We start from the raw sequence: 283,262 nt of genomic DNA on the forward strand, positions 1-283,262 counted from the left end.
AAAATCACGTTTTAGTGGTCCGCATCGCTTTAGCGCACTTCAAATCACCCGCCTGAAAGCGGTATTTCGCACGTCACTGTTGCCGTGCCCAACGTTGTCCGCCTTTACTGCGCGGCGGCGTGCATTGGCGGCGTGCACCATTCGGGCATCCGGCAATATCACATGCATGCGGTATTTTGTCGAACTGTCTGTCAGAGCAACTTTCACGAGCGCGCAAAACAGACGCGGCAGTACGCGATACCGAAACTACCACTGAGACGCGACCGCATGAGCGAAGCAGGGCGCCGGGCGAAGCACAGTTCGGCGAAAACGGAACTTTTGAACCACGCGCGCCGTTCCCCATGGCAACACCAAAGAGATTCTTTTTTCCATGAATCAAACAGAAACGAACAAGCAGCATTTTATTACGTTTCTTGATGCACGGAAGGTTCCTTTTTTTATTGCAGCTAGTTTGATTACTAGCGATTAATTGTGTTCAGTCTCTCACACGTCATCGAGGTCACTTCCAAAATGTCCCACTCGTGGCGCTCATCGTGTGATACATTTAGCTTAATTTCTCGGTAAGTAGGGCACTGCTGTTGATAATATTGCCGTTTTAGACGTTGTCATGCATTAAGCTTTTACTCTGATATAAAGTGTTATTCGCCTTTAGTGTCCCTTTAACAACGGCGGGCAGGTGCAGTGCGGTTACGTAGCATAATTATGTGTCATATTTTAGCAGCCATAGACACGTGTTCAGTATATAGGGACCAAACATGTACAAGATGAAACACGACGAACAATAATAACTGTTGGGATTTTACGTTTCAAAACCACGATGTGATTAGAAGGGACGTCGTAGTGGAGAGCTCCGAAAATTTCGACCAGCTGGGGTTCTTTAACGTGCACCTAGATCTAAGTACACGGACCTCTAGCATTTCGCCTCCATCGAAATGCGACCACCGCGGTGGTCGCATTTAAACCCCCTAAACTTCGGGTCAGCAGTCGATCACCATAACCACCAGACCACCGCGCGGGTACACGAGGGATAAGTACAGGACACACACACAAGAGGAAATGAAAAAACTGTATGTGCATGGGTCGAGCGTGTGATACGGAATAGGTGGATAGCAAAATGACGTCTTCCGGTTCGATGTCTAGCTCTTCGCTGTTTCAAGGTGTGTGCCGTTCAGTGTAATCGGGGATAAAACGCTTGCTTTCTGCGACGCGGTTGTTACCAGTTATCTTGCCTCCTCCCCGACTACACTGAACCGCAAACAACTTGAAGCAGCGAAGAGCTGAGCCTTGAAGGTTCCTTGAACCGGAAGTGCTGTAGCAGACGATGCGCCGTTTTGCTATCCACCTATACAAGACTACGTGAGTGTACGTATGTATATAAGTTGTATTTACCATACGCATACGCAAACATCCCTCTTACTGCAACACGTGAACAAAAGAGCCGAAACAGCAGCAGAAGCAAGGCAATGGAATGTCGTTCATGTCTTAGATAACTCCTGTTTAGACACGTTGCCGAGCGCATGTGCCTAGATAGGCAAGACCCAGCAGACTCGCGAAGCGAAACCCGGTAGTTTCCGCCCAAAAATCCGAACGCAAGCACCAACGCCGTCAAGACACTAAACGGCGATACCTTTTGCCATGGCGTTCAGCAGCTTCTCTGGCCAATCGTGTCAGCAGGGATGAGTGTCAGTAAAGTATTTTTCTTATTGACATGTATGTTCGTTTTCATAAAATGTCAAATATGCTTTTTAATATGAATAATAACATGCCTTCTAGAAAGTGTATAGTGCGGTTTAGATTATCTGTCCTACACTCTAAGAAAAAAAAGAGTATGCGTGACTCTTTTCGGAGAGTTCTGACTTGCCACGTATAGGACTCTCTTTAAATAGTCACGGTGACTCCCTTGGTGGGTCAGGGTCGGCTCGCTCTAGGAGAGTCCCCTGACCCTCTAGGAAGAGTGCTAAGACTCTCATCGGGAGGATCACGTTACCACTTATAGGGAGTCAGACGACTCTTGCCGATAGCACTCCTACGGGGGCCAAGTGACCCACACCTAAGCGTCAAGCGACTCCACGAGTATTTTAAGCTACTCATTTGACCCTTGCTCTACTTTTGCGCGACTATTGTTGAAAATAATGGAGTATTCATTTTAAGCATGTCCAATAATACTTGCCGTTCTGCCCAGCGACTGCAAAAAGGGAATAGTTCAGTTTTAGCATTATTTTAATAAAAATCGCCAAAACAACACATATTTTCCAGCAAAGTTATATAAAAAGCGCGAAAAGATGGTATTTCATTTCCAATTAAGAAGTTTGGGTATTTCTCGTTTACATGCTTCTATGAGTATAGCCAACTAAAATGTGTGACTGATGTGCATAGTGTCACATAGTGCAAAATAATCTGCAGAAATGGGCATCATGTTTCAATCTTTATTCCTTATGATTAAGAATAAATCAAAAAGTGGTGACGGCTGGAGGTCTCAGACTTGTGGCTTGCTAGGTTGTCGCTCCTGTTCAGCGTGAGCACCATGAACAACGGTATCTGAAAAGCAGAACGTGATATTATGGTGAGAAAATGAAATTGCAGTAATGGTTTGCAAAACCTACAAAATAAGTGGTTCACATAGACACAATGAAGGAACGAAAACAAATTTTCACGTAAAAGGCAGCGGGAACCTCGTCTCGCAATAGGGACTGGCTATATACGAATGAAAGCACTTTTTTTCTGAGAAATCGCTTCAAAATTTGGTTTCAGAATAAACACGGTTTTGCGCCGGCTTACCCCGACACACAAACACCTCATCCGGCAGTCAGGGGCACGCCATGAGCGGTTACTGACCGCATGTTTTACAAACGTAACCCATACTCAGATAAACACATGCGAGTACGAGGGCCCGAACGACACCCAGCACGTGCGGACGCCGTCTACGTCGAGATCAGGCATGTCATATGCTAGAATTAGCACACATAACTCCCACAATCACGTACACTCACTTGATTCCGTTATAGCGTCATCGCAGCTGTTGGCAAACCATGAAAACAGCAAACAGAAACGAAGGAAAAAAGTGCACGGCGACGGCCGCAACAACGGGCGCCGTCTAAAGTCTAGCATTTTCGCCTTATTTTACGGCGAGACGTGTCCAACTTGAATGACTATCGCATACGTTCTGGAAGCCACCGTACCATATCTGCACCTCAAGCTACCGTCTTTAAGCCAACAAAAACCATTAATATAGCGCGTCTGAGCGTTCTGTACACAGACTTTTTTTTTTTTTTTTCACGTTCCCACGCGCGGAAGCACGCAGCACCCTCAAGGTCGATGGAAATGTTATTATGAAGTGTAAGTGAACTAATGTGCATCTCAAAACGACATCTTGCACCTTGAGTAGTGCAGACACGACGTGCGATCAGCAAGAAATGACCCTCGATTATTGTTTCCATCGCTCACTTTATGGGAGCTTGTACAGCAACGCGCATAACGGTGGCAACTCGTTAACCGACAGCTTTAGTTGGGCATCCGCAACAGCCCCGCGGACACGGGCTGCTGTTGGAAATGGCTGGCAGATAACTTCCGCAGAGCTGCTGCAGACGGCCAGCTAAAGCTGTATAATTAGTGCCTACGAAAGCAGTACACTCACCGTTAACTGGCGCCCGTTGTCCGTATCCGCAGCTCCATGAATATTCCGCCCTGCAAGCGTCACTTCGTGCGCGGAGCCGGCGTCAACACCCACCATCGAAAACGCGCATGAACATGAACTGATGAAACCTGATGAAACCAGAGAACATTTAATGAAACCAATGAAACTTCAAGACACGCAACCCGCGCCGCCCGCGCAACCAACGCAACGCATTCCAATAGCATAGACGAGGAGACGGGAGACTGAGACGACTGAGAGAGAAGGCAGAAGCGGCGCGTCACCCCGGCGCCAACCCCGTCTCCGTTGGCGAGCAACGCGCCACAACGGCGCCAAAGGGCAAGCGCGCGATATGTATGGCGTATACGGCGGCTCTTTCATGACGGAAGCCAATCGAAACGCGCTTCAGGGGCGTCCAGTGACTCCTTCCGAACTGCTAACTCTTTTTCTCTGCCTGTACCTTCCAAAAGGGGTCACATGGACGCCCGAAGAGAGTCACGGTTCCATGACCCTCTTTTGACTCTCTTTTTTCTTAGAGTGTAATCGGTTATCACCGTCTCCCTCGTATGCGATCAAGCAGTGCTTATACGAAATAAAAAAGAATTTTAGCAGGCTTATCGATATATTGTTGCCGATACCACTTGTCACCATCGGCACCTCTACTGGTTTCAGCGTGAATGCGCAGAAGGAAGCAAGCGTGGACGCTTGCAATAAAATCGCAACGATGTACTACTAAAACGTTGCATCGGAAACCTATACCGATAATATTGTGTAGGACGGCTAAGGTTAACACGAAAGTGTTTTATGCCATGGTCAACCAAGAATTTGGTGACGTATTTCCGTCATGGATATGACGTTAATAAATGAACACTAACGAATGAGAAAACTTTAAGAAGTACTCTCGCTGGTAATCGAACCTACGACCTCTTGGTCCGCGACGATAAGCGGCAGCCGCTCTACCTACTAAGCTACCGAGGCATATGCGCGACACTCCAAAAATGCGCCTTATATCTCTCACACATCCTTTCTCGCACGGTGCTCTCTGTTGGCGGGGCTAGGCAGGGCAGGGCGGGGCGGCACCGCCGTCTGTGAGCTCTGAAAGGAAGTAATGCGGCATGACACTTACTAGCGCCGATAGAGAACGATTCGGCGACGACGCAGTTAAAGCATGACCGCCGAGACTGCGTGCTGGCGCGCAATCTCGGAGGCCATGGTTAAAGCACTGGCCGCGCTAGCACTGTGGAGTCGCCATAGACGCAGTTACGTTCTTTGCCTCTCGTTTCGTGTTAGTGTGTGACGGCTCGTTGTCGGAGTAGTGCAGCTTCCACATGCACCAACGGTGTTTCGCCGCCGACTGCTTGGAGTGCGATAGCACCGACTAATAAAACTGCTGCTGTTAGCGCTGCAGAAAGGCAACGATGTCGACGCGTGAATATCGTGTCTTGGTGGAGCGAGACAGAGGCCAGCGGGACGTGGAACGCCTGTGGGCGTTCGCGGCTCAAGCTACGAACCTCTGCTTCCCGTCTGCATGAGCACAGGCGTAGGTAATCCTATTACTCGGGAGCGCACAACGTGCTGCGTCTCTCTTAATAGCGGAGAGAAACTTCTCTGCTGAACGCTTTGATAAAGTGTATATCGAGTACCAGTGTTTAATACGTGCTTGTACGTCATCTTTGCGCGGGATTCACAATGCGCTGTGTCCAGGCATATGCTAAAAACTTCAGCTACCACAACGGTTAAACCATGATCATGGGCATTAGTCGTCGCGATGGAGATGTGCCACGAGGCGTCAGCGTGGGTGAATCCACGTCAAACAGTGCTATAGCTGCCAAACCAATAGAGCTCTCATATATCACTGCACAATAAGGACTACTTCTGTGAAGACACGTTTCACTTTCTTGTTATACCGATTCCTATGACGGAGGGATCAGCCATGTTTTTTTATATGTTCATTTGTATTGTCACGGCGTTCGCATTTGCCGGTATTGTTGAAGGTAAATGCGAACAATAGCGCATTGAGTTTTTCTTGGTGAAACCACGATATACGGCATGCACGCTTTGATGTGAGACTGCAGATTTATTCTCACCACCTGGGGTTGTTTAACGTGTACCTAACTCTAATCACACGGTTGTTCTTGCATTTATGACCGCCGTGGCAACTCGAGGACGCGGATTTCATTTCCGGTCACCTTTAGACGTGAGCGAAATGCAACGAACACCAGTGTGCTTAGATTTAGGTGCACGTTAAGGAATCCCAGGTGGCCGAAATTATTCCGGAGTCCCCCACTATGTTGTGCCTCATCATCATGTCGTGGTTCTGGCATGTAAAACACGAGCAGTTATTATTACTATTGTGTTCTTGGATTTATGCCACATAGAAATGCGGCCGCCGTGGCCGGCAATGCAACCAGCGTCCTCAAGCTTACTAGCGCGAGGTAAATGCAAATCTAGAGCCAAAACACAGTGGGACTTGATGTAGCCTCATTCCTCGTGGTGCTGCTTTCTCTCTTCTGCGGCGCTGTCTGTTCTTGTAGGTCGTCCATGTTTGTTAACAGCTGGTCATCGGAATTTCATGAGAGCCCTGGTGGTTAACTTGTTGGGACATGTAACTTGTGACCCGGATGTTTCCATTTGGAAGAGATACCACACAGGCCGATAAATAAAGTCATGCGTTAAATAGCACATTTGTCGTCGCATATGAGAACTCGTGCGCGCCAAGGAACGATGCATCGAAAGCGGTAAACTTAGTTGATACCTACACTTTCACAATGGCAATATATTCTGCTCTTCATATGCACAACTTGCCGGATCAAGTTTCGAGCAGGTTTTCGCTCAATCGAGCAAGTTTCCGCTGTTACCTTACGTGACAGACCTGAGCAACTAAAATAATTAATACACCAGGGAAATCCCCGCGTGCCTGAAATGCGGCGCCTCGAGCAGGCTGACTGCCGTCCGTCCGCATTCTGTATAGATTACGTGATGTGGGTCTCGTAATCAGCGCCAGGAGATATGTTCCTGGTGTACTCTGCAATCTGCATTGAGCTCACGTTGAACACAGCGCGTGAGCTGCCGGGCATACCTTCAACAACGGGATTTTTTTCAAAATTTTGTTTCAGGACATGGTTCTGTATGACTGTATACTTGTGTGCCCTCTGTGTGTGTTGTTGTGCATGAGACTTCCATTTAGCGCGTGATTCCTATAATTAAGAGCCGTAAGGATTGTCGGACTTATCTATTAAACGTTAAAGCGTATTGAACGGGTTGTCGGACTTATGTATTAAATGGTTTTTTATGGGCTTGAAATGGGGCTTCCAGGCATCTAGAACAAGCACGTAAAACTTCATTTTAGGCAAGATGTGGTCTGAAGTAGGCACGGTAAACTGTTCTGAAATCACAGCCTGTTTCTTGTGTTATGTATACTAGAGCTGTGCACGGGCCGTATTTCCGAGCCCGAGCCCGGCCCGGGCCCGCTGACTTTGCCCAAGGCCCGCCCGAGCCCGACGGCAAAGGGCTGCGAGCCCGCCCGGCCCGGCCCGACGTACGAAAACACAATGCCGGGCCCGGCACGGCCCGGCCCGGCTTTCTGAAGGTTCGCTGCGAAAACAAAACATCATTTTTCGGTAATTTGGCATATTTTATTGAGCATATCGAATATGATCAAACGACACACGACGAACAGTCTCTACTACACAGATTACAAACTGTCGTGTAAAAACAGCAAGCAGTCCAATGATTCCGGCTTCAACGAAGTGCGGCGCTTTTGCATTATGTAGCCCGCCGAACTGAAGTTGCGTTCGCTGCTTGCACTCGTCGCTGAAATTGCTAATATCTTTTTTGCCAGCCTGGCAAGCTTGGGATATCTCTGCTGCTTGTTTTTCCAGAAGACTAAAACTTCAGATGGACAGGCGGACGATTCCATAGAGAGATAATCGGAGAGCTCCCCTTTTGTTTAAAGCAGCGAATTGAAAGGAAAAGCGGTAAAGGGCGGTCGCGGAAAAGGCGCTGTATGCGTGCTGGAAAACAATTCCCGCTCATTCTCTATATTTCGGGCTTGAGTCAGGCTTTGCGCCGGGCCCGAGCCCGGCCCGATAAAACTCCAAGTAACCCGAGCCCGGCCCGGGCCCGAGGTGAAAATGCGTCGGCCCGCCCGAGCCCGGCCCGCGGGCCGGGTCGGGCTCGGGCTTTCGGGCTACCCGGAGCCCGTGCACACCTCTAATGTATACCTAAAGATGGCGGTAAGATTTCCAGCGCACTACATTATATCTGGCTTGGCTTATCCCGGTGTTTCGTAATTAGAAACGCATTGAATTAGCATCTCCTAGGACAATAACTTGGATATCCTAGTAGATATGAAAAGGAAAAATACAGCAGATTCCCGCAGTGTGGCAATCAAGTTCATGCGAAGCAGCCTATGCCTATTTATTTATTTATTTATTTATTTATTTATTTATTTATTTATTTATTTATTTATTTATTTATTTATTTATTCATTTATTTATTCATTCATTTACTTATTTCACAATACTGCAGCCCCTTCTCGGGCCCATGCAGGAGTGGGTTGAACTTAAATACAGTTCACAAAAAATGAAAAACAAATGAAACCATATATACAGAGCAAAGAGTATTTCTGGCTTCAAACTAAGCATAACGAAGTGGAAATACGTCTTTGTGTAAATTCAGTCGTTGTGCCCATATCGTGGGCTTGCCAGGCACGTCGACTATACTGGCGCATAAAGGGTAGCCCGTGGTCTGACGTAATATCGGCACTCACGTTAGAGCGGAGACGTCCGCTTTATCGCTATGACGTGCATGCTATGGTGCGATGACGCGCATATATGTAGCGGTCGTCGGCGCATTCGAGAAACGCTTGACTATAGCTGGCTGAGTCATAGGTGTACTACATACATATGTAATGTTTATTACATTGTTATAAAAGTGGATAGCCAAGACAGCAACCCAAATTGGCGTTGTCCCGATATGACGCCTGTATAGGGTCTTTTTCTGAAGCAGCTTGAAGGACTGGCGTTGCTCTGTGGTAGAATACTTGACTGCCGTGCAGAATGCCTGGGTTCGATTTCGTTTCTAGCCGTGCTTTTAACAGCGAAGCTGTTTAGCAAGTCGTTCCTTGTGAGTCGATCGCAGAAAACTATCATCATCTTAACGGGTATGTGCCACTGTGCTGGGGAAATGAAAGCTGCTCGGCGTTGCTATCAAAAAGGAGCAAAATCGGCACCTCGTTTTCCCTCTGCGCAACGTACAGGTAGTGGCGTCCTAGTTTTGCACCGACGCCTCGATAAGAGAACTGCACAAACCACTCGCCGTGTACCACAGTGACCACAAGGCCTTGGTGGTGAAGATGTCCGTGCATCCAGCTTGGGTACCCCCACCTGCTCCGAGATACGACAACAGAGATTTGTATGCGGCAATGAGCAACTGGCGACTCGGCTACGAGCCGGCCGAACCCCATTCTCCCTTGGTCGTGGAACTGCTCGCCAAAAGATCGCCGCAAGCGCAACAAGAGCAGCGAGAAGAACAACAACAAGAGGAATTGGTCGAGGTCTTTGCTGGCGATGACATGCCCGAGGAGTTGTCGACGTGTACCGTCAGGGAAGACTTTAAAGAAGAAGAAGAAGGATACGATGATTTCTACGATGAATACTAGTGTGAATAAGTATACAGTAACTCCTTTGGTCTGTCTCTGATTCAAGTAAAACAGCGACTCGGCTTGGCCGTGGCGGCATGCACGTGGCGGTTACCAACGTAAAATGAGTACGTGGCACTCGCTCTTCAGTTTCACTGCGACTGCTACGATTGCGTATATGGCGATGAAAGCTGGATTCGATTATGCGCGATTCGCCTTCTCCGATATGAAAAGCGTTCGGGTTGTTGAAACAAACGAACAGCCATTTGGCAATATTGAAGCGGTGGTCTCTGATGACGTTTACCTCTTGCTCGACATGAAACCGCCTCCCGAAGTCGTAGAAGCGTGTTCCAATGCGTATGGTAAGCTTGTGCCCGTTATTGTAGGCGATCCGTCTATACCAAATGAAATCTTGTCGTGCTCCTGCAGATCGGCGTACCCGACGCTAGTTGATCACGAACAAGTCGTGTGCTGTCGCGGAGGTCCATTCGTACACGCCAAGACGGGAGAGCCGTACATACGCGGCTAGCACAACCCGGCTGAATGCGAATTTAAGGACTGTTCTCTCTGGTTCGTACCGGGCAGTAGTATGAATGTACACTGCGTAAGAGGTCCGTGCTATCCCGGAAAGTCGTTTGAAGCCAAGTTAAACCTCGTTACAGCAATAAATAAGCATGGCACCGATCAGCTTCGCTGTGTATGAGCTTTGCGCGGATTAGTGCAAGCTTACGATCAACTTTTTTTTATTCCTTGCTTCCCTCATGATTTTTCACCCATCGACAACGCCGCCGACGCCAGCACCACGTATTCCGCGACACGGGTTCCTTCACGCCACCGCGTTAAGATTTCCAAAGTCTCGGTTGATATGAATAATCTGTGGCATATACCCACCTATACCACGGGCAGCGGTATGCGGGTATGTGTCGCACGTCACTGATGGAAAAAATTTCATGATGTACGCGACAGGGAAGACACATTATGCATGTCATGACCTGCGAAGCATGTTCGTCGTGCACTCATTTCCGCCTGTGCCAATTTTGGTGAATACGAGGTTCAGGAGACGACCATGGTTACGAGAACGGATAACTGGGCTAGTTTGTGGGAACTCTTATTGTTCGCTTGTGTCCGTGTCTCTTTGCGCTACCTGCCTTAACATGAGACGACCATGAGAGCGCCCAGACGTAGGCGGCTAGATAGATAGATAGATAGATAGATAGATAGATAGATAGATAGATAGATAGATAGATAGATAGATAGATAGATAGATAGATAGATAGATAGATAGATAGATAGATAGATTGTTTCTCACTCTTTATCTAGCTCACTTTCTTGCTATTTCTAACTTTCTTATTTCTTTTTGTTTCACTCTCTTTCTCTATTTCTCGCTTGCTTCCTCTTTCTTTTTATATTTTTTTCTATCTCTCTTCCTTTGTTTTTCTCTCTTTGATTCACCCTCTTTCATTATTGCTACATTTTTTCTCTCTGTTTCTCTCTTTCTCATTCTGCCTATGCTATGCTTTACTCTCGCCCATCCTCCTTTTCCTCCTCCACACCCTCACTTCCCTTTCTCACTCTCGTCTTTGTTTGTCACCGTCAGTTTCACTCTCTCTCTCTTTCTTGCTCTTTCTGTCTTTCTATCTCTTTCTCTCTCTTTCTTTTCCCGACTTCATTTCTCTCTATTTCTGTCTTTCTCATTCTTTCTATGCTCTCCATTACCCTCTTCTCTGCTCCTTTCCCTCCTCTTCACCCTTACATCTCTTCTCCTCACCCCCCCTTTCCTTTCCCACCCCCTTGCTGTACTATACTATACAAGGTTCTGCTCTGCTCTGATAGCGTGCCTGCACAACCGAGTGGTTATGATGCTCGACTTCGGATCGTAAGAACGCGAGTTCAAATACCACCATGCCAAAAATGTTTCTTTCTCTCTCTCTCTCTCTCTTTACTCGCTATCTCGTCCATCAGGTTGTTGTATCCCGCGCCGGAGAAATCGCCGCACGTCTTCTGGGAGCGAAGCAGAAGATGGAGACGATGGAGAAGAGGACGAAGAGAATGCGTGCCGGTTCATGATGATGGCCATTTCTGTTTGCGATAGACAAATTACGGCGAGCTTCAACAACTCCGCGGTTAAAAATCGGAGGCATGAAATGGAATCAGCTCCAGCAGGACAGGGTGGGTTGGTGATCAGTGGGAGAGTCCTTCGTCCTGCAATGGCCACAAGGCAGGCTTATGATGATGAATCAGCATAACCCTATTGTTGCACATGTTCTCCGTAATGATAACACAATGGAATTGGTTTATATCTAGTCGGATCTATTTTCGTGCGACTAGGTGCGCCAGTGCTATATCTTCGGCAGGTGGCGGAATAAAGGAAGCATTCGAATAGCATATAATTGTAATATTAAGACTTTCAAAAAGCTCCAACAAAAAAAAAATGGGTTTATTTCTCGACGTTTAGCCAATTAACCCAACCAGTCGGGGAACTCTGCAGAAATGTTCAGCTTCAAATGGTAATGTTGCACGTGTTGTACATAATGACGAATTTTCGACAGGAGGCTGGCCTTCCGAATGCTTTCATACACTCTCGATAAAAGTTGTTGCAGCCAGTAAACGCCTGAGAATATAGCCCTCTTCGCGTGCAATGCGAGCGTCCGCAGATGACCGACCTTGGGCGAAAAGCCAGGGATGACAGGGGTGTGTTGAGTAGACGTGGTGGGCTTGGACGGGGCCACTCACGATGGGAACTGTCATTTTCTCACTTGTTTACTGTATGATAGCATAGGAAACAGCATCAGAACTCTGCTACTTCTGTGGCAGAATGGTGTGATACTTTCCACTTTCACGCTACTTCCTGTGACGTCATCAGTGTTTACCCCTTGCTCGCCGCTTACTAAATACTACGTTGGTCGTCACAGCCATGCATTTAGTTTTTTTTAATAATCATCGCTTTTTGGATGGAATCTTCCCAAAGTATCAGACATTATTTCTTATCGGTGGCTCCTGATGATGCATTATAGTGATATAAATAGAACGATGTCCGTGTGTTCATGCATGCGTGCGTGGGTGGGTGCTTCTATACGTGTGTTTTGTGCATACGTGCTGTTTCAACAGTGTTCTGCAAAATTCAGAACCAGTTCCAAGGCCCGGCCTGCTGCCATTCGAAGTCTTGATCCCATAGCTAAACGCGCGGGCACCGATATTATCGTGACATGCGATTCATGTGAATCCGCAAACGCAGCTTGAAGGGTGCCAACCTGAAGTTAAAATCATGATCGAATTCGATATGTAACGTATTTTCAATAACCCACTACGAATTTAATTTTGTGGCGCGTATTCACCTTGATGCTTTGGCGTCCCGAATTGAGAAACACCGCGTCCCCGCAAATGTGACTCCCTCCCTGCTTTTGCGCCGGGAGATTCCAGATACGAACTAAGATGAATAGGTGGTTTTAACTGTCTCTGTGTTTCAAAACAAGGAACAAAAGGCAGTCATTTTCGTCGTTCCCATAGCAATACACTAAGCAACATACTATGTTATCGCATGTTTGTACGGCTCGGTGTAACTGTTGACAGCACCTGAGAAATTCCGCCGCGTGTGAGACTTCGGACACGGGGAATTTTTTTCGGCCTCACTGTCGATTATAGGCCGTTCCGTAGATTCCCCGTCAGGAACAGCGACACTTCGATAAACAACGGCACATGCGTCTCATAAGCGTGAGAAGTGCGCTCCACTCTTCGCCTGTCCTTCATGCGGCAACGCAGACAACGCTGCATCACATGCCAGAACCTGTAACATGTTATATCAGGCCGAAGATACGCTAACATCCAGTTTCCTTGACAAACAGTCCCGTTCGTAGCACGCTTAGTACATGAAGAATATGTGAGGAATGATTATTGATTTAAAAAAAGCCAACAGCGGCGAGTGATTGCAGGCAGATGACGAGACGCGGTCACCTTTTAATGAATTCCACGTGCCTGTAGCCTGTCACGTCTCAATGCGGCGGTCGTAATACGCGCGCCCGAGGCGATGTTGGCCTATCAAGGAACGGGAGAGGCGAGCGGAGACACGGAGAGGTTCCCATGGCGTGTGGCCCGCAAGAGCGGCACACGAATGCCGATGAAGGCTGCGGGCCGCTAGCCCGTGATGAGGGAGCGCGGGAAAGTAGCGATTCATATATTGCCTACGTGCCCGCGGTCTCGCAATGTCGGACGTCCCCCCTCCCAGTCACCGGGGAGGACAATCCAAAAAGAGGTGATGTAACCCCGCTGTGCTCCTTTGACACCTCCGGGAAGTCGCGCAAGCAGTATGTCTCCCATTTCATGAGAACGAAACGCGAAAGTTTTCTGCTCATTCTTGCGGAGTCTCTCCGAACGGGCTACCCGAAGGTGGCGTGCGCGATACGTCGCGCACACCCTTCACGGCGTCCTGAACGGAGAAGCCCCGTGAGAGATAACGGAATCGAGGTCAAACGGACACGCACGCTGCGCTGACAGAGAGAAATGGGTGGATTTCAAAGTAACGGAGCAGCGAGTGGGGGAGTTGGCTGATTTCGCGGTGGCCCAGAGCGCGTGACTGAGCATAACGTCTCGTGTACGATGCACGGCTTCGGCAGCCACAATTAAAATGTAGCTTCTCCGCCTCCTTCTTTTCCCGTGCCGCGTCCTAATGGAACGACCTTTCTCACAGCACTGCCGCTGTCATCCGCCCGACATTATTTCTTCGAAGTGTAACACATTACCTGTCGCACAATTAACATGTGGTATAGCATCACTATCATGTACGGAGATCCACCCGTATGTAAGAACCTCTAGAGGGGTCCTTATGGAAATAAAGTGAAGGATGTGCTCTAAACATGGGAACTGTGTACGATTACGTTTGATACCAAATCTAATACGACTCTTCCAGTTGCTGTTCGGGTCAGATACAGAATATATTTGGAATACCTTGTGAATAATCTACAATTAAGCCTATCAGTGATTAAAAACTCACGGGGTCCCGTATGCATTCGCATAAGACGACTCGAAGGAGAAACCACCTTTTTTTATTTTTTCTTCTGAGTCGACGTATACTGATTGTGTAGACGATGCTTTACTGTAGCGTGTTACTGTTAAACGTATTAATGCTAATTACGTTAGAAATATTAAATATTTATTATAATGAAAGGACACATGCTTCGCATCTGTAAATGGTACCAACAAATATGTACTGCCCAATGGCGTATTTAAAGGACATTTTATAACCAGCGATCTTGTTTAGTCCGGGAAGTCTGGTGAACTATACGCAACGCCCGGTCAACTGTTTTGACTGCTATGCATAAAATGAAAGTTATCGCATTTTTTGTTATCTTTTATGTCTCATTGTCTAGAGCCCACGACACAATGTTTTCAAAATATTGTTCGAGAAATGTTGAAATTTTCGAAAATCGACAGTTCGACTGGAAGACGTGTCAGAGACGACAATATCGGGTTCGTTATTGAAAAGTTTCGAATATTCACATGCCCTTAAATATGCTCGTGCGCCAAAGTTTAAAGAAATGCAGCTTAGATATATCCGATTCATACGTTTATGCGCCTGTCAGTCTCGTCAGTGTAGAACTTTTCAGATTTGAATAGAACTTCATGAACCATTTCTTACCCCACACAGGAACTCGAGACTTTACGTTCTTTTTGCCTTATGGCTGCTGCTTGCCTCGTTCCAACATTTGCGAGAACAATCCCCGTAGCAGTCGTGATGCTGAGAAAGCGGCATTTTAAAACTGCGTGTGGTGGCCACTTTGTTAGAGTTGTGCACAAGTTTATGCCAAACTGTGTTCACGGTTGCCTTTCACATTGCGCTCACACCTTCTGCTGCGCAGTATAATGTTCGTATTTGAAAAAAAAATATCGCTTCATCCTCTTTCGAAACTTCAAGAGGATGGTGATATAAGTACACTTTTTGAAATGTGGGGATGGCACATGTCGCCGAAGTTTGCTTTTAAAAAAGCGTTTTGAGATTATTAAAATAATTTTATGCGTGAAATTCTACAATAAAAAGTAGAAAATTTCGCTTTTCACTTCACTTCTTGTTTTTCACTCCCGTGACGTTACCAGTACGCCATGTGTATCGTATACTCTCCGTCGCGCATTCATATGCGTTCCCCTACTGCCTTTCAAACTGCGTACGTCGGATGGGCTGACTACCTTCACATTTATGGCTGGGTGGACGCTGTCACAACCTACCAGACCATGGTTAATATCCTGCGACATTTCAGCACAAACTGCGCATAAATTTTCCTCGTCGGAAAGTTTTCTACTAGACCTCGGCTTTCTCGCACATCCTGGTCGTGCTTGAAGCAGTGACATAGTGTCTTTAGAAACATTGGATTGGATTGGAAAAACTTTATTTTTTGGATTGGAAAAACTTTATTTTAGAAACATCATAGTTTGTTTTCTTTATTATTTTAATCTTGCCTATTTGATGTAGTTGGTTAGCTGGCTTTCTCTAAATATTGTTTACCTGGTATAATGGTACCAGATCTCTGTGCCTAGACGGGTAACTGCTGCACCTAATAGCTGCGACACTTAATAACAGCTCAGGAAATATAGTAGGCATACACAAAGAGCAGCGCGTGTAGGTAGCAAAGCACTTAACCCTCCATACGAGGTGCCTGCCGGCACTATCCACGGTCTCGTTTCAGTATAAATGAAGGCTTGACGAGGTGAATGTTCTTGAACACAGAGTGTCGCTGAAGCCAACGTATCGACATGTGGTCTTGTCTTCTTAAAGAAATGGTCTTGTCTTCTTGAGTTACTAGCCTCGAAGAAGACCAATAGTCGAAACTGTTGGCTCCAGCGAAGCCCTGTGTTCAAGAGCATTCATCTCTACCGTGTCTTCTGTATCTCGAAAGTTTGCACTGTTGATACCACGCTGCCAAGCCTCTTGCTTTGTAGCCCGCTTTATTTGCATACAGTTCGGTCTGAACGCTACTGCCGACAATAAGTTTTTACTGTCATTTTTTTTAGTGTTACAGCGTCTTTCACTTCTTCTGACTAGTAGTACGAATGTAAGACTCGGACACCAAGAAAAGAAAATGAACAAACACGGCGTTCACTTCGTCGTTTATTCTTTACAAAGCGGGTTCTTTTGTGAAATTCGCAGAATGCTGCAACAAAAACAAAATTGTAACTATTGAAAAGAAACGTAATCATGAAGTTGAAAGAAAGCGACAATTAAATTGAAATCTGCACTCAGCGTGTCATAACTCATGATACCAATGCTACGTTAGAGAAATCAAACGATCTTCACATCTTTCTCATGGAGAGCAATATAGAGAAACTGACGCATTTAGTTCCGCAACGTCAACTCTGATGCTTTGATGGTTCCCCTCGTTCCATATTCTATTCTTGTCTATAGTCGCGAATCCCTCAAATCTTATACACGCCCTTGATCTGTGTGGTGTGGGTACCCAAATGCCATTCCAGGCCATGTTTCACACTATTAACATGCTCACGCAGCCGATCATACAAACATCCACCGCTCTGGGAAATCGAGTATGGCTTTTACAGGAGAGCAGAATGCTGCATACAATGTCAACAACGCATGTGACGCATTGCTTGCGATGTCTAGTTTTTTAAGTAAAGTACCACGCGTATCATGTTCATTTTTAGCGCCTTCAGCCAAAACCTATAGCACAGACTTGGTCATATGATCTTGTAGGGTTCTTGTCTTTATTTTTTTATGTACCTACCTTATGAGTCACATAAACACCTGCACTGAGAGAAGCGTAAATCGGTTGAAAATTTCGTGACATAAATGATTTCTGCCTGTTCTGCCTGTGTAAGATAGTTCTTTTTATCCTGCAGATACATGTTTTTGTCGCTAGTTTTAGGACGAAATTTTAGACGTCCAGGTAAAATGTATCAGAGACTCGGATATCATTGCTCATCCATGATTCAAACATAATATTTTAGACAGAAACGAAGAACCTTTATTTTCCAATATGCCTGGTGTTTACATTAGCAGAGACAAAATGCGCTTGGAACAAAAACGAGCTGGCATAGCCCTCTCACGGAGCTGAATAGTAGGCGTATCGTAGTCCTGTAGGTGGAGCTTATGTTTTTTTCTTAGGCTGTAACCGACAGTAGTGCGCTTGGCTTGTGCACTACACGCTTTTGAACGAAGTAACCAATCACACCTTTGAGCAAGTAACCATTTACTTTTATTTTCCTTTTCCGTAATGCATCCAAGGCTCTCTCGTAGCACCTTTTTTGGTGTTTCTCAAAGTCAGTGAAGCGTTTGCTTCGTTCGCTTTGTCTAGACGAAGGGAAAGAGTTAACAGTCTGTACGTCTATGGGCAGCCACATTCTTGGGGCTGCTTCAGCTTTCTCCTGTGCCTGCAACCTACAGGTCTCCGGCCTTGTGTAGCAAAATGACGTCTTCCGGTTCGATGCCTAGCTCTTCGCTGTTTCAAGGTGTGTGCCATTCAGTGTAATCGGGGAGAAAACGTGTACTTTCTGCGACGCGGTTGTTACCAGTTATCTTGCCTCCTCCCCGATTACACTGAACCGCACACAACTTGGAGCAGCGACGAGCTGAGCCTTGACGGTTCCTAGAACCGGAAGTACTGTAGCAGACGACGCGCCGTTTTGCTATCCACCCATTCTACACGGGCGCTCGATTTTCTCTCAGAAGCGTCTGTTATTTTCCTTGTCACCAGCAACTTCTCAACTTTTTTCCTGAAGCTGACAATGACTTCAGGATCTAGAGACTCTATCGGTTCGTATAGTTCGTAGTCCTATACCATGACCACTTGCAGCTGGCTATCCTTTAACGATGCCGGTGTCCACAGTCACAATGTGGACATGATGGCGGCTTTCTTGATCTGACGGGTGAAGCCGTGTCAATTTCGCGGATGTCGTGGAATGCGGAGACAGCGCCATTCCTGTTTGGCTTAGTCCGTGCCTTCACTGTGTTCTCGCTAGGCTTAACAGTCCGGAACTGAGGAGCACGGTTCGGTCCGCATGCCGTGCACTGGACGCCCCGCGGATAAGTTGAAACAGCGCTTTCTATAGCAATAGGGCTATGCCCAGGAATTTTTCAACTCTTGGTCGCTGTGAAGGCATGCAAATATTTGACTATCACCCGAAAAGTTAAAGAACGAAAAAATATCGGGGGTTGGCAGAACCCACTCAACCCCCCCCCCTCCTAAGTTACGTCCCTGTATAAGCAATGCGTCGTTACTCCGGTTTTCTGCAAAAGGGTGGAAACTCGATTCTGTAGAATAGGGGGAGCTGGGGCTCTCAGTATATCGTGATGGGAACCGCCCGTGTGGTAGAACATTTGCATCTTCTGTTTCCTGCAGGTGCTGCTTTGTTTCTGGCGTGATGCAGCTGCTGTGCCGTGCTTACAGGAGTAGTGTGTCGTGGAAGTCAACCATGGGGTGTTTCAAGCAGTAGTAAGGGTGCTCATTCGTAATGTACGTAGACGGTAGCGTCACGCAGCGATTAGAGAGTGAAACACCACGAGGAGGATTAGCAGACGACAAGGTGGTATGGCCGCGCTTTCACGTAGCCAGTGCGGGTCCTGCTTACACCTGCACTGCAGGCGGAGTGGCTTTTTTTCTTTCTTTTTTTTTTGCGTGTCAATGTCCAACATGCGTGCTCCGTGCCGCACAGCGCGATGTGTCAGCAAAAAAGATGTCGCCTTGTTTTGAGCGAAATATGACGGCGAAAAATGCGGGGTTATCGGATGCGCGGTTAACTAAAGGCAATCCTCAGACCACGTCAATACGCGGGATTGTGTGCCATTCTAAGTGGAAGTGGGGCATTCTTTTTCGGGAGAATAAGAAAGCACGGAAATTGACTCACAGAAAGCACAATCACGCAAATACGCGCGCGCTGAGGTTAAACTAAGTGTACTTTTTTGTTCTTGGCACACAATTCCATTGTGTAGTCTTCAGAAGTCACATAGGGCGAATAATGTTTCGTAGTATTCTTAGCAGTAGTATTCTTAGTGGCGTTCTCGAACGTTTTTTGCGTGTTTTAGACCGACCTGCGGATTTTCTTTCGTTTTATTGCGATGTCAGCCAGCGAAAGGTCAACGTGAAACCACTGTGTCATTTTTGGTTGGTCTAACAAATACAGAAAAAGGAAACTGCTCTCTGAATAAGTATGTGACGTGCATCACCAAACGCGGAGCGTTTGCGGTCGCGAACTCTTCAAGGTACACCGTTTGTGTTACGCTGCAGGTTCTAATTCGGCAAGTGCCGCAATACATCCACAATTTCCAATGTACCACGCAGTCAAATGACAATCGGATATGGCCAGATTGGCCAACAAACATAAGCAGTGAAGTACGGCCCTGTCCGGAAGAGTGCGAAACATCTAAGCCCCACTCGTGAACTAACATTCCTGAGTAGCCACCTGTGTTGTTTTCGTTTCTGTTTATTATTATATTTTATTGTGATGTGTTTCATCTAACAATTAGCCTCGTAGCTCGGCTCAACACGGTGATTGCTGCAGGTGATATAGTGGTAATAATGCGGATGAGAAATCCCTCGCTTCGCAGCAGGGTAACCGACATGATACACTTAATTTGTGTTCCGCACCAGCCTTGTAAAACCCGAACATTCAATTAACGCTACATGAAAAGGACGTGGCGAGATCTTTGTCGTGAGGTTACAACTTCCGTAAGAAGGTGTATTGTAGACGATATGCGATAAGAAAGCTGAACATAAAAAAAAAGAGTTCGGTCGCTTTGTGTGTCGAACAACTTTTGCTTACTATCTCAGGAAAACAATTTTTTACGTGGTCAATAACCGTGTCCGACAATTAAGTCGCGCAATGATATACAACATAGCTTATTCTCTTCTAAACGCGAAACAAAAACCATGTTGTTACGCTTCTCTAGTGTTTCTTGGACTGTTAATTTCGCTGCTTAGGTTTGCCAACGACAGCAAGAACTTCGCAAAAACGGTAAATCTGATAGACGAAGTTATAAAAAAAAATATGAATCACCTCCGATGACGCTCATAGGTTCCATCTCGGGCGTGCTTCGTGCCTCACCGGCAGAAGAAACTCTCATAACCATCTTCACCTTATCGCCGCCGAAAGCCACTCAAATATCGCGACTCACAGACAAGAAAAAGAAGCGCGCCTGCATGTCAACATCAGCATCGTTTTTATGTACCAGCACCTGCCTGTAAACAGCTATAATTTCGTGCACACCTGTGGGCCATAAACAGCAATAAAACGGTCACTTGAAAGTTGTGAAACAATACAGACAACAGTTTGTGAGGAACAAACAGATACCGGCCACGCCACGAAATCGAGACTGTGCGCTCAAGCACGACCGCATGTACGAGCGGTAGTGTGACAGCATAAGCAAACCGTGAACGACAAGACAAACTAAAAGATTACAGGCCAAGAAAAAAATCATTGTATCCCCGAAGGGTGCCAGCACTTGCTTGACCTGCTAGAACGAGTCGAAATATTTGCGCGTTTTTCCAACAGAAATACAGTGCCAAAAATAGAAAATACATGACATCGACCACATGCGACTCGTTCGCGCCGTCGTATATGAACATCATTGATCCTCAACGGGTTGCCTTCACGGAGGCATACACAACATTAATCGGAGTGACCGACAGTGCGGCATGCGAGGTCTGCAGTACTGAGGAGGACATCGATCATCTGCTATGCCGCTGCCCTCGATTTGCCTTTGAAAGACGAACGCTTTCTGATGCGATGCGACGATTGGACGATCGGCCGCTCTCCGTGCAGATGCTGCTGGAGCACCGTCGCCAGCGCTCCTCGGCCCACAATGCAGTTATACCACCTTTGTGCTTTTTAAGGACTACGGGCCTTCGTGAACGCTTGTGACTGTTGTACAGCGCCACCGCCACATACGTGTCAGTGCATTTATTAATCATTTCCTTTTTTTTTTTTCGCTCCCCCCTCTCTCTGTCTCTCCCATCTTTCCACTCCCTTTCCCCCGGCGTAGAATAGCCAACCGGACTGCTGTCTGGTTAACCTCCCTGCCTTCTCCCTTTTGTATTCCTTCCCTCGGATACATTGATCTCAGTTTGTTCAGCATCATGTGTAGGGGGTTGTACCAGTTGCTGTACTTCCACATCTGGTACTCTGGTACTGTGATAACATGACCGACGCGAAGAAAAAGATGCCTATAATCGTATGCGCTCTTACATAATGGTCATGTGACTTTAGTACCTTGAACAATGTAAAGTGTAAGGTGGGCTACTCGAGCTTTGCAATCTTTACAACCTGTATGCAGCTGTCCACAGTGCAGACAAAGTCACAAGGCTGCACTGATGGCAACACAACTTTCGTGTTCACCATGTCTAGCCCATTTGTGTTCACGACAGAAGTGATTGTAGAGTGAGCCAACTTCGCGGAATTTCTTGTAGCAGTCTTGAAAGGGGCTGTTGACATTTTTGGGCAAAGCCACTTGCCTGAGAAATGCAGAATGTGTAGGGCTAACACATGCACATCTGAAAAGACCACAACAACAATGAACAGCATTACTCAAACGAAACATTATTAGGTAGCGACCACATTGCATGACGTGCAAGATCTGCTTTTTTTAATTCTCTCTCCTTGTCCTCGACGCGTCAAGCCTCTATTTCCTTTATTTATCTTTATGGTACACATTGCGTTGATCCCACATTCCCTTCACACTTTGGAACAGGTGAAGGAAATGTGAAGCTTTTAAAATACAGCATTGTAGTGATATAATGGTGTTAAAATTCCTTACCATTGATTCATTACCAGTTGGGACTTCCACGAAACAAGTGAAGCACATTTATGACTGTGCCTGTCTGATCCTTTATCTATATTCGGAGGAAGCGGAACGAGCGGCTACATAAGCTGTTTGTACAGTACTTAAACAACACAACAATAGAGTGCTGTCATCATTGGTGTATTCTGTGGGAAGACCGTGCTCACGCAGTAAATGCATGGGCTTACAGTTATCTCGAAGGCAACCATTAGCGAGTACCCGAGCTATTTGTTATAGAAGCAGCAGAAGAGCGCAAGCAGTGGCAACGTTTGCAGTAGATAACGAAGTCACCAGCCACAGTTCCGAAGCAGACGTGCGGCGCAACTGAGCGGGACGGGCCGAAGCGAAGGCATTGGTCGATGCGGACTGCACGGGCGTCGGCAGGTGGGTGCGAAAGGGGCAGTTGCTCTTTGTACATCCAAAGACAAAATCCTGCCGACGCCCATGCCGGGCTGTGCTCGCGTTTCTAAGCGGCTTCAAAATCTCGAATGCCGAGTCAATGCCATTGAAAAACGTCATGTGGCAGCACAACTTTAGCAGCGGAGTCGAATAGCATTCGGTTGGACAGCATTTGAAACGACCGAGGAGCAAGGGTGTGATTAGTTCCTTTTCTCAAGCGAACGCAATAAACGGGTAATGCCGCCGACTTTTCGCTATGCGTTGACTCGTGCAACGCTATTTCGACCGAAAAGTAAAACGCGCAATGTTAAATCTCGCGAATTCGACATAACGCGAGATTTCACTTGTGTCTGCATCAATAGAAAATCAATACCAACAAAAGTGTACAACATATTTTGAGCTTTACTTGGACGAGAAACGAGTTTGAAAACCCCGCGCTTATTGACGTACTTCACAGCCAACCAATCGCGTACTCCCTCCGCCTAAAAGGTTCCCGCGTTTATTCGCTCGGGGTTTGTGGTGCGGACAAAGCCAAATTTCTCCAACTTTCATTTTTCTGCAAACAATTCTGCTCTTCCGTGCTCCTCACTGGCATCCTCTCTCTTCGGCACGTTGTGTACTCTTTACCACACACAGTGAAAAAGAAGTCGCAAATCGGGAAGTGGCAGTCGTTCGCAGAATATTTCGAAAGAGTACCATGCGCTTAGTACTAACGCAAACGCAGACATGCCTTCGGTTCTTAGAAAGCGCATCACAACACTCAAAACTAGTCGAGGGGGGGGGGGGGGGGGAGGCTTTCAGTTTTAAGGGCACTCGTGGAAACTAAAGCGATACGTCCACTCAGGATTTCGCATAGTCTCTCAACGATTAATTTTCGCTGCCCTTCCAATATTAGTACAAGCCCGCAACAAGACTTCCAAAAGATAACATCGAGTGTATCATTCCTGTCAGTAAAAATGTTCACTACCAAACTCGAGCGCGAATAGCCTGAGCGTTGAGAATCACAGACCCAGCACGCCGATATTGCCGCTGATTGCGTTCAGGCAATCCCTCCTTTGTTTAATGCCGCCAATGCACGACTGCAGGACCGCATAAAATAGAGACTTCGGAATGGGGCCTAATTTTGCGCACAATAACATTTTTGGCGCTTGTGACTCATCAAGGGTGGCAAGTGACTGATCAAGGGTGAAGTGACTGAAGTGACTGATCAAGGGTGGCAACTGTTTTTCAAATCAGTGTTTTTTTTTAACAAAGATACCAAACATGATCGAAAATTCGGTGTTTGGGAACTCGCGGCTGAAATAACATAAACGTGAACGTGAAATTTTTCCTGAACGTGTTTTTGTTAAGGGCGTAAAACAGACATTTTCTGTATGAGAACAGAAAATTTCCGTAACAATACCTGTGATTTTACACGCATTTCTTACAGTGTAATCTTCGCAAGAGCTGTTCATTGTTTCTGCGCGTAAGGTCATCTGGATGCTCTGCTGTATACTGCCGGCTGGACTAATACACATACACCAAACAACCACTTCTAAAAACCTAAGCCACGCATCACGCACAAATTCCTAGTCGCTCGTGTCTAGGGCTCCGTGTTTTCGGAGTTTATTTTTCTTGAAATTCGCAGTAGAGGTGTGCACGGGCTCCCGGTAGCCCGAAAGCCCGAGCCCGACCCGGCCCGCGGGCCGGGCTCGGGCGGGCCGACGTATTTTCACCTCGGACCCGGGCCGGGCTCGGGCTACTTGGAGTTTTATCGGGCCGGGCTCGGGCCCGGCGCAAAGCCCGACTCAAGCCCGAAATATAGAGAATGAGCGGGAATTGTTTTCCAGCACGCATACAGCGCCTTTTCCGCTTTTCCTTTCCATTGCAGTTGTTCAGCGAGTGGAGCGACAGTGGTGAGAAAAGGTCGCGGGTTCGATCCCGGCCGCGGCGGTCGCATTTCGATGGAGGCGAAATGGTAGAGGCCCGTGTACTTAGATTTAGGTGCACGTTAAAGAACACCAGATGGTCGAAATTTCCGGAGCCCTCCACTACGGCGTCTCTCATAATCATATCGTGGTTTTGGGACGTAAAACCCCAAATATTATTATTATTATTAAGACAGTGGTGAGAATTCTAAAAAGAGACAGGGCGTGCAAACACGGACACAAGAAAGAATACATGTATTAACGAACAAGGGCACCAGACGGTTTTCACCGATAAATGTGGTGTTTCTACCGGGGCATTTCTAGAAATCCTTTCCATGTATTTAAAGTCGACGCTGGTAGGTTCGAAGGAAGGCGTTTATTGGCAGAAATCAGGGATATGTATTGGTTCTAAGGTTGCTCCGGTTCTTAGTGATTTATACCTTAGCAAGATTGACAATCTTTTGGAAGGCGCCTTAGGTAATTCGGTTATTAAGGTTTTTCGTTATGTGGACGACTACTTGATTTTTTGTAGTGATGAGGACTTTGAAAAGGTGGTAACTTCCGTGAGCGAAAAATTTGAATTAAATGGAGGAGGGCTGAGCTTTACTAAAGAGGTGCCTCAAAATAATGGAATACAATTTCTAGACATTTCCTTAACGTTCCAGAAGAACCACGTGTGCTGGCAGTATTCTCCTAGATCTTCCAAACCGCTGTTAAATTTTTCGTCGAAGCACTCGAAGGTTGTAAAAAACGGCATCGCCATGTCTTGCCTTAAGTCAACCCTCACCAAGTCGTGTGAGCACGAAATGAGTGATAGCTTTAGCGCACAGGTTACGCGTCTTTTAGATGTAGGGTATCCTCGTGATGCACTGGCCACGGTCGCTGAGCGTTTAAAGAAGTCTATTGTGTTAAGTCCGAGCATTGTTGCAGAAAGCGATCGGAAGAAACGCGTCGTAGGTATTCCGTACATTCATTGCATATCTCACAGGCTAAAGAAAGTAGGAAGTAGATACGGCGTTAATGTTGTTTTCACGGCTGCCAATAAGCTAGGTAAGATTTGTGTCACTGTGCAGAGGAAGAATGAGGGAGTAAAGGCAGGAAGCGGACCGATAATTGTTTCGTAAAACACACCAGCAAATTCACTGATTGCCGTACGAGTGTGGCGTATAAGGTCCCTTTCAGCTGCGGCCGCTTCTACGTAGGACAGACGGGCCGATGCATTAACCAGAGATTGTTGGAACATAAGAGATCGCTAACAGGAGGCTCACCTTCTAATCTATCTTTACACTGTCGAGACTGTAAGTGCACTCCAAAATTCGATGAATGCGCAGTGTTGTACCGGCATAGAAATGAAGAAACGCGCCTGATGATTGAAGCATGGCATATCGAGAATAGTGATAGCGCATGCGTGAGCCAACCGTCGATTAACTTGCATAAAGATGAAATCAAATGCCTTAACAGTTACCTTCCACGTAGACCTCCACGCGTGCCGGATTGATAGATAGGTTCGCCGGTTGCATGGGCATGCTCAGATAAGTTTTCGTGCCTTCTTTCTTTTCAGCCGTTGTGCGTCTCTTCGGTTGTTAGTCGGCGTTTGTGGTGTCCTGATGTCTTTCTTGTGTCCGTGTTTGCACGCCCTGTCTCTTTTTAGAATGAATACGTACCAACTAGCTCAGCTCTCTGTTATTCTAAGTGGTGAGAATGTAGCAGTTACAAAAGATGAGCTCTCCGATTATCTCTTTATGGAATCGCCGTCCTGTCCATCTGAAGTTTTAGTCTTGTGGAAAAAACAAGCAGCAGAGATATGCGAAGCTTGCCAGGCTGGCAAAAAATATTAGCAATTCCGGCGACGAGTGCAAGACGCGCACTTAACTTCAGTTCGGCGAGCTACATAATGCAAAAGCGCCGCACATCGTTGAAACCGGAATCGGTGGACTGCTTGCTGTTTTTGCACGACAATTTGTAATCTGTGGAATAGAGACTGTTCATCGTGTGTCGTTTGATCATATTTTATATGCTCAATAAAATGCCAAACTACCGGAAAACGATGTTTTGTTTTCACAGCGAACCTTCAAAAAGCCGGGCCGGGCCGGGCCGGGCCGGGCCGGCTTTTTTGAAGGTTCGCTGTGAAAACAAAACATCGTTGTGAAAACAAAACATCGGGCCGGGCCGGGCTCGGGATTGTGTTTTCGTACGTCGGGCCGGGCCGGGCGGGCTCGCAGCCCTTTGCCATCGGGCTCGGGCGGGCCTTCGACAAAGTCAGCGGGCCCGGGCCGGGCTCGGGCTCGGAAATACGGCCCGTGCACAGCTCTAATTCGCAGGGTGTTTTTCGGAGTCCTTTTTTTTAGGAAATTCGGCATTTATCGGAGTTTATTCCTCGTAAATCTCCAATTCTCCGATATTCGGTGTTTACTTTTGCATTAGAAGTTGTTGCAATGTCTTCTTATTAATTTTATTTCCAATAAAAATGCATTGCATTGTTGCTGGTAATCCTGTTTTTCCATCCTTTCATTCTTTCTCACTTCCTGTTCATTTACCCTGTTAATAAGGCTGTTGATGCGCACTGCTGTAGGCTCGCCAAAGTGTACCTTTGAGGTACACTCTGGGGGGGAGCAGGAGCTAGTCAAGCCTCTTCTCAGTTTTTTTGTCCCACCCTCCTTTATCTTCTTGATGGAAAATAAAGGACCTATTATTATTATTATTCTCAATACTCCGAAATCTCAGATCAAATGATATCTGAACATGAAAACATGTGACCACACTAAGTGTATTTGAGGTGCCTGGAATGTTTCAACGTGCCAACACATATACTACATACAAGCACAAATACTTGAAAACAAAACACATACGTTTGTTCATATTACAACATTAAAACGCAAGCATACTTTACGAGGTTGCTGCCGCTGATGGAGGTGCGCTCCTTTCGATAACCGATTGATGGTTCTCAGCTTTGAAAATGCCCTTTGAACGTTGAAAATGCCCTCTTAAAATCGGAGCTTATCGGGTAAATCCGAATTGTCAAAAATTTTACCGGCGAGTATTTGTCGGATTTTTTCGGATTTATCTGAAAACACGGAGCCGTACTCATGTCGTACTGCTGCGCAGTGGTTAGCATGTGCGGCTCCCAACAGACCTTGTCTCAGGGTCAAGACCTCGATTCCCAATCGCGGAGGTGGCGGGTCAGGGATAGGTGGAGGATGTAATGTTGAAGATGAAGTGGTCTTTTGTCGAGAACAAGTCGACGGTGGTATAGCGCAAAGTCAGAGAATAAATGGATGAGACATCATGAAACGCAGTTTGAAGCTTTTGGAACGGATATTGCAATAATGTCACAGCCAGGCAGTTACTTGTGCACTGCACCGCCTTTTTTTTTCTTGCCCGATTCCGACGTAATTACGTAAATATGTACCAACAGACTTCATTCTCGGCTCCTGCAGAATCATGCTAATAGTGCCACGCCCACTTCTTGTTTTGTTTTGATGTGTTCGGGTTTGACCGGCAGGGACGGTTATCAACGCTCGACGCTGTCCGCGAAGTAGTGTTCTAGAAGCGTCGCGATTGTAGTAGATCGGTTTGTTAAGATTGCGCCCCGCACGCGAATGTTCCAGCTTTGTCTAGAGATTACGCCGCCACCAGCGATATTGCTGGAAAGTTCGACAGCGCCTGTATAAAAGCCGACGCGCGTGACCGCTTGTCAATTGATCGACGGTCGACGCTCTGCTCGCCGCTATCAGTGCATAACGTGTGTATTGCTGTAAATCAACTTTCCGTTTCCCGGCCACAAGTTCGGCCAAATAAACAGTTTCCTCTTGGAAACGCCGACTGCTGCCTTCGTCGACGTCACGACCACGTGACATCTGGTGGAGGTGCTGTTCCTTCATGATCCGGACGCCCCCGTCAAGCCGTGAGCCGAGCCCACACCGCCAAGAAGACACCGACCAGCGGGCCAGCCGTAGGCAGCAAGGTCTCCCACCGGAGTACGGGCCCCTACCCGACAAGACCAGGAAGACCCCGACCATGCCCACCACATCAGCGACGGCGACAGCACCCATGGTGCCTGCACCTGTGCTGCTACATCAGCCGAGGGAGCCACCTACCTTCCGTGAGTCAGCGCTCGAAGACCCGGAAAGTTGGCTTGAAAGGTACGACCGCGTCGCCCTTTACAACAACTGGACTGATAACGACAAGCTACGGAACGTGTACTTCGCCTTGGAAGACACCGCTCGTACCTGGTAAGAGAACCAAGAGCGAACCCTGACAACGTGGGACATATTTCGCGCCAGGTTCCTCGCCACGTTCACGAGCGTCGTTCGCAAAGAGAGGGCTGAGGCTCTGCTCGAGACCCGCGTGCAGATGCCGAGCGAAAACGTGGCGCTCTTCGCGGAAGAAATGACCCGGCTGTTCCGCCACGCTGACCCCAATATGCCTGAAGAGAAGAAGGTTCGTTTCCTCATGCGAGGAGTAAAGGAACAGCTCTTCGTTGGACTTATGAGGAATCCACCGAATACCGTCCAGGAATTCGTCTCAGAAGCCGCGACCATTGAGAAGACGCTAGAAATGCGCACCCGCCAATATAATCGCCGATCAATCCAAGACAGCCCCGCTGTTCATGCGCTAGGCTCCGACGACCTGCGCGAAACAATCCGAGCGATCGTGCGAGAGGAACTGCGCAAGCTGTTGCCCTCACCCCAGCCTCAAGTGGACTCCATCGCAGACGTCGTTCGAGAAGAAATCCAGCAATCGCTGGGCACCCTTGAACCGCCACAGCCTCAGCCGCAAGCCTTGAGCTACGCTGCTGCAGCCCGACGCTACGCTCCCCCGCCGCGCCCGCGTCAAGACACCGCATCGACGCAGTTCCGTCGCCAGACACCGCCGCAATCATCGACGCCCTACCGCCCACCTGGCGGCCAGCACTACACCCCGAGGAATACCGACGTTTGGCGCGCCCCTGACAATCGCCCGCTCTGCTACCACTGCGGGGAGGCCAGCCACACGTACCGCCGCTGCCAGTACCGACAGATGGGACTACGAGGATTCGCCATCAACGCGCCGCGACCGCAGCCAGGCGAACGGCCTCGCGACATCGACGACTACCTAACCGGAACGCAGTGGCAAGAACGACGTCCTTCACGCTAGCCGTCGCCCGGCCGCTACATGTCACCGCACCGCCGGCCGTACACTGGCCCAAACCGGGGCCGGTCGCCTAGCCCGTATCCGGAAAACTAAGGGCAGCAACCGATGGAGGTGCGGTTGCTGTACGACGAACTACCGAAGATCCTCCGCCGACGACGACGACGTCGCGACGAAACCTTCAGAACACGACGCGAACCAGACAGACCCCTGACGACGAGATCTTGCGGACCGAAGAAGACCCGACGACGCAACATGGAAGCAGCGGAACAAACCGACGCAGCCGTGACCCGACGCCGAGACCCAACCGCAACGCAAGACAACGAACTAGCGACCTCGACGTTCTCATCGACGGCCACAACGTCACCGCTCTCGTCGATACTGGAGACGACTATTGCGTCATCACTGGGCCCTTCGCCACGAAGTTGAAGAAAGTTAGGACCGCTTGGGAAGGCCCCGAAATCCACACCGCTGGAGGCCATCTGATAACGCCGATTGGTGTCTGCACGGCGAGAGTCACCATCAATGACCGGACTTGTCCTGCGAGCTTTGTAATCCTACAAAACTGCTCCAGGTATGCAATACTTGGAATGGACTTCCTAAGTGAACACGGCGCCGTCATCGACCTGAGGTCCGAGTCGATAACACTAACCTCAGATAAAGCGCTCCCGCCCCGCGCGACGCCAGGGAACCATGCATTGAATGTGATAGAAGAGCAGCTGACCATTCCGCCGCGTTCCAGCGTCATTATTTCCGTCGGCACCGAAAAAGCTGAAGACATCGAAGGTGTCATCGAGAGCGATCAGCGTTTGCTGCTAGACCGTGACAATTGCGTCGCAAGGGGCATTGCTCGGTTGCATGAAGGAAAAGGAAGCGTGATGCTAACGAACTTCAGCCAGGAATACAGACACCTGAGCCGGGGCACGACGATTACATACATCGAAGAAATCTTGGCCGTCAGCGATGCGTTTGCCTTTTCAGATTCTGACGAAGCTACGACGACGATCCCTGAGCCACCCTTCGACGTAAACCCAAGTCTTCCCGCTCGCCAACAGCAACAGCTTCGACGCCTTCTGCAGGAATACAGGTGCTGTTTCTCGTCGTCATCGCGGCTCCGACAAACGCCCCTTGCTAAGCACCGCATCATAACAGAAGAAAATGCTCGACCACTCCGTCAGAGTCCCTACCGGGTTTCGACGCGGGAACGGGAGGCCGTTAAGAAACAAGTCGATGAAATGCTACGCGACGACATCATCCAGCCGTCCAACAGCCCGTGGGCGTCTCCCGTGGTGTTAGTGAAGAAGAAGGATGGGACCCTACGTTTCTGCGTCGATTATCGTCGCCTGAACAAAATCACAAAGAAGGGCGTGTACCCTCTCCCACGGATAGACGACACCCTGGATCGACTCCACAACGCGAATTACTTTTCGTCGATGGACCTCAAGACCGGCTACTGGCAAATTGAAGTCGACGAGAGAGACCGAGAAAAGACCGCCTTTATAACACCGGACGGCCTGTTCGAGTTCAAGGTCATGCCTTTCGGTCTTTGCTCGGCACCTGCGACTTTCCAACGAGTCATGGATACTGTATTAGCTGGCTTGAAGTGGCAGACTTGCCTTGTTTACTTGGACGACGTCGTTGTGTATTCCTCGAACTTCGACGAACACCTCCAGCGACTTCAATCCGTACTTCAAGCAATCACGAACTCCGGGCTCACCCTGAAGCCAGAAAAGTGCCGCTTCGCGTACGAGGAGCTCTTGTTTTTGGGTCACGTGATCAGCAAGACTGGAGTGCTCCCAGACCTGCAGAAAACAGCTGCCATCGCCGCTTTCCCGCCACCCACCGACAAGAAGGCCGTGCGCCGATTTCTCGGCTTGTGCGCCTATTACAGACGCTTTGTCAAAGACTTTTCACGGATCGCCGAGCCACTAACGCAGCTCACGAAGACCGACGTCGAATTCAGGTGGCAAACAGCGCAAGTCGAAGCATTTCATGAACTGAAACGACGCCTGCAGACACCTCCGATACTTGCGCATTTCGACGAATACGCCGATACGGAGATTCACACCGATGCAAGCAGCATAGGACTCGGTGCCGTCCTTGTGCAGCGGACGGGCGGACTGGAAAGGGTTATCAGTTATGCTAGCCGGTCGCTGTCTAAAGCAGAGGTCAACTATTCCACAACAGAAAAGGAGTGCCTCGCCATCATCTGGGCCTCGTCAAAGTTTCGCCCCTACCTCTACGGCAGGCCCTTCAAAGTTGTGAGCGACCATCACGCCTTGTGTTGGCTAGCTAACTTGAAGGACCCTTCAGGTAGTCTCGCACGGTGTAGCCTAAGACTTCAAGAATTTGACATTACTGTCGTGTACAAGTCCGGAAGGAAACACTCCGACGCCGACTCCTTGTCTCGTGCCCCCGTCGACCCACCAACGCCCGACGACCAGGATGATGACAGCTTCTTGAGAGCCATAAGTACCGAAGACTTCGCCGAACGACAGCGAGCCGACCCGGAACTGAAGGGTCTAGTGGAATACCTGGAGGGCAAGACCATCGTTGTCCCAAAAGTATTCAGGCGAGGATTGGCATCGTTTTCCTTGAGAAACACCGTCCTCGTAAAGAAGAACTTCACTCCGGCCCGAGCCAGCTACGTTATCGTTGTACCTTCGGGACTGCGACCAGAAATTTTGCATGCCCTGCACGACGACCCAACGGCTGGACACCTCGGACTTTCCCGAACGCTCGCACGAGTACAAGAAAAGTACTACTGGCCGCGCCTTGCCGCCGACGTCACTCGCTACGTAAGGACGTGCCGAGACTGTCAGCGACGGAAGACACCGCCCACAAGACCAGCAGGCTTCCTTCAGCCGATCGAGCCTCCTCGGCGGCCATTCCAGCAGATCGGGATGGACCTCCTGGGGCCGTTCCCAACGTCGACTTGCGGAAATAAATGGATCGTCGTGGCTACCGACTACCTCACCCGCTACGCCGAAACAAAAGCCCTGCCCAAAGGCAGTGCCGCTGAGGTAGCCAAGTTCTTCGTTGAGAACATCGTCCTTCGACACGGCGCCCCAGAGGTTCTCATCACCGACACAGGTACGGCGTTCACGGCTGACCTGACTCAGGCGATCTTGGAATACAGCCACACAAGCCACCGCCGCACCACCGCGTACCACCCACAGACCAACGGCCTCACCGAGCGTCTAAATAAGACCATCGCAGACATGCTGGCCATGTACGTCGACGTCGAACACAAGACGTGGGACGCCATCCTTCCGTACGTGACCTTCGCGTACAACACGGCCGTACAGGAAACGACGCAGATGACGCCATACAAGTTGGTCTACGGACGGAGCCCGGCAACGACGCTCGACGCCATGCTACCAAACGTGACCGACGAGGAAAACATCGACGTGACCACCTACCTACAGCGCGCCGAAGAAGCACGACAGCTCGCCCGCCTACGGATCAAGAACCAGCAGACGACTGACAGCCGCCGCTACAACCTTCGACGACGCCACATGGACTACCAACCCGGTGACCGTGTATGGGTATGGACGCCAATACGCCGACGAGGACTTAGTGAGAAGCTTCTTCGACGATACTTCGGACCGTACAGGGTACTTCGACGCCTCGGCGCACTCGACTATGAGGTTGTCCCTGACGGCATTACGAACTCTCAGCGGCGCCGGGCGCGACCTGAAGTCGTCCATGTCGTGCGCCTTAAGCCGTTTTTTGCGCGTTAGCGAGCCTGGGGACTCTATTTTTTTTCCTTTGTTATTGTAATTTATTTGTGTATGCACTTGTTTTTTTTTCTTCTTCTATGTTCTTTCACAAGAATCGGGACGATGCTTTTTCAGAGGGGGGCAATGCCACGCCCACTTCTTGTTTTGTTTTGATGTATTCGGGTTTGACCGGCAGGGACGGTTATCAACGCTCGACGCTGTCCGCGAAGTAGTGTTCTAGAAGCGTCGCGATTGTAGTAGATCGGTTTGTTAAGATTGCGCCCCGCACGCGAATGTTCCAGCTTTGTCTAGAGATTACGCCGCCACCAGCGATATTGCTGGAAAGTTCGACAGCGCCTGTATAAAAGCCGACGCGCGTGACCGCTTGTCAATTGATCGACGGTCGACGCTCTGCTCGCCGCTATCAGCGCATACCGTGTGTATTGCTGTAAATCAATTTTCCGTTTCCCGGCCACAAGTTCGGCCAAATAAACAGTTTCCTCTTGAAAACGCCGACTGCTGCCTTCGTCGACGTCACGACCACGTGACAATAGAGTTGAAGTGCATCCGGAACAGTTAAAGGGACACTAAAGGCAAATAACAATTTATGTCAGAGTGAAAGTTCAATGTATGACAACTTCTAAAACGGCAATATTATCAACAGCAGTGCCCTACTTACCGAGAAATTAAGCTAAATATATCACATGATGAGCGCCACGAGTGGGACATTTTCGAAGTGATCCCGATGACGTATGAGAGCCTGCCTACAATAAATCACTAGTAACCAAACTAGCAGCTATAAAAGAAGAACCTTCTGTGCATCAAAAGACGTAATAAAATGCAGTTTGTTCCTTTCCGTTTGATTCATGGAAAAAAGAACCTCTGTGGCGTTGCCATGGGGAACGGCGCGCGTGGTTCAAAGGTTCCGTTTTCGCCGAACTGCGCTTCGCCCGGCGCCCTGCTTCGCTCACGCGGTCGCGTCTGAGTGGTAGTTTCGGGATCGCGTACTGCCGCGTGTGTTTTGCGCGCTCGTGAAAGTCGCTCTGACAGAAAGTTCGACAAAATGCCGCATGCAACGACGCCGGCACTACGAGCCCTCAGCAGCATACCGTGTTCATCGGGGCTCAAGTCGCTGAATTGGAGCCCAGCGTCGCGAGCCAATGTCTCGTTGTCAAGTTCTCCGTCCACATCCATTGCGGCGACTGTGGCAAGCTTCGATGGCTTCGATGGCCAAGTTGCTGCTGTGGGTCCCGCTACTTTCACTCTGCTGCTACTAGTGTCGGCGGCCGCGCAGTAAAGGCGGGCAACGTTGGGCACGGCAGCAGTGACGTATGAAAGTCGGATTTCAGGCAAGTGATTTGAAGTGTGCTAACGCGATGCGGACCACTAAAACGTGATTTTATTTCAAAATAAGCACTTCCTGAGCATAAAAGTAGCACTACGAGGATTCTGGACCGCTATTTCAACAATCAACGTCGACTTAATATTTGCCTTTAGTGTCCCTTTAACTTATGTTTATATCATCACGGAAATGTTCTTGTATGTGCAGAGTCCAAAACCAATCGACCACCATGCGCTGGTAGCTACGTTATATATTTGCCAGAGGAAACATTTCTGTATCGACAGTTTCACTATACAAATTTTCTTAGTGCGATGTGGAAGCTTTGAACCAAAAAAATGTTGTCTGCAAATCAGAGAGGAGCTTTAGAATCGCAATCTTCGAAATCAAACAGGATTCGATCGCTAATGTATATGCTATCTTTTCTCAAATTCTTTGACAGAGTACCTTGTCGATTGTTTCGTTGTTTTCGTAAAATCTTGATGAATTGCGCACTTTCATTTTTAAAGCTTTTCAGGTGTTTGCACACAAAACTGCTGCATAGGTGACGCGTGGATATATAGCTGAGTAGAACCCTTTTTGCCTGCCTCGGCATCAGTTCGTTGTCTGTGCAAGTGCTTAAGTATAAGCGAAAGTCCGCGTATCAGAGTGCATATATATTGCGCCTTGTAGCCATTGGAAGGCTGATTTTTTACCCCGCACAGAATCTGTCCCCCTGATTTGTCGGAAATGTTCTCAGACTCCTGTATTTACATGAGGTGTACATCACAGTCACTCACACCCATATTTACACTGATGGTTCAGTTATGACTGCAAGCTCAACCGCCGCCGTAATAATTCCTGCAAGAGCTACCACAATACAGCTCAAAATGTATCACGCAACCTCAACTACAGCTGCTGAACTAGTAGCGCTCCGTGCTGCTCTTCAATTTGTCATGGAGCAGTCACCTACTTCGTGGTCTATCTTCTGCGATAGCAAAGCAGCCCTCCAAAGTCTACCCTCTGCTTTGCGTCATGGCTCACATGAGCAGCTCGTCGGGGAAATTAGGCAAATCCACCATGCAGCAATAGAAAAAGGGCACCAAGTAATATTCCAGTGGCTGCCTAGTCACTGTGGAATTACGGGAAATGACCAAGCGGACGCAGCTGCCCGATCCGCTCACGACGGTGTCAGCAGTATCACCATTCCCCTCTCAAGATCGGACGCCGCAAAAGAGCTTCGTGTGCTAGCTCGTCGTATAACGTTGAACTTGTGGAAATCATCGACATTTACAAGTGCACGGCTGCATACCTTGGACCCTGATCTTCAATTACGCATCCCGTCCAGCTTATCACGACGTGACTCCACCTTGCTGGTCCGTCTATGGCTGGGAGTGGCCTTCTCAAATGCATATTCCTTTATTATTGGAATGGCGGAGAGCCCGTCATGTGAAGTCTGCGGGTGCAGCGAAACAGTCGCGCACCTTCTTTGTGAGTGCACTCGCTTCAATTCCGAAAGAGCGGCCCTCTCAGCCGCACTAGGCCAGCTGGACAACCGCCCTCTCACGGAGAAGAAAATCCTAGGGCCCTGGCCTACCCGGTCTTCAGCACGAGCCGCTCTGAAGGCGTTGTTGCGGTTTCTCCAAGCAACCAGACTAAATGTCAAACTGTGACTGATGGAAGAAAATGACTGATGGAAGAAAAATGACTGATGTTGCTGTGTAGTACTTGGACTGCTGTTATGACTTCGTTTTGTTTGTTTGTTTTTTATTGTTGTTGTAGTATTTTGTCGCGTGCTGTCGTCACAAACTCTTCTTCTTCTTCTCTTTCATTCTTTTACATCCCCTTTCCCCTCCCCACGTGCAGGGTAGCAAACCGGAGACTGCTTCTGGTTAACCTCCCTGTCTTTCCTTTCTCCCTCTTCTCTCTCTTTTTCTCAGACTCCGGTGTCACCAAAGTCAACACATATAGCTGTAAGGCGGCTCTCAAATCACCTGTGTTGAGAAACTGTAATGGCGTCAAGACGGCTAGGCTTCTACAAACCTTCACACCCATGAAGTTTAGCAGCGTCCGCAAGCGCAGCGCCGACACACGGCGTTTAGTTGTGACCTGCTACGAGCAATTTGCTGGGGACACCTTTGATACCATGAGAACGTTTTGAACATCGATCAATATTATATACGGAATTTCTCACACACCAACATCGTCGGGTTTGGAGCTTAAGAGCTTATTCCTGAGAGGTACCATTGAATGCATTAATCAACAACCGGCTAGTCAGGGGGGCAACACTGTGTGACTCAAGGTCAAAAACTATACAGCGTCTTTTGTCAGTAAATTCACCACCATTTGATTGTGAAAGCACGTAACGCCGCGTTTCAATGCCTGCCGGGTACGTGACTGGCCGTATAAGCGGTAGCAAGCTCGCAGACGAAGCTGCCTGGACAGCACATAAAGGAGCACTTCGTGTTTCTATGTATCTTTACCAGAAACTCGTTGGTGATTCGGCATATATATATATTGACAATTGAAACAATGCTGTTTGCGAGGGAGCCGAAGAACACTTCTATGCTATACTGCCGTTCATTAGAAGATGAAAGGCTTCCCCTCCGCATCGTTGACAGAAATGACAGGAAACCTCTCTGTGTGATAAAGATCCGGGACTGTGGTCCACAGGCATATCGTTGTTGGAGAAGGTGACTAGGATGTTATTGCGATTTTTGAATGAAACATGGCGATTAAAGATTATTTGTTCAAGACACCCTGAATGTCCATGTTGGCAATACAGAAGTGAGACGAGAATCATTACCCAGGCAGAGTTGGAGCTCGTGCACGTAAAAATAAAAATAGAGAAACCAACAAATACAGCAAATACACAACACACATTTTACCGTTATCAGATTTTTTTAAACCTCACGCGTAGTATGTAGCCCAATGATTCCTCTTGATTAAGAGTACTTCAAATGCTACTAATAATGCGCAAAATACGAGAATACTCTCAGATGTGGACATCATCTATATGAATATGAAAGCGAATATTTCAATAACTAATGAAGTTTTTGCAACTAACTTTTAAACGAATAACCTTATGATATATATTGCACATGACAAGCTGTGTGTGGCTGATGGCTACCTTCGGAACAAATTCTAAGCATGACATCAGTTCCGAAATACACGTTCCCAAAGCTGGCGACAAAGTGGATTGCTTTTCCTGCAATTTCCGAGCTTAAGTCAACACAAAGGCATTTCGTTAAGGAAGTAAGTGGAATAGCAGGGCATTAGTTGCTGAAAGTATGTCATTGATTAACTAAAAGCTAGTGCTGCCTTCGAAATTTTTCTGAGCGAATGTTCCTCATTATATAGCTGCCTTAAATCATATATCGGAATATGCTACCACCCCGTAGGGGAGTATTGTGGTTTGACTTAGGCTTTCGGTTTTTTTTTCTTTTTTTAGAGCATTTAAGTATCTAAGCACAAATATCGTATATATTTAAATGAAAAGGAAAGTTTTCATTTTAAGTGAAAATATGAAAAGACGTAAAGGAATCCCATTTGTATTTATCGGAGAGCTCCTCAGTTTTCCAATCCCTATTTCCCAGCACCATTCCAGTGCAGCAAACCGCAACTTTGCACCTTGGTAATCTCTCTGCCTTTGTCTCTTTCCTTCTCTATTTTTCGCATTTGAAGAACACATTATCCGTTTCTTATGATCAAATCCAGGAACAACACGCTGCTGGGGTAGTCACTCTATCATCATTTCATGCATCTTTTTTATTTCTTTTTAATTGAGTGTTTGATCGATTCCTTCGTTTCCAGCTTCGCGCTTCTCTGAAACGCATAATATATATTTTTCTTTACATAAAACATCTTGCACTTTGCAGGTTTCTGCAAAATGATTTTGTCAGGAGCGGCATATAGGTGTAAGCATTTTGACAGTGTGCCTGTATACTCCAGAGGACTCCTCATGAAACTGCTGTGCCATATAAGTATTAATATTTACACGTGCTCGGAAGTGTGTATGGACATCAATATGTATGTGGAATTTTTCAGCAAGAGCCCACCGAAGATTTCACGAAATATATACTCATCGTGCTACATTTCATCTCGTCATCCAGGGGCTTCGCGGATGGTGAGTGTTCAGCGAATTGAACCATTGCGGTATTTGCTGTCAGGCGAGTGGCCCGAATCACATGAACTACGTGTTTTCGAGATTAAAGAGCTTACACATATCTTGACTGAGAAGGAGCACCCCGGCTGAGTTCAGTGGTTTGCAAGTCAGTGCGACGTCAGAGGTAAATACCATGACAATAACGCTTGGTCAGCTTTTCGAGACAGCGTAGAGAAGTGAGTGTCGTTATCAAGGCCAGATGACGCTAGAAAACTTTGAGGGCTTGCCCGAGACATCTCGTTATGCGTGTGGGATACGCCAAGTGTTCAATACATTCGGCTGCACTCTTCGATACGCCTTCGAGTCGCAACGTGCCACTGCCGACACGAGGCCACCATGCTTTGTCGGATACGGCGGAAGACTGGCCCTTACGAAGTATTTTGTTTTCCGCATTAGGATGACCATCAGCGCTGCGTGCTAAGTTTGTGGTCGCAAGGAGACAGCATATAACACATTCTGCAGACTACGGAATGCACAGACGATAGTTCCTATAAGAGAGCATTGGGAAATAGACAACCAACACGGGCACTCAACCCACAACTGATGCACACACAGGGATATATATATATATATATATATATATATATATATATATATATATATATATATATATATATATATATATATATTATATATATATATATATATATATATATATATATATATATATATATATATATATATATATATAATCGTCTTGTAGCTCCGACTTCACACATAATCACATCAGAGGGCAATTAAGGCACTTCTATAGTTCCTGAGGCAAAAAGACTTGCACAAACAGCCGTAATGATAGCGCTCCTTTTGCTGCACCTGATCTTATGCCGTGATAATTTGCGGTGATCGCGACCAGTCACCAACGTGTGTCGAGGCACTCGGTTCTGTTTTCTTAACTTTCATCTATCCATCCCCAGTGCCCAGAGCAAGGCGGCAAATTGGATTGTTTGTCCTGATTAACAGAAGGGAGTATTTTGCTTCAGAACTGTAGATTTCAAAAAGGTTGTGCCAACTTTTGACCGTCAATTTCGAACTTCTTGAGGTGGTAGGAATTTGCGGCTGGCTTTTTCTTCAACGACTGCTGTTAAGCAGGAACTCCGAATGTCGTTCCTTAAAAGGCAGTAATTGCTGCCACGAGTAAGCTGTTAATTAAAGTCTTAATATTCTGTACGTAATGTCCAAGAACGTCCACATAAAACGTTATTGTAAATAACTTCAGGGATGTCGTCATCTAGCCCTCGTAACCGTCAAGTCGATCAAATGACTTTACCCCATATTCGCGAGGCGACATGCGTCAGTTCATTTCACTTGTGTTTTCCTGCTTCTGTAAGCTTGCGACTAAGGGTGACAGAAACTATCACGGAGTTTTGCAGTATTTTCCTATTGTCACTATTTTATACGTTGCTGTAAGTCCTGTCATATGCAGAAAGAGATGACGAAGATGACGCGGAAAAGCGTCGGAGAGTGTTCGCAATAACAAAATGATATGGTCGTTAAATACAGGAAACAAAAACTAACAAACATTTGGATCCTCTGTGCGCCCATCCAACATGCGCGCGGGTGTAGAACATGTACATTAAAAGAAATACTAGCAACAATAGGTTGTCAGAGAGTTCGATTGCTTAAATTAGTGACATTTGGTCACGACCTTGATTTGTGTGCTCATGAAATCAGATTCATAACCAACTTGGATAGTCCACCATCAGATGAGATGAGACAGCAATGCACCTCTGATTTCATTTGTTCTTTTAGATTCATTTAAGTTTCAGACTTTCTTGTACGTGCAACTGTCACTCGGAAACTCAAATTACGTCCAGTCATTCTTTCCACCCCGGTCGCAAACCACAAGGGACCCCTTGTGGTTTGCCCTCTTGTGGTTAGTAGCGATGTAGGTTCTATTGAAAGCGTTCGTACATACTCATCTACATGATATCTGTGCATATATTCACGAAGTTCTTGTATACGTATATGTAGGCCTTGACTGTACGATGCCGGGTTATTCTCTTCTACTATCACGATTTTTTTTCATCTCCACTGGCCAAAGAAACCTTATTTACGCGTGTGAGATTTTAAGAGCGTGCAATCGCCTCAATTTAGTGCTTGAAAAACAACGCTGTGTTTTTAATTGATTGTTGTTTTAAAGCACTGCTAACGTACAAAAGTAATATACTAAAAATATGAAAAGAGAAGCAAGCAATCAATGACAGAGAGGCTAACCAGACGTGCGTCCGGTTTGCTATCCTAGATTGGGTGAAGGAGATGAGGAGAATATAGACAGAAAGAAGATAAAGGAGAGATCACTAGTCGCGTGCATATCTGAAGGCGCGAAACAAGTCTGCAAATGGTAGCAGAGACCTGTCGACTTCAACTATTCTGTAGCAGTACCTTCGTTGCTTTCTGCACCAGCGACGCGCACCGCCACGGTCTAATAATCTTGGCTTATGAAAAGGGAGTTGAGTCAAGCCTGGTTATTGCTGTTCGGCGGCGCTGGACGTCATGACAAGAACGAAAATCACATGATATGGCCACTACTTTGTTCGGTTCCACTGAAATCGCACGTACCGGTGCGCCGGCAATTGAAATGCGGAACAAATACGTTTTAATAATTTTCGAGGTTTTACGTTCCAAAACCACGATATGATTATGAAGGACGCCGTAGGGGAAAGCTCCGGAAATTTCGACCACCTTGGATTCTTTAACGTGCACCTAAATCCAAGTAAACGGGCCTCTAGCATTTTCGCCTCGATCGAAAATGTGGCCGCCGCGGCCGGTATTCGATCCCGCGACATTCGGGCGAGCAGTCGAGCACCATAACCACTAGACCACCGTGGCGGGTAACAAACGCGTTTTGCTACATGAAACCTCGATACAAACAATGTTGCATTGCAGCTAGAAATTCGTAATGGTATGCAGGTGTAGCGGATCAACTTTGTGCTCGTAACACGGCAGGGAATACGCCTACAGTTAAGCATTGGCGTTGCAGTGCTTAGCAGAGCTCGCGACTGCCGATTCCATTCCGGCCATGACGGTTGCATTTCGAAGGCGGCGAAGCACAATATCCCCCGGGTAAACAAATTTCGGTGCCACTGAAAAGGCCTGCGTTTGTGAGGATAGATTTCCTTTATCTCTTACATTTATCATCATTCATTCTTATCGTCGTTACACTGCTTGACTGCTGACCCGAAAGTCTCGGGTTCGATCCCTGTCGTGGCGGTAGCATTTCGGTGGAGACGAAATGCTAGAGGCCCGTGTACTGTGCGATATCAGTGCACGTTAAAAACACCAGATGTCCGAAATTCCCGGAGCTCTCCAATACGGCGTGTTTTGTAATCATATCGCGGTTGCGGCTGGTAAAACTTCGGATATTATTACCCTGTTCCCGTATCCTAGTTCGGGGTAACCAACTGAATAGGTGCTTTCTAGGTGTTTGAATACATTTTAAATATATTTCTCTCTCTGTCTCTCCTCACTTTACGTAAAAACATGGACCTTTACTCGGCGCGTACTCTGTAGGTATAATGGGAGCTCATATCAGTGTGAGGGGTGTGCTTCCCACAAAGACGTGGTACAAGGTTTCTGTCGTCATAGAATAACTCTTACGTTCACAGCTCTGCCAAGGCAGTGAATGCACAAAAGGTAAGTCGATGAGCTATCGTAGCCTCACTCGTAATGCGCGCATGAGGCGTTTTTGCTTTCATTCAGGCCGCTGTAACGGGACAGCCTGCGGTGGTCCTTGAGCGTACGCGGTGTAGACGCGACAACAGATAGGGATCAGACGCGACGCGTCTGGATGTTTAGAGTAGCGGCGCGTGCTCAGCTACTGCTAGTCCTTCACGGCGATACTGCGAGAATACGATATGCACAGCTGCATACCCGCGGCCTCCGCCTTCCAAAGCTCAGCTCAAGTATACCTGCACACGTCTGTATGTTCCTAGAAGATTTGCACCTCCATGTGCAGCCTCTTTTTACATTTTGCGTATTTTTCTCCCTCCCATAGTAACCTCGATCAAGCGGTCCGCAGTGCACTAACTTGTCACTTAAGCAATGCGAGCTTCTTACAGTTATTGTTGTTTATATTGCTATTCAAGAAAGTAAGAAAGTAAAAAAGGCACGAGGCACGGATGTTTACCAGACTGCGCCTGGTTGGTTCTCCATGCCATAGGCGGAGAGTTTTCATTTTACCGGAGGGGGCGGGGGCCCGACTGCTCTTCTTCCACATTTCTCTCTCACTCTCCCTATATATATGTATATATATATATATATATATAGAGAGAGAGAGAGAGAGAGGAGTCCAACTTCCAAATTAAAGAATTTAATGTAACTTTAGTCTCTTAGGTGCCCGCAATACCACAATGAAGATCTGGAAGTGGAAGACCCCAGATTTATTTTTCAGTTTACACAAAGACATCGATCCACCTCATAACTCTTGGCTCGAAGCGAAAAAGGTCGCCTTCGTTGACTGCGTCGCGTAAAATCGATTCACGCAATGCGTGGGGTTACTTTACTTTGTTAAAACATGCGCCACACAGGAGACAGTAGGCTAATGCTATCATGGGAAGCTTTAATTATATGCCAGTGAGTTCAATTCAAGATGGCCGAAAGTAATTCTGAGATGGTAGTAAATACCATTTGCTACCACTACACCTTGTGCGAAGCTGCGGTTATGAATCTGGAGTTGCTCATTGGTGGCCGAACTATTAGTAAAACCCTTTACTGATAAATCAAAACTGCGTACAATCTTTTCTCGGCACTTTTATAAGCAGGCATGTCGAAGGGTACCAATAAGTAGGCAACCAAGAAATTACCCGTTTTTTTTTTTATTGGCGAGTAAGCTTGTGCGAAAGCGTTCCCTGACTGACTGTGTCGGGATTGCTTTGTATTCTCAGTATCATTTTTGTGTTCTCAAAACCATTCACTACGGGGTTCAAGACAATTAGAGCGCAGCTCTTAGGCGTCCGTTCTTGCATTGAGCGGCATCGCCGTTGGCGTCGGCGGCGTAACCGATAGCGCGAACGACGACGAAAGAGAGCGAACGCGGAGTTTGGCGATATCACGGGATAGTGGCCTCTAACCTCGCTTTCCACCTCTGTCGCGCGCGCTGGCCCCTCCGTCGGAGCTCGTGCGCATGCAGGGCTGGCACGTACCATTGCGGCTGGCTTCGCTTGTCGTAACGGGGCTGTGGGCGTTTCAGTTGGTTCGCGACAGCTGCGATGCACTGCGTAGCACTCGAGCGCTGGCAGTTTCTGTGGCAATATGTAACGAATGTTACATTGCTACAACTGCGGATAGTCAAAACTTCAAACACCGCTGGCGTTGCCCGAACACAAGGCTGCGCTCAGCGAATTAGGCAGTATCGTAATCGCCGGTGAATTTTTTAATTTGTAGTAGCTTAAGTCGTCGCTTCAGTTGTTCATCAGCAGAACCTATTCTGCACGTAAAAATCCGTTTGAGGGGCATTTTAGGGACGAAGCTCCTTATGCCGTGGGTCTGTGCATCCTCCGTTTGTTTGTAGCGTTGTAGTAGCCACCTATAGCTCGTGAGAAGCGCGCGTTCTGGTATGTAGTAGAAGAAGAAGACGACGTTGACGAGTGAGACTCTCGTTTGCGTGTTCGCCTGTGTGGCGTTCTTTCTTCTTTACTACGTCTCGTGTTTTCAACGACACCCGTAGACAACATTTCAGAAGTAACGCGCGCCATGAGGCTCCCTCTTGGCACGCTTTCTCTTTAGCTCGGAGTCGCCAGATGGAAGACAAGGCTGCGGAACGGAGGGCACGGAAGGCGGCGGCAGCGCGCGCTCGCAGACAGAATCCTGAGGTGAGAGCCCGCGAGGCCGAAGCTGCACGTCGACGCCTCGAAGCAGATTCCGCCGTTCGAGCCCGCGAATCCGAAGCTGCTCGACAAGCTGAACGGCTGCGGCGAGAAGACCCCGCCGTTCGAGCCCGCGAGGCCGAAGCTGCTCGACAAGCTGCACGGCTGCGGCGCGAAGACCCCGCCGTTCGAGCCCGCGAGGCCGAAGCTGCTCGACAAGCTGCACGGCTGCGGCGCGAAGACCCCGCTGTTAGAGCCCGCGAGGCCGAAGCTGCACGGCTGCGGCGCGAATCGGATCTTCAAAATGTGAAGGACCGTGAAGCGGCGAGAAAGCGCGCGTACCGGCAGGCAGAGCCCGAGGCTGTGCGAGCACGTCAAGTGGCTGCAAAACGCATCACGCAGGCTCTGCCCGAAGGCGCCGACGCGCGCTTCCAGCGGGACTTCCTTGATAACAGTTTCGGCCATAGTTGCGGTGTGTGCAACAGATTGTGGTTCTCAAACAATCTAGTCACAATATCTTCCATCAAGAAGACCACGCTCGCGCCAATGCCATCGCCGTGCTGCAGCGCGAGTTCGCTTCGCCCCAGTCATCATCATTCACCACGTGGATATGCTGTGATTTTTTTCCATTGAATGTTTGACTTGTCACTGGCCCATGCGCCGAACTTTAAATGGCTGAAATGAAAAAGATGTGGGCATAAAGGGCCTCCTATGAAATAGCTACCAGACAGGACGACCCGGGGACCTAAGCCAAGCTCTTAAAAAAAATACCCTGGGCCGGCGCCAGGGGGGGCTCAGCCCCCCCATGAGGCAGTCCGGGGGGGGCCCAAGCCCCCCCAGCCCCCCCGTACTCTCCGCCTATGCTCCATGCACTGGGGGAAACAGGATATGGGAAAAGAAAGATGAAAGAAAAGGCGGGGGATCAAATACGCGTTGAATTGGCGCACGCGCGCGGACGGCACAACGCAGTGACCTCAGCGGTGTGAAGTATAGGACAGCACCCGCCTCCAATGCGGGAAGTACTGGGTTCGGTCGCTAACTCCGACGGGCACCCACTAGTTTCTCTAATGGAGAAAAATGTGACGCGACCTGGCGCCCGGTAGTGGACGGGGGCTCATTTCGATAAGTCGTGAGAGAAGGTGAGGCATGCAGACGCGGGCGCAAGAGAAGAGAACCACACATGTTGTCTGGTTGCACATAGACTATGCATATGAACATAACAGAAACAGGAACCAAGTAATACAAACCAAATAAGGACAAACGTGCAATATTCGCTCGTTCTATCTTTCTCTCTCTATCCCTCACTCCATTTCTTTCTCTTTCTGCATTCCTTTCTCTCTATTTATCTCTTTCTCATTCTTTCCGTGCTATGTTTTACTCTCTCCCCTCCTCCTACTCACCATCACACTCTCCTCCTCACGCTCATTTTTCCTTTCCCATCCCCTGCTGCACTATATTATACAAGGCTACGCTATGCTCTGCTAGCGTGCCTGGATATCCGAGTATGCACACATACTCGGCTATCCAGGTACGCTAGCAGAGCATAGCGTAGCCTTGTATATTTGACGTTAAGAAACCGAAAATACAAAAAAAAAGCCAGGATAGAAGAGTGGTTAGGACGCTCGCCTTCGAATCGAGGGTACGCGGGTTCGAATACCTCATCGCGTTCGCCCCCTCTTTCTCCGTCTTCATATCGCTTTCTCTCTCTCTTTCTTTCTGCCTCTCTGTACTCGTTCTCTCACCCATCGTGGTTTTTACAGGCTACGCCGGAGAAATCGGCGCGCGTGTTCTGGGAGCGAAGCAGAAGAGGACGATGATGAATAAGAGGATGTAGAGAGCTCGTGCCGCTTCATCGTGATGATCATTTCTGTTTCCGACCGACAAATTACGGTGAGCTTCAACAGCTCGGCTGTTTAAAATTTCGTAGAGCTGTCAATGACCATCTCTGTTTATCTGAACGTGACAAGGGATGAAGTGCCATGGCAGTATAAAATTCACGTTTGTTCAAAACATTTAACTTAGCTTGAAGATGAATGTGTTTTCGTCATATTGTGAACTGGTGCTCTACAGAAGCGTCCAGCGTACCCCATTAGGGGGAGTCAGCAGTTGCCTTCTTCCACATGACGGAGAAAGCGTGGCAGGCCACCATCGTATCATAAACGGCTCAGAAGATTATTCATTGTATGGCCAATACAAACGTTCATAGAAAACCGCAAATTAGAGTCAACTCAATACAGAAATAACGTCTCGGTTAACTCGTTGAACCAGATATATTAAAATAGTGTCCTATAGGCAGCTTACGCGGAATGCATTTCGCGTCAATTGTGACGAATTACAGAACAGAACAGTCGTGAGATGCTTGGTGTGAGCATCAGCCGCCACTAGATCGACTGCCTTGCTTCCAGCTATACCGATACGATAATAATAATAATAATAATAATAATAATAATAATAATAATAATAATAATAATAATAATAATAATAATAATAATAATAATACTAATAATAATAATAATAATAATTATTATTATTATTATTATTATTATTATTATTATTATTATTATTATTATTATTATTATTATTATTATTATTATTGTTTCATGTACCCGCCTGCTTCTTCCAGCACTCTACCGTTCACAGAATACTAAGTCTCTATAATGTTAATTTTCTTGATCCTGACGTTTTTCATAGTCCACAATCATTGTTTTTATCCGAGCTTTGCATTGTTTTGACATAGTGTGGCACAATGTACAAAGTCTTCCCTTCTCAGTCTTTCCGCATAGTTGTATATATGCAATCTAATTTTTTATTCCCCGTCAATATTTCTCGTGTTGTCTATTTTACTCCTCCCCTTTTGTGTTCATTTCTCTTTGTCTACGTGTTTTTGCTCTTTTTATTTCTGAAAACTGTCTGTATTGTATTGTTTATTTTTATTGTTTTTTTGATCGATTGATGATCGATTGATTGATTATTATTATTATTATTATTATTATTATTATTATTATTATTATTATTATTATTATTATTATTATTATTATTATTATTATTATTATTATTATTATTATAGTTAGGTTCTTCTCGTTTGTTCCACTCGCCTCGCTGGTTCCGCGACATTTGCTGCTGCCGCCAAGGAAGCCGAAGGCGAGAACTTTTCATCTGCTGGCACCTTGAGGAAACGACCGCTCCGACATCATCTGGATAGAGACGTTTATTCGTTTCTCTTCCCCCCCTGCTGTCGCTGCACCCCTGGTTTTATTCCCTGTCTCCCCATTGAAACACTCTTACAGTCCAATCGGAAAGCAGGAATAACTCTCTCCTTGTCTCCCGGTCGGCTGCCGCTGAAGGCACCAGGCCCGGATTCCTCCTCGCCACCTCCTCGCAGGAATACCGCCTCTCGCCCGCTCGTCGGTTCGCCGCCGCCGCTCAAGCTCCATTTCACCCCGGTTTCCAGAATGTTCGGCCTCAGGCGTTGACGGGTCGTCAATACAATAGGCCCGTGCATCATTGCCGCTGCTTTTGGCTGTCACAGCGAAGGCGCAAGTGTACCTTCCGTCCCTGTAGCCCGGCTCGGCCACGGTCTCCCGTAAGGCACCATAATTGAACCCCTCGGGAGACGTGAGTCCTTGCATCCTTTGTGACCAGCAGACAGTATTCGTTCCACCAACCGGAACTACCGCTTCCGTGTTGGCGCGGGCACGCCGGCCGCGGGGCGGGTAACAATATGACGGTATTCGGCGAACGTGCGAAGTTCGACCCCAACACCTCCCCTCCAACTGTGTTGCACTGTATCTGACATGCGACACACACACAACCGTATATTCACACATGTTCACTGACTCGACACGTGAGGCACCACTGTCACTCGTACCCCGTTGACTCTTGTCGCGCGCACGCGCTGACAAAGCATGCACTCCCCCTTAACTCGCTGTCCCTTTTATGCGTCATCGTTAGGAGTCACCAACCGCGACATTGCGTCGGCATTAGCGTTTAGACACCCCTTTTTGTGTTCAATTTCCAGGTTGTACTTCTGTAACGCCAACGCCCAGCGTGTCAGCCTCGCGCTCTGCGGAGTGGTTAGAGTCAGAAATTTGAGTGGGTTGTGATCGGTAATCACCTTTATTTTAGCGCCAAACAGCCAAGCGTCCAACTTCCCCAGTGCCCAAATGATTGCATAAGCTTCCTTTTCTATGGTGGCCCATCGGGTCTGAGTCGGGCTAAGCTTCTTGCTCAGAAAAGCGATAGGGCGCTCCTTACCCTCCAGATCCTGCTGTGCCAGGCACGCACCAACCGCGTAATCGGATGCATCTGTAGCGAGGATAAATTCTTTCCTCGGATCTGGGGCTTGCAACGCCGACGCCTGCACTAAGCAGTTTTTCACCTTGTCAAAAGCTTCCTGCGCCTCTGTATTCCAAAGTAATTTCTGCGGAATGCGTCGGCCAGTTAGGTTGGTCAGAGGCATAACGACTATGGAGTACTCGGGCACGTAGTCCCTATAATAGTTGGCTAGTCCTAAGAAACTCCGAAGTTGTCCCTTCGTTTCGGGTGCCGGGATCTCCTTTATCGCCCGGACCTTCTGACTGACTTCACTCTGTCGGGCGGCTCCTTCGCTAGCTTCTTCCAAACTACTTCGAAGCTTCGCAAGATATTCCGCTGCTGGCATGCCCAGTGATTCCGGAATTTCCCAGCCTCCTGACCAAGTCCTTTTTGGAATGGATAGGGGCCCGTTCGGCATTCGCCCGTACATGAGCTCGAACGGTGACCGCCCTGTAGTCGCGTGTGGAACCTCACGATATGCCCATAACAAAAACGGAATCATCCTATCCCACTCGCGTCCTAAGTACTCCTTCACGCCTCGCGACATCTGCGGCCAGTAAAATGAGCTTTTCACCCGTTGTAGTGTTTTCCGCTCTCCTAAATGACCTGCCCATGGTGAATCGTGAGCCATTTTCAGCACTTCTTTGTGCCTGTGCGATGGTAGCACTAGCTGTTTGCACATGCGACCCGCGAGGTGTTCCTGATGATATAATAGCTCGTCCTGAACAAGCATACCATGCGTTCCGGCCTTTGCCTGCGCCCAAGCGTCTCGCAAAGCCGGGTCTGCTTCCTGAGCCTCACGAAACTCCTGTCGTTTGCTTTTGACCGGCTCGGAACCTTCGCTGTTGCTCTCCGCAGTTATGACGCCCACAATCGCCCGTTGCTCCTCGCATGCCTCCTCTGACAGCTCTACCATGGCTTCGGTCTCCTCGACTGCTGAACACTCGTCTGACACTATGTCACGTTTAACCCTTTCCTCGAGAAGTTGTGCGTAATCGTTGGGCGTGATCAGCGCGTCCGTGCCGTCTAGCAGCTTATCTGTGATTGCACAAAGCACGGCAGACTGCACCGCCTCGGACATCACGTAACGATTTCCTTCAGTAGCTATGAGCGGCACGTAAGCCAACTCAGCGGTCACCTGTTGCCCGAACGCTCCCGTCAACTTTATCTGCGAACCCGTACCGTTGTATTGAGGTACCACTGCCTTTCTAATGACGCTCACTTCTGCTCCTGAGTCTACCACGGCGTTTAATGAACGACCTGAGCTCTTAAGCGTTACGGTTTCCAGTGAGGGTTGTTTCTGCTCTTTACACTGCCACAACCTGTCTGTCGTTGTTATTCCTGATCCGAATGCAGAAGCCGTCACTCTCGCGACCACTGGACCGTTTTGTTGTCGTTCTGCTGGCCCAGTGCCTTGCCTTGCACCTAAGCCCTTATTGGGGCAATTCCTGGCAATGTGGTCACTTCCCCTGCACTCAAAACATCGCCTTTTCCCCTTTCCGTCCGGGGATGTATCTACAGGTGTTTTAGCTGTCTTTTGCCACTCCTCGATATTCGCCTTCTTTTGTGCTGTCTTGCACTTTTCACTCTCCTCGAATCTCTCCGCGAGCCTAGCCACACCACTGGGTAGCAAAAAGGCCTCCTGTTGATTACAAACGACGTGCGCTCTCGCTTCCAGGCTCAAACATTCTTTCAAGCGATCCGCGACCACTAGCTGCTTGAGTTCCTCGAACGTGCCTACCTTTGAACTTTGGACATAATAGTCGAAATAATTCTCAAGGCGCACGGCAAACAGATCCCAGGATTCCTTTTCTCCCTTTTTCGATCTCTCAAATAGTCTCTTGCTCCGCCGCCGAAAGCCTGAGACCCTCCAAAATGCTTGACTTAAGCTTAACGTAAGCTTTTCGCTCCTCTGCTGTCAGCCTGCACAGCAGCCCACGCGCCCTTTCGCTCTACTGTGGCAAAACTAGCCCGGCCCACCATTCGCTCGGAACTTCATACGACTCGAGCGTTGCCTCAACATCCTCGAACCACATTGGCGCAAGTGCCTCTTGGTTCGGCATTGGTGCCAGTACACCCTTTAACAAGCTTGCGAATTTTAGTCGCCTGTCTTCCTCTAACCTTCCGCCGAGCGCTACGCTGTCATCGCCCTCGTTGGACTCCGCCCGATCACGGGCTCGTAGCCGCTGGCTTTCAAGCATCAAGCGCTGCTTCTCCGTTTCCGCCTCAGCAATTTTCAGTTGAAGCTGTAGCAGCGCTAGCTGCTGTTCCGACGCCGTATCTGACGTGCCACTACCATGACCCCCCGTGCCGCTGTCGGTGACTCCCAACGCCTGCAAGTTTCCTGCCCCGTCCCCGTTCATTTCCGAGTTGTCCCTTTCTCTGTCTCGCAAGTTGTAATGCTTTGTCATCGTCTGCGCCCAACAGAAAATCAAGAGGTACCCGCCTGCAGTAGCCTTGCGGTGCGCTCTTCCTCCTCGGAATCCGGTGGACTAGCCTTGCTTCGTTGATCCCGCAGCGCGGTAGTCAGTTCAAGGTGGTTGACGTCAGTCTCGGCCGATGTCGCTCCCCGCTGTCCTCCTCAGTTCAGCCATGCAGATCCTGCTCGACTGCGCCAGTTAGGTTCTTCTCGTTTGTTCCACTCGCCTCGCTGGTTGCGCGACATTTGCTGCTGCCGCCAAGGAAGCCGAAGGCGAGAACTTTTCATCTGCTGGCACCTTGAGGAAACGACCGCTCCGACATCATCTGGATAGAGACGTTTATTCGTTTCTCTTCCCCCCCTGCTGTCGCTGCACCCCTGGTTTTATTCCCTGTCATCCCCATTGAAACACTCTTACAGTCCAATCGGAAAGCAGGAATAACTCTCTCCTTGGCTCCCGGTCGGCTGCCGCTGAAGGCACCAGGCCCGGATTCCTCCTCGCCACCTCCTCGCAGGAATACCGCCTCTCGCCCGCTCGTCGGTTCGCCGCCGCCGCTCAAGCTCCATTTCACCCCGGTTTCCAGAATGTTCGGCCTCAGGCGTTGACGGGTCGTCAATACAATAGGCCCGTGCATCATTGCCGCTGCTTTTGGCTGTCACAGCGAAGGCGCAAGTGTACCTTCCGTCCCTGTAGCCCGGCTCGGCCACGGTCTCAACCCCTCGGGAGACGTGAGTCCTTGCATCCTTTGTGACCAGCAGACAGTATTCGTTCCACCAACCGGAACTACATATTCCGTGTTGGCGCGGGCACGCCGGCCGCGGGGCGGGTAACAATATGAAGGTATTCGGCGAACGTGCGAAGTTCGACCCCAACAATTATCATCATCATCATCATTATTATAAAAATCCGGCAGATACCACGCACTGTGGGAATCAATGTAATGCGAAGCAGCTAGCAAAGAGCTGCGTACATCGCCTTGTTTGTCTTTGTTGGCAAATGAAGTCATTCATGCCATGGCCTCTAGTTAACCATATATCGCGTGTTTGCCTTGCACGCATGCATGCACAGTCTGGTATATACCGTGCTAATGAAACGTATATTCTGCTATATACAATGCATGACCTGTCTTTTATGTTCATCACGCACTCGTGTTATGCCATACCATTTTGGTATATATCCAGTTAACAAAACGGCCGGAAGCGCACCATGCCAGTGTCATGTAAATCATACCGTACATGACATGCACAACATGATTCGCATGTTAGGACCTGTCATTTAAGTTCGTCATACAGTCACATCGCACAATACCAGTTTTGGTGTATACGAAACGAGCGAAATGGCCGCGAGTGCTCCATGAGTATGGCATGTATATCACGCCATACATGACATGCATGTCCTGGTTTTCATGTTACCACCTGTCACTTATATTCGTCATAGTCACATCTCGCAATACCAATATTGGTGTACACCAAGCGAGCAAAACGGCCGCGAGTGCACTATGAGCGTGGCATGTAAATCATGCCATACATGACATGCATGTCAAGTTTTCATGTTACCACCTGTCACTTATGTTGGTCATACAGTCACATCTCGCAATACCAATATTGGTGGGCACCAAGCGAGCGAAACGGCCGCGAGTGCACTATGAGCGTGGCATGTAAATCATGCCATACATGACATGCATGTCAAGTTTTCATGTTACCACCTGTCACTTATGTTCGTCATACAGTCACATCTCGCAAATGGCCTGGTGTGCGACCGATGGCGGCGCTGCGAACGGCGCCTGTATGACGTCAGAGCGGGGATTCGCGCGCTTTCGTCTGCTACGCAGGCTCAGCGCCGTGTTGAAACCACCGTTGTGGTAAATCTCAACAAAAAAGCAGTTCAATTGGTTATCTTGCGTATGTTGGCTACTGACGCTGTTCGAACAACCGTGGGACTGCTTTCAACGCTCATTTAGAACTACAGCTCTTTGTTTCTTAGAACTGCGGCCGCTTGTCTCCGCGGCGAGTGCTGCGCAATGGTGAAGAATAAAGTCCCTAGATTTTTCGCTTTTACTTAAGTACCGACAACTGCCTCCTTTCACGGCCCTCTCTCACGCGCAGCTGGCGTCCGACGCCATTTTCTTCCTAACTTGGAAGATTTACAAAGCCATGTGCGTCTATGTACATTAGCCACGCACCTTTCAGCGGACAATATGCTACCGCGACGCGCCTTTCTCCTCCCGTCAACCCCCTGTCATTAGTGAATGGGGGACGCGTTTCACCAGGTGCTGGAAAAGAGTTAGGAAGAACATGGCTGCCGAAAACGAGCGTTAGCCAATAAGATTCGTCGCCGGCGCTTCAATGGTTGTCGGTACTTAAGAAAGAACAGGGAAAAATCTAGGGACTTTAGTGAAGAACTGCTCTGTGCCTCAGTGTACTTCGTCCGCTCGTGAAAAAAGGCGTTAGCTTTCATGAATACCCTAAGGAGAGAGAGAGAGAGAGAGAGACATAACTTTATTTTTGTCCTTGCTGGTGTCAAGGGAGGCGGGGGCCGGGAGACTAGCCCTACCGGAGCCCCCCTTCCTCAGAAGGACCCGAAGCTGAAGAAGGAGTTGATCGTCAAGCTCAGAATGGGAATGCGCCCCACGTTTTGATCGACCGTGTGCAGCAAGCACTTCGCGGACAGTGACTTCTGCTACCCACCGTACGCGCCACTCTTAGGTAAGCTTGCGACCGTGTTTAAGCGCCTCGCCAATACTTAAGCCGTTTATTGCACGCAGGCTATAAGCATAGGCGATTTACAGCAGGTGCGGTGCCGTCCCACAACCTGCCGCGAAGGCCCCTAGGCCGACGACGCGGCCTCCGAATCGCCTCGCACGTAAGCGCGCCTCGTGAGCTGAGCTGAGCGGCGCAGGATATCTGAGAATACGGCTGCATTTGGATGGTGTACATACGCATTTTACTTATAAAGGCAAGCGCGCGCCTAGCGGACTGCTTATCATAAAGTCATAAGCGAAACCTGTTGCCGCTGTTTAATGCGCGTTCCCTAAAAGTTTTCACCTGAGGCAGTGCAGACACTTTTTTAAAAGCTGCGTGGCGTGAAACTGGACCCAGCTTGCCTTTGTCACGTTAATCTCTGTGGCCCTGTGCGTGGTAATCAGCGATTAACTATTTGTTATATTCTAATACCCATGCGACGGCCCTGTGCGGCATTAATATGAACTACGACGTAATATCGTTCGCACCAACATTACGGGACAAACTGCGATCATGGGCATCAGCAGGGGGGTGTGCAACAAGTCGGCACTGCGCACTTGTTTGCAGGACGAGAGCTGCGACAGTGATGTGATCTCATTTGACGGCCTCGACCGCGCATTCAACAACGTGGCCTGCCTCGTACACCGCGTCGCCCTCGATGAGGCACCGCGACCTTTCACAAGCTTTATCTACATACTTGTAGATGCTGGAGAACGGCACGATTACTGAAATATAGAAAGAAACACCCAAACTAATGAGTATCGTACGGCGGAAACAAGATAACGAGCGAGAACACTCATACATAGTTTCACTTTCTTACCAGCAATGTGGTCGGTGGTATCGGCGAACTCGTCGGCCATCCGGGGGATGTCTTGGCCCCCTCGATTTGGCCGCAACTAAACAAGTTCAAGATTACACTAGAAAACATTTGTTGCATGCGTTAGTTCACCGTCGCGAGGCTGTTCGTTCGACAAAGTTCCCGCCTGAAGCAGACGATCCGCATACAGGAGCAGCGGCTGCTGCAGCGCGGTTGAGAGCGGAGTCCCCGCTCTAACGTCACACGCGAGAGGGCGCCACTCCAAGATCTCGAGGCCAATACCAATATTGGTGTACACCAAGCGAGCGAAACGGCCGCAAGTGCACCATGGGCGTGGCATGTAAATCATGCCATACATGACATGCATGTGAAATTTTCATGTTACCACCTGTCACTTATGTTCGTCATACAGTCACATCTCGCAATACCAATATTGGTGTGCACCAAGCGAGCGAAACGGCCGCGAGTGCACTATGAGCATGGCATGTAAATCATGTCGTAAATGATACGCATATCATGATTTTCAAGGTACCACCTGCCATTTATCTTTGTCATACAGTCACGTCGCGCAATACCAATTTTGGTGTATATCAAACTAGCGAAACGGTTGTGAATGCACCATGAGCGTGGCATGTAAATCACGGCATACATGACATGCATGTCATAGTTTTCATGTTACTACCTGCTATTCATGAGAACTAACAGACAATAATGCCAAGGAAAGTATAGGGGGTAATATTTGTAGTAATTGGATATAAATGTGAAGAAAGTAAAGTGGACGAAAAGATAACTTGCCGCCGGCAGGAAACGAACCTGCTACCTTCGAGTAACGCGTCCGATGCTCTACCACTGAGCTACAGCGGCGGTCATCCTCTCGTCTACATTGTGGCGTATATATGTGCATTTCAACCTAGGAGTGTTAGTCAGCGACGATCGCAGCCATGGTGGCGAGTGTGGAACACTTTTTCTGCCTGTTGGCGTCACGTAGCACGTGTTCAGGTTCTTCATAGAATCACGTCACGCTATATCAATTTTGGTATATGTCAAGCTAGCGAAACGGCCGCGAGCGCACCATGAGCGTGGCATGTAAATCATGTCGTGCATGACTTGCGTGTCATGATTTTCATGTTACCACCTCTCATTTACGTTCGTCATACAGTCGCGTCGCGCAATACCAATTTTGGTGCATATCAAGCTAGCGAAACGGCCGCGAATGCACCATGAGTATGGCATTTAAATCGTGACATACATGACATGCATGCCATGGTTTTCATGTTACCACGTGTCAGTTATGTTCGTCATACAGAAATGTCTCGTTATACCAGTTTCCGTATGTACCCATTAATTTGAACGGCCGTGAGCGCCCCCAGACCATGTCATGTAAATTATGCTGCACATGAGATGCGTGTCAGCTGTCGTATGCTGTCGTCGCTTCGCGTAACGCAGGCAAAACCACGTATGAAAATAGAAAAAAAAAAGATGAAGCAAGCGAGAAATAGAAAGAGAGAGGAAGAAAACAAAAGATAGGAAGAAAAATAGCCATAGATATAAATAAAGAGAAAGAAAGAGACAGGAAAAAAAAACTGGAAAAGAGAAAAAGAAAGAAATAGAGGAGGAAAGAAATAGAAAACCGAAGAGAAACAAAGAAGGCTTCCCAGCTCCGCACTTCCTTCAGTCTTGGCACCAATAGTGCGACGCTGCCTTAATTTTTTACTACGCTATCAGCAATTTATAGATGATGTTGCTCTCGGCATTTCTTCCGTAGCATATGAAAAGTCTTGTGCGATAAACAATAAAGCCTATTTTCATTGTTCCTTGAGACGTAAAAGGGAGACGTGGAGCTACCCACTGCTGCAGACTGATCGGTAAATGCAAGCGTGTTACCATCCTGCCATCCACTCACGTACACTAACTTCACAATTGTAGCTTCTAGAGGATCTCTTCTTGGTTCTTTCGTTGAATTCCTGGTATTGAGAAATTTAAGCCAGGGCGAGACAATATTCTTGACTGAAGTTTTGACGATGCATTCCCTTCCAATTGTTTATCCTCAACGTGCGCGGGCGTGATCGGCAATAGAATTGCTGTATATTGATCCCAGATGGAGCCGGAGTCGCGCCTCTGTTTGCTACGTGCCGTTCCGTTGCCATTCGCCGAGCACAGTCACGTGTAAATTTATATTGCTGCAGTGAAGCTGGCCCACGTGCTGTGTGCGCGACGCCGTTCCCCCTTTTGGTATCGCGAATTCCAGAGCTATCACATTTGCGTTTCGAACGTGCGAGAGCCTTTGTGCGGATGCGTTTGATATTTCCTTCGATGCTGACTGCAATGGCTTTTGCGAATGGGACGGGACAAGGCAGCTCCGAGAAATGCGAGGTGAGTAACGGCTGAAGAACGGCATGTTGATTCCTGCTCGCTGGAATCTGCCACTTTGTTGTAATTGTTTTTCACGCTTCTCTTGAAGGGATAAAATATCACGAGAGCCCATCTGCAACCGGCTTGCTTTTCTTTCGTGCTTACCGCAGTCTCGTTTTCGTTTAGATTCACGTTGTATTTCATTGCTATTTTCCAATTCTTGGGATACCTGCAACGCCTCTGGCACGTTCTTCACGAAAGCATCTTCTCAAACGCGTTCAGAGCGGCGCTAGACCTTCTTATCACTTTCAGCTTCGCTTTCGGAAGTATAAGAAAAAAAAAACAAAAGTTTCCTTTCGTCTAGCTTCAGCAATGATGTAATAAGTCACAGTTTCGATGTAAGGGCGAAGCAGTAAATGCGATAGCAACATGCTTGAATGTTATACAAAATAAGGGTAGCAGCTAACTCCGTTAGGGTGCGATCGTGATCTTTAGGATCCAAGCTGATGACAACTTTGAACCCTATGGGTACCTGCCGGGAAATGGAAATTTCTTTGTTAGATCAGAAAATTCGTAAAATTTGGTTTCGTTAGATCGAGTGTAGCTGTATCTCTGGGATTGGCTTACATTGTGTGCTGACGGATGACGACGACGACGCGAAAAATTCCTACCAAAACATTAACTGTAAAAAAAAGCACAGAGATTACTACTGATACTTGTGGCTGCATAGCCTGTCATTTTGCAGCGGCGCACGTCGGTACCTTTTGAATAACAAAGAGAGGGCGAGTGCATCCTGAAGTGAACGGCGCAGAAAACGGCATTCGAACGGGAAATGACACTGCGCGTAACTGCCACCTATCTCGAAGTCATAAGGTGCGATGCCGTGCGGTCGACGTTCGGGCGTTTCAGTTACTGAATTTTAAGGGTGCATGAGAATAGACAGCACGTTTTGTTCATTCCCCTTTAAAATGACGTACGACAGCTCGAACGGCGGCCATCGAACGCACGACGCGCGCTTGGCCATTGCGTCCAACGATCACGTGTTCGGTTGGTTGAGCACACAGGAACGATGGGCGTTACCACTGCTATAATGCGTGCACAGTGGCGTCCGCTCGCGTGTTGTTTGCGTTGCTTACTGCCTGTTGCAATTGTTCGGTCGGCAGTCGAGGCCATGCAGGGCAGGTGATCAGGGACGGCAGGCCTAATGGCTTAACGCTCCAAACAGGTGCGATGAGGCATCATACTGTCGTAATGTGCACAGACGCCGAAGGACGTGCATGCTTGATGGCAAACGGTTAAGGCGCGCGAGTTTTGTGGCCACTTGCTTCTATCGCGCACAAATAGCACGAACGAAAGAAACGACGTCTTCTTTTTTTTTTCTCTCTCTCTCTCTCTTCCCTTTTTTTGCGTTGCAGTGCCCTTCTGGTTTCCAAGCAAAGGACATCAAAAGGAGGAAAATAGAAATAGAGAGGACATGACCCGAGCTCGCTTGAAAATAAAGCTCCCTCGTGGTTAAGTCATGCCTGCGCGAAGAGGGAAGAGCAAGCGTTGCGCCTTCATTTCTGCGCCTGTGGGCGAAGGTGGGATGGCGAGCGACCCACTCCGTGCGACCGCGCAATACGATGATACTACGTTTGGCGGCTTCACATGGTGCATTGATGGGAAAGTTGGTTCAGTATTCGTAAAGATACAACAGAGCGCAAATTATCACGCGGGAGGAACAGGACGGGAGGACCACTCACTAACAACTGATTATTTGCAATAAAAAATTGGGGGGGGGGGGGCGGCGAAGCATGTAGGGAAGGGTGTTTCAGCTTCACTGACGCGAAACCTGTGGAGGGGCGAAGCATGCAGTGTGCGCCGGTGTTTCCCGCAGCAAAATCACTGCTAATGGGCAATGAGAGACAGTAGAGAGATTAGACACAGAGACCCGCAGTCCGTTTTTAGTTAACGTGCACGCTGCGAATCTTTATTTTTCAACTACGCACAAGAGAAATATCCGACCGGCACTACATTGCAGGTCAAGATGTAGTGCCTATATATACGCGGTGGCCGGTGAACGGTTGTGCAGCGCGAGCAGTCGGTTTTTTCAATCAAGAAACTCGCTTGCAGACGCTGCCTGCGTCGGCGTTGTCTCTCGCGGGCGAGGGCACGTTCTCGTTCCTTGCGAGCTGCTAGTTCAGCGTTCATCGCAGAAGCAGCGTTTCCATAGGCAACGCGCGCCGTTCGCTCTCCCTCGCCACACGGCGAGCGCTGAGGCGGTGGCGCCCTCTCTTGCACTCGAGGAAATGGACCCTCCCGACAACAGACGACGATGCACGACGACACGCCGAGACCCTAAGGTGCTTAGCCCTTAAAAAAACAGTCAAATGTGAGTTTATAAAGGGAATATACGAAAACAGTCCTTTGAGTGGTAATAAAAATAAAAAAAAAAACAAGATCAATTTTTATGACAACTAACGCGTTTGTCATGCGCACTTTGCAATGCAATGCGCACTTTGCAAGTCACGTACCGACGTTTTTCTTTTTCTTTGTTTTATGTTCAGTTCTTTATGAGCGCTTGTCCTATCATGCATTTACTTATCCATGTGGCTCCCAACCTTGTCGCTTCTTTCAAGCTTTATCTTATACCTTTAAGAACTTTGTCCACCGCGCGCGCCACTTTGGGCATCAGCTGCGATGTTCCCCTATAATGCTGCAGTGAGGTCATCGATGTGTCTATTGTGATCGCACTTGCTCGCCATTTGCAGCGCTGCACGGTGGAGACGATGATTTTTGGAAGTGCCAGAGTTTTCCAAAAAGGGGTACTCTCGAGCAATCGTACAGCCTACTGCCTTTTGCTGTAAAAGACTACCAACAGTCAATACATGTACCCGCGAGGCGGCTCCGACCTGGAAGTTATGAATCTATATCTCCAGCCAATATGACCTACTCACGCGCGATAAATTCTCTGCTGTAGTAGACACTCTCGCTTGCTTCTATAGGTGTTGTAGGGCAAACACTAGCTTCCAACGCAGACAAAAAAAAAAAAGGCAGAGAATTGCGTTCAATTTCTTTCCTTCCTCGTTGACGTTATGCGACCGCACTGCTGCGCACATGTACCCCCGGTGCAGTCCTTTCAGAGCACACAAACGCAAGTCGGCCACCGGGCGTGTCACTTTATGGAGGATAGCATAAAGGATCGACGGTGTAGATCCTAAGGACGCGCGAGAGCGAGGCGACAGGCTGCGTCATCGGACCATTCGCGACGTGGCTGTCTTTGCTTGTGTTGTGTTCACCTAAGGAGAAAGGTAATGACGCTTGGCGGCCTTCCGACGCTCACAAATGACACTAACCGGGCGTGTACGCACCTCGAGCACAGAATAGTTTCACACGCTGCCGTGCACGCTCGAGGTGCGAGTCGACCCTCACCGGCGCACGGCGATGCCACTCTGGTCGGGTACGCGTTACACCACAGCTATCGGTTGCCATAGGTGCCATGAACTTGTTGAAAACACGGCCAAGCACCCACCGCTGATTATCGCGAGAAATATGCGCGGAAGCGAAGGTTATCTCATGGTTTGTATACTCAATGTCAGAATGGTACTCGTCGAGATTATCACTTCAAACAGGGCAGAAGAAAGAAAGAAAGAAAGAAAGAAAGAAAGAAAGGAAGAAAGAAAGAAAGAAAGAAAGAAAGAAAGAAAGAAAGAAAGAAAGAAAGAAAGAAAGAAAGAAAGAAAGAAAGAAAGAAAGAAAGAAAGACTCCGAATCTCGTCGAGGCCGGCTCAAAGGCACATGGTTTCCTGTAGGTTATGCTTCGCCACGTGCGTCCTGAGCGTTAAACTCAATGATAAGAGAGTAATATTGAGTTAAGCTAGATCAAGTTCGAGCACATCTGTAAGTGCAAGTACGTCATCACTGAAAGGAGGGGTTGCCTGGGATGCTGTAAAAAACACCTGGGGCACCAAAATCAAAAGACGATAGGTGGGGTCATGTTGTGATATATAGAGACGCATGACGTATAGGTTAAGGTTCCCCAACCTGCGGGTAGCGCATGTGCCGAGCCTAATGGTGCCCAGCATTTCGCCCAGCATTTTATATATATATGTGTGTGTGTGTGTGTGTGTGTGTGTGTGTGTTCTACGTCAACTCCAATAACCCTAGAATACAGCATTTATTTTTTGCTGATATCTGCCTGGTTGTTTTTTTCCAAGAAAAAAAGAACGTGTGAAACAAGGCAAATATGAAATAGACGCGTGCTCGCGCGCCGCTACTCAAGCGCTTCCAAGCGTTCTTTGATTGATATACAGCTGGTTTGTTCATTGAACAGGGTTTCGCGCTCGATGATGGACGTGTCAGGAGCGTGTTTTGATGCACGTCCCTCAGAGTGAAGACCTGTACAATGAACGAACGCAGCCGCGTATTAATCGATATATATATATATATATATATATATATATATATATATATATATATATATATATATATATATGTGTTATCGCCTCCGCGACGAAAGAAAATGTCCTGCTGATGCACTCGGCAAAGCTCTCCAAGGTGGGGTCACCGGCTGCCCGGCTCATGACGCCATCCTGGAGTGCGCGCCCATTGGTGCAGGCTCTTGTGCATCCACCTTTGAGGAGGAAATGCTGTAGACTTCTAAAGTTGTATCCGAATATAGTTTATTTTGGTTCTTGGCATGGCGCACGAACACGGATGCTATTTCTACAGGTACGCTAAGCAGGTTGCGTCCCCCCCGCCTTTTTTTTTAAGTGCGTAAAAAAATATCTGTTACGACGCACTGTGAAAACTGCCCGTTCGTCCATCCCCCTGTCACGTAAGACGTTCATGGCTATAAAGAAATAGAATGTATAACACAGAACTACTTTTCCTGGCCATGGCGGGTTTGAACCCCGACCTCCACGCCCCAAATGCCAGTTTGTCAACAACTGGGCAACACGCTTGCAGAATGCGAATATGCCTGAACGCTATGAATGCGTCGTATCTGCTGTGCAAAACAAACGTAAAAGGAGTACACTTTCTACGAAGTCTTGGTTGAATTTCGTGATGACGGAATAAAAGCCCACTGCAGGACAAGGTGTACACATAGAGTTAACATGTAGGATTGTGAGCATCGGGAAAACTCTGACTGCGAAAATTTGCTGCTTAGCACGCGAAGTTTCGATGGTCCCACGATGCGCCTTCACTGGGGCCGTTAAAGAGGCTGACGAACGCTGGAAAGATGAAAGACGTCATGCCGATGCCGCCCGAAATCAACGTTCTAGGGAAAGCAGCAACCCACAATGAAACTCTACGCTTACGCATCCCTAAGATAAGTCCCAAAGGAGATTCTGAGTGGATTCTTTTTTTCTAAGAACCTCGAACATCTATATCTTCTATGAAATCTACACAATTAATTTATCTAATCCTGTCTATCGAATGTGGACCTCGCCACATTGAGGAAATGCTAAGATTGCAGCAAAACGCAGTAAAATGAGAGCAGACATGTAGGGTGCTCTGTTCTCATTGAAGGAAGTATGGGCGCTTCTTATGATGGTATGAGAAGACACTTCCAGGAATGTAAGGATGCATTCGCATGAAACGTAGATATTGCTTTAATATGTTTACGTATATATACTCACTTTACGGGGATCGGAAGCATTACCCACTATCGGTCGCCCTTTGATGTTATTCTTTCCACATTTGCTCCGTATTTTCAGGCAGTAAAGTTAATAAAAACACTAATATATTTTCATTAAAATAGATTGGTGTCATTGAGTCTGGAAGTCGAAAGAGTAAACTGAAAAAGTGCAGCGGGTATCAGCATTTCCCGTCGCCAACATAACATTATGCTGACATTTCACTTGGATGAAAACTTCATAAAACTTGAGTAAATCAGCGTGGCGAGATTTAGTTACAGTTGAAAACGCGAGTAATGGTTGAAAAAAAAAACGAAACGGGTACACAGATATGTATCCCACATCCGCTATACGCAGAAGCAATGTGATTTTATATACTTGGAAGTCTCCTGTGTCCAACGTAGTCCACAAAAGCAAAAACCTGTGTAGAAGGAGGAAGTTCGCTGCGAAAGTGGTTGCTCGCAGGCGGAAGCCATCCATCAGTTCAAAGTGGGCTTCTCGATGCCCACGGACATTCTAAACCTTTCGTGGTCTTATTTTTTTTTCTAGAGCCTCTACAGACGACGCATAGCTTTCACGTCATTTGCTGGCGTTGACGCGCGGCAAAACAGTGTCGGACGATTGCGAAAAAGCAGAGAAGGAGGCGCTGAAATCATTCTGCTTCTGTATATTTTCTGACCTGTATTTTCTGACTGTACCCCTTGTGGGGTGATTCCACGTAAGATCGAACAAACTATGGCTGGTCGACCTCTTAAATTTATTTCAAAATTTTATATATTATTGCCTGATGAGTGGAAAGAAGAGATCCGGACTTTGTTTTGCCGCCAAAAATTTTTTCGAAGCACAGGAAATCAATAAAGACGAAGAGGTGGAGTGGAGCGCTCATCCGCTCTGCTGTTTTGGCCAACTTTCGTTATGAATTGCACAAAATATATTAAAGTTAGGTAGCTGAAATTTATTTACCTAAATATATGCATGTTTTTGCTTCTGCTCAGGTATTTTTAGTTTTTATGTGTTGCGTAGATGTTTTTATAAAAAACCTCAAAAATGGCCCAACTGGCAAAATTTTCTTTACTTTGAAGGTCTTTATCTCCAAAAACCCTTGTAGCAAAGCGACAAAAATTTCGCATTACGTTCTTCGCATGCTTATCTACCAAACTGCAAAATCTTGCATTTATATAACTTTTCAGTAAAGAGATATGATCGGGCTAAGTTCAAGAAAACACCGAACAATGGAAACTTCTGACGACAATTAAAAAAAAGAACCCATTTTTTAAATTTCTTAGACTTTGTCCACTTATTCTCCTCCACATCAGCTTTCACAATCATTAAAAACATGTTGCATAATGCCGTTGCACTAATAGTTACGGCCCCTCCAATGAGACCCTTAGGCAAGGATGGGCAATTCCGACTTCTTGCCCAGTAAGTGTATAAAATGCAGGCAGGATTGAATTTCTTTTTATTAAAAGGCCAGCAGGTACCTAAAAAGGTGTCGCCGGCACTGAAGACGTTAATTTTGAAAATATTTGGTCACTGCAGCGGCCACGAGCGCGGTGTTACCGATCAGGCGCGCGCGCACCCGAGATGCTCGTTGTAAGAGACGGCGCAGTGAGAGCTCGTTTTCGCGTCCTCAGACCGATTGATTTCGAAACAGCAACACCTCTCGGGTGAGTTGAACGCACATGCACCGGTAGTCGCAGTGATCTGGTTAATTGCGTCGATTTCTTTTTCAGGGGGCATAAGAATGTCATCGTTAAACTGTGCGTTCCGCGAAGATCTTTCATTGCAGTGGTAGTAAAAGCACGCGTAGCACAAGTAGTCCGTCTCACTGACAGTCACTGATCTTTCGGGCGTTAAACGTTCCTTCAAAGCATTTATGCTAGGTCGGTAACTCTGCGAAATTTTGGCTTCTTTGCAATAATTAAAGGAGTACTGACACGATTTTGAGACATCGCAAATGGGACATTTTTTGCTTTGTTGGTATGCAGTGTCCACGCTGTCCACACACTGGAGTTGGAGAACACGTATAAAATATTTTAATTTGACTTTGAAGTTTTCGTCGCTGAGCATTTGCAAGCCAGCCACACTGCAAGGACATTATCCCGACGAGTCAAGACAGTTCCTCCGAGTTCACGAGTTCTGCGTCCTGCGTGCAGCCTAAATCGTAGAAATCACTGTCAGGGTCACTGGACGACAATTCACTCATCGTTGTCTATTGCACCACGAGCAGATGACGGATTTCCCGCTAGTACGTCGCGAGTTTCTGTATCTCCGTGACGTCACACTGCTACGAAACGACACTGAGAAGCCACCCCCTAGATATCGAAACCGAAAGTGTCTTTTTAAGGTGGCGCTAATTAAAATATATAGGATGCATTCCCAGGCACCACAATAGTCGTTTTACGTTTCTCGACACCACTATTTTTATTTAGAGCAACAATCCGAAATTTTTTAAAATTCGTGTCAGTACTCCTTTAAGCTTCTTGTGCTTCGAAAGGTAGTCTCCACAATAGACTCATTCAGAGCTATACTTTCTCGTCATGAGACGCACAGGAGGAGTAGAGTAAGGCATTACGAAGAACAAAACGTGAATTATGTTTATCCACCTGGTTCTCAGACAGCACAAAGGAATCGATCTTGTACGCTGTTGACCCTAACCTTGAGTGCCAGTTAGACCCCCAGCTCCCATCGACACACTCATTCATCGCCTAAGACTCGGAACCGCTTACACAAAGCACTTCTTATTCCGGATTCAGCGTCCATCATCGTCAACATGTTCGTGCGGCCACGACAACGAGGATGTGCATCATCTGTTGCTCGACTTTCCCAAGCATGACACACATAGACAGCGACTCGAACAGGAACTTCATACGCTGGACTCGGAGCGAGCGTTTTCGTTAGCGAAAATACTAGGCCCATGGCCGACTAGGATAAACCGCAAAGCGATGAAAGTGCTCCAGCGTTTTTTTGAGGACACTAATATTTGCGATGGCTACTGAGTTCTTGAACTTGTAGGACTGTATATATGTATATATATAATTTTCGTTTCTCATTTTTGATCCTAACAACTATGTGGAAAGGGGTAGCCGTCATCAAGCAATGGTGACAACAACTCTTTCATTTATTTTCTATTTCAATAAAAAAAAAAAGAGTAAGAGCAAAGCACAAGAACTATCCGCGCCGAATGAAGTGTGAACAGCGCACCGAACGCGCGGCCAGTTCAGGCCGTCTGCTGTCAACATCTAATATAGGCAAGCGCATCCGGTTACCGATAGTTTTGCTTTTCTTTCCTTTGACAATCCATATTTTGCTTTGCCACTGGAGCGCCACGTTCATGCTTTCCACTGACCGCAACTGGCGCAGCGCAGTTTCTGTGGCAGCAGCGTGCGTGAAGCGAGCGCTCATAGCTCCGGCCCTTATAGAGTTTTCATCTTGCTTCCATCTCCGCCGTGTTATCAGCGCCTAGCTGAGATGCGAACAGAGGGCGGATAGCATAGCGAAGCACCAGTGCACGTGCGTTCAAGTCACCCGAGAGGTGTTGCTGTTTCGAACTCAGTCGGTCTGAGGACGCGAGAACGAGCTCTCACTGCGCCGTCTCTTACAACGAGCATCTCGGGTGCGCGCGCGCCTGCTCGGTAGCTCCGCGCTCGTGGCCACTGCAGTGACCAAATAATTTCAAAATTAACGTCTTCAGTGCCGGCGACACCTTTTTCGGTACTGTTGGCCTTTTAATAAAAAGAAATTCAGTCCTGCCTGTATTTTATACACTTGCTGGGCAAGAAGTCGGAATTGCCCCTCCTTGCCTAAGGGTCTCATTGGAGGGGCCGCAACTATTAGTGCCACGACATTATGCAACATGTTTTTAATGATTGTGAAAGCTGATGCGGAGGAGAATAAGTGGACAAAGTTTAAGGAATTTTAAAAATGGTTTTTTTTTATTTGTCGTCAGAAGTTTCCATTGTTCGGTGTTTTCTTGAACTTAGCCCGATCATATCTCTTTACTGAAAAGTTATATAAATACAAGATTTGGCAGTTTGGTAGATAAGCATGCGAAGAACGTAATGCGGAATTTTTGTCGCTCTGCTACAAGGGGTTTTTTAGATAAAGACCTTCAAAGTAAAGAAAATTTTGCCAGTTGGGCCATTTTTGAGGTTTTTTATAAAAACATCTACGCAACACATAAAAACTAAAAATACCTGAGCAGAAGCAAAAACATGCATATATTTAGGTAAATAAATTTCAGCTACCTAACTTTAATATATTTTGTGCAATTCATAACGAAAGTTGGCCAAAACAGCAGAGCGGATGAGCGCTCCACTCCACCTCTTCGTCATTATTGATTTCCTGTGCTTCGAAAAAATTTTTGGCAGCAAAACAAATTCCTGAACTTTTCTTTCCACTCATCAGGCAATAATATATAAAATTTTGAAATAAATTTTAGAGGTCGACCAGCCATCGATTGTTCGATCTTACGTGGAATCACCCTATGGCCTTTAGCGAACGCCTCCTCCTCCTCCTCCTCCTCCTACTACTACTACTACTTCTTCTTCTTCTTCTTCTTCATCTTATATTATTATTATTATTATTATTATTATTATTATTATTATTATTATTATTATTATTATTACACAAATGATACCAGCGTCATGCAACTTACGCGATTAAAGATTCGTGCTATATTTTGCCTCAATCTAGAGGACCCACTGCAAGTTATCGCATACGCTGGGGCATTTGTGTTGACGATGGCTGTATGCATAACGACAATAATTATAATTTCGTGCTTCCTATTTCGGCGCGTTCTTTATGAAGGCGAAAGCCTTAGATGCCTCATCAAACGCGGAAACTGAACGTCGGCGGCGTCGGCGTCACCACGAGTGATGCAAAAAATTACACCATCTCCCGCTAAAGGGAACCATGTGTGGATGCGAAAGCAGCGGGGAGATGGTTCGCTTGAGCGGGAGATGGCGTAATTTTTTTTCTTGCGTTCTTGAGCCTGTGCCTTCCGCTGGCGTAGAATCAACACTGTCTTCCAGTCTCTATTCAGCTCCCGCTGCGTGGAACTGCCGGTGTCCGAGGTATTCGACTCCCGCAAAGTCGCAAGGTCATGTGCGCCTGCCTCTCTGCAGACCATGCCATTGGTGTCGTCGTCGGATTCTTCAGCGAGGGAAGGAGAGCACGAGCGCCCCGCGTCTAGAGCCACAGAAGCAGAGGCGGCCATCGGCCACTCGTGCCACGTCAAGACGTAGGAGGCGTCGCTGCTGCCTATTCGTCGCAGGAAAGAATGAGGCGCGCGAGCGGGGGGGGGGGGGGGGCGTAGGAGAGGAGAGAGAGGGCGAGGGGACGCGCATGCGCTGGCGCTCATCGCGGCGTTGCGCAGGAAAGAATGAGGCGCGTGAGAGGGGGGGGGGGCGTAGGAGAGGAGAGAGAGGGCGAGGGGATGTGCATGCGCAGTGGGGGTGTGGACGCCAAGGGAAGGATGGACAAAGCCCCCGCCTTAAGCTGCTTCGCATCTAAAAACATCATCACGTGATGACCTCGCCATATGACGGCATCATATCGTCACAGATTGCCAAAGTTTGTGGCGTCTGCGATCATGACGTCACTACGGCGTCACATAACGCGTCGCCACATGATGACGTCATCACATGACATCGTCGCTTGGTCGCAGGTGGGCTGATTCCGGAAGCACTGTAGATACCAGTGAAGTGGTGAAAGCTTGCAGTGCCTGCGATCCCGGAGGCAGTGCAAAACCACGTAAGGTGCAGAAAGCTTTAGGGGGCAGGCGGATGGGACAATGCGATCGACTGAGAAGATAAAGAAGATGTATTTCATCTTCCAGTCGTCTTAGGCGTATGCATAAGGGACCGTGTGAATTTTAATAGTAATTGTTGAAGTTTAACGTCCCGAAACCACGATATGATTATGAGGGACGCAGTAGTATAGGACTCCGGAAATTGCGACCACCTGTTGTTCTTTAACGTGCACCTAAACCTAAGTACACGAGCCCCAAGCATTTCTCCTCGATCGAAATGTGGTCGCCTCGGCCGGGATTCGATCCCGCGGCCTTCGGGTCAGCCGTCGAGCATAGCCACTAGAGCTCCCCGGGCGGGGTGCCGTGTGAATATTGAAGAAGGACCTCTAAGAAAAAGAAATTATCGCCTTTCAGTCATTTCTCTGTAGATAGACCAGTAAGTTGATCATGTCGTACCTGGCAAAAACTCTGGATCGAATATACCGCGTGACTATCTAGATCGCAGCTTGTAACAGTTTCATTTGGTATACAGAGCGATCGATTGCGCCCCAATTCATGTTGATTACCTGTAGATACGGACACCTTGCTTGAGTGATAGGCCGCAATTTCCCATCAGCTGAATACAAATACTTCCCAGTTGGCGTTCGAATTATTCTCTTCACGACAGATGTTGAAATTACAGTAAAATTCAATCCGATAAGTAGTGAAGTCGTGCTTGCTTAGCCATGAATGTCAAGAGTGGCACCACTTTCGATAAATTCGTCCTTAATACATGGATCCGAAAACATAGTGTTGCAGTTCAGTTTCTCCAAAGCTTCCCTATAACACCTTGAATATTGAACTGGAGGGCCGATTTCAGCACATTTTTTAAATGAATACCACGGGATGGAGTGCTAGTCAGTTTCGTAATTGCAAAGCGTCCGGTTGTTAGCGGAATAAAAAAATATTAATTGAATATTTTAATTACTTACCTGAATGTTACAATTCTTCATAGGGGTAATATTTCTACCAAAAACAGATTTTGTTACATATTAAGAGGGACCAGGGCTACCCTTCACGGGCGATGACAAAAGACAAATGGGTTAAAGCATCACAACTAATTAATTAACAAATAAAGAAATAGCGTTCTTATATTTAATGTGGTTCCTGCGGTGTAGTACACAGAGGTGTCAAATATTCATTTAGTTTCCGTGTGGTTCGAGATGTCCATTATACCCCCCTCGCGATGCCTAGCTCTATCCTCCTGCTTTATCCAATTTTTAGAGCGTCCTCCCGGAAAGGCATTGGTCCCGTGTTCGAACACAGGCCCAAGACGAATTTGTCGTGAACTAAGAAGTGCTTCTGTGTGAGAAATCCTTGTGGAATTCCTTGTAGCTTTGTGGTACAAAAGGGTGGATGGCAATTTCCCCATTCACAGCCCTTCAATCCACCGTCGCCCCGCCACGGTGGTCTAGTGGTTATGACGCTCGACTGCTGACCCGAAGGTCGCGGGATCGAATCCCGGCCGCGGCGGCTGCATTTTCGGTGGAGGCGAAAATGTTTGAGGCCCGTGTACTTAGATTTAGGTGCACGTTAAAGAACCCCAGGTGGTCGAAATTTGCGGAGCCCTCCACTACGGCGTCTCTCATAATATCTTGGTTTTGGGACGTTAAACCCCAGATATTATTATCAATCCACCGTCGGAATGGCGCAGAACTGATTTTCTCTAGCGTAGTGCTCACGGACTGAAACGCGCAATCGCTGAAAGCTTTCGATATAACGACTTGGTACCGAAATAACCGCGTCATATCACTACGAATGTGGCCGCTATAAGTACTGTTGGCTGTGAAGCAACTGTTCGAGTTGAAATGGCGGCGATATGACCCGAAATGAAGACGGCGAATGGTTCGTGCGTTACTTGACCCTAAATTGTCGCGTTTCAATCCGCGAGTGCTGTACACGCGTTCGAACACGGCACGTAGCGCGCAGTTACGTGCATGCAGCGTGAAATAGTCAGAGGTGAAAGTGAAACAGCAGCGTTCCAGGCACGAGGATAATAAATTACGTTCGCAGTTGCGTGTTCCGCCGCGACAAGATTCGACGTCCATGGCAGGAGGATAACACGCTTATCTCAGAACGGGAGCAAACCGAGGGAGCTGTGCGTATCCTTCTTTTTCTCAATCCTTTCACTTTTCACTCGAGGTCGGTTACGCTGCAAACGGAAAACGAGACGATATCGATTAACGCCGTATCAATCTCCCCGGCCTCGCCAGGGAAGGCCGCAGCAACACTTTTCTTTTTTTATTTTCGGCGGAAGTACACTGCAAATACTGTGGAAATAACGGAGGCAAAGAAAAGATACAGAAAAAAAAATACATGACGCACGAGCCGTGCAACAATCGGTTATTACCGTCGTTTTGCAACTTCTCCAGCGTGTTTGGCTTCCTGTCCGTCGCTGAATTACGACGCCGTTCGAAAATGGCGTATTGAACGCACTTAGGTGCCTGTGCTCGCTCTTTGATATTATAAATAATGGCGTGGGACGTCCTGGAGCTGCACATTATTTTATGAGGAATGCCGCGATGGAGGGCTCCTGTATGATATTGATTCGAGTTGCTGTATATATCATAAAAATCCAGACAAGAAAGAAGTTCAGGGGAAGATGGAGGTCTGAAGTGATGAGAAATCGTTACAACTGCCCTGATGAAGACAAGTCCACTCGTCGAAACGTTGCTCCAGCGACATTCCGTGTTCAGCGATTTTTAATCGCTGCATACTATAGATAGTCCTACAATATTTAGGAATTCTGGCGCTGCGATTGTTCTGCTACAATGAAAATGATGGTAGTACATGGATTTTTGTAGTGTTCGTGATCGCGGCTTCAAGCTTTTCGCTCGCTTTCCTTATTGCTGTTCTCCAGCTTCAGTGACGCAAATCTCCTTTTTACGTACCTTAGAACACTCAGAATGCATCACCAGCAGCGTTCGCAGTAACGCGTTACAAGTAACGGCACTGAATAAAAATTCTGATCATGGAGTAACGGCAGAAATAACGTCCGTTACTTTCTTTTTTTCGGTAATGCGTCATTCTCTTTTATGGGTAACGTAGGGCGGTAACGGGTTCCTTTTTCTTTAGCGTAACGAGTAACGTATTTAGTTACTTTTTTTTTGGTAACGCTTACAACACTGCCTACTAGTGAAAGAACTTGAGTTTTATATTAAAGCACCCTTCACATCTCACACTTATATATTGATAAATGCTGCAAAATCTAGGCAGCAGTGGCTGAGGCAACAATGCCACTACCGCATTATATTCTTAAATTTTCGAGCGACCGTATCCTCGTGCGCGCGCGCGCACGCACGCACGCACGCACGCACGCACGCACGCACGCACGCACGCACGCACGCACGCACGCACACACACACACACACACACACACACACACACACACACACACACACACACACACACACACCACACCACACACACACACACACACACACACACACAGTGTGCGTGGCGTGAACAATCATTCCAAATTGTTCTGATTTTTGTGGTTTTTATACTGTACTGTGAATATGTATGAAGCAAGCAGTGCCTTCTCAATTATTACCTTTTTTATGTTGCGCGCGTAATTCTTGATTGTATTGTATTTATTGATTGCATATCCATTCCTGTAATGACTCTCTGGCGTTAACAGTATTAATAAACAAACAAGCAAACAAACAAGCCCTTCTATGCTGCATATCGCTTCCAAAGGGAGTCATGGTTGAACCGCTCTTACCGCGTTCCGCTCCGTCACCATCGCATGACGCCGTCACGTGAAACTCTAATTTGCTGTTGAGACGCAGACCTCACGTGATGTGTGCGTTCACTACTCCGTTCCTACTCTTGGTCTCGCCATTACCAGCGCTATCGCATTTGGGTTCCGTGGTTTCACACGAGCGATAGCCGTGGCGCGGGCGTGCTTGGTGTTTTGGCGAGTCGCCTTGTATGCTATGATGTGCCTATATACTTAGGGTTCAGTGTACCCTACTGCTGCAATCGCTGTGAGAGCGCGTGAAGGCATTTTATTACATGACATGACCACGGAAATCCGTCTGACGCCGACTTCAATGGCTTTTGCGAATGGTATACGTGAAAAGTCGGCTTCGAGAAATGCAAGAATATGCGATATATATGGCGATTACACAGTTCTAATGATGATGATGATGATGATGATGGAAAACATTTATTATAAAAAGAAAAAGAAAGAGAGTTTGGGGGTCAAAGCATGACCCCGCTACATGGTCGGCGTCCCTAGTCCGGGACACCGCATGACGAGGCCCCGTCTCGCGTCCGTCGCACCAGAGCCCGTTGCGACTCCAGTGAGGAGCAGTTGAAGAGGGCAGTCTCCCATGCCTCTCGTGAAGGGGTAGTGGAAGGGGCGGGTGGGGATTTTTAGTACATGCCCACACCGTGTGGAAGATATCACAGGCCTCCCCACAGTGTGGGCACCGCCCATCCGTGTTCGGATCGTAGTGTTTTAATATTGCAGGACAGAGTAGAGTACCTGTCTGCAGGCGCCTTAGAGTTCGCTCATCCGCCTTACTCAGCCCCTTTGCAGGAGCCGGGAAAAGGCGGTGAGTGTCGCCATAATACGCGAGAATTTCTTTGAACCGCAGCAGCGACGTGTTGGCCTCCGAGTCATAATTAAGAGCCAGGGTCAGGAGCCCGGTGGGTAAGCGCTCGGGCGGCCGCGTGAGCGGCCTCATTACCTCGTAAGCCCTGATGGCCAGAAGCCCATATAATTCGTTTTGTGGTCGGATAAATGGCAGCCCGTTTATAGCCGGCCAAATTCTAAATACGCAGTTCTGAAGGCACGCGATGGAAACGGAACTACTGCTTGTCGCAGCTTTGACTCCAGTCGCTATCGACGCGATCATAGATGTAGCGCCCACGCAGTTCGCGTGCGCCGAGTAAAACATAAAACGAAACTTTGCCGTAGCCGCTGAAGCCTTAGTCGCCAGCAACGCGATTGTGGTAGATTCTGGATAACGACCACGCCTTTGTGAAGGCCGCCGGCCGTTTCGGTTGTTCGCGAACGCCATTTTCGCTCCTTTGTGTCGCCATTTGTGGCGCTTCGTGCTTGGCGCGCTCCGAGGATCATCCGAATTAACCAGATTGTGGCCACATATGACCGAATTAACGCGAGTTTGGTGCCATTAAACAATACATATGATTTCCGGGACCGGTGAACACGTCCGAATTATTCTATTTTCCGAATTAACGGGGACAGAATTATTGAGCTTTTACTACAGTAGCACAAGAGCCCATTTGTGGCCGGCTTCTGTTTATTTTGCGCGTACGGCTGCCTCATTTTCTTTCAGAGCATTGCTTCATTTTAGTGCGATTGAGGTGGTAGTTGCGATGTCGGCAACATCGCTGGCACGATCGTTATCACGGAAGCGCCTTAGACGGAGCGGCGTTCAGAGCGGCGTTCTCGATATTTTTTTTCTTTTTCCCCCAGGATTCGCCTTCGGACGCAAGAAGAAAGATTATCCGTCCACCTAGTTGTACGTGCGGAAATGCATACCTTTGTTTAGCGAAAGTATTGCAAATAGGCGAACGCAACAAAAGTGGCGGTGAGTACGGTTGACTGGAGGGATGCCTCTGGGCGAACTAGAGGTGGCTTTACCGTGCAGCTCCAGATCACAAGGTGGAGGGCCTATCCGTTTGGGAGCCATATAGACGTTTTCACTTAAGGCAGATGGGCGCCGCCACCTTGGGCTGTTAAAGGCACACTAAAGGCAAATAACAATTTATGTCAGAGTGAAAGCTCAATGTATGACAACGTCTAAAACAGCAGTATTATCAACAGCAGTGCCATGCTTACCGAGAAATTAAGCTAAATGTATCACACGATGAGCGCCACGAGTAGGACATTTTGGAAGTGATCCCGATGAGAGGGAGAGTCTGAATACAATTAATCCCTAGTAATCAAACTAGCTGCAATAAAAAAAGAACCTTCTGTGCATCAAGAGACGTAATAAAATGCTGCTTGTTCGTGTCTGTTTTATTCATGGAAAAAAGAAACTCTTTGGCAGTGCCATGGGGAACGGCGCGCGTGGTTCAAAAGTTCCGTTTTCGCCGAACTGCGCTTCGTCCGGCGCCCTGCTTCGCTCACGCGGTCGCGTCTCAGTGGTAGTTTCGGTATCGCGTACTGCCGCGTGTGTTTTGCACGCTCGTGAAAGTCGCTCTGACAGAAAGTTCGACAAAATACCGCATGCATGTGATGTTGCCGGATGCCCGAATAGTGCACGTTGCCGCGCAGTAAAGGCGGGCAACGTTGGGCACGGCAACAGTGACGTACGAAGTACCGCTTTCAGGCGGGTGATTTTAAGTGCGCTAACGCGATGCGGACCACTAGAACGGGATTTTATTTTTAAGTAAGCACTTCCTTGGCATAAAAGTAGCACTACGAGGTTTCTGTACCGCTATTTCAACAATCAACGCCGACTTAATATTTGCCTTTAGTGTTCCTTTAAACGAATGTTTTCTTATTTTTGTACATCGCGTCATGCATTAATAAGGTCATGAAATATCGAATGCAACAACCCAGCAGTTTTCATGCGCATGCGTCGGCCATAGCACTATTCGTTTAGTTAGACAAAACGGCGAGGTTACCAGGCTATTATAGCGGCACCGAAAGCCCTGCGTAATACGGTCTGTTGTAGTGCAAGACGGGTGCACCAGCGTTTTTGCATCTCTTCCTTACCAGAATATGGCCCGTCGCGACGGAGAATCGAACGTGCTACCTCGTGCTCGTCAGGCATCCAATGAACTACCGCGGCGGAGACTCGTTGCTCTTAACTGTGCTCACGAGTGCTGCTTATATGTATACCGATCGATGCGGGTTTGACCTCTGAATGCAGTCTTTCTTTTTTTTTTAAAGAAATTTTAAGACCACAGGGCCTCTTTGAGTGGACCGCCGTGTCCAAGTCTTTCGCTGCATTGCAGGGAGTGCGGCTGAGCGCCTAAGCTGACAGAAGCAACTGTGCTCGCAAGATTAAAAAAAAAAAGACGGAGTGGGAGATTGAAGAGGCGTTTTTTATCAGAAAACTTGGTGAAGCATGTGTCGCGAGGCCGTCAATATTGTTGCATAATATCGAATTAGCTTTCCTCATTGCCAATTACTAAATCTCCTCTTTTTTTTTCGTTTCGGATCACGAATCTGTTTTTCATGAGTATATATGAGTGTGTGTTCTTCAATAAAGCTGCTTGTGTGTAATTCTAATCTTGGAATAAAAGATGAAGTTGCACATCTGTAACCTTTATTCGCTTACACCATACGCGGCTGCATCAGAAAAGACAAGGAGAACGAAGGTCGAAGTACTTGTCAACTCAAAGCGCATTCTGAGCAGGAAGGGGAGACAGTTGCAAGACGATACGAAGTTTTCCCGCTTATCGGGCGGCGCCTTATCGGCGGCCAGATTGTATCTAGCGTCTATTTGAGTGATGGCGGTGGGCGTTTGGCTTGTCTTGTGCCAGCGTTTCACAATCGGAGAGGTGGGACCATCACGTTACGTCACATCCTCGCCGCGGCTTCACCATGTGCATATAAAGTACCGTTACTTGTGCGTTTCGCCGAACTCGCGAAACATGCCATTCGACAGATTAGGCTATTATGCCATTACGCAGCTTCGAATATACTTCTCACGGCGTTTTCTATAGTGAATAATCCTTTTAAAATGCAAAATATATGTTTCCCGCAGCCGTCACTATGTTCTTGCGGCTGATCTATTCGTAATCACTGCTGAAAAGTTATTCACTTAGTTGCGAAGCCGATCTGAGTGGGTCCCCCCCCCCCCTTTTTTTTTTGGTGCGGCAACAAAACACTCTAATAAAACGCTTTTGAATTCGACAAACTATGATCATACCAGGAAAATTATGTTTTTCTATGCAGTACTGATGCAAAAGTAAAAACTACGCAGCCTAACAGTACAAATTAAATTGGGGGCTGTCAAGCTAATTCGCTGGCTAGCTGAGTTAGTGCCACTTCACTCTGATTCAAAATTGAGATTCTGGAGCTCCTGTTATAAACACGCAGGTACCTTGTGTAGTGTCTGTACAACTAGCTTCGTCATACATTCATTTCGTAAATATTATACGCACAATTATTTACGAAAGTTAGTTGGCCATCATGACTTGCCGTGTCAAGCAAGTTTCTTCACTGACTCAAACAACATCGAGTGCTTTTTTCCTAAGTGGCTATAAGAATGAACTTAGACATTAAGGGAGTGACCTCCATATTGAAATGACACAAGAAATGCTATAGGAGCCAGAAGGTAATTAGACAGAGCGAAAAAAAACTGCGATGTTTTAAAGCGTCGAATCAAAGATAAAAAGCCTGATAACACTTAAGCTTCAGAGAGGTACTCCGATATAACTCAAGCGTGATTGCCTGATAGCGTGATAAGCGTTATAAGTTAAGAGGCTCATTCGTAATAAGCGTGTTAAAGTGTGTGGTATTAGGAGCGTTGATAGCGTATGGGTCTCTTATATAGCGCATGTAGATTGCCCGTACGTATAGGTCCCGCCTTTGGCTTGCTTTGTCGTTATTGCACAGATAAGGAGCTCTGCGTTCAGATGTTTCGATTTCCATATCAGAGTAACAGATTACAAGATTAAGAATTCACTATACTGGCGCCCTTATATGACGGAACCCAGACACTAGATGTTTCCATAAGCAAGGCTGGGAAACTATCCCACGCCGCTGCCTAAGGTCGCGCAGTCAAGAGGGCAACGTATCCTTCCGGAACATTATGGGAGGCCTTTTTCTTGTTACTGTTCTCTCGAAATCCTTGCCCTATTTTCTGACGCCGTGGAGTGTACGCGTTATTTCAGTGCCAGACGCGTCATGTCATAGAGTTCGGATCGCGCAAGGAGCTGGCAAGCAGTTCGTATGTGGATAAGCAAATAAAAAAATTAAGGACGTCTGGCTTGTTTACGATAGAGCAAAAACGCGGAGCTGGGATTCTGAGCGCCGACAGGCGTGGGAGGAACTAAAGGAAATGATATATCGCATAAAACGCGCGTAATTTTAAGCGCATCTCTCCCGACGTAGAGTCGTCCGTTTTCCAGCCGGGCAAATTCTCACTCTCGCGCGAGTGCGGGCGTCCAGTTCCACGCATGTTTCCTGGCAACGAGTCTCGGTCTGACCCTAGAACGTGTCCAGCGGACGCGTGACAACACAGTTTTCTCTCCGACTCGGCACCGCAGAACACCTTTTGCGCCAATAGAGATCCCAGCAAAAGTGCGACTGCGCGGAGTCTCGTATAAACTTGAAGGCATGATTTTCATATCTCTGGGCCGTTAAGTTTGGCCACTGTACGTCCCCTTGAGGTAGCCTGAATGTTCGCGCGAGTACAGCCAGGGGCTAGCCGTAGAGCGACCGTGCCAAATAAGCGTTCGCTATCTTTCCTTCTCAATGTCGTGAGGCCGGTTGCTTCTCTTTTTGGGCGTACGGTCGTACGTTCAGTTTATTTCTTTCCTGTCGGTGAATATACCTGGCCCCTGATGGGGAGAATATAGAAAGATGGTATCAGCTTTCCCAGACTTTAGAGCTGCGCTAACAGATTTCAGTTAGTTCTTTTTTTCTATTTCCTTTACTGGAAACAGCGCGAAAATAACAAAGACCCAAGAAGAAGAGACAGGGCTTTTCACACTGTTTCCAGTGGCAAAACCGTGCCAACGGGCTCAATAGCAGACACTTATTTATTTTTAAAAATTATTAATGAACATTGTGGGCGAGTCGGGGGACTTCTAACTGGGCAGCCACGACTAAATGACAGCTAAGAATGTTTGGACTTTCGCGTAGAAATTATGGCGTTAAAAGAGCAAAGCTTGCTCTTTATAACCAAAGTTGTAGCTTTTAGTGAAAAATCTAAATGGTCATCTTCGGCATTCCTTGATAGCTCGATGTAAAATAGGTGTCTGAAGAGAAATACGCGTCATTGTTTATACTTTTTGGTCACTGTGTGTGTGTGTGTGTGTGTGTGTGTGTGTGTGTGTGTGTGTGTGTGTGTGTGTGTGTGTGTGTGTGTGTGTGTGTGTGTGTGTGTGTGTGTGTGTGTGTGTGTGTGTGTGTGTGTGTGTGTGTGTGTGTGTGTGTGTGTGTGTGTGTGTGTGTGTTATCACCCTGCTTTTTAGGAGTATAGGCTTAATAAAGCATCATCCGTTTCCTTTCTTGTTCTACGTGTGTTGTCCGTTCACGCCGTCCTATTATATGCTATTTTATCAACTCGCCTAAATTTACACTTTATGGTCGAATATACGTACTAATATTACAGCTAACGCAGGTAATGTTGTTATCCAAGAGTCGTATACACATATGGCTGCTGACCTATATATCCTGTACTATGTAATGGAACAACGCAAGAGCAACGTTGCCGCAGAACGCTCTGTCCAGTGAACATCCAGTGGTCAGTATTGATGTAACTTTCATCGCTTCTTTCTAAAAGAGACGTCGCCAACTCTCGTATTTAATGTTCTGTCTCCCCCGTGGCGTTCGCATCGCTTTATTTGGTGTGACGTGATTCTTCAATGAGGCCACCTTCGTAAAACAAAAGCAGAGCGCAAAAAAGACCGGACACAGAAACACAAGAAAGATGGGACGTCCCTTATTTGTTGCTCTCTACTTTCATTTTATGACCGTGAACCAACTCGCCCAGCTAAGAATTCTATTCGGTCATCTTCATAAGTTCAAGAAGCCTAGTTAGTAATACTTATTGCTGAGTGAGTTGGTACATCCTTACTGGAATACAAAAAGATACGCAACGATCCTTCTACGATAGTTAGGGGTCTTCTTGTACTCCAGTAAGTCTAGTTAAATTTCGCATACTACACTGCCACATGAGGAAATGTTCAGCGTGCCTTCGCAGTACCGTACTTACAGAAATCTCTTGGGCAATGTACATCGGACAGACTCGTTGTTTTGCCCCCTACACGTAGCGGTACAACATACAACATAATATGGGCCTTTGAAGCCATTAGCTATCTCGGAGGTACTTCACTCTCTAACGGTTACGTTGTATCTGCACAGAGGACCTTGACTCTATAGCTGTGGAACATTTTTGCCAGTAAAGCACCATCTGCACAGTGTGTGAAACGCTATACCTCTGATCCTCCTGAAAACTATGTCTGACTTCACGTACTCAGTAAATGCGGCTGTTGTGTTGTTAGTGTCGTTTATGCTCGCTAAGCGTGATTGCGTAATCTCGGATCTGGTGATACGACTACGCTGCCATGACCAGGCTACCATCTGGGCCTACATCTGCAGTTTCTCCCTAAAGCCAGCATCCCTTTCTCAAATAATAATGTATAGGTGCAACGAAGGTTAAAAAACGAGATGAAAAAAAAAACAAAATAACAAAACGGCGTGCACGTTCAATAAAAGCTTTCCTGTGTTGCACCTTCCGAGCAGTTTACCGTAGACTCAAGGCTCCGTTCCATTCATTAGAGGATACAACTTCGTCTGATTTCATTGAGATATTACAAAACGGGCTCTGCCTGTCTGCCGTGATTCAACGGCTTCTAGCTTACGCATATACTGATCACCTTCGATGTTGAAAGTATCGTGGTAGCTTTATCATTAGGATTTTCATTCCCCCACAATCTAAGGTCTGTGGATTTCTTTGCTCTCGTTACTTTCAGAACGTCCTTGTCAAAAAATAAAAAAAAGCAGGAAGCAGAGCTTTTCAGCTCGTGTTTTCCCCTCTTCGGCCACAAACAAACTAGAGGAGAAGGATGCCAGCTCGCATCTCGATCTGATCGCTAGAGCCTAATGAAGGTAGCCCGCGCGGGCCGCCAGGCGTCAAGCCCCACTGACCTCTAAAACTTTCACGCTTGTCGTCTGCGTGCTACCGTGCGGAGAAAAGCGGCAACGTCGGCGGCGACGTTCCCTGCACGACTGGAGTGCACTGCAGATCGGCCGACAGATAAGGGGGTCTGTGCACAAGTGTGGATCGCGATAGAGACTCTGCTACAGAGACTGCGGCAGATAAGAGGGAGGGTTGACGCGAAAGGAAAAACAAGGGTATTGCGCCACCCTGACGTTGTCACTGCTGAACCGAGCTTTCTTTCTTTCCTTTCTTCTTCTTCTTTTTTTTTTTTGTTGCGCGACGCACTTCCCGCTTGAGAGGAAGTCCAGTGTGTAATGCGAACGTGCCTGCTGTGCGATATGCACGGAAATATAGCGGTCCTCCGGTGTTGTCGACATTCCGTATATGCACGCGCAAGGTTGGACAGATTGCGGGCCCCGCGCGAGTTCCGAGACAAGAGATGTGTTTCGTTATGTGACGTACTGCAGGCAATCTCGAACGCCGAGCCAATGCTACAAGGCGATCACGGGTCGGTGGCGTAAGGTTTCGAGGATGTTGCGGTATTACGAAGTGTATAACGCACTAGACGCGCGCTATCGTGTATGCATACCCTGTAACCGATTACGTTTTAGACGCAACGTAAAAAAACTGCATGTATGTTTTATCGGCTTCAGTGACGCCAGCATAACCTCACCTCGTGCTGCCTCCCAGAACAAACCAGTCACCTTTAACCAGTCGCGCTTTCACAGTTGCTGTTATTTGACTTTACACGCACGGGCGGAGTTTTGGAAGCGCTATTTTAAGAAAACCTTTACCTATGGCTGAAACTGCTGATTGACTGTTCAGGTCTATTACACTCAGTCTACTTTCGTTGCACACGAGCGGCGAGCGAACAGGCGTAAGAGATAAACCTTTTTTTTTTCTTCAATCTGGTGAAAAGCTTCAGTGGCACAGTAACATACGCCGCATAAGTTTGCCTTACAGGAGAGGTTTCTTGGACATATGCGACGCTTTGATTGCCTACTAGGAAGGTTACCCCTGTTACTTGTTGTGCAGGCAACGTTCACCAGCATTCTCAAGAACAGGGCTGTGACTCTTTTGTTCCTTTGTTATGGTTGTTTAATGTGAGAGAAGTCGATGAAATAAAAGGAAGAAGAGGGAGGCCAACGTGACGCGCCTTCGGTTTGCTACCCTACGCAGGTGGAACGAGCTTAGGGATAAAAAAAAAGAAGAAAAGAAAGGAGAAAGTAGGAAGAGTGCCTCTTCATCCGACAGTGCATATTGACACAGTTGGTCACTGAAGCTTCAGGTGCTGTGTACTCGACATGGGGCAGGCTATTGCATACGTATATCGCTTGCCACTTCTATCAGCCATTTATTTTGCTTTATTTACGGAATTCTCTCGTATAGCATGCCCTTTTACGCTTTCTTTTGGGAAACCTTTTCCGCATGAAAGATGAAACACAGTAGTCATATAGATTGACACAAAAGCAATTAGTTCTTTGTTTTTCTTCTAAAAGAGCATCCACATTAAACTGAATTGTATTTTTTAAAAGTAATTGCTTGCTGCTGGCAATATGGTGACGCCCGCTCCAACAATATTTGTCAGTGTGTTCATGTCATCAAAGCACTTCGAACCTGCCCCGCAGTTAAAATGTGAGTAACCTACTATATGTAGCTTATATTGCGAAGTAAATGTTAGATTTGCTATTTACGGATACGTAACATTAGTATTTGGCACACTACCCGCCACTGTAGTCTAGCGGTTATGGCGTTCGACTGCTGACCCGCAGGTCGCGGGATCGAATCCCGGCCGCGGAGGCCGCATTTCCGATGGAGGCGAAAACGCTTGAGGCCCGTGTGCTTAGATTTAGGCGCACGTTAAAGAACCCCAGGTGGTAGAAATTTCCGGAGTCCTCCACTACGGTGTCTCTCATAATCGTATCATGGTTTTGGGACGTTAGACTCCCCCCCCCCCCCCAAAAAAAAGAAAATGTTTTGGCTCATTCTGATCTGAATATCTTATTTCGGGCTTGTCTTGGCTGCAGCCGAAGGTCGCGGGATCGAATCCCGGCCGCGGCGGCTGCATTTTCGATGGAGGCGAAAGTGTTTGAGGCCCGTGTACTTAGATTTAGGTGCACGTTAAAGAACCCCAGGTCGTCGAAATTTCCGGAGCCCTCCACTACGGCGTCTCTCATAATCATATCGTGGTTTTGGGATCGTTAAACCCCAGATATTATTATTATTATTATTATTATTATTATTATTATATGTCTTGGCTGCAGAAAAAAAAAATATCTAAATTGCAGTGCGTGAATGATTTAGCTATGTTTTGCGACTACATTAACCAGACAAATGTTGTTTTTCTTCACGGCACCTTCCTTTCTAGGAAAATAAGAGTCGCTGATAGTCCGCGGCGGCAGTATAAGTTTTCTGTAGAACTTCATCGCTACGCAGGGTCCGGCGTACAAAGCATCGAAATGAAAATAACGTGTCATTTTTCTGTCTCTGACGCTGTTTCTGGATTTTTCCTTTTTTTTTTTTGTCGGTAACAAAGGCACATTATTATTTTTTCTCGGGCGCGCACAGTGGCTCGAGAACTCACACACCGAGCCAGTGAGCAGCCTCAGCCAGAGATGAGAGAGGAGCGCGTGGTCAGTTACAATGAGATCACTAAGTACTATAGATTGGCGAGGGCTCGGTATCCCCCTGCCCACCCGAGACTCAATAAGACACAGACGGTGGTCTGGCGCCTTCTCCAAACCAACACTTACCCGAATCCGGTGGCCTACAGCCGTTATTACCCCGACCAATACGATGGCAAATGCCAGCTATGCAGGGAACGGGCGAATCTGCGACACATTCTGTGGGCTTGCCCTCAGGCGTCCCTACAGGGTCGCAATATAAATAATGATGAGCAGTGGGAGGCCTTACTGCTAAGCTCGGATCCGGAACAGCAACTCTGGGCCGTCCAGCTGGCCGAAAACGCCGCCAGGACGCAAGGGCTACTGGCCGCCGTTTAGGCGGGGACCTGTTCCCCAAACCGCTGGACCCAATAAAGTTATTTCTCTCTCTCTTGATCTTGGAAGGCACTTCAACCTCTTCACATACGCCGTAGTTCATTTTAAATGCAGCGCTTTGTAACAAAGGCACGATAACAAGGTAAATGCCTAACCTGAACCAATGCTTTGTAATGTAACGTAGTAGAGGCAGCTATGTCGGTTGTTTTGGTCGCGACATGTTTACGACGCACGTTGACTGGTTAAAAGGGGATCTGACTGACTTCGATTAAAAGAGGTCTAAGACAGGACACTGGTAAGCTATCCCAAGAGACGCAAAACCTCATTAAGAAACGTCAAGCTATGAATGCCTCAAATGCAACAGACAAAATAGAGCTGGCGGAGCTTTCGAAGTTAATCAATAGGCGTAAAGTAGCCGACATAAGAAAGTATAATATGGAGAGAATTGAGCATGCTCTAAAGAACGGAAGAAGCCTCAAAGCTATGAAGACAAACTTGTGCATAGGCAAAAATCAGATGTATGCATTAAGGGACAAGGAAGGCAAGGTCACAACCAATATGGATAGAATAGTTGAGGTAGCGGAAGAGTTCTACAGAGATCTGTACAGCAGCCGAGACAGTCAGGATGATAACGTAAGAAGCAGTAATAGCGCAGAGGAATCTGACATCCCACCAGTATTGACAGGAGAAGTAAATAAAGCCCTAAAGGGAACGCAAAGAGGCAAAGCCGCTGGTGAGGATCAGGTAACATCAGACCTGTTGAAAGACGGTGGAGAGATTATGTTAGAAAAACTGGCCACCCTGTATACGAAGTGTCTCTCGACGGGGAGGATACCAGAATCTTGGAAGAATGCCAACATCATCTTGATCCATAAGAAAGGGGACGTCAAGGACCTGAAAAATTACAGGCCCATAAGCTTACTGTCCGTTGTCTACAAGCTATTTACAAAAGTAATTGCTAACAGAATTATTACGACATTAGAGTTCAATCAACCAAGGGACCAGGCAGGATTTCGTACAGGCTTCTCAACAATACACCATATTCATACGATCAATCAGGTGATAGAGAAATGCGCGGAATACAACCAACCCCTATACATAGCCTTCATAGATTACGAGAAGGCATTTGATTCGGTGGAGACATCAGCACTCATGCAGGCACTGCAGAATCAGGGCATCGACGAAGCCTATATGAACATAATGGAAGAAATCTACAGCGGATCCACAGCCACTATAGTCCTCCATAAAGAAAGCGACAGAATCCCAATAAAGAAGGGCGTACGGCAGGGAGACACGATCTCTGCAATGTTATTCACCACGTGTTTACAGGAGGTTTTCAGGGCCCCAGATTGGGAAGAATTGGGGATAAGGGTTAATGGAGAGTATCTCAGCAACCTGCGATTCGCTGATGACATTGCATTGATGAGTAACGCGGGAGACGAATTACAGCTCATGATTACTGAACTGGATACGGAAAGTAGAAGAGTAGGTCTGAAAATTAATATGCATAAAACTAAAGTAATGTGGAAGAATCTTGGCAGAGAACAGCGCTTTGCGATAGGTGGCGAGACACTGGAAGTTGTAAAGGAGTACGTCTACTTAGGACAGGTAGTAACCGCGGAGCCGAACCATGAGAGTGAAATAACTAGAAGAATAAGGATGGGATGGGGCTCATTCAGCAAGCATTGTCAAATCATGAATGGTAGTCTACCACTATCCCTCACGAGGAAGGTATATAACAGCTGCATCTTACCGGTACTTACCTACGGAGCAGAAACATGGAGACTTACAAAGAGGGTTCAACTTAAATTGAGGGTTACGCAGCGAGCGATGGAAAGGAAAATGATAGGTGTAACCTTAAGAGACAGGAAGAGAGCAGAGTGGGTCAGGGAACAAACGGGGGTTAAGGACATCATAGTTGAAATCAAGAAGAAGAAATGGATATGGGCCGGGCACGTAGCACGTCGGCAGGATAAGCGGTGGTCATTAAGGGTAACTAACTGGATTCCAAGAGATGGCAAACGCGTGAGGGGAAGACAGAAAATTAGGTGGGTAGATGAGATAAAGAAGTTTGTAGGTATAACGTGGCAGCAGAAAGCACAGGACCGGGTTGATTGGCGGAACATGGGAGAGGCCTTTGCCCTGCAGTGGGCGTAGACAGGCTGATGATGAAGACATGATTTTTTTAAACTAATTTTTCCAGCGGGCGTTTCAATCAGTAACTGACTCATTTTGATTAGAAGTGTTGTTAACATGCAAGAAACCTAGATGCGCTTCACATCGCCGTCAAGTTAAGCCTAGTTTTAGCTTCTGGATGTTGCTAATTTGTTTAAAAAGAGAAAAATATAACTGCTCGACTCTATGGGGCAATATTTTATCTATGTATTTACCGTCTGGTATTCATTAGGCGGAGAGACAAAGTAGTGGCGCAAAACCACGTTTAAAAAAGAACTGAGTTGGGAAGGTTTGCACATAGCGGGGAGTTTATTCATCGTACGTCTAATTGTAAATAGTGAAAGAGTAACATAATAACGACGACGTACACTTTCATGTCGTCGTAACCCCAGATGTTGGTCTGAGTGCCGACAGCTCAATCACGGCGGATTTGGGGCATGCCATTGTCTGCGCCAGGGTGTCGGAGCGAAATGTTTTTCGTTTCGGTTTTAGTTTCGTTCCACCGCAAAAAGTTCCGTTCCGTTTCTGTTCCGAAACGAAAAAAAAAAAAAAAAAACGTTCCGTAACGGTTCGTAACGTTTTTTTTTTTTTTGTATGCAATAATTCGAAGTTAAGGTAATTACAAAAAAACATTGGACTTTGTTACTTGCTCGCCTCTTAAGGGAGTGGGACAGAGGTAAAACACATTCTTCCCACGTTCTTCACAGGTGCGGAAGTAAGTGTACCACGAATGTCTACCAACTAGCACAAACCAGTATACCCTTCAAAGTCAAGAGTATTTATTTTCTCAAAAGTCAATTACGATTTCTTTTTTTGCGGGCTCAATGCTTTGCGTCAAGGGAGTGAGCACGATCTCAGAAGCAGCACGTCATTGAGTGTACTCTCTGACGTGCGAGACTGCTGTTCTGATGATAAAAAATTGCCAGGCTGGCACGGAACACGCAGCACAGTCACAGCGAAAGCTGGGTGAGTGGCCTTTCTAGAGCCCGTTGTACAGGGGCGTAACCAGAAACTTTTTTTCAGGGGGGAGGGCACCTTCTTGATCTGAAGTGGGGGTCGGGCAGGCAGATGTGATCGCCTGTCATTTTGAGCTCTGTTTGCATCGCGAAAAAAAAATACGGGGGGGGGGGTGTGCCTCCCTGGCTAAGCCCCTGCCGTTGTAGACTCTCTTAGGGCAACTAATACAAGTACATATGCAAGGTACCCACTACGCCATAAATCATCGTAATTTTTCTTAAGTAGCGAAGCACCCACAATGCCATTTTTCGTCATTCTTTGGCGAATCGTGGTACTCGTTGCACATCTGTAAGGCATTATGACCACTTTGTGTTGTGACTGATGACGATGAAGAATTATGGCTGAGACCTTTGTAACGGGTTGGAAGCATACAACGACCGACACGTTGCGCAAATCACATTGTGTGATGCCAAGTTGTTAGTTTACTCTTCTTCCACGCTATATAATACATAAGTTAACATGATTCCTTGCTCGACATATGACGCCTGTACAGAGTATTTTTGCGAAGGAGTTACAAGCACCAGCGTGGCACTGTGGTGGAATACTCGACTGCCGGGCAGAGGGCGCGGGTTAATCCGATCCTAGAAATTTGTTTCTCATTTCAATTTTTCTTGTTTCGCGCGAAAGCGGTTACGGACACCGGCGGCGGCGGACAACTATGACGCCAAAATCACCTGTTGCGATCTCATAACAGCTTTCGCTGTAACAAACTTCAGCGCCGACAATTCCCTCTCTACGCTGGCCGGCGTGACAGGTGCGCAAAAGTCCACTTGCGTTAATATAAACATCTCTGGTTGCCATTGTTCTCGTTTTTCGCACAATTTGAACATTGCCTTGGAATTCCTACCTGAGGTACGCGCGAATACTGTACCCGGAGATATGCATAATTGCTCCTCAGTTGTTCCGGATTGCCAAGTCTTGTCGTGAACCGAAAAACGATTGAAAAAATTTCGGTTTCACTCCGGAACGAAATAATAGATAACGTTTCGGTTACGTTTTCGTTCCGGTCAAAAATATCGTTTTTTTCGTTTTTCGTTTTCGGTTTCCGTTCCGTTCCGACACCCTGGTCGGCGCCCTTAGATTTCGATTTTGTTCGCTCGCAATCATTACAAGCCAACGAAAGGTAGAGGCCAGGGAGGTTCCAATAAACAGTGAAAACAAGCGAAGATATGGGGCAAGAACAAGCAACTTACCTTATGATGCTCTCCTCGCTTTTCATTGTCTGCTGGCTTCACATGAATGCACTGATAGAAACTGAACCTTTTGGTTCCCCTTTTGTCCATTACAAAGCGATGGTCTCGATTCCGGCAGCTTTGATGCCTTCACACAATCTACGAGGGTTCATTACCCAGTTGTATTCACTCAGAAAGCTCACGTACTATACGGAACGCCTGTGGTAGACAAGATGTTCCGCATCCTTCGCCATGGCCGTGAGTGGTGGCACTGGCAAACGCTCCCAAGATTCAGTGTATTAGAGTTAACTACCCAAGAGATTGGATAGGAAAACGGCAGCATGGTAGCTCTATCTTCTAGTGGAGCCATAGCAGGTGCAGTTCGAAGGCTTTGTTTGTAATCCCACCAGCTACGAGTTCTTCGTTTTTCGTCCATTTTCATTTCGCTTTAATTAATAGTTTCTACATTATCGATAAGAGAAGCTTATATTTTACCATGTGCTCTCCTTTGTTTTGAATCTCTGTTGGCTTTGTACACACTTGGATCTGAGGAATATATGAAACAGATACACGTCTCTGTATATTCATTGAACAAAAAGGAGAAAAGTTTAGACAATAAAATGTCTATAGATTTTTTTGTAGACTGCTTTGTCTTTCTGTGGGCTTTTCTTCCGTGCTTATACAAAACTTAGACTGTCTGTGTGCAAATGTCGATAAGATCTGTTTCTTTTTGTCTATTTTCGTAGTTTTTATGATTCTCTGTATACAAAAGACGGCATGGTGTTTATTTCTGTTTATGTATTTTAAATCTCGATCGTCTATTGACCAATGCCCGTTCACCAATTGGATGACACTGACACCGTTTCAGTAATCTGCTGTTGTGCTTGCATCGCCGATAGTACTTTTGGTGCGAGAGCCATATCTTTTTTCTTCCTCGCCGCACGGCGCCCTAGATTTTACGCAGCTAAACAAAAGATAGCAATGTCATTCGATTACAAGTGCGTCACCAGCCGCAAAGTTCGACGCGAGGGGGGGTACTGAGACCTCTTCTGATATATTCCTCAATTCCAGAGGTGCAAGCTGCGTTTAGAGCTGATTCCACTCAGTTCACTAAAGCTTGAGTTCTACATTCAAACGCGAAGCGCACAGTTCCCCACCAAAGTGAACAAATGTAGTGCACTGTCGCTCGCACTTATCGTCATGTTCGCCAATGCTCAGTTACCCTTGGTTACAACGACCGACAGTGACGAATGCGATGCCTGCTGTAGTGAAGAACCTTACGGCTCCTGCCTGCCATTAGTTTATGAAAGTCTTGCTTTTTGCATAGCCCTGAGCTGGAATAGATGGAGGGGCCTATTAGGGGTCAAGCCCTTTGGAACATGCCCAGGTTTGCAGGTGAGACATCCACGGCGTATTCGACTGGTTATTTTAGAGCACCCCGGAGCGCTTCATTGTCCCTTTACCCTAGCGAGTATGTTTTACTCCAATCACACGCGCGCCGAAGAATGGACAATGAAGCCATATTAATGCTATCACGTCCGCTTGTTCACTTAATACGCCTTAAACCTGTCTTTCGTGACTTTGGTGCAGCACTGACGCAACGTTGCTTTGATATCACAGATGAACCTGTTATGCCTTTATAATTCCTATCTGCGTTTCCTTTTACTCTTTTCTTTTTTCCCCGCAGTGCAATGCAGCGTTGCCAACATGGTTGCGGTCTTGTTAATGACGATTGTCTTTCCCTTGTTCTCTCTCTGCACACCTATGGTCGCTGAGGGGAATCGCTTTTGTTTTTCATTGCGATATATAGGCAAGGGCACCAAACCGCAGGAACCCCAATTCCGGTATTAAATACCTCGGATTACTTGCACACTGTCTGGATAACATTAAAATTCGCTCCCAGTTGCGTTACCATGCACGTGGACGCTTCAATGGTTTGTAATTGTCGTTGACGAACTTAATGCATTCGTTTCTATTTCTTCGTCACTTGAGTCAGACATGACCAGCAGACTAGCAGAATAGTGAAGTAAGTTATAAATAAGGTAGAAGCTTACGTGGAACAACATTTCTTTTTATTTCTTGCAACAACACATGACTATATACAAAGGTTTAATGAGCAAGAGAAATATCACGACTACAACTTGCACACTTAGTGGTAAATTGTAATGGAATGATAGCATGCGGATAAGCACTATTGAGTCCATCATAGTACATGTGCACAACTTGTTGCTTCTGCACTTGAAAACTGTATCAATCGAACCACAGAAGCGAAGCACGGGATGACTGTGTTCATCTACGTGAGCTTGTTAGAACTTGAGTTCTTACGAGTATGTACTGACTTGTTGAGTTCTTGTGCCAGCGCTTGTCGCAGTATTTCCTGCTGATACACGTTAGCGATGTGCACAAGCATGTTTCTTTACAGAAGCGAAACGTTTTGCTCAATAAACTGCCGATCAGTTATTGTGTTTGCCCGCCAGCTCAACGAATGTGTTTTTCTTGCACTACGCCAACGCATGTTGTGACGGGACATCTTTGCTGCGCCGAAAGACCGTCAACGTGCGCCGCGCGTCTTTGTCAACAAGGATTCAAAGCTTTCAGATGGTACATGCTGTAAGACGAGCCCTTCAAAGAAGCATCAGGGCAACCCGCAATAACCTCCTTATGTATATACACGGCACACACGTTCGAATGTTGCGGTTGCCCTACGTCATCGCTGCGTCGTCAGCTCACTGGCGCAGACATATTATACGCGCCATTGGCTCTGGCGATCGTGGGCCGCCGCCCTTCTACCAGTACCTTTTGAAAGGTTCTCTTCGTTCAAACATAGTTACTCTCAGCCCTGGCTTGTTCCCGTTATGGCCGCTGTTGCCGCTGCGGCGGCGCTTTCCCTTTCCTGCGCGGCCATCTTACGGAACCTCCTGGGCAGCCGTGTCCCGTCTCCGGTCTTCAGTTTCCGGGCTAGAACGGCTTCCCTGGAGACGACCTTGAGGTCGTACGCCTGCCCGAGCTTGGCCATGATGTCGATGAACATGGTGCTCATGTTTAGCTTCCATCCCAGCTCGCTGGTCGAGTAGTCCCAGGGAAAGGTGTGGTGGAAATTGTGGAAGCCCTCTCCGACGGCGACGAACGACACCCAGGGAGCCTCGGTTGGAGAGATGCTCTTGTCGAAAGGCTTGTTGCCCCACAGGTGGGCGAAGCTGTTCACCGACCAGGTGAAGTTAAGCGACAGTATGAGGCGCAGCATGGTGGCCGTGCAGAAGGCGTTCCAGTACGACTCGCCCCACAGCAAACCAGGGATGACGGTGGGCAGTATGAAGGAGAAGAGAAGCACCAGCCTCATGTAGTACCTGCGCACGCAAGGTGAACGCGAGCGAATGCGCAAGGGAATACCACCAAAATGATGGGAATTTTATGCTCGCCTTAGCACACGGAGTACGTATATCTTGCCATCTAATTTGGATTTAACACGCTATAAAGTTGTAGCAGCGGAAATGGGAGAATCTTGCACAGAAAAGAAGCAGTCTGTATGCCGTGGACTCAAATTGCTGGGAATGCTAACATTAGTTTACGCCTTCTGCTTTATTTGTTTTGACATGCCGCGTTTCTAAAAGGCCTTATGTCAATTCCTGAATTGCAATGTTTCCAAGAAATCGTCCATCATCTAGTGAAAATGTTGTCTTGTTTTTTTTTTCTCTTTTTTTTTTGTTTTTTCCCTGTCTCTATCGTATATGAAAGGGCATGTAGGCATGCGTACAAATACGGCGCTGGTCACTTTTTTGTCGATTCCTGAATTAGGCCCACAGCTTCGTTGGACGCGATAATTCACGTCAATGTTTGCATCGAGCTTTAGTTTTGAGGAATTATCGCGAAATAGTGAATATGGTGAAAGTCGAGGTGTGTCTCGCCGTCGGAGTACGCGTTGTCAACGTTGCCAGTCTGCTCTGACAACGTAGAACTATAGTTCAACGCTGACATTTGCTTACATCTAAATGTCTAGAATTTCTAGCTATTAAGTTTAGGGCTCTGGCTATTCAATTCACGATTGCTAATAATTCAATTACGTGTCAATCAAAATTGAACGGCATCTAGTTGTATGAAATGCTCCTGCATACGTAATGTCTTACCAATGTGGTTTCGGCTGAGCGGTGAGGACGAAGTGCATGAACTAAAACTTCAATTACGATACTGCAGAAACTGCTGGCGCTGCTGAGCCTACGTATATACGCTATGTATGTGTATAAACCATCCGTCTTCCATAAGTTACAGTGATGTTGATCACTTTAGTTTTGCGTTAGTAAGATCCTCCAAAGCACTTGTGTATTGGCGCTGTATACGCTGTTTTTGTTCCTATTTCAAGCTATTTATGCGAAGAAGTGAAATTACCGCAGATTCCTCTTTCCTGTGTATGAGTGTGTTCCAAACGAAAAAGTATTCATCACTTCTTGACCGCTAACACATGCGTCAGTTTCTAAAAAAAAAAATTAAGTGCATTTAAACTTTTTATAGCCGGGCTATTTTCATCGCCTATTTTCTATTTCCCTTCCTTAATCTCTTCTTTTGAAGCTGTTAGATGTCATCTCCACTGCGGCAGACAATCGCTGCCTTTCATTTCTCTCTTTGTGTGCGGGCGTTTAGATGTATCCTTTAAATAATAATAGCACACCTGAGTTTTTCTAATCATGGCTCCAAAAAAATGTGATGCAGACCTAGTAATCATGTCCCGGCAACCAATTCTTTTAGAAGTTCCACCATTCCGTTCTTTGTTTCCTTTGATATCTTTTCTTTTCATTTTTTTTACCTTTCTTAGATGAAATAGCTTTTCATTTTATGAAGCGCTCATGTTTACAGAGCAACTCCCCTACACGGCACACGTCAGCAAACTGCCCTCCGAAGTGCCATTTTCACGTGAGAGGTGACGTCGGCGAATATGAAGAATGACAAATAAATGAAATACGATAAAAAATGGAAAGAAAAGAAACGGCGGGGAAGCATAAGAATCGCAAGCGAAGCACTAAAGGGTGGCTTCCTTATGTACAGAAAACAACGGTGGCCCGCTCTTTCTCGGTGGCACACTTTTTCGCCATGGTGGCTCTAGCGACCTTGGCCCAGAGGAAGACGCCGTATCACCAGCTTGCTTACGCGTTTTCTTTTTTTATATACACACGCTCGGTCTCTTTTTTTCCCTGCTCTTTTCATCGCCCGGCATTTATCGCCTCATCCGCCGACGAGTCGTATCGTAATAGTTGTAAAACTCCGTGCCGCCGTTGCCAACGTTCCTCCGTCTTTACAAGTCAGCAGCCGCTTTCTTTTTTGGAGCTCTGCGCGCATATACTATACGCGCGAGCGCTTCGTACGCGTCTCCTTGAAGCGGAGTGAGAAAGGCCACAGTCAGGTGGGCGCACGTCGTCTTTCATCGCGCCCTGGTGGAAATTCAGTTCAAATGACGGCTGTGTTACACGGGAGGAGCACATTTACGCATGTGGTGGCGTGGTCTGTGCACCCTTGCTCATTACGTTTATAGAATACCGGGAAGAGCTACCTTGCAACTTTACTGCGCCCAACCTCTACTGTCAGTGGAACTTGAAACGCGAACGAGTCCAAGACGACCATACAATGCGTTACTGCTTATCGAGAAGGCTCACCTACATTTGTAACCGGCGTCTACTTCAGGCTTTAAAATGTACATTTGAAGAAACGAGCCATAAAACAATCGCTTGCCTCACACCCAGGCGACTGTACAAATGTCAGGAGTTTTAATGAGTTGTTTTCCTTCTCCTCGTGTTTCTATTGATGCGGATAGCAACATGACTCCATTGCTCCCGCCAAGTGACCCCGAAACCCCACTAATTACTCTATAGATGTGGTTAAGTTCGGTTGCCGTTTGATCTTCCAGATGAATGGAATTAGACTTTCCGGTTGCCTGTCTTCTCGCAAACGGTTGCCGCACTTCTTTTGTTTAATGCGTGTACCCCAAGGAGAAAGCAAGGGAAAGTGCGTTTTTGAGTTCATTTCCTTGTGCTTGTGCAACGCTGCAACTGACTTGTAGTTGAGTTGTAGCTCTGGTGAAACGTACGAAGCTGTCCTCTGTGATTCGTTCTTTTTGCCCCAGCTTCGCGTTAGCGTCCTAGAATTTGGTCAGCACGAAACACAGCCATCGTGACAGTCACTAATGACATACAGCAATAAACATTAACAGTCTTGCCGATAACGAGTAACCAATAAATTCATTATCACGCTGAATTGCTGATCAACGAAAGCGTAACAGGACAAACTCCAATGCAAAAGTGATAGCAGTACTTCACTGTCACGGGCTCACGGTATCGACCTTAGTTTTCTCTGAAAGCAAACGAATCTTTTTTATTTGGATTCGGCTATCACATCATCATGATATGTTTGCTGTTTTTGAACAGCAAAGGTTTCGATAGGTAGCAAGTAAACATCCGGACCTAAGAATGACATAATTATCGCGCGTTACAATCAAGGCACACGCAAAAAGAAAAAGATAAACGTGTGCTTCCTGGCAACAATGTTAGTGATCAGTATTTCCCAATACTTTGAACTTATATGCCTGTGCCCTCGTAACGCTGACGCGTGCGGTTTCGCTAGGAGGTTATTAGCGCGATACGTATCGAAAGCATACGGCCAGATTTTGCGGATTGTACACCGGCGTCAGTGGCAGTGGAAAGCGCAAAAAAGATAGCGTAATCTTCGTGCTGGCCGCTTTCCCTACCGTCTTCTCAGAAGCTAAGAAATTGATTATAATCCAGTTTCGAGACAGGAGAAAGCTCAGGCCAGCCTCCTTACGAGCTTAAATACCCGCAACTGCACTTTGCAAAGAATATTGTCGAAATATTATAGCAGGGTTTTGTTTCCATAGCAACAAGTTTCGGAAGGAATAGGTGGAATCGCTATTTTTCTTTATTGTGAGGAGGCCATACAATTAATCATTGCTATTTTACTATCGCTGCAGCTAAACCTGATCACAAGGCAAAAGGACATCTAATAAACGCGCCCTGTCAGCGCTATCATTGTTGAACCTACAAGCTGCTATCGGTTGTTGATGTCACCAAAATATTCATGATATGTTTCCTCCTCTCGGGCTTATGGTTTCTTTAAAGTTCAGCTGAACCAGGCAGAAACATCGACAGTGATCGTCGCTTGATTTCATGCAAAACACGATCGCTCATTGTCCGCCATTTCGGCAAACTTCCCACGCATATATCCAGATAATAAGTAACTGCTCGTTCAAAACACTATTTTGCTTCGGGTTGTCGGCAACGAATACACGAAAACGAACGTCACCAGTATATTTATAAACAATCGCTAGAGACGCGTTTCGAACAATATCTATGGGACTACCCTGTGTGTATTAAACCCTGCCCTTATATTCTGCCCATTCGTTATACGCCCCATATCGTATGTGCACATAGTGCTCCTGATCTTTTTTTCTTTTCTTATTCTTTTATTCTTTCTAGTTTTTCTTGTTTTTGTGTGTTCCTTCAATACTACTATCATGTTGATGAGACAGCCAGCTCTAACGTAGCCTACCTTCCCATGTTTTTTTTTTTTTTTAAATATATAAAATTAAAAAGAAAAGCAAGAAATATGCGGGCTCGTGATGCAATTCCGTATATCAAATGTTCCAGCTCAACTCCATTGAATGAGCGTATACTCAGAAGCTGTTTCTGCGCCTCGCGTGGTCCATTACAAACAGTGTGGCATGTGCGCTATGCTGGGAGATTAACAACAACAGCAGCATCATCAACAACAACAACACAACAACGACAAACAAGATGTAGCTCCGTATAACCGGGCCTCACTGCTTCTGGAATCTTGCCACTGGGTCCTGCAGGATGTCGCTGCAGTCGATGTGCTTGCCCTTCTCGGTCACCTCTGGGTGTTTCCGGCACAAGAGCCAGCCGACGTGTGCGAAGAAGAAGCCGCGGTTCACGTTGTGCGGGTCGGCATCGGTCTCTGAGTATTTGTGATGGACGCGGTGGTCGCGCACCCACTCGTACAGGTCGTTCTGCGAGACAACAGTGAATTCACAACTCCTTTCACGCGGCAATTTAATTTGAAAGAAATGTTAGGCCAAACATGTGCTGTACAGCGCAATGCAGCCAGCAAACACAGAACGTCAATAATTTTGTTTCAAATATAATTAAGGAATATAGTGCAGCCCCTGCTCCATATTTCTCGGTTGAAGTTGCGCTAATCATAGAGAAAAAGATGTGTGTCATTCAGACATAAATAACTAGCAAAAGCGTCTTCATTGCGCGTTTCATTAATACCACCTCGATGCAGCTTTCGATACCACATTGTCAGAAGTAATCACTGTCCATCATGAACCCGCTTGCATTTATGTGCATTTATGTGGATGTTTTCGAAGAAGCAGGTTACAAAAGGAAACAGCTGAACATTCTTTATAGAGTTGTAAAAAACCGTAAAGCCAAGCCAATTTCCTCCTCAATTCACTAACGAATGGCCAAACACAAGGTCCTTTTTGTTTACATAAATAGGCGCCATGTGAACTAACTGGAAAGAAGCAAACAGTTGACAATTATTTCACGATCATATAATTAGTTGACATTTTTGTGAATATCAGCTTTCTTTAGTAGCATTTGCATATATTCTTGAGTGGCTATATAAAAAGTGCTTGGAAATGAAAACAGAACACTGAACTGTTCTTCCGTGAAAGATGATATATTAGAGTCTTTTAGCAAGTTACGGAAATACGGTACGCAAATACGGTAAGGCAGTACGGCAGCGTTTCTCCTTTCCCGCTGGTTGTGCTGTGGCCGCTCAACGACCGGGAAAGGAGGAGCGGTACCGTACTGCCTTACCGTATTTGCGTACCGTATTTCCGTAACTTGCTAGAAGACTCTATTATGACAAAGTGTACTGTTGGTCAGCGCACTCATCTGTTCAACAGGCAAAGAAATAAATTATCCAGCTATCGTTACACAATCTGCACGGGGTGTTGATGAGACGCTCATGGTTCTTCGCGCGAAGTTACGTTGTGCATGCGACGTTTTGTTTGTCGTTTTTGTTTTTTGCGTGCCCGAGAGTCCATCAGAGATTTAGCGGCTTTTTCGAAGTAAAGAGCGGGTGCGGTTCGTTCTTTTTTTTTCTGCAGCCATGTGTTACCTATATTTCCCTTCGACTTCAGGTCTACAGAAACTCCATCAGTAAGAAAGTGTCGAAAAACGCGCCGACTGCGTGGAAGAAAACAAGTTCGAGTGAAGCGGGAAATTTCAGCGTGTCACTGTAGGCGGGTGTGGTTCGGTAATTCCACTCCTGCTTTGTGAAGCTTAATATCGTGGTTCAGCTTACGTCAGCGACGCGTCTGCAAAGCGCCAAAAAACAAATAATAATATCAACATTGTTCGTACCGCGAAAAGCTGAAGAACTGCACCGCTCATTACGTTGGCTATCAGCAAGGTACATAGTATGAGCTTTTCTTTCACTTGCGTTATTAGCGCGAACGTTCACGTCAAGAGTTAATATGAATAAACAGACAAAGAGAGATCCGTGGTGAATGTTTGTTTGTCATCATGGTTGCCGACTGTCGTGCTGCATGGCTAGGTCATTTATATACAGATATTCGCTTTTGGTTTGTTCCGACTCACTATGCGGCTTTACACGCGCATCTTTTTATTTTCTTCTTTGCCCGCTTGCTACAGTTGTGTGCAATGTATACAGCTGACAGTGTAGTCATTGCGTCGTGATAACTGCGACTATTTTTGAGCATCAACTCTAGAGCCGCACGGATAACTTCAAGCTCCTCAGCCGTCGATAGCGTCAAGTGATATGTCATTAATTTAATGATGATCGATTTCCCGGAAAATGCCACTGTGTCTGGTGAGCTTGCAGAGGAAACGTAATCATTCATATGGAAGTGGCATTCGCTGTGCTTTCATGCAGGAAAAGAAAGGGCTCAGATCAGGTTGTAGGCACCACTGCCTTTGAGACAGCGTTGCTACGTGCGTGTGCAGCTCTATGGTAAAGTTGCGCAGAGGACAGTGATTACACCAAGTGTTAAACGGAGTCTTGCTATAAAAAGGGTGCTGGGCTGGTGCAGTAGAAGCCGGACTAAGTGTCCGATGTCTGATGTCATTGATAGTTTGACTACGAGTGACGGCTATATTGCTGCTGCCGCAAATGCGCAGTTCGGAAGGGAAACTTATATTCGTAAAGCTTGGACTTGATGCAAGTCAGAACACGGACGTGGTCCTTGCAGGCCACACGAAAGCCCACTGACGCGTTCTGTAGCTTGAAAAACCCAGGAATAGGGCACTTTCGTGGATGGCGTATAGGCACCTTGCAGTGGCGAGAGGGCGCTACGTGGCTCCCACTGTATTCGATACCGTGGATAAACATTTAAGGGTTGTGGTACGAAGGAAGTGAGAGGCGGGCGTGCGTCCGGACCGCAGCTGCTCTGTAGCGCGCGTCTTAAACGGACCACACCGAGGCACGCCCTTCAATGCTGCCGCGTCCGGCACCGCGAACCGCCCAATCATGGACGAACTAGAGGGGAAAGAGCCGCGCGTCGCGTTCGCCTCTAGTCTGGCGATGGCCCTATTTTGCTTCTTCCGCTCGCTAGGCTATGCGTTCTGGCGCTGCTGTTGCATGTGGGAAACCTTGCAGGGCAGCTATAGTGGCGCATAACTTTCGCTATCGCAAGATAGGAGAAAGAAACGTAGGAATGGTAATTAGCGTTAATTAGGATTAAGCCCGGCTAATTATTCTGTACATTCTGGCATGGGTGCCACGGATGTGCGGAGAAAACAGACTCAGTGCAAAGAGTCATTTTGAAAGCGCACGCGCACCAGATCTTGCAATTAAGTTTTTAATTCATTTCTTGAGAAACTGACGCACGTAGTGTCGAGGAAGTTCCAACTCGTTACGTAAAACCAAGTCTACGACTCAAAACCTGCCTATATAAGCTCATGCATCTCGGTAACAAACAGAACGCGAGCAATTCTCCTCGCGTAATTGTACTGTTTTGCGTCTTTGGGCTAAGTAAATAAACGCCGTGATGACGAAGCTCCGGGTACGTAAAACTGCAAGCACTCGCTGCCCACGGCACCCAGTTTCCTTTGTTCAGCCGCTAACGTTGCTATTATTCACGAAATAGAATTCACGAACGGTTATGAGTTGAAGTTTATATCAATCGAATGTTAGTCGGTTGTCCTACTAAGCTTTAAAAAAAAAAGCGAGGTCTGTCATTTGCGACTACTGCAGAAATTCCTAAGACTAGTTGAGCATTTGTACTCAAGAGGGGGGGGGGGCGGAAATAGGGACAGAATGAAACTTGCAGTCCCGATAAGCAATTTACAGTAGGCCTTCCGACTTGGTCATTGTAAAAAAAACACGAAAATCATAATTTTCTACAAATTAGAAGCAACGCTTACGTTATGTACATTTTTCGCTCTCTGTCTTTCTAAGAAATAAATTTGTCCGTACACTTTTACTGAGGCGATTGTCCGTGACATCGTCCAGTACATCGTAAAATTTTTTGCCGCCTCCTATCCGTTTATTTCAAAGAGCTGAAAATCGAGCGATGTGGAAGTTACCACAAGTTAAGTAGTGCGCCAGATGTTCCAAAATGTTTCTTTCCTGCAACGATCTCGCCATTGGCAACTGAGCTTGTCCACAAAGATGTATATACGGTATATATATAGTCGAAACCAGCGCCAAGTCTAGCGCGCGAGCGTATACGTACGTACGAGAATGTGTTTTCACAGTGATCCCGAGCCTACGAGACATCACAATTAAGCGTTTTTTCCCGTTGTCATTAAATCAGGCACGAAACGTGGCTACTGGCCCCTGCACGCTCGACGCACACAGTGAAGGCTACGTAGAGAAAGAAAGGATGGCGGACGATTCTATTGAATTCCTCCTTCCACTCGTGACTGGGCGCTTGGTGACAGACGGGCCATGCGGCGGACGCCCCTAAGCGTGGTTCATGGCGTGATCTGTCGCAATATTAGTGTTGTCTAACGTTGGCTTTGTGTGCACGCCGCAGTGACGAGGACCGCTGCCCGTGACGCGCGAGTGACTGGCGCAGGTAATTTGAAAGTCAAACCTGTCAGCCGTCCTTGGAGGTTCGCGGCTAAGCGGACTAGAACGACCAAGAAGCATCGGAGAGTGTGGCCCGTTTTGAGGAAGAATGCGCGGGCCATGTTCAGGGGCCGCTGCACGAACACACTGCGGCAGAGGTAGGTACGAGGCAGAAAGGTAGAAAAGAAACTAGACATTTGCCCGTGGCACATCTTTCTAATTCGAAATACGACAACCACAAATGACGTATGCGCAGTAGTTTCAGGGCTCGCCAAGAATCGCACTTGGGCGGGCCGGGAGGAGGTCAGTAAGCTTGATAGCTATTTCTTCGAATCGAACATAATATATTGACTGTCGGGGTCTTACGTCCCAAAACCACGATATGGTTATGAGAGATGCCGTAGCGTAGGGCTCCGGAAATTGAAGCTAACATGTATGTGCAACCTTGTTATGTCGGCGTGCTGTCAATAAATATATCTGAAATGTACGTCGCATTTGTTATACCAGCAATGCAAAGTGAACTTCTTTAGGGTGTTTTCTTATGCATGCTTAGATTTGGGTGTCATAGTTCTAGGAGGAAATTGTTCTATATAGTGCCTTCCTTGTAGGACGAGATCATTTTGTGTCGTCGGTGGCGACAGTAGAACTGAAAAGAAATAACGCGTCTAATATACATTATCATGAAATGAAAGCAGACGCTGAGGAGAAAATATGGCTTGTTAATTTGTCACATTCTTCGACCATGTTCTATCACGCAACTATAGCAAAATGCGAGTGATTGTCCGTGCCGTATAGCGTGGAAATAAGCCTGCGTCCGTCAACTCAGACAGAATGTACACAAAGGGGCAGACCGTGAACCCTTGGATGGCGACTCATAGGAAGCCGTGTTCCTGTAAACGTGAGCATCAGTGCTCTACGTGTCCCTACGCTAGCCTTCTTTTCGCCTCATCTTTTCAGCCCTTATCCCATCCTCCAGCGCAGAGCGACCAACAAGAGTGCCAATCTGGTTAACCTCTATCCCTTTCTTATTTTGTCTTCTCTCTTTCTCAGTGCGTTTCCCGACATAACTGCATAAAAAAATACGTATCACATCTTGCATACACAAAGACACACATTGAACTATTCGCGCATACAGTAAATGTAACGCTGTAGCGTTTTATTATCAAGTGATTTCAATGCGTGCAATAACTACTCAGGCGACTGGAAACACAATGTGCATCTAAGATATTTATTTTTCCTTTTCTCAATTCTCAATGTATTTTTTTTTTTCCTTTTCTGCTGCTTAAGAAATATAGACTGATTGGATCTATGTGTGCGGCACTTCACGATTAATAATAACATAATTGTTGAGGCTTAACGTCCCGAAACCACGATATGATTACGAGAGACGCAGTAGTGGAGGGCTCGGGAAATTTCGACCGCCTGGGGACGTGCACCTAAATCTAAGTACACGGGCCTCTAGCATTTTCGCCTCCAGCACTTGACGATCACTTCTTTCCGAGAAGGTGCGCTGCTAGACATTACCAGGCCCATCGAGCTCCGCTGACATTCATGAACCAAACGAATGTGGCCACCCGTTTAGAGACGCTCTTTTTTCCGTTTTTTACTTATTTTTGTCCAATTATTCGTCATTATTTTCTTTACTTTCCTATCTTCTTTCCTCTTTCTCTCCCCCTATATTCTTTTCCTCTATCTCTTCCTTCCTTCCGAAAGAGTAGGCAGGCGTTGTGCCCCTTTAGGTGGCAGTTGTCAGCCTGTTCTCTCCCTGTTTCCTCTGTGTCCTTGTGTATTTGTGTACGCATATCAGATAATAAAAAAATAATGCGCATATCTTTACAGTAAATTTTGTTCCTTTTCTCGGTGTATTGGAGATGGAAAGGAAATGAGTAAGAGAGCGAGACCGACGTGGACAAGCGAACTTGCCACGGCCTCCCCGATAAGAAGGTGTGTGCGTTCAGGATAACTTCGAGAGACAAGAGATGCGTTATACAGCCCCTGTGGGCTGGATTTTGAAAGCTCAAAGACCGAAGTACCGACCCTCGCCCCCCCCCCCCCCCCCATTTCTTTCGTTTTTTTTTTTTTCAATTTCAAAATTTGATTTATTGTTTTCTTGTACAAGAAACAAAAGGATGTTGGGGCTAAAGGCATATAGCCTGACAGAGGACCCAACACCCTTGTACACAGTTTGTACAGCAAAACAAATCAAAAACAGCTTTCGCGGCATCCAGACCATCATGAACTATTTGATTCCCCACAGAGGTCGTCGACTGTTGCGAGTGGCAGAACGCCGAACGATAGAGGCTGCGACTAGAAAAAGAAGTCACAATTTTCCCGCATGGGCGAAGAAATGAAAGCGATATCAACATATTGGAATGTTATACGAAGTGAGGCCGGCAGCTAACTCCTTTTACCATCCGATCTGGCGTATCTCAACACAACGCTGGTGTAAGACAACACGGCCGCCGCAGCGAGCGAATTGACCTTCGTGCCGTGTATCGCTTCACCACAAACTCAGCGGTGAGAACGCAGCACGTACAAAGGCATGAGCCGTCTGCTGATCCCTGTCAAGACAGAGTGCGCGCGACCGCGACTGGCCGATCAAAGTGCGCAGTTCCTGTTGGAGCGACTCCTGTTGACACCCCAATGGGCCTTTCGCGCGACGAAAGACGACCGGCACGTTTCCTGTCCTCTTTAATTGCGATCATCGCCTGTCTTCGCACGCTTTCACATAGAACATACGACGCTCGGGACGATGTTATCGATTTAGACTTTATACGGAACCTCACGGCGGTGGCGACGGCAAGAAAAGTGCCTGGAGTGTCCATATAATTGCTATCACAATAACAATACGAAGCAAATATTCGCTGAAAAAGCTTTGCGGACGTTCCTTATCTGTCTTCTCCGTCTATCCCACACGAACTCATCACCCCTTTATCGGTGACAGCGTGTCCGCAGAAAAATACCGCGTCACCTGCATCACAGGGTGCAGGCGTTTTATCGCATGCAGGATTAACACGTACGCTGCTGATTACATATTTTGTAACTGCATAACTTTTCTTTATTTCACTCGCGCTGCTGTGGAAGAGAATCACTGTGCATCGGCTGGGCGGCATTGTCGTCGGCTTTACGGAAGACTCCGAGGTCCCCTCGCTCGATGTGCCGTGAAGCTCGCTGCCTTTCGCAAGTTACTGCGGGCCTTGGATTGTCCTCCTGCGTTCAGTTAACCCTCGGAGGCACATTACTGCCAATCCAAGGCTCCCTAATTCCGTGTGACGTGCTTAACAACGTACAATCATATGGAATGCACTGCGCAATCTGTCCGCAGCTGTAAAGCAGCGTATGCCGCTATCATGTAAAAATGGAAACTATCGAGCATAAACAAGTTAGAGGCTTGCTGTGGGTTCTTGTACGCATTGAGGAGCAACCCAAGCTCTCACCAACCCATTTCATATCGAAAATGTTTCTTTTTCTTTTTTTTGTGTGTTTGTGTGTGTGCATTGGTCCTCAAGCTTGAGCAAGAGTACGTGGTCTCAAGGACACTTACTCTGCTGCCGCTACGATCACGAAGACCCGCAGCGTATTATTATTATTATTATTATTATTATTATTATTATTATTATTATTATTATTATAATTATTATTATTATTATTATTATTATTATTATTATTATTATTACTAGTTGTTCCTGCTGTTGTTGTGTTGTCACACTGGCCATTGTAGTAATATATACAGCTTCTTCTGGCGCCTTTAATCACCTTAGTCCTACGGAACGTCATGTCGGCAAATATACGCGGGCTAACTAATCGGCTTTTCGATAAATCTCTCTCTCTCTCTCTTTGTATCTCTGCGGGGCAATATATGCAACAATCAATTAAAGGACGTATAAAATATTCGTTGCAGTTAACGCGCCTCAGGTGGCCCAAATTATAATCCGGAGTCCCCCGCTACGGCGTGCATTATAATCTATCGTAGTTTTGGCACGCAGAAACTCAGGGCCCGTATCCACAAAAACGTCTTACGCTAAAGATTTTTCTACGAGAATATTTCAGCCGATCGCGATGTGGGACATATCATTAGCGAAGCCGGCTGACCAATGGGAAAACGCACCTAAAGGCGTACTGACACAAAATTTTGAAGGTTAGATAACTTGTCGGGTAGATTTGTGCGGACACAGACGCATCATCTACAAAATATCAACGGATGATATAGCCTAGAACATACTTAAAATCAATTTTAGAGTGCGTGTCCCGCCACTCCAGGCGAAACGCGCCTTTGGTTTTCGTGTAAATAACCAACCGCCCCCTGCGTCACGAGTTTGTGTTGGTTGCCACGATCCTTGCTAGCGCTCTCCGCTAACAGACCTTGCCAACGGAAAGAGGGGACAGACTTGCACGGGAATACAAAAGCCGATGTCCTTGCCTCGGCAGTGCATTTTTGGGGGTCACGCATATTGACAACGCCGGCCTTCGTTGAAATTAATTGTCACGTGGTGCTCATGTGCACAAGGTTTCGTGTGCTCACTTATAGCCAGCTTTGTTTACACGATAACCATCCTGGGTCCCACCTCACTCGGCGCTCTCTGAAACCGAAACTGCGACTGAGCGCTGTAAAACCGTCTCCAAATAATTAAAACGTCGCGCGCTCGAGCAAACGAGCTCCCCAGCCGTGATAAGTGGGTCGTTAGCTACCTATTGCAATAGAAAAAACAAGATGAGTGCTTCTTAAAGACAGAGAAGTTTTCTAAATTTGGCCCCAGATTTAACTTACGGGCGTTATTTGTTCTACTTCTTTAACCTCCCCGCTCGAGTCTTTTTGTTAACAACTTTGTCTTCACTTCTGCATCGCTCACTTTTTCATTTCGTCAATTTGGTGGTAGCGGGAAGCGGCGACTAAAGCTTCGCCCTCGTATTGGGTTGCCATCTACAGGGCCCTAATGCTGCAGAAAGCCGAGACTAGTGGGCAGTTGAGTAGTGTTATAGCGTGGTCGTTTCTATGCTATTTGTGCTATTCGTTTTCTGGCAAGCCACCCGAAGTGCATGGATACGTGCCACTGCCACGTGACTGTCTACTTTATTCTACCATAGCTTACCCTGCTCCACCATTACGTCGTTATTTGCTGTTTTAGCGCTGCTTTACGAGGTATAGACAGCACTCGAAGTTCACCGCTCGCATTGCTCTAGCGTACCAGCTTCTGTGTTTTGGCCCTGCGCTCTCCGGTACTTGACTCGATGGTAAGTTTACGAAAGGCCAGAGCAAGAAACACGCAATTACGAAGCCAGCTTCATCAGGTAAAAGGGAGAGGTTTTGTAAAAGGGAGAGGTAAAAGGGAGAGGTTTTGTTTGAAGATGGGGAGCACAGCCTCTGCAGCTTCATTTTCTGTATATAGTGCAATTATTTTTAAGGCGAAAGCCTTAGATGTCTCATCAAACGCCAAAACTGCCTGTCGGCGGCGTCGGCTTCAATACGAGTGATGCAAAAAAATGATGTAATGAGTCGCCACAGGATGTCATCATGACGTCGCAGATAGCCAGAATTTCTGACGTCGTCATGGCATCACTATGACTTCACAGAACTTGACGTCACGTGATCACGTCACCGCATGACGTCGTCTTTTGGTCAAAGGTGGGCCGACGCCGGAAGCACTGCAAAACCCCGTGAGGTGCAGAAAACTTTCGGGCGGGGGGTGGGGGGCGATCAGTATAATCGACTGAGAAGAAAAAGAAGATGGCTTACGCCTTCGAGTCATCGTAGGCGAAAGCATAAGGGAGCGTGTGAATTTCTCGACGACAGATTCCTGCCGGAGAGGTCGAAATCCAGCCAATCCTGGGGACACTATATCAAAAACGGAAAATATACCCGGCCTTGTAGGAAATTGGCTTCGTTATGCGGCGTCAGAAGACTGAACGTCGCAGTGAAAATTGTCTTAGCCGAAGAGCCAGGCTGCAGCAGCGGTGCATGTCTCTTCGCGTATTTTTCTTGCAGGACACCCAGAAACTTACTGAACTATGTTTCGGTGATTAGCGATTAGTTCATTGGTTGGTTTCGGTGTTTTATACAAATAAGGTTAGCCTGACAATTTGGGCCGGCAACTGCTGCAACTGTACCTATCTTTATATATATATATATATATATATATATATATATATATATATATATATATATATATATATATATATATATAGTTCAGAAATGCTACCAAATATCTAAGTTCAGTGTTCGCGTGGACATGCGAGGCACAGCCCGAACACTATAGGCTCTTTCACACAGCCCGTTCAAGCTACAGCATACGTAAGCGCAGGTACGTGACTTTTTTTTTTTATTTCTAACTTAGCTTTCGGGCTGTAGGAAGGAACACAAGCTCGATCGCGTGACTTGGCGAGCAGTTCCACCAGCTGGTATATAAAATAAAACAAGGAATGGCGACGGCGGCGGCAGTCGTGATGGGCGGCTGTTGTCACGACTAGACACGATTTCATTGGGCAATTGTTTATGGGAACAAAAGAACTGGCCATCTTTTTCTTGATAGCAAACCAGTTGCGATTTAATGATTCTCTCATTCGGCTTGGTCGTTTTGCCGTAGTCTAATGCGCAACGGCGACGAATGAACAGCACAGAGTTTGCCGTTCCCTCCCGAAAGTCATTTTTCCTGCATGGGTTGCCGTTGCATGGCCGGGTAACGACTCCACGTGCCAGAGCGTATGCGTCACGCAATGTATATATTGGAAAGATTTTGCCATGTCGATAAACATAAGCTTATTTACTTGTAACCACGTTCTGGCGGCCTATTTCCTTTTGCGTGTAGTGGGGAAGGGTTTCAGTTCTTAACGTAAACACAGTGGGGTGAATATTTCTCTGAGTGGAGTATAAGCGCGAACTTGTAACATGAAGACGGGGAACCTACATGGACAAGTTCTGGTGTTACAGCTTCACACACATGGAAATTCAGCTAGCCCGCTCCTAAGCCTCCCTTAATAAATGCGTTTCGTTTCTAAATTCCGCTTATAGAGTGCTGAAGGTTTTGCACTATAAATTGAGCTAGTCCTGTGGTAATTATTGAGAGAAACGGGGACTCAAAGCTGACCGGGTGATTGCACGCTGGGATGGAATGGATTATTTTTTTGTGGAAATGCATACGAAGCGATAAGTGCTGCATTTTCCCCCCCACGACTTTGCAAGTGACGCATATCGAAGCGAGGACATAGGAGGGGCCGACGTATCATCACTCGCTCGTGGATTGCGCGCCTACTGTGCGCACGAGAAAGCTCAAAGTTCATTTATTTATTAGAATGTTTGTTTCCAAAGAATGATACGCCGAATGAAACGTTGCAGAAAGGCGGCATGAGGGCCTTCCTAACTTTTTTTTTTTTTTTTTTTTGCTTGGCCTGCTTATAAATTGCGGAGGCAGAGGTCTATGGTAACTGCAGATGTTTGTATAGATTGTCAGGGTGGCGGGACTTAAAGTTTGCGCACAATAGTTCTTCTATGCGTTCCTCTCGCGATGCCTGCGCTTCGCTAGCTGTCCCGTATCAGTCGAAGAAGCTTCGCCATGTCGCCACAATCGCAGTCTTGCTATTGTTGTCACGTTACTGTTTTCTTCATCGTCGTACAATGCCGCTGTCGTCATGTCTGCCACAGGCGTAGTTGTTGTTGCAATCATGCAGCTGGCAGAACTCGCGGGATTGCAGCAATTTCGCACAGATTTGTGGTCGTTGTGTGAAAGAACTTCTGTCGCAATAAATTATTTGAGAACGGCAGGCATCGCTAAAGGCTGTTCATTGCGTCATTCCATTCGAGTCAAGTTTTGCATTACAATTGCGTCACCGTTATTATTAGCATGCGTCGTACCGAACACCTCAACTCTTAAATTGCGCAAATGGCCGTCGCTTTTCCTCCGTCATTGAGTGGCCACCATCGCAATGTATCCTCCACCCCTGTTTAGATCCCTCCTTTCCCTTCAATGTTGTGCAAACTCAGTCTCATTATTAGTGTTACATAGGCGCTACATAAGTAATTATACTCCTCCGTACACTGTGTTACGTGCATGGCTTTGTCTTTGGCGCCGCCCCCGCGAGAGAGAGAGAGAGAAAAAAAAAGGGGGGGGGGGGTATTAAGCGAGCTTCGTGAACCGCCTGCACAGAGGTTTCGTCACGGCACCCATCTTTTTTTTTTTTTGTTACTCCTTTAAGTTGACGAAACGCGCATGGAATTCAGAAACCCTTGAAACACCAATGCTCGCTTCGCGATGCAGCAGCACTCTCTTCAACGAAAAAAGTGCCCAGCTTTTATTCTTCGTGACGATACGTTATCATTCGCCACTTAACACGACATTGTTCGTGTGGTTTTGTATACAATGCGCGACATATAAAAGAGGTGCGGTGATATACGTGACAATAGGTATCGCCAGAGCTGCACGAGAGGAGAAAGCAGCTGCATTGTGAACTCAAGAAAGGAGGAGGAGGAGAGAAAGGAAAGGCAGGGATGTTAACCAGTCTAGAAGGACCGGTATGCTACCCTACACTGGGGGAAGGGATGGGGGAGGTATAAAGATAGAGAGAGAGAGAGAAGGAGAGCACGCACGCACAAAAAGTCACACACATCTCACGGTCATCATAACGACGTAAAGAGTGCCCAAGACTGTCTTGGGGGTGGGCGCCCTCACCTGGCACGACATGACACGAAGCTATTGAGGCAGTAAGCTGGCACCTTACCTGAGCCGCCACGCAGTTGAACAGCATGAGGAAAATTCTGAGCGGCATCTTCGCCTTGTACGCTCGGTGGCACCAAAGCCTGTGTGCTCCGGCCGTGACACTGATGCCGGAGAAGATGAGGATGATGTTACCTACGATATTAAAAACAAAGCGAATGAAAAAGCTGGCAAAGGGCAAATTGCGAAATGAACTACGGTCGTTGTTTATTTGTTTGTAGCCACGCGTATGCGACACAGGTAGCTTAGGGATATCAATATGAATGAAACTTCCTTTCTCCACACACTAATGCGCGCTTTGTACACCGCCTGTCGAAGCATCTCTGCGCCTTGCACGCGATCAGAATATCCACAAAGATCTGACAATCCGCCACCGTGTTGGTGGCTCATTGTAAATCTAGCCCACCTTAATGTGAAGCTGTCCTTTACATTAAGGTGGACTAGAATTGCCGGGGTCTATGTTATATATTGAGCTGAAGGTCTCAAATGAAGAAATAACTGCATTTAGGATAGTAAGCGACAGAACTAGTCAGCTTTTTTTTGTAATGCCAAAAAAAGTAGACGAATCCTTAACCAAACCCTATGACTAGTGAGGAACGTGTAGCATTCAACTTATTTTCTCTATAGAAAGAGCAAACATTTAAAAAATAGGGGTTTAGGGGAAACGCGACCTGTCATTTTCCTTGCTGCGTCCAGTTAAGTGCCACATTTTCCGTGGAATCTTGTTTTCTGCCAAAAGCGTTTTCCGGAAAGGAGGGATGCTCACCAAATACATGGGTCTGCCACTTGCTGTAATACATCTCGTATATTCCGTAAATACCAATGATGTGGATGAGCGAGATTTTAAACACGTTCCACCAGACCATCTCGATTTTGTACTTCTTCGGGGTCGCCACTTGGTTCGTTTTGGCCATCACGGATGTTGTTTCAGTTGTAGCGCTCGGATGCCTCTCCATGATCGTTTCCGTCAAGGGAGCCATGGTGTGAACTTGATGCACTGGAAGAAACAGGAAAAACGAAAAAGAAACAGAATATTATGGTAACGCTTCACATATGTGGAATTGTTACATAGGCGTGTATTAGCTCTTAGAAGGGAAGCTACCACTCATAAACAAGATATTTAGCGTGCTTGGAGCTTTAGAATAAATCCATGAGGCCAGACTTACGGCAGAAATCTGGGCTACTCCGATTCGCGACAGTTGATGCGCTGACAGACAGAGTGCTCGAGGAAAAAGAAGAATCAGAAACAGAAGACAGGACCGGGAGGACGCTCACGTTCAACTGATTTTACTCACGGAAAAGGGCATCCACTAGTCACGCCGAAGCAAGAGAAACAGTATCGGAGAGCGCATGCGTGAAACTACGTGTACACACGTGTATCACATATGTGTTCTAGGCAGATACTCGTACTCTATCATTGTCAATAAGATAGAACCAGTGCACTTATCAGGCACCAGAGAACATTTATCAGGTACTTTTTTTTTTCTTGTTGTAGCTGGCTTCAGGAATGAATGAACATTTTTCTCCTTTGAAGTGAACTATCCCACGGCACGTGCGTTGTGAAATGAGGGCGGGTGCTATAGCATCACTCACAGCGGCCTGCACTGCCTCTATCCTTGTTGACAATGAAGGCGTGCGAGTGTTTGCGTAAAAAGCTCGCGTGATACAAATCTGCCTGACTGGCTTTGCGCACGTCTCCCTAGGACTAAAATCAGTTCAAGACAAGAATCCCCCCTGTCCTGTTGTCAAATTTCTGTTTCTCCATCTTCCACTAAAGCGCTGAAACTGCGTCAAGTGGCTACATTTGATGCATTTCAGCGCAAAGAGAAGTGAAGTAACGAATTAAATGAACAAAACTATTTACAAACAGACTCACAATTTCCTTTTCTTTTTAACGGAACACGTTAACAGGGTTTTACCTGAGAAATCGCGAATAATGGGCCTGATCACTACGCATCCATGATACAATTAGTATATTTCAATTTGGACATCGGCAGGGCACTGTGGTGGTGTTATGTCAACTGGCGTGCATTCGTGCACTCGTAAATATTAGGTTGGTTGCAGTGAGCTGCTTCATTGTACTGATGTTATTTGATGCATTTGGGTGTTGTTTTGTTCTTTATTTTAAACTGTGATACACGTTGCTGCATGCACCGGACATCGCTCAACACAACTGGGTAGGTGACGCCAAACTGGTTCCACATTTAACATATACGATTATGAATGCGATATACGATAATGAATAGAACTGGGATATTACGCATCCACCATTCGAAGCCGCGGGTCATCACTGACACTGAGAGATGTTGTACACGAACTAGCAAGCACCTAATTAGACGGATAACTTCGCGGTCTTGCAACTGCTATTGATGTGTGGCTTTTAACTCTTTTAAACATGATACCAGCTTTGTCTAGCGTCTTCGCAAAACGAGAGTTTTCTGACGAAGTATTGCGGCCTCCACAATGCTACGTTTCATTTTCTGCCGATGTATAAATTATTCACAATCAAGGACCCATCCTTCCCAGGATGGGTCATGATACTTGTATTTAGAATAAAAGAGAAATGACTGCGGAAATGGTAATTGTCTCGCGTGTGCGCGGGCACCTGAAATGCACCACGGTCATGGAAGGAAGAGGCAAGGATACGAGAACCGTCCCAAAACTCTGCGTTCGAGAAAACCTACACAAGTAGCCGAATGCGACGCCAAAGGACATCTCTACTCATTAGAAAGACCGTCGGGTTCCCGGCGGCACCAGGATTCGTTGCAAGTACCTGCCACTTACAAGGCGCCCGCTTTACCTCTATGCTGCCGCTGCGGTTTATTGCGTGCACTCTAAGAAAAAAAAGAGTCAAAAGAGGGTCATGGAACCGTGACCCTCTTCGGGCGTCCATGTGACCCCTTTTGGAAGGTACAGGCAGAGAAAAAGAGTTAACATTTTGCAAGGAGTCACTGGACGCTCCTGAAGCGCGTTTCGAATGGCTTCCGTCATGAAAGAGCCGCCGATACGCCATACATATCGCGCGCTTGCCCTTTGGCGCCGTTGTGGCGCGTTGCTCGCCGACGGAGACGGGGTTGGCGCCGGGGTGGCGCGCCGCTTCTGGCTTCTCTCTCAGTCGTCTCACTCAGTCTCAGTGTCTTCGTCTATTGGAATGCGTTGCGTGGTTGCGTTGACAGCCCGGGTTGCGTGTCTTGAAGTTTCATCAGTTTCATGTTCATGCGCGTCTTCGGTGGTGTTGACGCCGGCTCCGTGCACGAAGTGACGCTTGGAGGGCGGAGTATTCATGGAGGTGCGGATACGGACAAAGGGCGCCAGTTAACGGTGAGTGTACTGCTTTCGTAGGCACTAATTATACAGCTTTAGCTGGGCGTCTGCAGCAGCTCTGCGCAAGTTATCTGCCAGCCATTTCCAACAGCAGCCTGTGTCCGCTGGGCTGTTGCGGATGCCCAACTAAAGCTGTCAGTTAACGAGTTGCCACCGTTATGCGCGTTGCTGTTCAAGCTCCCATAAAGTGAGCGATGCAAACAATTATCGAGGATCATTTCTTGCTGATCGCACGTTGTGTCAGCACTACTGAAGTTGCAAGATGTCGTTTTGAGATGCACTTTAGTCTACTTCATAATAACATTTCCATCGACCTTGTGTGTACAGCGTGCTTCTTCGCGTGGGAACGTGAAAAAAAAGAAAGCCTGTGTACAGAACGCTCACACGCGCTATATATAATGGTTTTTGTTGGCTTAAAGACGGTAGTTTGAGGTGCAGATATAGTACGGTGGCTTGCAGAACGTACTCGGTAGTCATTCAAGTTGAACACGCCTCGCCGGTAAGGCTTTTGAAAATGCTAGAGACTTTCGACGGCGCCCGTTGCGCCCGCCGCCGTGCACTTTTTTCCTTCGTTACTGTTCGCTGTTTTCATCGTTTGCCAACATCTGCGATGACGCTATAACAGAATCAAGTGAGTGTACGTGATTGTGGGAGTTATGTGTGCTAATTCTAGCATGTGACATGTCTGATCTCGACGTAGACGGCGTCCGCACGCGCTGGGTGTCGTTCGGGCCCTCGTACTCGCATGTGTTTATCTGAGTATGGGTTACGTTTGTAAAACATGCGGTCAGTAACCGCTCACGGCGTGCCCCTGACTGCCGGAGGATGTGCTTGGGTGTCGGGATAAGCCGGCGCAAAACCGTGTTTATTCTGAAACCAAATTTTGAAGCGATTTCTCAGAAAATAAGTGCTTTCATTCGTGTATAGCCAGTGCGTATTGCGACACGAGGTTCCCGCTGCCTTTTACGTGAAAATTTGTTTTCGTTGCGAAATTTGAACTAAACACTCGTGGCAGATGTGTGTACAATAACGGTGTGTTGAACAAAGGGTGATTTTAAATACAAATAATGTGTGTGTTTTGGTTATTCCCAGAATCCCGGATCACTTCTGCCGCCTCTTCACTCCAGTTGACAGCCACACTCGGGGAAACGAAGGTGCCCCGTTGGTCTGGCGCCTCACCGCTCGTGATGGGAAAATCAACAGCGGCGTTCGCCGTGTCAACAAGGCAGTCGGTCCTACATTTCTTTTGGTTGGACAAGACGACGTCGAAAAAGAGGTGAGTGGCACCCACGCAAAGGAGCCTAAACCAATTTCGTTTGTTGTTTAAAAGAGGCTCACATCATCTTGTGCTACAAGTTTGTCGGAAAGTGACGTGTTACAAAAGGTACTATTTGCAAGTTGTGTTTTACACGATAACGGCAAAAAACTTGGCTCCTTACCATGCGTGTTTGCATTTGTTGTTTTGTTGTGAGCTTTCATTGTGTCTATGTGAACCACTGATTTTGTAGGTTTTGCTAACCTTTACTGCAACTTCATTTTCTCATCATAATATCACGTTCTGCTTTTCAGATACCGTTTTTCACGGTGCTCACGCTGAACAGGAGCGACAACCTAGCAAGCCACAAGTCTGATGCCTCCAGCCGTCACCATTTTTTTTATTTATTCTTAATCATAAGGAATAAAGATTGAAACACGATGCCTATTTCTGCAGTTAATTTTGCACTATATGGCACTATGCACACCAGTCACACATTTTAGTTGGCTCTACTCATAGAAGCATGTAAATGAGGAATACCCAAACTTCTTAATTGGAAATCAAAGACCATCTTTACGCGCTTTCTATATAACTTTGCTGGAAAATATGTGTTGTTTTGACGAGTTCTATTAAAATGATGCTAAAACTGAACTATTCTTTTATTGCAGTCGCTGGGCAGAACGGCAAGTATTATTGGACTTGCTTAAAATAAATACTCCACTATTTTCAATAGTAGTCGCGCAAAAGTAGAGCAAGGGTCCAATGAGTAGCTTAAAATACTTGTGGAGTCGCTTGACGCTTCGGTGTGGGTCTCTTGACCCCCGTAGGAGTGTTACCGGCAAGAGTCGTCCGACTCCCTATAAGTGGTAACGTGAGCCTTCGGATGAGAGTCTTTCCACTCTTCCTAGAGGGTCAGGGGACTCTCCTAGAGCGAGCCGACCCTGACCCACCAAGAGAGTCACCGTGACTATTTAAAGAGAGTCGTATACGTGGCAAGTCAGAACTCTCCGAAAAGAGTCACGCATACTCTTTTTTTTCTTAGAGTGTGGAAGACAGTATGGTTAGTATAAGCCTTGAGAAAGATGTTCCTGTTTCCGATGGTTGTAGAAATGGAAACTACGCCGAAAGAAGTAACGGAGGAAAGAAGTTCGCCAGCAGAGAATTCACCGTTTATTTGAGAACTAGCGAGAATTGAAATGAGATAGAGGTCTTCTCTCTCCACTCTCACACTCTAAGAAAAAAAAGAGTATGCGTGACTCTTTTCGGAGAGTTCTGACTTGCCACGTATAGGACTCTCTTTAAATAGTCACGGTGACTCTCTTGGTGGGTCAGGGTCGGCTCGCTCTAGGAGAGTCCCCTGACCCTCTAGGAAGAGTGGAAAGACTCTCATCCGAAGGATAACGTTACCACTTATAGGGAGTCAGACGACTCTTGCTGGTAACGCTCCTAGGGGGGTCAAGGGACCCACACCGAAGCATCAAGCGACTCCACAAGTATTTTAAGCTACTCATTTGATCCTTGCTCTACTTTTGCGCGACTACTGTTGAAAATAGTGGAGTATTCATTTTAAGCAAGTCCAATAATACTTGCCGTTCTGCCCAGCGACTGTAAAAAAAGAATAGTTCAGTTTTAGCATTATTTTAATAAAACTCGTCAAAACAACACATATTTTCCAGCAAAGTTATATAGAAAGCGCGAAAAGATGGTCTGTGATTTCCAATTAAGAAGTTTGGGTATTCCTCATTTACATGCTTCTATGAGTATAGCCAACTAAAATGTGTGACTGTGATGTGCACAGTGTCATATGGTGCTAAATGAACAGCAGAAATCGCCATCATGTTTCCATATTTATTCCTTGTGATTAAGAATAAATCAAAAAGTGATGACGGCTTGAGGCATCAGACTTGTGGCTTGCTAGGTTGTCGCTCCTGTCCAGCGTGAACACCATGAAAAATGGTATCTGAAAAGCAGAACGTGATATTATGATGAGAAAATGAAATTGCAGTAAAGGTTTGCAAAACCTACACAATAAGTGGTTCACACACACATAATAAAGGCTAACAACAAAACAACGAAGCACATCCTCCGGCAGCCAGGGCATGCCGTGAGCGGTTATTGACCGCATGTTTTACAAACGTAACCCATCCTTAAATACTCAGATAAACAGATGCGAGTACTAGGGCCCGAACGACACCCAGCGCGTGCGTACGCCGTCTACGTCGTGATCAGACATGTCATATGCTAGAATTAGCGCACATAACTCCCACAATCACGTACACTCACTCGATTCTGTTATAGCGCCCAACGTCATCGCAGTGTATGCAAACCACGAAAACAGCAAACAGAAACGAGGGAAAAGAGTGCACGCCGGCGGCCGCAACAACGCGCGCCGCCGAAAGTCTAGAGCTTTTTCACTTTACCGGCGAGGCGTGTCCAACTTGAATGACTACCGCGTACATTGTGGAAGCCACCGTACTATATCTGCACCTCAAACTACCGTCTTTAAGCCAACAAAAACCATTACATACAGTGCGTCTGCGGGTTCTGTACACAGGCTTTTTTTTTTTTTTTTCACGTTCCCACGCGTGGAAGCACGCTGCACACTCAAGGTCGATGGAAATGTTATTATGAAGTAGACTAAAGTGCATCTCAAAACGGCATCTTGCACCTTCAGTAGTGCAGACACGATGTGCGATCAGCAAGAAATGACCCTCGATTATTGTTTGCATCGCTCACTTTATGGGAGCTTGTACAGCAACGCGCATAACGGTGGCAACTCGTTAACTGACAGCTTTAGTTGGGCATCCGCAACAGCCCCGCGGATACAGGCTACTGTTGCAAATGGCTGGCAGATACCGCAGAGCTGCTGCAGACGCCCAGCTAAAGCTGTATAATTAGTACCTACGAAAGCAGTACACTCACCGTTAACTGGCGCCCGTAGTCCGTATCCGCAGCTCCATGAATATTCCGCCCTGCAAACGTCACTTCTTGCGCGGAGCCGGCGTCAACACCATCGAAAACGCGCATGAACATGAACTGATGAAACGATGAAACTTCAAGACACGCAACCCGCGCAACCAACGCAACGCATTCCAATAGCATAGACGAGGAGACTGAGACGACTGAGAGAGAAGGCAGAAGCGGCGCGTCACCCTGGCGCCAACCCCGTCTCCGTTGGCGAGCAACGCGCCACAACGGCGCCAAAGGGCAAGCGCGCGATATGTATGGCGTATACGGCGGCTCTTTCATGGCGGAAGCCAATCAAAACGCGCTTCAGGAGGGTCCAGTGACTCCTTCCCAAATGCGAACTCTTTTTCTCTGCCTGTACCTTCCAAAAGGGGTCAGATGGACACCCGAAGAGAGTCACGGTTCCATGACCCTCTTTTGACTCTCTTTTTTCTTAGAGTGCAGTGAGTGGCTCTCTCATTCCAGGTATCCGTGGGACCTTGCTGCCACCCTGGTTCGGTACACCAGTTTACGCCGGTGATTCAGGCCTGGATGAGACAGTGACCTCTCACTGTTCTTCTCTGTCCTCTTCTGACGCCTCTTCTTCGGCTCTTTGTCTTCTGTTGTTACGAGAGCTCTGTTCTAGGTCACATCGTTTACCATGAGGCACAGAGCACGGTACTCCGCAAAACTTGCAGAGGTGTAGGAATCGCGTCGGTAATATTCTACGCTTTAGCTTTCTGCAAAAGTGTTCGTTCGTAGTTTTCCTTAAATGGCAGCGTCTTCTCTGTGGAGGTTGTGGTGAGGTAGGAGATATTCTGCTTTCTCAATTGGGGTGCTGTAAAAAGTTTTTTGTATATAATCATAGTGTCCCAAACAGACATCATTTGAGGTTTCTCTGGCAGCGTGCCGTATTCAGCATGAACCATAGGCGGGCGCACGAGGGAGCGGGGGGGGGGGGGGCACCCCCCCCCCCCATTGATCTGAAAGGGGCGCCAAGTCATCCCCATATTTTTACTCAGACTGACCTGTCCCGTCATTGTTTAAAGTGTAAGGTCATGGCCATGCAGGTTTTTGAGAATAATGGCGGCCGACGACCACTGATGTTCCATTCCAAGAGCTGTTTAATTCCCATTCTTGCCCCCGGAAAGCCGGGGACCAAAGACAGGCTGTTGTGGGAAGGACGTCATCGCTTCATTCTTATGTTTGCATCCACTGCGCATCTTTTCTTTTTGTTCTTTCGAACTTCGAACTCTACCCACGGGAGGAGGAGGGGGGGGCTCTGCGGTGAGACTTCGCCCCCCCCCCCTAATGGGGAACCCTGCGCACGCGTATGGCATGAACGAAATCTTAATAATAATAATTGCTTGGGTATTACGTCCCAAAACCACTAAATGATTATGGGGGGCGCCGTAGTGGAGGGCTCTGGAAATTTTGACGACGTGGTGTTCCTTAACGAGTACCTAAATCTACGAACGGGACCTTATTGCATCCCATTGCACGAAGCCAAACAAGCACACGCGACACGGTGCAGTGGCTTTGCGAACATGTGGACCCTTGGCTGTAACCTACTAGAAAAATCAGCACTAAGCGACGGCCGTGAGCTCATCACGCACGCACAGTAACTTGGGGTGTACGGTCGAATGCCGTTGGACCTTGACCTTGACCAACTGTGAGCTTCCCTGAAGAAACATGCCATCGAGTTCGCTTCACCGCCACTCAACCTTGGATCACATGCGGCTCCTGTCGGGTTTCATGGAGCATCCGCGCTGCTACGCTAGAGGGGCGTGCGCAAAACAATCGTTGACGGGGTCTTCGCAGCGTGACGTATTAAGTGCGTGCGGCTTGGAAAAACCTGCCCTGTCCTAACAGCTAATGCTTTCTATTTCTCCTTATTTCTACTTCTCCAGCCTCGGCTCTCGGAAGTTGTGTATCACTTCTCAGCACCGCTTTTTCTCTCACACAGACAAACTTTTGCACATCCAGCATATAGTTTAATGCGATCATTCAGCTATATATATATATAATATATATATATATATATATATATATATATATATATATATATATATATATATATATATATATATATGGTTTCACGATGCTGAGATAACTATTGCTTGCAACCGCGTGCGCAAGCGTAAGTCACGGCCATCGTTGCGCGAAAACTTCCTCGAGCTGCGAGCGCTCAAGCAGGTATTGTTATCGTCCTCCATTCTATCAGCCAGTGCTATAAGAATTTTAGATTAGACCCTTTACATAATAGAGAAGGTTGTGGCTGCTCTGGATTTTAGCTCAACTAGTGGCCGCACCTGACGGGCTTAAAATGAAGCCAATGTCTTGGCTGCACGAGCTGAGGCTTGTCTATTATGCATGTTTATATTACAAAGGCTGAGTCTACATTTCCCGCTTCATATAGCGTAAGCAAACTGCGCTTTCAGAAATGTTTCCAGAAATGTCTAGCTGCCATTATTTTGACAAACTAAATAACAGGAAAGCACAGGACACAGGACAGCGCTAGTTATGTGTCCTTTTCTCGCTGTCTTTAACTAAGGGTGCTGGTTTAATTACGCACCGGCCTATGTGAGGCCGGCGCGCAATGAGGCCGCAGAAAAACCGGTGATTTACTGAATGTACACCTTTTCTTTTCTTTCGCAAGGACAAAGAAAGAGGCGTCAACATCTCCTTACATACATTCAATAAAAATATGCAGAAAGAAACAGTACGTGAAATGTAACTGATGCATCTTCAAGACGCAGACATATTACATCTTTGTTTTTGTTGGTATTTACGACATGCTAATATATTATCTTTGAACAATGGCCTCAAAACGTTTAGCGCGGTGGAAACTTCATGAGCCAGAAGACGCGAATAATGCGAAGGACGGGTGTGGCGACACTGCCTTGACGCTACCGCTCTAGCTAACCTTGACAGCACGGATTTTGACGGTGCGGGCTCAGGTCAAGGGAAATTCTTATCGCTAAAGATGAACAACGCCGTATTCTAAAGGGGCCGCAAATCTTAATCCCGCAGTCTTAAAAGTTCTAACTTGGCCGCAACATTAACCTGAGCACACTATGAAGTATACCCACACACAGGCACTCGAGCTTAAGCACGAAATTTGAAAAAAAAAAAAAAAAAACGAACCTTGACCCTTCATTTTCTCCTCTAATAGCTAAGCTGTTAAGAAAACGTCATCAGAAAATCACCGAAGATCGAGTTTTGAAAGGATGCGCCATCGGTTTATGTTGACTTCGTATATCTGACTTTAGCGTCCCTTTATTACCAGAGATACGTCACATGTTGTTGAAATTTTCCTCATTAGTTGAGAAAGCTTTACTATCGTAGAGATAATATGCCTAAGTTAAAGCATTCACAGGCCCCACGAACTTTGAAGGCTGCATAGTTGTACCACTGTAGTTAAGTGTCTAGTACGTTGCAGATTAAAACAAAATAGGCGTATAATGAATAGCAGACACGTAATAGTCCGAGTAGCGAAGTAAGAAGTATTAGAGAGTTTTAGTGCCGGGGCCCTCAAGGGGCTTGCGTACGCAAGCCCTTGCATTTCTTTGTACTCTTTGTAGGTGCGGATGGCAAACAGAACAAAGCGGGGGAGATGTACAATACAACGCTAGGACGCGGGAACCCAAAGGCTAGGGGTCCTCAGCAATAAAACTGTGTATTGAGTCTAGCGAAAGCTAGAGAAGTTGTCCTCATCTGGAAAAGCATGAAGATGGTGTCATACTAAGGGAGAACACACGCAACTTAGAGAAACACACGTGTAAAATACGAACATGTTGGCAGAGGCAAGTACAGATAGTCTCCCATGCGCCGTACAAAAGTATAAGCCTTCGTGCCCAAACATGGGCCATTTTCATTCCTTGTGCTATGGCGATCTCCCCGCTCATGGAGGGAAACAAGTGTTCAGAATAGCAATTAGAACCAGGCGAAACCGACAAAGGGGTTGCAAACATACGCCATGTTTTAATAAAAGCATTGCTGCACTCCAGTGACGCCGACCGCTGACTTATAAATGGTGCAGTATGTAGCCTATGTCTTCTCGTAGGAGTGTTAGTCTTCAGCCGTTATCGTGGCTAGATAGCTCTGGAACTCGGGCTTTGAACACGTGGTTGCGGGTTCAATTCTTCACTAAGAGTGGCCAGTTTTTTTGGCGTGTAAGAGAAGAAAAATGTTATACACATGATCACACAAAAGAAAAAAAAAACAATGGATGGTGAGGTTCACACGAATGTTTTTTTATGTCACGTCATTTTTACTACTATCACAATGATAACGCTTTCACGCTTCGAGAATTAATCCAGTACTCAACACTACCCTTCTAGCAGGAAGGAAGGAAGGAAGGAAGAAAACACGAGGGAGAAAACGGGATTGTTAACCAGACACATGTCCTGTTGGCTACCCTACGCTGGGGGAATGGGAAAGGGGACGCTAGGTGGTGATGGGGGAGGGAAAGCAGCAAACTTCCGCTGGGACGGATAGAGATTTTGAATTTCCACCTTAAATAAGACTTGGTTTGATTTAGGCTGTCATCCTAGAGGTGCTGTAACAATAAGAGTTGGCGAGGAACGCCATTGAGGCTACAACTCAGAATGGCCTTTTGGAACTTTAGTTCGAAGTCGTACGCCATGCTGCTCCTTGTAGGCCACCAGAATCCGTTCTCTTCGCAGAAAGGCATGATGTTTTTAGTGAAAGCGAGCACTCGACGGGAATGCGAGACTTTACACAAACTTCCCACTTTCTGTGCGACAACGAATACCTCGATATAAATTTAGCATTCATTCAATCTACACAACACCATTCCCGCTACTAACGTATTACGACAGTATGTGATGGTTACGCAGTGGCGTGTAATTTCCTGTTCAACTACAGCCACGTGGATGACGGTTTGCTTTTCTTTTTTTCTTTTTACTCGCAGGGCTGCCGCACAGAACCTGATGTGCGTCCGAGATATAGCTGTAATGATTCAGTGAAGCTTTCGACTCGTCATCAGGTGGCCTGATTTGCATGGGCGTCAGCTGGTCATAATGCCTCATATCACATCACGCTCAATAGAGCCGTACTAATCCTCATTGAGAACTAAGAGCATCCATTTCTTTATATTTTATTTTAAAAACATGAGCTGACCAACAGAGGAAAAACGAGTATGCGTCACGAAATCGACTCGAAGACCATCCAGAAAGTACTGATTACATTAATTTAACTAAATTACATAACTTCCTTTTCGCATGCACAACCTGCCTGAATCTGGCGGAAATTTTTGTTAGCCAACAGGAAAGCGGCACGTCAGAGCGTGGTCAATTAGTATGGCTAAACTACTCAAACCACGTTAGCGTGCGCAACTGTTGCGTAACGCTGAGGCAAGATATATGTTCTCAGAAAGAAGATAGATGCCCCACAAATCATCAGCAGTGCCCCAGAAGCGTGCCCACTAATACAAGCACAGGGAAATAGCCCCAGTCACTTTATCATCATTTCTTTGTTTTCTAAAATCTTTTTTCGTGCTGAAATTTCCTTTAGTCATTTCGAAAAAGTAATGAAGACGATCGCTGTTGCTATGAGGCCACTGCTTCGAAAGGCTCAAGGTCCAACTGCATGGACCATGGCGACTACATGTGGCTTTTCGATGCCGAGAATTAATGCGATAATATTCCTGAAGGGACAAAGTTTTACTTGCATGAAGAAGGAATGCTGAAGAAAGCGTTGTTTATACGTGTGAAATCACATTGAATAGGAATGACGAATCTGCGAAGATCTTTTACGACAGTACGACGGGCGCTCCTTTTTTTTTCTAATCAAATATGGGTTTAGAAGAGACTGGCAGCGTAGGTGATCCCAGCAACTCCTTCTCTCTCAGGCAAACAGGAAACAGCAAAGATAGGCCGACTCAAACAAAGCAACGAGCAAACAAGACAGCAACCATACACCGCAAAGATTCGTGGGCCCACGCAAACGAGATAAAGTAACTTGGAACACGCTGAAGCGTAGTTCACATAAAATTCGAATTAGCACATTGCATGTCACAAGGCACACTGTTTCCACGGTAAGTAATGCCACTTCATGTATAGTAGAGTATGCACTCGCAGAATTTTCGTATTTCAGTGAAGTACAGTCGACAGTACATTACGGTAAGTCACAAATCTCTGCAAAATCATGATCGAGGAAATCTTACTAGAAACCACGAAGAGCCGCACCATCAAAACTGAATTCATGTAGAACATGCTATAACGTTTGGGTAATCCACAGTTATCGATGACTTCAGAAACAATTTTAACCAGCTAAGAGGCTCTTGTAGCTCAATCGTTGGTAATGGCCCCAAGATTTTTTCCAGTAAGAGCGGCCTTTTTGTCTTCGTGGAGAGCATGAATATGCTGTAGTGCAACAAGAGGTCTTCAGTATCTTCTGATTCCATGCGATATCACATAACACGTTTGAATTAGCCTGTTATATGTAAAAACATGTACCGGTCATGCAGTGACTCGTCGCTATGTACGCATTACTGTTACGCTAGAACGTCTGACAATTTCTGAAATGTTGAATTGTATTTTTGAATGCAATTCAACATCTTAGACCTGTTGCCGGCTATGTGTGCCAGGCTAACTCTTGTCTGCTGCAACATCACCGTCACCGCCAGCTGAGCTACGACCGCTGTTTTTAAATCGACTATTTCTAGACATTTCGCATGACGTTTGACGTAGAATGGAGCGTGCACAACTTTGTGAGAGTGATGTTAGATATGTCTCATTCTTGATATGCGCCACGCATGACAAACTGCCAGAGACTGTATTGCCTGAAATGCCATATTTACTAGGAAGCCACTGAAAGAAGATTTCATGATGAATCTATATCGTTGTCGTATAGATGTATGTATCCTGTACTTCATATACTAGAGCACGATCATCTTGTTCATACTTGAGGAGTTAATAATCAAAATAGACGACCTAGAATCGTTCAGGATGAGATATTCGAGTAGCACTTTCATTGAAATCTCTAGAATCGCCGTAACAGTCATGAAGGATACTAAGCCTCTACTAAACAAAACTTATTCTTAGCTGCAATTTTTTCGTAAGGTCGTCTGTCGCGCGCACATGAGTACCGCTTTTGTGATTTAATATCTGCAAAAGTGGGTGGCGGAGCTGCTGTGTTGTTAGACGAGAGTAACGGTGGCGCATCTCGACGAATATCAGGGACAGAAAGGAATATTGCCTTGCCTGTGCAACTGCTATGACACCTGCGGTTGCACGCGCTACTCTGAGACGCATACGTTGACTTCTTGTCAGGAGGCAGTCAAGTGCTTGTTCTCGGGGTCAGGATAGGCTGTTTAGGACAGGATCAGAATATGGTATTCGTGTCCTCGTGATTGCGCAGTGCATGTGAATTAATTATGATGGTGAAGAGTTTTACTTCCTCAATGTGTCGCGGAAGATTCATCATCGCGTTAATGTTCTGTGTGTTTTACTTGCGGATGCCGTGTTAGTCCTCTGTCAAGCACAACGCTTAAGAGCTCATCTGACACTTATTCTCCATGTGGCGGCCGCTTCCATGTGGAAAGGCCTTTAGAAGAGTGACTTTGTAGTTTCATTTATTACACGTTGCGAGTATGGGCAAAGATGCTTTGAAATTGTATTGCGATACGATACAAGATACTCGGGAAAGAAATATTTGAGATGCAGCTACAGGATACTTCCGGAATAATTGTACCCGATGCGATACTGCCTGATACTCTTTTAGGATACTTCGATACATTTGCAAATTTGGTATTATAGGTCTATATAATGAAGCAGCAAAGACCTCTGTACAAATGTGCTTACTCTAAAATTTCTGAACTGCGACCAACTTTGTTTAATTTTAACGAAATACCTGTTTGTATCACAAGATTTCTGCCTTTATTGCTCAAGGTGTATTAGTTCCATGCCTGAATTGATGGATGTCGCTGCTCTACTTGGCGACCAGTTAGCGACTTCCCATCTACTTGCAAGAACGTTATTATGATGCCTCCGCACGATGGCGCAAATGCCGCAATGCAGTCTTACCTTGTGCGCATGCGTATTACCGTTTTCGTAATACCGCATCAAGAGACAGGTGTAGAGCAGCAACAGCGTTAGTAGCGTTATTTTTTGTGACGCATCGTGTGAAGACGATGAACTACATAGTCAGTGCTCACAATTCATTCAGGACGTAAAACTGCAATAATTTTTTGATATTTTACTTATCTACTGGCGTAAAGCGCTCGTTAGCAACATATTCAATAACGTACAATCTTTTACCATTTCTTCTCCGAGAGAACTTGAGCCGCCCGGAAACGTCTCAGACGTTTTGTAGTGGCACAAAGCGCCGCAGGATATCACTGCTATCCGAACAATTTCCACTCCTAGCTCTGCTTACCTGCAGATTTGTAAAAATAAGAATACTTTACGGTGATCTAAAAAGAAGGGAAAACGACTATATCTAAGTCAAATAGCAAGGCGGTTCTGTAATAAACAATCAAAGCGAATAAGTGTGCAGGGTGTCTCACGTAAGTAGAACAAAATATTAAAAAAAAAAAACTAGTTGTAAACCGACGCTGAATTGCACCAAACGAATATGGTTTACCGTTATGTGACGTTCGTTATGGTATTTTTTATATTGAGGTAATTTGGTTAATTAAATGAGGTCAATTATGCGACATTTCTAATATTCTCTTTAGAGCCAACTGCGCTTCGACACATTGTAGAGCGCATTTAAAAACGACCGATCCAATTTTTTTGGCAGCGTACATGCTGAGTGGCGAATATTTTCGGACTTTAAAAGCCTGCGTAATATGACATGAAACCACGATCGCAGTCAGTTAAAATAAGAATAAAGCAGAGAACATATTTTAGCAGCAGGTTGCAAAAGACATATTACAACAAACATACGGGCGAAAACTATGCAGAGGACTAGGTAATGTACGGGATGCAAACGGAGAACAGGCAAAGCGAGCACTTGTGCTAACGATCAAATTATCATTGAAAGAACTTCTCGAATAACTCAGCTGGAAGAACAAAGACACAGTACGCCACAATATTTCCTGTTACATAAATTATTGTTCTATTGCATCTAACATCGGCACCGACAGTGCGATGGTTCTTAGAATCTCATTCGCATGTGAGTCAACCTCATCGTATGTAGGTGAAGCTTACGTCCACAAGATCTTTCAAATCGCTGATGTGTGAAAGCCGCAAGACGCAAAGCAGCCCCGTTCTTATTTATATTCTTGAGACTTTGCAACGAAACACCACGCAAGACAAACTTCGATAGCGACAGTAGAGCGGCATCAGAATTTATGCGAAAGGCGCCGCACGCATTGGAGTACGCAGCACAGTGCAGTGGCTACGAACAAGTGTCATGTCATCAACACAACTAAAAAGAAAGAAAACATCGAGAAAACAAAAGGTAGGCTGCGCGTAGACGTTCGTGTGTTTCTTTTTTTTTTTTTTTTGTCGTGATGGCTCGAGCGCCTCACGTGACTCTGCTCCACAAATAGAGAGGCGTAAACCTCCGCGCCTGTGCTCGCTGGAGCGCTCTGGCGAAAATCTACAAGAATGTGACTGCCGTTAGTTTTATTCAGGTGGCTTAGTGGCAGCAATATCAGCTTGAGAACCGGAATTCAGGTCGACTTTTATTGTTTCGCATGGTGGTGTTTCTACGTAAGTATCTTGTATGTTAAAATTCACGATACAATATTGAGTGTATCGGAAAAACAGATACAGATACTCGCTTTGCGAGGCGTATCGCGATACAGATACAAAATACCCAAAGGGTATCTAAGACAGCATCTAAGATACATGTATCTTCGATACTGCCCAGCAGCCCCGTCACGGTGGTCTAGTGGTTATGGCGCTCGAGTGCAGACCCGAAAGTCGCGGGATCGAATCCCGGCCGCGGCGGCTGCATTTTCGATGGAGGCGAAAAGGTTTGAGGCCCGTGTACTTAGATTTAGGTGCACGTTAAAGAACCCCAGGTGGTCGAAATTTCCGGAGCCCTCCACTACGGCGTCTCTCATAATCATATCGTGGTTTTGGGACGTTAAACCCCAGATATTATTATACTGCCCAGCACTGATATACGTATACTATATATTTTCTAGCTGCAACGAAACCCAGTTATAACGAACAAGTTTATTCGCGTAATCTAGCTCGATACATCTCGCAACTCAATGTACCATATCTTGCCTTTAAAAAAAACCTATACGAAAGTTACTGATGAGTTAACTGAAAATTCATCGCTGGCGGTGCGCAAGATTGTGTTTGCCTGCCATAGTTCGCTTCCCTTAATGTTCAAAAAGCACCGGCGCTGTATATTCAATGCAAATTAATCACTCTACTGAACAGTGTTTCTGTCACGCAAATGGCTTTTTTGTTGCTACAACCGGACGTCATGCGCTCGATACACCGAATATTTAGTTTGTTATGAGGAAGTTATTATATATGACTCTAAGTGAGCGAGTCACGCGCATTCTATACACAGAGGATAATTCACTGTTTCCTTGCGTTTGGGTTCGATTGTATTCTTTCCTTTCATCACGGGTGCTAACGGCGTACTTTACTTATTTTTTATTATCAACGTGGTGCGTAAAGCCATTGACGCATGTTTTTTTTTTCCTTTCTGTGTGGGAGCGTGTGCGTGTGTGTGTGTGCGTTCGTTCGTGCGTGCGTGTGTTGGGGATCATTCTTGCTGCCCGATACGAACGCACGTACGTGCTTAATACGAAGAGGCAAATAGGGAGGTAATAGACCAACAACTGCCACCGAAATGTACACAACGCCTGCCCCGCATTTTAGAATGGCAGGAATAGAAACGGAAAATTTTAGATACACGGAACGAAAGTAAACATGGAGTTAGAGCAACGTGACAGGTCAAAAATACTAAAGCGACGACAAAGACGTGAGTGCGCCTGTAGGTACAAAGACAATGAAGACATATCAATCCACCACTTCTCCCGTAGTGATGCTTCAATTTAATGTCGAATCTCCAATTTCCCTGTCCACGAGCAGTAATTCGCTCTCATTAACCAGCAAAAGCTAAGCCATTTGCCGCAGAGCCTCTACATAGCAAGCCTTCGGCGCTTAACAACGGACGCTAGACAACAGGACCGCGCCACGTTGAAGAAGCATCTGGAAAAGCCCTAGCAAAGAACGCTGTCAGGCCGAATAAATTTATGCTGCTCGCATGGCCGCCCCTGCTCATCGCTGACGGCTGTCGCGTGCCGTCCATGAGCTCCATTCGCGTACGTCATCGCGGCACGTTCGACGCATACGTCGCGTAGCATCCTAATTTGGGGAAGCGTGTCCGAAGCTGCTTCTCCGACGACGATAACAAAAAAACAAAGAAAGTGGGGCACGCCGACGAGACAAGCGCGTTTAATTAGCGCAAGTACACGACGTTCCGCAGCGCCGACCACCGGACGCAACAAGCCAAGATTCGAACGCAAGCTCGCCTCTTATGCATCGGTTTACGTCAATCCCTCGCTGTCGCTTTCACCATCAGTTTCTATCCATTCTCTCCGGTCGTTTCGGGCTTAGCTTTTTGGCCGTTTCCAGATGGTTCCACGAGTTTCTAGTAAAACAAAAGGAGAGGACGGCTGAAAATACACTTGGCCCACGTGGAAGGGTCGCTTTGTCTTTCATCAGGACCGAGTTGTAGTGCGCTCGTCCTTCGCCTAACGATCGGACAATCGAGGGGACACGTTCCGCGGCGCTGGTTTCGTCCGCCGGCGCGTGACTCGGAAACCAGCGGCACAGTGCGCGCATACTGCGCCGTCCACGCACTGCGAGTATTGCCTTGAGATTATGCTGCCAGCCGGTTCTAACCGGCGGACGCATTGGCCGTTGCGACCAAATGTTTACTGACCACATGAAACCCGGGATAATCATGTTCGATCGCATGCAAAGCGCTGGCATCGACGAGCCTCATCCACATGGACGCCTGCACCTTGTGCCTACTACCATGAGAGGGACGGACAGAGATAGCACACATCGCTAGACATGATTTAACCCTTTTGGTAGATTTTTGGTGGTTAGACTAGCTGAGTTTTAGAATAATTAACTATCGATGTCTCTAAACGAGATTGTTCAACTTTACCGGTGATGTGACGGCCATGCTCAGTGTGTCACTTCGGTTGTGTGAACTCTCCTGTTGCGTGAACATATATATTCTAGTACAGAGACTGATTATGCGAATGCCCATTTCCTTCCGTTCCGTTCCATTTCTTTATTTCAGCGTTTATCGTCACAAACACAAATGCTTGAAAGGAGCAAAAAGGCGCTATTATAGCGGCTTGATAAAGGCGTCTGCCCGTGCAGTACTTGGCAGCAAACATTCAACTATTTTCATAAATCAATACAAAAAGAAAAAGAAAAAAAAACGTTACAGAGTCCTTTTGCATTCGCCTAAGACGACTTGAAGACGAAGGCCATCTTCTTATTTTTCTTCTCAGGCGATGTATCGATCCTCCCCCGTCCTCTTCCGAATGCTTTCTGCACCTAACGTGGTTTTGCACTGCCTCCAGGATCGGAGGCACTGCAAGCTTTCTGCACCTCACCTGGTTTTGCACTGTCTCCGTGATCGGCCCACCTTTCACCAAGCGACGATGTCATGTGATCACGTCATCATGTGTCGTCATGATGATGTCATATGGTGACGTAATCACGTGATGATTATTTTTTGCATCATTCATGTTGACGGCTCCGAGGCCGACCGTCAATTTCAGCGTTTGATGAGGCATCTAACGCTTTCGCCTTCAAAAATAAACAAAACAGGAGTGCATAGATACACAAGATACTTTTTGAAAAACATTGCTAAGGGAAAACTAACGTGTATTTTAAAAATATACGGTATAACCAACATTTTTGTTTTGAGCAATAAATACCAAGACAGCCCCCCCCCCTTATCTTTTTGGCAATAATACACGCATTTTCCTAACAGAATGACAGACTTGTGTAACAAGGTAAAACAATACATCTCTCCAGGTACATAACAATATATAAAACCCCTTTCACGTGTACTTATTTATCTACTTATGTGATCGTTGAAATATTTACCATATATCATATGAGAGAAGAGGAGTAGACGGCGCCACACATAGGCACCAACCTCTCCTTAGATAAATTTATTTTTAAAGAAAGAAGCTCGCCGAGCAGGAACTCCATAAATCTATGAAGGAGGTATATAAGGCATTTAAAGATTCACTTCAGTAAAATAACTATAACCTTGAAGGCACACATTTCTGAGAGAACAGATTCAGAAACCAAAACATATGTAAAAATAGTTCGTATCTGGCGACACATCAGGCGATTTTTTACATAAGCGCTGTCCTGCGTCTGCACTGTCCGGCAAAGAGACAGGATAAAAAGCACTGTAGGGTTCACAAGAAAGAAAAAAAAAACTGAGAAATAATAATTAGACCTGTTGGACATTTACAACAAAAGTTGGCAAGAAGAAAAGGTTCTAGAAGGTTGGAAAGTATCAAAGGTAGTGCCGTTGCTAATGCCGGGCAAGAGCCCTATGAAGTTGGATTCGTTTAGGCCGGTTAGTTTGACAAGCTGTGTTTCGAAAGTAACGTAGAAAATGATCAATGAACGAATTTTATGGTGACAAGACAAGACAAAGCTACTACCAGAAAGTGTAGCCGGCTTCAGAAGAGGAAGATGCAGAATGGACTTCGTTTTGAACCTGGTCACAGATGTGGAAGATCAACGTACACGTGGAAACATCACTATCGCTATATTCCTTGACGTTCAACTATTGTGTGATACAATTAGTCATGTTCATGCTCTAGAAGGCTTGGCGTTGCAGGCATTTAAGGGGCTTATGGCATTACAGGCATAGCACACTCTTTAATTTCCTCATATTTAAAACATAGAAGTCAGTCTGTAATTGTTGCAGGAGAAAGATCAGACGAAAAACCGGTCACATGTGGTGTTCCCCAGGGAAGCATCCTGGGACCATTTTTATTTTTACTTTATATCAACGAAATTCCGACGATTTATGATACAGCCAAATTCATTACATACGCAGATGACGCCAGTTTATTTTTTTCAGGAAGCTCAGAAATGGACTTAGTTAAGAGAGGTAACGAAGCGCTATCGAAAATAAATTACTGGACAACTCAAAACCACTTAAAAATTAACATTAGCAAAACTAAGGCAATTTTGTTTCGACCGCGGAACAAGACCGTTCAACTAGCACCGATAACATTAAATAACGCATAAATTGAGTTCGTACCATCAATAAAAACTTTAGGCGTCTATTTCAATGAACACATGACATGGGACGACCACATAAACCACCTAATTAGTAAACTATCCAGTACAATAGTTGCGATGCGCCGCGTTTCTTTCGAGTGCCCTACAAGCATCAATATTCTTCTGTATAACGCTCTTTTCGTACCAATACTTAATTACGGACTGCTAGGCTTGGTTACTACCACAAAAGAAAACATTGACAAGCTTGCAGTATTACAAAAACGTGTGGTCCGATTAACATGCAAGGTTTCATACCTCTGACACACCGGTGATCTCTTTATAAGACACAGCATTGTCCCGGTAAAGTCCATCTTTAACTATAACCTATGTCGCCAGTATAAATCTAGTTTAATGAAAAAAAAAAATAGCACTCTAAAAACTCTCGCAGGATTACAGGCCACCTTAATAAAGTACAATATACGGAAACCAGAGGAATGGCAAATTAGGAAATGTCGCATTGATTACGGTAAAAAAATGCTTCGGTACACGCTACCAGCATTGTTAAACAGATTAGTAAAGAGCAGCTTTTTAACATTACAGAAACCTAATTTAAAGAACTTCGAAGACTGTTTACCACAATATCCTTGCCATTAACTTGCTTTCAAAACGTCGTCCTCCATTTCTTTTCGTTTTCGTTGTGTTCTCAAATTAAAAGTTTTTGAGTTTCTTTATGCTATCTATGCAAGCATGCTACCTTCTTGCGTGGAAATGAGCCATGTGCAATTTACATATTATGTGTGCATTTTGTTGTTGAAGTTGTCGTTGGTAGCCACCGTTTACGCTGACATACGTGTAGGGTGGCCAGGACACCCTCAAGCTGATTGTTCAGCTTTCTTCCCCTGGTCTCCCGCAACATTATTGTTGTAAATAAATAAATAAATAAATAAATAAATAAATAAATAAATAAATAAATAAATAAATAAATAAATTCTGCGTTGGATCGCTCATTTCCTGAAGATTCGACAAATCTTTGTGGTTACTCAGGAGGACCCAACGTCCGAGCATGTCGTTAACCAGAGTGCCACAGGGCAGCGTGCTAAGCCCGACGACGCTCGTTAATGCAGTCATGGCGCAGCTCCCGTATAACCTTCCACCAAACGTCAGATGTTCAGTATATAGAGATGATATAAGTATATGGACGTCTGGCCCGTCGTTTTGCATGTCCAACAAACATTAAAAGAAGGATTGGACTGTGTAGACCGATTTCTTACAAGAAGAGGAATGGCTCCGAGTCCGACAAGAACAGCTGATACCATTTACTTTAAAAACACCTGGGGATTTCCAGATTATTTTGCAAAACCAGCCTATTCAAATGGTAACGGCTCTTTGATTCTTAGGTGTGATTTTAGACTGGAGACTAAAATGGTCGTATCATGTTCAGTCCCTTGAACAAAAAGTGAATCAAGCCATTCGTGTCCTCCGTCATCTCTTCGGGGCTAAATGGGGTGGTACTACAGAGTCCTGTTGGCTCTACATGCTGCGTAGATACGCTCCATGGTGAGTTGCTCCCTGCCTCTGCTGCACGGACATCCAGCCTCCACTGAAAGAAGACTTCACTTGCTATTGGCAAGCCTGCGGGTATGTCTGGGGTTGCCACGGTCGACTTCTAGCGATTTGGTGTATGCAGAAGCTCGACAACCACCTTTGGCAGTACTCCGAGCAAGAGAAAGGTCGAGACATTTATTTCGACTTTTCACGCAGCATGGTAGTCATCCTTTATCTGGCGAACTAACACACAGGACTGCCACGCCACTCCAGGATAGCCTGTCATCATTCCGGGTAATAGTACCGGGATATAAACGATGGGAACCGTCAAAACCACCTTGGACGCAGCAGGTTCTGAATGTTATCTGTGAGATAGGTGGTATACGCAAGAAAGCCGACATGGCACCTCTAGTGGCTGTACAGATGGTGTTTCATCATTTTTACACAAGGCACAATGAAAGAACGAAGATATATGCAGATAGGTCCTGCACTCAAGAAGCGTCAGCCTCTGCGGTCTTACACCAGAAATTGAAGAGAGAAGAATGTATAAATTATCACACGAATCTTCATCAACGACATCGGAATTAGTGGCTATTTTTGAAGCAGTTAAGTTTATCGGCGACAATTCTGGGACACGACAGGGGATAGTATGCACGGATAGCAAACCCACCCTTCGGATAATCAAACATGCGAGGTCACCTACCAAGAACGGCGAAATAGCCCGATGTATTGCAGAAATTGTGGAATCTGCCTCAGCGCAGGGTCACAACATCGTATTTCAATGGATACCCAGCCACACAGGAATAAAGGGCAATGAAGAGGCAGACAGACTCGCCAAAAAAGCCTCAAATGAAGGACGGGATTGCGCATTCCCTATGTCTGGGGTAGATATAAGAAATATTATGATGAAAGGAGCTAACCACTGTTCTATGGAGAAGTGGTTTCATAGCACTAAATTAAAGCAATCATTACTTTGCGAAGTTGATGCAGACAGAAAATTCTCCATAGCGGCAGATCTCCCACGACGTATAGAAACGTTACTCCACAGACTTCCGACTGGAAGTAACATATACAAACTGCTTCCTGCACAAGATACACCGATCCAGCTCAACGTAATGCTACTGTGGTCACGAAGATGAGAATGTTGGGCATATTCTTTTGGAGTGCGTAAAGTACGCTAATGAAAGAGAAAAATTAAAGAAGAAGCTAGCAAGTTTGGACAGACGCCCCCTCACATAACAGAAATTACTTGAACCGTGGCCTGAAATGCATCTTCAGAAAAAGGCGAACATCTTCCTGAAAGACTTCTTAGTGGACACCGGACTAGATAAGCGCTTGTGATGAACAGCTATGCGTTGCTATATACGGAATGATGCGTAAGTCCATATACTGCGGGTAGAACTAGAAATGTGTGCGTGTGGACGCTTTATTGCAATGTGAACTCCTGCAAGCAAACTGTACATTACCGTGTTATTTTAACTTGTGTCAGTGCGCTATATGTTTTTTTTTCTTTGGTTGCTCAACTTTGACTTTGGGTAACCATTTCTTTTTCTTTTTTCACTGCAGAACTTATAGAAATGGAGTAGCCGAGGTAACTTGAACCTCAAATTCTCCACAGCAAGCCAGTTAAAAGAGAACAGAATTGAAAACTTCGCTCTAGAAGACAGTGTCGTACTGACGGTGGTCGTAGCCCTTCGTTACACGCATATTCGCTGTCGGCTGAACAATTTTATTTACGGTATGTTGCTGTCGGACCAGGAAGGCTGCATTACGGTAATGTAATACTTGGAGCCTGTAGTTGCATATTTACCTGTCTATGAAACTTAATAGACATTTAAAATAAATAAGAATCGCGAGAGAAGACGCGCATATGGCTAGCCCTCATGAATTGTTGAAGAGGCGCTTTACTTTGTTACTTGGTGTAGGAGGAGTTGACAGTGTTTACTCGCTGAAGAATTAATCTAAACTTTCCGTAGGAAGAGCCTGGATCGCCCTGCATGAACACTGGACAGTGAAGTGTGTGAACAGGTGGGACAGTCATCGCGCATCTCTTACCCTTTTAAGCAACGCCAAAGCAACCGGTTTGGCGCAAATGAGTACTACCGGCAGACAAGAAACGAAACCTTACACTGACTCTGGCTCTTCTACGCTGATGTGACCAATACCTTTCTCTACTCACAATGCTGAGTTGGTGGTGGCAAGTCCAGGTGTAGGTCAACAAATGCTAGATGGTCAACATTCTTCCGTAAACTTCCGCTACGCAGTCTTGCATCAGTCGCACTGCAACCGCAGAAAATGATAGACGCCTGTTTTATCTCATGCTGGTATTCTGGTACGCTTCATCGCCGCGTTGCTGGCGAATGTGTGTCTGTTTGGCCAAAGTCGGACGTTCTTCAACGACCGGTGCCTTTCTTTGTGTCCTAAATCCCTGCGTGGCTGCCACGCTCCACAACGATTCTGTGTAACTTTTCAGCAGCAAGCCTTCGTGTTTTCTGTTTCACAATACGAAAAAAACCAGTCACATTCTCACTCATTGTAGAAGCACCAATTGGTGAACACGTTAACGGCTGAGCCCTTCAAGGCACTGCTTATCGTTACGGAAAACACAAGCTAGACGTACTCTTATACTTTCTTACGGCATACCATGTAATTGTTCGGCGCCTATTTCGTCCTGGTTCAGGAGGCACGCAAACGTATGTCCACGTTCTAAAGTTTCTCTCGATTGCTCTTGAATGTGAGTTCTTTTTTTCTTTTTTTGGCAAGACAGTCATTCGTTTTCACCAAAGCCGCGAAAGAATCACCTGACCAAGTTCAATGCAGCTCTACACCTATTTTTTGTTTTATTAATCTATTCACAGTTACATTCAACTGCTCCTTAACCATACAGCGCTACTTCCACAATCTAGTTGTTAAGGTCATCGAAGCAGCACTTTGTGACCTCATTGTCTTCGACTGCAAAGCGCACTAGTATACAGGTACAGGTGGCAACTTCAAAATTTTCCCACACAGCAGGCCCTGGATTCCCTTCAGCTAGCTAAAGCTTTCCTTATGAACAAATTTCTTTTTAAACCAGTTAACAATTACGTCTAGGTGATCTCTGCGAATTCTTCTCAGTGTCGAAGTCCTGAATTGCACCGCATCTTTCGCTTTCGCTGTGAACATTTTTTCTTACTTTTCCCTGGCAGTTTCCTCCATTCTTTCTTGTTCATAGCTTCACCATCTGATTTCTCCGTAATCTAATCGGTCCACGTTTTCGCTGCCGTCGATAAACCACGATTTTCATCGCGCGTACGGGCCGCCATTTCTTGTCGGGGACGTAGGGGTATACGTGGAACAAACGAAAACAATAGCGTCCAGCGTGTCCTCGTCGCATACTTGCCGCCAGTGTTCGCTCGCCATCAGCTGTGACGTTGCGAAAACTCAGAACCTCTGTGCTAGCCGTGTCGACAGGCAATAACTGGCGTCAAGACTATGTATGCTTGCTCTAAACCGGGGAGCTAGAGTAAAAAACGTGGTGTATGGGTAGGTTCAGAAACTGCGCATCCAAACGTCTTGAGCCCCCATATCCCCGTACCCTGATTGGATTCTTTTGTACTCGCGGTGGTTTTAATCCCCATAACTTAGGATGTGTTCTTGCGACCCGTTAGTTTTCCGCGTCTACTACGACAGCCGGTAATATACGCCTCTCGTTCACAACAACGTAAAAGTTACGTCGTTCATAGCAGACTCGTATGTCCTCCAGGGAGGTGCGGCAGACAGTGGCCCGTTGTGTTTTGCCCGTTTCTCGGGTAGCGCGAACGGGCACACGCACGCTGGTTCGTAGTCGCACGCACCGCGCGCGGTCACAGAACGAGGTCAAGGAAGGGGCCGATCATCAACAACCATCACCGCCGGCAGAGGAGGAGGGGCCCGCACTAGAGGCTCAAGGACGCCGGGCTCGGGGATTGTCCGTTTTGCAACTGACTCCCTAACCCACTTTCACCTGCCCAAGGAGCACACCACCGCTTCGCCTCTCCTCCCCCTATCAGCTTCGGCGGCCGTCGAAAGCGTCTGGCCGCGCGTGGGGGCGATTGCGTTTCATCCTTCCGGGCGTGTTATATAACATCCTGTCATGACCTCACCAGCTTTCGCTTTTGCCTTGAACAAAGCATAGAAGATGTGGATATGAATCTTGCTGGTTACTTCGTTTTCTTCGTCGTGTCGTTGACCCTTTCACGCCGGGAAGAACACGTTCCTTCCAGGTTTAATATTTATGCCTCTGAGTCGAACTCGACCGGAGAGCGCCTTGAAGAATGACGATAAATACATCCGGAGAGTATGGATCCGGTAGTATTTGCGTGTTTTTTTTTTTTTTTGTCTGTTGCATGTTGGCACTTCTTTTTGTATATACGGCCTGCGTTCCCAACCTGCCACCGTGAGTGTTGAAACAACTGGCTTCTCCATAAAACCTATAAGGCCAAATATGTGCCTTAGAAGCGCCTTTCGCTAACACAAGGGTAACAAGCCAATGAAGAAGAAAAGCCCTGAGGACAACTCGAACTGAACCTGTAAGTTAATTCGGTTTTTTATGGCTCAAAGGCAGATGCGGCTATGCTGCGGCTATGCCTTTAGTAAGTGCTACGTGGAATAAACACTGCACAGGCGCTGCAAGGACGATACTGCTGTAGATGGCGGCGTGGTAACGGGCATGGGTTCGACTGTTCACATTTTGCGGACCCTTGACTAATTCTTGCGAGAATAGGATTTTTTTAAAATCTTTTTTCCTGGGGACTTCGGCGTGGAGAAGACAATGGAGTTGAATAAGATCACCTGTGACAGATATCTCGAAGTCTGTCTCGAGGTTCCTCGAGTGGCTATCGCTTCAACAAAAAAAGTACAAAAAAGGAGACAGGCAACACGTTGCACTTTATACGGCGCCCTGAACGTGGACACGTTGCACAATTTAGCGGCAGCGCAGTATCTTCGAAATGTTTTCCTCTGGCTCGTTGGAGCAAACAAGATTGTGAACCAAAATACACGCTGCACCGGACTGAGAGCCTAATGTTTTGCTGCTGACTGGCGGAGCCGCTCTTCATCTTTTCCTTCGTCACGTGCGCTGATATATCGGAATAATGAGGCATGTGGTCTTGGGCCTCAGTGAACGTAACGGCACGAACCGAGGCAAGCCGGGACAAAGGCACAGACCGAAACGTATCGCGTAGTACAAAAACGTACGATGATGAAGGAAATGGGTTCGTTCGTGCAAGACTAGTGATCGACTGACGTTCATCAGGGCTTAATGTCACTGCAGCCTGAAGCAAAGCCTTTCTTCAGGTGCGTGCTCCTGTCCAATGAGAGTCACCTCTAAATGATCAGCTGGGAAGGAAACGCAATGCAGCTCCGTGCCAGCATCGGGAATCGAGATGTTTCCTTGATCAAAAACAACGATTTCACGGTACTATTGTGTGGCGTCCATTTCCTCCTGGCCGTCTTTTTCGTTTCATGTGTTGTACTTGTCCTTCGTATAATTGCGTGTCTTCTGCACAATTTCTTTTGTTTCAATGGCGGCGTCTGGCCATGCCCGGGGCATCAGAAAGTCGATCCGTGCTTCCGAAGACAAACAAGGCTAGGCGCTATAGCTGTAGCATTCCCATGTATTAGAGTGCGTTGAACGCGCAATCCGCGTAATTGCAGGGGATCGGCCGTGCGTTCCCGAGACAGCGTTATTCCCTAAGTGTCGAGTCGTTTGCCGGAAACAAACATTACTTCACTCTGTTTTTCCTTCTTTACTTTTTTTTACAACAAAGTATGATGCCTTACACACACACACACACACACACACACACACACACACACACACACACCACACACACACACACACACACACACACACACACACACACACACACACACACACACACACACACACACACACACACACACACACACACACACACGCACGCACACACAATTTATATATATATATATATATATATATATATATATATATATATATGAGAAGAGACACAACTAAGCGGTTACCTTAATTTGCTCATAAGCCCTGACGAAGACCGGACGTTTGGCCCATTGGAAAAGCTTCTTCAGTATATATATATATATATATATATATATATATATATATATATATATATATATATATATGCCCCATGTCAGGCTACATAGCCTTTAGCCTCTGCTCCCGATCCTGTAAGAATTCAGGACAAATAAACTTCAATTCAATATATATATATATATATATATATATATATATATATATATAATATATATATATATATATATATATATGAAAAGTTGTGTTGTGTATTAATAATTCTTGTAGGGTAGGCCTTGCAAAAAAGAATAATAATGTTCCTGGACACTGAGGATGTAGATGCGGTAACTGACCAAATCAAGGTGAAAAACACAGAGACGTTTCGGGACCCATACGGGTTCCTTGTTCACATAAGCAGGCAAGAGCCGTGTGTCGCTTTTTATGCTAAAATGTGACGTAATGAACGGGTGTAGCTAGCAGGTAGATTCCCATCTGCCCTGTTGTTAGTGTCCGCAGTCGTCTGCATAAAAACAAATTCCAAAAGTAATCTCGTGGTCGAATTATTTTCCTTGACCGCGATTATCGGTGTGCTCAGCCAGGGTGTTTGACGCTTTCTTGCTGTTGCCCACGTCCCTTTGATGTTCCTTTAATCTCCTGGTGAAGTTGCCAGTTTCGCCGATGTAACTGCAGCTGCAGTCTGCGCATGGCACCTTATAGACAACCCCGGGGTATTGCTTCGTGTCTAAGCGATCCTTCACGTTCACAAGCTGATTTCTAAGCTTGTTGGACGGCATGTGCGCAACGCGAAGGTCATATCTTGAAAAGATACGGCTTAGGGCTTCGCTCACCCCAGGAACATATGGGACGCCGGTACGTCTTCGAAACGACATGCCCTGGGATGGCTTGGGACAGAGGACACGATCTTCAACATTCTTAATAAACTTCTTTGGGTACCCGTTCGTCACTAGTTCTCGATCAAGGGCGTAGCCAGAAACTTTTTTTCGAGGGGGGGGGGGGGTGGTTCAACCATACTTTATGTATATTCGTGCGTGCGTTTGTATGTGCGCGTATACATACGCAAGCAAAACTGAAAGATTTCAAGGGGGGGGGGTTGAACCCCCCAACCCACCCTGGCTACGCCCCTGTTCTCGATGTATTGTTTGAAGCTCTCTCCGTATTGCGTCGTCACTTGAGCAAATGCGTGTTGCCCGCGTCACCAGGGAAGAAACAAGGGATTGCTTGTGGCAGGCTGGGTGGCACGAATTGACAATCTGGTAGTGTCTGGTATGCGTCGCTTTCCTGTCCACAGCAAACAAAAGGCTAGTTCCGGTACGGCTCACCTGGACATCGAGGAACGGAAGGCCGCTGTCACATGCATATTCTGTATGGCGGCTTCTATAGAGTTGAGCAGACGCAGAAGCCGTGGGGCATCACTCTTACTGATAATGCAGAAGCAGCCGTCCACGTAGCGGACGAATATCTTGGGCTTGGGAACAAAGTCGGCGAGCGTCTTATGTTCAATGACCTCCATGACCAAATTTGCCGTAGTAACGGAGATGGAAGCCCCCATTGCAGTTCCGTGGATCTGCTTGTAACACTACTTGCGGTAGGTGAAATACGTGTTGCTTAAGCAAAATTCTAGTAACTCACACAAGTCCGCTACCCCCAAAGGTGTGCGCTCCGCGAGCGTTTCGACTCTGCATGTTGCTACGTCTAAGTCGACAGGGACCGAAGTGAAGAGCGATTTGACGTCGAAGGACACCATTACGTCGTCTTCACCCACGGCACTTTCGCGCACTCTTTCCACGAAAGTTGAGGAATTGGCAATGTAATAATAATAATAATATCTGGGGTTTAACGTCCCAAAACGAATTGGCAATGTGTGTAGCTAAAAATAAAAAAATAAAAAAACACAAAAAAACAAACAAATAAAGAAACGGTCGCGTGGCGCGCGTCTTTCTCTTGCGCAAACGCGTTCGGTGACTCTCTCTAGAGCATATGCTTCCAAATAGGCGGCGAAATAAGGCCCAACGTCTAACTTCTTTTGTCAAAAATTAAATTTAAAATTATATCAATTTCACGCGGAAATTGGGCGCGGAAACTTTGTCATTGGTAATGTATCCACCAAAGCGTTTCATCCTGGATTGGCGCATTTTCATGGCCTCCCAGTTAGCGCAGATTTCACTGTTTCGGCCGCGAGGCTCATAAATATGGATGGACTGATGATAAACCTGCAGTCCAGCAAAATAGAAATAGTTGTTCCTTTAGCAAGATGACACTTTCCTGGTTTATACACTTAATTATGCTCTGAGTAAATGTTGCGCTAAAAGAACGAAGCACTTACGAATTAGGAAACACTTGACTATCAAGGAAGATTCTATCTAGTTCTACATTAATGCCCCCAATCACTTTTTTTCACGCTTGCTTTGAGGGAGAGCATCAATATTTCACTTAAATTATTATATATATATATATATATATATATATATATATATATATATATATTAATGAGAACTAACAGACAATAACGCCAACGAAAGTATAGGGGGTGTTATCTGTAGTATTTAGAATATAAATGTGAAGAAAGTAAAGTGGACGAAAAGATAACTTGCCGCCGGCAGGGACCGAACCTGCGACTTTCGAATTACACGTCCGATGCTCTACCACTGAGCTACGGCGGCGGTCATCCTCCCGTCCACTTTAGGGTGTATATATGTGCAATTAAACCTTGGAGTGTTAGTCAGCGCCAATCGCAGCCATGGCGGCGAGTGTGGAACACTCTTTTTTTCTGCCTTTCTGGCGTCACGTAGCACGTGATCTTTTTACGAGCTGGCAGCTGACCAATAATCCCACGCATACTACCTGAAGGCATCAAGTCTGCCAGAACGAGGCCCTTGCTATGAATGAAGGAAAGAAGATGACTCTTAAGGGCTCGTTTTCTTTGTTAGACACAATATTAATGAGAACTAACAGACAATAACGCCAACGAAAGTATAGGGGGTGTTATCTGTAGTATTTAGAATATAAATGTGAAGAAAGTAAAGTGGGCGAAAAGATAACTTGCCGCCGGCAGGGACCGAACCTGCGACCTCCGAATAACGAGTCCGATGCTCTACCACTGAGCTACGGCGGCGGTCATCCTCCCGTCCACTTTATGGTGTATATATGTGCAATTAAACCTTGGAGTGTTAGTCAGCGCCAATCGCAGCCATGGCGGCGAGTGTGGAACACTCTTTTTTCTGCCTTTCTGGCGTCACGTAGCACGTGATCTTTTTACGAGCTGGCAGCTGACCAATAATCCCACGCATACTACCTGAAGGCATCAAGTCTGGCTGACTTGATGCCTTCCATGAGCGTCCATGAGCGTCCTTCCATGAGCGTTAATCCTTCCATGAGCGTCGCCACCGCTAGTTCCGTCCGAGGGAACCACCCAACACTCAGTTCTATCCCTCCCTATGTCTGATCAGAGTTTCCCTAAGCGTAACCAATAGAATTCGATGACCATGCATAGATTAACGATAAAAGGTGGGCGAGTCCTTATTTATCTGGCGCACGCTGCCAGTTCTTGTCCCCACATTTGTCTGGCGGGTCACATATCTTTCACTGCACAACACGGAATATGTATAGGCCTCACTATGATGGCTCGACACACAACAGGTGTTGTCTGTAGTCAAAGGTGCGCTTGGAAATGGCACCGGATGGTCATTTGATCGTTGCAGACGAAACAAACTGAAACGGCGCCGAAGAAGGAGTACGGACACTTCCTGGATATATTACAAGCTTGTTTGTCATGTTTATGCGGGTTCACCGACGGAAGGACTAATGCGAGTGCACTTAAAGCGGCAAGGTCTGCCGCCCTTGGCACGTTCATATTTGCATTGAGTAGCTTGTGATGAGGGATGTCCGAACAGTCAGCCCGCACGTCATTACACAGTGTACGAACCCATCTGCTGTACGTTTCAGTAATAATGTCCCACGAAGCGGAGAACGAAAAATCAACGGAAGCTTTCACAAACGGCCCAGGACGTGGCGCTACCGAAGGAATGCGTGCGCGACGAGCTATGGCAGACAGGAAATGAGCCGCAAAAAGAGGAGCGGCATATCCGGAGTGTATGGCGACGACAGGAGAATAACCACCGGAGGGAGCCGATCGACATGCAAGGATTAAGCATGCGTAACACCTCAGGTATTGTTGGCTAGACTTTCGCACTAATGCTGCCTGAGTGTTGCGCTATGTTGTACGCTGGTATCCGGAGGAAAAGGCGATTACTTCTGGGCGTACCATATTCGATAAGCATTGAACAATGTCCTCATTAGCACGATGCGGACTAACGTGCAGCGAAAATGCACAGCCAGACTTGTATAAGAACTATATGTGATCAGCGGCATGAGACAACTAGCTTCTTTCAATATAGTAGGATAAAATTTGCATGAACGTTTTGATCTAGGCTGATTCTCAACGTCGACCGTTACTACTGCTCATCCATCTTTTATCTCATAGGCTCTTTCCAACTGTTGTCCCCAATGTTGCTATCGAAAAGTGTGGCGCGAACGAGTAAAAAGAATGTCGCTATTATTTATTTCTCGATGCGATAGCTCTCTCTCCTCCTCTCTCTCTTCGTGGGATCGGCATCAGTTAAACGCTCAATGTGAGACGACTTATTTACCTTCTCCTAGCGCATTAGTGCGATGCGCCTCCCTGGCGCATTACCGTCGTTAATATGAATGCGATGTGTTATAGAAATATGATTATTGTCTTATGTATTCAGATAAACGCAGCTGTTGTCGTTATGAACAAAAACTGATGAAAGGGGATGTGGATCTCCGCATTAGTAAAGAAGCAGTCATGGTTACTGGGCACGTACATCCGCTAAACTTGGTATTTGAGCAACGTTTTACAAACAACGAACGCATGTACTCCGTAGCCACGATGTCACGTTGGAATGCCGAGAACGCAAGCGTTTCAATGGAGGACACCGGCAACGCTTAGCGCAATTTGCCTTCTTTCAATCGATTTTTGATGGTATCCTCAGGCTCTTACCGATGACGTCAAAGGGGAAACGCATAGAGTATGTGTTAAGTTAGGAGATGTTTGCTTATCTTCAGTTACTGGTTCCCGACAGGATGTTTTCTCTCTCTCTCTCTCCCTCATTTTTATGCTGCAGCACTTTTTATTGTTCGCTCTGGCTATATGCCCCATTTGCTATTGTGTCAAATATAATTAATTATTTGCTTCGCTTCGTTTTTCTTCCTCAAACAAATTCCTTCCGACATACATCATGCACTTACGGTTCTTGAACAAGCGCGGCGGATTTTTACTCTGAAGTGGCGGAATTTTCAAACTTTGCTTTACAAGGCAAGGCGACTTGAACTACAGTTCATTCTTCCATTCAAACTTTCAGAGGCCATAGACTCCTCCCTTGGAAGACTCAACAGTTTTCCTTCGAGTGCTTCATTGCGTACGACACTGATTTAATTTATTCCACGAACGCGCCACTTATTATGTATTCTCAGTTTTCTAAGTAAAATTGAGATGAACCAGTAAGCATCTGTCTCTTTTTGTGCAGACTTTCAAATAAATAACTAAATAAATTGATTAATTAGATGTCTTCATTATCGCTTTTGAAGAAATCCCATGACGCGTACTAAATGCATTAGTCGATAGTCGACACTGTATAATTGACTGACTGAGTGAGTGAGTGAGTGAGTGAGTGAGTGAGTGAGTGAGTGAGTGAGTGAGTGAGTGAGTGAGTGAGTGAGTGAGTGAGTGAGTGAGTGAGTGAGTGAGTGAGTGAGTGAGTGAGTGAGTGAGTGAGTGAGTGAGTGAGTGAGTGAGTGAGTGAGTGAGTGAGTGAGTGAGTGAGTGAGTGAGTGAGTGAGTGATCGTCCGAGAACCATGCATGCAGGCTTATGGAGTGCGTGGTCTTCAGTTTTGGGCTCTTCATTTCGTGACTCTTAGCAGTCATGCTACATCCTGATTTTGGTTACTTTTATTTTGTCAGGGTATGTAACTTGTCTGGATCCTTCCTGCGTCGCTGTAGGTCTATTCGGCTAGCCTCGGGAACCTGTAAAAGATCGCTGCTTCGGAACGCCCATATGCAGATAGGACTCTCAAATGCGATTGACGCAAGACCAATGCAGAAAATTGTGAACTCGATGGCATCTATTAGACCTTCTTCTCATCTAAATGGACACTCTGCCTCTTTGTAACACCCTCATTAAGACGGGAAATAATCTTCATGCTGTTAGATCCGGATCATACTAAATCGGTTGTCTCCGGCTCAGAAAGCCAACCTTTACAAGATTATGCAGTGTTCTCTAGATACCTGCTTCCGGACCTGTCGCACTCTGCGTGCGAACATATAGTTCCTTCGGGAAACTCTGCCATTACCCGTCATAGCCAAAGATGGCGTGGGATGTTTCACTGTTGCAGCAGATGCCCCATGTTTCTCTTATCTCTGTGTCATTGTACAACTTCCGTAAACATAACATTGTCTCGCAATGATGAAAAAGAAAGGCGATGTGATCTGTACTTAGCTCCAGTTCCTTTGTTTCGAAGAGTCCTTTATGTCATATGCCGTGCACGCTGGTTGCGTGCCGCAAGCGACTACACGTCAAGACCCATCCTACTCGAGGAATTCTGGCAACTAAGCTCACGGTCAGACATCAGATGTCAATTTCATTCGCCTTGTAGCTCTTATCCTTGTGGCTCTTAGTCTGACGTTTGACGTATTTTGTCAGTGTGCACGCCATTCAAGTTGAACCGAACAGGCAACTCAGTGATTCGTTCGTTTTGCACGAACATTCTGCCACACGTTCCGTTTGTTTGCTTCGTCTACCTAAACTTCCACTTGTCTACATATCGCTTTGCGGTGCCTTAGGCTCTGCAGGTAAGAAATTCTGCGGAACTAATTCTGTCCCTAAATTCCGGGTATGTGGGAACCGTGGCTGGGTAACCACTACGATAACGGAAACATGAGTAAAGCGTTACATCGGAACGTATCTCTTGCATCTTTGCATTATAAATGCTCACGGTAAACATTTTTGTGGCCATTTCTCAAATTACTCATCAGGTTTCTCGCGCATCAAAAGTCAAAAAGACGTTGATATCAAAATGTTCTCAGTCGCTTGCGTCCAAGCAGCTCGGTGATTTCCTAGTTATTTTGTTAAAAGACGCTCATAAATGTTGCACTTCTGCGCGTAAATGTTGCACTTCTGCGCGTGCGCACAGGGGAGGGGGGGGGGGGGCGCGACCGCCCCTCTATTCACCTAAGAGGGGGGGGGGCGTAAAGTCAGCCCCACAAATTGACATAATAGGGAGGGAAGGGGGGCGCTGCGACTCGGGGGGGGTGCAATGTCAGCGCCGTACATTGACATAATTGGGAGGGGGGGGGCGCTGCGACCATCCTCCGCCCCCCCCCCCCTCCCTGAAGGGAAACCCTGCGCACGCCTATGCGCGTACCGACATCGTTGCGACGACACCTCAGAGGAACAACTCTCGCAACAGTATTCACACTCATTCAGAGGGCAATTAATTGGGCACGATTGAAACAGTTGATAAACGTAGCATTTGAGTTAACTCTGAGCTCTGAACTAGCAAGAACCACCTTTAACTCGAGACGTGCTGCGATTTATCGAATACATGTAAAACGGACAAATGCAACGGACAAATGCAAACGTTTACAATGCAACCTCCTCACTGATTTGAACATCTGTTTGGTTTGAGAGAAAAAAGTTCATTTGCAGTGAATGTAGCAAGTGAAATTCTGATTGATAGCCGGTAGTTGTGAATAAAAGTTACCCAAAATTGTTAAGTTCAAGAAAAATGGAAACACTAAGTTGACAAATTCGTTATTCAACAATAGAAATATTGAAGTACTGAAGTAAGAACCCGTCAGAGAATCTAATGCGGACAAAGTGGTTATATGAATTTGCAGCCGAAGGGAATTTATTAAGCTGTTTATATAAGAGTCTTGCTAATCACCTGCGCACAAAGAAGTGGTATATTTCAGGGTCCTATGTAATATGACATTTGTATTTAGAGGTGTTCATATAGATATTATAAATGTACATATTCTTAACTTATTAGGTGTTTCTTGAAGTATTATAAGGCTCTGTTTAGAGAAATGTAATATCGTTTTCCATTGCTGAGATACAGAACTATGCAATTGATAGTTTCGTTTTTTTTTGCTTTTTTTGCAGTTTTCAACAACTTTTCAAGTAGCCTGTATAGATAAAAATTCGGTGCAATCAGTCTTTAAACTTCAAGTTTTCCTTTAAATGTAGCGAACTTAACCTGGTCTAATGTAGTAGTTGTCGTGAAAAACAATTTCTCTACTCCCATATATTCATAGATAGAAGCCCCCGACCTAAAGCTTCCTCCTGAATCAAAGCAATCAGTTTCTGTCCTAATTATGCAGTTGAAAGCTCTCGACGCGTAGTATGGATTCGTTAAATGTATGTATAACGGGTACATTCTGCAGCCTGTTCTGTCGAAGCACATCACTGCTCAATGAAATCCCTTTATATGTATTAGTCATCTACGCGCTCTAGACATGCACTGTTGCGAAGCGCTTGCCTCCCTTCTAACAGTACAGAATGATTTTCGACAGCACGGAAGGATCTTCGGCCGATCACATTTCGGCGATATACTTTCGCGAGATATCGCGTGGTAGCCCTCTACGTGTTGGCGTATACAGGCGATCGCGTTTCTGGCATGGTGCCAGGAATACGCTTTCAGCATTCTGTCAAGAATGCTATCGTAAGATGAGTTGCTGACAGAGAGGGCAACTAAAAACAGAAAAGGCAGCGAAGTTAACAGACCGCCTTCATCACTCTTTGCTGCCTTCTCTGTTTTTGTGGCGCTATCAAAACAAAAGTCAGACGCCACCAACGAGCGAAGTCTTATACCGTTCTAAATGATGTCACCTACAGGTCCGGCCTCCGGCACTAGAAGCCACTTGCATGTGGATATATATCCCCGAAAATGATTGCTACAGAATACCTCACCCCCAGGAAGACTCGGGAAACGAGTCTGCGAGCTGTTTCTCCTATGTACACTGAAGCCGGACAGTGCAGCTATACGCAACGAAGCAAGCACTCTTACACTCGGCTCTGACCCGATGTGCTCGAAAGCTCGACAGCATCCCGTTTAGCGTTGTTAATCGCCATTTCTTAATGTAGCGTTCAACAAAATGAACAAAACGGCAGCGTAGCTCGAAAAATTTTCTGTTTTGACTCATCGGAGCTGCGCGCTGTTTCGCAGAATCACGCTAAGGAGTCTGATTACGCTGTGCAGGCAGCTTGCCTGTTACACTGTTGCGCGTTCGGTTTTTCGTTGAATAGCCGCGGCAGTTCTACGTGAGAAAGATAGCGTTTGAAGGGTTTTCGCCACACGGGGACGCTGCATTGCCCAACTCTCATAATCGCCAATTCTTGCCCTTAGAAAGTGTGCGAGCGGGACAAAATGTGCCGCTAGGCCGGGAGCGATGTTTTGATAAACAAATCCAGCGTTGGCGTGCTTTAAGTAGGGACCCTTGATCGTAACTTGTTCGCAACTTGACCGCAACATTGTCAGACGCACACGTTAATGTCTGCTTGTAACCTTCAAGTCAAATAAATGATGGGTTAACATTTCTTGAACTGAAACAAAAAAAAAAATGCAGTAAGCCATGCAAACTTTTCTACCGCAAGTATATATGCGTCTGGCATAAGCGATTTGTTTTTCAAAGGAAATCCCTCGGGTAACTGATCGAATGCATAAGAATAGTTGTAAACAGTGTGTCGGAACGGAACGAAAAACGAAAAAAGTATGTTTTTGACGAGAAGGAAAATGTGACCGAAACGTTACCTATTAACGCGATAGCGTTGAAGAGCTCGTTTCGCAGAAATTACGGCGTCGGCGTTGGTGTTGTTGGTTGTGAGCGAAAAATCCTCATCTTGTCCGTGACCGAAAATTCGAGAAAGATGCAAATAAAATGTATAATAAAAGTCTTCGGGTTCAAATGAGAATCGAATCCAGGCCGTCTGCGTGGCAAGCAGCTCTTCTACCCCAGAGCCACGATATTTTTTTTTCTTTCTTTATTGAGGAGCCACGCTATTTCTTGAAACTGCTTCGAATAAAAAAAAAAAAACCTATATGAATGTCATGTAGTGGAAGGAGTCTGCTTAACGCATGTAATATTGTGCGGCAGAAGCGTAGAATCGCGCCAGGCGTCAAAACACGCGAATGACGCAATGAGTGGGTGTTTTAAAAGCCCACCCAATACAAAGCGCTCAGGCATATTTAATCATCAGCAGCAGCAAAAGCATCAACAAAGTGAACAGCTGCGTAGGTTCGCGTGTTGACTTAAGGACGCGTATATCGACCCTTCGCTGATTCGCAAAAAAAAAATAATTATGACGTAGTGGGCACTTCAGAACTGTACTTGCAGTAGGCGTTCTTGGATACTTTGAAACGGCCAATGTTACACGCTCAGTCGTCCGTTTTCTTACGGCACAGTTGAGGCATGCACCGAGAACCGAAGCTAGGCTAGCAATTGAGAAGGCGACGCGCACGGTGCTCGATTACGCTACCGCGTTCTACTCTTGAAGACGAAACTCAAGCGTCCTCCAAGATTTTATTTCGTTCCGTAGTGATATTAAATTTTCAAAAATCTGTGCTCGTTTCAATAAAAAAAGTTGGCAGTCCGGAACAACCGAGGTCATGCACCGTGAGCACTGATGCATATCTCGGGGGAGGGCGTAGCTCAGGCAGGGATTTCAAAGTAAAGTTGAAATTTTGTGAAAAGCGACAAGAGTGGCAACCGGAGCTGTTTATGTTAACGCAAATGGACCTTGGTGTGCCAGTCACGCAGGCCAGCGGGGAGAGCGCATTCTCGGCGCTGAAGTTTGTTTTATCAGAACAGCGGTCTCGCATATCAGAGACTACGCTTGATAACGTGCTGCCTTCTGAGATCAGGCTCACTCTCCTGACGCAAAGCACTGCGCCTGCTCAGAGATCTCGTAATTCACTAATGAGAAAGTTAAATGCTATGTTTTTATCGTTACTTCAATTTCAATTTTTTGCGTACAAATAAAAACCGTTACGAACCGTTGCGAAAAAATTATTTTTTTCATTCCGGAACGGAACTTTTTTTAGTGGAACGAAGCTAAAACCTGAACAAAAGAATATTTGGTTTCATTCCGACACCTGGTTCTAAATGGCAAAAATATCCCACGCATTATGAAAGACACATTGCAGGTAAGGGCGATTTCCCGTTATTATCGACCATCCGCCGTTTGTATCTACTGAAGTCTTAATACACGAACTCTTTCACATTCAAGTTCATTGTGATAGCTGCAACCGATATATCGAACTGCGATGCAGGTTAGTGTAGCCCTTGAATTACCGTGGTATAACAAAGTAATTAAAAGAAACTGCACTAGGTATCCGAAATGCTGGAGGTGTGCGTGTGTGTGTTCCCTAGCACCAAGGCGTGCTTGACAGGGGCTTAACTCCCCATCTGGCTGCGCCTTGGTGCATGGGGCGTTAAGTAGGATAAAACGTGTGAGTGTTTTATGCGTTCTCCTAACTTACTATTCAGTTACTTCAAATATTATTTGCGTTAAAAGCAAGGAACTTTTTACGCGAGTCCAGGGAGGCGGGAGAAGAAAAAATGCGGGCAGTTGCGGAATAGAGCCCGTAGATCATCTGAACTCTTGCAGCTTGTACCGAATATCTAAAGCAAAAAGCCTAGTCGTTTGCAAGTAACAATTTTGTTTTGGTTTCCTGTAAAACATGACAACTGCGATCTGGTTTAAATGCACGACTTCAGTTAGGTCGTTTCTCGACGACCCATTGATAGCAGCTTGTTTCAGTGCTACCATGTACTTAAAACTTGGATTGTTCACGCGTGCCTAAGACGTTCATCTTCTTCCTCCATTCCTGACCCTTGAGAATGCACTCTTTGTTATGCATACGGGCGCATGCTTGTGCATGTTGCGTGCATGTGTAACGAAAGGGTAATTTTTTCGGGTGCAACCCCTTGCCCCTTGGGTTAAATTGCTAGCAGTGTAACCAGGGAGACATGTCTGAGAAAACATCTCTGATCGACTTTCAATTGGGAATGTACTTCTCTGGTTGAATGGGACCAATTAAAAAAAGAGAGAGAGAGAGACAGCAAAATGAAAACAAGTAAAGAACATAGAAAGGGAGGGAAGAAAAACACGTTAGCTTGAGTCGAGTGCCTCTTCTAAGTGAAACATGTTGAGTGCTCGGGACATGTGCACGTGTTGTCAGCGTCACCTGTCAGTGTGGTAATAATTATGGACAGACGAGGAAGTGTGAACGCGCTTCACTGCTTCCCAGGTTCTCAGCAGGGGTACACAAAATCCCTGCGAAGAAAACACAGACCTTGCAGTAATTCCCCAACGTTGCCTTGTGTCTGCCTATATCGCCGCCTGCTCTTCAGGGGTAAATTACAATCCCCTCGAGCCATTCATGTCCCAAATACATCGTGTGACACGCTGCGCTGCTTATGAAGCGTGAGAAACAACAAGCAGCCATGCAAACGCGCGCTCGGTCGTGTTTATTCATTCGACGAGCATCTCACGCAGTGTTATGCAACAGTAGCTTCGCCACGCAATACGCCAAAGTGTTGTCGTATCGTGGGAGAGGCATTGCGTTCCTAAACCTTGACACCTTTAATTGCATGTAATTTCTGGCATGACGATAGTTATGTTTGTCGAGAAGAGCAGAGTCTTTCGCGACAGCGAGTTTGTCGTAACAGATTCTTTCAAACTTGCTATCGGTTAACCAGCGGAAAAGTAATAAAAGCTTAGTAGTTCAAAGGGCAGTTTCAAAGAATGACAGCTGGTGCGACGTCGGTGGTTTTAATATGGTGTGAAAAGCGCTGCGTTTAAGATTAGTAGTTTCCACCTCTGGAGGATGTCTTCGTTAGGCGGCTACGATGGCGACTCTACGTTGGCTATTTGCGTATACGTCGGCCTATCGTTTAGCGCATATGCCTGCCAGAAATGCATGCTTTCTTTATCTTGCTGGGATAAAACTCGCCACGGTGTTCTAGTGGTTATGGTGCTCGACTGCTGACCCGGATCGAATCTCGGACGGATGGAGGCGAAATGCTGGAGGCTCGTGTGCTCAGATTTAGGTGCACGTTAAAGAACCAAATGTGGTCGTAATTTCTGGAGCCCTCCACTACGGCATCTCTCATAACCATATCGGGCTTTTGGAACGTAAGATCCCAACATTATTGTTATCTCTGGCTGAAATGGCGCAACTAACGAAGTCATGAACTTCATTACAACAGGATGGACAGGTGAGGGACTTGGAGGGGGTTCATAACTGATTTAAGGATAACAAGAAGACAACGACGAAGAACCTAGCAGGACGTGTGCTGCCTGAAATTTCCATAAATTTCTGCCTTCGTGCTGCTCCGTTATATAATCAGCTATAAATGAAGGACACAAATAACATGTGAGATGATCTCGTGTAGCATATATCAATCGGCACTATGCGTTGATGTGTCAACCATGATGAAATGAAATAGCACCAGAGCCTATAATGCTTTTTTTTTCTTTTGCAGGTCAGAAAACTTTCATGGGAAAACTCGATCCGGGGCCTAAAGCAGCCGCGTGCTGACGCAGCGTCATTTTTAACGCCCACAGCCGTAAGCCGGTGTAGAGGCTAATTTGCTCAGGTACTCCAAGAAGCTGTGTAACTTTCCTACTGCAGTGTTGCAATAGACAGTGCGATAATACTGAGAGAAACTGTGTTCATCAAGGTCACTTTAGTTGTGGGCATGATTGCAGGTTGCAAGCGACTCCCTCCCTCATGAAGCGTCCTTGGAGGAGCTTTGAGTTGCTTGGTAAAACAGCAAGTGATGGCGCATTGGTGAGTTCTATTTGCTTTTTTTTTCGCTTAATTCTATATACTTAAGCCCTGAGACTACAGTCATGAAGTTATGGATAAATGACGTTATTATTTATTTGATCCTGTATCAACTTAATTAAGTTCAATACCCCCATTGTAACATCAGTTAAATTCTATGAACATGGCATTACGCGCATTGAAACTAAAATGCACGTTAGCGACTCGGGTTTCGAAACTTCTCTCGTATCGTATCGTTGGTAGTCACATTTATAGCACTGCCGGCGATTTTTTTTTAATGTTTTTACTATGACAGAATATTTCAAACGACCTGGCCCAGGGCTCTTTAAAACAATAAATTGCTCCACATTGCCGCATCAATAACGCATTATAGCGCTTTTAAATACTCGTTTTTTTTTTTTCCCTCTAGCACAATAAAAGGCTAGAATAAGCTGCGAAGTTATGTTGTTCCTTCACAGGACCTTTTCTTTTAGATATGGCAGAAATACTTTCTAATTTACTATTTGCAATGCGCTAATTGGATGCAATTTATTCCTTAAAGTACTCAGGACAGTCCATGATTGATGCTCGCTTACATGACTTCTCGCATTTGTAACTAAAGGAGGGGACTCGATCCAGGGCCTCGTTCTTTTGTTAGACGAACGTTAATGCAGCCAGTAGATAATGAGGCTAAGGAAGGCATAGAGGACATTATTTGCAGTTTTTAACTGCAGCGTAGTAATTATGACACAAATGCAAATGAATTAAGGTGGACCAAAAACCACTTGCTGACGGTGGAGACCGAACCCACAGCCTTCGAATTGCAATTACTCTTACTTGTGCTGTGCAACATTTATTAGACGTTTATTCCTGCTAATTGCAGTGCTGATTTTACGAAAAGCCAATTTTAGGTTGCACCTAGTCACCCCCCCCCCCCCCCCGTCGCACACACACACTCTCTCTAGCAATAATGCATTTTGAATCATTCAAACATATAGGATAAATAAATAAATGAATAAATAAATAAATAAATAAATAAATAAATAAATAAATAAATAAATAAATAAATAAATAAATAAATAAATAAATGGAAAACAGGATGTAACGAGGCAGGTATTGGTAATAAAGTAATCTATATTCCGTCGCGCAAAATGTAGATTAACGTTGTCATATATGAGTCACAAGTTGCCCGGAAGTTCCTGGCAAATCCACTCGGTAATTCTTGGAGGCGTCACTGGATGCTACTTTAGTCCAGTATATGACAGTTTTCTCGGCGAGGGTCATCGGTGACGCGTGTGAAGCTCTCAGCCGAAAAGAGAATGCCAGGCTGTTTACATTATTGTCCGCACTCGCAAAGCCACGAGGCAAGTAACGCATTGCCCCGCAAGCTGTATACGGTGGTCGTTGGGCGTGCAATGAGCGTGAGAAACCATTCACTTTCGGTTTTTTACGCTGATGCACTCGGCGGGGGATAAACCCGGGGGGAAGCCTTTCACGCCCCAAAGTTATTAGTTATTGTGCGACAACATCATAATTCGAAGTAATTTACCGCCTCGAAGAAATTCGGGGGCTTTGCCAGACGCCCGGTGCCGCGTTCACGAAATCGGCGGGCAATCAACGACCCAGCGTGCAAACAATAGAACTCCGCACGCCATGCGACGCCTAATAAAGCTAGCGGAGAGCGATAATTGTCTTCCGGGCTTTCCCACCCGCTTGGCTATCGCCACCTTCCAAGTCCGCAGCTGCCAAAAGTCCGGAGCAGTTAGAAACAGTAGATGATAGAGCAGCGCTCCTATCGTTCGTCCTAATGAGGCGTGAGAAACAATTAGTGTGCAGACCGATCGCTACTATTAACAGTAGTCAATAGTGAGTGAAAGGAGGGAATTCATAACGAGAGTAAGGGTTGGGGTTAAAGAAGACAGTGTACACGTATAGTGCGCCGAATTACAAATGGCGAGTGGCGAGCGAACACCTTCGCGAATGCAGCTGGACATGGTTATTACTTTGTGATAAACGAAGGGCGCGTGTTTATACCGAAAGGGCGCTACATGTGTATGCATATGAGCTAGAGTATCGCGCGCTTGCTTGTGTGCATACATCATCAAGCACGTTGAAAGGAGGAGGAGGAACAAGCGTGCGTAATATCTACACGCACATACGATAACAGCTGTTTCACCGGGACTTCTTCCGGAAGGCGAAGAAAACCCGAATGAGAAATTGTTCGAGAATAGTTTCTTCGCGTTCGGGGAAGTGTTTTCTCCCTGTTGTTCTCCTCCTCCGGCGCGCGTGAGGCCTCGTATACCGTCAGCGCTAGCGAGCGCGGTGGCTGACATGCGGAGAGGGGGGGGGGATTGCTGTCGTTCAGATTGCACGTGGGAATGTTTGTCGCGCGATTAGTTCGGATCGCTTCTCGGTAGGCGCCGCGATTCCGACGATGCGTGGTTACGGTTTATTTATAGGAGAGGCGTATACAGCGACCGGTTTTTCACCTCTGATCGCGCGTGCTTGCGAAAGAAGAAGCTGACTTCCCTAAGGGGTATATGCAAAATGCAGTATGTTTCTTTGTGTTACATCGACTCCTACGCAGAGAGATTTCTTTGAAAGCGCGGCGCGCATCTCGGCGTATACAAAGACTCGCGTCGTGGGATGTCCGGCTCACCGTGCAGAAGAGAGCGACAAGTTTCATTCCGTGAAATGCAACGCTATTATTTACTTGCGAGCGAAAGAATAGATGGACAAACGGTTAGATGGGAACAAACAGTTGAGGTGAAATGCAGGCGCGGCTTTTGTTGCACTAACGTGGAAGGAATAAAATAAACACGCATCTTAATGGGTTTAAATCATTACCAAGCTCCGCGACTGAGCGAGAAAGGCAGTTTGCGTGAAATGTACTGGTGTCCCTTCCATGAACTTCAAATGACGAGGACTACGTGCGCGGCAGCTGTGCGCATCGATTGCGCAAGCTTCGAAACGCGTTGCATGCTACTGTTTGCCAAAGTCTATTGAAATATTTGCAGGCGAAGCCTGCGATTATTTCCGCAAGAAATTACCCACACAGTGTTCGCGCTATAGTTCATGTTCGCATAACTTGTGTACGTTTGCCAGACTGCCAAGTCTCAACGCCGAAAGGCGCTGCACCCATGTGTGAGCACAGACTAGGCAATAGTTCACAGTAGAGCTGGTCGTGAGAAAAGCGATGGTCAAGTGGTATAAGTAGCATGCGCATCCCACCTGCAGTACGTCACCTGCACGGCGCTGGTGACGCCACTTCATGGCGTCACCAGCGCCGTCCCTCGACGAAGAACCAAGGTCACGGTCGGAGATGTATCATATTACTCTTTAGGTGAGGACAGCGCGTGTTTCGCAGCTGCGAGATAAAGTACCTAAACTACGAAGGAGCGCTCACCAGACGACTCGTCAACGAAGGGCAGGCGGGAGGCGCGCGCTCAGTGCTTTTCATGGGAAACATACAGGCTTTGGAGCAGTTTCTTGTGCCTTCCGTGCGCTTTATAATTATTTACTCGAGTGTAGAACACACGACTCTTTTGTATAGCTTTGTCGGCAATCATACTATCATGGCTCGGTGGTCGAAGTGAAACTTCTCCATGCGTGTTGAAAAAGAGAGGCATCGCTACCAAGTGTGATATAGGAAGCTACGGATTGGTCATAACAAATATTGTAACGTAGTGACCCATATAAAGACTACGCCCCGGAGCACGCTAAAACCATTCTTTGCTAGCATGCCGAATTAGTCCTCCGTAACATTATCTTATGTATTAAGGAAAGCTTAAGCTTTCGCGGAGGAGGCATGACTAACCCGTCGCTTGCTATCACACCTGGTAGTGCTCTCCCAACCACCGTACGTGCCAGGGGGCCCAAGTGCAAGCGATATATGGAATGTAGGCACCCTTTTGTCCCGTGAGCGGGAGTCAACAGGTATACTTGGAGCACCACTTCCTCCAGGAATAGTTTTGAACCACGAGCAGCGTCTGTAACCGAAGTCGCAGTGCCTGGACATGGCAGCGTCTTCGATCGGAGGCGCAGAGCCTCAACGACACCGTCTCAGAACAGTGACTGCGCCTATGGGAAGATTCCAAGAACGCTTCCCTTGCCACCGCGCAGATTGTTCGGTATCTCCCGCACCGACGCACGGCGCTACTACCAATGTGTAGTACCAGTGCTATAGATACCATCAGTACCACGCGTAGCGCACGAAACCACGGCCACCACCACACGGTTGCGCCCTACTACAGTGCGGACTAGAGTTACTGTATATATATGCTACTTTAGGTAGCAGAGTTGCGCATCTGTCTTCCAACGCCGCTAGCAACCATGCATTGCGGAGAAGCTGTAGGGATGGTCGATTAAAATTTTTAATCGATTAATCGCTAATCGTGAACCGATTTAGCCGTTAATCGATTAATTGCTTTCGGTGGAAAGTTTTAATCGATTAATTGATTAATCGACATTTTTATGGGTGCTTTAAAACCGATATCTCTTTGTTTGAGAGGCATCGTTCGTGCTTGATATGGACCCAAATCTTTTTATCAGACGCACTGACGATCGAAAATTCCCGCTTTCGAAAGTGTCGACGACGGGCCTCGTGTCCAGTGTGCGAAAATTCCCACTTTCGCACACTGGACACAAGGGGCCCTTCGTCGGGAGATGGCTGTTGGCTAAATAGCGAGATACTGATAACTTACCTGGAGAGGCGGATTGGTGTTGCCAGGATAGGGTTCTTCAACACTGTCACCTTCGTCGTTACCACCTTTCTTTGGGAGATGGCTCTTTGGCACGTGAATAGAGTGGGCGTGCAGCTTGTGATATCTTAGAGTCTCCGTCGCTGGCTTCGAGAAGTGCTTATTGCCACATTTATTACACCTGCAGTCTTCGTTTTCTCATCTTCAGCGAACAACGACCACACTGCGCTCCTCTTCCGATTTCCCGGCATTATGACATCCCAAAGTTAGCAGTATAACCACCAATGTGTAATAATTACACAATATAACACGCAAGCAACGCAAGCCTCACGTATACTCAGGCGGCGCTAACCAGCTTAAGGGAGAGGAGGTGAAGGCAGTAGCTGCAGTAGACTGTGAGCCGGAGCGAAGCGGGCAAGTTCGTTTCTCTCTCGATGGGGTGGAGCCGCCTCCTGCCCGGGCTTGAAGCATTGGGGAGTGCTTGGAGTTCAGGGCGAGTTCATGTCTTTCTCTATGGGTATGGCCGCCGTCAACTCCGGGCTCGTTCTGCTAGCGCAGAAATATGCGCTGTAGTGAAAGCAGTAAAAGAGAGGCGATGTGCACTGCATTTGCGCCTCAGGATAGCGCGCCTCGAAGTCATGCGCTCCGGCCAAGGGGGAAGGTTGGCAGCGGGAGTGGGGAGTGCCGTAATCGATAAATCGAATAGCTTTAATCGATTAATCGAAAGGCGAAAATAGATGACGATTAATCGATTAATTGTGAACCTTTAATCGATTAATCGATTAATCGTTCATCGATTTTACCATCCCTAAGAAGCTGCCGCTTGGGCCAATTTTTTTATTTCTCGACGCCGCCGCTGCAGCGAACTGAATTAACACTAGCCATCGACAGCCAATGTTTATCGCCGGTCTTCGACACGCCAGACAGGTTAATCGGCGACACAGTAGGCATGTCGCCTGCACAAACGGTGTGCGACTTCACCGCATAGCTGTGGTTGCTAGCCAGACCTATGCGCAACTCTGCTACCTAAAGGTAGCATATACAGTAACTCCAGTGCGGACGATACCACCATGCGGTTTTAACTGCTGGGTCAGACTTTCTTGTCAGCGAGATCGCCCAACGAAACCGGCTATATAGACAGGGACATGAAACCGTTGTAAATTTTGAAAGTATGCCAAGGGCAATTAAAAAGATCATGGCCCTCTGAGGTTTCCATAGAAGGCATGCTCGAGAGTGCAACTTGCGCAAAATGCCTGGTAACAAAGTAAAACATCGAATAGGAATGTGCAGCGGAATAGACACTGTTTATTTCACGCCACAATCCCGCTGCATAAAAAGAAAGTTACGGGCGATTTCGACACTCCCTCATGCGAAGTTTGAGCGCAGCATGATTCTGGCGTCGGTGGGGCTGATGAGCCTCTGCTCGGGCAGTTCGTTTCGCAGCAGCGCCCGATGAGGCACTTCCACCGATTGCTTCGCTCGTTGTTCAGAAAGAAAGCGTGATCACGGGAACGCGTGGTTCGCACGGAGCGCATTCTACGGCTGTGTCGGCACTCGACTCAGACGAAGTTTCATCCTCATGCGTCCGCTGTATCCTTCTCCAATGCTTTCCTCTCGATCTCGCCGCTGTCACTGTCATTCAATCTCAGCTGCGCTCTGCGTTCGCTCTCCTTCCTCTTCGCCTGCGCCAATCGTTCGCTCTGCTACGCGAGCGATGACGACGCAAAACCCGAGGGCGGGTGCTTTTAGAAGTTCTTCAAAAATATGCCATGTACCTCTCGTTGAAAACAATGTTATTCAAATTCGATATCCGGGAAAGTTTGTCCAGCCGCAAACGGGCGGCATGACTTGACTGCACTAGATGGCGCAGTCGAGTCATACCTCTCGTTGTATGTATGTATGTATGTATGTATGTATGTATGTATGTATGTATGTATGTATGTATGTATGTATGTATGTATGTATGTATGTATGTATGTATGTATGTATGTATGTATGTATGTATGTATGTATGTATGTATGTATGTATGTATGTATGTGTGTATGTATGTATGTATGTATGTATGTATGTATGTATGTATGAATGAACGACAACGTACGTGCCGCTACTACTGCGCCAACTACATAGCGCGCAACCTTTTCGCATTGTGTATTGGAGTACCACTAGTAAATGCGTCATCCTTCTCGATTAGTGGGCAGCCTTTTTTTGTCTGCCAAGATTCGACACGCAAAGTAAATGGCCAGTTACTGAGATCACCAAGCACGGAAGTCTCGCCGCTTGCTCTACGGCTCCCGCAAGGCTGACTGAGAGTCTCTGGAATACCCCTTTTGTGTCCGCCCGAACCAAAAATAACTAGAAGCATCAGAGCCATTCTTTCTTTCTTTTTACTAACAACGGCCAATTTAGTGAAGCAGGCTCCAAGAAACGCTCGCAAGGAAGCTTGATGGGGCGGGCTATGACGCTGGTCGTTTTCCTGCGCGTGACTCATTTACTGTTCTGCCATGAGCTGGGCGCACTGAATGGAATTTTCTTAGAAACCGTATCCAATTCTTCTCACCATCCCTTTGTATCCACCTGCTCTCTCCTTCAGCTCCACTCCTTCTGCAGGCAATGGCCAGCTAGCTCGCTTTCTACCCTGCAATTCTTTCGAAAGATTCAGATAGGCTACTATACTACTACTACTAATAATAAAAATATTAATAATGATGATAATGGTGGTTATCATAATAACATAATCACCATCGCCGTCGTCATCATGTGCGAATATGAACTTTTATTTCCATAGTCAGACCGAGCGAGCGGATGAGGGGAACCGAAGGGTTCAATTCTTAATTAAGACGAAAGCCTTAGATGCCTCATCAAACCCGAAAAGTGACCGTCGGCGTCAACGCGAGTCATGCAAAAAATCCATCCTAATGTAATGACGTCACCATATGACGTCATCAAATCACCAAATTTTGTGATGTCGTCATGACGTCATAGTGACGTCACTGTGACCTCACATAAAGTTACCTTACATGATGACGTCATCACATGACGTCGTCACTTGGTCATAGGTGGGCCGATCTCGGAGGCATGGGAGTTGCCGAAAGCTTTCGGGGGCGGGGAGATCAATAAAATCGACTGCGAAGAAAAAGAAGATGATGGCTTTCGCCTTCCAGTCATCTTAGGCGAATGCATAAGGGACGCTGTGAGTTTTTGTAAGGTTAAGCCCAGAAAATTACAGAGTGAGTAAAGCTATTCACTTAGAAGCAATCGGTAAGAAAAATGCCCCTAATTATTCTTTTTCACTACGTAACCTTAGAGCATCGAACCTGGCAGCCCATATGTCATGAAGACCATACGAGCCTTTATTGGCGGCTTGCCTGGTCTTCAAAGTTCAGGCACTGCGCGATACTTCTGGCTGAAAGAATGTTCTGTTTCCGCCGCCGTAGCCGTGAGCGGCACTGGCTAACACTTCCAGAGAACTATAGATCAAAAAGAACTCATAGTGTCTCTTATGCATTCGCCTAAGACGACTCGAAGGCGAAAACCATCACCTTCTTTTTCTTCTCAGTCTACGTAATGATGCTACCCCGTCCCTCTCCGAAAGCTTTCGGCACCTAACGTGGCTGTGCAGTGCCTACAGGATCGGAGGCACTGCAAGCTTTGTGCACCTCACCTGATTTTGCACTTCCTTCGTGATCGGCCCGCCACTGAACAAGCGATGATGTCATGTGATGGCGTCATCATGTGACGTCACGTTATGTGACGTCATATGGTGACGACATCACGGGAGGATTTTTGCGTCACTCGTGTTGAAGCCGCCGACGGTCAAGGCATCTGAGGCTTTCGCCTTCATATAGAGATACCAAAATGCCCAAGAGAGAGGACGGGGATCAAATCGTCGCGGTAGCTTAATTAGTAGAATGTTGCACCTACAATGCGGAGGATGTTGGTTCGGCTACCGCTGACAGCCAGTTCTCTTTCGCCCATCTTTGTTTCCTTTTATGTAGTATTTAAATTAGGAGAACATATCCGTTTGGGACATGAATTTCTGCGCATCTATTGACCTGAATTTAGTTGTAGCACCGAGTGTGAACAAAAAATCTGTTTCCGGTTGTGCTCGTTCAGTACTATAGAAAATGCAGCGTACAGCGCGACAAGAAGACAATAACTTAAGGCAGTTTTGTTGCCGCACCATCATTTATTTTTAAGGCGACCGCCTTAGATGCCTCATCAAACGCGAAAAGGGACCGTCGGCGGCGCCGGCGTCAACACGAGTTATGCAAAAGCCATCATCACGTGGTGACGACAAACTATGACGTCAGCACGACGTCACAGGCTGCGAACTTCATGACGTCATCATGACGTCACTGTGATGACACATAACGTGACGTCTTATTATTACGTCTTCGCATGACATCGTCGCCTGGTCAAAGATGGGCCTATTCCGGAAGCAAGCTGTGCAAAACCACTTTGGATGCTGAAAGCTTTCGGGGGTAGGGATGGGGGAGGGGGATCAATATAATCGATTGAGCAGAAAAAGAACATGGCCGTCGCCTTCGAGTCGTCTTAGGCAAATGAGTAAGGGCTGTATGAATTTTGATAGAGTGATAAGCAGGAAAAAAACAAAACAAAACAAAAAAAGAGTGGCAGTCAACCTTGTCACAAAAATCTAGAAGGACGCATAAAGTAACAATGCGCAATAGACAGCCAAGGTGGCACGTTATGAAGGTCGGCAATGCTTCTCCATGACTCTCAGTTGTTCCTCGTTGTTTTGCCCACGTACGGGGGTGATGTCCATATACTTGACACAGTTTTCTGGACCTTTGCTTGCACGTGATTTTAGCGGTCCAAGAAACGATAATTTCCTGTGCGTTACGGGACTATCGTAACGCCCTACGACACTAGCGGTCTTTCTTTTGTTTTGTGCACTACGTCGACACAAGAGTATGTATGTATGTATGTATGTATGTATGTATGTATGTATGTATGTATGTATGTATGTATGTATGTATGTATGTATGTATGTATGTATGTATGTATGTATGTATGTATGTATGTATGTATGTATGTATGTATGTATGTATGTATGTATGTATGTATGTATGTATGTAAGTATGTAGAGATAGAGAGGCTGCTTTATGTATATAAAGCAAGTGATACGCTTGCATTTACTTGTAATAACCAGTGGCATCAAAAACTATATAAGCATATCTCGTTTGCTGAAGTAAAACTGAACCTTTCTTCCTGTTTTCTTAGTGCGAGGTGGACTGCAACTCAATGCAGTGTTAGACACAATATTAATGAGAACTAACGTAGTTCTCATTAATATTGTGTCTAACTAAGAAACGAGCCCTTAAAAGTCATATTCTTTCCTTCACTGCAGTGTTCTAGCATACCGCTTCACGATGGGATGAAACACTTTGTTCATAGCAGGACTCTCACTTGTTATATTCCGTCTTCGCACACACAAACTGTCACTACATGTATATGCATCTGGCAGTGGCGTAGCCAGGCGGTGGCAAACCGAACCCGTGTCCCCCCCCCCCCCCCCCGCCGAAAGAAATTTCTGCCTACGTCCCTGGCATCTGGTCGCTCGGGCCAGGCTCTGCTGTGTGCTATAGAGTTCTTACAGTTGCGATCGTTTTTGGCCACTATATGTAAAGAATATATTACACTGCGCAAAAGGCACATGATCAATATAAAATTGTCTTTCAATTTATTCAAGGACGGGTTCCAACGAATAACTAAGCCTTGTTTGTGAGGCAGGCAACCACTTATTTGCTCGGCTTCGTTTGGCGGCCCAAAAAGGATGAGTGCTTTTTGGGACGTGGTGCGCCAGGCAGGGGCAGCATGCTCGAAAATAATGAGCACTCAAGCAAGGGCAAAACAGAGTTGGTAACCTACAGAGTTGGTTGGTGTTGTTTTTAGCCTCTTTAACAGCAATATTGTGATCGATTTTTTTAGGGACGAAGTACCTTAATGCCGAGGCTTGTGCGTATGGTGTCCGTTCGCACGGCACAACACCGACTAAAATCGAAACAACAGGTTTAACAATAGACTAATATCACTCATGATTGTGACAGAAGACTATACAATGCCTACAAGCACAAACCCTTTATGTACGTTGGCGACTTCAACGTACACATTATGGACATAAGGATCTAGCTTTGTCGTCGACTCTCACTGTGCGCTGTCACGGTATATAGAAAACCGTTGCTATAGTCGAAACATATGTGTGTATGTGAATCAGAAAAGGTTTACAATAGACGAACGTCAGTCGTACTTGTGGAGAAAAAATATAAAACACCTACAAGCACAAACCCTTTATACTAGACGGCGACTTCAACGTAGACATTATGTACGTTAGGACCTAGCCTTGTCGTCGACTCTATATGTCACTTTATATCACTTTGTTACTTTATGTCACTCAGTTTACATTATATGGGGGCAACGCTCGGGTAACGTACGGTTACTCACCCATACGATACCCAAAGCTTCGCCCACTCGTCATGATTCACTTCGTGGAAATGTGTGGATTTTTTTTTTAGTGAAGTGAATAGCTAGTAAATTGCCCAGGTGAAATTCCTCAAGGAACTTTGGTCTAGTTCAAATTCCTCGGCTCTATTTCTTTCTAATGTGTTTTCCGCGCCTTTTCTTGTCACTGCTTGTAAAAGACAAACAGAAAAGTTTATCCGTGAGACATCTGGTTGCATCAATCCAGCAGGCCAACGGCAATCTTGATATCTCATTCGTTTCAGGAAATCGCCGGTTGTTTTTTTTTCGCTTTCAAAATCCAACCGCCGACCCGCAAATGTATTAGGTGATTTGGATATATATAGATAGAAATAAAATTATGAGGAAGGCGCCTAAGAGCAACGAAAAAATAAATAAGGACAACATTTTGAGTCAGTCAATATCGTCACTTTTAGGGACTCCTTCGAAAAAGAAATTGACTGTTTTGATTGGCCCGACTTAGCATCATTGCTTCCACCCCCCATCCCCCATGCCACGCCTAGGAAAAAATAATAATAATTTACTAAGATTTCTGCACAACTTCCGTCTGCATCGCTCATGGCGTAAACCTCTTCACCACATCACTCTGCTCGTTCGTGCGATTGGATACCATTTCAATGCGTTCCAATATCTTCAAGTGTGACGATATTCGCTTAACTTTGCACGCAAAGCCCATGGCTCGCATAGACGGCAGCGCTTCGACAATGCCACATCTCCACACATCATACGTGCGCAGAGGAGAAGCTGAACGCCGCATTTTGGTGCTTCTCTCTTCCGACGCGTTTATTCTTCGCTTGGATGAAATGTGCAGGATGTGAACCTAGAAGCTGCATTGGCTCCATGCAGAAGCATTGTACGAGTACACATCGAGAGGATCCGCTCATGCACGTTCAAGAGCCTTGCACAGCTAGTGCAAATAGCTCCAAGCATCGAATGAGATTTAGGTGCCACTAAGTTGGTTATATTACGTAAAAAAAAAAAAAGAAGAGGAAGAAGTACTCGCACCATTCGGGGAGACATCAGCATCTTAATGCACACAGTCGTCCATTTTAACCGGTAGTATCAAGAAACAGAATCTGCGATGTCACACTCTCCTCATCAAGTTGTCAAGTTTTTCACGCAGGGCGTGACCTGCAATATTTCCCTAATCCTGCGTTAAACCCGAAAGAGTCCTGCTGTCTTTCCGTATGTTCGCACCTTCGAAGTTCTAATAGATCTTTTAGCTGCTTGCTATCTGACGAAAAATATTGTGCGCACTGTTTTTTATGAATCTTCATCAGTCGCGTAATTATTTCTGAATTAGGTGTTGTGATACATTTTTTTTTAAATTCGAAAGCCTGGACAGTACGATAATACACGGATATATTTAAAGGTCGGCGTAAGGAAACTACGCAAATGTATTGTATAAAACAGTGGGCAAAGCCAAACCATCAGTTTTTATTTATTTATTTAATAAGCCTTACCAGCGTTTGTTGTTTCTCGCGCAATATGCCCTATCATCACTCCTTTTTTTTTTTTAAAAGGAGCACGCACGATGTCAAGCTGCTTTATTCATTGCTGCGTGCAAGTAGGAAAAACTGGTCTTTTCGGCCTCCTACATAATTTCAAAAACTCACAGGGTCCCTTATACGAGTCCACATCAAGAGTATCCGCTCATGCACGTTCAAGAGGCCTGCACAGCTAGTGCAAATAGCTCGAAGCATCGAATGAGATTTAGGTGCAACGCATAACTAAGGCTTGTTTGTGAGGCAGGAAACCACTTATTTGCTCGGCTTCATCTGGCGGCCCAAAAAGGATGAGTTCTTTTTGGGACGAGGTGAGCCAGGCAGGGGCAGCATGCTCGAAAATGATCAGTGCCCAAGCAAAGGCTAAACAGCTGCAATGGTAACCTACCGAGTTGGTTGGTGTTGTTTTTAGCCTCCTTAGCAGCAGTCGTCTTAGGTGAACTAAGACGACTCGAAAGCGAAATACATCTTTTTATTCTCACTCGATGTATTGATCCTGCCCCGCCATCCTCCAAAAGCTTTCTGCACCTAACGGGGCTTTGCACTGCCTCCAGGATCGGAGGCACATCACCTGCTTTTGTACTGCCTCCGTGATTGACCCACCTTTGACCAAGGTAAGATGTCATAAGATGACATCATCACGTCACGGGACGTCACAGTGACGTCATGATGGCGTCAAAAATATTGGCGCTCTGCGACGTCTTGATGACGCCCTATGGTGACGTCATCGCGTGAAGATTATTTCTGCCTCACTCGTCCCCGACGCCAATGGACGCTGACAGTCAATTTTCCTGTTTGATGAGTCATCTAAGGCTTTCGCCTTAAAATCGCGTGCTTCAGCATGAGTAAAGACCTATACTAGGCTTATTACCTCTGCGCTGTCGTGATTTGCTCTAATAATATCGGCTTCGTCCTAACGTGACAATTGAATCTTAGGGGGCATCACGTGACATTCCGTAGCTTATTTCCTAAGAAATAACGGGTAGTTACCACTACGAAAGAGCACCTGGTCCGTATCAAAGTATTCGCCCTGCAATGGCAACATTGATGCATGATAAGATGTGAAGCGACCAGTTTTTCTGTATTATTTTTTTAAAGCAACCTGGCTAAGACCACTACGTTTCACTCAACGAAATAGAAGAAAACACTATGAAATTCTGACGCAATATTTATTTTTCATTTGATTAATTTGCAAGCAGTAAGTACCGATACACGATGATGGTACAGACAAAGGAAAGGAATCATCTTGTCAATTGCTTTTTTTTCTCAGTATTTAGCTTGTTGCACCAGAACTCCCGGTTACCAAAAATATTAGTGATAACGATGGCCAAAATGCAGTTTGGAAAAAACAATTCCTTCCTCATTTAATCTTGCACCACAACACAGCAGACACAGCGGTGACGCTCATAAAATTCTTCGTGCAGACATTGTTAACATCTGTGAGGCGAATTTATTACAGATGGTGCTATCAGCTTCTAAGCGATTATTGACTAAATTACGATGCAGTAGATTAGAGTATAGGAGATGACAGACAATATTTCATTTGATGCCGTTTCTTTGAGAGCACGCACCGCTTCAAGTGGTATCGAAACACGCACGTTATGGAATACTTGTTGACATCGTTCGAGAAAAGAACGCACGAACGAAAACCCGTGTCCTAGCAGTCGATCAAGAAGAAATTTCTGCAGCTAAGCTCGAACGAAAACGCTCGAGCTTAACTATAAAAACTGTATGCATCCATCGCATGCGTGATTTTGCACGCTGTAAGGTACACTCCGCATCCCGCAGCGCGGTTTGGAGCGCGCACAGGTGTGCCCCTACCTTGGCGCAGGTCGTCGACTCGGGCTTCCGCAAAAGCCAAGGCTGCGTTCGCTCAGCCTTCTTGGCGGATGGGACGCTCGGCGGGGGAGTCCGGAAAAGCCTTGAGAATGGGCCTTCGGGTACAAGGCACGGCTGCTGCGCACCCCGGCTACGCCTGCGACCAAACTGTTAAAGGCTCCACGAGAGGTGCAAGTCAAATCAGGTGACCCAGCCCCCTTCTCTCCATACCCCGCATAACAGAATTGAAGGAGAGAGCAAAATGTTGCATAACACCAGCAAGACAGCCGCACACAGTGCATATACAGTGGACTGAGGGAGGGGTGGGAGAGGGGGTTGCTGTTCTTAGAAGACGTCTCGCCAGAACCCGCTAGCGTATTCAAGTTGAGACATGGCGTCTCTCCGATGCCAGTCACCGCTTTCTCATCCATACCTCCTTCCTGTCTTTTTCCTCCTCTTCCAACACCCATAAGCCAACGACCGCCTGGGCGGTAACTAGGCCAACACTGAACCGGAACAGAACAAAGTTTTGAAATGGCAAAATTCCTTTTTTTTTTTTTCTTCCATACAATAGGGCGAGGGCTGTGTGTAGGGGCAGACATAACGGAGCGCAGCGAAACTTCACTTGCTCTCAGTGGCCCGTTATGGTGCCCTTCTTGAAGCTCACAGCCCGTATTTCATCCCTTTCCCCGACAAAGAGACGTTGGAAGAGGGGAAAAATGACCTCTAAATGGTATAAGTATTCGTTGTTCCGAATGTCATCCTTTCGCGAAGTGATAACAGACGAGGCAATGGGGATCTCTTTAGTCTAAATTTCCAGCTCTCTCACATTAATTATTTTTTATCGCAAAGTATCTTAAGGAACGAAGTGCGTAGTCACTCGTAATTATCGTGCAGAAAATTAAGCGTAAAACAGAAACGAAGGAAAGGAACAAAGAAACCAGCGCAAACGCAAAGCGTCTCACTCAGGTTATGGGTGGAAGCGGCGGTGGCGGCGATATAGATGAGCAGCTACGACGGCTTCCGACTGGGACGCGTGAGAGCTCTGCCGCGCGGCCCGCTCGCGCACCGGGAATTCGTCGGGACGAGATGCGCGTATGCACACCGCGCCGCTCGTATCGGAAGTCCGGCGCAGAGGACGGCGAGAGCGAACGCGAGCGCCCGCGCGACCCGCTGCCCTACAAACGCGGCCCCCACTCGAGCTCGCGCCTGCCCCCGCGCGCACACACGGGCTCGCGGTCGCCTCGCCCTCCGCGAGAGGTCCCTTCTCCGTTGCTCAGCTTTGCATTCCCAGCTCCATCCGACGGCGCCGCGAGACCAACTTTCTCCGCGCGTTCTCTCATTTCGCCGCTCCGCGCCCCGCCTTCCGCGCAGGAAACGAGCCATTAATGAAGAGCAGCAGCTCCTGAAAAACTCCTGAAGAGCGATGAGCGCGTGGAGTCATTACCTGCAGCGGCAGAAGTATCGAGTCTGGCTGTATAGAACACTCCACTTGTGTTGGAGCACGCGTCTCTGCGCTACTGTGGACTCGGTTGCCGGGCGCGCCAAGCTCCGTGCGAGAGGCGCGGTTGCGTTTCCACTTTTCGGGGAGCTGTTGCGTCGGAACGCGTTGGCGTTCATTTCCGCGAGCAGCGCGATGACAAGGGTGCGCTGCTCTCTATCTGCGTGTGTTGCCGCCCCGATGTGCATGCCACCGGCGAAACAACTGGAAATGATGGCGCCTTCATTTGCGGTTTGTGATGAGAGCACTCTTGGTTTTCTTTTTTTTTTTTTTTCACGGGTGCGCCGTCGAAAGCTTCCCGAGAGAAATGAGGGCCATTCTTTTTTTTTCTTTTCTTTTAGAACTAAGAGGCATTATGAACGTTAGGCGGCAACGTGAAATTCCTCTGGTGTACTGTTGGCTGGGCTGACTGAGTCATCACGTAAGGCTTTTTCTTCGGTTGTTTGCGTTCGTCCGTCATAATTGTCTTCTTTCTTAGACTTCCGGGTTCATATTGTGGGTCATTAGAACAAAGCGGAGAAAGTTTGCTGTCTCTCATCTCTAGGTGCTATAGTTGTGGCAGTCCGACGCGTTTCAACATAAAATATTAGACTCGCGCACTTTTGCGCAATCTTGTGCGCAATGGGGCCCTCTTTTATATACATTATAGTAATCGACCTGGCGGCTCTTTATTTAAGTGTACTGCTGCTGGAGGACAAAGTCGCAGCTTCGGTTCTCGGCCTCCGTGGCCACATTCATATGGGTCGAAATGAAAAAAGAACTCGCTTACTTTAATTTAATTTGTAACCCCGGTATTCATTATTAACCCGGAACCTTCCGCAATGCCATTTCTCATGGTTCGAGACGTTAAATTCCAAGAAAAAAATCTGCCGAACGCATTGTATCTCAATAAAGAGGTATAATTAGTGTTTCTAATCCGAAGGTCGCAGGTTTGCTCCCTGCCAGTGGCAAGTTGTCTTTTCGTCCACATTACTTTGTTCACTTCTATATCACAATTATTACAATACACTTAAAAAAAGTTCAATTAATGTTCTCTATACCTTCCTTGGCACCATTATCTGCTGGTATTCATTAAAGTTGTGTCAAACAGAAAAGCGTGTCCTCGGAAACTCCCTCCCTTTATTCAATGTAGAGACATGGTACGCAAGGATTAGTACGTGAGGTTTTACCTTGATGCATTCAAATGCTGTAACACTGATCGGCTTCCTTATATTTACGTTATTTTTATTCAGTACCCCAAGGATGTTATGTTTAAGTTATGTTTTATTTTTGTTCATTGCAACCTTTGTGATAGACATTTGTTGCCATTCTCTAATCTCCCAATGTTAATTGGAATCCTAAACATCATCAGCGCTTCAGAGTATCACGATTATCCAGCCGAATTCAGTGACCCATACTTTTCAGCACGCAGTGATTTTGACAACATGTATGGAAAGAAGACGACTCATCGCTGCTACCACTATTAAAATTCCTAGCCGATACCTCTTTGGTAGCGTTAAAAGATGCCTAACGTACTGTTCACATTAAAACGCGTTTTTGGTTAGCTGCAGATCATGTACTCTAGCATGGTAATTTATCTGGCTGTTGTGTACTGACAGACAGACAGACTGACTGACGAAATAAATAATAAATAAATAAATAAATAAATAAATAAATAAATAAATAAATAAATAAATAAATAAATAAATAAATAAATAAATAAATAAATAAATTTTTAGCCAAAGAAAAGCGCAAGCTTTCCCATAAGTCACTCCTTCAAAACCGATGTGGTTCAGGTACCCTTCGAATCGCCTGCAAGCATTAAGCTAAACTTAATGCTTGGTTTAACTTACATGTTTGTTACCTTTTCGTTTGAAGCTTCATGTACAACAAACGAGAATGGCGTGCATTCATAGTGTGTGTATTCGCTTTCGTAAAAGCGCCTGTACAGTTGTATATGTTTTCTCCTTATTAAATTCTGCGGATCCCTTCGTCTTATTGAGACATCAGCTGTCGTTCCAACTCCCTCGCGGCACAAGTACTACCATCACCGTTGCAACGTATAGTATGATTGCAATATAAACGTACAATGAAGCTGCACTCATTCACACAGGTATAAAAAAGGAAAAACCTGTCTTCACACACTACGGGTTCATTCGGCCACCTTTTGTAATGACAGCATGGGCCGAAAAGAACGGCGGTGGCCTCGAGTCCTATTTACGAGCGTCCCGGTAAAATAATTTTCGGCCTTGGCCCAAACGGCGCGCAACACCCCAGCCGACGCAGGTAGGCCACGCAAACAGCCGGCGGGAAAAAAAAAAAAGGTGCGCGGATTGCGGCGGCGTTCGCAATAAAAGCAAGCGTGCCGACAAAGAAGCAGCAAAGAAAACGGCTTCGTCGTCGCAATCGCCAGAGTCCGTCGACCCAGATGAAACCACCTTCTTCTCGCGCCCGCCACTTTCACTGTTCGGTCAGGAAGGAAGGAAGGAAGCAAGCAGGGAGGAAGGCCTTGAACTGGCCATGTATCTGGGACGACGACCACTATACGGGCTGAGCGGGCGCCGCATTATTGTAGGGATCGGTGAGAGCGGTTCCCGGAGAGTGGGAACGGCTCGGTGTGTACGCACAGCCGAGTGGAGGGGAGAGGCGATCGCAGAAGCAACGTGCCGGCGTAACCTTGCGTAAGACGCGCGCGTAGGTCGGTTTGTGTGCCGGCGCCCGCCAGGCAGGCGGGTGAACGCGCACGCCCGCACGCGTCCATGCATTCTCGATAGGCGAAAGGAATGAGCAATGGAAGAAAAGAAAGTCAAGTGGGTTGACGCAGCCGCCGACGGCTGACCGACAGACCCGCGTGGCGGAGGCAGTGACCTACACAGAGCGCGCCGATGTGGTCATCGTCGGAGGCGCGCAATCGCAGGAAGGGCATCGCCTCGATGGAGCAGCTGCCGCCGGCGTGTCGGAAGCTATGGTAAACACGAGTGAAATGAGAGCTCTCTAACCCTAACCTGGGAAAACCTGCGCGTTTTTCGCTAACGGATGGGATGCATGGGTCGGCGTCGGACAGCTATGAGTCAAGAACGAGAGACGAGTTGCACCACTTACGTCGTTTTTTGTTTTTCTTTTACACGGTATGGGAAAGCAAGGATTAATTTTATTTCTCAGCAGGCACTGAGAACGGTCCGAGCATACGCTATGCAATGTGCTACTCTGTGCTCAGAATTTTCAGAGAACCGACGGAATCCGACGCCGCGTTGATCCTTCTCTCTGGCGACTACATTGATGAGTGAATAACGGAGCATAGCTGTTACGTTTAATATTCATTTGTCACGTTCTGGCTATATATAATATATATATATATATATATATATATATATATATATATATATATATATATATATATATATATATAATATATATATATATATATATATATATATATCAGCAAGCATATCACATTAAGGGCCCCTAGAACCAGTCGGTGCTAACAAAAGGCTTTAGTCCGCTCTAGTTGTGTATTGGCAGGCGTCGTAAGCGTGGTAATTATTCCTATATCTAGGGCATATCAACTAGTTCACTTTTCAACTAGGGAATGTAGTCGGTAGTCCCTACCAAGGGACTAGTTGAATAGCTATTTTGTTTTTCCATTTCTTTCATCGTTTTAAATGCGTCTCGCTAGAAAGTGTTATGCGTGACAATATATGTCGCCGTTTTTTCTATGCACAAAGCACCAAAATGCAGGCGTCCCTTGCCTTTGCATCCTTCGATGTATAGCGTGGTATTTTCGAGAATCAGAGGCGCTCACAGACTCGCGAAAGCGTTCTTAAGGCGTAAACACTGCAGTACGTTTCCTCGAAAACGAGATGTCAGGGTGTTTCGGTGGCCGGTAGGGCAGGGTACCGCAAACGTAGCATTGGAGAAAAAACAATTATAGCCATATAAGCATAGGTGCCTTATGCGAACAGGCTGAGCTGCATTTAGACGCTCATATTTCCCATCACAGTGTCTCCGACACCGGCAACCACGGATGCGACTCAAATGAGAAGACGCTTCAAACAACTGAGGCACCCATGAATCATTTCTCGTGTGAATGGTACGCACTTAGCGTTGCCTAGCTCGAGATCAGCGGTGTCCTCATCTTTAGTCATTGTGTAGTAAACTCGCCAAGTCACGCCAAGTCACGCAGAACACGCGCACTTGCGACATTTCCAGATCTTGGACAACTTTATGCGGTGAAAAATGCACGAAGGCGTCACGACGAACTTGCACCGTGTCCCTCCCATTATGCTTCCAAGGTCGTTAAGACATATTAGCGATCGACGTAAAAGGGTCGACCATAAGGTATTTGAGTAAACTATCCGAATAATTAACTAATTATTGATTTCGTATGACACTGGACAATGTGATGAGAGTGCCGTTGAAAGAAGTATGTCGCTAAGCGTTAACAGCTGGACTAGTTGGTTCTAATGAATGCTGTGAAACATTGCACTGGCGAACAAAGACACGGACAGGATAGGAAGCGATGCCAGCGTGTGTCTCTGGCCCTGTGCGTCTCTTCCTATCCTATCCGTATCTTTGATCGCCAGTACAATATTTGAAAGAAGTGTTTGTATGTTATTAGCTACATATACATATATGTCATTAAACATGTTTGTTTTATTAGCATATTGACAAACTTGTTCATGTTTAGAATTTTTTGTTGTACTTGTTCAAATTTAACATGCTATTGTAACTGTTGTTGATTACAACTGTTGTTCATGCGTTAGATTTTGGTAATTTATGTGCATGTCTACATCAAACATTAATTTGTGTGTAATCTTATGCCCACCTGCTATGGTCTCAGAATGAGACTGGCAGCACTGTAAATAAATAAATAAATAAATAAATAAATAAATAAATAAATAAATAAATAAATAAATAAATAAATAAACACAATGTTCTGGGACGCCGCCGCTCAGACAGTTTGCGTTCGCCGTTATTGCTTGAAATTACGCGTCCACGCGCTCGCTTGTTTGCCTGTCAATCCCGCTGCTTATAAGGCACTTCCACCTGAATTTCCCAGGGCTCATGTCCACTGCGAGGGTGAACCTCGTGTGGACGACGCATGTACGGTCTCACACTATAAAAACAAAGTAGAGGTCGAGGTGGAAGCGTTCATTACGCGACCATGACCAGCGTTGCTGCACGGTCTTCTGGTGCAACCGAGATGTCGACGTGCAGCACCCGTTTCTCAACAGGCGCTTTCATTTTCCTGCAGTCAGGCGGCCTTCACAGTTTGAGTGGGAGCGAGGAGGGGGGCATTCAAAGGCACACTTCTGAATGACTGTCCTCGCAGACACCCGCCAGACGCTGCAGTCACGGGCAAGTTGGCATCCAAGTGTAGGGTAATTGAAAACCTTAATGGACACCCGATCAGGAGTCACCAAAATAAGTGTCTGAAAGAGAGACAGCTAATTAAATGCAAATGAAAGAAACAAAAAAAAAAACCGCGAGGATTACTTACAAATGGGCCAAAAAATCAGAAGGATAAATCTACAGAAAAGTAACGGACGTTACTTCTGCGGTTACTCCATGGTCAGAAATTTTAATCAGTGCATCTTCGCAGAAGGAACCTACAATGGCAACTTTATAAAGCTCATATTTATATTTCACTTAAAAGTTCTAGCACGAACAACAATTTTACCCGAAGTACGGATTTAACAAGAATAATTTGAACATATGCGCTGTACTTTGGCATGCAAGCAAGAAATGGTTGCGCACAAACTATAGGCAAGGACGCAGAAGACACGAACGAGTCCGTGCCTTCTGCGTCCTTGTCTATAGTTTGTGCGCAACCATTTTGTCCTTGCAAGTATGAACCAACTCGCCCAGCAGCAAGTCTTGCTGTACCTTGGCAGTACCATAGTGGCCTAAAGTTGCCTGTATAGTTACACGTGATGACTTCTTACTCTGTGGCACATGGGCAAGCCATTTCTCGCAGTGAAGCATGGTCTCCGTGGTCAATGGTCTCCGCAAAGAAAACATCACTGAAAAAATTTGCAGTAATTGTGACGCGTGCTTCTCTTACAAAATAAATGCGCAAATTTTGTAGCAATAAAGAAATACTTAAATGGCATAAATCTGGCGAAAAAGTATTTGCGCACATGAACAAATTTTTATTTTCAATTTAACCAGCATAATTACCGCAAAAATTGCTACTTTGTATGTGAAGGTGTTCAGGGTTAGTCTCGCTCGCTCAGGAATTCTGTGACCAGAAACGTAGTCGCAGTTGCAAGTAGCAAAACTAATTTGGAATACTAAGTTTATAAACAAATCTACAGTATTGCAGGGACAACTTTCTAATGTAGCTACAAGTTGCTGAATGTAAGCGACAGATGCATTTCAAAGCTGTCGTCGGACAGCTTGACTCGCTTAGCGAATACGTCTGCACCTACGCTAAATAGGAGCTCGACGGACGCGCTATGTGGTACTCGTGTATTCGCTTTCAGAAAAAGCTGGTGACCGCGCGGGAAGTTTTCCTTGAGCGCGCTCATCGCGATGTCATGCGGCACCAAAAGTACCGAGACAGTCGCTCATCTTCAGTTGGCGACGATGTCGACAAGGCATTTCCGCAGAAGTCATCCTCCATCGTGTTGTAGCTCACACCGAGTCTTGCTGTCCACAAGTCAAGCAAATCTCGACAGCTCGCTTTTGACGGTTACCAGGGGTTCTATGCCGGATGGCCCGAGTTTTGCGAAACTCGGAATATTTCCGAGCTCTGGCGACACCCCCTTTTGAACGAGCGAACAATACGAAAAGCTCACATCCATCCCTCAGCGCACGCTGCGTTCCATTGGGTAGGATGGAACGTGGCGACACGTCAAAGGGCGGTCAACGAAGTGAGGTGGTGTCTTCTTCATACCAGAGGCATCTTCTTTCATTTGTTTGTCGTTCCACTGAGTGCAGAAGTGCAACCATGCAAGAAAAGTGTAAGAAACTTTTACTAACGCCCTATCCTGTCTTCTTTTTCCTTGCTTGTCTCAGTTGCACCACAAATATTTTATTTTACTAATGATATTTTTTAGAGGTACGGGCTGTTTCAATCTTTTTTAAGCTTTTAATGTCTACACTAAGTATCCTTTAGAATAATCAGCACCGTGGCCTCTGAGATTAGCGGCAGCCGTGGTGTTTGTAGGCCACGTGTGTAATCATGGACGGCCTGTACATTCTAGCGCGTTGCTCGGCCGTCGCGCGCCCTCGTAGTCCTCTTATTAATCGTCTGCTCGCTCCCCGAGCACGTCCGCCCGGGTGATTAGCTAACTGGCTGGGAGGTATACCTAGCTAATTAATTCAGGACATGCTATGGCCAAGCTAATTAAGCTAGGTCATGCTAAGACCGAGATAATTAAGCCACATCTTACTAAGACCATGCTAACGAAGCCGTGTAAAGCCATTATCAAGCTAATTAAGATCAACCTAATTAACACGGCGCTAATTAGGAGTACTAATTAACACCAACCTAATTGAGACTTGTTCATTAATGCCATGTTAATTTGAATTTGTTCTATTTAGGAGTGAGCTGATAATTCCATACTAATTAAAACCTTTCTAATTAAACCTGAGGAATCAATACCGTGTTAAAACATTACCAATTAAGGCAGGACTATTCAATGATATGTTAGTTAGGGCCTAGCTAATTATTAGCACCAAAATTGAGACCGAACTGACGTGGTCTTCACTCCGAAGCAGACCGAGCTGACGGAGTGGACGAGCCAGGGAAAAAGCTTGAAGAAGCTAGGTGATCACAAGCTCCTCCGATGGCTCCCTGCAGCCTTGCAGAAATAGTGCAAGCTGACCAAGTTATTTTATATGCAAAGAAGCTGCTGCTTAGCGTCCATCGCCTGAAATGCTTGACAGGCACACCAGCACTATGACAGTCATGAGTTGAACTGGGGCCTTTTCAGAATCAACGAGTTTGTGCGCGAGTACACGCGTCAATCAGTTTGACTGACAGACGCCCGCGGCGAAGATCGGGTTCGCCCTCCACGTTTGCTCTTGCCAAGGAGCACTGCTGATGCCACAACGCCAGCGAACGGCACGATTCATCTATGAGCTTAATCGCACAGACTATGCACACAAGCACGAAAAACTAAAGGTTATATCATCACGTGGCGACGATGTCTCGCATTCAATTTCACTGCGCTCACGACGTACCACTCACAGCCACGAAGCAATCGCCCCCTGGTGCCGTTTGCGGCGAGAAATGTTACTATTTATTTGGTTGTGGAGACATTTTTTCTACCGATTCGTTACAGCAGAAAAAATCTTGAGACGTGTAATGTAAGTAGCAGCAATCTGTCCATTTATTTATCTGTAATATTCGACAGAAGTGAAATGAGCTGCACGAGAGTGCTGCGTGTGCACCCTTGTTGCCTTCGAGATTGAACATTTCCGTGCTGTAGGCGGAATGAAAGAACTTGCCCGAAAGAGGACAAAACGCCCACGAACACGCCTGTGGGAGGCACCATGTTCAGTTGGCAAAAAGATAGCGCGACAATCACGCTGACGTCGCTGCGCTATTGAAATATTGACTGAGTGGCCGCGGCGCTGTCGCGTTCGCACGCGGTGTTCCTTTGAAAACCGCCGCAAATGCCGCTCATGTGTTTGTGACGCGATGCTCGTTCTTGTAGTCGTTTTTATTAACGCTGCAATAACGCGCTTCGCACTGTCTTCCTGTCGTGGCCGCCGAGCTCGGGGCAAACTCGTGTTCCCGAGAAGCTCGGGCCATCCTGTATAACACACCAGGACTGCATTTCGCTTCACCTCTTCGACAATCATCAACAACTCGAACCTCGATAGCAAGGTAGCCGAAACTCTAGCAGGTCCATTCAAGAAATTTCGGCAATTTTCTCCCCATTGCAATGGCCCTCGCACAACAAAGGACACCGTGCGGGGTCGCTTTGTCCAGGTTCGGCGGGCCGACAGCAGTCCGCCGCTGTGACACAATAATGTCGGGACGAGCTCGGGAAAGTGGCTCCCTGCAAGACGAATGAATTTTGTGTAAAACTTGCGGGATTATTTGAATAAAAAGTAACGAGTAACGCGACACCTCACGTTACCGAAAAATGGTAACGTAAGCACGTTACCTGCCGTTACAGTTCCGAAATAGTAACGAGTACCTTACTAAGTTACTGAAAAAAGTAACGCGTTCCCGCCAACACTTATGATAACACAAAGGGCAGCGCTTAGCTATATCGTAACCAGCGCTGGCTATAGGTTTTGTGGAAGGTTTGAGGGCCGGTCGTTTCCATCATGTAACTTTATTTATTTATTTCGCCGCATTTCGATGGAGGCGAAATGCCACAGGCACTTGTGCACTTGTGACTTTGGCGCACGTTAAAGAACACCAGATGGTCGAAATTTCTGCAGCCCTCCATTACGGCGTCCCTCATATGATATCGTGGTCTTGGGACGTAAAAACAAACTAATTATTTTTATCTGACGCTGCTAAAATGCTGATAAGCTAAAAATTAATTGCGAATAAAGTGTAGCGACTGCTGAACATTTAACCAGTGAAACAGCGAGCTACATTGAATAAGCCTCGGGCGTCAGTGGTGTACAGTGAAACCCAACTTTCCAAAGTGTAAAAAAAAAAAACCGTTCTGACGGAATATTTAAACACGTTCTTGCTTTGCATGGTGATTGGTATCTTTTCTACGCGCAATGAAATTCCGACTTTGCTGCGAGTTTTCTTTTTCATTTTGTACCATACTTACATAGTTTTAGGCATGGAGTAAACAAAAGATATCAGGGAACGTGACACGTGACCACACCATCCCCCCCCCCCTCCCTCGCGCTTATCGTGCTACGAAAGAGAGGCGAGACCAAAGGTATGCAAAGAATTCCGCCATAACACATGATCGTGTGACTTGATAGGCACGTGGTCCGCCGCATGCCTGGCCTCGGAGCACACTTGTTCCCTACACATGTGCTTTCGCATGCGCGCAGTCGGGTTTCTTTGTCTGGCGTGTTTGCGCCGCACTTCACGTGCTGCTCTCCTGAGCTCACGTGGGCTCCACTTTTCTATCAATATTTACAATCTCCGCCAAGACGAAAACTCGCATAGTGTTGCGCCATGAGCAACCAGCGCGAAAGGATGAAGCGGCTTCAGAGAAGGTTGGCTTGTGAACGCTACACCCCCCCCCTCCTACCCGATTCTTTCCCCGATTCCTTTTTTCTTAGTCTATGCGCTTAAGGCCCATGAAAATTTAAATGTGAACTGTTTCAGATTCTTTCTTAACCTTTGTCTTTATCCTTGCAACACCGGAGCAAAAGACACAGAACACTCAGCGATCATAACACGCATAAGCGGTTTAAGAGAATGCGCTGACGTGCTAATTCGTGCTTATCCATAGTAACTTTTGGCGCAACACAACGACTCAAGAAAGACGACAGGACACAGCGCTACTCTGAACTGACATCGTTTCATTCCGCCACACATATTAAATAGATTTGAGGATCATGCGAAGTGAGGACAATGCGCAGAATCCACCACGACACGTGAACAGGACATTCTCATTTAAAACTGAAACGACAACGGAAGCTCATTTCGTAAAGGACCAGTGGATCATGCGCAGGGACCGTTACCATGATCTACACAACACACTCACTGAGGCTAAGAAGGTAAATTCCGTGCTAGATAAAGCTAAGCGCTTTGTCGTGTCGTCTTTCTTCGACGGAGGCAAAATGCTGGAGGCCCGTGCGCTTAGATTTAGGTGCACGTTAAAGAACCCCAGGTGGTCTAAATTTCCGGAGAACTCCACTACAGCGTCTTTCATAATCATATCGTGGTTTCGGAACGTGAAACACCACCAATTATTAACGCGATAGCATTAACGAGGTCGTTTCGCAGAAATTCTGGTGTCAGCGTCGGCATCGTTGGTTGTGAGCGAATAATAAGCGTCGTCCGTGGCCGAAAGATGAAAAGATGCAAATAAAATAAATAATAAAAATATTTGGTTCGAGTGAGAACCAAACCCAGGCCTTCTGCGTGGCAAGCAGGTGAACCACGCCATTGCTTGACACTGGTTCGAAAAAAAAAAATACACTATATGGATGTCATGTAGTAGGAGGAGTCTTCTTAACACATGCAATATTGAGTGGCAGAAGCGTAGAATTGCGCCAGGCGTCAAAACATATGATTTGCGCAACGAGTGGGTGTTTTAAAGGCCCACCCATTGCAAAACGCTCAGACATATTTACTCATGATCATCAGCAAAAGCATCATCAAAGTGAGCAGCTGCGTAGGTTCGCGTATTGAATTACGGACGCGTAGAGGGCCCTTGGCTGATTCGCAAAAGGAATAATTATGGCGCAGTGGGCACTGCACAACTGTACTTGCAGTAGGCATTCTAGGATAGTTTGAAACGGCCAATGTTACGCGCACAGACGTTTGTTTCCTTGCAGCACGGTTGATGCATGCACCGAGAACAGAAGCTAGGCTAGCAATTGAGAAGGCGATGCGCACGGGGCTCGATTACGCTATCGCGTTCTACTGTTGAAGGCGAAGCTCCAGCGTCTTCCAAGTTTTATGTTTACTGCGTGCTTTCCTGTGTCGTGTTGAGCTAAAGGTTAAGCGACTGAGCTAGCGGAGCTGAGCCGCCCGCAGCCGTCATTTTGCGAATCCCAGTTACGTCAGACCGGAAGCTCACGTGACAATTTTTGAAAAAAGACGCCTCGCAGCAGAACATGATCAGGAAAAACGGCAAGCCGCCTCAAATACCCAATTAGACAGCTTAATCTTTGCGTGTGGTGTGTGGTGCTCCTGTTTCTATCGCGCTATACCCAAGAAACTTCGCAATTCCTATTTTTCTTTTACTGCACAACTTAAAACTAGGCGGCAGCCACTGCGGCGCTACTTCTCGCAGACAAGCGAGCGAGTTCTTTGCACTTCTTTCTTGTTTAACAAAGAAGCGGATAAGCACTACACACCAAACTCATATAATAAGTTGTCCAATTGGGTATTTGAGACGGCTTGCCGTTTCTCCTGATCATGTTCTGCTGCGTTGAACTCTCTTTCTTTTTTTCAAAAATTGTCACGTTCTTCCGTTCCGACGTGCCCGGGATGACGGATTTCCTGCGCGCTTGGTGCGCTCGGTTTCGACTAGATCGGGGCCTTGAATTTCGGCGATTATTATCTCAAGTTACGTGCTTTTTTCTCAATTTTTAAAAAATGGCCTTGTCACAAATTGTCACGTCCTACAACTCTTCCATATAAACGGACCTAACATTAATAATTAAAAAGTTATTTAACGAATATTTGTTAATTACTTATTTCAATCTAACTTGCGATGTGGCTAAATTTTTCCGCCTCGCCGTAGAGTTCGCTTGAGAAGACGACAAGGGCCTGACTGTCATAGTATTTTTATAAAAAAATCTGTATTGTCTAAAAAAACATACCCTGTATTAGCGAAGCGCATAAATCGCTCGGTCTTTCAGATCATACCTTCGGCCTCTGCACCTGCGGTCACCTTTTCCCGAACATTGTCGACGAGCAACGGCTGCTCCGAGACGCGCTCGAAGGCAATTGCATAGTAGGCAGTTGCCCACCATCACGAACCTGGTGGCTCTCTCGATGAAGCTGCACTTACGCCGCACGATGCCCTACGTTGGCATCACGCAGTGCAGAACCTTCAGGAGAAGTAAGTTGTAGTTCTGTTAAAGTTTCAGGCAGAAGGTGCTCCAGAAAGATTGAAATGAAAGTGCCTTCCGTTATTGCGATTGAGAGTTCATAAAAGCTGGCGGTCGTTCAAAGAAGTGTCAGCAAGAACTTGAAAACCTCCATCGCTTAAGTCGATCGTCGACGTCAGCTTTATACTGGTCACACTGGAACTCAAATACAGGCGCTTGCACAAGTTGGATATACACATAAAAGGACATATATTCAACTTCATCATTTCTTCCATTGTGTTATCATACTTATTTATGAGCACTTCTAGCTGTATTTTTTTTCATGGTAGACGATTTATTTATTTATTTATTTATTTATTTATTTATTTATTTATTTATTTATTTATTTCATCACACCCCTACCGGCCCCTCAAGGGAGCGTTAGGGAGCACTAGAATCATCGAGCGCGTTGGTGCGCAAGCGGACATCTCACATGGTATTTTTTTTTTTTTGTATTTCGCGGGCATCTGTAGCAAGCAGAAAAACATCAATACTTAATGGGTAGAAAGTTAGAAACTGTCTAATCGCACGTTTTGCAAGGCTATCTACAGCTTTCTCATTAAAGTTTCTTGCCTAGCTTCGTTTCTTCAAAAGTTAATTAAACATGCGTAATTGGGAAGAACACAAAAAATAGTCTGACGTAGTCCAGGCAACGGTCAGCAACTTGCATTTGGTCGCGTCGTCATCGAGTGTGTCGGCATATTTTAAAACTCTGGCTAAAGACAGCTGGGGCGCCCTGTATATTGGGCCCGTTGTCTGAAAGTAAAGCTAGTTGCCAGGTTATCGAGGTCTTTACTTGATTTCGTTTAAAAGTACTGCTTGAGACTGCAGACATTGTGTAGACTTGCCTATTATGTGTTTTGAATGTTCCTTCTATCGTCATCGTCTACCAGTATACTCCTCATTTTTTTCCCTCTTCCTCTAGACCCGCCGCAATATGACCGGCTTGATTACACCAAGCCGACCTTTCTGCCTTTCGTGTCAGTAAACCTTTCTTTTTTTATTTGTTTGTTTGTTTGTTTCGCTTCCCTCTGTCTTCACCAGTATATTGCCAAGTAAAAAAAAAAAGTGCGCTGGGAAGGAAGGCTCAACAAAAGTTAAGAAATTCATCCCTCTTATGTTATCTTCCAGCCAGTATTTGTTTTTACTAAATGAGCTGTCACCAACCAACTGAGACTACGAAGACTGCGTCATTCAAAGGCAAGTTGCAAGCGTAACCTGAACAGGCAAGACTACCGAAGGAGGAGGCATTTAAACAATGATAGTCCTTGAGCAGCTCCAGCTTTGAAGGATTATTTTGGAATCGCGTACTGGGCACGCTGTTTAGGACCACGACGTGCTGTTTTTAGGACAGATGGCAAAAGGCTTTCTACAGGTGAATTCAGACTCTGTAAATAGGCAATATGTGCACGAAAACTGCTTCACCGCAACCCCCAACGCTCAGACGTGTGGCACCGACAGTACGTATAAGGTCATTCGTAGCAAGAATTTCAAGCAGCCCAGTTTCATGTTCTTTGTGCCCATCACATTCCACACAGCATGCAAGCTAGCATATACTGCGTGAGAACACCATCAGTTGAACGACATTTGCATAATACCATGACAGTCACGTGGCTTCTGTTATACACAATGCCTAAGTGCTATAAGCACGATTGAGTGATGCAGGTGATGGTAAGCCGAAGCAAAATTTCAACTCTGTATTACCTAATGACCAAATGCTGGAATGACAACTGACACAACTTACAGTGATAGGAAGAATGCCTACATCGCGTAATCAAAATTTTATCATTCATGAGCAACAAAATTTTACCACCTTCCCGACCCTACCTAACTGCCTCGTACGGATCACATACGCGACAAAAGCGAGGCACTGAAACCTCCTTCGACATGAACCTATAATAATGGCAACATCACGCAATTTCACCCGAGGGCAAAGAGCTGAAAATGATAGCAAGATTCAGCATTGCGGTGAGGCTTGTTAAACACTGTTCTAAGTACGCGCGGTAGCGACACGCTGACCCTATACAGCATGCGAGACCGCTGTTGTGCGCGGTCGAACCAGCGTCCTTGAAGTTATTTGACTGGCGTGATCAAGAGCGTCGACGCCGGCGTCGCAAGCGTACACACCTCAGTGATGTATGAGCTTGGACGGCCCACTCTATATATGCGACAAAGTCTGATATTAAAACATGTGATAAGCAGGAACGCTATTGTGTTTGTGCGTACAGGGCTCAAGGGGCGGTGTCAGAGGGGGAGGCATGGGGGGCGACAGCCCCTAGAATTGTCGCCCCCCCCCCCCCGCCTAAGAGCAAACATTGGCAAAACAGCGCACAAGTTCCCCGGCTCCCTGACCCTCGAAGGAACTCGCTCGTCGTGGGTGCCTCCTGCCCCCTTTCCCTTTAAACCCAGTAAATATACCCTGGCACCACCCTTGCAAAGCTCATACCAGCAGTGGAAGCGGAAGCTGCCCTTGCTCAGCTGCAGCGTCACTGCAGCAAGCCAGGAGGTTGTGGCCTCTTGATTTCTTTTCATTTTTTTTTTTTTGCACCTGATTGCACAAGAAGCCACTTGCTGTTTGTGGGGCGGTTTCTGACGACGTTTTCTAATCCATATCGAAATACTTTGAAACACCGTGAAAACTAAGCCAATAAGCTCTCATGTGTTGTGGTGGTTATTCACTCACCAATGACCTTAAGGAAGCACTTAAAGAAGCATTACGCGTTCCATGCAGCGCTTGTGCTGCGTCAATGAGCGTTACAGTCATTTTAACCAGTGAATTACTACAAGTGAAGAAGAAAACGGGAGAGAGGAAAGACAGGGATGTTAACCAGTTTGGCATAACCGGTATGCTACCCTGTACAGGGGGAAGGGATGGGGGAGATCGAAAGAAGAGTAAAGAAAGAGAGAAAGAGAGGGGAACACACACGCACACACATAACGTCACAGCGCAGAGCGGCAGTCTTGTGCGGTATGCGGCATCATTAAAAAGTCTACAGCCGCTCGTGTAAGTCTGTTGTCCTTAGGAATTTGAGCAATGCCTTGGTTGCTTGTATTCTCGATGAGTTATCAGGATGACATTGGAGAATCGTGTCTAGTGTCAACGGTCTGTTGTGAAGATGAGCGAGAGCGAATACCAGGGATCGTCTCTGCGCAGCGTAGCGAGGACAGTCGCAGAAGATATGTTGCAAGGTCTCCTCGGTGCCGCAGGCGTCGCAAAGAGCGTTGTCGGCCATCCCTATTCGAAACGAATATGACTTCGTGAAAGCCACTCTTAGCCATAAGCGGCATAGCAGAGTGGTCTCTCTTCGGCGGAGTCCAGATGGTATTTGAAGTCGCCGCAACTCGTTTAGGTGGTGTTGCCGATAGTTTTGGCTTCTTGACGTATTCAGTGTTGAGTGCGAAATATTCTTTGCGATCCTTTGAAGCATGGCAGCAGCATCAGACCTTGAAAGCGGTATAGCCTCTTCCTTGTCTCCTTGCAAAGCTGACCGAGCAGCATTATCGGCATGTTCGTTGCCAAGCACGCCGCAGTGACTTGGCAACCATTGAAATGTCACTTGGTGTCCCTTCTCGAATGACGTATGAATGAGGTGTCTTATCTCGAATACCAGTTGTTCATATGGTCCACGCCGCAGGGCTGACAAGAGAGATTGTAGGGCTGCTTTGGAGTCACTAAAAATTGACCATCGCTGCGGTTGTTCGCGATTGATAACACAAAGTGCAGCGCGAAGAGCTGTCAGTTCAGCAGCCGTTGATGTTGTTGGGTGGTCGGTCTTAAAGCTAACAGTTACACCTTTCGCTGGGACAACTACTGCCCCGGACGAATCACGGATGGTCGTTGAGCCGTCGGTGTAAACATGTATGTGGTCGGTGTATTTCTCGTGCAGTAGAAGCAGAGATAGCTGTTTCAGGACAGGCGATGACAAATCAGATTTTTTCTTGATTCCTGGTACACTGAGATGCACTGCAGGACGAATTAAACACCAAGGTGGAATCGATGGTTTGGATGCGGGGCTGAAGCCTGACGGTAGGTTGGCGGAGTAGCTCCAGATTGTCGCGCAGTATGATGCTAGCGGTCTTTCTGAGGGCAGTGTTGCCAGGTGGTGGTTAGGAGCTCGAGCAAAATGCCTTATGTGGGCTCTCAAGGCTTCTAACGCAATGTGCGTTTGTATTGGTATATCCTTGGCGATGGCAATAGTCGCCTCTGTTGGCGCACATTTGGGCAGACCTAGGCAAACTCTGAGTGCCTGAGCTTGTGCAGCCTGTAGAACGCGAAGATTTGTCTTGCAGGTGTTGGTTAGTACAGGCAGACTATATCTCAGAAACCCAAGAAAGAGTGCTCTGTATAATTCTAACATTGCATCTACTGACATGCCCCAGTTTTTCCCTCCCAGGAACTTGAGCAGCTGGGCAATGGCCGTCAGGCGCTTCTTCAAATAGGCCACGTGTGGGCTCCAATTGAGGTTTCTGTCAATAATTATGCCGAGAAATTTGTATGTTCTGGCATAAGAAATCGACTGCCCGTCAATAGAAATGGCATATGGTGTCATTGGTTTGCGCGTGAACGCCACCAATGCACATTTCTCCGGGGATATTCTGAGGCCTTGTTTGCTAAGGTAGTGCGCTGTCAATGTTGCAGCCTTTTGAAGTCTCGCACGTATTTGAAGTCGTGTAACGGCTGAGGTCCAGACACATATGTCGTCTGCGTATATAGAGATCTTGATCGTACTTGGCAGGGATTCGACAAGTTGAATGAGTGCGAGATTGAATAGTATGGGACTGAGTACTCCGCCTTGAGGAACGCCTCGGCAGGTATAGCGTAGTGTGGTGGGGCCGTCTTCGGTGGACACAAAGAATGACCTTGCAGACAGGTAGCTACCAATCCATCGAAGAACTCGACCACCAAGGCCAACCACTTCAAGCGCATCGATAATAGCCTCGTGTAGAACATTATCATAGGCGCCTTTCACATCCAAAAACAACGCTGCAGATAGTCGCTTACGTGATCTCTGCTGTTGAACGTACGTAACGAGATCAAGAACATTGTCTATGCATGAACGGTCACGTCGGAAGCCAGCCATAGAGTTTGGATAGATCTTGTAGTGTTCTAGATACCACTCCAGGCGGCCATATATCATTCGTTCCATTATCTTCCCCACGCAGCTGGCCAATGCAATAGGGCGATACGAGGCAAGGTCAAGTGGGGACTTGCCTTGCTTCAGAAGTGGTACTAATCGGCTTGTCTTCCATTCGTCGGGAACGTTGCCCTCTTGCCACGAGTTGTTGTAGAGTCGCAGTAGTTCTCCCCGCGCGGCCTCACCAAGATTGCACAAGGCTCGGTACGATATGCCATCTGGCCCCGGAGATGAAGAACGCCTGCATGAAGCCAGTGCTGCCTCGAGTTCCTCCATTGTAAAAGGAAGGTCCATTCGGCTATCACGGGAACAAGGGATGGCACATCCGGCAACGGGATCTGGACGAACCGCTTGGTCAGCGATCCTCGCGCAAAAATCTTCTGCAACTTCGATGTCTTGTCGCTTTTGAAAGAGTGCCAGCGCCTTGAAGGGAAAGCGCTGTTCAGGATGACAGCGCAAACCACGCACCGTCCTCCAGATTTGAGAGAGGGGCTTGCGAGGGTCTAATGTCTGGCAAAACGTTGTCCACCGTTGGGAGGCCAATCTGTCCATACGACGCTGGATTTTCTTTTGCATTCGCCTGGCTGTCCTGAGGTCATGTATGGACTTGGTACGCCGATATCGTCGTTCCGCACGACGGCGAAGCGCTCGAAGTCGTTCCAATTCTGTATCGAAATCGTTTCGCTTAGAAGGAATCACGATCGGGCGCGTTGCGTCTTGTATTGTGCTCTTGATTGCTTGCTCTAGCCCAGTGGGCAGGCCCGCTTGGCAAACATTTTCCATATCAGACTGGAAAGTGGTCCAGTTAGTCATTCTGATGGTCTTCTGTAGACAAGACTTGGAGAGCCCTTTGATGTGAAGATAGGTAGGAATGTGATCACTTCCGTGTGTCTCAATGTCCGAGAACCATTTAACACATCTGGTGAAGGAGCTGGAGACGAAAGTAAGATCAAGGCAGCTACCGTACGTCACACCTCGAAGAAACGTTGGGCTGCCATCATTCAGGAGAGAAAGGCCATGATTCGAGGCGAAACTTGCCAATCGTCGTCCTCTTGCGTTTGTCCTTGTGCTTCCCCATGCCAGATGATGCGCATTAAAATCTCCTATAATGACCCATGGAGCAGGACATACAGTCAATATATGTTCTAATCTTCGTGAATTAAAAGTACTCGATGGCGATATATAAACGCCTATTAAAGTAAACAGGAGTTTGTTCTTTTTAACAGTCAAACACACATATTGATTGTCGTCATCAGGCGCAGTTGGCTGTAGCAAATAAGTGAGTTCACGCCGAACATAAACGATGATTTTGCTGCATGCCCCATTTGTCGAGGACATGACAGCTTCGTACCCCGATAATCTGACAGGTTTCGATATGTTGGGCTCGCAAATGACGATGATGGGGAAACCGTGAGTGTTCACAAATTGACGAAAATCAGAAAGGCGTGATTTGAGCCCTCTCGCATTCCACTGGATGACGGACGCTGTCTTGACTTCCGATCGAAAAGAAGAGTGGTTGGCAGCCATGGCTCTACTCAAGAGATTCAAGCACTGGGCTCAAAGCGTCCAGTACTTTGTCCAGTACTTTGAGTGCACTACGTGCAGGCGTTGTCCCCATGTCCAATAACACCTCTCGAATGGCGCCCATGAGGGAACGAAGCATAGAGATCACTTGACGATGTGCCCTAGGTACGTCATCAGCGGCGGGTGAAGTCTCCAGAGGGCGCGTCACCTCCTGAGGTTCCTTGGCAAGTAAGCTGTTCGGAAGCGCAGGCCATTCCTTTGGGGAAAGATTCCTATCCGCTGGTGTCTTTGAGCTGATTGGCCCTTTCGTAGTTTGACTATGTGGTGCCGCATTGGAGTGGGCGCTGTCGTTTCGTGCATGGGCCTTTCTTGAGGTCGAACGATGGCGCCGCCGCCCGCGCCGACGTCGGACTGCTTCGGCAGCCTCTCTGTGGGTCGAGTTATCTCTCGCCATTTGTTTGAGAACAGCACGCTCCTTCTTGATGCGAGGACAGTCTTTCGAAGAGGCAGCGTGAGAGCCATTACAGTTGGCGCACTTCAGAACAGTGGAGCGGCAGGTCTCTTCCGCGTGTGGTTCAGCGCACCGGGGGCACAATAAAGAGTTGGGGCACACGCCCTTGACGTGCCCTAGCCTGAAGCACTGATGGCATTGAAGTGGCTTTTGTATGAATGGGCGAACAGGGTGTCGGAAATGCCCAACTTTGACGTGGGATGGTATACAATCCCCCTTGAATATCACTTTTACGCACCGTGTCTGACCAAGACGTCGCACTTGCGTGATGACGATGCCCTCATTTGCCGGTTTGATGAGGGTGGGTAGGTCCGCGTTGGGAATTGCAACATCGATGTCGTACACCACACCGGCTATGGATGTATCGTCCATCGGGATAAAAGGACGCACTTTGATGCCGCCTAGCTCCGTGATTTGCTGAAGTTTTCCGAGCGCACTCACATGGATCACGTCTATAGCAAGGATGTTTTTCCGTGGATTGACTCTAATGTCTTTAATCTCATTGGGCACCGCACATTCTAGATAAGCGGAGAGGGCTTGCCTGTTCAGCAATCGTAGGTTGCCCGATTCTTCCGGCACGAAGATGATGACGTGCGGCCAACGTTCAAGCCTTGTCTTCATAGTAGCTGTACTCGCAGGAGTTGACGGAGTCGCCTTGAAGATCTTTCTCTTCGCCCTTTTGCTCTGGACGGGGATAAAGCCGTCGTCTGATGTGTCATCTCCCGAGACTGAGTACAGTTCGGTGTCCTCGGTGTCACTGAGGAAGCTTCCTCGTTTCCTTGCGGTTGACAGCAGTGATGACTTCTGGCCAGATGGGCCTCGGGAAGGCTCCGCGTCCATGGCCGCAAGACGGGGAGCCGAGGCACCAGAAAAAACCGTAGATTTTACCGAAAACGCAGAGAGCACCGAGAGAAGCGATCAGTTATTAGAACACTTCGTCGTCGTCCCCCGCGGGAAGCGCGCGTTGCTGTATATTCTGGCCGAAGCCACGCTATTTCAAGCCACTGAAAAAGCCTCTGAAAAGGCGAGCTACTTGTACGTTACGATTTACCGACGGATCCACGTTCCTAGACTTTCCATATCGACAACGAGTCTGTAGCAGAACACCGTCGAGGCAGGGGTCGAGGATATTGCTTCAGAGTCGAGGCGAAGTGATGCGAAAATCTACCACACCATTCACTTCTCATAAAGGGAACCAACGGGTTAGACGCTCCTACGCGCTTGGTCCAAAGCGGACAAAACTGGACGGTGCCGTATCCACTTGGCAGTGACGTTGTTTCAGATTCATCATCATATACTAAAATGAAGGTCTCTGCTGATACACCTAGCCGTAATCCCCAGCTTTCGCTGTAAGACTTGGCCAAATATAACTGTTTAATTCACCATTGCAAGACACTCCGGCATCTCGTTGGTAATTTTCCGATTATTTTTGTTTGTTGTTCCTACTGCAGTACCAGTACCGCCTAAAAATAATAATGCATGGCGCTTTCAAGACCAACTTCAATGGCACGGCATAGTAGTCTCGTGTATCGTAAGAAAGCTTTCGTCCCGATCTTCCACAGTCAGCAAACTCGATCACATGACTGAATCACTCGACCCGAAAGTCATTTACGCTTGCGTTTTGACAACAGCCGTTCTGGGTGGCGCGCACTTGCAATGAGCGAGAACTGCGACGCCGTGCAGGGTAAGACAGCTAGGGAAGGCGAGAAAGCGGCGGCCGTTCCGGTTAACTAACCGCTTTCCCCGCCTGAGTGCGCCCCGAGCTGCAACGGCGGCGTCCTATTTGATTACGTCTCCCTCATTGAGCAACCCATTCCCGCAGAGGATTGACTTCTTTAAGATGTGCTCGTTTTGCTGTCCCCCCTCGTCATTATTCAGTCTTCTGCACACTTTTCTTTTCCGTGAATTTTCATTTTGCGTTCGTGTCGATTGCGCAACCCCGACAGTGGCGACGCCGAGATATCGTTTAGTCTCCGAGCGTACGTTTGATCGCGATAGAGTGGACACGCATGCTCTTTCTCTTGATCGCGAACCGGATAACGCGCGGCCCGAGATCAGGGTTTTCGTGATTGCGGGCCGGCGGCGTGCGTATTCGCGCTTGTACTACGAAGCGGCGAGTTTTATACACGCGCGCGTCGATGCCTGGCTTACGTGTCACGGGTTTCGATGGAGCCTCAGGCGGCTCGTTTCGAAAGTGCCACTCGTCATCGGTGCCGACTGCCACCCGAACGCGGGGGCGAGGGGAGGTCAGTGGCCTTCTTCCCAGCTGGGTTACGGGTGCCTCCAGCGTGTTACATGGATAATGGTTATTAGTTCATGGGGCGGTGATGAATATATTGTACTTCCGTCTGTTGGTACACTGGTGATGGCATAGTTTTCTCATTTTAAGAAGAACCCAGAAGTGAGTGAAGTGGTGCGCATTTTAGCAACGTAGCAGGCGGGGGCACAAGACGAGGAGGAGCTAAGTATCAAACAGTGCTTCAAGTTGAAATAATACCTATGGCGGATATTACGTCATAGGACATAAGTATTCCTTTACCAAATCCGGGAGTAGTTCAAGAAATAATCCTCGGATATGTTAACGAATGAAGGAATTGAGCGGCATAGAAAGATGGTCAAATTATAGGTCATTGTAAATTCTAGGCTCGAATAATTTCTCCACACCGACATATAATTAAATAAAACTGTAGGGTTACATATCCACACACTTGACCGTGAATTGAAAAGGACGCCGCAACAAAAGGCCCCGGATCATAGAGTTAGTTAACGTGCGCCCGCACAGTGGCACACGAGCGTTTTTGAATTCCGAACCCGTCTGAATAAAGCCGCCAATGCTGTAAAACACTATTAATGAAATAATATTCATTTATTGGCAGGATTTGCCTTTACAACACAACGTGTCGTGTTTCCAGAAACACCGTAGCGAAGGACGATGAATTTATTTTGACCATCTATACGGCTATTTAACCTACACCTACTCGTATATAAACCTCTTTTCAACGAAGTCTCTAGACTGCCGCTCCGCGCACTGAAGGCAGAATGCACCATGACGATGAACATTCGCGATGCACAATCTGCAACGCTCAAACGAACCAGTGAGCTCAGTAATAAGCTTCAATTAGGTTGGGCTACTGGCCTTTCCCACCATATCAAAGAATGCCGCTATTGCGGGCGTTATTTGCCAATGCAATGGAATAAGTAACCTACGCGTAACGCCATCATGCCTTCTAAACTGAGCAAGCGATTGAGACTGTCTCGTGACGTGATGTCCCAATAAATGTTGGCTCATCAGTCATCCAAAATTGAATTAACGCATTGGATTAACGAAGAGTCAGTTCGTCCAGGCTTTGAGTTCGTTCCTCCTTGCTTCAGTTCTCGCGTGCGTGCATGTGTGTGTGTAACGGAGGGGGTGGGGGGGCTAAGTGAATGGATGGGTCCAACGGTGTAAGTGGTAATGTGAGTTATATATATATATATATGTGTGTGTGTGTGTGCGTGTGTGTGTGTGTGTGTGTGTGTGTGTGTGTGTGTGTGTGTGTGTGTGTGTGTGTGTGCGTGCGTGCGTGCGTGCGTGCTTTTTCCCCATGATGTTCCATGTGGCAGCAAAAAACAAAAATTGAGCAGCCATTCCACTCTGCGAGGGTGGATGACTGAATGACTAGAGGAGGTGTATTGCACATGACACAGACGTGACACAGAATTTCGAACCTTAGCCGATCGCACACCCTGCAACTAAATCCGTAGTGGCTGTCCAGGAAGTCCCTTTTGAATTTACCATATGTTTTTTTCAAAGTTTTCCATTTGAACAGCATGCGTCTTTATGCCGCGGCATGCGTCGTGTTGTTATGGCTTGCCACATGCACTTGGCGTTTCGCGCACGATTTTTAGGAGCCGTTTAAGCAGCATGCGTCTGTTTCGCGACAAGCGTCGTTTTGTCTGGCTTGCCGCCTGCGCTTGGAGTGGCGAGTCGTGGGTATCGCACAATCCTTGTGGCACATAGGTTGCTGTTTGCCGCCCGTGCGCTCCTCCTTTTTCATTTTTAGTGGACCAGTGGTGGGTAGTGGGGTTTGCCCCATTTCTGTGGCACATACCTGCGCTAGGGGTTTTTGCCCATACACACAAAGACTAGCCATATACAGCTTCCGTGTAATAAAACGAATGTTATTATTTCCATAATGAATCGATTCATTCATTCATACACGCCGCGCAATCGGCTGCTCATCTTCGCTATCGTTACCACTTCTGGTTAGGCACGGTTCGCCAGCATCTTCGGTGCCATCCGTGGCGTTAGAAAACCCTATATTTTCAAGCTCGTAACAATTACTTCGAATACACCGGGTAGAATTTACCTTTCTTGAGTTTTGTGCTTGGTTGATATTTCTTTTTTCAAAATTTTGGGTCTCAAGGTAGCAGACTCTATACACTGGACACGCGTGTACGCTGGTGAGACCGACAACCCCCTTCAGCACGGAGAGAAACCAGGTCCGCGCTAGGTTTTCGCTGCGGTAAAGTTTCGAAGGCTGGTTATCGGCTGCGCAAGCGCTCGAGCGGCCCTTGTTTGCACCTCGGCCATTTGTCTTCGGTTTGAGTGTTTGCTGGCGCCCCGGCCCCGGATGTGCAGTCGTATTTCGTAAACGCCCAACAAGAGGACTTTTCAGAGGTGCTGCTTACGCACGTAAAGGTGCCGAGAGCATTGCACAAGCAAGGAGAGTTCTGCCTAAGCTGTCCGCCTTTGAGGATAAATGCCATAACTCTCAGGCATTCAGTCAACTCGCCAGCTTCAAGGAGTAGAACGTTTGTATAGCCGACGGCTTCCTACAGACTGTCACGAAAATGTTCATGGAAATGTCGAAGGATAGCGTGACATATGGATGTTTCCGAGTTCGTTTTTACTTCTTTTCCCGTTTAGGTATCCACGTTTAAGCAACTTTGATCGCAACGTCCCTTACTATCGAGCTTTTCAATTTTATTAAGGTTGCGGTGGCCTCCAGTGAGAAAGATACAACACGAGAGTGCCAAGTGTAGAGCCATGCTGAAGAACCAAGACCTTGTGCCAATGGAAGGCACATACGCCACCGGGCTTGGTTTGTCAAAGTAACAAATTTATGGTACGAAGTGACGTTTTTTTGCAACCGAAGTTTAGTAACTTGCACGTTTATTGCCTGTGCTGAGCACGGAGAAAAACGAACATAACCGGGCAGGGTAGCACCCATCTCCGCAACGACTTATTCCTTTCTTTGTGCGTGTTTTCCGTCATGCGCTGACAATACGCACGCGAGTTAGACCCGACCCAGCACTGCTTTAAATCTTAATGGATACGTTTAGACATTGTGCGAGATTGCATGCAAACTCGCCGAGCGAGTCAGTCGCATTCGCAGCAGCGGTATATATACACACCTCTTGAACACGCACTATAGACGGGGTGCAAGGAGCTTTTGAAAAGTGTATTGTACACATGAGGTGACGTCGTATCCTACGGTGGAAAACATTCTTTCTTTCTTTCTTTCTTTCTTTCTTTCTTTCTTTCTTTCTTTCTTTCTTTCTTTCTTTCTTTCTTTCTTTCTTTCTTTCTTTCTTTCTTTCTTTCTTTCTTTCTTTCTTTCTTTCTTTCTTTCTTTCTTTCTTTCCTTTAATGCTTCGGGGAAAGAATGCAGCGTAGCACGACTTTCATGTAGATTGTTTGTGATTAATGGGATTATTGTGTAGCGTAAACAGCGAGATACTTAGCTATACTGCGTCGCATGGGAAATAAAAATCAACATTCAACTATTTACGTTATGATACACACTATAATTTACGAATTGTAGCCGGTGACCTCGAAAGTCACAACAACGAATTCTAAAGGGAGAGAGAGAGGCATAGAGGCTCTTTAATTAATGAATGCTGGAGTGGTTCGAGTGGCCGCACGCCTAGCATGTTCCTCCAGATTAGGATGAATTCTGAAAATGAAACTTATTCATAGATATCCGTTCCCAAAGGTCGTGAAGGAGTGTAATAATCTTACTGTAACTTTTAAATGTGAATCATTTCTTAGCGAACCTTTGTTACGATGAGCGTTTCTATCTATCTATCTATCTATCTATCTATCTATCTATCTATCTATCTATCTATCTATCTATCTATCTATCTATCTATCTATCTATCTATCTATCTATCTATCTATCTATCTATCTATCTATTATCTATCTATCTATCTATCTATCTATCTATCTATCTATCTATCTATCTATCTATCTATCTATCTATCTATCTATCTATCTATCTATCTATCTATCTATCTATCTATCTATCTATCTATCCACCTACGTCTGGGTGCTCTCATGATCGCCTCCTTAACTTGGTGTGGACCAAAATTGGCATGGGAGGGTAAGAGGATTTGACGAATATGACCGTCGGGTCATGACATGAATAAAGTGAAAATCCTGTCGCGTACATCGTCACATCGTCAGACTCTTTCCTCCAGTCACGTGTGGCACATACCCGTTTACCACGGGCCGCAGTGAACGGGTATGCACCACAAGTGATCGACAGTTTATTTCTACGCAGGAACGGCGAGAACAGATATGGGTAATTTAAATGACAGAGCGTTAAGAAAAACCGACATCGGCAGCGTTGACCCGACGAATGGAAAGAATACGAATTAGGATCCCAGCAGGAATCGAACTCAAGCATTCTGCATAGCAATCAGGTATTCTACCACAGAGCCACAGAGTCTATAAAATGGTGTGGAAAAACAGCCTATGCAGGCGTAATGTCGGTGCAACGTCAACTGTGTTTGTGGTGCTGGCTATCCAATTTTACAAGAAAGCAATAAACACTGCATATGTAGTCCTACGATCAGGTGTCATATCAGATTAACGTCTGTGGTTCCAGTGTTGGCTCCGCTTTTATAGCAGTATAATAAACATTACATTTGTATTCCTATGATTCAGCAAGCTGTATTGAAGCATTGCTCGAACCCGGTGGACTACATTAACGACAGTTACTTGTCATATTCACATGAGTGCACCATAAAGTGCACTTAGTTTCTATAATACTGCCGTATGTACTCTAACGTGAGAGCTGAAGTTACGTCGCAGCGGAAGTTACCCTTTAAACGCCAGTGTTGTTGACGTGCCTGGTAAGCCCATGATGTGCACACATAGCTACTGCACTTACAAAAACACGTTGATGGACTTCGTAACGCTTGGCTGAAAGCCATAAATTACAGCATAGAAGTACTCGCTGATTGCTTCGCATGTAACTGATTCCCACAACGCGTGTGATTTGTCAAATTTTACTTTTTTGGCTGTGAAGGAAAAAAAATTTTTCTTTAGTTAAGGGGCGCAAGAGTGCGTTTTTATTGCAAGTTTGACGGTATATATAAGAACATTAGGCCTGTTTTAAAGTTTTGTTTTGAGTGTGCGCGCTTTACAAAGACACTGCAGTTCATGAACTGCAAGATATGCGCGAAAGTAATCTTTTACAAACCTTATTTGCTAGCTCTTTCGTATATTCAGTCTTACATGTTTATTTACAGTGCAAATATTATCCGCCTCTTGGGGTAGGTTCTGGCTATGTGACACATATGTTAATTACATATTACGCTGGCGTTAAGAGCAAGTGATACCGCGTCAAAATAAGAAAAATGCGTTTATCTAAATGATGGAAATGAGATATAGAAGACACGCTGAACGATAATGCGTCGTATATTGTCGACATTGACGGGTCCAGCATCGGTATTACTTAACGGGAGCGCCTATTTGCACCTCAATAGCTCGGGGTAACGTGACCTCTGCAGAAACGTCACGTGTCTCGTCATTGGTATATAGAGCAGCACGTCGCCGTCGACACTGGCTGTGGCAGAACTGATGCTGGCACGAGAACCGCGAAGCGGCACGGCGTAGATTACTGGCCTCCCAGTGACGCGGTACAAGCACCGACACTGGCAAAATAGCGATATCTATGCAACGCCAGGCAGAACTTTGCCTTTCATTGAAATAGTACGTTGGTGGTATATTACGTCATGCGTGACGTTTCTGCACAGGTCACATGGTCCCGATCTGTTAGGGGCGCCGCCAGGTATTGTGCCCCCCCCCCCCCCCTCTCTAATACGGGACCTTGCGCGCGCCTATGCTCGAGAAAGATAGCATCTGCTGTCAAGGGTCTGTGCTGTGCCAACTTGGCAGCTCGGAGGCAGAGTTCCGGGTGGAGCATCGTTTCAGAATAACGGATCTTGGCCTCGTGTTTTTTTCAAACAATCCTTGACTCGGAGCTCCTCTTCGACGCGACGACGATGGTCTTCCTTGTCAACTCGTTTGAAATAGGGCGGGTACAAATATTCACGTAGCGGGCTTTGTTTAATCGGTTTTGCTAGATGAATCGTCTAGGCGTTCAAGCTATAGTATATCATTTCCGCTGTCTCTTTCGAACTTTTTCTTTTTTTTTATTGGAGCCTCTATTTCTATGTTGCAGAATTACCTCACTCCTGATTTAACTCCTAACTTGATTAATGACGGCGGTTATAGTATCTCTCGTTTATCTTGACTGCTGAACGGATAGGACGTATTTACATAGACATTAAATAGTACCTCTGAAAGGGCTTTCCATTGGTCTTGCCAGTTGGCTATGTTCGCTTTCCATTAAACGACGCGCTGAGTCATTTCCAGATTTTTTTTTTTTTTGCAGCATACGCATATCTCGTACCGTTGCGAATTTTTGCTGCGGCGCGCTTTTGCCCTGTGTCAGTTACTTTCTTCGAAACTAATTTTACTCCGTGCTTCTCTTGCTTCGCAGGAAGTCCAGTCCGCATCATCCTGCGCCGCCTCATTTCTGGTTTTCCCGCTGGCCCCCAGTGCTAGCCAGTCCACTTACCTTTGGTTAACTTCCAACCCTGACAAGTTCGCTCGTACTGAGCGCAGAACTGCACTTGAGAAGGTGAGCGCTGGTGCCATCACTCATTTCGAAATTATTCGCACCACCTCATGGTAACTGTAGCCTCAAAGTATCGTACACTTCGTTATTGTAGCATTCAGCTTCCCCTTCACTCCGACTCTTATGTTCTTTCACACGGCGCTATGCACCAGCAAGCTCAGAACAGCGCCTACCTATATAGTGAGGAAAGTGCTACGCTTTATCAAGAACTTCTGTAGGTTATCAATGAAGCGTAGTGATCATATTTGTTAACCTCTGGCATAATCATCTGCCTTCTCCACTCGAGGTGAAGTGCTGAGCGGATGAACTTTTTCTAGTAAACGGCGAAAGTACCCGTTCTTCGCTTCGTTCCTTGAAATGTTATAAATACAAACAAATGTTGCGTCCATACTCAGTTACGCCACACGAAAGACCCAGAAACAAGGCATGGAAGTGATTCAGTATTAACGTCACTCCCATTCGAATGTTGCGTTTCACGCTGTGCTTGGAGTATGCAAGCGCAGCATCTTCCCCAAAGAGCGCTTAGAGACAGACTTTAAGCGGCGTCGTAATCTATCTTTTTTTGTTTTTTGTTTATGTTTGTTTCCTTTTTTTCTCGAAGCGTCTCTTTTCTGGTTACCGTCATTCCCCTTTCCCCCCGCGCAGGGCAGCCAGCCGCTCGAAGAACTGGCTAGCCTCCCTGTCTTTTCCCCTGCTTCTTCCTTCCTTCCTTCCTTGCCAGAGCGCTCCTCCCTGCACAACCTTTTTCATGCTATACTTTGTTGACTACGCAACCCTGTACATACAATGGAACGTGTATTCATGGCGTTTAATGACTCTAAATTTGGGCTTCCAACACCACTTTTGCAAACAGCAAAACTGTGCTGGTTAAGCCGTGACATCAGGAATGACACTTCCTGTTCCCAAGTGCCTACCAGCCAGCTTGCAGGATCGTGAGCAGGCGTGGAGAGGGTACGAACGAGCTCAAAAACGAGCTCAAGACCGATATCGTGGGTAATCAGTAAAAATTGTCTTTCTCTTCTTCCTTTAACTCTACGAAGGAAACCTAGCCGAGAACATGTTCGAAATAAGTGTATTTTATTCATCAACAGTACGCGTATGAACTTACAAGTGTTCACAAAAAAACATACAATATATAGGTCTTACGGGATCAATATAGAAAGCATTTACGTGAATATAATTGTATCCATATAAGACTAAGGCCATCGTTGGGTTTTTAGTGCAATTTTTCAATCTCGTTGCGTTGCTCTGACGAAGAAGACACGTTGCAAACTTATATACCTATAAACGCTATGCGTTCGAGGTATAGCTGTTCTACGTGAGAGACTTTAAGTCTCGCGCGAGTTCTTCAACGTTTTCCTCGGATAAGCGATAATGCATCGGGCAAGAATGAATATTTGCGATGATCGTAACTTCATAGCAGGGAACAGCGCAGGAACACGAGACAAGAGAGATTGACAGGACTTGGCACTGCTTTCTTGTCTCTCTCTTGTCTCGTGTTTCTGCGCTGTTCCCTGCTATGAAGCCAAGCCAACAAGCTCAAGTTTACACCCTTTTAATGATCATAACTTATACACCCCACATGCACACGGACACAGACACCTAGTATTGCACAATATAAAACATCACACAACTGCAGAGTATGTGGCATCATGCTCAAACCTGAGCGGTCGACAGTATAAAAATGCCAGTAACGAGTATGGCATCAATATCACATTGTACTTGTTCTACCTGTATGTAAATGGTGAGACTACACTCTAAAAAAAAAAAAAAACGAGTACATGGTACTCTTTTTGGTGAGTCCAGACTTGTGACATAGAGTATATAATTCAATTTAAAGATACAAGTTAACTCTCTTTTGAAGAGTCGCGTCTCCCACGAATCTCCGTAGACAGTATAACGAACTCCAGATACAGTTGACGTGTTACATACGTGGCAAGTAAAGACTCCCCCAAAAGAGTAACAGTGTTCCTTTTTTTTTTTTTCTTAGAGTGTACGTAAGGAAAAAAAATTCTTTTCTATAGTAGGAAACAAAGTTGTCGTTAAAAAAAGAGACCAGCCGCAAAGATATCTCTAGTAAATATAACTACTACACTAAATGACAAGATCTGCGAGTGCAAAACGGGAAGCAGAACTTCAGATGCAAACTGGGTGTTGGCTACGGTTACACATTTCAAAGGTTAAGGTTAAGAAAAAAAAAAGAATTCAAATACAGGTACAGTAGATCCAGCTCGCTTCACATAGCAAAGCCTGATGGCACCAGTAAGCGTTGGGACGTTCAACGCGGCCACCTAATAAACTATAGTCTAAAGCAGATGGGGAAAGGCAGGTAGGTTAGCCAGTTCTTAGACCGGCTGGCTACCCTGTGCTGGGGAAAGTAGGTAAGAGGAATAAAAGAGAATAGAATGGAGACACTACAAAAGAGAAAAAAAAAATGGAAAAGAGAATACGACTCTCTATGTTGGCTCCACAGCTTGAATCTGAATCTCCAGCTCTGTCTTCCGTCAGGAATATCTCGAGCTGAGAAGACGCTTCTGTGCCACCTGTGACTTGGCATGGCTTTCTCGAATGCCTATTCTTTTCGGATCGGAATTGTCAACAACCCTACATGCGATAATTTTAGCTGTGAGGAAACGTTTGCCCATCTTCTCTGTGGGTGTCCCGGTTTTAGTGAGCCCAGGAAAGGGCTTTCAGATGCCTTAGGCGGACTTGATAATCGCCTTTTCTCGGAGGGAAGGCCCCTGGGCACTATCCGAGACCGTCCTCAGCACGGAAGGCACTGAAAGCTTTGTTGCGCTTCTTACGCAGCGTCTTGTAGCGTGTCACCGGAACCATGCATGTTTTCATAGCTGACAAGCCTCTTAAAAAAAAAACAACTTCTTAGTTCTATCTCACGATTTTATATCGGCCTCACCGTATAACATCAAGTATTCGGACCCTTGCGGCCGCGAAATATATATATAGGATTATATTCAGCGCGTGCTCATCAGTACGCGTGCCTCAGTCATTCACCTAGTATACCGCTACAACTGTCGTCGCTACCATCTCACATTTGTCACATTTGCGCTAGTTATAGTTGTACCAGGTGAAATTCAATATAGAACGCTACATTTAGACATTGCTGAACTCATATGTACAACTAATGGACTTGTATATACGTTTTGCTATTCCGCTCGCGAATTGCTCTCCAGTGGCCGTTACTGCCCGTTTCGCTTGGGATGTGGTAGGTGTTTACTGACAGTGAAAGCAAGTGAGTAGACGAAAGACGTGGCCGTGAAAAAAAGAAGACCGCAGTAGCTGTCTCCACCTTTGTAAAACAGATGAAGGGCGTGTGCGAGGAGAGGAGGCCAGCGAGGAAGCCTTTAAAGCCGTTGAGATTAGAAGCCAGATGAATGGAAAAGAATAAAGCGTGGGACAAGATTCGAAGAAAACAAGCAAGAACATTGTAAGCCGCCATGGTTCGGGTATAATAATGGCCGCTTCCGCTCCCAGCCTTCTCGAAGTTTTCCCCTTTGTCTCAAGAGGACCCGAATGCCTTCAAGTAGTGCTGCCTCTTGTCGCCAGTCCTTTCAATGCGCTTCTCAATAACGTGCTTGGGCGTGGTCTTGAGGTCGTACGCCTGGCCGATCAGCGCCATCAGGTCGATGAAGATAGTGGCAGGGTTGAACAGTGGCCCGAACTCACTGCTCTTGTAGTCCTGCAGCAAGAAAGAACAAAAAACAAAACAATACGTGGGTAAACTTCGCAAGGTGTCCGCTTACGTGGATAAAAATGCTCATTGCTTGCGGTGTCAAAAGCGAAGCGAAAGAGACAAGTGTGACACTTGTCTCGTGTTTCTTAGAAGGGTACTCTTCTGGGCTAGTTGGTTGGAATTATGGTGCAGTTATTTGCGCTTCTCTTAAGAACGCGGGTCAGGAATAAACAGGCATAAGCGTTTTACGCTTTCGTCTATTTATTCCTGTCGTACGTTCTTAAGAGGAGCGCATATAACCGCACCATGAACTGTTGCTGTATCTGTTTGCTTCATTCCTTGCTTACCATAGCTTGGTTTTGGAGTAATCAGCCTTTGAAAAAGCTTTCGTCGTTTTGCAACTAAAAAATTACAGCAGCAAATTTTAAATTTGGCATATCTCCCTTGTTTAATTTCTACAATCGTTTTCTAGAAACGAATCGTAGGAACTAAACACGGCCCGTTCTTCTTGGTTACAATTCAAGTGAACGCGCTATCATTTAATAGCGTATACCTTGCCTTTTGTCATTTGCTATTCTGGGGAAGACTTCTACGTACTTTTTATATTTATTTATTTATAAATACTTCACAGGCTCCGCGTAAGAGCATTATGTGACGGGAACTTAACACGACAATTGTCAGCAAGACGCTCAGAAATAGCGTAATAATAATAAAATACGTAGTAGGTATTATGCAAGTTTGAATGCGCATAGATGATGTCATTATATAGTGGATGAACGTGATTTCAAGCGATCATAGTGTTAGCAAATACTGTCACAGATTGTTGGTATTTTACTTCTAAATGACACTGGACGCGCGACAGAATATTTAAAAAGTCTGGTTTTGATCTCGGGATTCATGCTGGTCCGCGAGCTTTTTGAAGCCAATGACGTGCCCTCTTTCCAGTCCTCAATTAACAGTGGCAGATAAATTGAGGTATATCTTCGATTCATTTTATAGCGCAGAGCGGACCCCTAGAAGCTCCAGGAACTAATGTCAAATATAACACTAAGTGTACGCGTAATAGAACACACTGAGCCTTTAAAATGAGCGAAGAAAAAGCTTGCCAGTCTTTCAGTCTTTTTTTTTTTTTTTTTTGCTTCATTCAAAGCGTCTGCTTTTGCAATATCTAAGGTTCTATTACGCTCATCAGCTAAATATGATCCATGTTCTCGTACACAGCTTTTTACGATGACCTTGAATGCGTGGAAGAATCGGGCTACCTGCACACAGAATTTACTAGACACTCAGTATTAAGGAGCAATTACGATTTTTAGAAAACACCCTCAATGCTGATTTGGCGAGTGTTCCGCTTCATCTTTCTAGGCTTGCCGCGCTGAAACTTGCTTAAAAATAGCGTTGATTCTCGCGATTAAAAAAGAAACAACTCGAGGAACAGTATATAGTTTAACGATTAGATACTTAACAGATATTACGAGTTTCTTTAGTTCAGTCTGACGAATTGTTACCTTTTCTGACAATCTGCGTGAAATCTTGCCTTGCGGTAGGAGTCAAATTTCGTACAAGCCATAGTAAGGGGCGCTTAGCAATCGGTGATCGGTGCAGCGCGAGTTCGAAGAGCCTGGCGCCACCTAGATCGCAGGAGTGGAACGAATTTCGCTTGCGCTGTATGCGCGCTCTCTCTCTCTCTCTCCTTGTCCCAGTAACCTGGGCGCAACGCCGGCTTTCAACGTCAACTGTTGAACCGGGTAAGAGCTGTGCCTCGCGAGCACGCCCTAAAGCTCGCAAGCGAAATAAACATTCCGAGGTATTTCCCTTAAACGACAGTGAAGTTGTAGTAAAACAATATCTAGCTGGGCGAGTCTTTGACATCTCACTGGCAGGTTTGCAAAGCCGTGCTTGAATATTTGAATGCTTAATTCTGTTTGTAAGATGTTATTCGCAAAAAAATAATTCCCACACATCCTCGCTCTTGGCCAAGCTACCGTAATTAGTAAACACCACTGCTTGGAAAATAAGAACAAGAAAGTCAATATTATTGGAAGTTTCCTCAACGAATCGCTGTCTTGATTATTCTCTATAATTTGGAGCTTCAGCGTTGTATGGTGTGGCATTTTCCGGCTTGCGTCCCTATCTAGTAAGGTGTTTCCGCGTTCGTTGCTGCCTTGATTTCAATATCGAAATGCATTTAAAACGCATAAAACCTGCGATTAGGCAATCGCTAACCAGACTTCAGTGAAACTGGGTGCAATAAAAAAAAAGATAAAAAGAACGGCAGAGTGTTGGAGATGATACAAGACAAAAAATCCGACTTCTCACACCTCGTAGTACAAAACGTTTCGCCAAAGTGACAATTCAAAGGAACTTTTAAAAGTAACTATATTGCACGGGGTGTTTAAAATTGTATTTTTTACTCAAGAGGATATCATTTGTGTGTGCTTTTGTATTCAAAGCAAATAATAATAATAATAATAATAATAATAATAATAATAATAATAATAATAATAATAATAATAATAATAATAATAATAATAATAATAAAATTGGCCGCGTATCTGCGTGCTTCGCTGCAAATGTCGTGTAAAGACGATAGAAGAGGCGCTGTGTGAGATATGGACGCCGTCTGGCAATACGTCGGGAAACATGAGTGCTGTGTTGCGTGCTGGTAGTCCCGGCGCAGCAGCAGGCGAAGACCGGCGGTGACCAACGCGACCGGCGGGGACGCCAGCCAGCCCGAAAACGCGGTTTGGCGCGAAGCGCTGAAGCAGAGAAACGTCCGCACTCAACGAGTACTCTCCACACACTCTTTTATTTACACGTCGCCTGGGTAAAACAGGAACGCCAGAGCGGCGCCCACAACCGGCAGCCTGAAGGCCGCCCACAACGCCGCTTTTTCATTTTTTAAATATTTTTTTTTCACCTTCTTGGCCTTCTCAAAACTAAAGTTTTTCAACACCAACCCATGGCATTCGTACAGTGCAATACAGAACCGAAACCGAAACACAACAATGAGCTCGTGCGAAGGGCACGGAGGAAGGCAAATTTCAGCGCAGTCGCATTTTCAGCTTTGTTGAAACAGCGCTCACTAGACGACGACGAAGTAAAAGAAGGCACACGACAGGCAGCGCCTGTGCTGTGCCTTCTTTTACTTCGTCGTCGTCTAGTGAGCGCTGTTTCAACAAAGATGAACGCATACCAAATCGCTCAAGCTTCCATTCTTATGCATTTTCAGCGCAGCTTAAGAAACTAGGGTCCTTAAAATTACGTATGTATGCATTTTCTGTTAAAGGAACACGCCTCCTAATACTTACCTAGTGATGTTGCACCTCAGATATGCATGATATTTACTTTTTGATCGACAACGTTCACAAGTATGAACAGCCGTACCAGTTCAAGACGGCTGGCCCTTGGGCAAGTGGTTCAACTTTGGCCGAGTGGCTGAATCGAGGGACGTGCCGACAAACAGAAAGACAGACAGACAGAAAGACAGACCAAAATTTCTGCGTTTAAGTTCCCCAAGAAAGACTATCGTCTTTAAAATAATAATAATGGCACTGAGCTGAACTTGGGATTTGAGGGACCGCTTCAGTGTGTGAGCAGTATGTTTTCCCCTCCGTTATTGTCATCCTGTTTTCTTTTTCTTAATCTTCTCTTTTTTCTTGATTCCACGCTGCTCCCAGATAAGGCCATTCATTCTGCAACTAAATGACGCTGCATGCGATTTTTTCGGCTCTTCTATGTACTCAAGGTAGAGCCCCTGGTTTACTTGATGGAATTTTAAAATTGCAAAACAGACATGGGGTGGTTGAGTGTCTTGACACTGTCTCATTGTTTTGTACTAATATAAAAAGTGTATGTTACTAGTGTTTGTGCCATGTTAAGAAAGACGTAACGGTGGCAGTATTGAGTGCCTGTGCTAGAGGTCCTAGGTTGGATTCGGTATCTTGATAATTATTTATTTATTTTAATCTTACAGTCTTAATTTTATTGATTTTCGCTTTTTTTTTTTTACGTTAGGTGGACGCTGCTATCGCGGGCGGTAAAGTCACGCACGCTTTTCCGGCGCTTTTCGCTCATATTGAGGCTTATAATGCCCAGGAATTAATAATTGCCATTAATTCGTTAGATACACGTCTGTTACTACCATTCTATATATCTTCGTACAGATAACGAAGAAGGGAAGCGTTGTAGGGATGATCGCAATCGGTTCCAAACAACTTTAAGCCATTGGATTTGTGCTAGGGTAGTGTAGTAAATTGTTTGCCAATGCCGGCTAACAACCCGTAAGAACCAACCTGCGGGAAAGCGTGGTGAAAGTTGTGGAAACCCTCGCCGAACATTCCAATGGACATGGCCGGGTTCTCGGTGGGCGCGATGCTCTTATCGTACGGCCGGTAGCCCCAGGTGTGTGCCGCGCTGTTCACCAGCCACGTCATGTGCAGGCTGACGGTGTAGCGCAGCAGGCCGTTCACCAGGTGCGCGTTCCAGAACGTCTCGCCCGCCACCCACATCGGCACGAGCGTCGGCAACACGAAGCAGAAAAGCGTCACCAGAGGTACGTAGAACCTGCATCGATGTGGTTTCGGCATTAGAATATGATCGTTAAATACTCCGCTCTTATAACTAAAAAAGCATTTTCTTAATGTGATCCTCCATTGCGTAGCACATAGCTGCAGAGGAAATCCTTACGCGTTTCTCACTAGAAAAGTTTCGCATCAGCAATTTTTTTTTATCTTTTGATTGATGAGGACCCGTAGAAACTTCTCCACACAGCTCATGCACGCTCCCTAGCCAACTACAGCGTGACCCATGTGCACTTTCGGCCGTAGTGTATTATGTCAAGCCAGCTACTCAATGTACAGAGTGCTTCGGTTAGCACGTGCCAAGCTCTGGAAAAATTCATGAGCACTCGAAGGAACCCAGTATTGTTCCATGTACTCTTGAGCAAATCGGAGTATCTTTTACTAGGACCTTAGATAATTAATAATAATGAATTATTAACCAACTTTTGAAGTATTGCTTTTAATACAAGATCTTCAAAGTACGAGTGCCCGAATAATTTCATAGTGCGACGATAGCTGCTGTGGTTTTAACCTATAGTGGTGCTATATATTGCTAATTATTTTCCAAAGTGGACGTAAAAATAATTTCGGTTATTTCAGTAAACAATGCACAATACTAAGTTGGCTGCATTCTCGTAACGTAGTTGCAGATTTCTTAAGGCTTGGTTCGAGGTAGTCGAAACGCGAAGGAATAGATGTCTCATTGGAGTATTAATGAAGACTCAGCCACATAACCAGTTGCGAAGAGCGATAAATTGTATAGGTAAGAAACGCCGCCTAAAAAGACATCATTTGATGTTTTTCGACAGTCTCTAGCAAATTCCTTCAAATGGGTTTCTCGTAGTTGCCAACAGTGGCTGTTTTGAATTGCCTGAATCACGATGAACAGAAATGAACAGAATATACGGTAAAATGAAAACGTCTGTTGAATGAATTAAAATGCGAATAAGACCTCCTGCGATAGCTTAGTGGCTAAGCGGTTGCTCTGCTAGCCATGTATGGGGCAGATTGGCTCCCCGGCCTGAGTGACCGTTTCCGTGCTAGTGATACGCAAAAACATCGGTGTACTTATAGAGTTAGGTGCATGTTAAATAAGGACCCCCACTATCGCGCGTTTCATAATCATATCGTGATTTTAGCGCGTAAAACCGAAATTTCGATTAACTTTATTGCGAATAAGCGTGCAGTAGACAGTCACTGATCAGTAGTACGTATACGAACACTGAAACGACTTGGGAACGGTGTCTGAAGACATTTTTTGCATTGCTGCGCTATATAGTTGATCGGCGTTTGCTATGCGCGCAGTCGGGTTGTTAGGCGTTGAGACTTACCTCCTCTGGAAGCGAATGACTGGGTCCTCCAGCACGTCGGAACAGTCGACAGTGGCGCCCTTGCGGAACACCTCTGGATGCTTCTTGCACATGAGCCAACCCATGTGCGCGAAGAAAAAGCCACGGTTAATGTTGTGCGGGTCGGCGTCGGTGTCCGAGAACTTGTGGTGTACCCGGTGGTCCCGCGTCCACTCGTAAACGTCGTTCTGCGTTGGAGGTAACAAAAACGGGCGACCGAACAATTATTTGTTGAGAATTGCAGTCAATTAACTCTCTTCAACCGCTTTGGTTGTCCTACTTCTGAACCTCAGTTGGTTGTGCTTTTACCCGTGGAATAGGTTAAGAAGATACCGACGGCCATGATACTATGAGGACGACCTGTGCGCCGTTTTTGGTTTCCCAGAAACTCCTGCGCGTACGATTAGTGGCTGAAATAAGCACTCGTCTGCTCGCGCAGGTGTTTCGATAGTCATTGACAACGCGAATAGCTCTATGTTTAGTGCCGCGGTGAAGAGTAAGTACTGCGACAAGATGTTTTTTTGCCGGGAGGCATCGATGTGTTCGGAGTATACAGTTAACGACTGAAATCATATAATGGGACTGAATGCGCTAGTGCAAGACAGTTAGGCAAGTGCTGCTTCTGTGAAAACAAAAATATAATATGTAAAAAAAATGATGAAAAGATACGACTTATCTGAAGGGGTGAGATGACAGACGAAAATTAAACTAAGAAACGCGAGTTGCAACTGCCGACTAAATCCAATATAGCGAACCGACCAAGGTGCCAAGTCAGATAGAACAAAGATGAGCCTAAGGAAATATCTAAGCTAGTCGCACACATTTGCATACAGCTCTGGCCACGCGGAAAGCACTGCGCAGGATTCCACACTGCCTTACGTGAGGTGCATGGACCCAAGGGCACAGTGTCTGGGCACGGAGGCCTGTACGAGATTGGATCTGCTGCGCATACAATGAGCCGACCTAAAGCTTTGCGTATGCATGTTGTGGTGTTCAGCTCGTATAGCTGTGCTGTGCTCGTATAGCAGTGCTGTACCACAAGCGTATCGTACAGACTTTGCTCGCTGTTCGTTTTGGAAACTGCGCTTATAACAATGCACTTATTTCAGGGAAAAATGTTATCCGAGATGGACTCTTGGACAAATTATTCAAGTAGTCTATTGGAATATGATAGCTGACATTTCGCACATGCTCTTTCTGTTTGCGTCTGTATGGTTTCATGAATTTTTGTTCCTCTTCATCTGTTACTTTTTATAACAGTTGCGCCTACTGCGTGATATTGCATGAATACATTATGTGCATAGCGACTTAAATGCACATCTCGTTGAAAGATCCATATTCGCCAAGCAGTTTGGGAGTTGCGCCGCTTCGAAAAAACAAAAGCATGAACCATAGTAGTGACGCCAAACGTGCGAATGGCCAAAAATTATGGCTGCTGAAAATTCTGTCCAATTGTGAATAAATGTACAGACTTTTGTTAGTTCGAGATACTACACTATATATAAATTCTGATATACGTCTCTTTCCTAATATTGCAAGCTACGTTTATTTAGCAGTGCGTTCGCAATTGGCAAGCGGTTTTATTGCAAGTGGCGCTGGCGGCCAAGGAGAAAGCGAAGCTATCCCGTCTCGCAAGCTTCCCGCACATACAAAAACAGCCGCTGGACTACACTGCATACCCTGTGGCACTGCACTGCAACAGCCTGCTTGCCAGGCGTATGGGCGAGTTATCAGGATCACCCAACTATAGCGGTGTTGCGTGAGCGCCACACCTCTGCGGCGACGTCACATTGCTTCGGTATGCTTGTATTTACATCAAAGGGGATCGTATGACGGTGATCTCGGAGTCCGCTGGTCTGCCTGATTTCTCGGCCGTAAAACGCCCGTGGCCTCTCTACATTATACAACAGATTTTTTTTTTGTTTGTTTTCAAGGGAGGAGGTCTAAGACCGCAGATCAGAGCGCTTGATAAAAAGAGCTCTTTTGCCGCCTAATCTGCATGTGGCTCGAGTTGCTTTGTTTTTTGTCACGTGCCGTCGCCATAAGTATCAATTATCATTCTTGCCGGCGTCTGTACACAATTAGTATAACCGATCTTCGCATATAAAGTATTCACATTTTATGATTCTACAACACATGTTCCAAATGAACTGTTGCTGCATCGCGCCAATAAAAACGCGGGGCTTGAGAATCGGTTGTCGGTCCCGTTAAAGCGAGGGGGCAAAAGTAGGAGGTGGCTGCTATGCAATCGCTTTGCTCCGTGCACTCACCTGTAGCGCGAAACAGTTGGCCATCATCAGTATTATCCTGAGGGGCAACTTCGCCTTGAACGTACGGTGGCACCAAAGTCGGTGGGCAGCCACTGAAGAGCCGACACCAGAGATGCCCAGACCGATGAAGGCTGCGAAGAAAGATATAACGGGGTTTGAGTTACAAGACCGGGCATACGTTCATCGTTTGCTTGTTTATTTTTCTCTTTTTTTTTCAGAATCAACGGAATATTTAAGATTGCCTGAGGAATAGCTCCACGATCCACTCCTCGAGTTGTATTATTGTTAGAAGAGGACAATACATGCAAAAAAGTGAATGCCAGTTGCGTATTTACCACAGTACATTTTTTTAAATATTTTACTTTCGGGCGCGTAGTCCTGAAGACCTGAAGCGAGCGAGCTCTGAATACATGTATGTATTGAAAAAAATGTAAATGCATTTTATAAACAGCCTGCACTAAGTCGCGCAAGGCTGGGTCACAGCACAGCTGGTGAGCACCTACTTGGTCCTGGCTTGGCTAGGCTTTTACCGCCTCCTCTCTATCTTTTCCACCCCTTGCTACACTGTACTATACATGGCTATGCTTGCTCTCTTTTTTCTCTTATCTTTTTTGTGTCTATTTCTTTCTATCTCTTTCTCTTTCTCTCTCTTCGTAATTGTTCTCCCCTCCTCCTTTCCCTCCTCCTCACCCTCACATATCTCCTCCTCACCATCACTTTCCTTTCCCACCCACTTGCTATACTATACTATACAAGGTTATGCTATGCTCTGCCAGCGTGCCTAGATAGCCGAGTGGTTACGACGCTCGCCTTCGGATCGCGGGTACGCGGGTCCGAATCTCGCCAAGAAATTGTTTTTGCCAAGAATTTCTCTCTTTCTCTTCCTTTCTATCTCTTTCTTTCTCTCTCTATCTCTATTTCTCTTTTTCTTTCTCTCTCTCTCTCTGTACTCGTTCTCTCGTCCATCAGAGTTATTGCATCCCACGCCGGACAAATCGGCGCACGTGTTCTGGGAGCGAAGCAGAAGAGGACGATCAAAGCGCGTGCCGGTTCATGATGATGATAATTTTCTATCTACGATACAGGGCAAACCTCCATCATAACAGTTCTGCTGTAAAACGTAAATCAACTGGAATGGTATCCAGTTCTGAGACATTCCTTTTGAAAGATGGCTTGAACTAATGTCACTGAATCCGCCAAGTTGGCCTACAGGAACAGAGGAAACCTAGCTTCGTGACGTCACGTGAATGTTATGAGTACATCGAAGGCGGTTTCTGTCGCAGGTGGTTCTGTGTGGCACAGAGGCCAATAACATTCCGGCCGCGTCATTATGACGTTTAAGCAGGTCGCCCAACACAGAAGTGGATACGCTGCGTTGACGTCATAGCAGCGGCCATGTTGTAGTACTACTATACACTAAAAAAGCTGCGTCCACGACGTCAAGCGAAAATTATAAATATAAAGACGCAATTATTTACGCAAATATGTGCGTGTTGGTGCGTATGCGCAAGGAGGGTAGAGTGCCTTGTTAGAGACATGACAGATTGTGGGCCTCGATCAAACCTTATTGCATAGCTGTTTATTTTTTATGATGACATAATGAAATGTTGGCACACAAAGAAGGCACCGGCTACCTTTTAGCTCTTAGAGGGGTCAAAACATAGAACAAACGGGGTTCAGAAATTACATGTAAAACACCGTTCTCCAAGTAGCACCAGAATATAACAAATACGCAGCACATACAATATACGATTTGAATAACACCATGACACTCAAACAAGTCTCGAAAATAAGAAGAATAATGTCCCCTTATAGGAAGTTCTGAAGTCAGCAGGTAACACATAAATCATGTAGATGAACTATCGCGTACAGACATAACATAGCAGTCAAGACAACATAGTCAACAGTCCCATGTGTGTGCACGGTGACCACTAAGTCTTAGGGACTTTTGGGCCCGTGACCAACAAGGGCCTTGCAGAAGTGCGCTTTAAAAGCATTCAAAAATTTTCTTTAAGATAGTGGCATTCTTCCCCGTTATAAACGCATTCAATCTTTGTATTCTTTTAGCGTCGCAGTATATATACGTATATGTGCTTGTTGACTATGTTATCTTGAAGGTTATGCCTGTTACGTTTCATGTTATTGTGTAGCTGTTGATGACATCCACACAAATGTTCAGCGGTTACTGCAAGACACGTCACGGATGATATAGAGGGGAATACCTTCTTCTTACTGATATATATATATATAGAACAAGTTTCACCGCTTGAACCACTGCCTAGCGTGGAAAATGTTTTTACCGTGGAAAGAAAAGTCAAAAGGCACGTCGGGCTCTGACTAAACTGACCGAGTACCTTGAGCTACAGAGATAGACATAGCAGCTAGACATGGCTTTATTTGTCGCAAGAAGTTTGAGGGCAACGTTATTCAAGCGACGACTAAGAAAACACATCTCCGGCGAGACTTCATCTATTTATTGCAGCGAAGCAAAACAAAGCCACACTTTACGTAATCGTGGCGGTACAAACACTTAAAAACTACCGCGCCACTTAAATTCATAAAGCGTTAGCGCTGTTTCAGTGGACGCTTCGTATTCTCGGCGTACATGCACCTTAAGCCTACATCATTTCACATGCTGCTGTGTACGAAGCCTCTTGCTTTTCAGCCCGTGGGCTAACGTTTTGCAGACGTGTGTTCCCCTTTTTTTTACTTCTTTTTTTTCCTCTCCCCCCAGTGATGTGTTTAACTCCCCCAGGCCTCCTCTTCCACTCTAACTTCTCCTATACTTTTCTCCCCTTTCCCCCCAGGTGTCGCGGTTGTGGTGTCCTCGCCTGAGAGACAGTTACTGCGTCACTTACCCCCCCCCCCCCCTATTCACCTAATTTTCCCAAATAAAGAATCTCTCTCTTGGTGGGGGATTATCAATTTCTGAGGCGATATACAACAAACGTCGTAAGCAAAATTCGGCAATACCACCTACGAAATTTACTTGAAAGAAATCTTTCTTGGAGACATTCGGCGGTGGTGCCCGCTGCGGCAACATATAGGTAAGGCTGGCAACGTGTCGCGCGAGGATGCGAGTTTGATTCCCGGCCACGGCGGCTGTCCTTTTGTAGGGCAAAATGCGAGAACACCCGTGTACTTAGATTTAAGTGCACGTTAAAGAATTCCAGGTGGTCATATTTACTCTGGAGTCTCCCCCCCCCCCCCCCCCATATGGTCTGCCTTGTAACCATATCGTAATTTAGCACGTGAAATCCCATTGCACTGGAACATTGGATTACATTCGCCACTGATCCGTGAGGCGCTTGAGCGCCTTCTAATTGCGCAAATAACCACGTAAAACACTTTGTGGCGTAATCGTTCTGACGTCGTGGCTGTCAGTTACGTCTCCAGAGTTCTTAACGTAGTTTTCCAACCGCCTGAAAGATGGCAGGCACATCCTTGATTGTGGGTGTGTGCCACGTTTGACGCTTACCATTGTCAGATCGTACTGCGCGCCTCGTTTACGCCGTCGACGCATTTCTCGCAAACATGCTACCGACCCTAAACAACTTCTATACGGTCATCTTCGTGCACTGCAGAATTGCTTTTTAAGGTCTTCAAAGCACACACGCACACACCATCGCCATCAGAGTCTGTGCGAGGCACAATACCTTCTACGAATTACCTCGCGCCCATATTGTGGCGCTATAGCGCAGTACAGATGAGACGTCCAGCTCTGAAGCGCGCATTGCTGTTGTAACTTGCTTTAGGGCTTGTTTCCCTTCCTCTTGCTCGTTTTTGTCCGTGCTCGTATACAACACCCGATGTGTCGCAACAGCTTGGGCACCGCGGGATTGCGCTAAGTAGCGTGACGCGCCCTTCTGCGTTGCTTGAAGAGGGTGAAATAGTCGGGTGGTTGAGGAGAGGGAGGAGAGTGATCGCCTCTATAGCGTCATCATGGTCAGACTGCGACGACTTTGCGCGCCATTCGTCCTTCCTACTCTCCCATCCACCACATCTAAGCAATGAGCATCCCTCGTTTCAGCATAGCGCTTGCTGCTGTGTACTTTGAATGACTTTCACGTTTTAAAAAGCTTTTGCAACGCGATGCGTGCATTTAAGTGCGAAATAGCGTCGGCCGACTGTGAGCAGAAACATTGTACACATTGGACTTGTCGTTTACGTGTTGTGCGGAGTGAAACTGAAATTTTTGCAGAGATGCAGTCACGGGACTTTTTCCACAAGTCGGACGTTCCGGATGATTGCACCCCTCGGGCGTGCGTGATCTCCGCTCGTACTATCACGCGCCCATTCTCTCTTTATTTTCGTTTTTGAGATTGAGTGTTTCCCCCCGGAATCATCACTGCTATCGGATTGTTGCTATACTTGCCCGATTCGCATGATGTATTCCAACTTTCTTGAACGCTGTAGCGGATTCTCTACGGAAAGGGTATTCTGCAATCGGCATGCGCATGCGACGCATAATGTCGAAGGTTCTCGAATGTACACTTTCGCCAGCGATTACTCTGGAATTTATACATAGTGTGGTGTACGCATGCATAACTGAGGGGCTTGATTCGCGTGTTAAGATTCGCCGACCGCGTTCGCCGCTGTCAATGTAATTCCCTTTGTTGGTCGCAAAGTTCGGTAAATGAATAGGTCGACTCTTAATATGCAGTGATGCTACTTCCTGGTTCTTTATCAGTATACCGTGATATTACGTTCGCTCCGTTTGATAAAGGGCAAGATTAAGGGACCTTAATTGTCCATTTAAGTATCGTTAATGGCGCTAGCCCTGACATTTTGTTGAACTTTTGGTACAGTTGGGTTTAGAGTGAAAGAAGACTGTTCTGTTGTGGGTATGTGCCATCTTACCCGCCACGGTGGTCTAGTGGTTATGGTGCTCGACTGCTGACCCGAAGGTCGCGGGATTAAATCCCGGCTGCGGCGGCCGCATTTTCGGTGGAGACGAAAGTGCTTGAGGCCCGTGTACTTAGATTTAGGTACACGCTTAAGAGCTCCAGGTGGTCGAAATTTGCGGAGCCCTCCACTACGGCGTCCCTCATAATCATATCGTGGAACAATTAAAATGTGCCATCTTGATGACACATACCCAGAAGAAAGCAGTCTGCTCTTTCAATTAACCCATTCAATTAATTTAAGCGCACTCGGCGAGTTGAGCTCCGCTTATTCCTCTGCGCGGTCTCCGCATCAGCTCTGGCAGTGACGTCGCGCTGCAGAAGCGGATCGCAGAGGACACGTAGAAATAAGCGCGTGGTTGAGATCTGCTCCGCCAGGTGCCGCAGCGATCCCAGCTGTTCGCAATAAAACGGAGTGCTCTTTCAATGAACTCAATGAATTAGTTTCATGAATTATTCTGACAGTTCATTGGCCCTTATCTTAAATAAATTTATGCTCCTATATCGTATGTATAATATGGAACTCTTAACTTGAACAATTACCTCCTTCTTATATCAGTTCTTGTTTTTATCGGGGTTTCATAACGTTCGAGCCAACGCTAAACTTCCGGTTGGCTGGGGGCAAATTCCGGTGTGCTCTTTGAGTAACATAATGTCGCTAGGCCAGAAAAAAACGTAGTTGTCGAGTATGTAAAACCAGGTGGTACACCCTTGCAAGTTCTTTCATAATATCACGCCAGCATTGACCCCTGCACATGGTAACGCCCTAATATAGGCAAGAAGTAACAAGATTTCCGACATTATGCGCAAGCGTAGAGAGTGCGCCCTCGTGCGCGAGCGCCGTCTGCTATAGGCTGTGTGATTAGAGACGCATACACACTATCAGCCTTATGTGTGCGATCATGTGTTCAGAAAGCCGGTGTGACGCTGATCGTCGTATCACTGATCTCGTTGCTTCTCGCCGATATCAGAAACTACCGTAACCTGGGGTCGACGCTGGTGCGACATTACTAAAAAATTGCGAGGGTGTATACCTTCCCACCGCATTTCTCAGCCGAAATCTAGTGGAGCGATGAGCGCGAGCGAGAGGCCGCGGCGCCCGGCGTCCTCACCCAGAAGGTTTGTCTGCCACTTGGCCGTGAAGATAGCGCAGTAGAGGCCCAAGGCGGCCCCGATGTGGAGCCCAATGAAGAGGAACACGTTGCGCCAGACGATTTCCGTCTTGTAAGGAACCTCGGAGACGGCTTCGCTCTCGGGGTCACTGTTGTTGTCCGGCAGCTGCTGGCGATTCTGGTCAACGTTGTCCTCGAGGTGCTTTTTCCTCTCCGTCACCGAGGTGGTCGTTACAGAGCTCTGCAAGGTAGCCGGGGAAGTACAATTGTTAGAATATCCGTGCACGCGAACGCGTGTTAGGCGTTTATCGCCAAGGTGACCAAAGTGCGTGCTTGCTTACAATGTACACTCAGCTCGGCTGTCTGTGCACAGGCTTCAGTTGTATACGAGCTCCGAGTGAGAAGAAGCGTCATGCGTGATGGAGATGAGGCTGAGCAAAAAGACCGAGCAACGGCTGTCGTGCGCAACCTCACCCCGTAATTAAGCTAATAACCCGGAATAAAGGAGTAAACAAGGAGCCTTCGTTCCTACAGCTGTCGTCGCAAGGTCCCTAGGAGCCTTCGAAATTGGAGACAGTATAGCGGCGTGGCTGAACAGCGGAGGCAACCAGACCGCGCGATACGAGGAATTGGAAGGACTTGTTTCACCAGGAGAAGCGTGCGTCGTTTAATGCGCGTGAAAAAGATTGTCGGTGTTACTGGTGCAAGCAAAAGTGGTTTAATTAACGTATCTAGACGGCTGTTTATGTCTTGTATTGAGGGCTGACGCCTTTATACCAACCATCTTGCTACTTAGGTGGTTTCTATTTGCTGCGAATGGTTGTAATGGGCGGGCGAGCTCGGCGCTTTCGTGAAAGACCTTAGGTGGCAAGAATCTGTCTGCCCTTTAGTTCTATCCTTGAATGTTGTTATGTGTACTTCAACTTCAAGACTCAAGGTCATGTTGAACGTTGTCTATCGGATTGTACTGAATTTGTTACAAATCGAAAATGTTTAAAGCACTCCAGCGTTTAGGCTCCCCACACGCCAGAGTGAGTGATAGGCTGTTTCCACGTGAACGCGGGACGTTCAGAAGAGATGTGACTCGACTGCTCCTGAAGCTTTCAAGTGATACAGTCCCAGCTTGTGATTGGTCTGGTCCCGGTGAGTTGTGTCAGGGGGTTAAAAGTCCGACCCATAGGCCACACGCCTGTGTACTGTTCCGCCGCTCAGAGCGCGCCACCTTGTCCGCCCGTCGGCGTTGTGCTTGCCCAAGTTTCCCGAATTCCCAGACACTAGGGTGTGCCTATTGCCTCCGTATATTACGCGAATAGATCCGCCTGAGACCAGATACATCCTTAGATGCCTCATCAAACGCGAGGATTAGTGCATAGATTCAGAAGGAAAAAGTGGAAGATGACTTTCGCCTTCTGGTCGTCTTAGGCGAATGCATAAGGGACCCTGTGGGTTTTACGAATTTCATTGTTGCAGCAGAACACACTCTGCACGTTCAGTACAGAGTTTCATGGAGAAAAAGCGTTTTTTTTTGTCTTGTTATTGCCGGACATTTATACGGCATTGCGCATACTACATGTTGAAGTGCCCATGTGATTGATCGCAGGAAACAAGGAGAAAAAGAAATACTACAAAAGCCCATTCCGCAATGTGGAACCATCGCTGCCCATGCTTCTTGTTGATAATATTTCACCAAGCTTCCGTTTTTTTATGCTTCTTTTCCATGCTTCTGTTTTGTTAATTGTTCCTGCTTAGCACACGAGATTTTCTGTACTTTCACTGATGACAGGGTCCTTAAACACGACAGTCGATTACAGTCGACTGGGATCTCGACAGTCGTGACAGTCGACTGGGAAGAAAAAAAGATGACTTTCGCCTTCGTGTTGTCTTGGCGAAAATTAATGCAGTTTTGTCTCAGTGTGCGTAATAATATGTGCGAGGCATATCGGATTAGGGAGGTCATTCGCATCATCGGGGAGTTCATTCCAATGACTAATGGCACGTGTTAGTGCAGATGCGCTAAATACTAAAGTGTGGCCGAAAAGGCGAGCAAAACTATCTTGATTATGAAGCTACTATAGCGCAAACTTCAGAGACGAGGGACGAAAGAACACCACACACACACAAGCGCTAACTTCCAACTGAATTTTTATTCTTTGAGACACATATTTATAATGATAACCGTGCGCCTGCGCCACTTGACCTCCACAAGCTTACAATCTGTTGGTTGTGGAGGTCAAGTGGCGTGGTTGTGGAGGCCAAGTGAATGAAAATTCATTTGAAAGTTAGCGCTTGTGTGTGTGGCGTTCTTTCGTCCCTCGTCTCTGAAGTTTGCGCTGTAGTAGCATCAATGGATTACCAACTAGCCCAAACATGCACAATGATTATGAAACCTGCGAGATATGCGATGCGGTTTTGACAGTAGCAATATTTTTACGTGCGCGCTGTAGACTATTATGTTGAATAAATAAAACAGGCTCTCGTCTCGTTCAGATTTTTGTACAAGGTGAGTGCCTGTTTTATTTCTTCAATTAATCACCCTCGCCTGACGAGTTTTCCTCGAACTTTGGATTTCGATCCCGGCCGCGGCGGACGCATTTTGATGGAGGTAGAATGCTAGAGGCCGGTGTGCTCATGTTTAGGTGCACATTAAAGAACACCAGGTTGTAAAAATTTCCGGAACTCTCCACTACGGCGCCTCTCATAATCATATGGTGGTTTTGGGACGTTAAACCCAACAATTATTATTATTATTATTATTCCGCACCATGGCTCCCAGTCGGGATGCATGCTTGCTATGCTCCTGCCCGTTTTTCGGTAAGCAGCAGTTTTTCCGCTGTGAAAGTTGTTCTAAACGTGTTCATGCGAAGTGTGTAACCTGGCCTGATGAAGAGCTGCAACTTCTGAAGTCTGGATCGCGCTCATTTTGCTGCAATTTATGTGATCTGAGCAGTTCTTCTGGTAAGCCTAACGAAGACAACTCAGCGGCCGTGCAGCGATGAACACTGCAGCTCTCAAACCGGTACCCTCTCCACGTGTGCCCCTCCGGGTGGTGACCTCGCCGGGCTGCGCCGCCTCCTCCTCGACGCGTTGGAGGGAATCTCGTTCCTCAGCGACGAGGTATCCCAACTACGCGAAGAAAACGAGCGCCTCCGTAAGGATCATTCCCGCGGTGTTGAACAAGCCCGTGTGGTCGCCTCCCTTCGTGCAGAGGTCCGCTTCCTGCGTGAAGAGCTGACGCGCCGCACGGCCGCCGTGTCAGTGAAGGCACCTGTGATCCCTCCAGAGCAGGTGACCGTTGGCCGATCTGTGACCTCCAAGCAACCTGCGTACTCTGAACAACCTTTGTCCAAAATTCTTTCATCTTCGAATTCGCCGCCAGGTGACGTAGACACGTCCGAGCGTGTCAGTGTGATGCCTGCGACAGCCTCTTCTGCAGCGGTAACGGAGGGTGTAAGAAAGAAGAAACCCGCCTCGTTTGGAGCATTGAAGACATCCACTATATCTGTAGCTCAGCGGCCACAACGGCCACAACGGCCAAAGGCCATTTTTGTTACGAAGCTGAGCCCGGACACCACTGCTGCTGACATCAAAAAACATATTGCTTCATTCGATATGTCTCCCATTTCCTGCCGGCGACTTCAAACAAGATTCCAGTCATATTCTTCATTCTATATCGAAGTTGACGAGGACACGCTACAACGCCTGAATGACCCTTCGATGTGGCCCCTCGGATGCCTCTTCAAGCCATTTAGTGGGGAGCTGCGCAATGACATGCTTCATCCCTCTGAGCTAGTGCCTGGAATCGAAAGTGCCGTGTAACGTAGACATATTCTACCAAAATGCTCGGGGTCTGCGTACCAAGACACTCGAGTTTTTCTCTAATGTTCTTTCGTCTTCTTTTCCTATTATCGCTATTTCTGAAACCTGGCTCGGCACTGAAATTCCCTCATCGGACTTTTTTCCCCCGACCTACACCACCTTCCGCCGTGACCGAGATTTCAGTGAAACCAAACAGAAAGGCGGTGGCGTGCTGATTGCCATTGACAATTCACTGAAATCCGTTAGACGGAAAGACCTAGAAACTATCGAAGAATCGACCTGGCTAGAAATCAACCTTGAGCGCCGTGAAAAATTGTTGATTGGATGCTTCTATTTACCGCCCAGCATTTCCCCTGCCTCGTTTCACGATGTCATGTCTTCTATTGAACTTGTGATATCTTCTCATAGTGGGCACAGAATTATTGTTCTTGGGGATTTCAATGCACCTGGAATTGACTGGAGCACGCTTACCTTTTCTCATTACAATCATTTCACAGAGAAAAAGTGCAGCCTGCTCTTGGACTTTCTGGCGTTTAATTCCCTAGTGCAACATAATTCAGTCGTCAATTCCAGTGGCAACGTCTTAGACCTGTGTGTGTCAAACGATCAACCCCTTGAAGTTTTCCGCTCCAACATCTCTCTTGTACGTCCGGACAAATTCCACCCACCACTTAACGTAAGATTATCTGCATCAGCCGAAACAACGAGCTACAGCAGTTACGTAAACAAATCTCCAAGATTTGCGTTCAAGCGAGGTAATTACACGGGCCTCTATCATCACTTGTCCACCGTTGAGTGGTCACAGGTTACTGACAAACCTAATGTTGATGACCAGGTTGATCGGTTTACGGAGCTTGTACTGAGCAGCATGCTTAATTTTATTCCCCAGTATACACCTAAACAACGTAAATATCCCCACTGGTTCTCATCTGAACTTATGAGTGCACTGAAGCATAAAGATCACGCACACAGGAAATCTAAATGTTCTCCATCCAGCGAGTGGAAGGAAGAGTTCAGCTTTTTTCGAACTCTCTCTAAACGCCTATATAAACGGGATCATAGTTCGTACATTGAATTCTTAGTAAAAAGCGCCTCTGACAGGCCGGCTGAGTTTTGGAAGTATGTACGTAAACGGTCTAGCAAAAGCGGAGAGTCCTTCAGATTACTAGACTCAAATGGGGTAGAAGTGCATGCCGTCGCTGACTGTTTTGCCACACATTTCTCATCCGTTTATAAGGCCTCAGACTCGAGCACTGATATCAGACAACAGCCCAAGGCAGTTAGCTCATCCAGTGCTTTGTTGCTGGATGAAAATCTTATCAGCGAATGCATTAAGCGCTTAAAACCATCCTTATCATGTGGCCCAGATGGCATCCCCTCCGCCATACTAAAAGCATATGGTACTATATTAGTCCCAGTACTAACTACGATATTTAATAACTGCCTGGACACTTCCACATTTCCTAGCATGTGGAAAACTGCTCGTGTTTTCCCAGTATTTAAGTCGGGCTCTAAGACAGATGTTTCTAATTATCGCCCGATTTCTCTACTATGTGCCACATCAAAGATCTTCGAACTGGCTCTTCACAAAATATTGTCGTTTAGTGTGAAAAACTCATTGATTCCAAATCAACATGGTTTTCTTGCTGGCCGCTCAACTACCACAAATCTTGCTAGTTTCATGACGCAGATCTCCACACCTATTTCTCAGAGAGGACAGGTTGACGTAATCTACTGTGACCTGAGCAAGGCTTTTGACGTTGTCAGCCACACACTGATTATGGTTAAACTTGCGAACTTTGACGTTGACTTGTCGATTGTGAATCTGTTGCACAGCTATCTGCTCAATAGATCTTGTTATGTTGCCGTAAATGGCCAAACCTCTTCTTTGTATAAAGTGACTAGTGGGGTCCCTCAAGGGTCGGTATTAGGCCCACTCCTATTTTTAATTTACGTTAATGATGTTTCTTTTGCCATTCGTAATTCTTCTTTCCTCTTGTATGCCGATGACATCAAGATATTTAAGGAAATTCATTCAGTTAACGACTGTCGCTTGCTGCAGTCAGATTTGTGTTCTTTTTCCGAATGGTGCAACGGCAATAACCTTTCTCTAAATACCTCAAAGACAAAATTCATGTCTATCACTCGCAAAACATCTAGCGTGTCATTTCAATACTTTGTCAATTCTGTGCCGTTATGCAAGGTTTATGAAATCAGTGATCTTGGTGTTGTTGTTGACAGCGCGTTAAACTTTTCTTCTCACGTTAAGCGTGCTGCTATGCGGGGCCTTCGTTCTCTCAGATGTGTTTGTAGAATATCTCGAGAATTCAGGTCTCCCATGGCCCTACACAAATTGTACACGGCAATATGTCTTCCGCAACTTGAGTATGCGTCCGTGATATGGAATGGCATTGCTCAATCCAGCGGTAACACCATTGAACGAGTCCAGAAAAAATTCCTCAGCATATATAACCATCGCTTTGCTAAAAATGACTCTGGATCTCGTTCAAATACTGCTGAATCATCACTGCCATCACTTCACTGCCGACGAAATCGTTCTGATCTCTTATTTCTCTACAAGCTAGTCCACGGTATCATATCCTGCCCTGTACTTCTCAATTGTGTTAATTTTCGAATTCCGCGTAAGTTAACCAGAGAGAACAGACCGTTTCATGTACCCGCCTGCTTCTTCCAACACTCTACCGTTCACAGAATACAAAGTCTTTATAATATTAATTTTCTTGATCTTGACGTTTTTCATAGTCCACAATCATTGTTTTTACCCGAGCTTTGCACTGTTTTGACATAGTATGGCACAATGTACAAAGTCTTCCCTTCTCCGTCTTTCTGCATAGTTGTATATGTGCAATCTAATTTTTTATTCCCCTTCAATATTTCTCATATTGTCTTATTTTACTCCTCCCCTTTTGTGTTCATTTCTCTTTGTCTACGTGTTTTTGCTCTTTTTATTTCTGAAGACTGTCTGTATTGTATTGTTTATTTTTATTTATTTATTTTTTTTGCGTGCGCCTGCACAAAGACCTCACGGTTGTTCCTGGGCACGTTAAGTAAATGATTGATTGATTGATTGATTATTATTATTATTATTATTATTATTATTATTATTATTATTATTATTATTATTATTATTATTATTATTATTATTATTATTATTATTGAAACTTTGACAATGTAGACTATTTTATGATATAAACAGAGAATGGCTATCATCCTGCGTGATTCCAGGGATCATAGTGGTAATGAAGCCTGTATGTTAGTCACATTGGAGTAGTGGTTATAATCACGAGCCACGACACGTGCTGCGTGGTTTTTGCACAGATTCTACCAAGTTGATTAGATAGACTTGGTGAGGTGACCAGATAGATGATGCGTATTCGAGTTGGGGACGAACAAATGTCTGATAAGCTAGTTTCCGCGTTATGGAGGCAGCCGGACGAGGGGAACGTTTCAGGTATCCGAGAGTGCGCGATGCTTTGGCAGTAATTTTTATTTCCATGTGTGTTGAGCAGGAAAGATTATAAGTTTTGTTGGAAGTCGACGCTTCGTCCCGCCTCGACTTCTTTCCCTGTGTTAATTCAGTGTGTTCACCTTTTCGTAATGTGCGCGCTTCACTTGCTCAGCAGGAGAGAACAGACAGACTGAGTAACGCTATTCCTGGTACAGATTGTGAATGTGTATTCCATACAGCAAAAGCGTACCATATAGGGCGAAACTCCGAGATATCGGAGGAAAAATCTAGTGTCAGCGTTTGCTGGCACAGCTGCTAGTAGGTGCAACTACGCTGCTGCTATTTTTTTCCCTTTCAGCTCCTTCTACGCGGGCTTTAGAACAAAGGCTTCTGGACAGGCTAAGATGGATCGCGCCTTCCGCGACGAGACGGCCAGAGATTGTTAACAAGTCTGAGTCCAACCGGATTTGCGGTTGCGTGTGAGTGAATTTACCATGCCAGATGCGCCCGCCAATGGAAAAGTGTCAAAAGTGCAATTTCTAAGACCACTATGGTTCAATTTTAGCACAGTCTGGCGGGGTTTTTTTGTTGTTCATTTCATAGTTTATTTTACAAAGGGGTAGCATTCTTGTAACAACGTACGCAGGTAATTCACCAAAACGGAGTTATTGATTCAAAGGTATTAATTATATAAGTAAATTTTTTTCAGTGTCCAGCCCTACTTCGAATACTTCATTGCTTTTTCAACGGCACTAACTAATCGTTAACATGCTAATAGCTTTTCCCCTTCAAGACTTGTTCAGCGCAACTAAGTGGCTATTCGAATGGTCACTCACGTTTTTCTTGAGCTGGATCTTAACCGTATTCCGCTTGTTAAATTTCCAGGGCATTCGAATAGCATAGGTGCCACACTGGCGCTTCTTTTTCTTTTTTTTTACATAGCAGTAAATCTTATGCCACACTTCAGCAATTGCAGCCCATGCGTTACGTCTTGGTACTATGTTTTAGATCAGGCAAAGGACGAAGCACTAAGACGCATGGTGTTTCTGCGTAGATTTAATTTGCTGTTAACGGAAATCACGCTCTCCTATCTGATCGTTCAAGCGACTTGCAAATGGATGGTTTAATCTTCTTGTAAGGAAATCATAGGTGTCACAGCTTCCTACTGCACGTTTACTTCCAGAGGAATGCTCTTAGCTGGGAAAATTGTGTGGCTGCGGCTAGTTCGTCGCGAAACGGCGCATAACTCTTCTGTCCATTAGGTTCATTGTACTGAGTTTCACTACTCTTTTACTAGGGTATACCCGCACTCTTCAAGGTCATTTGATGTGGCCAACAATGTATAATGACGCAAAGCTGTGTCCTTCGTGACGTGCTTATGTGATTACCGCGAACCTTGGGCGGTGTTAATGACACATGCACGTGCCACGTGCATATTCTTCCTTTTTGATACAGGAAAAGTAACAAAGTTGCCTTTATATCAAAGAGAAGTTCAAATGGGCGCTCTATGCGTGCAGCGTATAGGCGCTGGATTCGTGCCATTGTTGTGTCGTCACACAACAATGGCACGACTTGGCACAGCAAAGCATGTTCACTTGTTTCAAATGCGTTTTCTGATTATGTGTTTCCTGTGTTTTGTAGCGTTAGCTACACTTGCCTAGCCGGAGCCGATTTCGCGTGGATGGTCATGAGCCGTGCTGCGCATGCGCGAGGATCAGGGATGTCACACAGCTGGGTCACCGGAGCTGGCATCTCACGCGCTCTCCGACACCGCCGCGCGCGGCTCGCCGCTGCTGGTCTGCGCGTTCGGGAGGAGTGGCGTTGTAGCCGCGGCAGACACACTGGCGCCGGTACGCACGCAGACTCCGCCACCGCCGCGCGCGGCTCGCCGCTGCTGGTCTGCGCCGCATTCGAGAGGAGTGACGTCGTAGCCATAGACACAGTGGCGCCGGCGCGCGCGCAGCTATTCGCCTTCGCTGTGCAGTCGCCGTCTGACACGGCGCTGGGGCCGCTCATAGCGCCTCTGACTGGCGTTTGCAGGTGGGTAACGCCATGGAGAAGGAGAGCGCAAATGCTGCTCGACGACGCAGAAGAGCCGAGAAGCTTATCTCATCAGATCCCGAAGTAGTTGCCTGGCAATTAGCGGTTCAGCGTACGAAGAATGAACAGAAGAAGGTTAATAATCCTAGACAATCTGGAAAGCTAAGAATATTCAGCTGAACCTTTGCTAACGCTACGTATATCCTGGCATAGCCGAGCTAAGACACTGCAATTTCTTTTTGCCTGTGTTTTCATGGAAACTTTCATTTGACTCTTCAGAGCCCTTGTTGCATACGGTGCCATATACGTTCTTTTTCTTTTTAACACGGAAGTGTTTTTTTTTTGCCGGGGTCTGCCGAGACTACAGTGACGTGCTTCCGTCACGTATATGACGTTGATAAAATGGAAGCCAACGGGTGAGAAAGAAAACCAAGGAAAAGATGTTCCGCTGGGAATCGAACCCACGACCTTGCGGCCGCGACGGTAGGCGCCCGATGCTCAACCGATTAAGCTACTTTGACAGTTGCTGCACACTTCACAAACGCGCTTTATACATTTCACACATTCTCTCTCGCACGGTACTCTCTGTTGATGGTGTAGGTAGGCGGGCCGGAGCGGGGCGGTGCCGCCGTCTGTGAGAGGTGAAAAGAAGTAATGCGTCATGATCGACACTTACTAGCGCTTATTCCGAGATTGCGCGCGATCTCGGAGGTCATGGTTAAAGCATCTCGATACCAGCGAGGCACACTGGCCGCGCTGGCGTCGCGGAGGCACCCTAGACGCAGTTACGTTATTTGATTCTCGCTTCGTGTTAGCGTGTGACGGCTAGTTGTCGGAGTAGTGCAGCTGCCACATGCACCAACGGTGTTTCGTCGCCCACTGCTTCGAGTGCGACAGCCCCGAATAATAAAACTGCTGCAGTAAGCGCTGCAGAAAGGCGTGCAGCGCTGTGTGGTGTTCCTTTGTGCCTTGTCGTGTCCGTGTTTCCTTCGCGCTACACCAAAAGCCTTTCATATGAGTAACCAACAAGCCCACGTTGCAACCCTCATCAGCTGCAGAACGGACACGATTTCGACGGGCGAATGTCGTGCTTTGGTGGAGCGAGACAGGGGCTATCGGGACGCGCGCCTTTGCGGCTCAAGCTACGAACCTCGGCCTCCCGTGTTGCTGAAGCGCAGTGTGGTAGTTTAGGCATGAGCACAGGCGTCGGTTACCCATTACTTGAAAGCGCACATCGTGCCGTTTCTCTCCTTAATGGACGACGTTTTGAAGAACTGCATATCGAGTACCAGTGTTGATTATGAGCTTGCTGATGTCATCTTTACGTGGGATTCATGATTCGCTGTGTGCAAATATATGTTCACAACCTCAGCTACCACAACAATCATGATCATGGGCGTTAGTCGTGGCGATGGAGACATGCCACTAGGCGTCAAAATGGGTGCATCCACGTCAAACGGTGCTATAGCTGCCTAACACGAATAGACATTGTACAAGCTCTCATATATCACTACACAATAAGCACTACTTCTGTGTAGACTCGTTTCACTTTCGTGTTATCCCGATTCCTATGATGGAGGGGTCAGCCATGTTTTTTATTCCCTGCCCTCCTGCTCCTAGGGCCTTTCTGTCCTCAGTCTCCTTCTCTATATGCAGAGTAGCATGCAGGCGCCGGCAGAATTCTGCTTATTTCAATAAAGCCGTCTCTCTCTCTTTCTCACTTCAGCAGTGGCACTAGGCCCGAGTGAACCCTAGTCTTAGCTGAGCTCACTGTGCCCGAGTGAGGGCTAAGTAAAACAGGAATGTATTTTATGAGCAAGTCTAGGTGAGTTCTGTCTATTTCGCCGAGCTTTGCATCAGCCAGTCCTTCGTGTAGGGGTTCGCACTTTTCGCCGAGCTCGACGAGTCCCGAAAGCCCCGTTTGTGATCGTCATCGTGCCAGAAATCAAAGCATAATAAAATTTACCCGTACATACTGGAAGATCCTTGTATCAAATCCTCAATTTCTCGATGCACAGATATATGCACAATCAATACCACTGCAGGCTGAAAAAATCATTGCACCGTGATGTTAAGACGATGTTGAAGACCAATTGATCAGTCACCAATGGTATAGGGGGATAGAGAGATGTCACGATGGGATGATGACTATTAGAGCTGGGCGAATAGCGAAATTTTCTGTGCGAAGCGGATTCGAATAATAAAGTCTAATCGAATAATCGAATAATAAAGTCTAATCTAATAATAAAATCGAATCGAATAATTTTGGAATACTTCTCGAATATTTTGCGAATGCTTTGAAGCGAAATTTCAGAAAAAGTTGCAGAGAAGCCCTAAGCATATTCTGACGAGACAGAAACAATTACAAGTCACAAACACGGTCAAAGAACGGATTCATTCTTAAGGGGGGATGCGGCTTTCGTATCGCGAAAAATAACGAAAAAATCGTTTGAAAATCACATTTTCAGTTCCTGTAGCCCTTTTTCTGATTCCAAAATATCTGCACTGAAAAGTGCGTAGAAGTGCGGTAAAAAATTTGTTGTGCTTGCCGAGGTGGCGAGAATTAGTGCGGAAATCGCAAAAAAAAACTGCGTTTAAAAAAAAATCTACTTCCGCAACGGCGCAAACGGGCGCCGCCTTTTTGGGCTTGTCGGAAATAGTATTTCTTCGTCTGCAAATTTCCCGCTTCAGCTAGGTCAGGTCCTCTATTCAGAAACAAGCGTATAAAAAAGCAAATGTTTGAAGTTAGTTTCGACGCCTCCGATTGGCTGCATACGCCATGTTGCCCCAGCACGCCTCGCAATTGGTCCGATCCGCGCTCTGGGAGAGCGTCGTCTGCTGCTTGCGCGTCGCGACGTCACGACTGTCGAACATCGCGTACTTAGAGACGCGTTCGCACTCATTCTGCGTTCACGGGTCGACGATGATTTAGAATATAATTACGCTTCAGTTTGGCAGCTGCAAGCGGAAGCTCAATCATCATATCGCGTACGATAGTGCGCCGCGCTCGTCGCGAACATCGCAGACGTGCATATCGGATCACTGTTCTGCTTATCTGCACTTCGGACCTCGTGACGAAGACCATCCCGCGGCGCTTTGTACCTGCGATCGAGCATGACGTACTTTGAAACATCGGGTACCGCAGCCACACACATCGCGACCGATCTTACTGCTCGGAGTCGTGGCTATAGGCCTTACTCTCCTCGCGGCGCCGATGTACGAGACGAATTCGAGCTTTGCGGGCATGGACATCACGCTAGCGGACTTGTGAAAGCGAAGAAGCCGCAATGTGCTTCGTCGCAAGCAACAAATCGCATCTCCGGCTAGCTCCTGAACCGTGAATGGGTGTTTTACGCATCGGCAGCAAATATTTGAAGCAAATGTGGCCCGATCCTCGACCACTCTGAGAGAGCGTCGTCTGCTGCTGGCGCGTCGCGAGGTCACGGCTGTCGAAGATCGCGCTACAACGCACCCGGCCAAGCTCGTCGCGCAGCGACCGCTCGGAGCACCGGTGGAAGTGGCTAGCAGTTTCGCACGTCGGCGCCCCAAAACGCAAGACCAAGCGCGCTGCACGTCAATTTATCATCGTTATGCTTATTTTCCGTTTTGATAAAGCATTTTATTTATTTTCCGGAAGTTCTAATACATAGAATAGTAAAATCCGAGTGCGAATCGAATCGAATAGCAAACACTATTTGACATGTATTCAAAATTTCTAATATTCGCACACCCCTAATAATTATGAGCACAAGGGGACAAAGACCTTCTCTCACTTCTAGCCTTATTTGCTCCAGTGGGCGAGCGCAATGCTACTGAAAGCAATTATGATATAGACAGCTGCGTTCTTAGCCAATTGAACGTATCGAAAGCTACCGCAATACTCGCAAATATGGCATCGCCTGTTTTCCTGAAAGCTCTGCTGGGCCTGTTCCGCCTTGATACCGCCCACCGGCCGTCATGTCTGAGAAGCAAACGAGAAATATTGAATGGGCATGCTTATTCGTAGCAGACCAAAGTCTACACCTGTAGAATGTCATAATAATAATTAATAATAATTGTTGGGGTTTAACGTCCCAAAGCCACAATATGATTATGAGAGATGCCGTAATGCAGGGTTCCGGTAATTTCGACCACCTGGGGTTCTTTAACGTGCACCTAAGTCTAAGCACAAGGGCCTCAGGCATTTTCGCCTTCATCGATATACGGCCGCCGCGGTCGGGATTCGACCCCGCGACCTCCGGGTCAGCAGTCAGCACCGTAACTACTAGAATATATACGCTTCTCAGAAGAGCAAATATCAAACACCAGAAAAATAATCGCAAAGCTTATATCGTCTAAAGTGAGGGAAAGTTGTACCTTGCATTCCTGTCGGTCAATCAAAAAGCGTTCTTATGCGGCCATACATAAGAACACTTCTCAATTTCCAGCATGATTAGCCCACTTGTGGTAGTATATTTCATGACAGTCTAGTGCACTGTATAACATAGATGCAGATCTTTCGTAATTCGTCTTGCTTTACGCAAACTACACGTACAGGCTGAAAACAGCAAAACAATCTAGTTTGGTTCCTGTTAGAAGCGTAGAACACCCGGTATATATTCCCACTTGCAAAGTACTTTGCCGATCGCGCGGTTGGCATTAAAAGAACTAAAATTGCATCCTTGAATCCCGGCCGCGGCGGCTACATTTTCGATGGAGGCGAAAATGTTTGAGGCCCGTGCACTTAAATTTAGGTGCACGTTAAAGAACCCCAGGTGGTCGAAATTTCCGGAGCCCTCCACTACGGCGTCTCTTATAATCATATGGTGGTTTTTGGACGTTAAACCCCAGATATTATTATCACATTGTATCCTTGCCCTCTATTCGAGAGCAAAGAATGAAAATAGCGTGTGACTCGCGAACTTTATCTGTCCACTTCTTGCATCTTTTCTCCGGGTCGTTATCGGGCAACTAGAATGGTACCCATGATAGCATGGCCAAGGTCAAATTGGCACGGCTTCACTTGGAATACCTCATTTTAAACGTTTTTTTTTCGCACTCAGCGAAGCGCGACGAACACTGCTGTCAAGACAAACCAGAAATGAAAGTAGTCGAGCCGAGACTCACCCGGCCTTCTCATTTGGCTGGCGTCCCAAGGTTTTTAACAATATAACGCCGTCTGGTCGGACGACCGGGTGTCTGATACAAGTATTCTTCTTCTGAAGGTTACATTCTTTAAACCCACAGGCGGCCATTGTTTGCCGCAGTGAGTGCTGTTCACGTTGCCGACCCTAGCGCAATAGGAAGCAAAGAATTAAACGTGGATGAAAGCTGCGCGGCCGTGAGTCGTCGCAGACAGTCACTGCGAGAGTGCCAGTTACCTTTCGTATAGAATGGGCCCGTTTCATCTGTCGGTGTCTTTCATCCGTAATGACGAGATTTTGTGCGATTAGGGGTCTGTGGGAAGACTGAATGTAGCAGCTCTCTTTCGCTGCGTGTCTACACAGATACAGCTGCGAATGACAGAAGGTTGAGCTAGTTGCTAAGGGTTCACCTTAAAAGAAGGTAGCCTTGCAAACCTGGACACAAGAAAAAAGGAAAGCGTTTGCGTTGTCTTTCTCCTGTCTTTTGTCTGTGTTTGCACGAATACCTTCTTTTAAGGTTACAGTTGCATCGGGCCGTTTTCGGCATCAGAGGAAACTTGATTTTGCTCGAGTCTACTTCAAATGTTTGGATTTCGTTCGATGGATTTGTATGTCTATGAAATGTCTACAAATTTTTCAGGGAACCTTTGCTCGAGTTTACTTCAAATGTTTGGATTTCCTTCGATGGATTTGTATGTCTATGAAATGTCTATAAATTTTTCAGGGAACCTTTGCTCGAGTTTACTTCAAATGTTTGGATTTCGTTCGATGGATTTGTATGTCTATGAAATGTCTACAAATTTTTCAGGGAACCTTTGCTCGAGTTTACTTCAAATGTTCGGATTTCCTTCGATGGATTTGTATGTCTATGAAATGTCTATAAATTTTTTCAGGGAACCTGTAGCAGAAATACTTTCATACACAATTCGTTCTTGAAGGGCCATCATAATAATTTCTGTATCAAACGGTATTATAGTTCACTCGCAGCTTTAGAAAATAAGGCCAGCTGTAGATGGGCCCCAGAGATGACGGAACGTCTAAACGTACTGCAAGGTACATCGACAGCAGCAGTAGCATAGCCAGAAATTTTTTTCGGGGGATGTTCAACCATACTTATGTTCGTGCGCGCGTTTGGATGTGTGCGTGTATATATACACATGGAAAATCGAAAAATTTTGGGAGGGGTTTGAACACCCCCTGGCTACGCCCCTGCAAAGCAATATTGACGGTTTGAAGCAAAGTGTAACTGCATTGTTTCGAACGGGGACAAAAGCCGAATTAGCTGACAAAGCTAAGCACTGACTTAGCCGAAAGTATGCGCTTGTATTCCTCTGTCTTTGTGAATTTGTTTGTCCGAAGTAGCGTAGCTACATTTTGTGTGATGTAAGACCAACTAACACTCATATTTTATGTTACCGCGTTGTACATCTTGAACTTCCCCAACAATACCTAGAGTGGATGATTGTTCGTTAATAATGTGCCATTTCGAAGATCATTTCATCGTCACGTGTTAACACTGTTTTACCCAAACTCTTGAAATAGTGTTGGCTGAAGTTAGGTAAAGGCGCCTTTTTGCACTATTTTTTATCGCGATTGAAGTGTAGGCTCATTGAGGCGCTGTGTCTACATGTATGGATGCCACTTCTTTTGCCCTCTTGCCATTTCTTCCAAGTAGCGCCGATGAAAACATAGCGTACATGGAGCTTCATGTGAGCTGAACACCGTGCATGCCTAACTCGTTTCGTATCACTTAATTTTGCTGCGTATTGCTACAAACGACACACTTGATTGATGCTGAAGACATCAGCGCTGTTTGACGAGTCGTTCGATGGGTCGCGTTCTGGAAGCACTGCACAGCAATTTTTCCTGTATTGTAGCTCAAACTGACAATAATTAAATTGTGCGCATACTCTCATCGTTCAACTCTTTGTGTGCAAAAAGGAAGAACTACTGACAGCACAATAAACATATAATGATTTATTCTTCAATTATTATGGCTCAATAGAAAATCCACTAGCAAACATACTGCCGAATTATCTTCCTTACAGTGTAGTGTCTAGTGCCATGGGATAAAATGCGGTAAATTTGGCACATGGAAAAAAAACACTCCGTCATAATTCGCGCCAGCAGAGGATACAGGGTCACTCATGGGCGAATTTTATCCGTCTGAGCGATGTCTTGGGCGTATATATATGTGAACTTGGCTTCTCTAGCATAAAAACCCGTTACTCTAAGCATTAGGTCATAGACGCATCCTCAAAAGGCTGGAGACTATCCTTACAATTTTCCGCGATCGAGCCAGCGAGTTGAGACGCCTGGCGAGATTCCACGCTAACGGTTTCCCGTCGGTCTCATCTCATACGCCATCGAGATGCAGCGCTTGCGTCATCACTGGCAGCACTCTTCTCTACAACACCGTTGTGACAAAACATGGCGATTATAGGCAGGAAACAGCGCTGTAAGTCGGGAGAATAGACACTGGCTGGTTGTTAGTCAGTGCAGTGGTCTGTATTCTTTCGTTTCGTCCCGTCTTATAGATGATTTTCCGCAGCGACGCACGGGTACGGCCATGTTTGATCACGTGATCCTAACTGGCATTCGGCTAGCGAAGCGGCCGTGGCCGTACCACACAAGCTCGTTGCAGCAGGGCGTAAGCAAGTCACATGCTTGCGCAGCAAAATGTAGTTCGATATTTAATCGCATAAAAGTTGACCAGGTTAAGACATCTGCGTTTGTTTGGCACCTACTACGCCACAGCGATAAGTGACCTGTTTATTCTACTTCGCATTTGCGGCTTATGCCTTTAATTTTTGTATGAGCAACCGCCAGTAGCTGTGGTTACAAGCCAACATGGCTGCACCCATGCAGACGTGACCGCCCGCTTCGATTCAAACTCGCGCTTACTATTTGCCTACCGTCCTGGCAGCAATAAATAAATGGTGAAATCGGTTATCGCTTTGTGTCATCCCCGCTGGGGAGAAAGCATCAGGTATGCTTTGTCATTATTATTGAGATCAGCTGTGTTTATTTATCCACGCCTGCTAGGCCTTTTGTCCGAGGGTTTGAGAATAGGTCTTGGAAACACTGCAAAATACCGACGAATACATTGCTCTCGCAGCTTCAGGACGCAAATATAAAGCAAATAGAAGCGTAGAGCACCAAGTCGGGCTAGTTGGTTAAGATTCATTATGACGACTAAAACTGCGCTAAAAAGACAAAGACAAAGACGAGTCCTGGTTCCTGCGCGAGTCCTGTTTTTCCTCGTCTTTGTCTTTGTCTTTTTAGCGCAGTTTTAGTCGTCATACTAGAAGCGTAGGTTTCCAACTTACGGGCCACACAGCGCCCGACGACGACGTGATAAATTCGAGGCAGTGGGAAACCGCGTCCACAGTCACCGCAATGTTGACTTTTTTCCGGCGCTGCCGTGTGCTCGCTTTTACTTGCCCAACATTTGCGCGCAGACGACGCGGCGCGGATTGAGACATATTGAGCAGCGCTGCCAAAGCCACATTCTGGGACCGAAAGGCCATGGTGCCCGTGGCGCCATCTGATTTTAATCGAAAAAAGTAGCTGCGGAAAATCGTCTATGTATTTTAGGGGTCGAGCGCTGTTTCCTGCATATAATCATGAACCAACCAGCCCAAATGCGTACTCTTCTGCAAAGCATTGTGAGCCACGGCGCTGTATCTTCTACCCACAGTACTCCGGGATCGACCCACTCTGCTATGACCCTGTCTGCCTAAAGTGGGCTGATCTTAGCGATGGTGCAACACTGAACTACACCTTACTAGTGAGACGGACCAAGCATACGCGCCATACCAGAAAGCCAGGGAGTTTTTTATGAAAGGAATCATGATGTTGATTACGTGACTACTTTGCACTGATGACATTCAAGTATTATTTGTAGGTTTACGGCATAGTTGCGCAGAGAACAAGCCGACAGCTAGCTCATTCTGGGGGGGGGGGGGGTGTCAGATGGGGATCACAAACCGTTTGCGCACGCCGTTCAGCAAACGAGGCTTAACACTCGCGCTATCAGTGCGCGCATGCTTTGCAAGCGAGTCACGTGTAACTGTGGCGCGCGCACACGCGCCGGCGACTGAAGCGCGCAAGAATGCGTCGAAACCCTAACGGCGCATGTGTGAGCATCAGCGAAAAAAAATTGATATCTTGGCTGTGACTAGGCAAAGGAACGCTTCGTGTTTTGGTACATAAGACTGATATACTGAAAACAAATGAGGGACTGCCTAATCAGAGCAACCAATTTAAGAAAAGTCATGTTGCTCATTTTACAATCGCAGGAACTGGTAACGCGCAGAAATCTAAAACCAATGTAAGAAGGAAGATCCCTCATCGATCTTGCCAAACCGGCACCAGAAGGCTAGGGTAGAACCGTAAGACTAATGCAGGCAACGAATCGTGAATGCACATGCAGCGTGTTTTTCTTGATATACTTCTCTTTAGATGAACATACAAAATGAACAACCGTTCAACAGTTGCAGTCAGGTAATGTTGCAGTTATAGCAATGCATATTTACCTACAGCGTCTAGCTTCTAACTGTCATATTCCTCTAAGTTTGCCATCATGTAGATATATCTCACATGCTCTATACGTTTAGCTATGGCTAATCCTATTCAAACTAAAGAAATTTTTTTTATATTGTCTGTGCAGTACGACATCCGGAGTCGCATGTGTAATTGCCGTTGACATTTTGACGCACTGCAAAGCGTCTGTATCGTAGTTATAACACATGAAACGAGCGCAACGCTATCCTATATTGCTTTACAAGTTAGCTTAAAGTGCATGCTATGACCAGTCGTAGAGCTCCGTAGCTCAGTGGTAGAGCATCGGACACGTTATTCGAAGGTCGTAGGTTTGGTCCCTGCCGGCGGCAAGTTATCTTTTCGTCCACTTTACTTTCTTCACATTTATATTCGAAATACTACAGATAACACCCCCTTTACTTTCCTTGGCGTTATTGTCTGTTAGTTCTCATTAATGCTATGACCACTAGTCACTCTGCCACTCCAGCTTCAACTTTTCATGGGCGAACTGGTGTTAGCTCATGATAAGTTGATCGGTCGGAGGCATCTGGTCGAATGTAACCTTTAAGCCTTAATATTAATTTTTTAACGAGCCAGAAACACATTCAAACTTGGACTGCCAATGGAAATCGCAACGTCCAACGTATTGGGTTTATCCCCGATTTCAAAACGAAGTAATGATAAATTGCGCTGCACAGGTGTCAACGCAAAGTTTGTCCACTTTTCTTCTACCTACCCCCCCCCCCCTCCGCCCCCGCTATCGTGCTTCCAAACTGTGTAGATAAGTTTGTATTTTCTAGAGTCGCATATTTTCCGATGTTCAGTCAACCCGGTCAGCACACGCAGTGTTATTATACGTCTAAACTTCTCAACGCCACAAAACACCCACACACGCGGTTTGCGGGACACCTTTGCGTTCTAGAATTGGGGTCTCATGGCGATCTTCTCGATAGTTCAACATTACAGCCTTCGTCCGTTAACTCTTCTTTCCCACTGATGAAACTCACTGATGAGCTGGAAGCCGAGTGCTGTATACGTCACAAGTTCCGTCAAACTGCGCATTCCGAAATTACAGAGTCTTAGTACTGGAGAGTAGAGTTACTGTTTACCTAAAGGGGGTAGCATATACAGTAACTCTACTGGAAAATAGAGTTACTAAGGTAGCTTATACAGTAACTCTACTGGAGAAGATCCCAGTGCGCCGCGTAGCGGCGGAGGGGCGAAACCGAACAAAATGGCGAAACGTTACCTGGCATAAATTTACAGGTGAACGAAACAGGACGAATACTTAGGATAGAGGCTTTTTGAAAGTTAGCGATCACTGACGCAAGAGACGTCATCTAAGTGAGTTCGGAAGTTGCAGGCTAAAAGTGAAACTATGGGCACTCGCACAGTTTCAATGATTCCATGCTAACGGTAAACAGTTCTATTGAGCCTATTATCCGAGTCTAGAGCAGCGCTTATGGAAAGTAACAAAGTTATTTGCTGTCATACACTGCCAGCGTCTGCCTTAACTTTTTCTCCAAAGCAAAAAAAGAAGTAACAAAAGAACAGACTGTCTCAACATTTCACGTTCCAACCAAAGCAAAAAAAGAAGTAACAAAAGAACAGACTGTCTCAACATTTCACGTTCCAACCCTTCACACCGAGCGATTGAAGTTCTTATTCGACGACTCCCTGATTTCGACCGCCGTTTCACCAGTACACCGAGGCACTTCACATATCTTACCGTTGTCATGGTGTAAAGGCGACGTCGGGTGTAAAACTCCGGACACAGAATGGCGTGCGAACTCCGAGGCTCCGTGCGCGAACGTTCACGAAAGTATGACCACCGGAGGTGCGAGCACGATACGTTATAACGTTTCCCTCGTTAGTCACCTCTCATTGCCCTTTCCTCCACTTTTCGAGCTCCCCCCTCCTCCGTTTCTGAGGTGGCGGTGCGTTCTTCATTGTCTTAGCATGTCGTGACGTGGGCGCGTGAAATCAGCCATTGTTTTACAGTGGTGGCGTACAGCTCCGGCTAGTGCCACCGCCCTCGGCTTGGTCGCTTTTCCTTTTGTTCTTTTTGTCACTTCGCCTCGATTGAAGGTACCAAATGTGGGCTATGGTCGGAGTGATTCCCTCGCTTTTCTCACTGTGTCTTTTTTTTTTCTCTTTTTCTCTCTTCTGAAAAACAACTCGAGCTGATAAACGCTGAAATGCGTGAAGCTTAATGAAAATAAAGAAAGAAATCGGTGTCATTTGCCCGCCTCGGTCATACGTGCTTGTTTGCACCATCAGGTTTTTCCGCGTTGCAACCTGCGCGCATTTTCGTGCATATGCGTATATGATACGCGCAGCTCTCCTTTATCTGGCTTGATGGAAGCTCACCGTGTGCGTGCGTGTAGACTTGTGCGCGAAACAAAGAAAAAGATATCTCCTGAAATGATGTCACGCATATGAAACGAGGTTGAACAACCCGCGTCTTGAAGGCGGCGCGCTTTTTCTCTGTCTGGCTCACGATATGCCACCCTATAAAGGGCACATTATAAAGGGCACATTAATGTTCTTTAATGAGTACTTTTGAGAAGCGAGCACCTTTATGGGGACGCATCGTCGCGCCAACATGATCTCGGAGTGAAAGAAAGAAAAAAAAAATGTCGCATTTTTGTGGCAGAAACCCAGCCACTATAGGGAAAGTAGGAGACTTCAATAAGTGGCACTTACGGTTCACCGTGTGGCGACACTATGCATCAAAGTGCGAATGAGTGCGACCAGTTGAGTAAGAGAGGTAACAAACGACAAAGAAAGAAGCCCTGCTTTCCTCATGAATGTATACGCTGAGCGTTGAGCAATACCTCCGTCTTTCGAGGCGCTTATCACTATGCCTTGGCTGGAACATAGTTCTTTTCGCCCAGAAAACCGTGCGCCATGGTTCATTATACGTATGCAACGTAGCATATCATCACTTGGCGTTTCCTGGATCAACGCCATTAATTTCCTTGGAAGGTGTTGAGCAATATTTCTAGACGCGGGAACGCATAGATTGAGAGCGAGGGTTGTTGTTAGCACATAACCATTCTTATCGATGGTTATGTGAATGAGATCAGCGCATAGCTGTTACGTTTCAGAGAGTACATGCCACAGGTCAGTGAACCCACGTGGGCTGAGGAAGTCCCACTAAGTCAGAATTTTAGTAAATCTGAAGCTGCAGCGAATTTTTCTGAGCTCTATGCGATGTGACTGAGTACGATTGAGCTGAGTTTGCGAGTGCATGAGTCCGACTTCGAGTCGACATTCAGGAGGATGGGTGGAGAGCTGGTACATGCGGTAATCTGACTGAGCTCAATACATATTATGACGCGACTGCAATTGTTTTCTAGTTCAGCAGAGCACATGCGATGTTGAGTCCTCATCCGAAGAAATTTCCCTCTGTATCCACGAGTGCGCCTGATGTGGTCTGAACGACAAGATATAAATACCGCACTGATGTACACACTACGTTTTATTTATAAAACAGAAATAATGGAATACTGAAGCAGGAAAAAATGACAAACAAAGCTTAATATACTTGACAAGAAATAAGTCGTTACTAACATTGTAGACAGTATTTAAGGTTATTTTTTCCGTAGCAAAAGGAAAAGCCTATCTAAGAGCTAAGAAAAGCACCCAATGTACGTACACGCCTTGAATTAGTGTCTTGAGGTTTGTATTACACAAACTCATGAAGCGCTGCATCGTAATTGAGTACTTACCGCGCCCTGGTAACTCACTAACCATTTTGTCTATAGTCTCAGCCTGCCGGATAGACGTCAACAGTTGGTGATAAAGACGCTATGCCAGAGCTCCTGGCACTTCCCGGTAAACGACTTAACACGCAATTATTCAAATTATATAATACTTTACGGTACTTAATAATGCGCGCCCATCTCCACCCACACGCTCGAACCACAAATGTTGATACCCTCAGCGAGCAACTGTTACGTGCCATTGGTGACGCTAATGGGCGCGTATTAGAAATATAGCCAATGTGCCTTCATTAAATTATACATAGCATATCCGTATGCAGGTATTATGACTCTACTATGCGTTCGTCTTGCGCATTCTTCTTGTGTACGTTTATGAATTTGCCCCTCCTTCTAACGCTTCTTAGAATTTATGCACACAAATATATTAGCCCTTATACTAGGTCTACACCTAATATTAGGTGTAGACGTATGCAGCAGCGCCGCTATAACCATTACGTTACATCGAGTTCAAGCAGAGCATACACAATCCTTAACGCAGTTCCGGGAAGTGCTCAACTTTGTCGTTCGTGTTAAAGATAACCAAGGCGTCCACAACTGTCTATAGTTATGAACGTACGGCGACTTTTTTTTTTTCTTTTTCGTAGACAAAAGAATTGGTTTCATTCAACGTTCTGTATCTCGGTGGAGGGAGAAAAGAAACGAGGGGGGAGGGGGGTTCTCTGTAGAAGCCTACGAAGTTGGTTGTTCACCACACACTGATTGGATAGGGCTGCATAGCCTGTGATGTCGGTGGGCGCTGGTTCACCGATTCTCGAACTATATCCAATCAAAGCAAAGACAGGGGGAGAAATTGACAGTAGAACGAACGTCATTCCTTCCTGCCCCCCCCCCCCCACACTCCCCCCACCCCCGTCTCCCTCTCCCCTCATATTTCATAACTCACGGTGATGACCTGTTCTCGTTGGGCATGGCAGAATTACTGCGAAACTCTCCATGCACACAACGTTGTTCCCGTCCGGTGCAGAATTGTCGGCTGTTGCCTCCGAGATATTTTGCAGACGCCACCGAAGTACTCGCGTCGGCACAAACACTCTGTCTGCGTGGCATCTACACGAAACCGCACGCATATTTCCGAGCACAAAAGCTGTGTGACTGTCCAGTGTCTCCAGCTCCGAAGTGCGCGTTGCTACAGATGCTTACCTACGATCCCCATGTGACTACAGAAGGCGACGACGCGTTTTCTCTGCTTTGAAGGGAGGATTACATTGCGGGGGAATACTTTCAATGACTACGACGTACAGCGTAAGCAGCATACGGTCTAATAAAACCCAGTTTTAAAGCTATTAACTGCTGTCACAGAAAAATAGTATAGACGATTTTACCTTCGGCACATGGGCACCGCCACCTTGGGCAGTTAAACGAATGTGCTTTCTTTTTATTCTTGTATGTGTAGTGGCGTGCAATTGACAAACTCATGAAACATCGAATGCACCAACGCAACCGTTTTAATAGTCTACAAACGGTTGGTGTCAAAAGCAAGTTCTCACTGAATATGAAAAGAAAAACACTTGCAGTGGTCGGCCTCGCGCAAGCGTGTAGCGGCGTAACTTATTTTATCATCCTCACGGTGATAACTGACCAAATGTGTACTGCAACCTTCGATAAGAAACTAAGACTTAGCCGCGAAGGCAGTCCATATAGCAGCTGCAAAACGAAAGGAAAAAGAACAACGCCATGACGCGGTTTTCCGTTTCCACGAAGACTATATGCGAAGACGTGCTGCGGAGACTAACAGCGATAGCGAAGTGCTGCTTTACACACGACACATGTCCTGCAAGCTCGTAACCGTCGTGTCACGCTATACACCGCTTTGTGTGTGTGTGTGTGTGTGCGTGTGTGTAAGGAACACCGTGGTGAATAGAAGAACGCAGCATCGCCTTTATTTTGTACGCACTGTCCGCCCTGTAACGTGACGTCACGTCTCCGTGGTTCCAGGTCAACGGGAGCGTAAGCTTCGAAGGCAAGGCGCAATGGCGAGAAGGCTTTACATTCCTCTTCAAGCCATTCATTAGACATTTACTTGCAACTTTTTGAGGAACGTTCTGACTGAAAACCGCCATTTTATAGCACATCAACTCTTCGAAAAAAAAAAATCGTTGTCGAAATCTTTGGGTCGCATCGAAAGCTGTTTATTTACAGCGAAACTCCGTACGGCTAAGCGAAACCAAAATCCGTCCGTCCCATGTGCCACAGAAATCGGGCAAGTCCCACTGCACAACGCTGGTCCACTGAAAATGAAGAAGTCGTCCGCGTGCAGAAACGTACGTGCCACAGAATTTGGGCGAATCCCACTATTCACCACTGGTCGACTAAAAATGAAGGGAAGATACGGGCTGCAAACACTAATTAAAATTTTTTATGTAAACGTGACCAATAACTGAGAAATACTTTGATGAACCGTTTGGGTTAGCCCAGTGGTAAACGCCGGGGCCGTACGTTTCAGCGCGCGCTGGTGAACCCTTTGTACGGAGTGCTTGGGCAGTTAGTTCTTGCTTATGAAAAAAGCCGGCAGATCCCACGCATTGTGGGAATCGATGCAATGCGAAGCAGCCAGCAAAGAGCTGCATACATCGTCTTGTATGTCATTGAGGAAAATGCGTGTCATGATTTTCATGTTAACTCGTGTTATTTTTGTTCGTCACACAGTCACGTCGCAAGATACCAATTTCGGTGTATATCAAGCTAGCGAAACGGCCGCCAGCGCACCATGAGCGTGGTACGTAAGTCATGCTGTACATGACATGCGTGTCATGATTTTCATGTTAATTCGTGTGTTATTTATGTTCGTCACACAGTCACGTCACGGAATACCAATTTCGGGGTAGATCAAGCTAGCGAACCGGCCGCCAGCGCACCATGAGCGTGGCACGTAAGTCATGCTGTACATGACATGCGTGTCATGATTTTCATGTTAACTCGTGTCATTTATGTTCGTCACACAGTCACGTCACAAGATACCAATTTTGATGTATATCAAGCTAGCGAAACGGCCGCCAGCGCACCATGAGCGTGGCATGTAAATCATGCTGTACATGACATGCATGTCATGATTTTCATGTTATGACTTGTCATTTATGTTCGTCATACAGTCATGTTACACCATACCAATTTTGGTGTACATTCGATTAACCAAGCGACCAGGAGAGCACAAAATCGTAGGCGGATAGATAGATAGATAGATAGATAGATAGATAGATAGATAGATAGATAGATAGATAGATAGATAGATAGATAGATAGATAGATAGATAGATAGATAGATAGATAGATAGATAGATAGATAGATAGATAGATAGATACGCTCAAAGTCGCAGAAGTTCGCTAAGAAATGCTTCGCATTTGAAAGGCTTATATCAAAGTACAATTAGCGTTCGATTCACTCGGCTCACGCTCAGGGAACAACACGCGACACCGTTCAGCGGCTCGGTGCAGAATATGAAAGCGCGAGCAACCGGGTTCCCAAAGTATTTGCGTGCTGAACTCTGCGCAGGATTGCCTCTCGTTGCTTTCGGCCGCGCTTTCTGGGCAAATTTCCCAGAAGTGTTGCCGGCATCTGGCTACAGCGGACAAGGGGGGAGGCAGGCCGGGTGAATCAACTAACACCGAGAAACGCTCGCTCGAGCTATCATCCTATTGTACTCGTGTCGCCCTTGAATTTCGAGGGCCTGGTCCGGAATTGCCCCGTCCGTTATACGTACACTTCTCGCGGCCAACGTCCGTCATGCGCAGCTGAATTAAAAATGTCCGACCGCGTTGGGCCAACGAAATGAAAACAGAGAGAAAACAATCACGTAAGTACATATATACGCACTTAAACGGACACACTCGCCTCGACACTCGTAGAAATTGCCCTTCTCGTGCAACTCGGGCTATCATTGTTTATGCGTTTTCAGAAAGGCCGTGAGAATCGGTCCAATGAGAGGGAGGCTCGCACGCGCATGTCGCCTTTTTTTTTTTCTACGTGGATGTCCGGCACGTGCAGAGGCCACGACGCGGCTTATTTCCGCCTCCTCTCCCTCAACTTTCTTCCTGCTCTTTGTATTTGCATCTTCTTAGGGCAAATATTAAACGCGAGATAAGCAAATAGCGCTCTTCTCGCCGAGGCTCGTTTGTCTACTGAACGCAATTTGTCTTTTCGAGGAGGCGGGAAATGAAAGAACACTGTTCCTCTACTCCGCTGGCGCTGCCACCCTTGTCATCTGAGGGAGGTGCCGGCCAATTTTCAACAGCGAGCGAAAATTGCGCGCCCCCCCTTCCGCCAGCCCTCCCCCCCCCCCCCCCAACGCCTGTTCCATCGCGACATTGTTCCGTTACGCCGTTAATTTAGCGTGCGCGACGTCGTAAGTGTTAATCAAACAGGGGCTGCTGTCGTAATTACGCTGCTAATAAGTGCTTTTTATCAGATGGAGAGCCTCGCGCATACGCTACAAATGAGATTGGAAAATTAATAAAATGAACAAGTATTAGAGCGGCAATTAGATGCGATTAACTTTGAAGAAATGTTTCCAAAGGGAAGCTTATTTCCTCAATTTAAACCAGAATGGCGACAACGATGCAGCGGAATATTGAATACATTAAGATTGAATCAAACGGCTAATCAACCGTACAAATTGCACCACTCCATTAAACCACTGGTATTGGAAAAACGGGCGTTAAAATGACTGCCGCATATCAAGGCGTCATTTCAATGACTTCAATGTTGCATTTTCAGCTGGGCGCTTATAAAGTACAGCAATATGAACTAAGCGAGGAAGTAACTGCAGGTGGGCAGAACATTCCTTCATTCTTGTTTTGGAAGCTGCACTGAGGTTCTTACTTCTCTCTCTCTTTTTTGCTTCCTGTGACGCGTACTTAAGTTAGATCAGCAGAAGTGAGGCTTTGCACAAGCCTTCCGCCTTGTTGCTACAGTTACGGTGCTTGGCTGCTGACCCGAAGGTCGCGGGTCCGATCCCGGCCGCGGCGGTCGCATTTCGATGACGGCGAAATGCGAGAGGCCCGTGTATGGTGCGATGCATGTGCACGTTAAAGAGCATCAGATAGTCAAAATTTCCAGCTTGCCTCATAATCATGTGATTTTGCCACGTAAAACCCCAGATATTATTATTGTTCAAGCCACAGGTCGAGAGGAAGGCATCTATAGCTTCTGCTGTCTGTTCCTTCGCGGGATTGCCCCGTTATAGTAAAAAGAGATAATTTCTGGGGTGTTGGCTGCTGCACTGCAAATAAAGATGTCATCCACATACTGTGCGATGCTGACGCCGGGGAGCAAAATTATACTAATATGGGTGAGTGGTACACATAAACAGTACCATGGCTTGACGCGCCTCTTGCTGTACTCCCTTCCCGAAAAAACACGAACACCTCTAGGCCTTTCCAGGGCACACTTGTAAAGTTGGCGTCATTGAAGATTTCACTTAATGCGTATGGTAATCTGTCTCTCGAGGTTTCTCAGCAGACACATCAAATTCGTTTACGAGACGTCCTTCGCGGGAAGAACCAGTGTATGAATCGCACTTCAGTGCTGTATTGGGAACCCAAGCTCAAGTTTGGGCGCGACGCTCGCGCGTCTGAGCTATGCGTTACTGGGAGCAGACGCTGCCCGCGAAGGCGGTTTGTCGCCGGATTTGCCAGCGGTGGCGGCGGCAAGGGCACGTGCGCGCATGCGCTCCTCATTCGGCCCAGAGCACCTCTAATCAACAATAGTTACATTGTGACGCACCACAGATGCAATACGAGAGCTCTGCGCGTGCGCGGAAGCGGGGGTGGCAGTGTTGTGGCCGTGGATGCCCCCAGTTGCGATAAGAGCAGTGGCGCCGCTCGACGTTGCTTCTGAAGCCTATAGTCTATCTTTGGACAACTGTAGAAAGCATATCAGTGAACCCCCCCTCCCATCAGTCACATTTATCTCTAATCCGGAACCCCATTCTCTCGGATGGCTCTGCAACTCATCGGCCCTCCTTGTGTGCATTCATTTCAGAAGTGCACATGTCCTACCTTTACTACCCATGCAGCGACGCCCCATCGTTCATTACCGCCGAAAGCCAGGCCACGCAACCCAACCACAGGTATTTGCAAGCTATGCTTAATGAGAACACCTCGCGCATGCTCAAAAGTATCGTTCTTCTAACTCTATTTCCCCGCGCATGCGCGGGTTCCAGTGATGGCGCAACTGATGTACTTTTCATAATGTATATGACGTACTACTACGAAAACGGCGCGACACAAACCGAAAAGACTTTCATGACACGAACACAAGCGCCGTATATGATGTACTTTCTCATTTCTTTTTCCGTTCGATACGAAAGGAGAGAAATGAAAAGTACATCATTAATGAAACATTTTGATTTGTAACTATTCCCACACCAGCTTTGCGCAAAAAGGACTGAGCTCATAACTCGTGGCAGGGCGTGTCATCATGGTGAGAACTGCGGTAGCAGACGACGCTATCATCAGAGGGTGGTTTTGCGCTTTCGTTGATCTCACCGCGTCTCTTCACTGTATACATGTATACAGTGCTCACCAGAGGTGCGGTTGATGTCGCGCGTTCATCACACTTCCGACACGGTCGTCGCACGTCTGCAGAGGCAAATAAAAATGAAAACTGTCATATGATGCATTTTCTAAACTCATTGGGGCACGCTGACGCTCAATTCTGCAGCGAAATAATGGCTGATAAGGCAAGGCTGTATGGTAATGCGAGGCCGGAATGTGGCATGTCCGGACGAGGTTAATTACAGTGCCATGCGTGCATTCTAGCGCGCGAAGAAAATAAAAAAGGGATGGGGGGTGGGGGGGGGGGATATTCTAGTTTTAAATCAAACTTTAGAAGACCGCGGAAGCTACGCCTGGTGACGCTACGAGAACAACGAACCTAATCCCAAAGAGATGTGCAACAACGGGGTTGGCGATTGTCCAAGTCTACGCATCTTGCAAGCGCGCTCACTATGTTTTTTTTTTTTTGTCGCTTCGAAAGACCACCCGTGTGGCGCTTCCTCTGTGGTGTTACCCAACTTAGTAGGTTGAACTCGTCGTAATTCATAAAATCCTTTATTACGGTGTGTATATGACCTGTTGCAATGAAACACCAGTGAGTAATTGTAGCCCGAATGAACACAGACCGAGGAGAGGACATCACACCACGAGCGCTACAATGACCGCTGCAACTTCTACAATGGCTTCGGTACGTTTCAACGAACTCGAACAAGAAGTTTTACCACTGAATCAGGTGTCTTCCTGAGGTTTAGGAATGATAAATCGAAGCCGAAATTCTAAGGTTTCTCCAGCCCCTATGTGATAAGCACTGATCGGCAAGGGTGCGTGTAGGAGTCCAGGAAGATGCATAGAAGCTCTGCTTTGGGGCATATGTTAATGTAAATTGGAGTTTCCACCATTCGAGGCGTGAACTTTTGCAAGCAATTCAAAGCCAAAACGCTCCGAAATGTTTGTGTGCCATGCCTACATCTGTAAGCGTTTTAGAGCGCAGCTCTTAGGCGCCCGTTCCTGCGTTGAGCGGCGTCGCCGTCGCCGTCGTAACCGATGGACATGAAAAAATAAAATACCCAGAATCGAATTGGATTTGAACCCGGGCCCTCTGCGTGGCAGTCGAGTAGTCTACCACAGAGCCACGCTAGTGTTTGTAACTCATTTGCGAAAAAACCCTATACAGGCGTCATGTCGGGCAAGGAATCGCGTTAACTTCTGTGCGAGGGGGATTCAAAAAGTAAGGGCCGTTTGCTAATATTTAAATATTTCCACGTCAGAATAGAGATTTATTTGCGCAGCGCCATCTGTTCATTCATCGCGAAGGTACTGAAGTCATTGTTCTGGCTCAGTTTGAGGGGGAATGGAGACGACGATGTCCACGAAAATCGTTGCTCCCGCCTGTTGTGAAGTGCGAGCTGTAATTCAATTTTCGAATGCAAAAGGACTGTCAGCTTCTCAAATTCATGGATAGTTGTGGCTAGTTTATGGACATACAGTGATGAGTGAAGGAAAGGTCAGAAAATTGTGTCGAGACTTCGCAAATGAGCGTACGATGTGCACGACGAACAGCGGGGCGCAGCGTCAAGACGAATGAAACTGTTCAACAAGGGGACCGCGAATCGCGGTTAGATCGACGACTGACGTTAGTGGTCTGTTGGATAAGTTTCCTTTTGTTGGCCGCACTACAATTTACACGATTGTAACTGAAAAGCTCGGATTTCACAAAGTGTGTGCAAGCTGGGTACAAATAGCTAACCGACCAACTAAAACACCAAAGAATGGCGAACTTCTCTGCAGAGGGACAAGACAAAATGGTTCCGCGGTGCGAAAAGTGCTTAGAGGCTCATGGTGATAATGTAGAAAAGTGAAGTAGGCTTGTACTAAACTAAACCCACCAATGAAAACTTTTACTAACAAATATTTATTTTTTGGGACCAAACGGCCCTTACTTTTTGAATAACCTTCGTAATATAGCGTTGAAAAAGAGTATAAAATAACAACCAGTCTTCACACAATGCTAATTGAGCAACGAGTGTGTGGTTTAATGCTTCGCACCCAAGTGCTTGACATATTTCTTGATCGTCATCAACCACATGCAGCATCAACAAAGTGCACATAATACCTTACAGATGTGTAGCTAATACATCGCTTATCCGCACAAAGACGAATAATGGCGTAGTGGATACTGTCCTACTTCACAAAAATTATGATTTATGGCGTAGTCGATACGTTGCGGAAAGCCAAAACTGCAAACACAGTTGGCCTTGCCCCAACACGAAGCTGCGCTCAGAATTCGCATTAGGCAGTATCGTAATCGTCGGTGAATTTTTCACTGTTTTTGAGACATTCAGCTAGCTAGTACGCTCCCATAAGTATTTAATAGCTTGAAAGTGGTGAGTTTTCTACTAGTCGCTGCGTGCCTTTAATATATGCAATGGTACGAAATTATCTTGCACCATTTAGTCTATTAAAATTGTTTTGATGCCTTCGTACGTTTGCGTACGCCAGTAAGTGTTTGCAATTTCAAAATGGTAACATGTACTATGCGAAGCCTCGTCCAATCCAGTGACATGGCGAGACGCTTTTGCGTTACCAAATGACAGGCTTTCCTGTTGCAATATCGAGATCAACTCGCAAAAAAAGGCCATATCGAAGTAACTCCGGTGCGTCACTACGGTGGTGAGACAAAACGCACCGGAAGTTTGCAACACTACTTCCTCTTAGGTAGCAAACCGTTCAGGAATTTCAGGAATGGTTATCAGATTACTCTACGAAGCTCGCAGGCATGACGCCGCTATGCCGGCCGATGACGTAGTTTTTATGCACGGAACAGAAGTGTCCAGGAAACCTGGCCAAAGGCAATTGCTGTGGTAAAAAATAAATCCCACGCCCAGGGGAATTGGTGTAAAAAAAGCGATAGTGAGCAGGCAAAATGAAGCAGTGCACGGTAAGAGGTGTTTGGAATATTTCGGCGAAGAGCGCGTATCGCTGCCGCCCTCATCGACATCACCCACCCCTGAACGAAGCCTTTCGAGTGCTTAAGCTTCAATTGCAAAGAAAACTTCGCAGTTAACAATCAATCAATCAATCAATCAATCAATCAATCAATCAATCAATCAATCAATCAATCAATCAATCAATCAATCAATCAATCAGGGGCGTAGCGAGAAATTTTTTTCGGGGGGGGGGGGTTCAACCATACTTTATGTATGTTCGTGCGTGCGTTTGTATGTGTGCGTGCCTATATACGCAAGCAAAACTGAAAAATTTCGGGGGGGGGGGGTTGAACCCCCCAACCGCCCCTTGGCTACGCCCCTGCAATCAATCGTTTTATTTTCCACTTCAGGAAGTAGAGGGCATGGGAAGAAAAAGCTCTTGTGAGCTTGACTAGGCTTCCCAGCCGATTACAGTTCAGCATACAGTGACGGTATACAAAAAACTGGCGTACATAAGTATAAACACGCAGAGAGCATACATAATTCATGCACATATTCACAAAAAAAGAACGCAACAGGTGCACGCAATAAAAACATACATCAAAGATAAGTTCAAAGCTGACATTTTAGGTATCAGCTCACGAAAAAAGCATGAAGCGCAGGCCTGCAACAAGAAATATCAAAATCATTTTGCGATAAAAGATTTAACACATAGGGCAAAGTTACTCTTAGCATCTGGGCCCCGTAATTTGTGCGTGGTGTTCTTGTTTTGTACTTTCTCATGAGCCGTAAGGGATACGAAGAAGAGTATTCAGCTAACTCTGCCAAATCTGCAAGCATTGGAATATTGTTCTTTATTTCATATTTATATCTAAGAACAAGGCGTAAGTTATACGTATTAAAAACCGTTGGGATATCGGCAGCTCGGAAGAGCTGTGCAGAAGGGTGATCTTTGGCCAAGTTATAAATGATGCGTAAAGCTTTCTTTTGTAGGACGTAGAGCTTCCTTAAGGTTGTGTGCGTGCCAGTGCCCCATATAAGTTGGCAATAATTCACTTGAGACATAAACAACGATTTGAAAAGCAACAATTTGATATTAGTTGGAAGAACGCAGTTATTGCGATATAAGAGACCAACAAAACGCGAGACAGCTAAACACACGTGGTTGACATGCACATCCCACAGCAGCTTTTCCGTAAACCAAACACCAAGGGTTTTAAAGGCTGCTACGATTTCTATGTTTTTGGAGCTATAAGTCAAAGATTCACAAAATGATACAGCTTTACCCTTAGGGCGGAAAATGACCGCTTGACATCCCAACTGCAGCTTTGTCCCAAGAGAGAGTGGAATTGGAGTTCAGTAAATATTCTTGCTTATTGAAGACGGTGTAGCTGCATAGGCTTACTTTGCGGATAGCAGAACGCTTCCTTTCACTGCTGTAAGTGAACTGCTGCTATGAGAGGCGAAAAGTGTCTCCTCGGCGCTTGCTTCGCGGGGGAACTTTGTGCGTTATTTCGCTTCTCTTTGCGTGCGTCTTTGGCATATATGTAGGCATAGCACAGGGTTTCTGCGTGATCCTGCCTCGAAACTCACCACAGAGGACGCAATTTTTCATTGGGGTCACAATAGAAGCGTCAGTTAAGAAATGTCGTCCACTGAGTCAACCTGAGGCCAGCGGCATGTGTGCAGCTGCGAATACGGGCTGTAAGAGAAGTGCGGCGACAGAAGCAAAGGGCGGCAGTGGTGAAGTGGCGTTTGTAGGTAAACAAATGGCTGCATTTGAACTCTGGGCTTGTAGTACCGAAGCACGATGTTCTAATCACTACGTCACAGGTGCTAGCCTCATCAGACGCAATATAAGGGAGCGCGGCTCAGCGACATTGGCGGAAGGGAAAAAGGGGAGTGAAAGAGGCCACCTTCTAGAGAAATGAGTACTCACAACACCGAGAGCTGCTAGGCCGGGATACCTCTCTTTCCGTTAGAAAAACTGGTGGGTGCCCGGTGGCACTGACTGGTAATCGAACCCAGTGCTTTCCGCATTGGAGGAGCGAGGTATTGGCATTTACCCTAAATCGACACTGTCCTTTTCTAAGACGTTCTCCTTGTCCCCCCTTTCCCCTCTGCCCATGCAAGTCTGCGCACGCCGGCACGTACTTTCAGTAACGAGGCATTTCGTTGCCCGATAACGGCTTCTGACAGAATTACACTAACGTATTTACTCACATACTTCCAGCGCAGGACATTATTGGCTAGCATTGGCTATTGTCGAGAGTTAGTTGGCTAATCAGTGTGTGGGCTCTCGGGCTAGATGCTACATCAACAGACACAGTACACAATATTAGCGACAAGGACTGGAGCTATAGTCTTTGTCGCTCGTTTGGTGTGCTGTGTATGTTTTTGCACTGGCTGTAACGAAGTGTTCGCTTATGTCGACTACCGTTGGCTAATGTCAGCCAGTGTTGGCTATCTGCTGTTGTGACAGCAACACTTTCTTCATTCAATCTTAATCCAATTACTTATTGTGCACAAGCTATTGTTTTTAATTTTTACTCAGTGGGTGTGACGAAACCAGAACAAAACCCCCAAAAGCTACGCACAAAGAGAAGCTTCGCTATAAAAAGACGTAAAACAAGTGCACTCTGCATAAATGCCGACCTTGTCACAGTGACCAGCCGTGACAAGGTCAAAACGCCTTGCAAACAAATGCAGTGAAAGCCGGTGTATACACCATTGTTTGAGAGCAAGAATCTGCGAGGAAAATGCATGTCGTATGCATGCAGATTAGTATATATTGTAAGCGTTCTGTATTCAAAAAGAACGAACAAAATGCGTGAACATAGAGCTTTTTGACGTAGACAGAAGTCACCGCGCTCGCATTATCATGCGTGCGTGAGGAGCCGTGCATGTTCTTTTGGTACGGCTGCCGTCGCACCGGGAAACGGTGGGCAACGTCCATTTGTTTTGTTTGTCCTTTTTTCTTTTACACGTGGGTTTCACAACTGTTTTCGTGCAGCGCTGAATGTTGCAGCGTGGTCGGTAAGAAATACCAGCCGTTAAGTGCAACACAGCCTGCGTCAGAGACTGTTGGTGATAATGGTCAGCCTAACAGCACCACTAAAGAACAGCCAGTAACGTTGCTCTACCAGGACGCGTACTTACATTTCCTAGAACGCACAACGGGATTTACGTACTATGACTAGCTTCTTTTCTTTTTTTTTTCGTCAGTGACTGCTTCGTATCACTGTGGTGCACGGAACGCAAGGTTACGCGCTTCGCGGTGGGCTTTTCGCGCCCTCATTATTTTGGCAGCGTCACTACACTGCAATCGTAGTCGTTGTCCGATGGGCGCTAGTGCACCCCTCGTAGACACATAAACATTTTAAAAGAGAATTGCGGCTACTTCGAGCGGCGAAAGTATACTCAACGTTGTAATAATGCAGTGTGATCATTTGAAAATGAGAAAGAAAGAAAATGTGTGCAACGCAAATCGAACCTAAGCCCTCGATTACACGTTCTCAACACTGTTACGTGACGCCACGTAAGCCTTCTGTTTTTCTTGCGTCGTACTTAATAGAGAGTTATAGACGGACGGGTTTGCGAGCCAGCCGACGAGCGGAGAGGCGAACTACGCATGCGTGGTACGCTGCGAAAGCCGGCGTCTTTACGAAGCGAGCCGCTAGTCCGCTCATTTCGTCTCCTCAGCGAAGCGTGCGCAACGGACGAGCATACTGGCGCGTTCATACTTGGCCTCGAAGCGGGCGAAAGCGGCAAAACTCACGGAAATTCACTCGCTTCGCCGCCTATGCGACCGGAAAACCACGCGGCGAGCCGGACGCGAACAAATCGGTTCGAGACCGATTTTTCCGCCGCGCGAAAGCGGATCGCCTTTCCGCTTCTCGGGAAGCCGTACCTGGGCTCCGCTATCTTAATCACGTGACGTGAACGAACGGCCACAAATTCAACATGGCTGCCAATGTATCGGCGGTGGCTCGCATCGGCGCATTTGCAAACTATCCGTGCAGAACGACAAGACTCACAGCCTCGACAAGGACGCGTTCCTCGAGAACCTTGTTTGGATTACGATTGACGAGAACGCTGGAAGTAGAAGGAGGTGTAGCAGCAGCGAGTCGGCGTGCCCCAACGTGTCTCGCTTTTGCACGGCCGGGTGAATCCGCCGCCGCCGCTGCTGGCGTGTCCGCTTATGTAGTTCCTGCTGACGTATCTCCCCAAAACAGTGGTTTGAAAAGGTGAAAGCTATTAAATGCGAATCATTTTAGCGAACTTCTGCGACTTTGAGCGTATCTATCTATCTATCTATCTATCTATCTATCTATCTATCTATCTATCTATCTATCTATCTATCTATCTATCTATCTATCTATCTATCTATCTATCTATCTATCTATCTATCTATCTATCTATCTATCTATCTATCTATCTATCTATCTATCTAGCCGCCTACGACTTTGTGCTCTCCTGGCCGTTTCGTTAATCGGATCATGTCAGGGTGTCTACCGACCGGGAAAACCGGGAATTCTCAGGGATTTTGGGTAGTCTCGAAATTCTCAGGGAAAACTCAGGGAAATTGTGCTCCCATCAGGGAAAATCCACAGTATCTTTATTGAAAGGCGACGAAAGTCGCGGTAGCGCTTGCTCGATATTTTGTGAACGCATTTTTCAAATCAAACGGCCGCTGCGGCTGCGGGGAAGTGGCGCACCTTGATGCTGTCATCGCCTTCGGAGCGGTGAAGTGGGAGAGAATCCGGCTAATGCGTGGCATGCGGGAACTGCGAACCACGACACATCGTATCGCGCATTGTTGTCAGGATGTTCTGGGAGTAGGCGGTGTAGTTCTGTAATCTTTCTCGCGCGTGCTGTGCGTTAGCGCCCGATATGGTGTTTTTGTTATCGCCGCGTGTCAAGTAACAACCATGATTAGTTGTAGAAGCGGTAGCAGTAGATGTAACGAGCTTGAGTTATCTTGCAAGCGATCGCGATCGCGCAGGAAGCGGATGCCTTCGACAAGGCTGGTATCTGGCAAGCCATCCCGATCGGCGAGAAAAAAGACGACGCTTGTTGGCTGTTATCGGAGAGCTCACTCGCTCTGATCCCGAGCTTCAAAGATGCTATTTAGGACTCCGTGAAGAATATAATAAATTTCCAGGCGAGAGCTAGCGTAACTAACGGGCCCATTCACAGCAAGTGAAAGCTTTTTTATTTCTTTTTTTCCCGATGAGGGCACTGCTGAAACAAGTTTTAGGCAGTCGACTGAAATTTTTTGGGGCTGCAGCTGGCAATTACCAGCCACACCACGTGGGTGTTTGCTACAAAGCCGAATTACAAAACTTTTTAGAGCCATGGCATAGCGGCGACCGAAATTCGCGACACCGGCACGGGTCCCACATGCTCGATTCGGCGCGCGATGTCGGAAAACAGTAAGGTTTCCACCATAATCGGATGTGCCGTAATTCAGGCTGTTGCCGTGCTTTTATGCGATCTTAGCCCACAGCTATATTGCTTTTTTTTTTTGCGATAGCAATTATATAGACACTCCGACACGATTTTTTTGCCTTCGCCATTATCTTCCCAATCAAGTCCAAATCGCGATTACATCACCCCGCGCGTCGCATGCTCCATGTGCGAGTGAAAGTGCGCGAGCGCTGCCGACGAACGGGGCTTAAGCAGAGATGAAACGAGCCGACCGTCTCATTCGCGCGATGGGCACATGGATAGGAGCCGGCACGTTGGGAAGGGGGGGGGGGGCTGAGTCCGACAGGAAGTGCGTACTTTGTACCAGCGGGCGTGGTCGCGTGCGCCGCGGTATCTTTAGTGGGGATCAGCATACGGCTCATACCTTTGTAGGTGTTGTGCTCTAATTGCAAAACTTCCGTTGAAGCCATAGCAGTGGCAGATCCCGGGGGGGGGGGCGGTAGCGGCGATCGCCCCCCCCCCCCCAAGCCAGCCCACGCCCCCTCCCTTCAGTGCCTGTCGTCCACCTCCTTTGTCAGGCTTGCTTGTCGAGTTTGCCCCCTTTGTCAGGTTGCTTTGCCTGCCACTGTCCAAAAGGGGTAAAGAGAATCTTGTCCCTGGGTGATTCCACGAGAGATCGAACATGCCTGTCCGGTCGCAATTTTAAATGCGAAGCATTTCTTAGCGAACCTCTGGCACTTTGAGCGTTTCTATCTACGTATCTATCTATCTATCTATCTATCTATCTAGCCGCCTACGTCTGGGTGCTCTCATGATCGCCTCCTTAACTTGGTGTAGACCGAAATTTGCATGGTAGGGTAAGAGGATTTGACAAATATCACTGCCGGGTCATGACATGAATAACGTTAAAATTCTGTCGCGTACGTCGTCAAACCCTTTCCGCTAGACACGTGTGGCACATACCCGTGTACCACGGGTCGCGGTGTACGGGTATGAGCCACAGGTGAATTACATTTTATATCTTCCCTGGAACGGCCACAACAGACATTGGTAACTTAAATGCTAGAGCGTTAAGGAAAACCAATATCGGCAGCGTTGACTCAACGAATGGAAAGAATGAAAATTAGGATCCCAGCAGGAATCGAACCCAAGCATTCTGCGTGGCAATCAGGTATTCTACCACTGAGCCACGCCAGGTCTATAAACTAGTTTGGGAAAACAGCCTACGCAGGCGTAATATCGGTGCAACGTCAATTGTGGTTGTGGTGCTGACTATCTAATTTTACAAGAAAGCAATAGACACTACATGATACTCCTACGATGTGTACTCCTACGATACAGGCGTCATATCAGATTAACATCTGTAGTTCCAGTGTTGGCTCCGCTTTTATAGCAGTATAATAAACATTACGTTTGTATTCGTATGATTCAGCAAGCTATATTGAAGCATTGCTTGACCCCGGAGGAATACATTAACGAAAGTTACATATGATATCCACATCACCGTACGGTAAAGTGCACTTCGTCCACCAGAACGACGCAGTGTCCTCTTCAATTCTTACGAGGCTGGGCGATGGCCTCATGCTGACCGAGGATGATGCCAGATTGCTTGATAGCCGCTTTGTAGACTAGGCTACGTAGGCCAGTTACGCCCAGGTAGTCTACGAATACGACAAACACCATCCACTGATGTTGGTCTACGTAGCACTATCCAGGCCTACTAGCGTCGACGGCCTATACCTCACCAACGTGAAGGGTGGCTTCAGGTTCCGACATGTCGCCGGCTCTGTCGACAGACAATTCGTCGACGAAATGACCGAGGCATCTACGAATTCCAACAGCTCTACTATACCACATACTTCACTACACATGGACCCCTCGTCACCCCGATCACGACCGGATCCTATAACAAGTCATGACCAGCTGCTGGTGCTCACTGATCACATTGAGGTGATGATGCCCTTGTTCAAGAACTGTCAAGAACTTCTTGCACACATGCACACGGGTTCGTGAAACGTGCGTGCGTTCTCGGGACACGTATAAGCACTACATATCAGCTTACCGCTTCTCGTGTTGGTAATACCCACGTTCCCATTGGCAGCGTTACCCTACCGTAAACAACTGGTTATATAACACATATGTGGCTATTCAACATATATAAGTGTGCGTATAAAAGTTATACAAATCTTTAGTGTCATTTTGTAACGTGTCCCTCGGTAAAAAAAAGTTACGCCACAGTCACCTACCCGCCGCATGCTTCGTATACATCGACTCCCACGGGACGTGGGATCTGCCGAATTTTTTTGTTTTGCCTGGGTTTTTTATATGTTATGTGGGCACATTCAAAGTGCACGGAACGGGAAATTTTATTTCCAAGAAACGCTCCCAGCGCGCCCAAAAAACATTTGAAGGTGGCGGCGCATGCCTCCTGTTTTTGCTCACTGCATTGTTTTCGGATTTCACGGCCGAATTTAGCGCGAACTATAAATGATGTGTCGAAAATTTCTTTTGCTGGTTTTAATACGCACTACTGTGAATTACATCCATGCTTTTTTTTATGCCGTCCTCATTAAGAAGAAAATGTGAAAAAATGGCAAACACGGCCTAAATCAAAAAAGGGTCCTAAGTTTGAGGCGCCTTGGCGCCTTTACTGTTTCAAACAGAAACTTGAAAACAGTGTCAACTATAGAAAAGAGCCTTTGCAACATTTATACAGAAGATAATTTTCCTACAGGCAACGCAAAAAAAGAAAAAAATAGTTAAAGAAGCGAGTTTTTTCAAAAAAGTACATTTTCAAAAAATAAAATAAAAAAAACTCCGGTCTCAATTTTGACGGCAATTTTTTATCGAAGAGCGCTTATGTCAATGAACACACGGTTTTAATATCATATGTCCTCATTTGCTTTGTTTACGAGATATAACTGGCCAAAGTGACCCTTGCTGTGAGTGCTCACTTCAGGGCGACTGATGGTTGTTAATAGCTTGCATTGTGCGTAAATCGCAGTTTTAATTATTCTGCTGCAGCAAAACCTTGCTCTGGTGGCTTTTCGTCAAGAAAAATGTGTTCTCAGATTTTATTTGGTTCTACCGTGTGCGAAAGTGGGCTGCTGCCGCCCTCTAAAGGGTGATTCCACGAGAGATCGAACATGCCTGTCCGGTCGATATTTTTGTTTTGCCTGGGTTTTTTATATGTTATGTGGGCACATTCAAAGTGCACGGAACCCAAAATTTTATTTCCAAGAAATGCTCCCAGCGTGCCAAAAAGTATTTGAAGGTGGCGGCGCGGACCTCCTGTTTTTGTTCACTGCAATGTTTTGTGATTTCACGGCCGAATTTAACGCGAACTATAAACGATGTGTCGAAAATTTTCTTGTTGGTTTTAATACGCATTACTGTGAATTACATCCATGCTTTTTTCCAAGTATTTCAAGGAGCCTTTGCAACATTTATGCGGAAGATCGTTTTCCTACAGGCAGCGCGAAATAAGAAGAAAATAGTTAAAGAAGCGAGCTTTTTTCAAAAAAGTACATTTTCGAAAAATAAAACAACTAAGGCCTCAATTTTGACATTTTTTTTTTTTTGTCGAAGAGCGCTTATGTCAGTGAATACACCGTGTTAATATGTATGTCCTCATTTGCTTTGTTCACGAGATTTAACGGGCCATAATTACCCTTGCTGTGTGTGCTCACTTCAGTGCGATCGATAGTTGTCATCAGCTTGCATTGCACTTAAATCTAGTTTTAATTATTTTCCTGCAGTAAAACCTTGCTCTGGTGTCTTGTCGTCAAGAAAAATGCATTCTCAAACTTTAATTATGTCTAGCGTGTGTGGGGGTGGGCTTCTGCCGCTCTCTAAAGGTCGAACGCGTACGCAGTTTGCAGCTTACAACCTCAACTTACCCGCCAGTATTCGTTAATCAGAAGCACGCGAGACACCGCGAACACATGGTTTAGGTCACTTTGTCAAAACTCTCCTTGCACACAGAATAAAGCATCTGTATGCAGCGAAGGCCAACTTAATCTGTAACTAAATGCCACAATCAGCAGGCGCGCTGTTATGCAGTCGTTTTCTCACTGCCTGCTTGCTTCCCTTCCATTACGTGCATTGTATGCTCTAACCATCTTCCCCATTCGACGCACATTGTGCCTAAACAACATTTGCAAAAAAGTTAGCTCAATGATTTCCGAGCCGTTTATTTCACTTCCCGCTATCACATGTTTTCGGCGTCACAGATAACGTCTTCCTGTATCATCTCGGCCTTTACCTCAGCGTTTCAGCTGCCAGAAAACGTGCGGTGCGGCATGATTAAGCCATGAGTGGCCGAAGCTGTCCAATTTATGATGTTTTGTTGCCACTTTACTAAAGTGCTTTCCCACGTCGAGGACAGCAAAGGTCATTGGTGGCACCAGACGGACATTACCCTTAGTTTTGACAATGAGTGCGGCCTACAAATTAAATATTACAGCCCAAAGCGCTTAGACACCCTTAGTCATAAAATGTTAAACCGTAAGCAGTTCTGGAAAGGCGTTCATGACAGCTGCGCAGATGTGAGATAATTTGTGCGGCGCCGTTCAGTATAAACGTTTCGGCTTGCTCTAGGTCTAGCTGTTCACTATACGCGATGCGCGCGGCCCATGGCTACGTCCGATTGTTCTGTGCCGATTATTTACGCGTTCACAAAAAGAAGATTGCTGAGGAAAACGTTTTCGTTGCGCAAATTTTTTTTCTTTGCTCTTTTTGTTGTTGCCTACCTCCAGAAGCTACTGTCATAGGCTGAGGATCTTCGCGACACCTGCGAGGTCTGCTTGCATTGCTTTAGGCTCCTCAAGGAAGACCTGTCTACATCTAACCGCGATGAGGTAGACCAGGCTTTCCTTCAGGAAGAAGAAGCGGTTGATATCTTGAACAGGCGCGCCCATCTTTCCTCTGATGATTGTAGGCGAGGTTGTAGGCTGCAAACTGTTTACGCGTGAGCCATTTAGAGAGCGGCAGCAGCCCACTTTTGCACACGCTAGACACAAATAAAATCTGAGAACACATTTTTCTTGACGAAAAGCCACCAGAGCAAGGTTTTGCTGCAGCAGAATAAATAAAACTGCGATTTACGCACAATGCAAGCTATTAACAACCATCTGTCGCCCTGAAGTGAGCACTCACAGCAAGGGTCACTTTGGCCAGTTATATCTCGTAAACAAAGCAAATGAGGGCATATGATATTAAAACCGTGTGTTCATTGACATAAGCGCTCTTCGATAAAAAATTGCCGTCATAATTGAGACCGGAGTTTTTATTTTATTTTTTGAAAATGTACTTTTTTGAAAAAACTCGCTTCTTTAACTATTTTTTTCTTTTTTTGCGCTGCCCGCAGGAAAATGATCTTCCGTATAAATGTTGCAAAGGCTCTTTTCCATAGTTGACACTGTTTTCAAGTTTCTGTTTGAAATAGTAAAGGCGCCAAGGCGCCTCAAACTTAGGACCCTTTTTTTATTTCGGCCGTGTTTGCCATTTTTTCACATTTTCTTCTTTTTGAGGACGGCATAAAAAAAGCATGGATGTAATTCACAGTAATGCGTATTAAAACCAGCAAAAGAAATTTTCGACACATCATTTATAGTTCGCGCTAGATTCGGCCGTGAAATCCGAAAACAATGCAGTGAGCAAAAACAGGAGGCATGCGCCGCCACCTTCAAATATTTTTTGGGCGCGCTGGGAGCGTTTCTTGGAAACAAAATTTTCAGTTCCGTGCACTTTGAATCTGCCCACACAACATATAAAAAACCCAGGCAAAACAAAAAATGCGACCGGACAGACATGTTCGATCTCTCGTGGAATCACCCCCCTGCTCTCTACCTCTCATTGCTCTACCCTTTCCTGCTTCGCTATGCACATTTCCAACGAAGGCTTCTTAGGCACCGCCATACTCTGGGCTGTTGTAAATATGCGTGACCCACCAAAATGCACTGCTGAGCGTTGGCTTCAGCCTTTGTACCCCCCCCCCCATCATGTACCTGAATCCGCCCCTGAGCCATAGATCATAGATAGGGCACTTCTCTTAGTGCAGCGGCTGCGTTTCCTGAAGGAGCGAGCTGCTAGCCTATATATATTCATATAAAATTCCTCTTTGTTGCTATCGGATTTACTATTTTGCTCTCGCGGTGAAACTGACTCTTTTTTTCTAACGTGGGATGGTTTTCGATGTTGTGCGTTCGTGGAGAGCAAATAGTTCGGTTGGGCAACATGATAGCAAAGGCGTTGCATTGCTCTGGGCAACGCGCGAGGATTTGACAACAACCCGCAGCAGCAGAACAAGCGCAATTCCACAGTGTATTAAACCCGCATTTGTTTCGTCTTTACATGTGACACTCTGGCAAGGCATCTAACTGTGATTGCTGCATCGCAGGCTCAACAAATTTGATTTTTTTTTCACGCAAAAAATAAAAAAAAAGATTTCCATGTTGTCATATTAGTCGAGCATTCTTGTGGCCTTTTCAGTTTAAGATTAATCCTTCAGTAACTATGCCTTGCATGAAAGGTCGAATTTCAGTTTAACGAAGTTTCGATATAACGAAGTGAGTTGCCGCTTTTACAAACTTCGCTATATTGAGGTTTATCTGTTCTATGTACTATTCAAATGGGATTAAGTCGTTTTCATTTTCTAAAATGCGTATTAGAAAGTGACATCACCAAGCGATATGGTCTCTACCCATCTTGACAAGAAACAAACTTCTGTTTCACTCAGGGAATTTCAGCAAAAACACTCAGGGAAAACCTGGAAAACTCAGGGAATTTAGAAATGTCAACTCGGTAGACACCCTGGGATGTATACCAAAATTGGTGTGTCATAACATGGCCTTATTACGAACATAAATGACAAGTCATATCATGAAAATCATGACACGCGTGTCATGAACAGCATGATTTACATTCCACGGCCTTTGGGCTCCCTGGCCGTTCCGTTAATCGGATGTGTACCAAGATTGGTGTGTCATAACATGGCCTTATCACGAACATAAATGACAGGTCATATCATGAAAATCATGACACGCATGTCATGAACAGCATGATTTACATTCCACGGCCTTCGGGCTCTTGCGGCCGTTCCGTTAATTTCATATATACCAAAATTGGTACGGCGTGACAAGAGTTGATGACGAACATAATGACAGGTCCTAACATGCAAATCATGACGCGCATGCCATGTGCAGCATGATTTACATGACATGGTCTCGGGGCGCTCGCGGCCGTTTAATTGAAGGGATACATACGACAACTGGTATGACGAACATAACTGACACGTGGTAACATGAAAATCATGATATGCATGTCATGTGTGACATGATTTACATGCCATGCTCATGGCGCACTCGCGGCAGTTTCGCTAGATTGATATACACCAAAATTGGTACTGTGCGATGTGACTTTATGAAGAACATGAATAACAGGTGGTAGCATGAAAACCATGACATCCATGACATGTATGTCATGATTTACATGCCACGCTCATGGTGCATTCGCGTCCGTTTCGCTTGCGTAGTATACACCAAAATTGGTGTTACGCGACACGACAGTATGACGAACGTAAGTGAGACGTGGTAGCTTGAAAATCATGACATGCAAGTCATGTACGACCTGATTTACATGCCACGCTCATGATGCGCTAGCGGCAGTTTCAGTAGATTGATATACACCAAAATTGGTATTCCGCGATGTGACTGTATGAAGAACATGAATGACAGTTGGTAAGATGAAAATCATGACATGCATGTCATGTATGTCATGACTTAATTGCCACGCTCATGATGCATTCGCGGCCGCTTCGCTAGCTCGATGTACACCAAAATTGGTATTGCACGAAGCGACTGTATGATGAAGGTAAATGAGACGTGGTAACATGAAAATCATGACATGCATGACATGCACGACATGATTAACATGTCATGCTCATGACGCACTCGTGCCGTTTCGCTTGCTTGATATACACCAAAATTCGTATTGCGCGACGCGACTGCATGACAAATGTAAATGAGAGGTGGTAACATGGAAATCATGACATGCAGGTTATGTATGTCATGATTTACATGCCGCGCTCACTGTGCATTCCCGGCCGTTTCGCTAGCTTGGTATACACCAAAATTAGTATTGCGCGACGCCACTGTATGACGAACGTAAATGAAAGGTGGTAACATGATAATCATGACATGCATGAAATGTACGACATGATTTACATGCCATGCTCATGGCGCACTCGTGGCCGTTTCGCTAGATTGGTATGCACCAAAATTGGTATTGCGCGATGTGACTGTATGAAGAACATGAATAACAGGTGATAACATGAAAACTATGACATGCATGCCATGTATGTCATGACTTACATGCCACGTTCATGGTGCATTCGCGGCCGTTTCGATAGCTTGATATACACCAAAACTGGTATTGCGCGATGAGACTGTATGATGAACATTAGTGACAGGTGGTAACATGAAAAACCATAATATTCATGTCATGTATGGCATGATTTACATGCTCTACTCATGGTGCACTCGCGGCCATTTCGCTCCTTTGATATACACCAAAATTGGTATCGCGCGATGTGACTGTATGACGAACATAAATGAGAGGTCTTAACATGCGAATCATGTTATGCATGTCATGTGCGGTATGATTTACATGCCACTGTCATGGTGCGCTTCCGGCCGTTTTGTTAACGTGATATACACCAAAATTGGTATGGCATGACACGAGGGCGTGATGAGCATAAACGACAGGTCATGCATTTATATACCAGAATATGCGTTTCATTGGCATGGTGTACACTAGATTGTGCATGCACGCGTGCATGGCAAACATGCGATATATGGTGGACTAGATGCCATGGCATGAATGATTTCATTTGGCTCAAAGACAAACAAGGCGATGTATGCAGCTCTTATTTGCTGGCTGCTTCGCATTACATCGATTTCCACAGTGCGTGGGATCTGCCGAATTTTTTTCTTTTCCGTGTTTCGCACGGATAACTTGAATTCGGTACGAAATTAAATGCTCACGAAACGGGAAAGAGAGAATGAATTCTCGAAGTGGTGAAGGCGGCGGCGGCGACGGCATGCTGGAGAGACAGAACAAATGCGAACATTTTCGACGCGCGCGAACACGGTTTTCCGGCCGCTCTGGCACTTTCTCTTCGCTTCTCAAGTGTGAATGCGCCGTACGAGCATTTTCCAAGATGGCAGCCCCCAACACAAGCGGCGGCGGCATGTCGTCGGCGGCACCTCCAATAAATCTAATAAAATCTAATAAAAAATTCCTTTTACAATATTGTTTTCAATATTATTTCAATAGTATTTGGCAGGTGACGAAGAAAAGCCTCTGCTCGATCGACAGTAACTTCAGCCTTGCTCAACAGGTGGCGCAGCAATGCGCTCCGCTGTAGAGTCACTGTATGTGCTACCTTTAGGTAGCAGAGTTGCGCATAGGTCGGGCTAGCAACCACAGCTATGCGGTGAAGTCGCACTTCGTTTTTGCAGGCGACATGCCTACCGTGACGCCGATTAACCTGTCTGGCATGTTGAAGACCGGCGATAAACATTGGCTGTCGATGGCTAGTGTTAATTCAGTTCGCTGCAGCGGCGGCGTCGAGAAATAAAAAAAAATGGCCCAAGCGGCACCTTCTCCGCAATGCATGGTTGCTAGCGGCGTTGGAAGACAGATGCGCAACTCTGCTACCTAAAGGTAGCATATACGGTAACTCTACTCCGCTGTAAGGTCCCTGTATTTTTAAAGGTAGCGACAACTACACGCACGCCCTCTCGAGGGGTCCAAGGAGCAGCGTTAGCAGACGACGCGCCGCTCGCTCCCGTGCACATTGCGGGCGCCTGAAACCGAACTCGGTGCTCGCTTGAACCGTTAAATTATTAACGTTTGTGGCCTAAGATGCTCATCAATTATCAAACTACAGGGACAATACTTTAACGAGCACGGTGCACGTTAAACGTTGAAATAAAACGCGCTCCTTTCAGCCGGTTCCGACCGGCTTCCCCATACCAGCCGTCATGTAGGGCATTTATGTTTTTTTTTTACTTTGCATATTTTGACATTCAGCGTAACTTGAAGTACAGGTGGTATTTGGGTGAGCTAAATGTGCTTGTTTTCTAGTTCGAATAAAATAGGCAGGTGGTGAGCGTACTGCTACTTTCGGAAACTTCAACGGGCACCTAGCGCTCTTGTAGTGCGTAGCGCAAAATACGCGCTATTATTGGTTTGACTGTGTTTAGCAGCGCTCGGAAGTCTTCCCAACGTTAAACGGTACTTTTAATTATGCTTATTTTGTTTGTACTCTAAGAGGTTTACGTAGGAGAAGGGGGGTATATTCTACAAATCCACTTGCACTGCATTTGAGGAATATCAGCGACTTGACTACCTTTCCAGATCTAGGAAATATAGCATGCCCACTAGTGTCTCGCCCATTTTAATGTTTGACTGTTTTTAACGACGTGCATTTATGCAAAGCCGTCCCCCTTTTACTACAACCGCCGCCTCCGTGTCCCGCAGATATAAAGATATGTTTCAATGTTACCCAAAGCAATTTCAAATAAATTTGGGGTATGTATACACACCTACAGGCCCTAAAACCAGACTACAACCAGAAAAGCTGAGTTAGGTGGGGTTTTGTGGAGATGCAAGAGAATAAAAGAGCACCTATTGAAAAACTGGGTTTTATTGCATGGATTCATAACAAATTTTTTCTTTACAAGTTTTGTTGTGAGCACTGATCTCCCCCCCCCCCCCTCATTCGCTTGCAGGGTGACTTCCGTTCCTTCTGCCTTGGCAAATTAGCAATGATGCTCGGTGCGGCATAAATAGTTTGTTTTTTCCTCCCAGTGTCTTGCAGTATTATTTATTCGAACTTGTCAAAAGCATTGTGGTCCTCTAGGGACAACATCAAGTGGAATGCTTCAACAAAGAAGCCTCAATCGATCTTGCACACAGCAGTACGGCAAAACACGGCAAAGTGTGACTAAAAACCAATCCCAAACGGTCATTTCCCTGTGAGCTTGTAGTGTTGAAGCCACCTCGCTGAGAAAAACAAATGCAGCTGTTTTGGGTTCCGAGCTATTTAATGTTAGAGATACGGGGTGTGACTCTGCATTGACTACTACGCACAAATCTGCAGCATAAAGAACGACGAAGCAATAATATCATCGCTCAGATAGTGTTCACGCATATGCACGAACGAAAGCACGCCGGCCCGGCGAAAGGCTGCTTGAAGCTATAACCATTACAATATCACTTACTTCGAATAGCCGGGTGTTTTCTGTGGGCACAAATTTCTTGCGACTGATTTTGTTGGGCCATACCTTCCGTAAGCATATATTTTTGTCACCGCGAGGAACGAAAAAAAAAAAAAAAAGCTTTTTTTCGTCCTCCGCGTGGTGAGGCAACCGAAGGCATAGAGACCCGACATACTATAGCACGTCACGCTCCAAACATTAAATTCAGACGCAGAATTCCTGCGTCCACTCAACTTCAGGTACATAAACGCTTCTAGTTTGCGACAAAGGCGCGTGAAGTACTCTCTACTTGCTAAAATCGCCCAACTACATGCTTGAAAACACTGCAGTGATCCGTACCTATCGCCGGCACAGCGCTGCCGCCGCTGGACCCTTTGGGCGAGGCGCGAAGGCGAAAAGGTCACGTGTCGCCAACCGGCCTATCGGAGGACGCGGCGGCTGGATCAAGACCTTTCGCTACTTTTGAAAGATAGAGGGACTTTACTCCGCTGAATCAATCTTCCTTTCGTGCTGCGCTCGGCTGCCCTCTGCGCTCGCACCAGCTCGCACCGCTGGCTCGCATTCCCAGGATTTGGGGACATTTGTGCGTGGCGCCATCTCTTGGCGCTAGCAACGGCGTCCTGCCATAACTGAATGGGAAATGGCCGAAAAAGAAATCATATCTCTTGAAAAAAGCAAGCTATGAAAAGCGACTCGGGGTTTCTATACACTAGAGACCTACTGGAACGTTTTGGCAAAATTGCAGTATCGCACTACAAATCCTGTGGCTTCCCAGGACAATTGAACACCGCCCATTCGAAACACATGGGGCCCCATTGTAAAATTTTAAGCACTCCGGGAAGCCACGCGGTTTGTGGTGCGACATTGTAATTTTAACAGAATGTTCAAATAAGTCTCTACTGTATAGAACCGGGAGTCGTTTTTGACAACTAACTTTTTTTCGTCAGATAAAATTTTTTGGCCTATTTCCCATTCAGTTACGGCAGGCCACCGCAGTCACCAACGAGAGATGGCGGTACGTGCATATGTCCCCTAGGGTGCCTTGATGCCCGCGCGCTCCGCTGAGGGTGAGGACAGGCGCGTCGTCTGCTACGACGGCCGCCATTGCGAATCCCGCCGCAGCTCGGCAGCATGCGAAACGCGCTACACGAAGTGCTTACGGTGCGCGGATACGTCCGGAAATAAGTGCACGCTAGTGAGCTTTCTCTTTTTCTTTCCTTTTTTGAAGCTTGGGCAGCTTTTATTGCTGTTGTTGCCTAAATGTTTATTAAGGAAGCATGTAATTCATGTAAGCTGACGGCCTGTGCATGTGTTATGCGCTAGAGGTAGACTAGACTCTGCTATGTTGAAAACCAATCATCTTCCTTACGCCGGAAAGGACAAAGTCTAAAGCCTTACTTAATTTTCTCGTAAGCTCTGCATTCCAAATACACAAACAATCGTTTAAAATATTTGTATACATGTCAGCAGCAGCAGTATATGTATCTGAACATACACACTTTAATGTTGCGAAGCTACCTAAGCGCGATTAAGGTGGCTCTTTTTGCTAAGTTTGCAAACAATTTACTCGTTTATTATAAATGGCATCATACACAGAATAAAGGGCGGAGGGGCAGTATGGTTCGAATATCTTGCTAAAATGAAACGAAAGCTTCTTTATCATTATTATTGCTGACATTTGTTGCTCACAATCTAGCCGCTACTGTATCGGCAATCGAGTTGCACCTTGAGTCCTTATCAAAACAATGAATACGTTGTTGAGTAGTATGCCGTAAAACTTGCATGCGCGCGTTTTTCCTTCTTTTTGTATCTGCAGTTCCTTTTTCTGCAGGTTTTCTCGCATGCCCAATTGCATGCAGGTATTATTGAGTGTTTCCAATACTGTTTTACACTTTGTGCGGCAGATGCACGGCGTCGTTTATTTCTCTCTTTTATTTATAATAATATCTGGAGTTTTACTTGCCAGAACCATTATATGATTATGAGACACGCCGTAGCGGAGGGCTCCATGAATTTTGACCATCTGGTGTTCTTTAACCTGCACTGACATCGCACAGTACACGGGCCTCTAGCATTTCGCCTCCACCTAAATGCGACCGCCGAGGCCGGGATCGAACCCGTGACTATCGGGTCAGCAGCCGAGCTCCGTCACCACTATACCACCGTGGCGGACGTATTTTTTTAAGGCGAAAGCTTTCTTAAATGCCTCATCAAACGCGAAATTTGACCGTCGGCGTCCCGCATCTACGGCGTCAGCGTACCACGACGTTGGGGACGAGGGATGCAAAAAATCATCGTCACTTGATGACGTCATCATGGCTTCACAAATTATGGCGTGACGTCATATGATGCCGTTATCACATGACATCGTAGCTTGGTCAAAAGTGGGCAGATCACGGAGGCAGTGCAAAACCAGGTGACGTGCCTCCGATCTTGGAGGCAATGCAAAACCGCGCTTTGTGCGCAAAAAACTGAGAAGAAGATGGCTTTCGCTTTCGAGCCGTCTTAAGCGAACGCATAAGGGATCCTGTGAGTTTTTATTTCATTAACTGGTTTTCCATGACATAGTCATTGTACAACTTGACTTTGTTTCTTGTATTTTTTTACTGACATAGCGTGTCTACTGTATAGAATGCTTCCCCGTCTTCCTGTTGTTTTCATGCGTCTTCTTTGTACACATGCTTTGCGAGAACTGTTTGTATGCGCATTCCTGTATGAGCATTCAGGGCTTACATTATTAATAAATAAATTATGCCTGCTCAAAGAAATAAGATACTGAATGTGTGTGTGCGCGCGTGCGTGCGTGCGTGCGTGCGTGCGTTAATATCCAGTGTACAGGCCATTTATTTGTGCGCAATAACGCTGCGCCGACAGAAGCAATTACACAAATAAAACGAAAATTACACAATAAAACACAAATGCCACTAGTCGATTCACAGTGATCGTAAATGAATAAAAAAACAGGAACTGCGTAATTATTTAAGACAGGACGAAAATGTAACCTTTAAACACAGAAGCAGGGAAGGATGAAAAACATTTAACTGCACACATACATACATGGACATCAGACCAGCACAGAAGGCGCACTTGAAACACGGAAAGGAATATAAAAAACAAGAACCCGCCGTGGTTTTAGTTATGGTGCTTGACTGGTGACCCGAAGGTTGCGGGATGGAATCGCTGCCGCAGCGGCCCCATTTCGATGGAGGTGAAATGACAGAGGCCCGCGTACTTAGATTTAGGTGTACGTTAAAGAACAACAGATGGTTAAAAATTTCGGGAGCCTTCCACTATATACGGCGCCACTCATAATCATATCGGGGTTCTTGGGACGTAAAGTCTCACAAATAATTGTTTTTAGGAAAAAAGAAGGATCTGATCTGCAGACAAACACGCATAATATATTCCATGATACATTTGAAATCACAAAAATAGCGAAAGCAAAAATCAAAGGCAGATACAGGACCAACCAAGTGCAGGAAAGAATGTTTGCGAAGAAGAATGCAGGATTCATGCACACGTGAACCAAAGCATTTTTTATTGCGATAGCAATTATATGGACAGTCTCGGCTGGATTTTGCCGTCGCCGTCGCCGTCGCCGCCGTCATGCACCGTATATGTATAAGTATGTATATATATATAAAAGCCCCAAAGAAAAATAATTCAGAAAAATGCTTCCGAAGCGCGGAATCGAACCAGGGTCCTCTTGTTCCGCAGCGAGCGGCGCTATCCACTACGCCGCGAAACGCAGATCCTCCACGTAGCTAACGGCAAGCGTTATATACACACCCTTTAGCGCTGGACGGACTCGGAGACAGCAGGCGATAATAAGCGTTTCTTCATTACCAGCGAGATGGCGCTAGAAGCCCGACGGGTGCATTTAAAAGTCGTCGGCGAGCTCGCTCGCTTCTTCTTATATTTGCGCATGGGAGAAGCTTGCGCTTCCGCTGTCTCCTCGCGCGGTTTTCTCGTGGTGAGGGGAAGAGGGATGTTTCACGCTTTCACCGTGATGTCCGCGCTCATGTTACGGAGCGTACGAAAGTCACTCGATCTCAAGGGACGCCGCTAAACGAACAAACAGAAGATGAGCGCGAACTATCAAGTGTCACAGCTCGACACTTGAAGCACGCTAGTTTCCTTCGCTGCTTCGGCCGCCTTTGCAACAGAAGCGATGTTCAAACTGAGAGTATCCATTGGCGAGCATCACTTCGTATAGCATTAGTTTCTTGCTATCGCATTCATTGCTTCGCCCTTGCGGCGAAACTGTGACTTTTTTTAAGCATGTAGCTGATATCAGTGTGTCCATTTATTACGCAAGGTTAACACCGGCAGAAGTTATCCTTGTATGTGCATTCGAAATACCGGCCGGTAACTTACGCTGCAAGTGCATAACGTGTTCTTCGGAGGCCGCTTGTCACGTTTGATTTTTACTGTCCAAAGAAACCTCGTATCTTCTAAAACGATACAGCTCCCAGCGTTTCTGGAATGATTGGTGCACTGCGGCACGCAACACCCGGCCATGGTGACGGTAGAGAGCGCCGAGAGCGCATAAAACTGGAGGGAAACGAGCTCCGGCCTAAAAACAGCACGCGCGCCACGTACAAGTGACCGGGCGGGGGATTCAAAATGGCGGCCACGCTGCCGCCAAGGCCGAGGAGGCGGCACCTGCCCTTTCAAAAGCTGACACCACTCTAAGCGGGGGCGCGCGCATCGAGGCACTCTAATGTCCCCAAATCCTGGTCATGCAAACACGCCTAGCTATTACCATTATTCTATTGCAGGTAGCATCTTATGCGTGTACTGTACAAACGCTAAGCAATATGTCACACGCCGATGGCGTCAAGCGGACGTATAAAGCGCACGGTGCACAATGTGAAAAAAAAAACTAATTTTTTGCCGCTTTAGCTGGATATGCTGCACCTGAGTCGCCATTTTTTTTAATGCGCCACTAAAATAAGGTAGGAGGTATAGCATCTTAGGGTGTGTTTATCGAAAGCGATGACACCGCACTCACCAGAAGCCAGGATGCGACGTTGTGCGCTCGAGGGATTGTAAAGGCGCGACCAACCATTCTCCCGCCTTTATAGAGCCGGCGCAGTGTGCATTATCATCTGCTGAATATAACTGAGAATGTTGAAGTATTCATATATTCAAATATTCCAGCACTTCAGCAGGCTAGAACCAAATAAGCACTAGTTTTTCACATGGACGGCATAGCCTATTAAAGCATAGCAGGGGCAAAGATAACAATAATAATATCTGGGGTTTAACGTCCCAAAACCACGATATGATTATGAGAGACGCCATAGTGGAGGGTTCCGGAAATTTCGACCACCTGGAGTTCTTTAACGTGTACCTAAATCTGCAAGGGCAAAGTTGCGCTTTCACAATGCGTGCTCCCTATAGCCAGCGTTCATATCATAGGTAAGCGTTTATACGTTCTGATAATTTTTTTCAGTCGCTTTGTACCGCGCATGAGCAGCGTGTAGCGCAGCGAAGAGGCCTGAATGAGTTGAAGCCGTTCTACTTTACAGAATAAGCACATGATTGGCCAACAGCCTTTGCATGGGCATTCAAAGCTGGGTGAGGTATACCTCTCCGTTATGTACTTCAGAATGTGAAGAAACTGGCGACGTAGAACACTTCATTTCAGCCCTAGCGGCGCTTCAGTGTCGAAAGGAAGATTCTACTTGATAACTTACAAACCAGAGACTTTGAAAACGCTTGTGTGCAACAAATATTTTTCCCTAAAGCGGTCAAGATTGTTTGTAAGGGAGTCCTATACGCCTTCTACTCGCAAGTGCCGCCGGCCTAGGCTGTCCGGCTAACCACTCCCTGTGGAAAACACGTTAACCAATCAACCAAATACTAGGCATGAAATGATTTTAGCTCCCGTTGTCGGCGGCCTTCAAGTGATCTTGAGTCAAAAGCGACAGCCGTTATCTGGGCAGGCCGACGAGAATATCCGGGCATCATTGCGAGAGCAAAAAGAGAACGTCCGAGCACCAAGTCAAAGGTAAAGGGACTGTCTACCGCTCGGAAAAAAATTTCTGATTGTGGTGAAAATAAGAAGATCGTTCGTCACATTGGCGGCAACGAGCATGCTTTGGCCCCATAAAAAAAAAAGAAATTATATTTTTAATTTGATGTTGAAAATTGCCAAAGAATGACCGCTAGCGTCACCCAACAGCGATGTGCTCAATCTACTGGTAGGACAAGAAATCCTCGCAGGTAGACTCATTTTGCTTAAAAAAAAAACATGCATAACTCGAAATTGTATTTTACGCATTTGAGGCAGCTTTCGGTTGCGTCAGAGAGTAACGTTTTGCTTCTGTTTTTCTCACGCATCAAAAATGGCACCCGGTGGCGCTGCTTGCGGCCCAGTCTTCGATTTCGCCTCCTTCAACTGTGCCGCTGTATTGTTGTTAGGATGTCTCATATGTGCTGCGCTGTGAAGCCGTGCATTTATCGTCTCGTTTGATGAACCAACATGGCTTGGATTGCGGCAGCGGTGCTAAAATGACCGCATAGACGGCGATAACAGCAATACAAGTGTTCTGTAATCGTAAAATAAGGCTTCATTTAACCGCTAGCGCGCTGAAAACGACTGTTACATTCATTATATTAGTGTTCAGCCAAATTAAAGTAATCCTACAGAAATCACATGTGCTTTCGGTTGTAATTTTTACCGGCACTACAATCGTCATCGTGTCCACCAACTAGTGTTGTGGGCATGTTTCACGCCAATGGAAGAAGACCGAGCGCAGATCAAAAACTTCTGTTTTAAAAATTTCTGCTCACTTCCCAGAGGAACTGCTGCAACGTTGCACACTTCAAACGGTATACGTTTTCTGTTGCGGCACAAAACAGAAAAGCGGTGAACGACGGTAGACAGACCCTTTAAAAAAAATGCGGTCTCTGGCCGCCCACCCTTTGTACAGTACCGCATCACATGCGCTATATAGTTGCTGCTCAGAGAAGTTACGAAAAATATTGCGTCCAAGGTCTTAATGTCTGTTCACAACATCGCTGAAGGTGTAACTTCTAGTACGCTGAAATTTTATTGGTCCTTTCCAGTAGCGACATTACAAAGGCAGATAAAGGGCATTATACACTCGATTATCATCGTTCGACGCTGAGATAGGGCTGCCTGTGCTCTTTTCAACGCCAGTGGTCCGTGAATTTAGTGGCGCGGGTTCTGCGCCGCGTCCAAGAGATGACGCCACGCCGCGCGGATGGTGTTTGGCCGAGAGGAGACTTGCAACGAGGTTTAGTGATTCCGGCTCAGTAAGCTTGCAGGCTTGCATCGCATCGTGGCCGTACACGCTAGGCAAAGCCCAAGATTTATCCCACACAGTGGCAGGAAACAATGGCGTCTAATGACTTCATTAAAATAGCTTATTGCCTCACGAATCCACTGTCGCCCAAATTTTTAGAATCCGTCAAGTACGAGCGGAGTTACAGAGATTTGCCGCACGCTTTAAGCGCTTTCGTTCACTTCGTACCAGCGTGCGCGCTGAAAGCTACGCAGGGAGGGGGATGACAAGGGGGCAAGATGATGCGTCCCTTCGTCAGCGCGCGTCATGACCTGTGAGCACTTTTCATTTTTCCTTCAAACGCGCGACTTACTTTCAGTGTGATCGCGTGCGCGCCCTCGGGCACGTGGCGGCATCCCACGGCGGCCACAGTAACTATGCAGCTCGCCATGCTGAAATCAACCAACGGCCGTGGACTTGGGTATATGACGCTGTAATGTGGGTATATGGCATCATTTATAGAGAGAATAGGAAGCGATTTCTAGCTGACTTTGAGAGTTAATTGTAAATTCCAAGCCGTGCTGCGCTATACTATTTGGCTCGCGTGTTCTCAGGAGCCTCGACTACCGATTGGCAGCGTTTTCTGACCATGCTGAAAAAGTGTAGCAGGGTCCCTTTAAGATTGGGGCTACTATCATCTCCAACCATTCTGCTTTCCGGGTAGTCATTTCATGCTTAAATCTACTCTCGATTAAGGGAGTCACTTATACGTATACAGGGTGTTTTAATAAATGTGTCCGAAAATCCTCAAAGTCCCAGAAATGCGATATTTGTTCGATGCCTTCACAAATACTTCTTCTGTAACCGCAGGCATCTTAAGATGCCTAGAAGGTATCGTTTGTGACAGTAATGAATAAACTTAAATTAATTAAAATCTTAATTTGTCGAGTTAGGCGGTTAGATCAACTGGGAGAATTGAAGTCCTTTATGCGAAGAACCCATTACAGCTTTGATATTTCGAAAAAGCGGCCTCTAGTAATAATTGTGAAGTAATGAAATTCAGCCAAATTCACCGGTGAAACTGAAACCGAAGCACCCATAAGCGCTACAAGCAGAAGACCAGGATGACGTCACTATTGAAGACAACGATTACAGAGGTGCAGTTCTTCCGCGTGCGTTAATGTATCTGCGCCATGCATGCTATAACTGCTATAACTGCAATAGCAGTCCGCACAAAGGCCGTCCCCGGCTTGAAAGCTCAGAATTAATGTTATGTTTTTCACTGTGACTTTCATGTATATATATTAGTGTGTGTGACCAGGAGCCGTCATACATACTGTTATCTTTTAGATAGATAGATAGATAGATAGATAGATAGATAGATAGATAGATAGATAGATAGATAGATAGATAGATAGATAGATAGATAGATAGATAGATAGATAGATAGATAGATAGATAGATAGATAGATAGATAGATAGATAGATAGATAGATAGATAGTCGAGGGCAAGGTGTCGCCTGATCCAGGAAGTAATAGAAGAGGAGGGGTGTTGACGCATAAGTTGAAAGAAGTGTTTTTATTTGAAAATTTGGCCGTGGGCCCGGCCGTCGTCAGAATTGAACGTGCAGCACTACAAACGTCGAGCGGCGCCGCTGCTCTTATCGCAACTGGGGTCATCCACGGCCACAACACTGCCGCCCCCGCTTCCGCGCACGCGCACAGCTCTCGTATTGCATCTATGGTGCGTCACAATATAACTATTGCTGACTAGCAGTGTTCTGGGCCGAATGAGGAGCACATGCACGCACGTGTCCTTGCCGCCGCGGCCGTTGGAAAATCCGGCGACAAACCGCCTTCGCGGGCAGCGTCTGCCCCCAGTAACGCATAACTCAGACGCGCGAGCGTCGCTCCCACACTTGTAATAATAATAATAATAATAATAATAATAATAATAATAATAATAATAATAATAATAATAATAATAATAATTTTATTTCTGCCTCAAGAAATACAAATACAGAGTTTGGGTTCCCTATACGCCAGTGTGTTTAATATATTATACAATGTGGGCAGATACAATCGATGCACGAGGGAAGAATAAGCATTCTGATCATGGTCACAAGGCTCAGCGCAATCACAAAAAAAGCAAATGACTGTACAAGGTAATAATATTGTTACAAGCCGTGACAAACAAGCAGGAATTCTCCATCCAGTTTATGAAGACGACGATCGCAATAACGCTCGCGTTGTTGTTGTTGGCGTTTCGCCATTTTGGGCTGAAGGACTCCCTGTACGTGTATATCCTGTAAATACATTTCATTCTTTCTTTCTTTCTTAATTGCGGGTATTCTCACTTCCGTGACATTTTGGTGGAGGTGCGGGGTACCAACACGGTATAACGGTGCTCCGAAGCGGCCGACACTTGGTTGAACCCACGATGGCAGAAGAGGGTTCGGCCCCTGCAGCGGCAACCGCCACAACGACAGTTGTCCTTACACAGCTGAAAGACCCAGGCACGTTTTGCGGGACTGACAATGTCGACATCGAAGAATTGTTGCCGATGTACGAACGCACCAGCAAGAATTATTGCTGGGACGACACTCTTATGTTGGCGAACATCCTATTCTACCTGAAAGGGACAGCCAAAGTGTGGTTCGAGAACCACGAAGCAGAAATTGGCAGCTGGGATGCGTGCAAAGAAAAGATGCGTGCCATGTTTGGCAAATCGACTGGTAGAAAGATAGCGGCCAAAAACGAGCTGGCGTTTCGTGCTCAGACTTCGAATGAATCCTACCTGTCTTATATACAAGACGTGCTCGCCCTTTGCCGCAAAGCGGACGACAGTATGGAGGAGTCTTAAAAAGTGGCTCATATCTTGAAAGGTATAGCAGATGATGCATTCAACCTCCTGATCTGCAAAGACTGTGACACAGTAGATGCCATCATCCGTGAGTGCCAGCGTTTCGAGACCGCCAAAAGCCGACGTATTGCCCATCAATTTACTCGACTTCCTAATACAGCAGCAACATGGTCGTGCGACAACGCCCCCCTACCACAGGCACCACTGACTGCGGAGCACGTGGCGAAGATAGTCCGACGTGAACTCGAAGCTATCTCTCCTGCCTCCACGTGCTCTCGTTCCTGTGAATCCGGCTCGCAAATGGTACTACTAGTGCATGCCATCGTTCGTCAAGAGCTTTCGAATGTTGGCCTGGATTCCGTGTACACGGCCGCTTCTTCCCGATCGAATGACCGTCGTCCGCCACTTTCCTATGCCCAAGGCCAGAGATCGGTGCTTCCTCGTAATCCCGCCGAATAGAGGACTGCTGATGACCACCCCATTTGCTTCAACTGCCGTCGTATTGGCCACGTGGCCCGCTATTGCAACAGCCGGTGGTATTGGCGTCAGGCGTCCTATGGGTCCAACCGTCGCCCAGAGACAAATGATGGTCAATTCCAACCCCACCGTGAGTCACCTCAGTCCACTAGCGATGACGTTTCTTCCATGCCGTATCGTCGGTCACCATCACCGTAAGGTCACCAGTCCCGCTCGCCGCAATCTCGTCGCCCGTCGTCTCGCTCACCCCAATTCCGCCGTCCTGCATCGCTGACTTCCCACCTGTCTCGGGAAAACTAGACGATGCAGCTCCCGGAGGTGACGCTGCATCGACGATTCGCCCGCTAAATCCTCTGACCACACTGCAGACTCGACGCAACCTTATTGACGTTAAAGTGGACGATGCACATGTTGTTGCTCTTGTGGACACAGGCGCCCACATATCAGTGATGAATTCAGAGCTTCGTCGCCGCCTAAAGAAGGTTTTAACGCTGCCCACGGTGCCGCTCATCCAGGTCGCCAACGGTGGAACATTTCCCGTGCTTAGGATGTGCTCGTATTAGTGTTGTGGACCGCTCCACAGCTGTACTATTTGCCGTGCTCGAAAAGTGCTGCCATGACCTCATCCTCTGCACGGACTTTCTGTCCGCCCACTCTGCCCTTATTGACTGTGGAACCGGCTTACTTCAGCTCGACCTGCCATGTTACTACGCCGCTCCAGCAACACCTCAACCTCGTTTGTGTTCTATCGAGTACGTCCGCCTAGCGCCTCAAGCCGTTACGTATGTGTCCCTGAGCTCTTGTCCTCCTATTCCCGACGGCGATTATGTGTTGACTCCGACCATTGACGTTTGGCTGGCGAGAAATATTGCCGTTCGATCCTCACATGGCTTTTACGATCACGAGTAATCGAGCATCTCTACCGATACTGAACTTCAGCTGGTGTGCGCAAGTTATCCCAGATGGCGTGACTCTAGCCAACGTCTCTTCTCTTGCTGACCATTCTGTTTCTGCGTTCATTGCATACGCTTCTTTTTCCCCCGCTTCATTCTGTTCCTCACTGAGCCCAGCTGATGGCGACATTGACAAGATGATCGCGCCTGACCTTGTTCCTGCACAGAGAGCCGATATCTGGCGTATCTTGGAATCCTTCCGGGACATCTTCGACTTTGACGACCGCCCTTTAGGTCAGACGTCGGTCGTAACTCACAGAATCAATACGGGAGACGCCAGCCCAATCCGATGACGTCCTTATCGCGTGTCCCATGCTGAGTGACAGGTAGTACAGCGTGAAGTTGATAAAATGCTCACGAAAGGCGTCATTGAACCATTCTGTAGTCCATGGGCATCACCAGTCGTGCTTGTAAAAAAGAAGGACGGTAGCTGGCGCTTCTGCGTAGACTACCGTCACTTAAACAAGGTCACGAGCAAGAATGTCTACCCGTTGCCAAGGATTGACGATGCTCTCGACTGCCTACACGGGTCTGCCTACTTCTCCTCTATCGACTTGAGGTCGGGATACTGGCAGATTTCTGTCGATGACCAAGACCGTGAAAAAACAGCATTTGTGACACCGGACGGACTTTTCCAGTTTAAAGTAATGCCCTTTGGATTATGCAATGCCCCGGCTACGTTTGAAAGGATGATGGACTCCCTGCTACGTGGGTACAAATGGTCCACGTGCCTTTGTTACCTCGATGATGTCATCGTATTCTCACCGATGTTCGAAAGCCACCTCAGCCGCCTGTCGGCTGTTTTTGAAGTTTTCAGGAGCGCAGGTCTCCAGCTGGACTCTTTCAAATGCCGTTTTGACCGCCGAAAAATCATTGTGCTCGGCCACCTCGTCAGTGCTCAAGGCGTCCAACCCGATCCTGTCAAAATTCGGGTAGTCAAAGACTTCCCCATACCACGTTCCACGAAAGATGTACGCAGTTTTGTCGGCTTATGTTCTTATTTTCGACGTTTTGTCAAGAACTTCGCCCACATTGGTCGGCCTTTGACACAACTCCTGAGGAAGGATAAGTCATTTTCTTAGGGTCCCCAACAAGCTGATACGTTTCGCAATCTTACTGCGTTGCTTACCTCCCCGCCCATCTTAGCCCATTTTGACCCGTCAGCACCCACTGAAGTTCGCACCGACGCCAGCGGACATGGCATCGGCGCAGTTCTCGCTCAGTGGCAGGAAGGAAAAAATCGCGTCATCGCCTACGCCAGTCGCCTCCTTTCCTCACTCGAGTGCAAGTTTTCGATCACTGAGCGCGAGTGCCTCGCACTTGTTTGGGCAGTCGGCAAATTCCGACCATACTTATTTGGCTGCCCCTTTTCCGTGATCACTGATCACCATGCTCTGTACTGGTTGTCGTCCCTCAAAGATCCTATTGGACGACTTGGGCGTTGGGCTTTGAAGCTTCAAGAATACAGCTTTCACGTAACCTACAAGTCTGGCCGACTGCACCAGGATGCTGACTGCCTATCTCGTAATCCTGTAGATCCCCCTGACCTGTCGGCGCATGATTCAGACGCCTGCGTTTTCGCCATCTCTGACCTCAGCAACATACGCAGTGAACAGCTCAGTGATGCCAATCTTCGGTCCATCATCCAAGGTCTACGCTCTCACGACTCCGACCCGTCCCTCGACTTGTTCGGGCTCCGTGGTGGCATTCTCTACCGGTGTAACACGAGCTCCGAAGGCCCAGAGCTTCTACTAGTTGTTCCCGCAACGATCCGCTCTACTGTTCTTGAACAGCTTCATGACGCCCCAACCGCCGGACACCTCGGAATAGCCCGCACGTATGATCGCGTACGGTGTCGATTCTTCTGGCCAGGCCTTTACCGTTCTGTGCGCCGATACGTTGCATCTTGCGAGTCCTGCCAACGCCATAAGCGTCCTTCGCTGTCGCCGCCCGGCCCACTTCAACCTATAGACATTCCTGCCGACCCGTTCTACCGCGTCGGCCTCGATCTCGTTGGACCATTTCCAACGTCACTGACTGGGAATAAGTGGACTGCCGGTCGCTGCTGACTATGCGACATAATATGCTATCACGCGAGCACTACCGACAAGCTGTGCAACTGATGTTGCGGACTTTCTGCTTCACGACGTCATTCTCCACTATGGAGCTCCACGTCAACTGCTGACCGACAGTGGTCGCTCATTTCTCTCAAAGGTCGTCGACGACATTCTTCGCTCGTGTTCTACGCGTCATAAGCTCACCACTGCATACCACCCGCAAACTAATGGACTCACTGAGCGCCTCAATCGCACGCTGACTACAATGCTATCTATGTATGTTTCTGCGAACCACCGAGATTGGGATAACACTCTGCCTTACGTGACGTTCGCCTACAACTCGTCACGCCACGATACTGCTGGCTTTCCCCCCTTCTATCTCTTGTATGGCCGCCATCCCACTTTACCGTTTGAAACTCTTCAACGATCAGATACCTACAATCCTACGGAGTACGCCCGCGATGCAACTGTTCGAGCTCAAACAGCTCACCAGATCGCACGGGATCGTCTTTCTGCCTCGCAGCTGTCTCAAAAGTCTCGCTACGACAGCCATAACCGGGCCGTCTCCTAGTCCCCAGTTTCGTTGGTCCTGCTCTGGACACCTTGCCGCCACGTTGGTCTGTCATCGAAGCTCCTCTCCCGCTATTCCGGGCCGTATAAGGTCTTGCTCCAGCTTACTGACGTTACATATGAGATCGCCCCGTTGGACAGTACATCGTCATCGTCTGTCCCCTCTACTGACATACTGACATTGTGCACGTATCCCGTCTGAAGCCGTACTTCTACGCCCACGATCGTACTCTTCCCTAAGCGCCGAGACGGCGCTCCCAGTGGCGGGGGCTATATATGTTACAAGCCGTGACAAACAAGCAGGAATGCTCCATCGAGTCGATGAAGACGGCGATCGCAATAGCGCTCGTGTTGTTGTTGTTGGCGTTCCGCTTTTTGGCTGAAGGACTCCCCGTGTGTATCCTGTAAATACATTTCATTCTTTCTCTCTTAATTGCGGGCATTCTCACTCCCGTGAATATAAAACCTCACTATGATTTTAAAGGCACCTTAGTGGTGGGTTCTGGAAATTTCGACCACCTGGGGTTCTTTAACGTGAACCTAAGTGCACGAAGCCCAAACATTTCGCCTCCATCAATATGCGGCTGCCGCGGCCAGGATTCCATCCCGCGACCTTCAGGTCAGCAGTGGAGCACCATAACCACTAGACCTCCATGGCGGGTACAGTACAAGTTGCCACTGTCGACTGCTGACCCGAAGGTTGCGGGATCGAATGCCGGCCATGGCGGCCGCGTTTTCGATGGAGGCGAAAATGCTTGAAACCCGTGTGCTTAGATTTAGGTGCACGTTAAGGAACCCCAGGTGGTCGAAATTTCCGCCGCCCTTCACTACGGCGTCCCTCATAATCATATCGCGTTTTTGGGACGTGGAACCCCAACAATTATCATTATTACAAGTTGCCACTGAAGGATAATGTAGAAGAACAAGGGCGTAAAGAAAGCTAGCGATCCGCGAAGGAACCAGACTGACAGCAGTTCATCGTTCCAACTTCCTTTTTTTTTTCTGCTGTGCAGTGCTCACCTGCACGCGTTTATTCCTTTTCTTTTTTAACATACCCCCCCCCCCCCCCCCAGTAGCGTCGCACAACTCGTGTTTGTACAATTCCTGTGCTGGCCTTCTTAAAAACTTTCCATCTGGGCTCTCACTCGGCAAGCTCGAATTATGGCGTCTTGACCAGGGTAAACGTCTGTGATTCGCCCTAATGACCACCTGTCGAAATGCCAAGCTCCTCGATCACCAAATCGTCTTGCCCATACTGCTACTAGGATGTGCTGGATAAAGGTAAAGCGCCCGCAATTCTAATGGGTACTCCTTCTTCCACCGGATGCACCAGTGATCTACCAGCTTCTGACAGTATCTCAGCTTCTGCTGTCACGTCGAGTAGCCTGAACACTTCGAGCTTCGTAGTCTTGCTGGTTCGCTGCGGAGAAGCCACTGATGAACGTTTAGCGCCTGTATACGTGCAGGTCAGTGGTCTTGAATTAAAAACAGCTTCTTCCGCCAACAGTACAGTCTCAGGTTGTTCACTTTTTAGTTTGCACTTTCCACGAACCTTGAGTGATGATGACTTGAGTGATCGCAAAAGTCTCTTCCACCGACCGTCCCAGCAAGGCGCACTAAATTGAGAGCTCTCAAGACGTTCTGAATGTCCTGGAAATCTCTCGATGCTGTCGTAAACGATAGTACGTTATCGGAGTACACTGTTACTGGCACTTTTCTACTAGCCAGAAACCTCCGGTGTGTTAGTAAGAAGGCATTGGTAGAGATACATATGTAGATACATATGTTACACAAACCTTCAGGCTGGCACTGACGGAAATATGCCGCTCTGTATTAAGGCTCACTCCTTTCTCAAGGTAGTCGTTGAAAGATGAGATGCCTTCAGCGTCGTGTGACGATGCGTGGGACTCGACTTGGCACTTCTTAGCCGAAGAATATTCTATTATGACTTCTCGATGTGGCATATAATAGATCGCCTGATCCCGATCCATAGGAATATCCTTAGCCACCACTTCAGCATGACCTAACTCAATACTGCCGGATGGCTGTGTCATATCGCTGCAAAAATCCTTTGTCGATAACCTCAGTGTTAGTCTTTGTAGACGTGAAAGCATGGTTTCCCGGTTACTTCCAAATAGCGGTTTCTCATCTTCCTTCCAAGGCAACGCCACGGCGTATCTGTCGTTTTTCTTGCTAATAGTTCCTTCGAAGCGGGCAGTGAACTTGTGTAAGGGTGATTCACGAAAATCTGTGATGCCCGCTGCTTCAAGTTGCCGGAATGACTGAGGAACCTGCGAGATTGTGTAATTGTCGCTGATCGCTTCGACTAGCAGAAAGACCACGAGGTTAGTGTCGCAGTCAAGAAAGGAACTTTGACGACTGGGTCCTTGCAGTGTCCGTCCAAACGCCGTGTAGATTGCGACCAATCCTGAAATTTCTGTGCTCCTTATTACTTCTCCAGTAGTAATTTTCCAAAGGTGGTCAGCTCCAATCAACAAGCTGATGCCGGTCTCTGTCTCCGCTTCAAGAAAATTCTTTTCGTCAGCAATAACTTAGCCCTCGAGGCGCAACTTCTGCTTGAGGTGACTATCAGCTGTCGGCGAAGGAATGTCGTGACATATAACTGGGACGACAATTGCCCGAACGATGTGGATGGCAGAACAGTGTTGGCTATTCAGGGGAACTTCAACAACCTTTCGTCTTTCCGCAGAAGTTGGGGATGAGCTGCCAAACGTGTTGAATGCAACCCGTGTCTTGCCCAGTACCTGCAAATTCATTTTCACAGCGACATCTTCCATGATTAAGGATCGCTGACTGCCTCCATCGAGAAACCCTTGGACACATACCTTTTGCTGTCATTTTTTATGACAAAGGCGCGAAAGGTCTGCAGGTACACTGCGCTGTCAGTTCTCTCGCAACCGTCCGAAGAATCTTTGTCGCACAGCGTAACCGTATGTGATGAGACCGTTCCTATACTGCAGTAACACGAAGCGTCCACTGGTAGAGAAGTGTTCGTTGTCGCGTTCTTACTGTAGTGAGGGTCGCACATACTTGATGCTTGTCTTCCGGGACATCTGGAGCAGGCAAGACCGTGCCTGATGACCACGCGATGTGCATTTGTAGCCGCGGTTGTCCTTAGCCAGCATATCTTTCTTAGAAGAAGCGGTGGAGAGGTCGACGTCGCAGGCGCGTGTGCCATGCGTCTTCGATCTGCAGCAAAAACACTCGCTCCAGCTGTACGATGCGCTGTGTAGTATACAGAAGCGTTGCCGGTGCTGCTGCCTCGAGTTCTCTGTGCACGGTCATCCACAGGTCGTTGTGCGAATGGCTTACACTGCTCCCGGCTTTCTAGCTCAATACGTATAAAGGTAAGCAGTTCCTTTAACTCTGTATCACGAACGATCCATTGGCAGTCCTCGCCGCCCGCAGCGCGATGCGGTCGAGTAGAAGGTCCCCTTGAGTCGTGCATTGAAGTAGACGTGTCCGCACGGGGTTTTCGGTCCCAAAATGTAAAGAAAGCTAGAGATCCGCGAAGGAACCTGACCGACAGTTCTTGTTCTTGTTCACCTTCAACTTTGGCTCACAGCCACTGTGTGGGATTGGCCAAGAATTCAGTCGCTACTGTAAACTTTTGCCAATTGTTTGGCATAGTCGATGCGAATCTACTCTCCAAGCCTTTAGCAATTAGCTGTAGCGATTAAGTCATTTCCTCTGATGAGAGAATTTCGTAATCCATATTTACTGGGGTCGGCAGTTTTTCCTGAGTTCTCATATATCGAAACATTGCTTTCTTATTGTTTGGTTTTGAGAGTAAATCATAACGCCTTCTGTCATACTCTTCTTTAGCTTGGGCGACAGTACCCTTAAAACTGGCTACAATAAATTTATAATCTGACCAATTTTGGGGGGACTGATTATGTATGAGCTGCTTCCAAGCTGCCTGTCGTCGTCGATCTCTTGCGAAATCGTCATTCCACCAAGGACTATAAGCTGCTGTTTTGGCCGATTCAACAGTGAATTCAGCTCGTTTGTAGGCTCTTTTAATAACTGCATTTAACTTCATAGCTTTGGTTTCGTCATTCTCTTCAGAGTGAGAAGCGAAAGCTGATTTTAGGCCATTTTTAAGTTTGTTATAGTTTACAAAGACTCGGACGTGAGAACATATGGTGGAATTGTCGGGCAAGAAATCTCGAAACTTATAGGAAAGTGGTCACTGTTTGTGGCACAGTCTAGCGCTGCCCAAGAAGAGCTAGAAATAGCCGAACTTACAAAACTTAAATCTAAGGCCGAACGGGACCGTTCATCGTTCCAACTTTTTTTTTTTTTTCTGCTATGGAGTGCTCGCCTGCATGTGTTTATTCCTTTTCTTTTTCAACAAGGGCATTTGTTTGTGGAGCAAAAGCACGTGCAAAGCGTATACATGGGACCTACAGTTACAATGCAGGGAAAAAGTTGATTATAAATAATAAACAAAAGTACGCATACAAACAAGGTGAATTGAAGGACACCGGTGTGCGTGACATGTTAAGGGCGTAGCGCCAGGGTACCGGGACTTTCATTAAGCTCTAAACTTATGGCCTTGGATTTGTGGATGAAATGTGATTCGCGAACTTTTCTCTCACGATATGTCCTGAAACCTGGTTCTAAGAACGTAGCTTTTATTTTGCTAAAGGAATGACCAAAAAGCGCTACGTCTTTCGATAATAGTAGATTAGGGAGAGAAGAAGCATCCGCCTTATGATTGTTGAAACGCAGACAAAAGCTAGTTTCAGGTCAGCATATGTGTTGTTTATTGCAAACAGAACACTCTAGAAGACAGATTACATCGGATGTGTCGCAGCAGAAAAAAAGTAAAAAGAAATGTTTTACCACCACACCAAAAGTTACCTTTTATTTTCAGGCTGAAATCAGAGGCGGCGCTGTAAGCTGAAAGTGACTTCGTAATATCTGCACATAGTTTGCAGAGTGAATTGTTACACGGATGGCATCCCGCATAAACTGGTTTAGTAACTTAAGAAGATGTAACTATGCCATGCAAATTTTCAGAATGTCTGCAGACCACCCTTGATAGACTGTGGAATCTTGTTCGGAGGCACTGACTTTGCATGAGGATATTATGATGATGATTTTGCAGAATACAACTTACTCTCAGTACAGAGGCTCAATGCGTAAGAACAAGGTTAGTTTGCTGCAGTGTGGAAGTCTATTTTTTTAGTGCCTCTAGTAAGGCTGTGCGTTCGACAACATTAGCATTTGCGAAAGCGTCGTCAAATAAACGAGCCCAGTACTTAGGTTTAACTAAAGATTCTCTCAGGGAAGTGCAGTTCTTGTGGTAGTAGGATTCATCTGTACATAAACGTTTAAAGCGGAGTGCCTGACTGTATGCGACGTTAGTTTTCTAGTGTTTTAGGTGACTTGCTCTGAAAATGCAGATAGTGGTGCCTGTCTGTAGGCTTCTTGAAAAGCGTGGTTGTTAGTCTACCGTTACGTAAATATACGACTGTATGGAGGAAATCTGTACGTTCGCCTCAGTTGAATGGGAGAATGATATGGAATGGTGAGCATTGTTAAACGCTGCGATAAATTAATGTAATGTAGGATCGCCATCAGGGGCGTAGCCAGAAACTTTTTCGGGTGTAGAGAGCTTCAACCACCCTTTATGTATGTTCATGCGTGCGTTTGTATGTGTGCGTGTATATATGGGCATGCGAAAATGAAAATTTTCGGGGGGGGGGGGGGCTGACCCCCCCCCCCCTTGCTACGCCAATGCTCACGATATTTCCATATTGGGAAGACGCCGGCG

General features: G+C 46.4%; 2 protein-coding genes, 1 long non-coding RNA gene and 2 other non-coding genes across 5 annotated transcripts; 1 reads left to right on the plus strand and 4 right to left on the minus strand.

The window, feature by feature from the left end:
- Window positions 1–57,052: 57,052 nt before the first annotated feature.
- Window positions 57,053–204,728, plus strand: LOC119394616 (uncharacterized). Its single transcript, XR_005184196.2, has 4 exons — window positions 57,053–57,154; window positions 151,405–151,518; window positions 151,631–151,712; window positions 204,615–204,728. It is a non-coding gene; the product is annotated as an uncharacterized LOC119394616 (long non-coding RNA).
- LOC119394588 (acyl-CoA desaturase-like) lies at window positions 89,787–166,491 on the minus strand. The gene is made up of 5 exons (XM_037661914.2): window positions 166,217–166,491; window positions 109,262–109,492; window positions 108,500–108,630; window positions 95,548–95,753; window positions 89,787–91,074 (listed from the first exon to the last, which is right to left on the minus strand). The coding sequence occupies exons 2-5, from the start codon at window positions 109,473–109,475 to the stop codon at window positions 90,561–90,563; spliced, it is 1,065 nt and encodes a 354-aa protein (XP_037517842.1). The 5' UTR covers window positions 109,476–109,492; window positions 166,217–166,491; the 3' UTR covers window positions 89,787–90,560.
- On the minus strand, window positions 140,428–140,499 carry Trnat-ugu (transfer RNA threonine (anticodon UGU)). The gene has a single exon. It is a non-coding gene; the product is annotated as a tRNA-Thr (tRNA).
- Trnat-cgu (transfer RNA threonine (anticodon CGU)) lies at window positions 140,880–140,951 on the minus strand. The gene has a single exon. It is a non-coding gene; the product is annotated as a tRNA-Thr (tRNA).
- LOC119394602 (stearoyl-CoA desaturase 5) lies at window positions 198,016–235,259 on the minus strand. The gene is made up of 6 exons (XM_037661924.2): window positions 235,092–235,259; window positions 214,370–214,610; window positions 208,354–208,484; window positions 206,066–206,271; window positions 204,468–204,738; window positions 198,016–200,178 (listed from the first exon to the last, which is right to left on the minus strand). The coding sequence occupies exons 1-6, from the start codon at window positions 235,098–235,100 to the stop codon at window positions 199,999–200,001; spliced, it is 1,038 nt and encodes a 345-aa protein (XP_037517852.1). The 5' UTR covers window positions 235,101–235,259; the 3' UTR covers window positions 198,016–199,998.
- Between the last annotated feature and the right edge of the window lie 48,003 nt (window positions 235,260–283,262).

Source organism: Rhipicephalus sanguineus, chromosome 1 (genome assembly GCF_013339695.2).
Source record: "Rhipicephalus sanguineus isolate Rsan-2018 chromosome 1, BIME_Rsan_1.4, whole genome shotgun sequence".
Lineage (NCBI taxonomy): Eukaryota > Metazoa > Arthropoda > Arachnida > Ixodida > Ixodidae > Rhipicephalus > Rhipicephalus sanguineus.

What these genes read in the sequence shown, in the direction of transcription:
- LOC119394588 (XM_037661914.2), bottom strand. Translation starts at nt 109,475, where the DNA reads ATGGCTCCCTTGACGGAAACGATCATGGAGAGGCATCCGAGCGCTACA. An exon ending in TCAACTGCGTGGCGGCTCAG is followed by an intron (nt 95,754 to 108,499) that starts GTAAGGTGCCAG and finishes GTTGTCTCGCAG; the next exon opens with AACGACCTGTACGAGTGGGT. An exon ending in GTGGCAAGATTCCAGAAGCA is followed by an intron (nt 91,075 to 95,547) that starts GTGAGGCCCGGT and finishes TTGCGTGCGCAG; the next exon opens with GTACTACATGAGGCTGGTGC.
- LOC119394602 (XM_037661924.2), bottom strand. An exon ending in GTGGCAGACAAACCTTCTGG is followed by an intron (nt 208,485 to 214,369) that starts GTGAGGACGCCG and finishes CTTTCTTCGCAG; the next exon opens with CCTTCATCGGTCTGGGCATC. An exon ending in CCAACTGTTTCGCGCTACAG is followed by an intron (nt 206,272 to 208,353) that starts GTGAGTGCACGG and finishes CCTCCAACGCAG; the next exon opens with AACGACGTTTACGAGTGGAC.